At 46.1% G+C, this 216,394-nt stretch overlaps 4 protein-coding genes and 1 pseudogene across 8 annotated transcripts; 2 read left to right on the top strand and 3 right to left on the bottom strand.

The window, feature by feature from the left end:
- Positions 1 to 37,830: 37,830 nt before the first annotated feature.
- NKAIN1 (sodium/potassium transporting ATPase interacting 1) lies at positions 37,831 to 83,419 on the bottom strand. 2 transcript variants are annotated; one of them, XM_082616143.1, is made up of 7 exons: positions 82,957 to 83,419; positions 44,552 to 44,725; positions 43,064 to 43,144; positions 41,831 to 42,028; positions 41,410 to 41,470; positions 40,323 to 40,404; positions 37,831 to 40,167 (listed from the first exon to the last, which is right to left on the bottom strand). In XM_082616143.1, exons 1-7 carry the CDS (start codon positions 83,008 to 83,010, stop codon positions 40,158 to 40,160), a joined length of 660 nt encoding a protein of 219 aa, XP_082472269.1. In that variant the 5' UTR covers positions 83,011 to 83,419; the 3' UTR covers positions 37,831 to 40,157. The 2 variants fall into 2 exon arrangements, with proteins under 2 accessions (XP_082472269.1, XP_082472270.1); XM_082616144.1 differs by having other exon boundaries at positions 44,552 to 44,689; positions 82,957 to 83,418.
- Positions 83,420 to 95,844: 12,425 nt separating this feature from the next.
- On the bottom strand, positions 95,845 to 135,105 carry SNRNP40 (small nuclear ribonucleoprotein U5 subunit 40). Its single transcript, XM_082612581.1, has 10 exons — positions 134,908 to 135,105; positions 132,020 to 132,149; positions 130,691 to 130,784; positions 128,891 to 129,056; positions 116,069 to 116,191; positions 106,549 to 106,669; positions 102,845 to 102,927; positions 101,271 to 101,332; positions 97,203 to 97,306; positions 95,845 to 96,472 (listed from the first exon to the last, which is right to left on the bottom strand). The coding sequence occupies exons 1-10, from the start codon at positions 135,049 to 135,051 to the stop codon at positions 96,423 to 96,425; spliced, it is 1,077 nt and encodes a 358-aa protein (XP_082468707.1). The 5' UTR covers positions 135,052 to 135,105; the 3' UTR covers positions 95,845 to 96,422.
- On the top strand, positions 106,737 to 107,350 carry LOC309800713 (U3 small nucleolar ribonucleoprotein IMP3-like; annotated as a pseudogene). The gene has a single exon. The product of its transcript is annotated as a U3 small nucleolar ribonucleoprotein IMP3-like (transcript).
- Positions 135,106 to 135,283: 178 nt separating the features above from the next.
- Positions 135,284 to 190,306, top strand: ZCCHC17 (zinc finger CCHC-type containing 17). 3 transcript variants are annotated; one of them, XM_082613053.1, is made up of 8 exons: positions 135,284 to 135,371; positions 143,785 to 143,905; positions 150,819 to 150,876; positions 162,417 to 162,517; positions 163,957 to 164,048; positions 169,364 to 169,464; positions 171,266 to 171,411; positions 188,811 to 190,306. In XM_082613053.1, exons 2-8 carry the CDS (start codon positions 143,840 to 143,842, stop codon positions 188,970 to 188,972), a joined length of 726 nt encoding a protein of 241 aa, XP_082469179.1. In that variant the 5' UTR covers positions 135,284 to 135,371; positions 143,785 to 143,839; the 3' UTR covers positions 188,973 to 190,306. The 3 variants fall into 3 exon arrangements, with proteins under 3 accessions (XP_082469179.1, XP_082469178.1, XP_082469180.1); XM_082613052.1 differs by lacking the exon at positions 135,284 to 135,371 and adding an exon at positions 135,735 to 136,046; XM_082613054.1 differs by lacking the exon at positions 135,284 to 135,371 and adding an exon at positions 143,434 to 143,648.
- Positions 190,307 to 190,441: 135 nt separating this feature from the next.
- Positions 190,442 to 197,886, bottom strand: FABP3 (fatty acid binding protein 3). Its single transcript, XM_082613055.1, has 4 exons — positions 197,738 to 197,886; positions 194,310 to 194,482; positions 192,268 to 192,369; positions 190,442 to 190,727 (listed from the first exon to the last, which is right to left on the bottom strand). The coding sequence occupies exons 1-4, from the start codon at positions 197,808 to 197,810 to the stop codon at positions 190,674 to 190,676; spliced, it is 402 nt and encodes a 133-aa protein (XP_082469181.1). The 5' UTR covers positions 197,811 to 197,886; the 3' UTR covers positions 190,442 to 190,673.
- Between the last annotated feature and the right edge of the window lie 18,508 nt (positions 197,887 to 216,394).

The raw sequence follows: 216,394 nt of genomic DNA on the forward strand, positions 1-216,394 counted from the left end.
TAAGAACTTGACCCAGAAAAAAAAGATGAAGGAAAAGAGAGAGAAATTAAGAGACATGGAGGCCAGATTGAGAGCATCTAACAGGCAATCCAGGAGCTGAGAACGGGGCGGTTGGCAAAGAGGCAATACTGGAAGAAATAAGGGCTGAAGATTTTTCCAGAATAGAAGAAAGACATAAGTCTTCAGATTGGAAGTGCCCAAGTACTGAGCAGCTTCAATAAAAATAAGTCAGCCAACTGATAGCAGTGGTTACCTCTGAAAGGGTTGGGATTGGCACGATGCTCAAAGTAGATTTTAGCCTTAGCTGTAATGCATGCATCTTTTATAAGGAGACTGCATCTGTGTATTTCATATGCAACCGGGAGCTCTTTTTAAAAGAACCTAACCAGACTGAAATGTTGAGTTTCTTACTGGGAGACCAATCAGTTGGAAGCCGGGGAGAGGAGTCTTGAGTGAGCAGCCACTTGGATGACCACCTGGGGTGTCTGCCCTGGAGATGCCGATGCCTAGGGGGAGACAGAGCCATGGAAAAGTACACTGTGGAAACTCTCAAAATAGATGGAGACATCAAGTGTTGGCAGCAGCAGCTCCTGTTCATCATCATGCGGATGATAATGCCAGGTGGTTAACAAGCAGTAGCTGATCCGAATCTCACTACACTCCAGCAAGGCTGGGCTCTCGTGATTTTCATGTTAGAGATAAGGAATCTAAGGCTTAGGAAGATTAAGGTACTTGCTGGAGGATAAAGTTATACGTTAGCAGTCACCATAGCCAACACTGAACTGAATGCTCACTACAAAGCAAGCACTGAGAACTTGTTATATGCATGCATTAACTCATTTAATCCTCACAACAACCCTGTAAGACTATGCCCTTAATTTCATAATATTTTGCATATGTGCTGAGGACACAGAAGAGGCTAGGAAATAATCTGCACTTGAGGATGAGGGGTTCAGGTTGGAGCAAGGCAGGATACTTTTTTTGCGTGCGTGTGGTACGCAGGCCTCTCACTGTTGTGGCCTCTCCCGTTGCGGAGCACAGCCTCCGGACGCGCAGGCTCAGCGGCCATGGCTCATGGGTCCAGCCGCTCCGCGGCATGTGGGATCTTCCCAGACCGGGGCAAGAACCCGCGTCCCCCGCATCGGCAGGCGGACTCTCAACCACTGCGCCACCAGGGAAGCCCCGGCAGGATATTTTTGAGTGGGTATTAAAGGGTGAATAGGATTTTGCCAGGGAGAACTGAGGAGGAGATAAAGCCTGAGCAGGGTGGCCGGTGTTGGGGTGGTGGGGGAGTGGGCAGGAAGGGAGTGTCCCATTGAGGGGAGGGCCTCTGATGTATTGTACTTGAGTTTTAGTCTCAGACGGCAAGGAAAAAGGAACCCACCTGTTTCTTTATCTGTTTTATGGAGAAGATAAAGGGACATACCTCAAAGGTCTATCGGGAAGATTAAATGAGATTATACACTGAAAACATTTTCACAGTGCCTGGCACATCATAAATCTCAACACACATCAGTTATAATTATTAATTATTACATAAGTAAGTGTAGTTGCCCTCATACATTTCTATATTAGGCACAGACCTTTATTTCAAATGATGGAAACCCAGATCAGACAAATGTTTTTTGTTTTGTTTTGGAAGACTCACTTGGCCATGGAAAGTACTGGGGTCCAGGGACTTCCCTGGTGGCACAGTGGTTAAGAATCCGTCTGCCAATGCAGGGGACACGTGTTCGATCCCTGGTCCAGGAAGATCCCACATGCCGTGGAGCAACTAAGCCCGCGTGCCACAGCTACCAAGCCCTCATGCTGCAACTACTGAAGCCTGCGTGCCTAGAGCCCGTGCTCCACAGCAAGAGAAGCCACCGCAATGAGAAGCCCACGCACCGCAATGAAGAGTAGCCCCCGCTTTCTACAGCTAGAGAAAGCCCATGCGCAGCAACGAAGATCCAACACAGCCATAAATAAATTTTTTAAAAAAAGAAAAAGACTCCGCGATTCCAATGCAGGAGGAGTGGGTTTGATCCCCAGTCAGGGAATAAGATCCTACATGCCACACGGTGCAGCCAAAAGATTAAAAAAAGAAAAAAGAACAGGGTTCCAGCTTGCACTGGATTCAGGGACAGCCGACTCACAGGGCTCAGACACTGCCAAGTCTCTCAACTCTGCTTCTCTTTGCCTGAACGCTACTGTTTCAAACATATATTGGGATCACGGTGGCCAGCAGCTATAGAATCTCCCATCTTTACCACCCAGGAGAAAGTTAGAGTTGTTCTTTCTAGCTCTGCATCTAAACCATCTTGTGGAGGCTCTGATATAACATGGCCAGGGATTTGGGGGCCTGTAAGACTGGGGAGCCCCCATTTGAAACGCATGGTTTATGTGGAGGACAGAGATAGGACCATTTCCCAGAAGAGTGAGGTGTAGTTCTGAAACAGGAGGGAAGGGGGGCAGGGCACAACCTTTAAAAGAATGACGTAGCCATAGAACGTGACAAAAACTGGTTAGAACCAACTAGGTCCAAGACAGTGGAAGATTTGACTTCCAGTGGACCTTGAGCCTCAGTATACACTTATTGTTATACATTAGCATAAGCTAAGTGACATACCCGCCAGCGCCATCACAGTTCAGAGGCTGACCATCAAAGATCAAAAAGTGGGTGGTGGCCCAATTCCTGGAAATCCCCACCCCTTCCCCTAAATAGTTGGAATAATCCTCCCACTCATTAGCCTGAGAAATTACCCAGCCCATAAAAACTAACCACATATTTCAGGGTCTCTTCCCTTCTGAGATGGCCCACACTCGTCTGTGGAGTGTGTTTCTCCCATGGCCCCTCTCACTTTCCAAGACGTCCCCATGCCCTGGGGCTGCTGTTGCCTTTTGAGACAGACTTTATTCCGTCTATGGAATGTATATCTCTCTAAATTAATCCACTTCTTACCTATCACTTTGTCTGTCACTAAATTCTTTCTGCAACAAGACATAAAGAGCCTGAGTTTCATTAAGTCCTGAGACCAGGTGTGTGTGATCTCAATTAAAAGACAGTGGGTTTGGGGGACTTCCCTGGTGGTCCAGTGGTTAAGATTCCATGCTCCCAAAGCAGGGGGCCCAGGTTCAATCCCTGGTCAGGGAACTAGATCCCACATGCTGCAAGTAAAGATCCCAAATGCCACAACGAAGATCCCATGTGCCGCAGCTAGGACCCGGCATAGCCAAATAAATAAATATTTAAAAAAAAAAAAAAAAAAGGGAAAGTGGGTTCAAGTCCCCTTCTGGGTTCTGGCTGGGTTCAGGTCCTGGCCCATGGGTTCAAGCCCCGATATGAGTTGTACAGTTTCACTTGTACATCATGCTTTTTGCCTAGTAACAAAGCCAATGTCCTTTGCTTACCATGATTTAACATCACAACCAGACTCTGTGTGTGCATGCCCGTCGAAAACTTGTTTTTCTCTCTGGAATCTGTAACATCTTTTTTTTCCTATTGTTCTGAAGTTTCCTGCCGATGTCACGTGGCATGGAGTGATTTTCATCTAATTTTCTGGGAACTCAGTGGACCTCACTATGGTAACTAGTGTTCTTCAGAGTTCCTGAATTGTTTCTTTGAGGATTTCCTCTCCTCTGATTTCCTCTCTTCTTTCCGGAACTCCTGAAACTCAGACCTTCTAGAGTGGCCCTCTCATTTTCTGATAATTCCTCTCCTATTTTCCGTCTCTTTGATGTTTAGCTCTACTTTCTGTGACATTCCCATAACAACGTTCTTTCCAACTCTTCTGTTCTCGTTTTCATTGCTATTATCATCATTTTCATTCCAAAAGCTGTTTCACATGTGTGTACAACATCATTTGACACAGGGGAAAAAAGTTTGACTTTTTTTTTTTTTTTTTTTTTGGCCGTGCCGCACAGCTTGCAGGAACTAAGGTTCCCTGACCAGGGATAAAACCTGGGGCCCTGCAGTGAGAGTTCTGAGTCCTAACCACTGGATTGCCAGAGAATTCCCAAAAAGGTTTGAATTTTTAAAAGGACCTCCACATGCAAAATAAAGAACAAAGTTCTTTTTATGAGACTGGTTTTCATAGTATCAGGTCCAGCTCATGAAGGTAGTTTCAAATTCACACAATTAATGGCTGAAAGCAAGATGCCTTTGTGCAATGGCCCAAGTGCTGATATTACTGGCTTGCATGGAATTAGTGAAAATTGCATTTTGGACCAAGAGAAACACCATGTTTAGAAGCAAAAGGAAATGGGAAGGTGTCACTTTAGACTAATACTGTGCCATTAGTTGGACATTGACAACATGTCAGATGATTTAGCATTAGTCCAGAAAAATGTTAAATACAATAAAGTTTTCATTGTAGATTGATGATCCTACAGACTGTAGTAATTGTTGTATTTATGTGGTAGCAGTTAGAATCTCAAAAGAGTAAAGTCTGGAAGAACCTCTGAAATTCCAAGACAATCTGCTGGAGATGAAGTATTCAAAATGGTAATAAATACTGTGAAACACATGAGCTATTTGGAAACACTGGGTGAGTCTGGGTACTGATGGCCAGGCAGGAAGCATGCAGCTCTACATCAGGAATTTCTTCTGGGAAACCTGCAAGTCAGGTAATGCTTGTCTTATTTGTAAGGAAGCCTTTCTGTATGAGCTTGCAGAAGTTTGCCTATAGATCTGAATTCCACATTAAATAAGGTTAGCAGAAATGATGAATCTAAGTAATACAAACTGCTACAATCCCTTCTGCTTAGGATCAGGATACCACTTCTGAGATTTCATATCAAAGTACACGGCTTGCTGGGACAGGTTTATAGCTCAAAGAAAGACTTTTTTTGTGAATAATTCTTACTTTTCAGATTTGTCGAAGGTTATTATTATCTTTGAGAAGGTTTTATTCATTTGACTTTTTAAAAAAAAAAAAACCTGGTTGATCTTAATTAAAAATTGCAAAGATGGCATGAAACTAGTTAACCAGTATTGAGGAAAATGTTCTTTTTATTTTTTTTTTCTTTCGGTACGCGGGCCTCTCACTGTTGTGGCCTCTCCCGTTGCGGAGCACAGGCTCCGGACGCACAGGCTCAGCGGCCATGGCTCACGCGCCCAGCCGCTCCACGGCATGTGGGATCCTCCCGGACCGGGGCACGAACCCGTGTCCCCTGCATCGGCAGGTGGACTCTAAACCACTGCGCCACCAGGGAAGCCCCGAGGAAAATGTTCTTAAAGTTAAGGCAAAATTGAACTTTGGGAAACTGAGAATGAAAATGATACGTTGGTGGTATGTGAAATAGGAGAAGAGTCTGAGGGTCTTAACTCTTCTCAAAGAGCATTTCAACAAGTCTCCAGTTCCTAGCCCCACCCTCGCTCCTAAGCCAGAGCCACCTGGTTCTACCATTTCCTGAGCTTTGGGGGTATGCTGCAGTGAAATTAGGTGGCTTCTCAGCTGTGCCCTGGCTGGTTTAGATTCAGCTCAATCACCTTTCTTCTCATTTTAGTTAGAAGAAACACATATTGAAGTGTGTGTACATTCTGCCATATTTAACTAGAAATAGTGATTTTTCAAACTCTTTTTTTTTTTTAACCAGAGAACCTTTTTTCTTTTTTCAGAGAGAAGTCACTTCAAAGTCCAATTTAGGAAAGAGAAAACGTGGAGTTGCTTTGGTTGGGGTAGGAATGAGGCTGTTTCCACATGGGATATTTTCTATTTCTGACTCCCTTAATCCCTGACCAAGGATTCCTTTGACTCAGTTTGACTCAATTAATTGGCAGCAATAATGTGATTTTTCTGAGCCAGGCATTGTGCTAATTCCTGAGGATACAGATGTGGACAACAAAGTCCTTGCCTCAGGGAGCTTATGGTCCAGTGGCAGAGACAGATGGGTAATAAAGAATGACAAGGTTGCAGCTTCCTGAAATGAGACGTGGAGTGGGCATTCATTTTTTTCCTAATGGAAACCCAGTCAAACTAGCTTAAGCAGAAAGGGTGGGAGTGGGTGAACCTGAACTTGTGTTCATCGGAATGACACAAGTGCATGTGATGGTTTCCCAGGGCAAGACGTGGGGCGGGAGGCCCTGGACCCAGAAACCGGCAAAGCTGCCTCTGGCAGTCACGTGGGCTTTCTGGTTTCTGGTTTCTCTTTCTCTGCTAGTCATCCTTGGAGTCATCCTTTTCTTTTCTTTTTTTTTTGGACGCACTGCAAGGCTTGCAGGATATTAGTTCCCTGACCAGGAATTGAACCTGGGACCGCACAGTGAAAGCGTAAGTCCGATCATGTCACTTCTCTGTTCCAAACTTCCCAGTGGCATTTCTCATTCATAAGGCCCTACAGATGCAGCCCGGATGGCTTAACCAGCTCACTCCCACCCCAGGCCTCTGCCTGGACTGTTCTTCTCCCAAGGACCACAGGGCTGGCTGCCTATCTTCTTTCAGAGCTCTAGTCAAACATCACCTTCTTGCTGAAGACTTTCCTGGATGCCTTAACCAACATGTCAGTTCTTGCCCTGATACTTCTTCCTACCGCACTTCCCAGCTTTATTATTTTTTCTTCTTAGCTCTGAACATCATCTAACTTTTTTTGTTTGTTTGTTTGTTTGTTTTGTGGTACACGGGCCTCTAACTGTTGTGGCCTCTCCCGTTGCGGAGCACAGGCTCCGGACGCTCAGGCCCAGCGGCCATGGCTCACAGGCCCAGCCGCTCTGCGGCATGTGGGATCTTCCCGGACCTGGGCAAGAACCCATGTCCCCTGCATCGGCAGGCGGACTCTCAACCACTGCGACACCAGGGAAGCCCTCATCTAACTTTTATTTTTCTTATTCATCTTGCTTACTGTCTCTCCCCCACTAACCAAGAGAGCACGGATTTTTGCTTTCACTTATGTATCTCCAGCACAGGGAATCATGCCTGACACACTGCTGCTGCTCAATAAATATTTATCAGATCAAAGGAAGTCTGGTCCCTCTTTACTCTCAGTAGCTTCTCTTCTCCCCTGTCCCTTCCTCTTCTTCCTCCTCCTTCTCTTCCTCTTCCTCCTCCTCTTCTGCCTTCTTTCTTCTGGAGGTAAACTGCTGGGTCAGTTCTGGAGCTCTATGATAAATTCCAGCTTCTCAACTCAAGGACTCTGCCTGACCCAGTTTGAGTCTGCTGTTGTACCCTGGACCAATCAGCTGTGGTCACTGGGGTGGGATCATATACACACCCTGCTCTGTGGTGGGGGTCAGTTCCCAGAGAATCCAGGCTGGACACATGGCCCCAAATGTCTCTATGAATGGGAAGAAGCAACAGAAAATGTATCTAGAAAACAGAAGCTGCCATATCCATTTTTTTAAAGCAGAAAAAAAAAAATTTAAAACACCCCAAAAAACCAACTTTGTGTTTTGGGTTCCTTTTACATTTGTGGCCAAAATGCAAGTCAAGTCTCCTGCCACATTCAACTTCCCCACTGACTTAAGCTGCCCTGGTTCCCACAGTCCTTCTGCTGCTGTCCTGGCCAGAGAGGAATGGCAGGGATGGATCCCTGGCCCGAGGGAAACCAATCCTTTTGTTGGGTTGAAACAAAGGAGACTCTTTCCCGGGAACTTGAGCAAAGAGACCCACAAACAAGGGTCAGTAGGTGGTGGGCTCCAGGAAAGGTCCTGATATGGAGGCAAGACCTTGATGGGTCCAGGGGCACCTGAACTGGGGTGGGGGTGAGGGGGCGAAGTGATGGGAGGGCAGCAACTAGCTGTGAGTGGTTGTCACTGGTGTGTAGAGAGGAGTGGCCCCGGGGTAGAGGGGAGGCCCAAGAGCAAAGCAGAGACCAGAGACAGCCTTGCCTCAGAGAGAGGGAGACGGAGACAAGCTGCCTGCTGACGTCCAGTTCCTCCTCACCATCACTCGGCAGCCAGGTGTTGAGCATCTCTTCCTTGTCCAGGACTGCGCTAGTCACTAGGGATGCGAGTGAGCAAGACAGAAGGGGCCTGCCCTTGTGGAGCTTGCACTCCAGTGGGGGATAAAAATATGAAACAGAGAGTCATGTGGATAATCAATTCATTAATTAGAAGCATAATCACCAATGTGAATTAATGACAAGACAAACTATCTATGAATGCTCCAAAGGTAAAACACAGAGTGTTATAAAGACAGAGGACATGGGATGTCACTCAGCCTGGGAACCCAGGGGAGGCTTTTCTGCCAGGACCTCATTGATAAGTAGGAGTTAGCTAGGCAAAGAGGGAAGGGGAAGAATATTCTAGAAAGAAGAGATGGGCTGTGCAAAGGCGCTGAGGCAATAAAGGGTATGGCACATTCTAGCAACTGACTAGAGTCCAGTGTGGCTGGAGTGTCATGCACAAGTGGAGGAGAGTGTGAAATGAGATGGAAGTGGTAGGCGAGGCTATATGAGGCCACCCCTGTAGCCGAGAAAGGAGTTTGGATTTTATTCCTCCAAGTGCAGTGGGAAGCATTACTTCAAGGGCTCTAAGCAGGGGAGCAGCATGTCACAGGCAGTTTAGGAAGGTCACCCTGGAGGCAGGTCTAGATGTGCTGACATGGACATTCAAGACAGATCTTTAAAGAAAAAAGACAGGTTGCCAAATGCAACACACAGAGTGATCCCAGTCATGAAAAAACAAGCAAACAAAATACAAGTCTGAGTGAAAACACATAGTCGAAGGTCTGAAAGGACACACATATAATCAACAGCACCTTTTGCCCTCTCAGGGAGCAGTGGACTTGGGACTTAGGAAACTAATCATTGCTCTGTGCCCAGTTTTGTCTGAATTTTACAGGGGTACTAAAGTAAATGTCTGTATTACTTGTTTAATTCAATAAATAAATTAATTAATTCTGTTTTAATAAAAGCAAAGAAACAAATAGGTGGGTTTTTCCAGAAGCAGATCCCAAGATAAAGATTCTTCTACAGGTGATTTACTACCAGGAGAAACTGGTTAAGGGAGCATGGGAAGCAGGTCAAGGAAGGAGAAGAAGGCAAACAAGGATGTGATTTCAGACAAAATCCTGAGGTGGGTGTAGCATCTGCTTGACCCTTGAGGGAATTCTGGAGTGGAAGTACAGCCTCTAAGTTGTCTGGGCCTGAGGCAAGGGAGCTGGGCTGCCATTTCCATTCTGATCAGTCCTGCCCACATAGGGTAGGGATGTGGGGTATGAAGCCAGGGCTGGAACTTAAGCTCCCAGGTACCTCTAGCTCTCTGGAAGGCAAAGCAGCTCTGGCAGCTGTGTCCAATCTTCCAGAGCAGGCTCTCAGGGATGGGTCATTGGAAACTATATCACCAGCACCCAAACCAGGGGAGATGCACACAGAAAAGGATAAATGGGAATCTGGATTTAACATCAACAGTGTCCACTACAACATTAAAAAAGTTGTTTTTTAATAGGTAATATGTACAGCACGGAGCAACTAAGCCCATACTCCACAATTCCTGACCCTGCGCTCTAGAGCCCATGAGCCACAACTACTGAGCCCACGTGCCGCAACTACTGAAGCCCACGTGCCTAGAACCCATGCTCCGCAACAAGAGAAGCCACCGCAATGAGAAGCCCTCACACCACAATGAAAGGTAGCTTCCACTCGCCGCAACTAGAGAAAGCCCACGTGCAGCAATGAAGACCCGATGCAGCCAAAAATAAATAAATAAATTTATTTTTTTTAAAAAGGTAATATGTATACACAGTATGTTCCCAGAACTATTCTGTACATGTACAAACTTGTATGTATATACTTCCTACCCTCTTTAAAAAAGAAAAGAAAACTAATAGTAGCATACACTGCATATTGTTTCTTACTTTCCTTATTTCACATCTTGGAGGTGGCACATGGCAGTACATTTAGACACATCTCATTCATTTCAGTGACTTATAGTATTATATTATATGAGCAGAATTTAAGTATTTGAGGGTTTAACATTTGGATTATACCTGGCCTTTACTATAACAAAAAAACTGCAATGAATCTTCCTTGTATATGTCTTTATGTACATGTAGATCTATAAGTCAGATTTGTAGATGTAGACTTTTTTTTTACATCTTTTTTTAAAAATAAATTTATTTATTTATTTATTTATTTTTGGCTGCGTTGGGTCTTAGTTGCTGCGTGCAGGCTTTTTCTAGTTGCAGCGAGTGGGGGCTACTCTTCGTAGCAGTGCGCGGGCTTCTCATTGTGGTGGCTTCTCTTGTTGTGGAGCACAGGTTCTAGGCACTCGGGCTTCAGTAGTTGCGGCACGTGGGCTTCAGTAGTTGTGGCACGTGGGCTTCAGTAGCTGTGGCATGTGGGCTCAGTAGTTGTGGCTTGCGGGTCCTATAGTGCAGGCTCAGTAGTTGTGGTGCACAGGCTTAGTTCCTTCACGGTACGTGGGATCTTCCCGGACCAGGGATCAAACCCGTGTCCCCTGCATTGGCAGGCGGATTCTTAACCACTGCGCCACCAGGGGAAGTCCCTTTTAACATCTTTATTGTATTTGCTTTACAATGTTGTGTTAGTTTCTGCTGTATAACAAAGTGAATCAGCCATATGCATACATATATCCCCATATCCCCTCCCTCTTGAGCCTCCTTCCCAGCCTCACTATCCCATCCCTCTAGGTGGTCACAAAGCACCAAGTTGATCTCCCTGTGCTACGTGGCTGCTTCCCACCAGCTTGTAGATGTAGAGTTGTTTGATCCAGAGTTATATGCAGTTAAATTTCTAAAATAGATATTAACAAATTGCCTTCCATAGGCTCGATACTGAATTACACTCTCACACATTATGAAAATTCTCACAGGTTATTTAACTCCGATAACGTCATCTTCCATAGGAACCTTTTACCTCTCTTCCATTGGTGTTTCTGTCTTCCTGGACATTGAAGCAGAAAAGCAGATATAGGAATTCCCTGGCAGTCCAGCAGTTAGGACTCTGTGCTTCCACTGAAGGGGGCACAGGTTTGATCCCTGGTCAGGGAACTAAGATCCCCAAGCCTCTCAGCAAGGCCAAAAAAAAAAACCAGATGATTCACTTGAGGTAACATGTTTGTTTTTAAGAATAAGACCAGCGTGGTGAGTGGATACAGAGAGGAACCACTGGGGGCTGGGGGGCTGAGTTAGGAAGTGGCTAGCATGGTCTAGGCAGGAGAAGGTGGTGGGTGGCAGCGATTGTTTGAAGAGAAGCAGAGCGATTCCTGTGAAGACCAGGGCCTCTTCCTGCAGTTTCTCTGAATCTTTCCACTATCCCTCTTTCTATTTGATTTAGGTTGAATGGAGTTCAGTGTCTCTCAACCCAAGAGTCTTCACTAGGCCCCTATCAAAGACTTTGGTATGGCTGGAGCAGAAGGCTACCCGACACTGACTTTTTTTTTCTTTTCAATAAAAGTAAGTTTGATAGGTATGACTTTTTTTTTAAAACATCTTTATTGGAGTATAATTGCTTTACAATGGTCTGTTAGTTTCTGCTTTATAACAAAGTGAATCAATTATACATATACATATGTCCCCATATCTCTTCCCTCTTGCGTCTCCCTCCCACCCTCCCACCCTCCCTATCCCACCCCTCTAGGTGGTCACAGAGCACCCAGCTGATCTTCCTGTGCTATGCGGCTGCTTCCCACTAGCTAGCTATTTTACATTTGGTAGTGTATATATGTCCATGCCACTCTCTCACTTCGTCCCAGCTTACCCTTCCCCCTCCCCATATCCTCAAGTCCATTCTCTAGTAGGTCTGTGTCTTTATTCCCCTCTTGCCCCTAGGTTCTTCATGACCTTTTTTTTTTTTTTTTGAGATTACATATATATGTGTTAGCATACAGTATTTATTTTTCTTTTTCTGACTATGACAGACTCTAGGTACATCCACCTTGCTACAAATAACTCAATTTCGTTTCTTTTTGTGGCTGAGTAATATTCCATTGTGTATGTGTGCCACATCTTCTTTATCCATTCATCTGTCGATGGACACTTAGGTTACTTCCATGTCCTGGCTATTGTATATAGAGCTGCAATGAACATTTTGGTACATGACTCTTTTCTTTTTTTTTTTTTTTCGGTATGTGGGCCTCTCACTGTTGTGGCCTCCCATTGTGGAGCACAGGCTCCGGACGCACAGGCTCAACGGCCATGGCTCACAGGCCCAGCCGCTCCGTGGCATGTGGGATCTTCCCAGACCGGGGCACGAACCCGTGTCCCCTGCATCAGCAGGCGGACTCTCAACCACTGCGCCACCAAGGAAGCCCTGGAAGATTTTTAATCACAGTTTCAATTTCAGTGCTTGTTATTGGTCTGTTCATATTTTCTATTTCTTCCTGGTTCAGTCTCAGAAGCTTCTGCATTTCTAAGAATTTGTCCATTTCTTCCAGGCTGACATTGACTTTTGACACATCATCTCATCATGGTATCTTTCCCAGACAGGAAAGGAAGGGAACTATTTGTGGTTGAGCACCTATTAGGCCCTTGACATCTAAATTGGTCCATGGTGTCCTGGTTACTCCCCACCTCCCACATCCACTCCACATCCAGGTGATGCAGCCGAGCTGGTCATGATAATTCTACCCCCCTTGACCATGATGGCTCAAGAATTGTCATGGGACCCAATTCTGTCCTGACAGGGCTCTGCTGGTGGGCTTCTGGGTAATGTTTTCCCCTAAGAGAGACTCACAGGATGGTATGGATCCCCTCTCCCCCTGAGCAATGTGGTGCTTGGACGTAAGGGCTGGAACTGTTGCTCCGTCTTTCCACTGGCCTGAGGATGAAGCCAACACTAAGACTGGCAGATCAGAGAGACGGCCAGAACTTGGGACCTGGATGGCATTGTGGAGTCATCAGCCAATCTGGAAGCCCTCCCAACTCTGGGCCTTGTTTAATGTGAAGTAATAAACATCCTTATCCTTTAAGCCAGTTTGAGTTGGGTTATCTGTTCAGTGCAACAGAATGCATTGCAACTGATTCATACCGATATTGTCAACAGCCCTTCATCACACAGTCTTCACAGGTAGGCTGCTGAATTTGGATCAAAACTTAAAATGCTTTTACTATGTTTTACCTGAGGATACATACTGTTACCATGATGTCTGGCAGATAGATGCCTGAGAGGTGTAACAACTTCAGCTGATGCCCAGGAGAGATCCTGTCTGGACTGTAACATGCAAGACATTAGCCTTCTGAGTATGAGAGAACACAGTGAAAGCGGGAATTGTTCTTCTCCAACAGTAAAACAGTTCTAAAGGCACCTGACCCAGCATGATACCTGTGAGTGTTTTGTAGACATCATGCAATGTCAAGGTTCTGTGGTCATATTGCACTTTAATTACTTCTAATTTGCATGGTGTGATCATCAGTCTTTTCATTCTTTCAAGGTTGCTACCAAAAATTCTTTAAATTTAAAATGTGAAGGGACTTCCCTGGTGGTGCAGTGGTTAAGAATCCGCCTGCCGATGATGCAGGGGACACGGGTTTGAGCCCTGGGCTGGGAAGATCCCACATGCCACAGAGCAACTAAGCCCATGCGCCACAAATACTGAGCCTGCGCTCTGGAGCCCACGAGCCACAACTATTGAGCCCACGTGCCACAACTACTGAAGCCCGTGCGCCTAGAGCCCGTGCTCCGCAACAAGAGAAGCCATCGCAATGAGAAGCCCACGCACCCCAAAGAAGAGTAGCCCCCACTTGCCGCCACTAGAGAAAGCCCGCGCGCAGCAACGAAGACCCAACGCAGCCAAAAATAAATAAATAAAATAAATTTTTTTTAAATGTGAAATAAACATAAAAAGGTCAAGACTGAACCACTGCTATATAACAATGCTGTGAGTTAGCAATAGAGGCTCAAAGAGCTCAGTGTCAGACCCTGGGCTTGACCTCAGACCTGTTTGCCTCCAAAATCTTGCCTCTTTCCAGTACAAACTATGGGCACAACTTTCCAGGTTCAGCTACATAAAATCATAATGGAATGGCCAGAGTTTTTTTAAGAAGACTTGTTGCACTGGCCTGCCCAATACTCCTTCCCTATCCTTCTGGGGATAAAAACGTTTTTTATAAGGATATATTCTATGTGGTTTGACTGATTCTAACTCATCTATTCCTGCATGATAGGGGTGGGCACATGACCATGCCTTGCCCAACAGAGTATCCTATTGGCCTAACCTCAGTGATTGGATCAGGGAAGGAACGGCCTCTTGCCTCTAGGTGAGTCAAATGAGTGTTCCTGAGAGATTTTCTCCCAAAACTTTTTTTTTTTTTTAACACTTGAACTGTGTCATATTTAATTCTGCAAGCTCTTGTAAGTCAGCAAAATATTCCATATATCATTTAAGTTGTCACTTACTTTTTTTTTTTTTACATCTTTATTGGAGTATAATTGCTTTACAATGGTGTGTTAGTTTCTGCTTTATAACAAAGTGAATCAGCTATACATATATGTATGTTCCCATATCTCCTCCCTCTTGCATCTCCCTCCCTCCCACCCTCCCTATCCCACCCTCTCCCAGAACTTTTGGAGAAAATTACCTCTTTTCCTTGAAGTTGCTAAGCTAAATCTTGGACTGCTGGAGGCCATCATACTTCCCACTTAGACATCCTGTAAGACAAGAGGAATGGAAGGTATCATTTGAGCTCCTGGATCCAGCCATACCTGAAGCCAATAGTGTCATATTTCTAGTATTCTAATCTCATTTTTCTTCAACTTATTTGATCTAAGTTTCTGCTCCTTTCAAGAGAATCAGTCCTATCATACATCACAACCTCCAATACTGACACATGTGCTCCTTGAGTCTCTCAAATATATGAAGAGATTTTTACATGTAACTCAGGGTCAGTACTAAGAACTTGCTTGAGAACATTTGGATGCCATTCATTTTGCATAGGTAACTTTTGGGGATCATGTAAATAGGTGGATGGGATTCTGTCCCCTTGAAGGTTCCTTTGGAGTATAAGGCCTCACCCTGAACCATGGAACTAAAAAGGTCTTGGATCCTCCTTTATGGTAGAGCAAAAAGAACTGAGTGCCAGCCAGGAAGGTGATATTAGGCAGAAGGGAGGGGGGAAGGGCATAGTTTACAATCAGTGTCCTGTAGGGTTAATTGCACAAGCTTCAGAGTTAGTGACTCTGTCTGAATCCCATCTCTACCTCTTAATCTCTGTATGGCCCTGGGCAGTTCACTTTCCCTCTCTAAACCTCAGTTTTCTCAACTGCAAAATTGGGCTAATTATAGTGGCAATCCCATAGATTTGTTTTAAGGATTAATGAAATAATGCACATAAGCTAAGACTCACTTCATTTCCAAGTGATAGAACCCCAAATCAAACTCTCTTTAATCATAGAAAAGAATTCATTGGCTCATATAACTGAAAAGTCCAGGAGGGACAGCATCAGGCATAGCTGGATCTAGGGGCTCAAATGATGTCATCAAAAGCAACTCTCTAGTCTCTGCTTTCTTTCTTGTATTTTATTTTATTTATTTGGCCACGCCACACAGCATGTGGGATCTTAGTTCCCTTACCAGGGATTGAACCCACACCCCCTGCATTGGAAGGGCAAAGTCTTAACCACTGGACCACCAGGGAAGTCCCTCTGCTTTCTTTTGCTCGGCTCCATTCCGAAATGAGCCATGCCAAATCACTCTATTTTTCACCACAGCTACTACCCTAGTCCAAAGCACCATTGTTTCTACCCTGATGACTATAACCGCCTCCCAACTGGTCACCCTTCTTCCTACACCCCTACCCCTCACTCCCAGTCTCAACTCCACAGAGTGCTCTTTAAAGAGCATGAGTCATTACATGACTCCCCTGCCCAAAACCTTCCAAAGATCCTTGGAGTAACATCCATATCCCTCTCTAAGGCCCACCCGGTCCTTCAAGACTGGCCTCTGCCTGACCCCCTGACCTCATCTCCTGCTTCCCTTCTCTCTCACTCTACTGCACTGGCCTTCTTCCCATTTTTCCTCATGCTGGGGGTGTTCCCTCTGCCAGGAACTTACCCCTGTACCTCATTCCCTAACTTAATTCAAAACTCAGTTTCCTTGATCTCATCTCTCCAGTCTTCTTTCCTCACAATTCCAAGTCCTGTAAGAGAAAGAGAGCTCTCTTGCCCAACAGTTTATACACAAGTCCGGGGCTAGCTTTCATTGGCCCAAATTGCACTCTGGGCACATCCCTGAACCAATCACTGTTGCCAAGGGACTGAGATGACCTGATTGGTTAGGCTCGAGTCACATGGCCACCTGGACCTAATGCAAGTGTGGCCTGCCCATGGAGGAAGGCAATTCCCCAGAGAAAATTTGAGGCCATGTTACCAGAAGGGTGAAGTAATGCTAGGCAGCCGAAATAACAGATGTCTATTTTCTGTGTTTTCATAAGTGCTTGACAAATAAGTGTTTGGGGAAAAAGAAAAAAGGGAAAAGAAAAAAGCTAGCAGGCATTGTCTGCAAACGTCCCCTGGGATCTTCATCAACATTCATTCATTTAACAAATTTTTATTGAATCACTCAATTCCAGGCTCTGTCCTAAGGGACTCTGCTACTCTCTTAAATCAAAATGTGATAATATAATAGATTATATGACTTGTCTAGAACAGTGCCGGGCATTCATTCAACAATATTTATTGGGCTTTTATTAGCATCGGGGAGGAGCTCAGATCACAGCGGTGAACACCATAGGTGGTCCCTCTCCTCCTGAGGCTTATATTCTAGTGAAAAAAAGACAGATAGCCAAAAAGAACATTTAATCTTAAAGGAAGCACACGACATTCTTTTTTTTATTTTTATTTTTTTTGCGGTATGCGGGCCTCTCACTGCTGTGGCCTCTCCCGTTGCGGAGCACAGGCTCCAGACATGCAGGCTCAGCGGCCATGGCTCACGGCCCCAGCCGTTTCACGGCATGTGGTATCTTCCCAGACTGGGGCACGAACCCGCGTCCCCTGCATCGGCAGGCAGACCCTCAACCACTGTGCCACCAGGGAAGCCCCACAACATTCTTAAGTCTGATACTTTCTAGGGAGAAAAAAGGAGTGGCCTGGGCCTCTTCTTTTTTATTTATTTATTTATTTTATTTTCTTTCTTTCCCTGCGGTACGTGGGCCTCTCACTGTTGTGGCCCCTCCCGCCGCCGAGCACAGGCTCCGGACGCGCAGGCCCAGCGGCCATGGCTCACGGGCCCAGCCGCTCCACGGCACGTGGGATCCTCCCGGACCTGGGCACGAACCCGTGTCCCCTGCATCGGCAGGCGGACTCCCAACCACTGCGCCACCAGGGAAGCCCTCTTTTTCTTTTTTTTTTTTTTTTTTAATTAATTTACTTATTTATTTATTTTTTGGCTGCATGGGTCTTCGTTGCTGCGTGCGGGCTTTCTCTAGTTGCATTGAGCGGGGGCTACTCTCCGTTGTGGTGCGCTGGCCTCTCACTGCAGTGGTTTCTCTTGTTGTGGAGCACAGGCTCTAGGCATATGGGCTTCAGTAGTTGTGGCTCAAGGGCTCTAGAGCACAGGCTCAGTAGTTGTGGCGCACGGGCTTAGTTGCTCCGTGGCATGTGGGATCTTCCCGGACCAGGGCTCGAACCTGTGTCCCTAGCACTGGCAGGCGGATTCCTAACCACTGCACCACCAGGGAAGTCCCTGGGCCTCTTCTTTACTGATGAGCCTTTTGAACCTTTGGAATTGTGTACTCGTATTAATCATTTAAAAAATATTGATTCATTATTTTAAAAAGTAATGCCGGGCTTCCCTGGTGGCGCAGTGGTTGAGAGTCCACCTGCCTATGCAGGGGACACGGGTTCATGCCCCAGTCTGGGAAGATCCCACATGCCGCGGAGCGGCTGGGCCCATGAGCCATGGCCGCTGAGCCTGCGCGTTCGGAGCTTGTGCTCCACAACAGGAGAGGCCACAACAGTGAGAGGCCCACGTACCGCAAAAAAAAAAAAAAAAAAAAAGTAATGCCATAAGGAGATACATTGCACCCACTAGAATGGCTAAAGTGAAAAGATTGGCAATGCCAAATGCTCAGGAGCACGTGGAAGAACTGGAACTCTCTTACATTGCTGATGAGAATGTAAAATGGTACAGCCACTGTAGAGAACTATTTGGCAGTTTCTTATCAAATTAAACCTAGGGCTTCCCTGGTGGCGCAGTGGTTGAGAGTCCGCCTGCCGATGCAGGGAACACGGGTTCGTGCCCCAGTCTGGGAGGATCCCACATTCCGCGGAGTGGCTGGGCCCGTGAGCCATGGCCGCTGAGCCTGCGCGTCCAGAGCCTGTGCTCCGCAACGGGAGAGGCCGCAACGGTGAGAGGCCTGCGTACAGCAAAAAAATAATAATAATAAATAAACCTACAACAACCCTATAACCCACAATTCCACTCCTTTACCTAAGAGAAATAAAAACTCAGGTCCACAAAAGACGTTCATAGCTTAATACTATCCTCAAACTGAAAACAACCTAAATGTCCATCAACAGAAAAATGAATAAAGAAATTATGGTATGGCTATATAATGAAATACTACTCATCAATGAAAAGAAACAAATTACTAATCATACGATATGTATGAAATCTCAAGAAGAATACGCTGAATGAAAGAAACCAGACTCAGAAAAGTCATACTGTATGCTTTAATTTATATGAAGTTCTAGAGCTGGCAAAACTTACCCAGGGTGATAGAAATGGGAACAGTGGTTGCCTGGGGTCGGAGGTGGGATTCATTGGGAAGGGAACTTTCTGTGGGGCTGGCAATGTTCTCTGTTTTGATAGAGGTTTAAGTTACAGGGATATTTTCCTTTTTCGGTTTTTGGTTTGTTGCTGTTGTTGTTTGGCCACGCAGCGTGCAGGAATCTTACTTCCCCCACCAGGGATCTCACCCGTGTCCCCTGCAGTGGAAGCACAGAGTCTTAACCACTGGACAGCCAGGAAAGTCCAGGGATGTTTTCAATTTCTCAAAACTCGTGGAACTGCATGTTTAAGTTCTGTTTGTGCATTTCATTGAACGTAAATTATACCTCAATTAAAACAAAAAAAAAGTAGTTGCAAGTATTTGAATCGGGGAAGTTACTGCCTACTAGGAAATGTGTGACAGAATAACTCCAGGAGCCTGTAGGTGCTGGGTAGATCAGGGAAAGCCCTTACTGAGAAAGTGCGATTTCAAAATCTTGAGGAAGGCCAAGAATTGTCCGTGCAAAATGGGATGAAAGGAAGGAGGTGAACTCAACACATAAGTGTTAGCTTTTTATCAGTGTCGACCTTCCAAAGCCAGGTATCTAGCGTTCACTTTGTGCCTGCAGCTTTCATAGCTGTGTTTTCGCAGTTAATCTCCCAGGTGACATTTCGATAGCAGCATTTTGGTTCCCATTTTACAAGTGAGCAAACTGAGGTTCAGGAAGGTCAAAAGACTTGCTCAACAACTAGGACGTGGCAGGAGCCAGGTTTTAGGGCTGCATATTTGGTGTCACTGTCCCGAAACGTAACCTGAAACAGTAACCACAGACTCCAGGTTGGGAAGGCTGGAGCAAAGGAATGTTCTCTGAACAAAAGAAGGGCGGGGCCGGCGCGGTCGCACCTCCCACCTCCCCAGGCGCCAACCTCCAGTTCTCTTGGGAGAGTGGGGTAGGGGTGGGGCGCCAAGGTCTGGTTTCATTCCGCTGAGTCAGCAGCTCCCAACACCCGGGAGCCTTGGCTCTGGAACAAAGGAGTCCATGGGGCTGAGGGGCGGGGCCCCAGCCGGGGGAGGAGTGGGTGGAGGCCGGGGCGGGGCTCAACTCTGGGGAGAGGGGGCGGAGAGCGGCGGGGTAAAGTGCGGAGTGGGCGGGGCCCGACCTGGGGGAGATGGGCGGGGCTCGGAGGGGTCCGGAGCCTGGGAGACGCGCTCCACGGGGGTGGGGTTGGAGGCGGTGTCCGAGCTTCGGGAGCTGCGGGCCGGGAAGGACAGTAGTGGGGGAAGGCGTGAGGTTGGAGGGGGCGCAGTGGGCGGGGCTCGAGGGCCGGACGCCGAGTCTGAGCGCCTGGCGGGGGGGTGCCCAGACGTTTCCAGGAAGCAGCTCGCTCCGCAGCTCCACCTGCTGGTCCCGGCCAGACCCGCCCGTCCTGAGGACCAGCAGGTCCGAATCTCTGCTAAGTCCTGGAGCAAGTCCTCCCCCTGCGTGGGTCCTGCTCCTCTTCTCGTGGTCACAGGTTCAGTGACCACGACCTGTCTTGTTTCGCAGGGTCGTTGGGTTGGGAGAATGGAAGTGAAGAAGAAGCCTTGTTGTCAGCCCCGTAACCAACATGCATTTTATATACTTGCTAGGAAGAATTGTATTAATAGCTGTACTAATACTTAACACAATTTCCATTTTTCCCACACAACAATCCGTAGAATAGGTAATATTATCATCCTGTTTTACACTGAGAAAACTGAGGCTCAGAAGCGTTTATGTGGAATGCCCACGTTAACACAGCTAGTAGGTGGCAGAAGCACTTAAACCTGGGGTCTGGCTTAGCATTTTTGGAGTCTTTCTTACCCTAAAGCCCATGCTCTTAACCACCATGTAATTTCTGCCTAATTATTTATTCACTGATTCATTCATTTAAAAAATATTTATTGATCACCTACTCTGTGCTTGGTCATATAATGGGTGGAAGGTATGTAGTGAAGACTTTCTACACAAATAAGGCTTACAGTCTAATTGGAAGACAGTGAAAAATTAATGACAAGAATAATTACTCAATTAAAATCGTGATATGGGGGCCTCCCTGGTGGCGCAGTGGTTGAGAGTCCGCCTGCCGATGCAGGGGATACGGGTTCGTGCCCCGGTCTGGGAGGATCCCATATGCCGCGGAGCGGCTGGGCCCGTGAGCCATGGCCGCTGGGCCTGCGCATCCGGAGCCTGTGCTCCGCAACGGGAGAGGCCACAACAGTGAGAGGCCCGCATACCGCAAAAAAATAAAAAATAAAAAAAATAAAAAATAAAATAAAATAAAATAAAATCGTGATATGTACTTTGGTGGAAAAGTATAGGGAACTATAAAAATGGTGTTTTCTGGGTGATGCGTGCCTATTATGTGCCAGGTTCATGCTAAACCTTTTATAATTTCACTTGGGTCTCCTGCCCACTTAAGATCTAGATTAGACTTGTTTGAACATTGTGGTAACCAGGATTCTAGTAGTTGCAAGTGGCAGAAACCTACCAGAAGCTAAAGCCAAAAAGGGTTGGTGGTGGGCGGGGAATTACTGACAAGCTCTACAAGTATACTAGTTTGAGGTATGGCTCCATCTCTCTCATCATCCCTCAATTCTCTTTTCCATGCAGCCAAGCAAGATGATTACAAACAGCCCTAGGCTTTCATTGGGTTTACAGCTCTCAGTCCCAGAAGAGAGAGCCTACTTCCGCCCAGCTTCAGCATAAGAAAAGAAGTCTTGGAACTGTTTCCCCTAAACTCCCTGAAGTTGTCCTAAAACCTTGCAAAACCTGAATCCCAAAGCCAGGTCTGTCTGAGCTCGTCACTGTCTCCTATCTAAGGTTACAGCATTAACTGTTTTTCTTTTATAACAAATATTGAACTTAATGCCTGTACCATTTGGCTTTAAATTAAGCATTGTTTTGTCACATTCTGGATTACGACCACATTAACAGGTTTTGATTCAGCTCCTTCCCCTTGTGTGATGGGGGATAGGCACATGGATGTACAGTTTATTCATTCAGCAAATATTTGCTGAGCTTTTGTTATGTGCTAGGTAAAAATCATCTGGTGAGGAGAACAGAGCCCAATCTTGCCCTCATGGGAATTTATTGTCTGGTGGCAAGACTGGTAACAGACACTAAACACAAATGAGTATATTACCTATACTTGTGAGTAGTGCTAGGAAGAAGGAAGGGTAGGATGCTCTAAAAGCTTCTAAGTGGGGACACTGGCCTGGTCTGAAAGGTCAGGGAAGACACCCCCATGCCCCCAGAGGAATGTTTGATGTGACATCTGAAGGATTGATAGGTTAATTAGGCAAAATAGGAGAAAGGGCATTTTAGACAGAGGAACCTGCATGTGCAAAGGTCCTGGAGTAGAAGGGAGCATGGTAATGTCAAGGACTTGAAGGAAGATCAGCGTGGTGCATGCAAACAAGAATGAGGACTGGCATGAGATGAAGAGGAAGAGGTGGTCAGAAGCTGGTGGATTTTCTCAAAGCTTACAGTCTGAGGAGACAGGGGCTGTGCACAGAGGCTAGTAAGGATAGTGGCTACCATTTGTGTGTGTGTGTGTAAATCAAATGAGGTAATGTGTGAAAAGGCATAACAGTGCCTGGCATTCAAACAATAAATGGTAGCTTCTAATATTGTTCCACTGAACTGTGAATTCCTAGAGGTCAGGGATTGTATCCAATCCATTTCTTCTCTGTGTCTACAGGCCCTCTATGGAGGGAGAAGACTCAGCAAATATTTGTGAACCAAGCTGGAAAGGGTGGCATTTAATCTGTCTCAAAAAACGAGGAAAAGAAAGGGCACTTCTGGCCAGGGGAGGGTATAGGCCATGGCCTGGAGGCAGGAATAGACTTTATTGGTTTGGGGAAGGGGGAAGAGACTTTGAGGCTGGTGGAAAGTGGAGGAGGTTTGTACCATAATGGTCACTGGTGAATTGCCTCCCAAGCAACCATTCCCTCTGATTATTTTTTTAATATAAATTTATTTATTTTATTGTTTTAGCTGCGTTGGGTCTTTGTTGCTGCGTGCGGTCTTTCTCTAGTTGCGGTGAGTGGGGGCTACTTTTCGTTGCGGTGCGCGGGCATCTCATTGCGGTGGCTTCTCTTTGTTGCAGAGCACGGGCTGTAGGCACGCAGGCTTCAGTAGCTATGGCTCGCGGGCTCTAGAGTGCAGGCTCAGTAGTGTGGTGCTTAGTTGCTAAGTGCAGGCTTAGTTGCTCTGCAGCCTGTGGGATCTTCCCGAACCAGGGCTTGAACCCGTGTCCCCTGCATTGGCAGGCAGATTCTTAACCACTGTGTGACCAGGGAAGTCCCCCTCTGATTTTTATTTGGAGATCTACCAGTTCCCCTGCACTTAGACAATGTGGTAAGGATGGAGCTACATCCTTAGCTTCAGAGCACATGAGATGGCTTGGCCAATCTTTTTTTTTTTTTTTTTTTTTTGCAGTACGCGGACCTCTCACTGTTGTGGCCGCTCCCGTTGCGGAGCACAGGCTCCGGACGCGCAGGCTCAGCGGCCATGGCTCACGGGCCCAGACGCTCCGCGGCATGTGGGATCTTCCCGGACTGGCACGAACCCGTGTCCCCTGCATCGGCAGGTGGACTCTCAACCACTGCGCCACCAGGGAAGCCCTTGGCCAATCTTTATATCCATTTTCTTGGCTGCGGTGATTGGCTCATGTGTGGGCACATGACCTACACAGGTCCAATCAGAATGGGTTTCAGGCAATGGCCTGGTGAGGATGGGGGCTGGAGCATCTCCCTACCATGAGGGCCTGTCTGAGAGTTGGGCCAATCCAGAAGCCTTGCCACCAAGAGATGAAGAAGGAGAAACCAGTCTTTGGGGACATCATTCGAGAGCCTGCAGCCAGGCCTATACCTGGGCTGTTCAGCTGTGGGACCAATAACTTTGTGCTTCCCCTGGTGGGCATTAGGCTTTCTGTCACTTGGCTCCTGAGGTTAAAAAGTTGGTGAAACCAGTCTGGGAAGAGCCTGGATGTGGGTCCAACCTGACTTCAATGAGGAGACAAGTCAGCCCCATGCTATGTCTTTTTGACCCACAGCACAGGAACATGGTGGAGACAAGAGTTCCCAGTGCAGAGTGAGCAGCAGGAGAGGAGCAAGCAGTGGAGGTGTGTGAGCTGAGACAACTGCAGAGACCTTGATGATGACAATTTTGTAGAGAATGGCCTGGGTCCTTGAGTAACTGCAAGGAACAGAGCTGGCCACCCACTTGGGTGATTAACAAACTAATTCATTCTGGCTTGACACAAACTAATTCATTCTCCCTGTTGCCCAGCAAGCTCCTTCTCATCCTTTGAGGCACAGCTCAAATGTCCCCTTCTCCAGTAAGTCTTCTCTGAACTCACCCAGAGGAATAATCAGTTCTCCCTGCTCTGTGTTTCAAGGTTGTGCTCCTAAGTCCCTCCTTCAGGCCTCCGTCACCAGCCACATCTGATTCTGATGTGCTCCAGTTTTGTAGAGGGTGCTTCCCCTGTTGGATTGTGACACACTCCCCCACCAAGGGCAGGAATTGTGAACCCAGATTGTGATGGATCATTTGATTCCTCCATTCATATACTCTGCGGAGGTCCCTACACTTGCAAGATGTCTGCAAAATCCTGGAAATGCAGTGTGGGGATGGAGCTAGGAATCTGAGCCCCTGTTCTTGCTTAATTAGTTCAGCTCATGGAAGCATCTCCATCCTGTTCTCCTGTCTCTGGTACTAATTTTTTAAACCAGATCTAGAACTCAGCCTCTTTCTCTGATTCCCACAAATCCGCCTCACACAGGCCTTTGTGTGGGTGACAGACTCCTGAAGTAGTTGTGGCACGTGGGCTCTAGAGTGCAGGCTCAGTAGTTGTGGTGCATGAGCTTTGTTGCTCCGCGGCATGTGGGATCTTCCCAGACCAGAGCTCGAATCCATGTCCCCTGCATTGGCAGGTGGATTCTTTTTTTTTTTTTTTTTTTATAAATTTATCTATTTAATTTATTTATTTTTGGCTGCATTGGGTCTTCGTTGCTGTGCACGGGCTTCCTCTAGCTGCGGCAAGCGAGGACTACTATTTGTTGTGGCACGCAGGCTTCTCATTGCAGTGGCTTCTCTTGTTGCGGAGCACAGGCTCTAAGCATGCGGGCTTCAGTGATTGTGGCACACGGGCTCAGTAGTTGTGGCTCATAGACTCTAGAGCGCAGGCTCAGTAGTGTGGCTCACGGGCTTAGTTGCTCCACACCATGTGGGATCTTCCCGGACCAGGGCTCGAACCCGTGTCCCCTGCATTGGCAGGCAGACTCTCAACCACTGCGCCACCAGGGAAGCCCTGGCAGGTGGATTCTTAACCACTGCGCCACCAGGGAAGTCCTGCAATTTGTAATTATTATGTGTTTTTTAAAATATTTATTTATTTAGGCTGCGTCAGGGCTTTTTATTTATTTATTTATTTGTTTGTTTATTTGTTTATTTATTTATTTTTGGCTGCCTTGGGTCTTCATTACTGCATGCGGGCTTTCTCTAGTTGCGGAAAGCGGGGGCTACTCTTCATTGCAGTGCATGGGCTTCTCCTTGCGGTGGCCTCTCTTGTTGTGGAGCATGGGCTCTAGGCACAGGGGCTTCAGTAGTTGTGGCACACAGGCTCAGTAGTTGTCGCTCACAGCCTCTAGAGTGCAGGCTTAGTAGCTCTGACGCATGGGCTTAGTTGTTCCACAGCCTGTGGGATCTTCCCGGGCCAGGGCTCAAACCCGTGTCCCCTGCACTGGCAGGCAGATTCTTAACCACTGCACCACCAGGGAAGCCCTGCGTTGGGTCTTAGTTGCGGCACACAGGATCTTTCATTGTGGCATGGGCTCTTTGTTGTGGCATGGGGGCTTCTCTCTAGTTGTGGCATGCATATTTTCTCTCTCTAGTTGAGGCATGCGGACTTAGTTGCCCTGCGGCATGTGGGATCTTAGTTCCCTGATCAGGGATTGGACCAGCGTCCCCTGCGTTGTAAGGTGGATGCTTTACTGCTAGACCACCAGGGAAGTCCTGTAATTACTATGCTTATCTGTCTTTTTACTTTTTGTTTGTTTGTTTGCATCCTCCAGGAGACTGTAAGTAGGGACTGATCTTGCTCATCATCATGGTCACAGTGCTCGGCACTGGTGGACAGGAGATAGACGTCAGCTGAATGAATGGATGAAAATATTAGACATCTGACTGAAAAGTTCTTCTTCCATTGGAAGATTTTCATCCAGCTCACCCCCTGCAGGTTTCCCAGGCCTTTTCCCCTTTCTCCCCTTCTTCCCAGTTTGTTCCACAGGGCCTCCAACTTTCTTCTCTCCCTGTACGTGGAAGATGTTCCATTCTCTCTAGCCCCTACTCCCCTGCAAATCCAGCCCCCTTAGGAATTCAGAAGAAACAAGACGCCTTCTGTACCAGAGAATCTTCACTCCTTAGGACACAGCCGTAGCTCTAAATGTCCCCTCTCCTCCGCCATTACCATTTCATCTTCAGTACCGTGTACATTGGCACAGTCGGAGCTGAGACTACCTATGCTGTATTAAATTCAGGGGAATGAAGAGACTTTAGATGGTGTGACAGATTAAAGGTGACCACAGATTCTTTGCCAACCCTCTCATTAAGAGGTAGGGTCAGGAATTCCCTGGTGGTCCAGTGGTTAGGACGCCGCACTCTCACTGCCAAGAGCCTAGGTTCAATCCCTGGTCAGAGAACTGAGATCTCACCAGCCGCGCGGCGCGGCCAAAAAAAAAAAACAGAGGTAGGGTCAGTGGTTCCCCCTCTTGAATCTGGGCTGGCCGGTGGCTGCTTTGACCAATGGACTATGGTGGGAGTGATACTGTGCCAGTTCCAAACCTAGCTTTTCTGAGGACTGTCAGTTGCCACCTCGGTTTCTTGGAGCTCTGAATCACCATGTGAAACTCCAACCATTCTGCTGGGGAGACCACGTGGGAAGACCCTGAGACGACACGGAGAGGGGCCCAGTTGAGCTCAGTCTTATTGCTGTTGCCACCAAGACGCCAGGCATGTGAGGGCAGCCTCGTGGGTGCCTTGGATCCTAAGACCAGACTAACCTAACCACTCACTAAATATTGCCCAATGGCCTGGGTTGATGCCATGGAGCAGAATAGCCCAGCCGAAACCTTCCCAAGTCCTGACCCCCCCAGGTTGTGAGATATATTAAAATGTTTTAAGCCACTACATTTTGTGTTGATTTGTTAGGCAGCAATAGATCATTGGAACAGAGGAAGCAAGCCCTTTGGGGAGCCAGACCGAAGATGCTGGCTGGGCCAACGCCAGGACTCAGACGGGCAGGTGAGTGACACTCTGGTGGGAAAAGGGAAGCAAAGAGAGCTTCATTTGCACCCTGATAGGGCTGTGGCTGGAGGCACAGGCAGTCACGGGCCACCCCATCTCTCCCTGGCTGGCCTAAGCTGAAAGACTCCTTGGGGGTCCATGGCATTGGCTTCACAATGGAGGTGTTGATGTACCTTGTACTGATGACATGGGACAGAAAAGACACATGTATATTGAGTTCCTACTGTGTGCCAGGCACTGTGATGCATGGCTCCTTACAAACCCAGTACATCCCAGAGACAGAGAGAGAGGTGTGCAAATAACAGGTCTGTATAAGTAAAACAGAGGCTTGCGAAGGGAAAGTGATTTGCCCTGGGGCAGAGCTGGGATTGGAGCCTGTGCTGCCTGTTCCAAAGCTCCAGCTCTGGAACAGTGGCCTGGCCACATCAGAGGGGTCAGAGGGCCTTGAAGACTTCATGGTGGTGGTGGTGGTGACCGCAGATCCCAGTGGGGCCGACCCGTGCATTCACCCCGGAGGAGGGGCTGCTAGGATGAGGTCTTTTATATTTTTCCCATGGAGAAGAAGGTAGGGAATGTGGGGGAGTCCAGGTACCCTAAAACCCAGGGAATTAGGTCAGTTGTTCTTACCAAGCCCTCAGAGAGCAGGAAATGCTGCAGGACCCAGGCAAAGAGGCAGAATCTCCACCCGGAGGAGAACAATGGGTTTAGAGTCGGAGACCAGGAGTCGGGTCACGGCTGCGTGGCCTGGTGAGGGAAAGGGCCCTTTGCCTCACCAAGCCTCAGTTTCCTCCTTTGTAAAAGGGAATAACCATACTAGCCGCCCTGCTGTTCTTTAACACATTCGTTTAGTAATTCATTCATTCTCTTACTTACTTAACAAACACCTACTGAGCACAGACACAACCAGGCTGGACACCTCAGGTGCGGCCCCAGCAGCAGCGGGCCCGTGACGTCCAGACCCCCAGCCAGTCCTTGCAGGTATGGAGTGGGGAGACATGATGGTCCCCAGACCTGGAACAGTTCCTTTCCCTTCCAGGGGCTCTGTTTTCACTTCTGGGCTATGGGAGTGCTTATCACAATGAAGGCTCAGAGACACTTCCTGGGGCCTCTGGACAAAGGCTGCAGGGAGGTGAACAGATCATGGGGTGGAGAGAAGGCAGAAGGAGATGGTGGCTGGTTCTCAGGGCCAAGGCCTGTGCCAATGAGATGGGTCCTTTGCCCATTGCCATCCCAGGAGGGCAGACTGGGGCTGCAGAGGCAGATGGAGGAGGCCTCTGCGAGCCCCACGGCAGGTCAGAGCTGAGACTCAGGTCTCACCAGACTGCTCCAGAGGTGGTCTGGCAAGGAGGCCTCAGGCCACTCCAAAATATAATGAGTTCTTTCCCTGTGTACAGCTTTTACAATTTCCAAAGCCCTTACCCTATAGGGCCTGAAGATATAAATTATTAGGGTCATTTTACAGATGGGAATCTTGAGGCTCAGAACAGCAGCTGACTTGTCTGAAGTGACCCATTAAACTGAGACAAGAACTCACCTTCCTGGTGGCTCCCAGTGCTCTATGTCACCGTGACTCCTCCCATCTCCCCACTGACCTTCTCCCAATGGGGTCCGATTGACCCCAGCTCCCCATCTACCTTCTCCTTGGGGCCCTGAAACCTCCCTGTCCCCATCCATGGTAATTCATGAGATGTTATCTTTCAAGAAGAAGGGAGATGCCAGGGAAGGGCAGGGATCCAGAGGGCACAGACTGGAGTGGAATCCTACTGCATCACACTCACTCCAGGCAGGCAGAGAGGACACCTTCTGTGCCTGGAGGCCAAGGGAAGCAAACTCACACTTCATATTTTACATTCAGTACCACCTGTGATCCTTAGAGAACTCTGCCCAGTGAAGGATTTTACAAGTGACACAATGAGCTCCTGAGAAATGACAGGACTTGGCCAAGATTACCCAGTTAGTAAGTGCTAGAGCCAGGACACAAGCCCTGGTCAAACTCCAGGGCCCATGATCTTTCTGAAGCTGAGAACAAGAGAGGAGAGGGAGAAGGAGGACACTACCTAGGCTGCAGGATGGCCAGGCATTCAGGAGGACATGTCCACAAGGGTGGGCTAGGTGGTCCCCTCCCAATCCAGATGTCTGGAAGCAGCACAGATGCAGCGCCAGCCAGCAGATGTCGCTGTGACAGCTGTGCTCCCCAGTTTTCTTATGGAAGGTGGCAGAGGGAGACAATGTGAGAGCAAGATTAAGATTGTGAAAACAAGCAAGAGACAGCAAGGGTGAAGCAGGGGCTGTACCTCTGCTGGAGATGGTGGGGAGGATGAACGATATCATTTATGAAGAGTGCCCAGCCAGGCGCTCAACAAACAGGTGTCTTCCCCCTTCACCACCTGTGAAATCTTAATTTCTCTATGCCTCAGTTTCCTCATCCATAAAATGGGAATTACAGCAGCTGCTTCACAGGGTCTCTGTGAGGATTAAGGGAGTTAATGTAAGTCTGGAAAGTTAAAAGGACTCGGTGAGTATTTAATATTGATTATTTTCCTCCTGTCAGTAGCATCCTACCCTGTTGGGTCCCAGGCCTTTAGTTCCCACCACCCTCACAAACCCCACCAGTCACACTGAGGACCCTCCCTAGACACAAGAGCACAATGCTTCTCATTGCGGTGGCTTCTCTTGTTGTGGAGCACAGGCTCTAGTTCAGCAAGGTAGCAGGATACAAGATTAACATACAAAAAATTGCTGCATTTCTTTACAATAAAAATGAAATATCAAAAAGGGAAAGTAAAAAAAAAATCCCTTTTAAAATCACATTAAAAAAAAACCCTTCAGAATAAACCTGACCAAGGAGGTGAAAGACTTATATGCTGAGAACTATAGGACGTTGATAAAGGAAACTGACAAGGATTCAAAGAAATGGAAAGATATCCCATGTTCTTAAACTGGTAGAATTAATGTTGTTAAAATGGCCCTAGTACCCAAAGCAATCTACCAATTTAATGCAATTCTCATCAGTGTCCTAATCTATGAAATGGACACGATATCACTGAATGAGGCAGTGGCCAAGTGAAACCCCAAGCCCCGTGCCTGGCACAGTAGCTGCAGGACTTGGTGTCGGCGCTGGGGGCTTGGGAGTCCCTGCTCTCATATAATCACCAACCGATTTGTGACTCTTAATCTGCTATTCGGGAGCCTCTGGTGACAGAATAGGGTCCTTGTGCTCTCGTGGTATTTCTTTTTTTTTTTTTTTTTTTTGCGGTATGCGGACCTCTCACTGTTGTGGCCTCTCCCGTTGCGGAGCACAGGCTCCGGAAGCGCAGGCTCAGCGGCCATGGCTCCTGGGCCCAGCCGCTCCGCAGCATGTGGGATCTTCCCGGACCGGGGCACGAACCCGTGTCCCCTGCATCAGCAGGCGGACTCTCAACCACTGCGCCACCAGGGAAGCCCTTGTGGTATTTCTGAATCCAGAGAACCATCCCATATTGATGTGGGAAGAGGTTGTCAAGCCAAGAGGGGAATCTGTTCTGGGCTGCGATCACCAACTCTCCAGGAAGTCATGTGGTGAGTCCTGTCCCACAGAGCTGGGACAGCTGCCTTGGGCAATTGGGAAATAAGTTAATTATTAATCAATGCTCTCTTTTTAAAAATGGGACCAGGATGAGGGTGGTAATTTAAAAAGTTGGGAGCCATTGATCTAGCTTCATTCCTCTCTTCACTCCAGTGCCATTGTGTGGGCAGAGACACCGAGGCCCTAGTTTGGAGCCTAAGGATCAAAGTCTCAAAAGCAGCCCGTGGTTTGATGAGACTGGGGTCAGGGGTTGTCATTTTTGTCTTACAATGGAAAGGAACTAACATTTATTGGGGGCCTTCTATGTGTCAAGTGCTTTACAGGTATTCTCATTAGTTATCACAATAACCTTTCAAATATTGTGTCATTTTACAGATGAGAAAAAGGAGGCTCAAGTTCAGTGTTTTACCCGAAGAGTCACTCACCCCTCCTTGATGACTTATCTCACTTTATTTCCCCTGTCTAGAGAGGTAATTCTCCAGCAGGGGCAATATTGTCCCTCAGGGTTATTTGGCAGTGTCCGGAGACACTCTTTGTTGTCACTGCTGAGGGTGGGGTTACATCTTGTGGGCAGAGCACAGGGGTGCTGCTAACCATCCTCCAGTGTACAGGACAGCTTCCCGCAACAAGGAATTATATGGCCCCAGATTGGAATAACGTTGAGTTGGAGAAACTCTGATCTAGAGAAATCCATGCCCTTCCCTCTGGGTCACTCCAGGAGGCCCTCCCTGAGTCCCCTGGGAGAGGTTGCGCCTCCTTGTAGCCCCTGCAGCCATCACCTCCCCTAATAGGTGCTGATCATGCTGCCTCGAACCAGAGATCTTTGGGTAAATGGAATTGGATTGATAATCAGTAAATGCTTGCTGCCTTGACACATAAGGTAGTGCCTGTCTATCTTTTCTTTTTTTAAAAAAATTATTTATTTAGTTTATTTATTTTTGGCTGCGTTGGGTCTTTGTTGCTGCGCGTGGGCTTTTCTCTAGTTGCAGCGAGTGGGGGCTCCTCTTTGTTGAGGTGTGCGGGCTTCTCATTGTGGTGGCTTCTCTTGTTGTGGAGCACGGGCTCTAGGTGCGCGGGCATCGGTAGTTATGGCTCGCGGGCTCTAGAGCGCAGGCTCAGTTGTTGTGGTGCACGGGCTTAGTTGCTCCGCGGCATGTGGGATCTTCCTGGACCAGGGCTTGAACCCATGTCGCCTGCATTGGCAGGTGGATTCTTAACCACTGCGCCACCAGGGAAGCCAGTGCCTGTCTTTCTATTAAGCCCTTGCTTCAGTTAGGCTGGTGATTCCTAGCATTTCAGGACTGGAATGAAAGACCTCCACGGCTTCTTTGTCCTGGCCGGAGAGATGGTGAGCTTCCCGTCACTCCAAGTGTGCAAGTTGAGGCTACGAGACCACTTAATAATGCAGATGTAGTGCAATGCAGAGGTTAAAAACACAGGCTTGTATGTCAGAAAGATCCTGATTCAAGTCCCAGCTCTGCAACTTACTCACTGTGCAGCCCTGGCCATGGTACTTAACCTCTCTGAGTCTCGGTTTTCTCATTTAGGAACTGGAGATAATCATAATAGGCACCTTATAGGGTTATTGTGAGGTTCAAAGCAGACAGTCCGTCCACAGTGCTTAGCACAGTGCCTGGCAGGTGGCAGTCATCTGAGAATGTTGGCTATTACTATTATGAGGAGAGGCAAGCAGCACTGGGGTTTCCGCTAAATAATACCAAGGTTCCTTCTAACTCTGAAACTCCCCAAACATGCTAGTTCTCTCACACCTCTACGTCTTTGAACAAGCTGTTCTTTTGGCCTAAAATGCCATTTCTCTCCACACAAGTCTTCCAAACACACTCCTCCTCATTCTTCAAGTCTCAGTTCAAAGTGCCACCTCTTCTATGAAGCCTCCCTCGATTGCCCTCTTCTTCTGTGCTTCCACCATGATTCTCCACTGCATCCCCAGATCATACTGCCACTTATAGCATCTATTTTGCTTTTTGTTTTTTTGTATTAAATTTCCCCCCCTCCAGTCTGAGGGCTCCCTCTGGGGACAGGGACTAGGTCAGATCTATCTTTGCACCTTAGTATCAGAACAGACATGTGGAGGCAGTTTATGAACCCATGGGTTCATAAACCCATGGAATGAACCCATATGTCTGATTATAGGCGGTCCTCCAGCAGGTGTCTTCCATAAATATTTATCAAGTGCCTACCATGTCCCAGGCACCATGCACTCTCCACCAATGAACAGATCAGATCCCCTTTTCCCTACTGCTCAGTTTTGAGTTTTTGAATCCAGAAGGTCACAGGGAAGAGTGGAGGAAAGGAGACCGACAGTCCATTTCTTCTACGCACCTGTTTGGTTTCTTAAAAATATTGGGTTGGCCAACAATTTGTTTGGGTTTTCCCATAAGATGTTATGGAAAAACCCAAACGAACTTTTTGGCCAACCCAATAATGTAAGCGTATTATAACAACAATCAGAGTCCCTGTAGGGCTTTTTTTTTTTTTTTTTTTTGCTTTACGCAGGCCTCTCACTGTTGTGGCCTCTCCCGTTGCGGAGCACAGGCTCCGGACGCGCAGGCTCAGCGGCCATGGCTCACGGGCCCAGCCGCTCCGTGGCATGTGGAATCTTCCCGGACCAGGACACGAACCCGTGTCCCCTGCATTGGCAGGCGGACTCTCAACCACTGCGCCACCAGGGAAGCCCTGTGTGACTTCTGAGACTAGGTCTTCCTAGCCTCCTTGCTCTCTCTTTCTCTCAGATCACTTGCTCTGGATCCACTTTTTATGTGGCTCACTTCCTCCATGTGAAAGGGAACTGAAGCCTTCTATCAACAGCCACGTGATTATGCAATCTTGGAGGTGGACCCTCCAGCCCAGCCAAGCCTTCACACATCTGCAGCCCTGACCTAACTCTAAGCTGCAAGTTCATGAGAGACCCTGGTCAGCACCACCCAGCTAAGCTGCTCCCGAATTTCTGACCCATAAACTTTAAGACAGTGTTTGTTGACTTAAGCTGCTAAGTTCTGCGGTAATTTGCTATACAGCAGTAGAAAGCTAAGAGTATCCTAGAGCGGTGGTTCTCAGCCCTGCCTGGGCACTGGAATTCCCCATGAGGCAGTATGTGTTCAGTGGTTAGATAACGAGTCAGGGGTCAGAGTGGCTGGATTTAAATGCTGATTCTGCCACTTACTAGCTGGGTAACTTAGAATAGGTGACTTAATCTCTCCCAGCTTTAGTGACTCCATCTATAAGATGGTGGTAATGGGACTTCTTAGGATTGTTAGGAAGACTAAACAAGATAATATATGTCAATTCTGCCTAGAAGCTAAATTGTAAGAGAGAAAGCTAAAGCGTTGTCTGCGTTGTTCATTGCTGTAGCCTCGGTGTCTGGAACAGTGCCTGGAATATAAGAGGTGCTCAGTAAATATTTCTTGATAGAGAGTGAAATCAGTAAACTGAGTGAACTCAAAATGCTAGTTCGGGGCTTCCCTGGTGGTGCAGTGGTTGAGTCTGCCTGCCGATGCAAGGGACACGGGTTCGTGCCCCGGTCCGGGAAGATCCCACATGCCGTGGAGCGGCTGGGCCCGTGAGCCATGGCCGCTGAGCCTGCGCTTCCGGAGCCTGCGCTCCACAACGGGAGAGGCCACAACAGTGAGAGGCCCGCGTACCGCAAAAAAAAAAAAAAGCTAGTTCGCATCAGCTCCCTGGTTTGCCTACCTCAGCCTTCTCTGCTTGTTCCTCATAATGTTCTCCAGCTCCAAATGTACAAGTGCCCGGGGACTGTCTTCAACCCTCTTCCCTGTCTACATTCACTCTCTTGGTGATTTTATCTATTGTTGACTTGAAACACCATCTCAACATCAATGATTCCAAACTTCCTATCTTCAGCCCAGCACTCTCCTCTTTTATATCCAGCTGCCTCCTTGACATCTCCACTTGAATGCCTAACAGGCATCTCAAACTTTAGGTGTCCAAAACCAGAACACGGGAGTCTGTCCCCACACTTTCTCCTCCTGATGTCATCCCATCGCAAGGGCAACTCCATCCTTCTGCTCACTCAGGCTGAAAACCTTGGGGTCCTGTGTGACTCTGCTCTTTCATTCACATCCCACAGCCAACCCCCAGCAAATCTTCTTAGTCCTACACTCAAAATATATTCGAATCCAGCCGTGTCTCACCTCCTCCACTGCAGCCACTCTGACCGAGCACCACCATCCCACACCTGGATTATCTTGATAGTATCTGACCTGGTCTCTGTGTTTCAGCCCTTGACCCCTTACAGTGTGTTCTCCACACAGTATCCAAAGGGATTCTTCCCAGCTCTGTGTATTCCCATCTCAGATTAAAAACGGAAGCCCTTATGGTGTTCTTCAAGCCAATACAGCATCTGACACTCCCCCCACCCCTTTATCTCTCTGACTTCATCTCCTACCACTCTCTCGTTTCCTTGCTTTGAACCACCCTGGCCTCCTTGCTTCCCTCCAGTATTCAGGCTCTGACTCAGAACCTTTGCACTTGCTGTTCCCTTCGTCTTCTTCTTCAGGTATTTTATCAAAACTTTTTCTCAGTGAGACCTTCCTGACTAACTTGACGTCCAATGTAAAACCAGAATCAATCCCTATCCTGTGTTCCCTCCCCTGCCCTGTTTTGCTCCATGACACTTATCTGACACACCATGTATTTTTACTGGTTTACTTATGTATGTCTCCTTCCATAGATATCCCCTATGAGAGCAGGGATTACATTCTGTTTTGTTCACTGCTGTAACCTCAGTGCCTGGCACATAGTAAGTTCTTAGTAAATATTTGAAGGATGAATTCAGATGCTTTGGGTCCAATGAATTAGAATCTGGTACATGAGTGGAGCCCAGAAATCTGTATTTTAATAAGACATCCCAAGTACAGTTAGGATGGAGAAGCCCTGTTCCAGTTCAGCAGTAAAGAAGCCCAGGAATATTCTGCAAAGTCCGGCCCTCTCATTTCACTGATGAAGTCACCAAGACCGGAGGTGGGAGGAGTGGCCCCGGTCCCAGGATGAGAAAGGGGCAGAGGAAGAACTCAAACTTCAGTTTTGGAGTATTTCAGTATTGGATGCCCAGCACAGGGCTCTCTCTGCAGCCCCAGTCGGCCTGGGCCTGATCAGTCTGGTTGAATCGCTGAATCCCTGAAAGCAAGGCTCAGGGTGGGGTGTGGTCCCCAGCACAGGTGGTGGCAGGCAAACTCAGACCTGCCTTTGCTTAAACTAACCGAGTGGTCAAGTTGTCAATGTTTAAGTTCAAGAGTTGATCCTAGACTTTGAAATTATTAACCCATTTTTTAAAAATTTAAGACTGTAACAATTATTAACAAATGCAATTAAACTTGGGGGAGAGAGTCTTAGAGTGGAGTTCTGATATGAAGGAGCTGGCAGGCATAATTTGGTAGGCCTTCCATGACACTGGAGGAGGGGAAGTTTCAAAAATGTTTGAATGCCTCTTTACCTGGGTCTAGGATTTCCCAAACCCGGATCACTTGGGGCACTAGTGAAAAACACAAGTTCCTTCCACTGCCCAGATGTTGGGTTCAGTGTGGCTCAGATCAGACTCAGGAATTTGGATTTTTAAGGGATGCTTATGCTCTGCAAGTTTGAGAAACCCTGTCCAGGGCCATGCCTGTGGAGTACTGAATCTTATAAGGCAATAAGGTCTTGGTGTCAGGCCCTCCCTCATGCCTAGTCTGTTTAGAAACAGCAAGACCCAATTCCAATGCATTCAAGCAAACACTAGTCTGTCTACAAATCCCAGGAGGCTCATGCTTGTCAAATGCACCTTGGGGAATTTGTATTCTAGTGCTTCAAAGAATGGCTTGGGGGGGACTTCCTTGGTGGTCCAGTGGTTAAGACTCCACGCTTCCACTGCAAGGGGGCGCGGGTTCGATCCCTGGTCAGGGAACTAGGATCCCACATGCTGCACGGCCAGAGAAAAAACAGAAAGGTCAGAGGGCTGTGATGTTGCTGACTTTGAAGATGGAGGAAGGGGGCCACGAGCCAAGAAATGCACATAGCCTCTAGAAGCTATGTGCTTCTAGAAGGAAATGGATTCTACCCTAGAGACTCCAGAAAGAAATGCAACCCTCCAGACATCTTGACTTTACCCCAGTGAGACCCATGTTGGACTTCTACTGAACTATAAGATAACAAATGTATACTGCTTTAAGAGACTAAAGTTGTGATAACTTATGACAGCGATAGAAAACTAATACATTCCCCACTGAGGCTCCCTCCAGCTAGTTCGTCTCTGGCCCCAGACACTACGGGTTTTCCTCCCTCCACACCTCTGCTCATGCTGTTGGTCCATCCAGGATGTTCAGATCACCTCTCTCCCGAGCTCCTATTAACAACCACCTTTCACGCTAAACTGTCCTCAGCATTGACCATCTGCTATCAGCATCAACTTCTGCCTGCTCACCCCGTGGGCTCCCCACTAGACCATAAACTCCTTATTTTCCTCTGACTCCACGACCAGGAATGGTCCACAGAGGTTTGAATAGTGGACCTGGGCATCCTTATGTAGAACCTCTGGTTCTTGGCCCCTAACTGCATCAAGGTCACCTGGGGATCTTAAAAATCTCAATTCTACCAAATCATTGTGGAAGAATGGGAGGTAACTCCACATGTGTTATTGAGAGAAGATTTCCAAGACTCAGAGTTAGGTGAAAGAAGCAGGGAGTTGAAGAGTGAGTAAAATATGTTACCATTTGTGTGAAAAAGGAAAAAAAATTTATATAATTTAAAATTTGACTATCTTCGGAAAGATATGAAAAATAAGTTAAGAGTACATAGCCCCCTGGAACTTTCTGAATCCTGTACCACATATACTTATTACCTATTCACACACAAAAGTAAAATTTTTAAATTCAAAATACTGATTCTTCTTGTATGGTCAGAAAAGGAGCCAGGATGTGCCAGTTGGGAGGCAGGAATCTGTGTCTAAAGCACTGTCTGCCAGCTTATTCCAAGTCAGGAACTGAAATTTTAGGGAGAGGACAGAGCCAGGATGTAAAGGATATTTGAAAGCATAACCTTACAATGCACTTAACCAGAAAAATAGAAACCTCTCCAAGGGATTGCAAAGCCAGGTTTGGGAACCCACTGATTTAATCCCTTCTCTGCATTTTATGGATGAGGAAAGAGAGGGAGTGTGACTTGCCCAAAGCTACACAGCCAGCCAGAGGGACAGGCCAGTGCCCCAGCAATGTCTGATAATGACAATGACATAGATTCCCAACCTCTGCCCACCCTCCATGCAAAGACTTCTCCCTCAGAAGACCCTGCCGACTCACAGGGCAGGAGGACAGGAAGACAGAGAAGAAAACACCATCTTTTAAAATTTTATTTATTTATTTATTTATTTTTTGGCTGTGTTGGGTCTTCGTTGCTGCGCGCGGGCTTTCTCTAGTTGCGGCAAGCGAGGGCTACTCTTTGTTGCGGTGCATGGGCTTCTCATTGTGGTAGCTTCTCTTTGTTGCAGAGCACAGGCTCTAGGCACGAGGGCTGCAGTAGTTGTGGCACGCGGGCTCCAGAGCTGTGGCTCACGGGCTCTAGAGTGCAGGCTCAGTAGTTGTGGCACACGGGCTTAGTTGCTCCATGGCACGTGGGATCTTCCCAGACCAGGGCTCGTGGCACATGGGATCTTCCCGGACCATTGGCAGGCGGGTTCTTAACCACTGCACCACCAGGGAAGTCGGAAAACACCATCTTTAATCAACCCACCTGCACAGAAACCAGGGCAACACTCCCTGCCTTGCAAGGTCCCAGTGAGAAGAAAACTCAGTCTCCTTGAAAAAACCATCTTCCAAAAACAAAAGGCTTCAAAGCACCAGTGGCTCAAGTTGTTGAGTAGAAAGGGGGTTGGGGGTCGGGGGTGAGATGACAGCTGGCTGGGGGTGGCTCTGAGAAGAGAGGGCTGGAGGCAGGACTTGGTCCAGGAGCAGGGCAGCAGCCAGGCCTGAAAGGAACTGTTGCCCTCCTGAGCTGTACCCACAGCTAACCAGGCTCACCATTTGGGCCCTTGGGCCCTGTAGTGACCAGAGGGACTCCTGGGTTTGGCTCTTTGGCACAGACCTGCAGATGGGATGGTGGGGTGGGGTCCAAGTTCAGGATATTTTGGCCTTAGATGGGAGGGAATGCTAGATCAGAGGGTGGGGAACAAGGAATTGTCACCATGGATGGGCTCAGGTGTGCAACCGTCTGTATTTCCATCTGGTTCCCCCGTGCCTCCCACCCTCCTTCCTAAGCCAGGACCACTCCTATTTCACAAACTGGAAGCTGAGGCCTGATCCTCCTGCCCTCAGATTCACCAGCCAGCACACAGGATGCAGGGTCCTCAGAGGGGTCTGTGGAGGGAGGTGAGGAGAATGAGCCCTCATCTCTACTTGCTCTTAAGGAAGGGTGCTGGCCCTCCAGACCCCCCACTATGACCCACACCCCCATTCTGCCTCTTCAGAACAACTTCTGGATTTGTTAGAGGTTGCTTCTGGACACCAGCATGATCATGAACACTGGTGATCTTTGAACACTGTTGACCAGGCAGCACAGATGAGCCCTTTTCCACTCTGGAACACAGGTCTTCCAGCTGGTGAGGTGGATGGAGTTGGCATCCATCTGCCACCAGGGGTTGGCAGAGTTGCTGAAGGGGTGGGGGATAATGGGTGCAGCAGGCTCAGGGACGTGGAAGGGGGTGGGGTGACTGAGTCGTGTCCCCCCTTTGCTAGAGAGAGCTTGAAAGCTTTGCCAAGGGTGGACAGAGGCCGAGTCTAAGAAGGCTTCCCTGTGGGTCAGGCTGAATTCAGGGCTCTGGGATCCATCCATCCTGTCCCCAACAAGAGAACGAATGTATTGCTTCAAGAGAGGAATAAGCAAGTGGTGGTGGTGGTATGTGAGTGTGGTGTGTATCACATGGGTTCTAGAGTGTCCAAGCTGGAAGGGGGCTTGGAAATGGGTTTTGGAGTCTGAAACTACAGATCATATTCAAAGCCTGCCGCCACCAAAAGCCCAGCTGTGTGGCCTCAAGCAAATTGCTTTACACCTCTGGGCCTCAGTTTCCATATCTGCAAAATGGGGATTATGTAAAATCCCAGTATAGTCCAGGGACTTGAGAGTCAAATGAAAAGGCTAGAAAGAGCTCCATTTACGAAGGGATTATTTTAATTATTTGAGGTGGGAAACTGAGGCCCAGAGGGGGCAAGGGCTTTGCCAGATGTCACATAGAGAGTTAGTGATGGAGCTGCGATTAGAACCCAGAACTCCTGCTTCTAGTTCAGGGTAACTTTCCCCAGGGCTGGTGAATGACTGTGGTGAAATGGGGGTGAGTCTGTCTGTCCTGTCTTTCTCTCTGGACAGGGGAGAGGATACTGGGTGAAGAAAGGTGAAAGGAAGAGGCTGGAGAAGGGCGGGAGGCTCCAGCACACGCCAAGGTGGAGATAAAAAAATACAAACCCCGCGAACCCCCTCCCCCGCCCCACCCCCGCCCCACCCTTTAAGTCCAGGCTGCTAAGCGCCAAGTCCAAGTCCGCTTCGGACCCATATCAAGCCGACCCAGGCTGCAGTCCGGTCAGCGAGCCGCCAGGGGGCACGCCTGCCATCTTGGCCGGAGCTCGCGGCAGCGGCGGTCAGTCTAGCCGCGGGGGTGGTCGTAGGGCAGAAGCTACTACCCCGCCCTGCAGGAAACAAAGGCAGGTTAGGGAAGTGGACCCCTAAGTAGAGAGGCGGAGAGATCCGGCTGCCCTCTCCGCTCCTCCCTCCCCTTCTTTCTCCTACACTAACGCCCGCGCCCGGGTCCCTCCACCCCACCCTGCTCCGCGCCATGACCCACGTGTACAGAGGCTGCAGTTGTAAATGCGACGTCTTCTGGGGCGCCTGGTATCCATAGGAGTCAAAACCACCGATGAAATCAACTGCGGAAGGGCAGATGCCACGTGGTTAGAGATGGGCCTGTGAAGGGGGCAAGTTATGGGAGGCTGGGTCCTGAAAGGGAGGAATCTAAGGCCAGGGCCTTAGGGGGTTGGGCTTTGCTCTAGTGTCCTGATGGATGGGCCAAGGCCCAAGAGGATAGAGAGCTGGAGGGTGGACGGGGAGGGTGGCCCTTTAAGGGAGAAGGTTGAGGGGAGGCAAGACCTGTTGGGGGTGGGAGTGGGACCAACTGGGAATGGGCGGTGCTTGACAGGAGTGGGGCTGTGGAGCCCCTCAGAGCGACAGGAAGGGGCCTAAGAGGGGCAGGTAGGGGGGCAGTGCTGGAGCCTGGGCTGAGGCCCAGAATGGGCTGGCTATGCAGATCCCCACTCACCCCGCTGCCTCTTCTTCCCCAGCCCCCAGAGGGGCCCCTTAAATCAGGGGTCCCCAACCCCCAGGCCACAGACCGGTACTGGTGTTAGGAACTGGGCCGCACAGCAGGTGAGCGGCAGGCAAGCGAGCGAAGCTTCATCTGTATTTACAGCCGCTCCCCATTGCTCACATTACCGCCTGAGCTCCGCCTCCTGTCAGATCGGCGGTGGCATTAGATTCTCGTAGGAGCAATAACCCTACTGTGAACTGCGCACGCAAGGGATCTAGGTTGCACGCTTCTTATGAGAATCTAATGCCTGATGATCTGAGGGGGAGCTGAGGCCGTGATGCTAGTGATGGGGAGCGGCTGCAAATACAGATTATCATTAGCAGAGAGGTTTGACTGCACAGAGGCCATAATCAATCAATGCACTTGAATCGTCCCAAAAGCACCCCCCCACCCACCGTCCATGGAAAAATTGTCTTCCATGAAACCGGTCCCTGGTGCCAAAAAGGTTGGGGACCGCTGCCTTAAATAACCCAGGGCTCCCTCCTGCTCTGGCCCCTGTCCAGGGTGCTGACTGCGTGGGGTGGCCCGCGGCCAGGTTTCCCCAGGTCCCTAGGGGCTCCGCACTCACAGCTGTCCTCCTCCTCCAGGAATACTTTGCTCACGTAGCAGGCGAACACGAAGCCAAACAGCTGGGGGAGGACACAGCGCGTCAGAGAGGGAGGGAGGGAGGAGAGGGAAGCTCTTCCTTCACCCCCTGCCTGGCCCTGCCCACCCCCGCGGGGTGGGGGGCGTGTGTGCTAAGAGGAAGGCAAACCGATAACAACTCCAAGTCAAATGACTGCGCCTTAAACTTAATATACCTGGTTCTATTCTCCGTTCTGGGAGTGTGATTTTGGACAAGTAATTATTTTACCTCTTTGAGCCTCAGTTTCCCCAGTTGTATCTGGGCAATACCTTACTGGCTTGTTAAGAGGAAACAGGATTATGTAACTGTGTGTGTAAAGTGCCTAGGGCAGGGCTGGGACAGGCAGGGGGACAGGAGAACTCACAGCCAGGAAGATCTGCAGGGCACTGCTGAGTGCTTCAATGTAGGGATAGTCAAGCAGGCAGCCGGTGACCGAGATGACATGGTGGTCCTCCAGGGCCAGGCGGGAGTTCAGGACAGGTGTCACCAGGCAGCCTGGCCCGTTCTCCATCCACCAGGAGCGGTGCAGGGATGTGTTGAAGGTCATGATGAAGTCCCGGTCCTAGGGGCGGAGGGGCCTAGGATACTGAGCTTGGGCCGGAGGCGGTGGGGGGTTGGGAGGGGAGGAAATCCTCCCCAGGCTCCAGGAGACTTCTCTCTCTCTTTTTTTTTTTTGGCAGCACCGCACTTCTTGTGGGATCCTAGTTCCCTGACCAGGGATCGAACCCAGGCGCCGGCAGTGAAAGTGCCAAGTCCTAAGCACTGGACCGCCAGGGAATTCCCTCCAGAAGACTTTATATAAGGTCTGCTTCACACCTGGGTTGTTGTAACAGCTTCCTTTCCTGGCTTGATTTGTGAAAGGTATGAAGGAAGTCTGTATCTGCAAGTCTACATTTGGCCAGTAGGTGGCGCTTGATGACCATGCAGGCCTCACTCCTCTATCAGAGGTGGAAGGGGCTGGTTCAAACCCACAGGAGTCTCAGAATTTCAGGGCTGGAAGGGACATTAATGGGGACCGGGTCCAATTATCCAGCTGTTGGTGAAATCCTCAATACAGACCCCTTCACAGCCCATTCAGCCTCTCCACTGCTCCCTGTGTGTGACCCTGGGCAAACCTCTCCTCTTTAGACCTTGGTCTCCCCTTTTGAAATGGAGAAGGGGCTGGCCTACATCAGAAGTTCTTACCCACGTGTGCATCTATGTTTTCCTCAGTCCATTCACTCAGGCAGTCCATTAACAAATATTCACCGCATGCTGACTTGGTGCCAAGCACTGAGATGTTCGATCCCCTCAGCAACCACATGAAATTGGGGTTTCTATTAACTATACTTACTAGATGAGGAAACTGAAGCTCAGAGAGGGTAAGCCACCCTCTGGACTGCGAGGGAATTCCCCATCATGTGTTTATAAGAAGTACGGAGGATGACAGAAATGAAAACGTAGGGATGGGGGATGGGGAGCACAGATGACTCGAATGTGTAAGAGGGCGGTCTCTTCAAGAGATGATGCCCCTGAGACCCACACCACAGGAGCCCTTGGGGCAGGGGAGGGGAAAGGTCAGGCTCTGCCCTCTGGTACTGCCAGGCCTGAGGCTTACCTGGGACAGTTGTCCAACCTCCAAGTAGAAGCAGATGATAAACGCATTCCAGCCAACCCAAAGCACCAGCCAGGCTGCATACTGGGGAAAGCAGAGGTGGGATCAGGGTGGGGCCTGGAGGAGTGGGGACAGGGCGGGTCAATGGACTGAGGAGACCTTTGCAGGGGAAACTATGACAATGCCTCACTCAGAGAGCAATATAGTTTACAGATCATTTTCCATCCATCCAGTCCTTACCAGAGCCCTGCAGGGAAGGCGCTGTCTTTCTCTTTAAAGGTAACTAAGTTAAGGCTCAGAGAGGTTTACATTTTCCAAGATCACACAGCTAGGAAGAGGTAGGGCTGGCATGCAAACCTAAGTCCTCCGGTAGCTAATCCTATCCACTCTGCAGAGAACCACAGACACCGGATGGCATCCTACCCATGGCAAAGAACTAGAGAGGAGCTGGGTATTTCCACCCAAATCCTATGCCTAAGCCAGTGGCAGCCGTCTGGCAGACAGTGCCATTTACAGTGGTGCTGGGGGCTTTCCTGAGAACCGGAGAGAAGGGTCTTCTTATCTCAGGTGAGGGAGAGCTTTGGAAGGGCCCTGTTCACCTGGCTTCTGGAACTGAGCCTGTGGGAGGTGTGGAGAAGCCCTAGAATGAGCGCGAGTGGGCTCTGGGTGGGGGGGGGCATGACATTACATGGCATTGTTACTTTGGGTGTCAAGCATTTCTGTAGTAAAGCCTTTTCCCTCAAGAGAGGTGTATAAATGAGTCACTGAGGAAGAGCAAGGGACAAGGATGAGACTAGTTGAAAACAGGAGTTTGATAATCAAGGACCAGAGTTTGGAAAGAGGAAGTAGGAGGAGGGAGCCAGGGACATAATGCACTCCTGGGATCGGGGCACAGGAGGCACTGGCCTCAAGGCCACACTAGCCACACTAGACCACATTTTTGATGAACATCAAGGGACAGAAGCCAAGCCTTCCTGAAGCAACTTGAGAAACCAAACAAAACAAAGTCCATCCCTCGCACGGGCTTACTGGGCAGCGTGGTGATGCGGCAGGAGCCTTCGCTCTGGACAGGATGCTCTAACCCTGCCACTTATTAGCTGTGTGACTTTAGGAAGGCTTGTCACCTTTCTGAGCCTCATTTCCTCATCTGGAAAATGGAGATAAGATATACTTCGCAGGGCTGTCGTAAAGATAAAGCAGGTGAAACTCTTAGCACGTGCCTGGCATATGGTAGGCACTCACTAAATGATATACCTTGTTAATATTTTGAATTTTCTGTAGAAAATTCTTTAGGAAAAATACTAATTTTGTCTCCACTGAGCAAAGAAGCATTGGGATTTGAACATCCACATCACCAGCTGGGCTGGAGCCAAGACAGAGGCTGGGGTCTAGGTGCCCAGGGTGGAGGGCAGCTTTGGCTGGAGGACGAGGTGGGAACGGATGGGGATGAGAAGAGGGGGTTGGCTTGTGGAGAGGCCAAGTGAGCCATACCAGAATGAGGTACCGGGAGCGGTACTGCACGGTACCAAAGATGCCCAGGATAACTGCCATGATGTGCAGGAAGTTGGCTAGGATAGGAGCCCACTGGTAGCCCAGGAAGTCAAAGATCTGCCGCTCCAACGCAGCCACCTGTGGGAAAGAGCAGGCTGAGGCCACAGTCACCACCTAAAAAAGGAGGACAGGTACTCCTTTTCAACCCTGTGGAGCAGGTGACACCAGTTACCATGGTGATGAGGAACCATGACCTGATTATACACAAGTCTCAGAGCCATCCCAGCCCCGCAGTACCAAAGGGATGCTGGGAGGTGAGGACAGGTCCGTGAGGATGAGCGGGACACAGCCCTGTGCATCACTTTGGGGTGGGCTAAAGGGAGATGGGAGCCAGCGTTCAGAACGCCTTCCTCCCTGCCAAGAAGCCTCCCCATTGGCACCTATACTTTCCCTGGGGGGCGGGTCTCTGCCGGTGTAGTCAGGATCCAGATTGCCTCCCCCTAGCTCTGGCCTAGGGCTGAGCCAGGGCCCTGGAGACCCCAGGGAAGCCTGGGGGCTCAGTCATCTTCTTCCAAGGACCCCTATCTGGAGGTTGCTCTGGCCCATGGGATCCATGGGCTACAGAGAAAAGATTTTTTTTCACTCCCTGTCCCTGAGGGCACTGTAGTAGGTTGCACAATTGGCCTAAAATTCTTTCTCTTCCTATTTCCATGCTCTTTAGCAGTGCCCTCGCACACTAATTTTGTGCTTGGTCATGTGACTTGCTTTGTCCAAGGGGACTTTAGCAAAGAGGAAGCAAGTGAAGGCTTGAAAAACGCCAGTGCATTGGAGCTTGCCCACTTGTTACACTTGTAACACAGAGAACACCTTGTGAAAGAGCTCAAGCCGACCTGCTGGAGGAAGAGAGTCCACAGGGAAAGAACCAAGGCACCCCAGCTAATAGCCAGTCAACCATCAACACACACGAGTGAGGCCATCCTAGATCATTCAGATGCTAGCCAACCCACCAACTGACCAAAGACAGGCCGCCAGACCAAAAATTCTCCCAGCTGACCCACAGAATCATGAGCTAAATAAAATGGTTGTTTTATTTATTATTATTATTTTTCTTCAATTTTTGGCTGCACCACGCGGCTTTCAGGATCTTAGTTCCCTGACCAGGGATCGAACCCAGGCCCATGGCAGTGAAAGTGCCGAGTCCTAACCACTGGACCACCGGGGAATTCCCTAAAATGGCTGTTTTAAACCACTACATTTTGGAGGGATTTGTTACACAGCAAAAGGTAACTGATACAGGACTCAATCAACACTCCCTTTCCAGAAGCCCATGGTTCAACCTTTCAGCTGATACATTTAGGAACAAAGGTACCAAGGATAACAGTTGTTATTGACTGTCCCATATTCCTTCTTCTGTTAACAGAACTTATCTCTTTCTTTTGGAAACTGCCTCCCAGACCCCCAGTCCATGTGGCTTGGGTGGGGCTGAGCCCACTTCTAATTTCTTTTTTTTTTAAATAAATTTATTTTATTTTTTTATTTTTGGCTGTGTTGGGTCTTCGTTCCGGCGTGCAGACTTTCTCTAGTTGCGGCAAGTGGGGGCTATTCTTCGTTGCGGTGCGCGGGCTTCTCATTGCAGTGGTTTCGCTTGTTGCAGGGCACAGGCTCTAGGCACGTGAGCTTCAGTAGTTGTGGCACGCAGGCTCAGTTGTTGTGGCTCATGGGCTCTAGAGCGCAGGCTCGGTAGTTGTGGCGCACGGGCTTAGTTACTCCGCAGCATGTGGGATCTTCCCGGACCAGGGCTTGAACCCATGTCCCCTGCATTGGCAGGTGGATTCTTAACCACTGCGCCACGAGGGAAGTCTCCCCACTTCTAATTTCTACAGTGGGCTACTGACCCAAGTCTAAGCAAATAGGCAATACACAGTGATCTGTCCAGGGATGGGCACTCAGCCTGCACTCTGAGAGTTATCCTGGATACTTGCTGGGGCATCAGGACAGAGATGCCACCTGCCAAGATACCTGGATGGGCGTAGTGTCAGCTGAGAACTGTTGGTGGCTGTCTTTGCCACCACTTGGGGGACAGCCTGCTTGAGGAGGAAGCCAAAGCTAAAGGAAAGAGAGTGAGGGAGGAAGAGTGAACAAGCAAGGGGAGTGTCTGGGAGACATCGTTTTAGGTCTGAGGATCTAGCCATGCCTAAACAAATTCTCCCTCCTTGTACTTCTGATTCTGTCACTTGCACCCAAGAGTCCTGACTACATAGAAGGAGAGAGAAGAGGGTCTGCCTAGGGAGGAAGAAAGAAGATCCTGATAAAGTAAGAAGATCCCAGAAGTCTTTTTCCTGGCAGGGAGGCAAGAGGAGATGGAGCTAATGGTACCACACAGATGGCAAAGCTTGGGCAGAAACCCAGGAAGCTGCAGGCCCAACCCTGGCACCCACCCACCTGGCACCAGCCTGCCTCTTGCTGGTGACTCCCCTCCCAGAGCTCTGCAGATTGTAAAGAGCCTTCCAAGTTCATCTCTCACTGGATACTTCTTGGCAGAAAGGCACTGCTGAGATCATTAACTCAGAAGAAAGAAACCATGAGGTTCAGAGAGGGGAAGTGACTTGCCCAAGGTCACACAGCAGGTAGGCGGCAGAGCCAGACAGCCATTCTGCCTTTGTCTGCCTCCTGTCCCACCTTGGCACCAACACACCACCTTTCCCAGTTGGCACTGGCTCGGGAGTTAAGACGTGGTTTCTGGTTGAGAGTCTGACACTGATTCCTGGCTTACTTGGGCAGGCTACCTTCTCTGTGGGTCTTGAGATCCTCTCACATAGAGGCTGCCAGACTAAATGACCTCTAAGGGCCCTTCTGGTTTTGAATCCAGTGGCCTGCCAACCTTGGGGGAGAAACTCCCCAGGCTGCTTCCCCTCCCAAAAGCTCCTGCCCCACTTCTCTTCTCCTTCCTACCCTGACTCTGCTAGGCCTTAGGGAGTCCTGGTGGCTTGGGGTCCAGCTGGATACTCTCGACTCAGCTGGCACAGGGTCCTGGCAAGGAGGGTGAGATAGAGTTGCCCAGGCTCATAGTGTAGTTGGGGAGACACCCTGCCTGGATACAACTACCTAAACCTGACATCACCCCTACCCCCACTCTGGCCCTAGCTTAAAATCCCTGTGTTCTCAGGGACCTCATTGATAGAGTGAGCAGCACTGGAGTCACTAAAACTCAAGTTCAAACTGCAGTTCTGCTGTGTGACTTAGGGCAAATTACTTTCCCTCTCTGAGCCTATTTCTTTAACTATAAATGGGGAAGATAATCCCTCCCCTGAGAAGTTGTTGTGAGGATATGGAGACATCACATAAACTAATAATTAGACTTAATATATGGTGGTTAATTAGTAGGAGACCTAACAGTCAAAGCTTCTTAGCTGGGCTTTGAAGGCTGCTAGGATCTGGCTCAATTCTTTATTCCCAGCCAGTTCCTGCCCCCAAGCAGCTGAAATAACAGTTGAGGATCCACCGTCATTTCCCTTTCCTTATATCCAAGTCCTCCTTGGTTTTCAAAACATAGCACAATTTTCTCCGTTCCTAGGAAGACCTCCTGACTGGCCCAAAGGGATCTCTCTTTCCACTGAATATGGAACACTGGCTGTTCTTGTTACTCTGAGCCATCCTCCCAGCCTCCCTCCAGCCTCCCATCCAACAACTGCCCACTCATTCATCAAAACACCATCCACATCCATTTACTCCTCCATCTGACATCTGACATGCCCTCATCCATCCAGGGTACATCATTTATTTATTCACAGAACGTTTCGTCTGTGTCAGGCCCTGTGCTGGCGCTGGGAAGCTGAAATGAATACGTTGCAGTCCCTGCCCTTTGGGAACTCAGAGCCTAGGAGGGGAGACGGATGGAAAATTGGACAGTTAAAAACCACTGTAAGGGCTTCCCTGGTGGCGCGGTGGTTGGGAGTCCGCCTGCCGATGCAGGGGACGCGGGTTCATGCCCCGGTCCGGGAAGATCCCACATGCCGCGGAGCAGCTGGGCCCGTGAGCCATGACCGCTGAGCCTGTGCGTCTGGAGCCTGTGCTCTGCAACGGGAGAGGCCACAACAGTGAGAGGCCCGCGTACCGGAAAAACAAAAAAAACAAAAAAAACCCCACTGTGATCAGCGGGATAACCCAGGCCTGAACGATGCCTCTCCCTCCAATGGTGAGTGCAGAAACCGATGTAAATGAGATTCAGTGTCTTATAAATAACCCCAATTCTAAAGTTGTTATCTTTTATTCAAAAACCAAGTCAAATATTCCAGAACTCCTGCTTCTGCAGCAGTGACATGCAGGTAATTAACAAATAAAGATAAGAAAAAAAAATAGGAGGAATATCTTCCCCATCTGGTTGCAATGGCTTAGAAACAATAATCTCAGGGCTGCAGTGGTTGTAAATCATAACTGGCCTGGGAGTGTCTCTGTTTTTCTTCTTCCTTTTGGCCGCACTGCTCTGCATGTGGGATCTTACTTCCCCAACCAGGGATCAAACCTGTGCCCCTTGCACTGGAAGTGCAGAGTCTTAACCACTGGACCATCAGGGAAGTGCCTAGAGTGTCTTTTTTACTTTGATGGGAGGACTTGTGTGGAGACAATAGCAACCTACTCCTTTGCAAAAAGTTCAAGTACAGGGCTTCCCTGGTGGCGCAGTGGTTGAGAGTCCGCCTGCCAATGCAGGGGACACGGGTTCGTGCCCCGATCCCGGAAGATCCCACATGCCGCGGAGCGGCTGGGCCCGCGAGCCATGGCCGCGGAGCCTGTGTGTCCGGAGCCTGTGCTCCGCAACGGGAGAGGCCACAGCAGTGAGAGGCCCGTGTACAGCAAAAAAAAAAAAAAAAAAGTTCAAGTACACGTGCATTGAGAGGGAAAAAGTGACCTCGGGGGGCTTCCCTGGTGGTGCAGTGGTTAAGAATCCGCCGGCCAATGCAGGGGACACAGGTTCGAGCCCTGGTCCGGGAAGATTCCACATGCCACAGAGCAACTAAGCCCGTGCTCCACAACTAAAGAGCCTGTGCTTTAGAGCCCACGAGCCACAACTACTGAAGCCTGCGCGCCTAGAGCCCGTGCTCCCCAACAAGACAAGCCACCACAATGAGAAGCCCGTGCACTGCAACAAAGAGTAGCTCCTGCTCGCCGCAACTAGAGAAAGCCCACACACAGCAACAAAGACCCAACACAGCCAAATTAATTAATTAATTATTTAAAAAATAATAATTCAGGGATATTTTTTCCCTGACTTCAGGGATATTTTTTCCTGGTCAGCCTACAAGTCAGGTGAGGCTGGCTTCTTGGGTCTCTCTCCTAAGTGGGCCAGCACAGAAGCTTCTGTGGGCGACTGCTGTAGCCTCCCGCCTGATCTCCTGGCAGGAGGCTGCCTACCAACCTACCGAATGCTTTTTCTAAAGCACAAATCTGGTCGAATCACTCTGTCATCAATGCAGCCCAGAGAGCCTGGGGTGATCCCTATGGCCTCTGGGCCAGCCAATCCCCCGGTCACAAGGACCCCAGATAAGCGGGATGAGTCCCCTGACTGTAGTCCCAGAAAGACAGATGAGATCCAGTACCCCCAGCCTCACAGCCCTGTCCGGATCTGTCAATGCCCACAGAGTAAGTCCCACTTTCCTGCCCATTGGTCCTCTCTGCCCTTGATCTCCACAACGCTCTGTGCCGCTTCCTCTGACCCAGCCCTCCCCTGGCCCCCGGCCCCCTTTCATGACCCCTTCCATACCAGCAAGTGTCTCTACGGCCTCGGCGCCTTCCCTAAGGAGTCCCTCCACCCCTTAAACATTGCACCCAAGGACGCTGTTTTCCCTGTAGTCTTCTCAGTGACTCTGTTTCTCTTCTCTCATCCCATGCTCCTCAGGCCCGAAGGTGGGGTTGGTATCCTCTGGGGTCTCCAAACTGCCTGCAGAACTGTGCGACCCAGTGGCTATACCACCCTCATCCACTGCTGGACTCATCATCCACTGGCCTCCGGGTCTTGTCCCTTCCTTGAAAACGATCCCATGACCTCTGCATCATCCTGGTCAACTCTGACATCTGGGGGCCACCCCCTCCAGCACCCTAACCTCTCAAGTCCTCTCCCATGACCTTTGCTTCCATTCTTCCTTGTCCATGGCCACTTCTTGGCATGTGTCATCACCCATAACTGCCCTGCCTCCAAAGTCGCCAATTTGAGAGCCCCTCTCAGACACCCCAGCTTCTTCCAACACCCTTCACGATGATGGGCCCATCAGCCTGCTGGGATCACATGACCCTTCACTTCACCATCAGCTTTGCCTGTAACCCATACTCCTCTGCCTTTTCATCACGTCTGTGAGGAAAAGCCCACACCTGGCTAAACCCAATTAATAGTTTTCTCAGTTCTCACAAAGCAGCCAAGCACTTCTGGAGAAAGTCACTCCACGGGGCTGACTGGGGCCACTGGAGATCTGGAATCATCGACTCCAAGAAGCTCCCCGATGCTGTCCCACAACCCAACTAGGCTTCCCTGAGGAACTCACTCCTCCTAATACTTCAGATCTTCTTGCTGTCCTCAACCCTCCTGGGTCCCCTTCGCCCTCACGCCGGTAAAGACCTGGTCTCCCCCCACCCCCTATACTTGAGGCTCTGTCCCTCCCCGCACTAAAGGCCAATGCCTCCTCCTGCATTTTGAACCCTAACTTCTACCTACTCGGGAGCCCACATCATCCACGATCTCTTCTCTTGTAAACCCAACCTCTTCCCTGCCCAGAGTCCTTCCCACTGGCTCCTAAACATGCTTAAGCCTCTTCTACTGAAAAAAAATAAATAAATAGAAAGTCCCCTTTTCCCCCTCCAACTAATGCCTTATCTAGCCCAATGCTCCCACATCCAAAACTGTTTAAAGGTCTCCACGCCCTCCCTGCTACTCACCCCTCCACCCACTTGCTACAATTTGGTCCAGGGGTTAGGAGCAGAGCTGGGTTGGAATCCTGGCGTCGCTGGTTTTTCCACAACTCTGGACAAGTCACTTAACCTCTCTGTGCCTCAGTTTTCTCACCAACAAAATGGGTATGATTCATAGTACTTCCTTCATCTGGTCGTGAGGAGAGTCAGCATTATTTAAAATTATATTCCGCTGCAGAGCTCCCTGCCTCCCCCCTTGCTTTATTTTCTCCACAGCACTTATCATTGCCTAACCTACTATTCACGCCTTATTTACTGTCTCCTGCATTAGAAGGCAAACTCCACGAGAGTGGGGATGTTCACTGCTGCATTCCCAGCGGCGAGAGCCATGCCTGGCACACGCATTCTCCACCTCCTTGGCCTGATTCCGGTGCAGCCCATCCTCCTGTGCAGTCAGGCCCCTAAGTATCAGAGCACCTCAGGGCCACAGCCTAGCCCCTCTTCACACTCCACATGTCCTAGCAAAGGCGTGTCCCCCCCAGCTTCAGTTCCTTCAGCCTCCAGCCCCTTTATAACCAAGTACCCATTGGATGGTTCATCATGAACTTAATACATCCAAACCTGGTCCATTTGCAGTGATGTGGGCCCCATGATGTGTCCAGCTGCATGACCTAGAAAGGTAAGCTGTAGGCTCTGGTCTTCCTGCTGCTCACCTGCGTTCCCAGTCTGTCATCAACTGGCTCTCTGCTCTTCTGAATCTCTCTCACATCTGGCCACCTTCCTCCCTCTACCTTCTCTCACCTGGCCAACTGCAATACCAGCCCCCAGTCTACTTCAAGCCTAACCCACCCCTCTTTCCGGAGTGAAGCTTCCACGAGGCTCCCCTGCTGCCCCTCCCCCTGCCCTTAGCTCCCCACTCCCATGCCTGATTATTTATTTATTGGGTAGCTGCCAGCTGAGGGGGATGCAGTTGCCATGGGAACTTTCAGCCCCGAGACAGGGCTGCCTCTGCTCTCAGTAGGATGCTCTTGTCTGTCTAGACGCCAACCCCAGGAGCCCAACACCAGGTGGGGGGTTGGGGGTGGGGAGTGAGAAATGAATAATGCAGATGGGCCCACCCCGGCCCCCAGGAAGCCGGCTGGGGGAGAGGGCGGGCAGAGGGCTGGGCTTGGGGCCACAGAACCTATCAGAAGCCTCTTGTGTCCAAGCCCTTGCCAGCCAGTTCTGCAAGTCAACTACTTTCCTGTCCAAAATTCCAGCCATATCGCCAGGGGACTTAGATACAGAAGTCAGGCTCTCTGGGGAATGATGAGGAAGGGGCTCTTGAAGTTTCTGGAGAATAGTTTGGTCGCGCCTGGTCTCCTTTACTGACTTTAGTTCACAGAGATGCTGAGGTGGGAAGAACCCGCCATTGGGGGTCAGGCACACCTGGGTTCCATTCCCAGCTCAGTCCCTGACTCACTGTGGGACCTCAGGCAAGTTACTCCCCCTTTCTGAGCCAGCTGTTTCCTCACTGGGAAAACGTCCTGAGGATTTGGACAGTGCATGTAAAGCTCTCATCCCGGTACTTGGTACACAGTTGGTGCTCAGGATATGACTACAGCCTTTGCTGCATCCCCAAACTCAAGCCCCCCTTTTCCCAATGGATTTCTGAGGCAGCTGACAAAATTGAACTCGACTCAGCCCCTCATCCGTGAAATGAGGTAGTGGGATTGAAGCTGCAGATGGCAGAACTGGAAGGACCCCTGGAGATCTGTTGGTCCAACCCCCTCATTAGAGAGGTGAGCAAACTGACAGCAGAGAGGGGCAGTGACTCGTCTAAGGAGAGGGTCTTCTCTCTTTCTCTGAGCTCTGTCCCCATCTCCAGGGTCCATCTGGTGTCCATGCCATTTGAGTATGAGTTGAAATAAACACCCAGCAAGAGATTAAAAGGAGTACAGTCATGGAGACCAGGTAGTCTCTGGCAAGGTCAGGGAAGATGGGCCTAAAAGGGACTCAATTCAGCGAACAAATATTTCTTGAGCACCTACTATGTGCCAGGTCAGGGTATACAGCAATGAGCAAGCTGGCGTGGTTTCGGCTCCATAGAGCTCTAGTCTAAAGACAGATACCACAGTCCTCTGGGAGCTGATGATGGGGGCTTCTCTGCCTGGTTTCCCACCCACTGTGCATTGACCTGTGGGGAGTTCTTTCTACCCCCAACACACGCACACATTCTCTCTCTCTCTCTCTTTTCCAGGGCTCCCACAGCCAGATCTGCCTCTCCCTGTCCCTGCCTGGATCCTGCTGGAAAATGGCCAAGGCTATCACTGTTAAGTGAAAAAAAAAAAAACAAGCTGCAGAACAATATGATTCCATTTATGTAAAAAAAACAAAAGCAGGGCCTCCCTGGTGGCACGGTGGTTGAGAGTTCGCCTGCCAATGCAGGGGACACGGGTTCGTGCCCCAGTCCCGGAAGATCCCACATGCCACGGAGCGGCTGGGCCCGTGAGCCATGGCCGCTGAGCCTCCGCAGCTGGAGCCTGTGCTCCGCAACGGGAGAGGCCACAACGGTGAGAGGCCCGCGTACCACAAAAAACAAAAAAACAAAAGCAAAAAAAAAAAAAAGACATATGAAATGTGTGTGATTGTAAATGCAGAATCAAGAGCCTGGGAAACACACAACAAATGGTTATGAGAACTTCTCTCTAGGGAGCGGGAAGGGGGAAACTTTTACTTTTAAATACATACACTTTGGTATTTCTAAGATGTTTTAAAACAAAGCTATAATTTTTAAAAAGAGAAATGTTGTAAGATGTTGTTGACTCATTGTTAGACTGTGTGAAAGAGCACTTGGGTGGCTCAGAGGATCTGACGTCTCCTTCTATGATGTGAATGTGCTTTGGGACCCAGGGCAAGACTCCTCTGGGCCTCAGTGTTCTCATCTGTACAATGGGGGCCTCTGCCGCTCCAAGTCGCTATCTAGGCCTGGTGTTGCTGCAGCCCGCCTGCCTTCAGGGGGACTGCCCTTGGGGTCCTGTGACCTCTGCTGAGAGCCTCATGGCCCATCTTCACCAGAAGGTGGTTCTGCCAGTTCCTGGTACAGCCTGCCTCTAGGTTCTGCCTGGGTCATCAGAGCCCTGCCTCTCCCTGACTACACACAGATCCACCATCACCCCTCCTCCAGGTGCCATCAGCCCTCTCCCCACAGCCCGAGTGTGGCCACCTTGATATGAGGAGGCTCAGCGTGGTCACTTGAGTCTCCTGAAGTCACTCAGACAGGATGTGGCAGAGCTAAGGTCTGAGCCCTGTCTCTACACCCACTGCTCTTCCCACTCACCAGACATCTCTCCAGAGACAGTCACGGGCATACGAAGGGACAGAGTGGAGGTGGGGGCAGAACCTGCTCTGCATCAAAGGGCCTCTCATGAGCCACCCAGCCCAGCCTCCCATGGGCAGTGAAGTAACAGCTAATGTTTTGTTTTTTGTTTTTTTTTTAAATGTACATAATTTTATTTTAGATTAGATAGATCATTGAGATAATATCCTTATCCTAAAAGAAGACTAAAATAATACAGTTTTCCAGCAGTAGAAACAAGACAGTCTAGTTATCAAAGAATAGCAGCAATGATGATCCTTTTAAAAGAGTATGTATATTAAAAATATGGAACGCTTCACGAATTTGCGTGTCATCCTCGCGCAGGGGCCATGCTAATCTTCTCTGTATCGTTCCAATTTTAGTATATGTGCTGCCGAAGCGAGCACACAGCTAATGTTTATTAACCTATTAATGCCAGGCACTGTTCTGAGTACTTCACACCTGTTCATTCATTCATGCTACCAACAGTTCTTTTTTTTTTTTTTTTGCGGTACGCGGGCCTCTCACTGTTGTGGCCTCTCCCGTTGCGGAGCACAGGCTCCGGACACGCAGGCTCAGCGGCCATGGCTCACGGGCCCAGCCGCTCCGCAGCATGTGGGATCTTCCCGGACTGGGGCATGAACCCGCGTCCCCCGCATCGGCAGGCGGACCCTCAACCACTGTGCCACCAGGGAAGCCCTACCAGCAGTTCTTGAGCGTCTTTTGCAGGCTTAGTGCTGAGAACTCAGTGGTGAATACAGAGGGCCCAGTTCCTGTCCTCACGGGATGACAGTCCTGCCCATAGCTTCCTCAGTGCAGACATCAGAACACCTGCCCTAGGCCAGAGAGCAGGGGAAGTGGGAGAGGGGCAAGAAGAGAGGAAGCTCTTTCCCACTAGAAAACTAGGGAATTCCCTGGCAGTCCAGTAGTTAGGACTCCGTGCTTTCACTGCTGAGGGCCTGGGTTCAATCCCTGGTTGAACTAAGATCCTGCAAGCCGCGCGATGTGGCCAAACAACAACAAAACTAAACTAACCTCTCCCAATGGGTCTCAGAAGGTCTTAGAATTGTAGAGTCATTTATTGAGTGCCTACTGTATACTACCCCTCATACTCGGGTCACATTTCTCTTTTTTTTTTGGCCTGTGCTGAGTGGCTTGCAGGCCCAGGCCCCCGGCAGTGGAAGCGCAGAGTCCTAACCACTGGACCACCAGGGAATTCCTGGGTCACATCTCTTAATCTTCCCCCTACTGATAGATGAGGAAATTGAGGCTCAGGGAAGTCAAGGGGCTCACCCATGGGCACACGGAAGAGCTGAGTTTGCAACCGGTCTGCTGGGGCAGAGCCCTTGCTTACCCACCATGTGGTTTTCTGAGACTAGGCTACTCTCACCCCTACAGCCCTGCTCCATAGCACCTTCTGCTCTCAAGGGTAACCTTCCTCCCCTCAGTGCTGCGCCCTCCTCCTCGGACAGCTCCCCAGCCCCCAAGTCCTCAGACTGCCATCTGTCTGTCCTCACACCCTCCCACTATGGCCCAGCCCCCTACCTACCTCAGCTGGGCCTGGGGGAGCCAGGGAGCAGCTGGTCACTACCTTCCACGTAATTAGCCCTCGGAGACCATGCCTTGAGCTGTTAGAGAGGCCCAGGACTGTCTCAATGGGCTGGTCTGGCCAGCCCTGAACCTGTCAGGAGGCAGCGGCTGGGGCTTGGCCTGTCTCCATGGCGACCCCATCCCCTCATCCCAGTGATTACTGACCCGTCCACAGCTGGAGGGCTCCTCAGGCCCCTTCTGGGCAGACCTATCCCACTATACCTCTGAGCTGGCAGCTCCATTAGAACAACAGGTCTGGTAGAGGTCTAATTAGCATACATCTACATTAATTTGCATAACTCCTGGGCCTAGCAGCCCAGCGTGATATCAAGGTCAGTCTAAAATCAAAGGGTCCCTCTAATCTCATGGGGTGCCTAGCTCCTCATCAACCATCTGGCCCAAACTCACAGGCGCCAGACTGGCAGGTGGTGTGGGCAGTGCAGAGAAGGGCCTTCAGGCCAGTGACTCTCTGTGACTCAGTCTCCTGCTCTGTAGAATGGGCACAAGGTGCCTACTTCACAGCGCTGTTGAGAAGATCAACACCGGGACTTCCCTGGTGGTCCGGTGGTTAAGACTCCGAGCTCCCAATGCAGGGGGCCCGGGTTCCATCCGTGGTCAGGGAACTAGATCCTGCATGCCGCAACTAAAAGATCCTGCATGCCGCAACTAAGACCTGGTGCAGCCCAATAAATAAATAAATTAATTAAAAAAAAAAAAGATCAAGGTGTCTTCTAGGGCTTCCCTGGTGGCGCAGTGATTGAGAGTCCGCCTGCCGATGCAGGGGACGCGGGTTCGTGCCCCGGTCTGGGAAGATCCCACATGCCGTGGAGCGGCTGGGCCCGTGAGCCATGGCTGCTGAACCTGCGCGTACGGAGCCTGTGCTCCGCAACGGGAAAGGCCACAACAGTGAGAGGCCCGCGTACCAAAAGTAAAAAATAAATAAATAAATAAAATAAAATAAAATAAAAAAAGATCAAGGGGTCTTCTAGATTCATTCCCAAGTCCAGGCCTCACCCCACTCCTCCAACCCCCAATCTCCACTCCTGGAGTGCTCTGCTTCCTGCCTGTGGGGCAGGCCCTTCTTACAGGCCCATAAAAGCCTGCAGGAACCTGCTCTCCCCCAGGAGGCTCCTCCCACCAGGCCCTCCCTCAACCTTAATTTCTGGGTCCTGGCTGGAAGTGGATTAGAAGCTGCAGGCTACCAGCTCTGGCCTTTCATCAACACCTCTGGGCTTTGACCTGGTTGGTGCACAGCTGAGAAGCAGGGGAACAGAGGGCATCTGGCCTCGCCCTGGCCCCCAGCACCACCCACTCCAGTGCACCCTTTGGAAAACCATGTGAGGCAGTTTAGGGCACGCTCTGGAGTCACACTGCTTGGGTTTATCTTCCAAATGAGCCTCAGTGTCTCCATCTGTAAAATGGGGATAACAAGCCACACTTCTTGGAGTCATGAAAATTAAATGAGATAATGTATGTCAAGTGCCTGACATAGTAAGCCCTCCATAAATGTTAACTGTTATTATTAAAATAATGATAGTAATAAGAAAGAAACCTGAGACTACCTGGAGGGTCAAAGAAGGGTTTACAGAGGAGGTGATATTTAAATTTGGCCTTGAACTGACTATAAAAAAAAAAACCAGCAACACTGCAAACACTCTGGATGTCCATCAGAAGGACACACAGTAAATTATGGCATCTCCCTGTGATGAAACCAATACAGCCATTACAGTGGTGTGGAAAGAGGGCCAACCCACGTGGTGTGAAAAGGCTGCAGGGCCACTTGAGATGTGTGATCTTATTTTTGTGTAAAAGAAAAAAAAAGAATCATCAAACTGTTAACTCTGGAGAGTGGAATTGGAAGGGGTTTTTGAGAGTCAACTAGAGATATTTCTGTAAGGTTGTTACATTGATGAGTAATACTTTTATAAGAAAACAAAATAAAGAAGAAATTACTAGGGGATGAATGAGCATGGGCAAAACCCCTGAGGTGTGGGCTGGGTGACCAACCGTTCTGGTTGGCCTGGGGCTGTGGAGTTTCTTGAGGTGCAGCACTTGAGCGGATAAACCCCAAAGTCCCAGGCAAACTGGGACAAGCTGGTCACCCCAGATGTGGAAGGGTATGGACCACTTATGGGCTTGGGGACAGCTCTGGATGGATGAAATGAGGGGTGGCAAGGTGGGAACACCTGAGGCTGGGCCTCAGACTTAGAGCTTTATCCCGCTGGCCCCAGGAGCCAGGGAAGGTTTGAGGAGAGGGACATGGAAGCTGGATGCTTCAAGCACGGGGCTCTCTGACTGGGGAGGAGGCTGGAGGTGGGCGATCAGGTGGAGATGCAGAGGCCGTCCTTGGAGGGCTGAGGGCAGGGCCCAGAATCCCTCTCCATGCTCGTGGTTCCACTCTCCTAGAAATCCCACCTTCTTGGAGATGCCCTCTCTACCTCTGCCCCTGTCCCCGTGTCCAAACTGTTGGCACATCCCCAGTGCCAATCCTCCAACAGGCTCCAGAGCGGGCAGTGAAGGCCTGGGAGGAGGGCGCCCTCCAGAGAGAAGCACTTCAGACAGGGTGGAGGGGAAGACAACCCAGACGGAGAAAACCCACCAAAAACCAGGCTCTCTCAGGAGACGCCAGCTGCAGACAAATGGACATTTGGATAAATATAAAGGTGATTAACCAGATCTCCCCATTAAGTATAGTGAATGACACCACATAATTAAGTCAAAAACTCATGGCAGAAAGCACCTTAATGGAGCAGGCACTTAGGCAGGGAGAATTCATTAAGGAGGTGTGGAGAATTTCAGGAGAGGCTATGAGGATGGAGGCAGGTGGCAAAGACCAGAAGGTTGACAAAAACAATCGGGAGTTAACATCTGTCCAGAATGGGACTGAGAACAGAGCCCAGGAATTATCAGCCCAGGCTCTTGAGTCAGGCAGACCTGGGATGGAGTCCCAGCTCTCACTTACAAGCTGCGGAATGTGGGAAAGTCATTTCTTGGAGCCTCAGTTTCCTTACCTGCAAAATGGGAATACTACTATTACTAATACCCACTTCCTGGGGTTGTGAGAATTCAATGAGGTAATGTGAGTAAAGGACTTTGCATATAGTAAGTGCTCAGTAAATTATCATTAATTGGACAAGTCACTTTCCCTCTTGGGATCTTAATTTCTCACTGACAAAAAGAGGATAATGTCCTATCTTCTTCCCAGAGAAACTGGAGGATGAAATAAGATCACAACCGTGAAAGCAACTGCTATACTAGAATATGCTTTGTAAACTGTGAAGTACTCTACCCACATCTGTCATTACTAGGATAATTATTAAGTCCTTGGTTTCATCCCAAGGCCAGATTCTTGCTGCTTCTTCCCAGAGAAGCTATACAGTGTAGTGGTTAAAAGTGTGGCCCAGAAGCCAGACTTGTCTGGATTTGAATTTGACCTTTAACGCTTACTAGCTGTGTGACCATCAGCAAGTCACTTAACCTCTCTGTGCTTTAATGTCTCCATCTGTAAAATGAGGATGATGATAACAGTACCTACCTCATGGGGGTGTCGTGAGGCCTAACTGATAGAAGATGCGTAAAGCATTCAGAACATTTCCTGGCCGAGGGCTATAGGTAAAGCCAGGTTAACTGCGATGATTGTTACCCATCGTGTAGACTCCGGGCCTGAGTCCCTCACAGGTTCAGAGGACTCCTGTTCTGAAGGAGACGAGACCACAGTCGTCCTGGTATGCAGGCCCCTTTGGGGCCAGGTATTACTCTACCCCCGCCCAAACCCCCATCTCACTCCATCCAGTCCAGCCACTGCCTGGCCCAGCCTGGCCCCACGCTCCACCCTTGTTCTTCTCACTCACCCACCGAGCATTCGTGGACGCTGACTCTGCGCCAGGCCTGCACTGGCTGCACAGACGACCAGCTCCAAGTGTCTGCGTAGTGAGAGACCAGAGAAGAGAGCCAGGGCTCCACTCTGGGCACCTGCCCTGTACACGTGGCTTCATGTCCATTTCACTGACTCCTGTCACCCTTGAGAAGTGTCATTTTACACATGTGGAAACTATGGAGCAGGGAGTAAAGTCACAGACCCCAGGTCACAGAGCAGGATTCAGACACACAGCTGTGGGCTCCAGAGCCTGCACACCGCCCCACGTTTCCCTATTAGCTCCTCTGGTCCATGCACAGCATCGCTGCCACCGTGGCCTGACCACCTCCACCCCGCCGCCGCTGCTGAAACCGGTGCCCTCTCAAAGGATCCGCAACAGCCATGGAGAATGCTGAGATGTGTTCTGTTCAAGGCCATCATTTGGGGACCTCCCTGGTGAGGCAGTGGTTAAGAATCTGCCTGCCAGTGCAGGGGACATGGGTTCGAGCCCTGGTCTGCGAAGATCTCACATGCCGCGGAGCAACTAAGCCCGTGCGCCACAACTTCTGAGCCCGCGCCTAGAGCCCGTGCTCCACAAGAGAAGCCACCGCAGTGACAGACCCATGCACCGCAACCAAGAGTAGCTCCTGCTCACCACAACTAGAGAAAGCCCGCATGTAGCAATGAAGACCCAATGCAGCCAAAAATGAGTAAATAAATTTATAAAAAACAAAAAGCCCATCATTTGCGAGCAGTGTGAAGTCCAGCAAGTCTAAACGTCCTAAGCCTCGGTTTCCTCATCTATAAACAGGAAAAGAATTAAATCTACCTTTTGGAGTTGACGTTAAAGGATGTAAAGCAGGGTACCTGGCACTGAAGGCGCCCCCAACAGGTGCCATTCTTTGGTCCCTCTGCGTCCAATCCTTCCGCCCACCCCCATCCCCACTTTTGTAGGTGGTGTTCTGAAGTTTTCTCATTCCTTCAGTGAAGGTTTCTTTCATTCCTTCTGGAGGCCTTTCTTCCTTGCTAATAAGACAAAGCAGAGCAAGGCCTTCCTGCAGCCATTCTGCTATCACCTCAAGCAGGGCGGCCTGCCTGCCTTCACAGCACCCCTGCCAACCTCCAGTGTTAAGTGTGCTATTCTCTGGGCCCCAGGGCTCCCTCAGAAAGCTCCCTTGAAGCTGACCTGGCGCTCCCTCTGAGCCAGCCTGGCTGAGCCAGCCTTTGAGAGCGGTCAGCCCTTGCCTGGAGCAGAAGCACTCCGACAAACACCGGACAAGAGGCCTCTGTACAAAAACCTCCCGACTTTCCGTGTCTCCTCCCAACTCTGCCTTTTCCTTCCTGGACTCTGGTGTGAGTCTATGACATCATGTCTGACTCAGAAAATGATGATGCTGAGACCTTGGGCAAATCATTTGACCTTTCAGGGCCTCAGTTTTCTCATCTGTAAAATGGGACTTGTAACCCCTACCCTTCTTGCCTCCCAGGTTGAGGGGTGGTGGATTCAACGGGATAACCGACACCTGGGAACCATCAAGCTCCCCCCCTTGCTGGGGAGACCTCCAGGGCTCACACTTTCTGTTCCAACTGGATCAAGAGAAGCAGTGCAGTAAAGCCCAGGCTCCTCCTTCCCACCTGAGCATCCCCAACAGCAGAATTGACCTCCAAGGAGTCTGGTGCAAGAGAGGAATCTCCTGGAAGTCTGTTTTATCTTAAAAGAATATGCACCTAATATTCTGCTCTGACATAGAGCCTTCTCCTTCGATCATTTCCCGCCAGATCAGGACAGAATGGATGCTCTGCAAAGATGCAGATCTTTATCCTGTGGCTCAGCCTCCTCCTGCCCCCAACCAGGCAGGTACAGGAACTGAAATCTAAGAAGCCAGCCAGACCGGGTGCAAATCCTGCCTCCACACTTACCCACAGGCCACACAGCTAGTAAGCCATTCAGCACGGCTGAGGCTGTTTCCTCATCTGAAATGGGGATAACTGATCCCAGGGCCCACGTCTGTGGGTCAGGCCAGGGTAAGGCTGAGGGCAATGAGTGAAGAGAAAGGGTCCAAACCTGAGGTCAGGGACATGGAAGCTGAGTCATTGTAGGAAGGGTTTGAGAAGATTGGGCTCTTTAGGCTATTATGAGACCTTTTCATTCTCCTTTCATTTGCTCAACCATTACATCTTTACTGAATGTCAGTCCCAATACTAGACATTGGAGATACAGTGGTGAACAAAAGCAAAAATAGACACAGCTGCTGACTCAACCAAACACTCAACTAAATGGGAGCAGAAGGGAACTTCCTCAGCCTGGTAAAAGGCATCTATGAAAAGCCCCACAGCTAACATCATACTTAATGGTGAGAAACTGGACGTGTTTACCCAAAGATCAGGGACAAGACAAGGATGTCGACTCTCCTCACTTCTATTCAACATTGTATTGGAGGTTCTAGCCAGGACAATTAGGCAAGAAAAAGAAAGCAAAGGCATCTGGATTGCAAAGAAAGAAGTAAAACTATCTCTATTTCCAGATGGCATGATCTTTTTTTTTTAAATTGAATGAATGATTCTTTAAATTCTATAGTGCTTTACAATTTTCAAAAGTTTTACCATAATGGAAAAGAATATGAAGAAGAATATGTAAACATATGTATAACTGAATCACTCTGCTGTACACCAGAAACTAACACAACATTGTAAATCAATTATACTTCAGTTCTTTAAAAAGTTTCACACAACTAATTTCATATAATAACCCTTTTTTTCCCCATCCCTATATTTCCTCTCCCCCTTCCCTCTCCCTACTGTAACCACTAGTTTGTTCTCTGTATCTGTGAGGCAGATGACATGATGTTCTATATAGAAAGCCCTAAAGAATCCACAAAAAACTTAGAGCTACTAAATCAGATCAGCAAAATTGCAAGATCCAAAATCAACATACAAAAATCAGTTGTTTTTCTTTCTTAAAATTTTTTAAAATTTAATTCAATTTATTATTTATTTATTTTTGGCCATGCCACGCGGCATGTGGGAGCTTAGTTCCCCAACCAGGGATAGAACCCACACCCCCTGCAGTGGAAGCACAGAGTCTTAACCACTAGACTGCCAGGGAAGTCCCTCAGTTGTTTTTCTATACACTAGCAATGAACAACCCAAACTTAAATTAAGAAAATTCCATTCACAATAGTATTGAAAAGAATAAAGTAAATTTAACCAAGGAGGTGCAAGACTCATACACTGAAAACTACAAAATATTACTGAAAGAAATTAAAGAGATAAATAAATAAGACATCCAGTGTTCATAGACTGGAAGACTTAATGTTGTTAAGACTGCAATACTTCCAAATTGATCTACAGATTCGATGCAATCTCTATTAAAATTCCAAGTACTATTTTTGCAGAAATGGATAAGCTGGTCCTAATATTTGTATGGAAATGCAAGGGACCCAGAATAGCCAAAATAATCTTGAAAAAGAACAAAGTTGAAGGACTTACACTTGTTGACTTCAAAACTTACCAACACACTACAGTAATCAAGACAGCATGGTAGTGAGATAAGGTTAGACATATAGACCAATGGAATAGAATCGCGAGTCTGAAAATAAACCCATATATTTACCATAAACTGATTTCCAACAGGGTGCCAAGACTATTGAATGGAGAAAGCATAGTGTTTTCAACAAACGCTGCTGGGACAAATAGATATCCATATGCAAAGGAATGAAGTTGGACTCCTACCTCACATCATATATAAAAACTAACTCAAAATGAATCACATTTTGAGTTAGTTTTAGTAAGAGCTAAAACTATAAAACTCTTAGAAGAAACCACAGGTATCAATCTGAATGACCTTAGAATAGGCAACAGTTCTTCGATATGACACCTAAAGCACAGGCAGCCATAGGAAAACTAGATAAATTGGACGTCATCAAAATAAAAAACCTTTAAACATCAAAGCACATTATCAAGAAAGTGAAAAGTCAACCCACAGAATAGGAGAAAATATTGGTAAATCATAGATGTGATAAGGGTCTAGAATCCAGAATATACAGAGAACTCTTACCAATCCACAATAAAACAATAAATAACCCAATAAAAAATGGGCAAAGGAGGGACTTCCCTGGTGGCACAGTGGTTGAGAGTCCACCTGCCGATGCAGGGGACACGGGTTCGTGCCCCGGTCCCGGAGGATCCCACATGCCGCGGAGCGGCTGGGCCCGTGAGCCATGGCCGCTGAGCCTGCACGTCCGGAGCCTGTGCTCCACAACGGGAGAGGCCACAGCAGTGAGAGGCCCGTGTACCGCAAAAAAAAAAAAAAAAAAAAAAAAAAGGGCAAAGGATTTGAACAGAAATTTTCCCAAAGAAGATACACAACTGGCCAATAAGCACATGAAAAGATGCTCAACATCGTTAGTCATTAATGAAATGCAAATCAAACCCACAATGAGATGCTACTTTACACCCACAGGGACAGCTATAATAAAAAATACAGATAATAATAAGCGTTGGTGTGGTGAGGATGTAGAGAAACTGGAACCCTCATGCATTGCTAGTGGGAATGTAAAATGGTGCAGCCACTATGGAAAACAGTTTGACAGCTCCTCAAAAAATTGTATAGTTATCACATGGCCCAGCAATTCCATGCCAAGGCATATACCTGAAAATTAAAACAAAGTTCACACAAAACTTGTATAGGAATCTTCACAGCAGCATTATTCATAACAGCCAAAAAGTGGAAACAACCCAAATATTCATCAACTGATTAATGGATAAACAAAATGTGATACGTCCATTCAAAGGAATATTAAGCCATAGAAAGGAATGTAGTGACCCATGCCACAACATGCACAAACCTTAAAAACATTACGCTACGTGAAAGAAGACAGTCACAAAGGACCACGTATTGTATGATCCTATTATACCAAATATCCAGAATAGGCAAATCCAGAGAGACAGAAAGTAGATTAGTGGTAGGTAGCCAGGGGCCAGAGGGAGGGGGGAATGAGTTTGAGGTTTCTTTTTTGGGGCAATGAAAAATGTTCTGGAGTTAGATAGTGGCCATGGCTGCAGAACTCTGTGAACATATTAAAAACTGAATTGTTAAAATGGTGAATTTTATGGTATGTGAGTTTTATCTCAATAAAAAAAGGAGGAAAAAAAAAACTCCAGACATTTTTGCCCTCCTTGTCCTTATGGAGGTTCCATTCAGTGGCGGGTAGTGGGAGAGGGAACCCCCCCACCTCCCCGCACCACACACACACACATGTGCACAGAGACAAACTGAAATTACTATTGTGCTAAGTGCTCTCAAGAATGACAGCTATGGGCTTCCCTGGTGGCGCAGTAGTTGAGAGTCCGCCTGCCGATGCAGGGGACACGGGTTCGTGCCCCGGTCCGGGAAGATCCCACATGCCGCGGAGCAGCTGGGCCCGTGAGCCATGGCCGCTGAGCCTGCGCGTCCGGAGCCTGTGCTCCGCAACGGAAGAGGCCACAACAGTGAGAGGCCCACGTACCGCAAAAAAAAAAAAAAAAAAGGCAGAAGAATCCGCCTGCCAATGCAGGGGACATGGGTTCAAGCCCTGGCCCGGGAAGATCCCACATGCCGCAGAGCAACTAAGCCCGTGCGCCACAACTACTGAGCCTGCGCTCTAGAGCCCACGTGCCGCAACTACCGAAGCCCGCGCGCCTAGAGCCCAGGCTCCGCAACAAGAGAAGCCACCACAGTGAGAAGCCGATGCACTGCAACGAAGAGTAGCCCCTGCTCACCGCAACTACAGAAAGCCCGTGTGCAGCAACAAAGACCCAACGTGGCCAAATATGAATAAACTAAAAAAAAAAAAAAAAGAATGACAGCTATGATGGAAGTAGTTGAGGAAGACTTCCGGGAGGAAGTGATCTGAAGGAAGAGGGATTAGCAAGGTGAGGAAGGGAGGGAAGAAGTTTCAGGCAGAGGGAAGTGCAAGGATCCTGTATGGGAGGGAGCTCGGCAAGTAGAAAGGTCCAGAAGAGACCCCTGTGTCTAGAGTAGGGGGAATGAGAGGGAGCAGGGCACCAGAGAGAAGGGCTGGGAGGCCCACTGTGGCTGGGGAGGGGCCCCAAGCCCTCCGAGTACTCTTTGGGTCAAGATTCATGGGGTGGGGGCCTCCCTGGTGGCGCAGTCGTTGAGAGTCCGCCTGCCGATGCAGGGGATACGGGTTCGTGCCCCGGTCTGGGAGGATCCCATATGCCGCGGAGCGGCTGGGCCCGTGAGCCATGGCCGCTGGGCCTGCGCATCCGGAGCCTGTGCTCCGCAACGGGAGAGGCCACAACAGTGAGAGGCCCGCATACCGCAAAAAAAAAAAAAAGAAAAAAAAAGAAAAAAAGATTCATGGGGTGGGAACGGGGGTGGGGCGGGGGTGGGGGGGAGGAATATGCACCTACTGCAGGGGTCAAGTGCTCCCAGTCAACATCTGGAATGAGTTGGGAGGTCATTTCTCCCGACTGAGTCACTCTTCATGTGACCTGATGGAAGGAGGAAAAAATCCAATTCCCTGACTTACTTAGTGGCACCTCCTGTACTGATGCTCCCAGGGAGGAAATACTGATGAAAACCAGCCTCACTGCTATGGCAACAGCAACCACTTATCACTTTCCATCCTGATGAAAGGCCAGGTGGGAAGTCTGCCTAGCAGCAGTGGTAGGCGACAGAAGCCCCTCCCAGGGGCTTCAGAATCCCCTCCCATCACCATCCAAGCCTTGCTCGGGTCCCAGCTTCTCCTTCCAGTGGAGAATCACAGCAGCTGCCAACATCTGAGCAGTCCTTCCCAGCTCAGGGCGTGATTTATGCCACCACCCTATAATGTGGAATTGTTAGCCCTACTGGACAGATGCAGACACTGAGGCTTAGAGAGGTGAAGGGTGCTTCCAGCATCCTTCCCTCTCTGCTGCCTTTACTCCCCCATATGGTAAAGGTCTGTTTATCTGTGCAGGTCTCCTGCTCTGATTCATCTGTGGCATGAAGGAATAAGTGAGTGGAGTGAATGTCACCCCCCCCCCACTCTCCTGTCACCCTCTTCCTTTTCTGGTGATCTACGAGATCCGGGTGACCCCACCCCCCAGTGTTCTGTTCTGGCCAGGGGAGAGGGTCATGTGGGGCCTGTGAGAGCCAGGGCGGTAAGGAGGGCCTGCATGGGAGGGGGTACCCCTCCACCCCAGCCCCCCCAGGGGACAGGGCTGAAGTGTTTCCCTTCAAAATGCCTGGCTTGGAACTTTGACACGAGCATTAATATCGATGGCTAATATTCCGGGTGCACTTACTGTGTACCAGGCTTTGTGGCAAGTGCTTTGCACGTGCCCTCTCATTTGAGTGAGGGATGGGTTATCACACCCGCTCCATGGAGGGGAGTGCAGCCTGAGATCTGAGCTGGAGAGGCGGCAGAGCCGTGGCAAACCAGGTGGTTCTGGAGCCAGAGCCTGGCTCTAAACCAGATACCTGCAGCCCCGAGGAGACCATCTCATCCTCACCTCCCCATCCCCCATCCCAGGGGTTGGCTGGGAAGATGAAAAGGGAGGGCAAAGGAGCTGAGGAGTGAGAGTGGAGCAGCGTCCTGCAATCATCTCCTGGCCCCGGGCCAGAAGGCTGCTGGTGGGCCTGTTGCAGAAGAGATGCGCTGTCTGTGTAGCTGCAAGAGTGCAGGGAGGGCCCCTCCTGAGGACCAGGCCCTGCCTGATCTTCAGGCCTGGTTTACAGGAGGAAGGAAAGGGAACGCACAGTTCTCAAGTGCCTACTATGTGCATATGCTGAGCATCGCCCTTTACAGGTGGCATTTCACTTTACCCCCAGCATGACACCAAGAGAGATTTACAGCTAACGCTTATGATATGTCAAGCATCTCGGATGCTCACCATGCTTCGATTCATTTAATCCCCACAGAAACATGCCAGGTACAGACCCTCTGCACATGGGAAAACTGAATCATGAAGAAGAAAAGTATCTTGCCCAAGGTCACATGGCTGGTAAAGCTTTGATCCAGGTCCTTTGGCCCTAGAGTCTGTAAGTAACACACTTTGTATCCTGCTAGGGGAGTGTCGTCCCCATTGTCCACAGCGGGAGAGTGAGGCCCTTTCTTGAGGTCACCAGGTGTCAGAGTGGGGTTTGAGCTCCATCTCCTGGGAATGTCTGTGGCATTTTGACTTCGTGGCACCTTGCCCCTGCTCCCCACCAACTCCTGCCCAGAAACACTGAGACCACAGGAATGGTTCTAGCTGCAGCCTCTGGCCCATGGCTGCCCAGAACTGAGCAAAGAGCAGCCCTCTTCCACCCACCTGGAAAGCTTATTTTTGTTCAGGGTTTCTTTGTCTGGAATCACACATCCAACCGCCATCCTTCCCAGAAATGGCGTCAGCTTGCTTCCTGGAACAGTCCACGAAGGGCCCCGATGCCAGGCTCCCTGACTTTCTTTGGGGCGGCAAGGGAAGGAGACAGGGATTAAACCCCTCGGGCCCTACCGCTTCCCTGGGCCTCTGTGGACCCATCCATACAAAGCGTTGGCATGATGTCTCTGGAGACCTTCAGGCTCCTGCATCCCAGGATTCTCTGTCAGGAGCTTCCCACTCAGCAAACAGTCATAACTGTGTGCCTTACAGACGCACCACCTCCCAGAGCCTCACTGCCATTCCCATTGGCTGTAATTACAGCAGCTCTCACTTCCTAAGTGTTGACTAAGTGCCAGGTGCTGTGCCGAGTGCCTTTCATGGATTCTCTCACTGAATTTGCTGGACAGTCCTAAGAGGCAGGTCCAGTGATCTCCACTTTACAGATGAAGAAACTCGGCTCAGGGAGGCTGAGCACCTCGCCCGCGTGCACACTCCCAGGAAGCAGGACATCTCACTGTTGCCTCACGCAGCTGCGAGGGGGAGAGCCGATCGCGTATGTCAAGGATTTGGTCACAGGCCTTGATAAACCACATCCCCACACCCTCCATCCTGCCCCATCAGGCCTGGGGGCCCACCAGCCCAGCCTGTCACAGCTGACAAGCATGGTGTGATTCCCAGATGGGGTCCCAGACAGCCTCTCACTTCAGTGGAGGATCCCTGTGTCCCTGGCAGCCTATCATGAGAATGACAGCTAGTGGCAGCTTGGGGACAGCAGCCCACTCAGATGGCTCATGGGGCTGCTGACCGGCAGACAGACAGTGCCAGGCTGGAGCAGCTGGCATCGCCGGAGGCAGGTGAGGCACCTGGGAGCCTCTTATGGCACCCACCCTCAAGTCCAGACCCTTCGCTAACATTTAGGGGCCTTCAGGACTGAGGCAAGAGTACCAACAGCGCACCATGTGTCCAAATATTTAAGTTACAAACCAAGCTGACAAACTCTTAAATAAAATATGTTATATCTTCCCACCCAGACATAATGGTCTGGAAGGCCAGCCTGTGCGCTGAAATTTCTCAGACTCCCCAGAGTTCCGTGCTAGAAGACAGCAGTGCCTTCTGGGTTCCTTCTGTGCAGGGGCCTCATACACAGGTCTGGACACCCTGGGACACCCTTTGTCTGTCCCGGGGGCTCGGGGGGCGCACACACCAGCTGCACAGGCTCCCTCTGGAGATGCCCTGGCAGATCCTGAAAGTGGGCTTGGGGCTGACCTAACAGGGGACCCTGGGGTCTGTCGTGAGCAAACTAGTAAACCCTCACTTGGAGACACGTTCCGAAGAAAGAGTCTCGGACCACACAGGTGCCTGGACTCTGGGCGGCCCAGGGGGAGAGAGAGAGCTTAGGATTGAGCATCGGGAAATCCAGGCAGACACCAGCTCCGCCACGTGCGTGCTGTGACCTGTGGCCGGTGAATGCCCCTCCTGGGTCCCATTTGCTCATCTGTAAAACAGGGACGACAGTTCCTGCCCGGTGGGGCCGTAGTCAGGCGTAAATGCAGTAAGTCCATGAAAAGGTTCCTGCCTTGCTTTCAGACTGTTCAACTCCACTGAAGACTGTCTCTAAGAAACCCTCCCCTTAACACTGGACTCCTTTACCGTCTGCTTTTCCGTATGTCCCTGGCCACACCGCAACATGAACACTGACAGCATCTGAGCCCACACGGGCAGGGTGCCTCCCACACCACAGAATCCCCGGCACCTAGCACAGGGCCAGACACAGAGTAAGCAGAAGCTCTGTGATTATTCACCCAGCCTTTCCACCTGCTTATGAGGTTCACCCAAGCATCGCCATCACTGAGGGCCTTCTGAGGGCCAGACTCACCACCAGGCTCTGAGGACCAGATGGCTCAGGCACCTCTCCAGGCCACACGGAGCTCGCAGTCTAGAGAGAGCGATTTGACGTGGGAATGAGAACAGGTGACACAGAGGGATGCCTGCCGTAATGCAGGCAGTAGGGGCAAGGTGTTCCCAGAGGCCAGAGGAAGACAGGTGCAGGAGTACAGTGATGCTCCAAAGAGGAGGGGATGGGTGAGCTGGCCTTAAGGAGATTAAGAGCGGAGGGGACTTCCAGAGACAGGAACAGCAGGTGCAAAGGCACAGAGGTGTGAGGTACAGCTGGTGTGCTTACCTCAATGTGACCAGAGCTCAAGGACGTGGAAGTGGCGAGCGTCAGGGTTGGTGGGGCCGCCAGGGCCACCGAGTGTCCCAGTAATTCTCAATGTGTGAACAGCAGCATTAGCAGCACCTTGGAACTTGTCAGAAATGCAAATTCTCAGGCCCCACCTCAGACCTACTAAATCGGAAGCTCGGGGCAGGATGCAGAAATCTGTATCTGAACGAGCTCTCGAAGTGTTTGTGATGCATGCTAAAGTGTGAGAACCACTGGACTTCCTCCTGAAGGCAACAAGGAGCCATGTTATAAAGCTGCCCACTTCTGAAAGTTGGCCTCACATGAGCCCTCACCTCCAGCAGGACAGCCGTGCGTGGCAGAATAATCTATCTTCACCCGTGAGGGAGGGGGCCCCTGGGAAGTCAGAGACCCGTGGTAGGCACAGGGCCCATGACCAGGGTGACCACCTGTCACTCGGAGAAAGGGGGCAGCACCCTACAGAGGGTCAACGAAAGGGAGCTTGTTATCACCGCTACCTCCCCTCAGGTGGGACAGGGTAAGGGAAGAAGGGAGCCTGTGGTCCCAGGTATCCACCCCCATCCCCAGGTGGGAGCATCACAGCCCTATGCTCCTCTTCTGACTGAATCTAGCCCACCATCCCCTGCTCTGTCCATTTGGGCCCCAGGTGGCAATTTCCTCCCCTCCCCATCATGAAGCCACGCCCTCCTGTCACAGCCTAAGGGCTGTGGGGCTGTCTCCTTGGTTACAGCCTGGGCTCCTTTATCCATGGTGACCCTCTCTCAAGAGGCCCCACACCCTCATCTGCTAGGCCTTCACTTTCCTTTGCCAAGGCTGGTTCTAGGGGCCGTGACCCAGATCAGTAGCAGGGCTCTCCCACTCTCTCTTCAGCTGGCACATAGTGAGAAAAAGAGGAACAAGAGGATTCAACACGTTACCTTCGACCAGGAGACAGACACAGCGGGTGCATCAAATAGCTTTACAAGGTCCAACTTGAAGTTCAAGAGAGAGCAAACTGCACCCTCAAGCCTAGTCAAGTACAAAGCATGAGAAGGGAGGGTTCTAGAGTCCGAAAGGCCTGGGTTTGAGTCTGCACCAACCCTGTGTTATCTTGGGCAGGCTTTGTTACTTCCCGAGCCTCAGTTTCCTCACCTGTATATTGGAGATAATATTAATATCTACCCCCTAGGGTCTCTGCAAGATTAAGTAAGAAAATGAATCTCAAGTGAGAAACATAGTACCTGGCACCTCACTGCATCTTACCTTCCTGTTCCTCAGAGAGGGGGAGGAATGCCTGTTCCCGGGTGACCTCTCTCTGCTGGTGGGACACCTGGTGGGGAAGAGCAGTGGCTCTGGGGTTGGAAACAATCCATAAACATCCACTGCTGGTACCGTTATGATCACTATTAATCATGGACAATGAACGGAGCCCCGCCTGGTAAACTGCTTCCTCCAGGTAATTTACATTTCCTATTGTCATCGTAGTCTTCACTCAATGCAATCTGATACAGGGATGTTTTCTAGAAAGCAGGAGCCATGTTGTGCTTCTTAGTTATCCTGCAGTGCCTGGCCCCCCGCCCTGGCAGGGAGCACCCAAGCAGCTCAGCGTGGAAAGGACTTGGAAATCACCTACTCTAACTTAGTATGCAAGGCAGAAAGCTCTCCTCCCTGGTTTTATCAAGTGCTTGGATGTCTCCAGGGACGAAGTCCTTATTCTCTGCTGAAGATGGACTAGTGCCCGGGACTCCAGGGAGGCTGAGCCCTGCGGGGTGACAGGAGCTGAATGGGCAGCTGCAGGAGTTGGGGCGATGGGAACTCCTAGGGCCACCCCTACACCCTAGCAGCCCCCCTTCCTCTCCCGCTGAGAGTTGATAATAGGAATGGTTCTAATTATGCTTTAATTGCTTGCTTCCAGGCAGTTTCTCTGGAGCCAAGGAGTTCAGAGTTCATGAATAAATGAAGAGGGAGGAAGCGGGAGGGGATGTTTATTGATCCACAAATCTCCACGTGCCAATGTCTGCCCCACAAATGCTTGGGCATGCAGCTGTGTGCAATTTTGCATGCATACATACATACAAACACACAAATATACACACCACAGCCCCCCAGATGCCTCTCTCCAAAGGACTGGTGGGGGGTAAAAGGAAGGTAACAAGAAGTGTCCTAAACTGGCTTTGGGTCCCAGTCTCAACTCTGCCACTGACGTGCACTGTGGTCTTGGGAAAATCCTAGTTTTCCCAGCTGTAGAGTATGGAGGTGAAGTGATGTCTGATACCCTCCTCTCAGAAAACCCAGCCTTTAGGATTTCAGTGGGGTATCATCCAGTTAGACAGAACCCTGGGCAGTGCCAGGTGGGCACTGTCGCCCTCAGATTGCCCTTTCACCTGGATGCCTCATTCCCTAAGAAGAACTGGCCAAGCAGCCGGGGGCTTCAGGGAAGTGGCAGGAGGAACACACACATCTCCATCCTGGTGGGACACTTAGTAAAGATGAGTAGGGGCTCTGGACTCGGGGCTGTGGGGGCCCTGGGCAAGGCACTTGAACTTCTTGAATTTCAGTTGCTTTGTCTGTTAAACGGGAATGAGAGACTCTGTGTTATGAAGGTTCACCCAGGGCATACAGTGGCCTCAGTCGAGTGCCTGGCATACAGTGAGCATCTAGTAAGTGGTAGTTGTTATTGCTTATACTGTCAACACCCTGCAAGGTATAGATTGGTGCCTCATAACAGATGAAGAAACTAAGGCACAGAATGGTCAAGCAACTTGCCCCAGATCATGCATTGAGTGGCAGGATTTTAACCCAAGCCCATCTGACCCCGAAACTTCTGTGTTCCAGTCTTGTTTCCCCACTGTGTCTGATCCATCTGGTCCCCAAGAACTGGCACACAGTAGGTATCCATAATATGCTGAATGACAGAGAAATGTGGAAAAGAAAAAAAGAGCATAAAAATACACTCTGTTTCCAGTGACCAAGGTGGGGGTAGACAGATGAGAGAAGAACTAGACCAAGACTCCCTCCAAGATCAAATCGAAGTGTTGGGTCTGGGCGGACCCCAGGCCTCCCTGCCTCGTGGCTGGGGCCAGTCCAGGTGGGGATCAAGGGGGTCCTTGGTATGTGCTTGAGGAAGTAAATCTTTTCACTCTTTATGACTTCCACTAAGAAGCCAAAGCTAGCAATCCTGGCTTTTGGCATCAGCCAGAACCTGTTGTGTCACTGCCTTGCTGTGTGACACTGGGCAATCAGCTGTAGCTCTCTGAGCCTCAGAGCCCTCATCTAGGAAATGGGGATAACAGGGGTCCAGCCCTGGGGCTGCTGGGAGGGTGATAAGGGATGACACATGTGAGGCCATATGCTAGAGGTTAAGAGTAGGGCCTGGGGGCTTCCCTGGTGGCGCAGTGGTTGAGAGCCCGCCTGCCGATGCAGGGGACACGGGTTCGTGCCCCTGTCCAGGAAGATCCCACATGCCGCGGAGCGGCTGGGCCCGAGAGCCACGGCCACTGAGCCTGCACGTCCGGAGGCTGTGCTCCGCAACAGGAGAGGCCACAACAGGGAGAGGCCCGCGTACCGCAAAAAAAAAAAAAAGAAGAGAAGAGTAGGGCCTGGAGTCCGGCTGCCTGTGTTGGTATCCCGGCTCCCCTACTGCCTGACGTAACCGCCTGCAGCCTCAGATTCTGCTTCTGCAGAACGGGGATCATAACTGTCTACCACAAAAGGGTGCAGTGAGGGTGAGTGAGCTACCGCAGGTAGAGCAGTTGCGACAGTTGGCAGTGCTTCGAAATGCTCAGTACATCTTCTTTATTGGACATTTCACATATGGGGAAACCGAGCCCCTGAGTGGGCAAGGACTTGTCCAAAGTCACAGATCCAGTTCATAGCACAGCCAGTCCTGTGTGGGAGCTGGCTGTTTGCAGGGCCCCTTGTCCAGACCACGGCTTGAATAGGTAACCACAGACCTTTCACAGTACCTGGGCCATCCTGCTCCAGCCTGGAGGACTCTGGGGGACTGAACCCCGCCCCCCCTTCCTGTCCTCCCCGGTGCCTCTGAGGCTGGCTCAAACCAGTGGGGTATGTCAGAGGGCAGGGAGGGCTGACCTGCCTTCCTGGCCCACCTGGCCGGCCCCTCCACTCCAGGACTGGCTGCAGAGGCCTCAGAAACAAGCCAGGGGTCCAGGACCAGAACACCATTTGTCAGTCCTGCATGGTAGTGGCAGGCTCATCTCCATGGCAACAGTGCAGTGTGAAGGCATCCTAGCACCATTAGGGAGAGCCCTGAGTAGTATAAACAGAGGCTGCAGTAGATTACACGCCTATTATGAGCAGTCTCAGGCTCTGAGCACTGGTAATTATGCCTAATTGTGCATTTAATTCTGTAATTGAAAACCCACATCTCTGGTTCAGGCTGGGGCTGCAGAACCTACCCCCCAACCTCAAAAGAAAGAGGCATAGGAGCCACCCCTACCCTAATAATCCCAGGGCTGCCTCTCCTTCTAGGGCAAGGGGTAGCCAGAGTGGGCACGGAAGTAAAGCACCTACAGACTCCCATTTCCCCCACTTCCTGTGCCAGCAACTCTGCCACGCTCTGTGATTTGGGGTAGGGGGGAACATGCTTAAGGCAGAGGGACATGGTAAAAGCACAAAAATGCTCACAATTTTCATTATTCATAATATATACCATTTTGTACTATTGCCACTGTCCTCTCAGGACCCAGAATCAGCCTCTGGTGGTTCCAAGGGACTTGGATCATCACTAGATCCATTACACATCCAAATCATCCAACCTACATATAAATTCTTAATCACTGCCAGAGACAGGGAACTCACCACCTGATTGTCAGTCCACCACTACAGAGCCTCTGTAGATAGTTTGAAGACCACTGATGGAGTTCAACACTCTCTCCTCCATCCCCTGGTTTCACAGACTGGAGAAAACGAGACCCAGAGAGGGGCAGGGCCAGCTCAAAGTTGCACAGGAAGTGAGTACCAGAACCCTGGGATTCTGACTTGCAGCTCAGGGTATATTTTGTACCCTAAAGTGACTCAGCACCAAGAATCATGCCCAGCACTTTGTAGGTGCTTCATAAATATTTGCTGAATGCAACTCAGGGTAGGGTTAGTTGATGGCAAAGCTTACTCTCTTACCCAACAATATTTTATCTTTCTAGGGGTCAGGAAGTTCCCCTGTAGTGGGTCAGGGGTTAATGATGGGTTAGAACCTCCTGCTCTGAACCTCTGGGGTCTGAGACTTGATCTTACAACCAAATATGCCATGTAGGCATTTGGGATGGGGATAGTACCGACACTCATTCAGACAGACAGAGGAAAGAACAGGTCACCTGAGTCCCTGACAGCCTGACACCCAGGTGTCAAGCCTCAGGCACGCCATTGGAGGCAGGAGTCTCCTCCTCTCCCCAGAGCCTGATACTCCCATCAGTCATTGCTGCCTGCAGCAAGGTGGGCTGATGTGGAAGCAGCTCTGATCTCCACCTGGAAAGGATGGAACTCACTGATGAGTCAGAGCTGGAGGAGTCCTTTGAGATGGTGAGTCCAACCTTCTCCCTTTACAGAGGGGGACACAGAGAGCCAAGCTTCCTCTCTGATTTCCTCTGAATGAGCGCTGGACTCTGTGCCCAGAGCTCTCCCTGCCTTATCTCAGGTCACCCTTACTGTAGTCCCATGAGGATGTGCAATTATTATTCCCATTTTACAGAAGAGAAGATAGAGGGACAGTAAGGCCAAGGCCACAAAGGTTTAGCAGAACCTCTGCTTCAACTTGGGCCTTCAACTGGTTGACAAAAAGGACATGTCCCTTTCCCATCCCACGATATTCATGTTCATAGAACCCGCTGTCTCACTTCCGGGGCCTTGAAGAGGGTGAACCCTTTGTGAGCTCCTACTCAGCATATCTTACCTCCGGGAAGGACAATTCTCTGAGGACGATTACTAGTATCCTGATTTAGAGAAATGCAGATGGAAGCTCAGAGAGGTTAAGTGTCTTGCCCAAGGTCACTCAGCTATAAAGAGGCAGAGATGGAACTCAAACCCCAGCCTGACTGCATAGCTCAAGCTCTTCCCAGTTGAACTCCCTGCCTCTGGATGTACCAGCTGCTCTGAAAGGCAGGGCCCAGGAGGCCAGAGTAACCCATTAAAACCTGCAACCACAGTAACTGCTCTTCCAAAACCCTGGTACTTGCTGGCAGGAGCACATGTCCCAGAGAGGCGTGCTTTGCTGCCTGAGGCTCTCCCTCAGTCTCCGAATCACCATCCCTCTCCCTCTCCAGGACCAGCAGGGAGACCAAGAGCATTGGGACTGGGGTTCCCCAGACCAAAGCCAGCTCCATCTGCTGTGGCCAGGAGTTAGCTTTTAAAAACACATCTCTGGTCTCATCTTGCTCTCCTATCACCTACTCCTCCCTGAAACTAGATGAGAAAAGAGACTTCAACCATTAGAGCTGACCATCTCCACTTGGTCTTGGTTTTGCAATTGTTCTCAAATCCTTTCCCTGTGATCATTTATGTGAAGCCTAGACTGTATCTTTTGTTTCCTTGGTAACAAGTCACTTCATTCTTCTGACCTCAGTATGCCCATCAGTAAATGGGTATAAAGACCATCCCTATCTCATAGAGTTGTTATGAGGGCTGATAACTCTTCAATACAGGTTAATTTCTTTCCTGCATAACTTGTTCTTCACCTGCGTCACAGTTCCCTTAAACCCAACACGGGTCTTGGGGTGAGGAGAAATGGCGACGGGGGATGGGGTTAGCATTTGAATAAGCAGCTCAGAAGGTCTGGCATCTAGTAACAACCCTTTATGGATGAAGAAAGATTTAGATTTCTCCCTCGGTTTCCACATCCAGCATCGCTACAATCCTACAGGGGAGCAATAGGGCACGCAAGGTAGAAGCTGTGGAGTCCTGATGTGTGAATGCTCATTCTGTGCCTACTATTTATGTGGCCATGGATAAGCCAGATAGTGACAAGGGACAAGGTATATAGAGCACTTAAGCACAGGGCCTGGTTCATAACAGACACCAAATAAAAGGAAGTTGTTATTGTTTCCCACAGAACCATTCGTTTTCCATATAAAGAAACTAAGACTTGAAGAGTTTATGGGTATGAGTCTGGTCACTAAAATCTCTAATCCAGGCAGAGATGGGGGCTGAAGTGACTTATCCAAACTGCAAGGCAAATAACAGGCAGCCGCAGGGAGCACTGCCTGGGCCAGTGCTGTCTGGGCACCATCTCGGGGAACCCTCCCAAACTACCATGGGGTAGGAGCTGTCGTCCTGACTACTTTACAGGAAAGAGGCAGAGGCTCAGAGAAGGTAAGGGACTTTCTGGAAGTCACAAAGCAAGGCAGCAATGTCTGCCTGATCCCAGAGGTCCTTCACCCCTCTGTACCAGATGTCAGAGCAGCTGCCATTTATGGGGTACTTATGTCAAAATCCCCCAGCCACCACCCCTGCAAAGGTGCAGAACCAGGGCCATCCACCGCACCTCCCCCCCGGGTGGGGGGGGCCCTGCTCCATTCCACCTTGCCTACCTCATAAGGGTTTTGAGGGCAGTTTGGTCTCAGTCTGTCCATCTGCAAAAGGGACTTGATCACCCCAGCCCCTACCCTGTCAAAGGGGTATAAAGAACAAAGAGGGTCAGTGGCCTGGACGATTTCGTACTCTGACTCTAAAGCCCGGCCCAAGGGCCTGAAGCACCCAGAGCAGAGCCAGCCCCTCCCCAGGAAGCCATGAGCTTGCAGATGCAGCTGCTTCTGAGCACAGGCCCCTGCAGAGCCTAGCTCCCTCCGGTCTTCACGTCTTCACCATCCGCTGCTGCTAATAACGACATCAATCAGGTTGACCACGTTTCACACCATTACTCGCAGCTCGGCAGGAAGCAACATATTTCCCCCCTCACCCACCATCTTCCAGAAAGCAAAGAGCTTTCCAGAGGGGAAAAGAATGAAATCGATGTGTTTTCTGAGTACCTACTGTGTGCATGGCAGCTGCCTAAGCCCTTTTACTAACTCTGAGAGGTAAGGATGATTCTTTTTCTTTGACAGGGAAAGATACTGGGGCCCAGAGGAGCGAATGCATGTGTCCAAGGTCACACAGAGCCGGGACAAGAACAATCATGGCAGTGATGTGTTACTGACCACTCACTGGCTCATGGTGCCAGGCATGTGCGTGATCCTATTGAAACAGCATCATTTTTGTTTTCAGATAAGGAGACTGAGGCCTGAAGCAGTGAAGCGACCTGTCTGAGGTCACGGGCTGCTTAAACGTGAGCAGCAGAGTGACATAGGGCGGAGAGGGTGGCTCTCTGCTCCGGCAAAAGAGCGCATGAATCTTGGTGCTGTCACTGACTAGCTTAGAGACCTCTCTGGGCCTCAGTTTCCTCATCAGAAAAAGGGGCTAATAAAAACATCTATCCCATTTTGTAGGATAAAAATAAGGAGGATAAAAACCGTAAAATAGCTAACGTTTATCGATCGCTGAACATGTACCAGGCAACTTTGCCAAGCACTTTACATATGTAAGCTCACTGGGTTAAATGAGGTTATGCATATAAACTGCTTAGCACAGAACTCCAGAAATGGGAGTGATCGTGGTGATGATGAAGAAATTGATGATGATTCCCTTGGGCAAATCTCCCTGGTTCATCCTCTTACTGGAAGAATAGAGCAGCCTGTAAGCTTTCAGGAAGGAGGTGGACCAGGAAAGGAAGGCAGGGTTTGGACAGGGGAGGGAAAAGGGAAACATAAAAATCAGGGTGTGAATAGCATTAGTAATGTTAAGATGATATACCAAGTAGGGAGAAAGCAAGGGACCCAAGACGTTCTAGAGTGGAACTAGACTGAGACACACGGAAACCTCCAGGCCAGTCCAGACATCCTCCCAGGGTCCCAGATGGGCAGAACTGGCAGGACCCTAGAGACACAGACCAATGGTTCTTCCCATTTTACAGATGGGGAAAAACCAAGGCTTGCAGTAGGGAAAAGACTTGTCCAAGTTCACAGGATGTCAGTGGCAGAGGCAGGCTTGAATCCAGGCCTCCTGACTCTTAGCTCCATGCCCAACTACTTGCTGCTTCCCACAAAGGAAGAGTGCAGGAGGGCATTTGGATATGTCTGGGTCACAATTCCAGGGAAGCATACCAGGGTATACATCATTAAGATAATAACAATAAAAAACTATAGTTTATTGAATGCTCACTCTATGCCTGGCACAGTGCTAAGCTCATCTGCATTAAGCTACATGCATTTAATCCTCACAACAACCCTAAGACTTGGGAACTGTTTCTATCATCTCTATTTAACAGATGACAAAACTGTGGCTCAGAGAGGCTAAGCAACTTGCTTAAGATCACACAGCTAGGAAGTGACAGAGCCAGGACTCAAACCCACGTCTGTCCTGTCAAACTCCAGAGTCTTGTCTCCTTTACTTGTCCACCTGAACGGTCCAGCCCCCACCTGCTTCTCCCACCCTCCAGTGCACCCTCACATCCTACTTCCTCACCCAAAGCAAGTCTACCCCAACTATAGAACAGTGTTTAGAACTGGCCTGTTCTCTTGTAATCATCAAGCCCCACACAAGAAAGAAAAATGACATAGTTCCTCTTCTAAAGTTTTCAGCTGAGAAACATTTAACAGTCTCTTCCTCTCTGCCCCTGTCCACTGGATGAGAAAACAGGCTCCCTTCTCCCTGGGATGATGTCAGGCTGGTGAATTCCCGCAGCCGGGAGCATATTACCAAAGCTGCCAGGCAGCAAAGGCTCCTGGGGGTTAATGACAGCTGAAGGGACCCACTCTGCAATCGGACCAGACAGAGCAACAGACCCAAGAGACCAATTTTCCAGTCCCTCCTCAGAGCACCTCCCCAAATTGCAAGCTGCCCAAAGGCACCCAGCCAAGATGTAGAAGGATCAGAATCCCACCCAGGTCTTGTCTAATTCCAGAGCCCCTTGTGCTGGTGAGCCCTCTAAGTGGAAGGGTGGCTTTAGCTGAGCTGGGGAGAGCTATGGAGGCAGGTAAGTGAGAGGCAGGGATACTGCCTCGCCACCTTCATTTCTCTAGAGTAGGAAGCACCTCCCCAGGGACCCCTGACTCGCCGGAGCCAAAACTACTTTTACAGTTAAGAAGGCAACAGAGGATGCTGGTCAGCTGTCTGGCTTCCCAGCCTGGCCCCTAACTGTAGAACTTTGGGCAAGCTACTTCATAGGGTTGTTAGGAGGATTAAATGAGTTAATACATGCAAAAGCGCTTACAGGGTACCTAGCACCTAGTAAGTGCTCCCCAAAGCTAACCACTGTTATTATCATCAACAGAGAATGACCGTGGGCCACACTGTTAATAGTGCTTACCTTTGGGATATGGGACTGGGCATAGAAGGAAACGTCTTTAACTTCTGCTCTGTTTGGTTATTTATTGATTTAATCATTTTATAATATGTGTGTGTTACTTTTCTAATTAAAAAAAAAAAGTCCTAGTTTAAAATTTTAAAATTAACACAGAAAAAAACATTCCTCGGAAAGTTTCAGCACTTCTTGGCATTTTATGTTCCTCAAAGGAGATAAAGAGGAACTGGGAGCCTGGAGTTGCCAAATAACTGATTCACTCATTTATTTTACAAATATTAATGGAGTGCCAGGCACTGTTCCAGCTGCTGGGGATTTAGGGGGAACAAGAAAGATAATCTCTGCCCTTCTGGAGTTTCCATTCTACCTGATCTTCATTAATCCCCTCTGCCACACTCAAGGATGAGGAATTCACCGAGAGGCCAACCAAGATGGCCCAGCCAGGGGAAGTCACTTGCCCTGCAGCCCACAGCTGGAAGCAGGGCTACAATCTTCAGGGCCCAGCTGTTTCGACCGCTGCCCAAGAGGGCAGGTCTGTGGATGCAAGTTTGGGGCTGAGGTCCACAAGAGGAGAGAAAAAAGATGAACGAGGAGGTCTGTATAGCCACACTCAAAGCTTCATTCTGCGTTACTGTACACACCTGTGGTGGAGGAAGGGCAATGGATGCAGGCTAAAGTGGAGACCCAGATCACGGAGTCAGGCATCAGTGAGGCCCAGGTTCCCCCAACTCAGACTCAGACCTGAGTTCCATCCATGGAGGTCCCCATGCACCTCTGCCCCCAAAGCCCCCAAAGCCCCCAGTTGTTGGGCCTCAGCTCTAGGGTAGGCAGGAGATCCTGGCCTCTCCTTAAACGCCTTCCCAAATTCACCTGCCAGAGTCTGAATTGAAGGGCAGAGCTGGTCCCCTTCAGCCCCCAAATTCACTCCACTGGCCTCCCTGAGACAAGAACCTGAGTTCCCTGGGCTGGAATTAGGAATAGTGTCCCCAGATGCTCCCATCCTCCCCAGGGCACCCAAGTATCCCACCCCTATCAGTGCCAGCCCAGGCAGAGGAGCCTGCCTCCCCCCAACACCCCCACTCTGGTGGCAATGGTGACTGACAGAAAGCCTGTGGCCTCAGCCAAAGCACGGAGGGCGATCCCGCACCTGGTTGGTCAGACTGGCCCAGGACCTGGTAGCTCCTTGTGACTCTCTCCAGGGAGGGGCTCTCCATTCCCAGGCCTGCCCAGTCAGGAGCATAGAGGGAGGCAGGAAGAGCACAAAGGAGTGAACGGTTCCCGGAGTCTATGATCCCGACACACACAAATGAACATGGACCAGAAATGGTCAGAGATCTAGAGACATACCAAGGAGAAACCAGGAGAGAAACACACACAGGAGCAGAGACTTTGTGAGAAACACTGGGGCGGAGACCAGAGGCTGAGACCCACGCAAACGAGTGATCTAGAGGAAAACACACGGCAGTGACCTCAACGGATCCACACACCAGCCTCGGAAACACCCCCAAACCCCGGCGAGCCACAGTCCCACAGCGCATCTCCCCAACAGAAGGCCGCTCGTACAGTGCGGGCGAGACGCGCCGAGCCCCAGGCGCGGAGCGGGCCGGGGACTCGCGCACAGGACGCACTCGGGGACCGGGGAGCGCCGGGCAAGAAGCGCACACAAAGAGACAGCCGGGCCAGCCCAAGCAGGCTCCGCCCGTCCGCTTCGTGGCTCCAGACCACCCCCCAACCCGAGCGCTCGCCCCAGACCCACACACAGAGACACACACCCCACCCGCACGCCCCGGGACCCCGCCCCGCCGCGCCCCAACCCGGCCCGGCCGCCCGGGCGCGCGGCGCTCACCAGCTGCAGGCAGCAGAAGGCGACCAGCGTGCAGCGCCCGCTGCACTTGCCCATGGCTCCGGGGGCCGCGCGCGCCGTTCGCCGCGGCGCCCCTCTAGCTCGGCGGCCGCCGCCTCCTCCGCGCCGCGCGGGCTCCGCGTCCTCCCAGCTGGGCGCCCCGGGCGGCGGGACCGGGCGCCTAGGGCCGGGCCCGGGAGCGCCGGGTCCTCAGGGCTGCGGCCGGCCGCTCACGCTCGGAGTCCATGGTCCGTCCGCACGCGCGCCGGTTCTGCCGCGCCTCCTTTGTCTGGCCGGCCGGCCGCCAGGCGCGCCTCCCGCCCCGGGGCGGCTGGCGGGGAGCGCGGAGCGGGGAGCGCAGGCACCGAGCGCGGCGCAGCGCACAGCAGCACTGCCCAGCAGGGGCAGCCGCCCGGGCGCTCGGCGGCCGCGGCTTCCCGGCCCCACCACGTGGCTCCGCCGCCGCCGCCGCCGCCGCCAAGAGGTAGAGAAGGAGGGAAAGAGGGGAGGGAAGAGGAGGGGAGGAGAGGGGTGGGGCGGGGCGGCCGAGGAAGCGGAGGGAGGGGAGAAGGGGGAGGGAAGCGGAGAGCAGGGGCGAGAGGCAGGAGTGAAGTGGGAAGAGTGCAGGCTTGGGGACTGATGGCCCTGGGTCAAACCCAGCTTCACTGCTCACTCGCTGTGTGACCTTGGGCAAATCACGTCACCTCTCTGGGCCTCCGTTTTCCTAACAAAATAGGAATAATAATGACTGCTTCAGTGTTGCCACAAAGATGAAATGCAGTTGGGTGAATAAAGCACTTAGCTCTGTGCCTGGCCTCCCGAGGGTGCTGGAGCATTCCTCTGTCCACCTTGTCTCTAGGGCCCGGCGGCTCCAACCTTGGCCCTCTACTTCCACTCCACTTCCCAGATCTGCTCCCCATCCCAGCCTCGCTCCTGAGTTCTTCCTTCCCTCTTTTCTTCTACTGGCATTTATTGAGCCCGAGTGACTACATACACGCCCCTGGGAGCCCTATGATCCAGAGGTGAGCCCTGCAGCACTGTTCCAGAACCCACTGAGCTTCCCAGGCCAGGGAACAGGCAACCCCCAGGGGCATAAGCAGGAGATGCCTGATGGCAGCGGTCTGCCCAGGGGGCTGTGGCCAGCCCCTCACCCAGGCTGCAGTGGGGAGGGAGTCAGGAAGGGCTTGCCAGTAGAAGACTGCCTTCTTCAAGGCGCCCCCTCCAAAAGCAATCAAGCTCTCAAACACATCCCCAGTCCACTGAATCATCCCAGCCCCCCTCCTAACTTCTTATATAGGGATTAGCATCGCTCAGGTGGGAATCCCTGCGGCATCCTCCCAGCTCCTCTATCCCATCTGATCTGTCATTACATTCTGTGAACTTACCTTCCAGCTGTTATCTATGAAATATCTACTACCTACCAGGCTCTCCACTGGGGATAAGGGGATGAACCAGTCCTGCACTCACTGAGAGAATAGTCTAGTGAGGAATTATTAAAACCAGAAAACATGCAAATAAATAATGATAAATTCTGATGAGTACCTTAAAGGATAACAAAAAGTGAAAGAATAAGGGGGCCATAACTCAGGTCCAGAGACCAGGAAAGGCCTCCTTGAGGACGTGTCATTGATACTGAGAAGACAGTAGGAGGGAAGGAGAAGCCAAGGCCTGGAGAATAGTGTTCTGGCAGAAGAAACAATGTTTCTTTTCTTTTCCTCCCTCTCAGCTCTCACTGGCCCTCTGGACTCAGAAAACAGTATGACACAGATTAAGACCCATGGTTCTGGACCCAAGCAGCTTGGGTTCCAGTTCCAGCACTGCCACTTATGCCCTGTTTACAGACTAAGCACTCAAATGCATGATTTCTCCTAGGACTGGTGACATAATTTGTGGGGGCCAGTGCAAAATGAAAATGCAAGACTCCTTAAGGCTCATTAGGAAGGAAGACACAGCAGACCATAAAACCAAGCACAGGGAGGGCCTTGTGTGACTGCAGAGGACACATGCCCCTGAAGCCAGTCGTGTTTTCTCCCTGGACTGTCAGAATGGTCTCTTCACTGGTCTCCTTCCTCCACCCACTTGTCAGCCGCCACTTTTATTTATTTTATTTTTTGCCACTTAGTTGTGCTTTTTTTTTTTTCTTCTTTTAACTGTGTCGTGCGGCATGTGGGATCCTAGTTCCCCAACCAGGGATCAAACCCGTGCCCCCCGCATTTGAAGCTCTGAGTCTTAACCACTGGACCGCCAGGGAAGTCCCAACCACTTAGTATTTTAAAACACACAGAATATTCGCAGAGTTGAAATTATGGGGGGTGGGATGAATTGGGAGATTGGGATTGACATATATACACTACTATGTATAAAATAGAGAACTAATGAGAACCTGCTGTATAGCTCAGGGAACTCTACTCAGTGCTCTGTGGTGACCTAAGTGGGAAGGAAATCTAAAAAAGAGTGGAGATATATATATACGTATAACTGATTCACTTTGCTGCACAGCAGAAACTAACACAACATTGTAAAGCAACTATACCCCAATAAAAATTAATTAAAAAATTTTTAAAAAGGAGATTATATGAGCTGAGGTTTTCACCTGGAATAATAAGCTGAGATAACAGTGGGAACTTTTCTCAGCCATGCTTGGCGAGTAACAGCTGTGTCCAACCAGTTTCCATGACTAGACAGGCCTCCAGGAGTCTGTGAAGTCCCTGAAATAATATGCAAATCTTCATCTGAGCAGATGTGTCATTTTCTGGGGAGAGGGTCCACAGGTTTCATCAAATTCTCCAAAGAGTGTGTTTCCCACAAAAGAATAAGAACCAGCCCCGCAAAGTCTCAGCCCAGATGTAACAGTTCTCTAGGAGATCCACTTTAGGGCCTCTTCCACACAGAGCGTCTGCCAGTTCCCTCTGTGATACTAACAATGCAATTCAGTAATAATAACCATCATAGCTCCCATTTATTGAGTGCTTACTCTGAGCCAGGTACTTGGCATACACTATCTCATTTAATCCTAAAAACAGTGGATTCCACTGGGGCTGTGACCTGCCTTTGCCAGGCTCTTGGCTGTACCACATCGTGCCTGTGACACCCTGTTCCAGGGCCAGGCTGACTCACTCTTAAGTTTGTCCTATGGGACCAGGGATGATGGCCTGACATCAGCAGAACTAGCCTCTGCCCCTGGGTCATTCCGTTTAGTCGAAATCTTGCCCACACCACACACACACAGCATGCCATCTCTCACTTCCATGATTTGCACGTGTACTTCTGTCTAGAATGCATCTCCCATCCAAATTTTCAGCCTGGAGGCCTCCTATTCAAATTTCAAATCTCAGCTCACCTGTCACTTCCCCCACCCAACCCAGACCTTCCTTAACACTCTGTGACCTCAAGGAGGCACCCTCCTTTGGGATCACATGTGGTCTGTGTTATCTCCGTGAGAGATTTTACTGGGATTTACTGTCCTTGTCTGATTTTGTTCCCCCAATAGACTGAGCTCTATGAAGACAGTGACTGTGTCATAAATTATCTCTATATCCCACAGGACTTGGATCACATCAGGAGTCAACAAATACGTGGTGAATGAATGATCTTCCTGCCTTGGGCCCTAGCATACACTGTGCTCTCTTTACCACGGGGAAGTCCAGGATGCTAAGGGGGAAGGCAATCTAAGTACAGGAAGAGAGAGAAACATCTTTGTCAAGAAACTGGGGATGTTAGGAGCTGAGGATGATGTCAGGAGGGGCTTGCAGTAGTCAACACAAAAGATGACTAACCCTTGGACTAGGGAAAGAATGTGGGGGCAATGAAGCAGGATTTAGAAATAAAGGACAGAGATGATTCAGAACATTCCCACGCTTCCTGAGTAAGAAGGCAGGATCATGGTCAGCCCTAGAGAGAGGCACATTAGGAGCTGCTGAAGCGAGGAAATTTCTGAGCTGTTACGTCCTTCCCTTGCCCTAAACCAAGCCAAGTCACCATGTCTGAATCTTCCACCATTAGTCCCTCTCTGGGTTAAAACACTAAAAGCTGAGCAAGTTCACTCATAAGATAGCAGAAATTAAATTAAACCTATTAATTTCTTCTTCCAAGTTAGCGGACTGAACGTGCTCCCTAATTATAGTTTGTGGGGTGTTTTCTGACACCAACCAATTCTCCAACACCAGCTGGTTGTCCAACAGTTCAATTCAATTCAATGCGGACACTACCCAGAGTTGGCGCAGACCCACAGCTTAAAGATTCAGTTCCACAAGACTGCCTCTACTTCACATGCTAGTTGCAAATCTCCAGCCAGCCCTACTTTTGACCAACCAGCTATAAAATCAGGGGTCCCCATGACCTCCTCCTCAGGTTGGATAATTTGTTTGTGAACAGCTCACAGAACTCAGGAAGGTAGTTTACTTACATTTACTGGCTTATTATAAAGGATACAAATGAATAGCCAAAGAGGTCTATAGGGTGAGGTCTGGAAGGGTCCTGGGCACTTCTGTCTCTGTGGAGTAGGGGTGCACAACCCTCCCAGCTGGTTCACCTCCCTGGAAGCTGCTCTGGATCTCATTGTTCTAGAGCAGTTAAAGAGCTTGGTCACCAGCTACCACCCCTCCTTCCTGGAGCTCAGTAGGAGGGGCTAAAAGGTTCGTCTCTAATCACTTGGTCTTTCTGGTGACCAGTCCCATCCTGAGTCTGTTGAGGGGTCTCTGTCCTAAGTCATCTCATTAGAATAAACTCAGGTGTGATCAAAAGGGACTCATGAATAACAAGAGACACGCCTATCACTGGGGACACTCCCAGAGTTTTAGGAGCTCTGTGCCAAGACTAGGGACAAAGACCTCATTATATCACAGTAGCTAACACCTCTTAAGCATTCTGTGCCAGGCACTGTTCTGAGCACCTTCTACGCATTAACGCATTAAATCTCACAGGAGCCCTCTGACGTGGGTACTATTATCACCACCGGCAGTTTCTAGGAGAGGGAACTGAGGCTCAGAGAGGTTAGATCACGTGCCTGGGGTCATACAACAAGGAAGTAGCAGAATCAGGATTTGATCCAGGCAGAACTACCTATACCATTCCTACTGCATTCCTTACGGATTTTGAACTTTAATTTTTTTAGCAGCAAACGCTTCTCTTCAAAAGAAATCATACATTTCTAAAACTGAAGAAATGTTGGACCACTCTGGTTTTGTGGAGAGAGGACTGGGAACCTGGTGTCTCAGCCTGCCCCTGCATCCTGTGAAGATCAGCCCCTCAAGCCAAAGTCCCTCAGGAACAAAGTGAGAAAGCCACTGGCCTAGATGATCTGCAAAGTGCCTTTTCTGAAGAGGCGAGAGATAAAGAAAGGGAGAACCTGAATGGCAGAGAGGTTGAGTGAGTTCTGTAATGTCACACAGCATGTTAGGGCAGAGCTGGTTCTCAAGACCTCCGGGTAAGTTCCATTACTGTGTCAGGCACTGAGTTAGGAGCTTTGGAACCAAAGATGAAAAGGATAGGTGCCCCTGACAATCCTTGGGCTAAAAGCCTGAGGGTTAGCATACTGGCCAGCAGCATGACATCATCCACTGCTTGTTTCCCTAAACCCAGCAACTTCACCCATTTGCTTTTCCTCTCTGGGCCCTGATGGCATCTGAGTTTGTGACTCTTGAGCCTGTGGGAGAGGCAGACATATAAACAGACAGTTATGAGTGATACATAGAAGGGCATAGTGCCTATGAGGTACAGAAATCAAATGGTGGAAAGAATGGCTAACTCTGCTTGGGAATAGGCAGTGATGGAACACTTCAGAGAAAGGATGATGCCTGAAACGTAGGCTGCCAGACAGAAAAAGAAGTGCAAGAAAAATTAAATATTTTTAATTAAAGTATTTAACAGCAAGCTGTGTTCAGGAGCTATGACCCCTTCTCTTTAATTTCTGCGCATACTTTTTACTGCTTGTCACCTCCTTCCTGCCACCACCCCTGTCCAACCAACTTCCTTCAAATCTTAAAAGGAAAAATATTTCTAAGAAAGAATGGTTGAGGGACTTCCCTGGTGGTCCGGTGGTAAAGAATCCTCCTTACAATGCAGGGGACATGGGTTCGATCCCTGGACAGGGAACTAAGATCCCACATGCCGTGGGGCAACCAAGCCCACACGCCACAACTACCGAGCTCGCGCGCCTCAACTAGAGAGCCTGAGTGCCGCAAACTACAGAGCCCACGCACCCTGGAGCCTGCGCGCCACAACTAGAGAGAAAACCCGCACGCCACAACTAGAGAGAAGCCCACGCGCCACAACGAAAGATCCTGCATGCCTCAACAAAGATCCCACGTGCTGCAATTAAGACCCGATGCAGCCAAAAATAAATGAAATAAATAAATAATAAATAAATCTTAAAAAAAAATGGTTGAGAATAAAGGAATAGGAAGAACAGGGTGTATATGAATGGGCAGGGTCTAGGTCAGGAAACCCTAAACAGCTCTGATGGCAGGCAGTAAAGCTTGTAGAAAGTTGACTTTCCTTGTCTCGTTCCAGAATCCCTAGCACAGAATCTGCTGACAGCCAAGACAAATCTCCCTTTTCACTAGCCCTTAGCAGCTGCCTGGGCTTTCAGTTAAAGTCGGCCCTCAGGCCAGCTGAGCTGGGGACTTTGAGATGGCAGGAGGCCCTCTCCAATCGGCCCCATACTTCGCTGGGCCTTTATTATGCTGCACTGGGCTTGCCCAAGGGCCAGCTGGGGATAGGAAGACAGATGGGGTCAGCTCAGGCCTGGCCACTCCAGCAGGTCCCAAATGCCCTGATAGGATTCTCAACCCCCTGCTGGCTCCCCACCCCCTTATCATTTTCCATAAGCCCTGACTGACCCAGACATCCTTTCACGGCCAACAATTCACTGAATCCTAAAATTACCATCATAAGAGTCTGAGGTAAATGGCATGTAAAATCATAGAACAATGGTGTTGGAAAAGACCACAGAGGTCCTCTAATTGAGTGGCTCCCAGATATTAGTGTGCAGACCACTTGCATCTGAATCAGGGCCCCACACCAGTTCAACTCCAGCAAAATCTCTGGATGTGGGACCTGGCTACAGGTATTTAAAAAGTATACTCCCCAGGGATTCTGCTGAGCAGCTCTAACCCTCTAAATCAATTATAACGCAGGCATTCCTGTCAAATGGTCACCCAGCTTCTGCTTGTACATTCCAGAGAGGAGCACCTCTTGACCATTCTGTGTTTGGACAGCTCTGACTCAGCTGCTTTCTTTGTTGAGTGTAAGTCTGTCTTCTTTTTTTTTTTTTTAATAAATTTATTTATTTTTGGCTGCGTTGGGTCTTCGTTGCGGTGCACGGACTTTTCATTGCTGTGGCTTCTCTTGTTGTGGAGCACGGGCTCTAGGCACGTGGGCTTCAGGAATTGTGGCTCATGGGCTCTAGAGCGCAGGCTCAGTAGCTGTGGCGCACGGGCTCAGCCGCTCCGCGGCATATGAGATCCTCCCGGACCAGGGCTCGAACCGTGTCCCCTGCATTGGCAGGCGGACTCCCAACCACTGTACCACCAGGGAAGCCCAGTCTGTCTTCTTATAATCCACTTGTCTTGGCTTTGCACTTTGAGGCTTCCCAGAATAAGAGCGTTTTCTCTTTTCCAGGGTAGTCTTTTTTTTTTTTTGGTAGTCTTTTGATGTTTGAAGATACTGATCTCATCTATCTCCCCTGGTTCCTACAACAGTTCCCTATAATGATTTTCTGAGAGGGTACCCAGAATCAAAAGCATCCTCAGGTGTGGTTGAGCTCCTGGGCAGAGTACTGAGAACTTTGCTGGCTTCCTTCCCATGGACCAAAGCCCAGAGCTGCCCCACCTGGCTTTTAGACTCTGCAATCTGGCTCCGACACTTTCCAAGGTTCCTACTCATCTGTCACTCCCCCAACATGCTGTTACCACCACGTGCTGTGTGTCATTTTTGATCGCACCAGGAGTTCTGGTGATCTGTGAAGTTGTCCAATATTCAGACTGTACTTACTCCCCTCCCAGCTCCCTCTTCTCCCCAATTTCCAATCTTCCTTTAAGATTCACTTAAAGTGTCATTTCCTCAGTAAAACTTTTTCTAATTTCTCCTGAGGCACTTCCTCCTAGTTTGTAGGTATACCTCCGACAGTATGTATTAGATTGAATTTGAATTGCTTATTCATGTTTCTAAAACAAGGACATGAGAAGACACAGAGCACAGATAAATATGGTACGTCTTCCTGGAGTGTCAGTTTTACTTGGTGTTCAGTCATTTAAAACAATTATTAATGTAAAACAAGCACAGCTATATTATGAAGCAGCATACAAAACCACATACATTTAAGTAGTCAATTTCACTGGGGAAGAAGGTATGGGGGAATGTTCTAGATTAAGAGACAGTAGAGAGAATACCCCAAAGCATAAAACTTGATTCTAGATTGAAAAATTAGCTATAAAAGACATTTTTAATACTGGGGAAATTTTAATATGGTCATTAGATGGTATTATGGAATTGCTGTTAATTTTCTTAGATGCAGTAATGGATTGTGGCTATGAAAGAGAATGTTCTTAGGAGATAGATACCTGCTGGAGTATTTAGGAATATTTGGGAGTAAGGAATTATGATGTCTGCATCTTACTTTCAATAGTCATTGAAAGCTGTACATATACAATGTGTGTGAGAGAGACAGAGGAGAGATTATTGAATCTAGATGGAACATATACAGATACTCGCTATGTTAATCTTTCAATTTTTATGTTTGAAACTTTTCAAAAAGTTGAGAGGGGGGAATCATACATTTTATAGATTCAAGGTGAGATTTCAAAGTTATTAATTTCAGGAGTCCCTCCTGCTCCAGTTCATTCTCCTCTGCCATTAAGGCACTTACGGGGAAAAGTTTGAGAAGCCCTGATTTTTGTTTCCCTCCCCACTATTCTGCCCTGTGAGCCTTCAAAGATGAGGCTATGACTCAGTCATTTCTGTATTCTCGGAGCACAGCACAGGGTCCACCACAGAGGCCTGTTGAATTAATGTTTCCTGAATGAGCAAAACCTCTAACTTAATATGCATGTGACCTTGGTTAAACAGTATCTCTTTTCAGTTTCCCCTTCTGTAAAATGAGGTTGGACTAGATGACCTAACTACCTGTAAGGTCCTTTCTGGCTCTAGTATCTTTGGATGCTATACTTTGAAGGAAGATCAGAGGTCATTTTTCTGCACAAAGCCCCACAGTCAGTCAGGCAGAGATGACCACAGTAGATCAACCTCTGCTTCCTGGGCAAACTCCTAAGTTTCAGCTCAGCTGTGGGCACCGGGAGAAGTGTTCTTAAGTTCACACAGACCACATGTCAGAGCAGTGATTTCCTTGAGATCCAAGGGGCGCCAGGAGAAGTCAACTTGGCTTTATGCTACCCTCCTGTCTATAGTTATAGCCATGGCTAACACTAGTGTCCTCAACTTAACTGCACATTGCAATCACCAGAGAAAGCTTTAAAAAATACTGATGTTTACCCTGGAGATTCTGATTTAATTGGTCTGGGGTATGATCTAAGCATCTGGATTTTTAAAGGCTCCTCAGGTGCTTCTAATGTGCATTCAAGGTTAAAAGTCACGAAGGCCTACACTGTGCTGATGGGGTAAGATCTCTAGCTGGGTTTTATGTCCTGGCTTTGCCACTTACTAGCTGGTTGATCTTAGATGTTACATCTCTTTGGACATGTTGCCCCAAATGTGACAAGTGAGATAAAGCATGTAAGCCAAAAAGAACAGTTAAATAGTTAAGGACAACTATCACTGAATAAACAGGAGAAGCCTCTGTGGCTCTCCCAGGAAAGATGAAAGCTTTGAGTCTATGGAGCAGTGGTTCTCAAACTTGCATCAGAATCACGTGGAGGACTTGTTACACCGGAGTGTTGAACACTCTTGCCCCCAAAGTTTCTGATTCAGTAGGTCTCAGGCAGAGCACTTGAGTTTGCATTTCTAGCATGTTCTCAGGAGATGTTGATGATGCTGCAGTTCCAGAGACCACGCTTTGAGAATCACTGCTCTAGAGCAGAGTTTCTCAACAGCAACACTAGTGACATTTTGGAGCACCTACTTCTCTGAGCATCCCTGGCCTCTGCTCACTAGATGTGCATAGCATCCCTCGAGTTGTGACCATCGAAAATGTCTCCAGACATTGTCAAATGTCCCTTAGGCAGCAAAATTGTGCAGAGTTGAGAACTACTGCTCTAGAGGATATAAATTAAAGAAGAATCTAAGAGTGTAAGTGAGTTGCAGAGGCAAGTGAGGAAAAGAAGTTGAAACCTAGAAGGAGGAATTTGGGATAACTCAGGGCTTGATGTGGAAAGGGTGGGCGCCCGGGTTTTTCAAAGGATCATTATGCGTCTGGGGTATAGAGACAATTGACCAGAGGGCAGAGGGCAGGCTCAGAGGTCAGACTTGGCTTTATTTGGTTCCACAGGATTAGTGGCTGTCTTTTAAGTCTGGCCCCTCCATCTGTCCTGGGACACAGCTGTCAAGCTCTAAAATCTCTTGGAAGAAATCCTGTCCTAACTCAAATGGCCTTCCCCAAAGGCTCAACTGCCTGCAGCCCCAAATTGCTCAGAGCTCTCTCTCTTACCTCCATCCACACCTTGAGATGTTAACAAGCAGCAGACTTCAGGTCTATCAGGGGAAACAAATAACTCTGTAGTTTTGCTGTGAAGAAGCAACTCTGTTAAGAGCCCTGACCTGTCCAAATCCACCTCCCTGACAATTCAGCTCACAAAACTTAACCACCCAGTGAAAAAAAGATTTGGCTCTTTAAGTGCCAATGGTATTAAGTGCTAGAGACTGGAAGTCATAAAGGGAAATTAACTGAAAACCAGAGATGGCATTACTCATTCGGGAGCAATCTATCTCTCCCAAAGTGAGAATACAATTTGCACCCTCTAGGGATGTTTTATACTCAAATCTTCATTCCCCAGGCTAGGGCCTCTATTCCCTACAAATTCTAAGTGGTGTTGCTATTTCCTGCTAATGGGTTTCTACCCAGCCTTTGAAGAAGGCACTTGGGAGGAGTGAAGAGGCTGAGGTTAGAGGAAAGCCCTTGCAGCCTCCAGGGCCTTGGTTCTTCCCAATCACTGCCAACTTCTCAAGGGATTGGTAGGCTTTTAAAAGTGCAGCATCAAAGTTCAAGCCTTGTTTTACCCCAAGCCAAGAAAGACGAGGGTGTGGGGGGGGGGGACCGGACTAATTGTGAGGTATGTAGACCGGGTATTTATAAGGGATTAGGGAGTAAACTGTGATTGTGGTAGAGGCGTGCAAAGTGGCTTGCAAACTATCTTTGGCCAAGTCTCTTCTGGTTAAAGGCATAACCATATCTATAATTATTGCTTAGGTCTGAAATCTGAGTCACCATTCCTTTTGAAGATCTCACTCTACTTAGTATAAGGTTCTAAGCATTCCTGCAGTAAAGGAATGCTATTTCACTTTATTTAACCCAGTTTTTCCTGAACTTATGTGAGCATGGGATCTTTATGCCCAAAGTACCTAAGATACCTGGGAAACAGTGTTCTGTGGAATACACTTTAGGAAACCTCAACCTATAAGATAAATCATAGTACAAGCTCTCCAGCATTTGGCTCCTACTTAATTTAGCCCCATCACTAACCATGCTGAAGTTCTTTTGGTTCATGAAAACACACCAAGCTTTCAAGCTTGTGCCTGCTGTTTCTTAGAATGCACATGTTTTTTTGCCCACTGGCAAAGTCCTACTCATTCTCTAAGTCCCAATCTAAGGATAATGAATCTGTGAAACTTCCGTAACTCCCAGGAACAATAAAGTGCTTTCCATTTCCAGTGTAAAGTGAATAAACTTTATACTTTATTCACTGTACTAAAAGTAATTGGTTTGAGAGGTTTATCACCCTGCTGGTTCCTTCATTAATGAGTTAAGTCTTGGACATGTGCTCACTTAAAACTATCCTCTTGGGCTTCCCTGGTGGCGCAGTGGTTGAGAGTCCACCTACAGATGCAGGGGACACAGGTTCGTGCCCTGGTCCAGGAAGATCCCACATGCCGTGGAGCAGCTGGGCCCGTAAGCCATGGCCGCTGAGCCTGTGCATCCGGAGCCTGTGCTCTGCAACGGGAGAGGCCACAACAGTGAGAGGCCCGCATACCACAAAAAAACAAAAACAAAAACAAAACTATCCTCTTTCTTTTATACCTTAAGTAGGTGATTCAGTTTGTGAGCTAAAAGTATAAAACCAAACACGTTCAGAACAGGTTGGAGGTGTGAAGACCTCCGTGTTGAGGTAGGAGATTCAGAAAAGACACACTGCGCTCCCCAGTGCCAGATGGGATTCATCAGTGCTGATCTGTGTGCCAGGCAGAGTCACCCCGTGAGCCAGAGATAGTACCTGTTGTGGGGGTAGAAGGCAACTAATAGCATTTCTTTTCTTTTTTTTTGTCGCGGTACACGGGCCTCTCACTGTTGTGGCCTCTCCCGTTGCGGAGCACAGGCTCCGGACGCGCAGGCCCAGCGGCCATGGCTCACGGGCCCAGCTGCTCCGCAGCATGTGGGATCTTCCCGGACCGGGGCACGAACCCACGTCCCCTGCATCGGCAGGCGGACTCTCAACCACTGCGCCACCAGGGAAGCCCAATAGCATTTCTTAATGCCTGTCAGTTTAAGACAGACAAGCAAAATGATAAAAAAAAGTCTTAGACAATGTCATGGCCCAGCAGCACCAAAACTTTCTCATATTCCTTTTGAGTTGAGTTTGATACAGCATTCCAGCCAATGCTATTGCTACCAGCTGAGAATGTCCCAAATCTGCCCACTTCAGGAAACCGGAGGGTAGGGACTGCTGCTCAGAAAAGTGCTTTTGGCAGGAGGCAGAGTAGACACAGACTATGTTCAGCTTCTTGGAAGTTTAAATGAACTGTATGTATCCCCTGGCCATGTCATGCTCTGCTAAGATTTACAGTGGTCAAGCCTCAAAGAAAAGACAGAAATAAATCCAATCCACATGGCTCTTGTAAAAAGGCATCTATTTGGCTTTTAATACAAAATGAGTCAGAGAAACAAAGAAAGAAAATATCATACAAGTTATTGAGTTAAAAAAAAAATCCCCAACGAATAAATTTTGGTCACATTCCCTGTCTTCAGCCTAAATTAGGAAACAGGAGACTATGCACCAACCAATGTGTGTCCCTTTGAAGAAACCTTACTTTAAAAAAAAAAAAAAAAAAAAGGAAAAAAAAATCAATCCCTGAAATCTGGCAGGTGGTTTTAAGAGGCCCCTGTAAGGTTGCCTTAATCATCCTGATGAAATAGGATACTGGGATACTTGTGGTTGCTGGAATATGGCCACCTCCTCCTTGTTTCTTGCTAGTAATGATCTTCATCTGAAGGGAGGATGCTAGCTCGGGCATCATTTGATGCCACTTATGCTGTCTGAGGTCTCAGGGTCAAGCAGCCTTGTGGAGTCTTCCATTCCATATCTTCACTGAATCTCTCCCATATATAGTCTCTTGTCACTGGATGCTGAGAGAACTGAGGTGAAAAGAACAAAGATAACTGGAAATAATGAAGGCTCAAGGAGACCTGGTGCTCAAGGGCTCTTATGTAAAGAGGCAATTTTGGTATAAAAGAGCAATTAGATTTAGCTTAAATTCCTCTCCTCTTAAACACCATTCACAGGAAACTACAGTATAGTCTGACTTTTCAATACAAGTCCTCTCAAAACCATGAGGGTGGACTGTGCTATGGGAAATACATGATCAGGGTCTAAATCCTGATGTCCCTTGTCACTCAAACCTTAAGAAAAAGACCTTCTCAGTCATTCTAGAAGAGAAGAATCAATGTCTTTGTCAGTCATTTTGTAAACGTGCGTCCGCTTGGAGAAAGTTACATTTTCTCCTTAAATTCAAAGTTCATTATCTAGTTTAGCTAGCCAATAAAATGTTAAGTTGAAATTTATATCTGAACATTAAGAAACATCATTCTTTTATCCAACTACATCACTGAATCACAGACCTGAAGCACGTAAACTCAAAAGAACTAGAAATAAACAGACTAACCAACCCCCCTTTGAGGTTAAGAAAATGGATCATTGCTCTTACCCTCACCACTTAGAACAATAGTGAGACTGTCAACGATACCCATAAAGACTGTTTGCGTGGAAATTCACATAAAACAGATGTGCACCTCTGCCTCTGTATTCTTAGGGCTCTTTAGGGAGATCCCCTCACTTTCCCTTTCCCCACAGTCAGGACAGACTTACTGATGGGTTCGTCGGGGTGGAAAGCCACTTCATTGATGGAGCCAGCGTGGCCGGGTAGTTTATACAAAATCCTCCTGCTTGTGGTATCCCACACGTACACAAACCTGCAAGGTATCATGAAGAGCAAGGCTAAGGCCTCCCAGAACTGAGGATAGGGGAGAAGCATGGCTTTTTAAGGGAAATGGCAACAACCCTTTATTTATTCAATCCGTATTTACTGAACTGTGCTCTGACATTTAGAAACTAGGAATATAGATTTTAAATAAGGCATGGATCCTGCTCTTGAGCAACTGAGTGGAGAAACAGGAATAGCTAAAAATATCAGCATTACTGGTATTTTCAAACACAAGCTTCTGAAATAGGAAAGATCATGGAGAAGAAAGACAAACGGTTTTTCCTACAGATCCCACACAGAAATCTTCTTTAAAGAGCACCCAATATAATTAGGGTGTAGTTAACTTCATATGCACCTAGGAATGTCTTAAAGGTAACCCAACTCATGGCAGGTTGGGAGACTAGGCTGTAGATCCACCTGAACTTCTTAGTACTGTATTCAAATCACAGAGCCCACAGACGGGACAGGACATTTCTGCTATATAAACAAAACCCAACCATACACTTGATCCACATCTTGCATTGAATTCATGGACAGAATGAATACTGAATTCATGGGAAGGGGCCAACAAAAACCAACTAGTCTAAACTCATTTTACAGAAAAGAAACCTAAGGTACAGTGACTTTTCCAAGGTTACACAGTTCATTAGTGGCTCAGTGGCAGAATTAAAATTAGAACTCCTAATATATTCCGGTATTCTTCTTTCTCTTACCACCCTCAAATACCTTGTGTCACTTGCCATCCTCCACTCTCCCCCACCCCTGCCAAAAGAAGTTCCTTTGACCCTCAGCCTTGCTTGGGTCATTTTAGGCTGAAGGTAAAATAAATAGATATTATCTTCATATGACCATGCAAAGACAATCTGTTGGTAAATTTAAAAGGCTGGTGGTTTTCAAACAGGTTATACCAATTATTTACATATTTGTTTTGTTCAATCAACACCTAAAAGGGTACACTCATCAGCACTTGATTATAAAATACCTAGTTCAGAACATTACACTTTTGGTCTAAAATGCAAACAAACAACAGCTTATTAATTACACTGTTTAGCTCACAAGGGCTAGGCTCCGTAGGAACTAAATAAAAGTTCCACGCAAGGTGGAAGAGAAGGAACACCATCTGTCTACAGACTCCCTGGCTCTAATGCTCATATTTTCCTCAGTGTCTTCTTTCTTGCCATGCGCAATAACTGTCCTCATTAATCAATCTAAGGCTATGTGGCCTACTGAAAAAGTGTGTAAGTTCTGGGTTCAAGTCTCAATGCAACTATTTAATAGTTAAATAACCTCAGACATTCATTTAACTTCTCTGAGCTTCTCTTTCCTTAGTCAAATGATGGAGTAATGATGGAGACAATGTTGATCTCACAGCTTTGTTGAGAGAAATAATGTAGGCAAAGTGCCTGGCACACAGAATTAATGATAGCTATTGTTATGATGAATAAATAAATGAGCAAAACAGAATCACATGAAATCAATAGGCTGAATATGAATAAATCACTCACAGCAGAGAGACTGACCAGTCTTCTCGTAGTCCTTGATAGGAACTGTTGAAGGGTTTCAAATCTGAACATGAGGAGGTAGGTGAATTGCAAGTAGGGAGGAGAAATTTGCCAAATTCAGGCCAAGCTGAAAAGCAGTTTTCTGAGAAGGAACAATACATTTTCCAGGCACATAAAAGCCAGCAGAACCCAAGATCTCCAAGGGTTTACTTTGAGGCCTCACTCTCCATGGCTGCCAATTAGACGCTAAATTTAGAGGGGTTCCTTATCCTCTCCTTACTCTGGCATGGCAGCATTTGGCAGGAACCAGGCTCCTTAGCCAACAGCACTGCTTGTTGACTTGGGGCTAATTGGTGAGGTGGCCGGTGAAATGTGGCCAACCTTCAGCAGGTAGACATACAGGCTCTTCCTAGACCAGAGCCATGCTTCCACATGTAAGGTTTAAAGGAACAGTGGGGAGGGAAAGAGGGAAGAGTGGACACTGAAAGTTAGAAAGGACCAATGTCAGAAACATATTGCTCAGAAGAAAAGCTAGGCAGATATCATTTAAAAGCTTAATTACATAGGAAAGATACAACTCTGCTGAAAATCATGTAAAAATACTTAGAATGGTTCTTACTCTGTCAGAATGTAAGACATCTTAGGCTGTGGGCCTGTTTTTTCAAGGTCTTCTTTAGAAACCTGGCAACTGAAAATCCTTTAGATTCTCTCTTCAGGGCAGCTTGCAAAACCACCAGGACTCAAACCAGCAATGTGACACGGTTTTACCTGGGCCCTTTTTCCCCCATAAAATACTCAAATATTTGTCCATTTTTCCTGGCATTAAACATGCCAGGGAAAAAAAGTGGACTCTGGAATCCTCAGGTATGTTCAGCATTGTTCACAAGTCAGAAAGGGTGGGACAGACCAAAGTGAGGCTTCTTTATGGTTGTGCTAGAGCCCCAAATAGGAGAAAACTCTGGCACATGCTGAAAGCCCAAGCTAGCCTAGGAAAGGCTTCATGCTTACAGGATGGTGCCTGTTTTAGTCAGGTAGCAGGAAAATCCCTAAGGGGGGAGAAAGATGGGGTTAAGCTAAAAAGGGTTAAGACATCTCCCACTGGGAGCTAAACCTAGAGTCTGCTATCAGAGGGCCTCATCATTCTTTACCATTCCACATTTGCAGCCCTGGGCACTTGAACACCCCTACTCAACCTCTGACTTCCAATTATAGATCACCACAGACATGTCAAATACAACAGCATCTGAATGAAGAATTCTCTCCTTTCTGTTTCTCATTCATTACCTAATTCCTCAGGCAGTTTAAAGTGATAGTTAAAGCTTCACAGTCTTTTAATTCAGCTCAGGGTTGGAAAATACCTAGCCCACATGCTGCCATACCCCTCACCTAGCAATCTTTTTTTTTTTTTTTTGTGGTACGCGGGCCTCTCACTGTTGTGGCCTCCCCCGTTGCGGAGCACAGGCTCCGGACGCGCAGGCTCAGCGGCCATGGCTCACGGGCCTAGCCGCTCCGCGGCATGTGGGATCTTCCCAGACTGGGGCACAAACCCGTGTCCCCTGCATCGGCAGGTGGACTCTCAACCACTGTGCCATCAGGGAAGCCCTCACCTAGCAATCTTGACACTTTTCCCATTGAACCCAGACCTAGCTCTGAATCATCCCCAACATAGGCAGCCATTACCAATAGATGAGCTGATATGCAGGGCAAAATTTGACTACCATCCTTGAGCTAGGAATTTATTCATGTAATATTCACTAGCTGCTTACTCATTCAGAGATGAGTAAGACTCATTCCCTGACCTCTAGGAGCATATAATTTAGTAGGGGTGCCCCACTATGTTTGTCTTACTGTAAGATGTAATAAACGTTAATAAAGGTTAGATGTATACAGTGTGACTACAAGCCAGAACAAAGAGCAATTAGTAATGCCTGAGAGGTAAGGGAGAGAGAGAGCCAGGAGAGTTTATAGATATAACAGAGGTGATTACTAGAGAGATATAGGAGTTTGGATAATGGAGAAGAGGAGATATAAGAGAGAAGCCTGGAGGCATAAGGGATGTAAGAACAGGGAAAATTCCATGTGAGTGAAGCATTGTGGTGATGGTGGGAGAGAAGTACACAATATGTATCTGAATGAACTGAAGCATGGCAGAAGAATCTCATGAGGGAAACTGGAGCCAGATTAGGAGTTTGAATGTTACTTTGATGGCAAAGGGAATCCAATAACCAAAGAAACTGTTTACCCTCCAGGTGTAAAATGTATCCAGAGAGGGCAGAAATGATGTGTTTGTTCACATGATCCTTAAACCCTTCAGACCACACATGACTTCATCTCTGAGTACAGCTATAACTCTCTGTCTGCTATAGCTCAGTGTCTGCACTTAATGTATTAAACATGAGAAGATACCTGCATGCTTACAGCATTCTTTACCTCATGCCCAGTAATCCTTACCTGTCGGCTGAGCCAGCTGCTATCTTGCTTCCATCAGGTGACCAAGAACATCTCAGAAGATTCTATAATGATGAATAAGCAGGAATCCAATGAATATAATAATGTACCAAACCCCTCTTTATTAGACTATAGCATCGCTAAGAGACTTTAAATTTCTTGAGTTTCTTCTTGGCCATGCCACACAGCTTGTGGGATCTTAGTTCCCCGACCAGGGATCGAAACTGTGCCCCCTACAGTGGAGGCATGGAGTCCTAACCACTAGACTGCCAGGGAATTCCCCCTCTTAAATAGAGTTTTAATTATTCTCCCCAGCATATAATCAATAATTATCTTATATTCTGTGGCCCAAGACAGCCTGATTTTTTTTTTTTTTTGCGGTACGCGGGCCTCTCACTGTTGGGGCCTCTCCCGTTGCGGAGCATAGGCTCCAGACGCGCAGGCTCAGCGGCCATAGCTCACAGGACCAGTCACTCCGCGGCATGTGGGATCCTCCTGGATCGGGGCACAAACCCGTGTCCCCTGCATTGGCAGGCTGACTCTCAACCACTGCGCCACCAGGGAAGCCCAAGACAGCCTAATTTGATATATTTCAAACCATATAAAAACCAAAAAAAAAAAAAAAAAAAAAAAACCAACTGTAGAAATTGCTTAATTTACAGTAAATTAAGAGTGGACCTGGCAACAAAATTTTATTCTGCCTACAAACGGAGGCTCCCCTTGCTCCTTTATCTTTTTTTTTTTTTTTTTTGCGGTACGCGGGCCTCTCACTGTTGTGGCCTCTCCCGTTGCGGAGCACAGGCTCCCGACGCGCAGGCTCAGCGGCCACGGCGCACGGGCCGAGCCACTCCACGGCATGTGGGATCTTCCCGGACCGGGGCACGAACCCGTGTCCCCTGCATCGGCAGGCGGACTCTCAACCACTGCGCCACCAGAGAAGCCCTGCTCCTTTATCTTGATCCTCATTAAATTTTTTGTTTATATTATAGGAAAATAAAAATAAAACCAATTCTAACAAAAGATAAAATTTGATTTATAAAGTGAAATTGAATTTTAATGGGTTCTCAAAAGAAAAACATTAGTCTATATTAACAAACTCTCTAGAGGAAAAGCTGTTTGGAAGAGCTGACTTGGGATTTGAGAGTTTAGAAAAAATTTCTGTCTCTCAGAACTTGGCCTGTGGTGCTGAGGGAAGGGATGTATTCTCAGAGCTCTAATAGCTGGTCACTGGGAGGGTGAGGGAGGCCATCTAGGTAATAGCCATGGGAATCTGAGTCCCATATGGAACACCGACCTATGAGGGTCAAAGTTCCCAAGGAATTAAAAAGATAGGAGTGTCTTGTTGAAGTCCGAAGTCCTAAATTTGAGGGGGGCCCCATCACTATCTACCTATGTGATTGCCTTCTTGCCTATGCTTCTATTAGTTTTATTTCTGGCAAGAACAGTTTTGATGGAGAACAGTGTTACTAGAATGCAGCCCCTTCTCAGTAGAGCTGTTGTTCCTTATCCTTAGCACCATCTTAAATGTTTCTTTGAATCAAATGGACAGTAAAATTCCTCTGCCATGCAGAACTCACCTTTTCAAAGTTGTGCACATTTCCTTGAAATATCTTCACACACCTTTCTTTGGGAGCAAACGGCCGGACATCCCAGACCCGCACTGCAAATTCAAACAAACAAAGCAAAACAGCTATCAGCCAGGGGCCTCCTGAGAACCCAGCTGAAATCAGTATCATGTCAATGACAGATGCTGTTTCCTGGGTGGAGAAAGACCAACATGGTACACTGCTACCTGACAAGGCTTTTTTATTTTTCTAATGAGAACGAAATGCATCCAAGTTCTATTAACAGGGACTAAGGACACAGAGGAAAACTGAGAAGGTAAGAAGGGAAAATGTTGAACACATTGCTGGAGTTCTGCAACAGAAAGTAGTTGGGTGTGATACTGATTTCAACAAAACATTCTGCAAATGAGTTCTCTGCCAACCCCAAGAGTCACACCTAGCAAAGTTTCAATATGACAATCTAAATACCACTGACTACTGTGACAGTCAATCTATAAAAATCAAACTCAGGACTAACCTTTTCTAATTTTGCTCACAGGGGAAACTGACAACTACCAAACTACCAAGAATTAGAAAAAGTGAACTGTGATTCCAATTCTAGCTCTGCTGTATATATGGGGGATATCAGGAAAATAGAGAGGTTGTGTTTTGGTCGCCTGTATAAAGCGAGAATACCACTTGCTCTTTTTTTTAAATATAATATTTTAAGGGTCAAATAAAATGATACACGTGAAAGGGCTCTAAAAGATTGGCAGCAATAAACAAAACAATAAAAATAAACAAAAAAATTTGTTATTTTATTGTACAGCTACAACAAGAATTTTTATTTTTATTTTAATAACCATTTAGGGAATCTCATCTTTCCTTACTATGAGCAAAACTAGAATTAGACAATGGCAAATCTACTGAAATAGGATATAAACACCCACAGTAAGCAGTGGCCACAGCCATTGTTAACTAAAGCTAAACCTGCAGTGGAATTTGAGTGATGTCATTTTATTTGAGTGTGAAAAAACCAACAATCCTTGAAGTCAAACAGGTATAAAAAGGTGAAGCTATGCATGAAAGTTTGCTATTCAGCTGAGAATACAGTCAGAAGGTAAGGATGTTCATTCACTCAACAAGTATTAATTGAGCACCCATTGAGTGCTAGGCACAGTTTTCATTACAAAATGTCAGTGAAAACATTTTAGTATATCAGAGGGGCAGTTCCAAACTCTCCCAATATTAAGCATATAATCCAACAGGTCATCTTTCTTTTTTGCTATAGTAAACCCACCCTCCCATCCAACCATTCAAAAATAAGCAAAGAAAGGACAAGTGTGTGTGTAAATCCAGAATATTGAGGTGTTTTAATGAGGATCTCTTGTCACATCAATGCTTTTGGAGTGGGGAGGGAAGATAGACTGGCAGAAAGAGCACAACTGAGATATCAATAGGTCTATTGATCATCTGAGCTTGGTACTCTTTGAAAATGCTTGAGAACTGCCTTGGATGGATCTCCAGACTCATCTTCCTCAGTAAACTAATCACTATGAGTTTTTTGTACCCCACTTGAATCCATAGCCTTGGATTCATAACATACCAGAGCTGAAATGAGCCTTAAAAGTAAAGTCCAGGTCTCTTATATTATCAGTATAGCAACTGATGCCCAGAGAGGACAAATGCTATGTGCAAAGTTGCTCAGGGATTAGATGGCAGATCTGGGACTAGAATCCTGGCTTCTTGACAATCTCTTCTAAAGTTTTTTCTTTTTCTTCCTTTTTTTTTCTTTTCTTTTTTATACCCCTGTCTCCTCCCCTCAAAAGTCAAATTTAAAAGGTTACATATTCCAAGGTATTTAAGATATAGTTCCAACAGAAAAACATAAGCTCTGCAGCAAGAGTTGTGCTGTCTCAAAATAATCAGGTTTCACAGTTCAGGCAATTCAAAATTAGCTCACTATTGCCCCCAAACTGATTAAGAACTGTTCACTGGCAATTTAGAGAATCTAAAGAAGTCATATGGAAACAAAAGCATTTTGTAGGTTTGCATGTACCTCTATCAGTTAGATAATGAAAATGACTCCTGCAAAGTTAAGACAGCCGTACACATAACGCAGTGGTGGTTGTGACACGCAGAACGAGTCGCTTAGTAATGTCAGGGTCGGTTTTTTCTTACACTTCTGCTTAAAATATGAGCACCCTCTTGTTCCAAATAATTTTTACTAAAACCTAAAATAAGAATAAACTACATAAGGACAAAAATTCTACTGAGATAACCATGATTTAAACAAAAATCACTGGAGGTTAATGGGGAAGGCACTAAAGAAAGAACAACTTAACTTGGTGCCTGCTTCTATTTACCCACTGCCTTTCAGAGCCTTTATATACCACCGTGTTAACAAGGAACTGATTTCAAACCAGTCTATACAGACCAATTTCTATGTAACACTATTTTTAAAAGCTAAAAAATGTTCAACTTCAACTGCTGAAATTCACAGACATCAGTTCATCAGATGCCTAAAGCATCCTCTGGACTCCTTTGTCCCTGATCACAACAGAAGTAAAAAAGTAAAAGGTTTCCCCTAGGCCCAGATATCACATGTCCCTTAGGATCTATCTCACCAAGCAGGCAGGGAACAAATTTATTTACTTTCTTCCCTATCCGCTGACTAAACATTTAAAAAAATTACTTCGCAACTGGTGCCTTATAATGCAGTGTGCTGGACATGTGAACACTGGCCTTTCTGTTCAGGCTTTTATACTTTGGGAGCAGCAGGTTCACTCCTGATGTCTTTAACATCATTGGTTCTGCCCATCAGATAGAATTCTTTGTTGGGAACAAGACTGACAAAATGAGCAAGGTGGCTGGACATGGCATAAAAAGCTGAAATTGCAGCTATATCCCAGGCATCTTCTTGGTTGAAGATATGCACCTCGAGCTTTTTGAAATGGTCATCTGTTATGTCATCAGCTCAGGAAAATAGTAAGTGCAAATTCCAGCATTGCCTTTTCCTGGGCAGGGAGGTCAGACTTCCTCCAGTCCACACAGACCTGGTCAGAGAGCACTGGGTTCTTTGAGAAGACCCTGTACCGGGCACTGTGGACAACCACGCTATAAGAGCACCTGTCGGCCAGGCTGGTTACCACAATGATGAGTTCCTTGTCAGCTTTGCTGAGCTGGCCTGTTTCCTTGTTACAGATGGCACTGTAGTAAGCAAAGAAGGCTCTGAATTCCAATGGGCGGTGATACAACACTTAAATACATTTGTTAAAAATCCTGTCTTCTTTTCTAGCTCCTCCATGAGCTCTACAATATCAAAAGGCAGGTCTTCTTTGTAGTGAATGGGTCAACGGCTGATGGGTTTGGACTTCTCTTCCTGCTGAGTCTCATAAAGGTGCAAGTTCAGGGTCATCATAGGCAACTTTTCCCAAAACCTATTTGTCACAGGCAAAGAAGAGACATATGCCTCACAACGCCGAGGCAGCAAAGCATCAACATGGCAGCACGTGGCGTGGAGGCCAGGCTGCCTTCCCGCGCACCCAGCCCTCTGGGCCTAAAGTTTTTTCTATTACAACCTGTTTTCCTAATTGTCCTGGTGGACACCTGCAAGCCATTCTGGACTCTTTCCTTGGACCCTCATTTATCCAGCACACATTTCTAGTTCCTAATGCCCACTTTCTTTAGGGTCTACAGTGACTGGGCACTGGGAGAGCTTTCCTTTCCAAAGTTACCTGTATTGTCCATTGCATTGGACAAGAGATAAGAGCCTTCAGAGCTTAAACTCAGGCCAGTCACTGAATCTGCATGGCCTCTCATCGTGTAGGTCAGCTTATTTTGGCGCAGGTCCCAGACCTGCAAAACAAATCAAGGCAGCACTCTTAGAAAATCAAACTGTGAACAGCAAAGAAATAGTTATTAAAGAGTCAACTGCCTGGGAAAATTGGTATCCCCCCCCCTTTTTCTTTACGAGCTGCGCGTGTTACGCCATTATCGGCTGCAACGGCGTGAGGACTACACGCGCTACAACCAGTTGAGCCGTGCTGTGCGCGAGCTGGCGCGGCGCCTGCGGGACCTGCCGGGGCGCGACCCGTTTTGCGTGCGCTCCTCGGCCGTGCTGCTGGACAAACTACGCTCTCGGCCTAATCCCCACGCGCGTGTCTCTGGAGCTCTGCGATTTCGTCACGGCCTCGTCATTCTGCCGCCGCCGCCCGCCCACTGTGCTCCTTAAGCTGCGCATGGCGCAGCACCTCCAGGCCACCGTGGCGTTCGTGGAGCAGGGTCACGTGCGCATGGGCCCCGATGTGGTCACCGACCCTGCCTTCCTTGTCACGCGCAGCATGGAGGACTTCGTCACCTGGGTTGACTCGTCCAAGATCAAGTGGCACGTGCTGGAGTACAATGAGGAGCGTGATGACTTCGATCTGGAAGCCTAGCTGGTATTCCTTCTTAATCTGCCTCTGGGCCAAGCACTACTTTACCACAAAATATAGGATTTCTACCAAAGAAGAAAAAACTCTTGCCTTTCTAAAACAGAGTCAAAGTTACTAAGTTTGACTAGAAAAATATGAACTAATGAATGTCAAATATTAAGATAAAGTTTAACAAAAAATAACAGAATTTAAAGAGGTTATTTTCAATTCATAACAAAATATATTAGGAATTAAAAAACAAAGTAGCATTTAAAACACTTAAACTATGATTCTTAGCAACTAAAAATAAACTATTATAACTATATAAAAACAAGTAAACAAGTCATTTGAAAAAGGCATTATGATTGCATGTAAAATGTATATAACAAGGTAATATGCAAAAATACAGAGGCTTAAAAATTTTCATTTAACGTTATAACATGTATACAATGGAAAAGCATACTTATTAAAAGGAAAACTAAACTGTAGGTTCACTGTTCCCTGGGTAGGAAAGGTAAGAGAAACAGTTCAGCTGAAAATAACCCAATGTCAGACAGAAAAAATAAATTGTTCATTAAGTTATGGCTCATAAACACACTGTAACACTACGAGCTCTCATGCAAGCATTCGAAGAGCAGAGTGGAAAGAGTGAGCATTTAGGGTCAGACTGAACCAGTCTTTGCAACTTAAGAGTTATGTATCACTGGGCCACTAACCCTCTCTGAGCCTGTTTCTGGTCTGTAAGATGGTGATAACATTTACTTCTTATGGCTGTTGTGAGGATTACAAATAGAATGCCAAGTACCCAGCAGGCCCAGTAATAATTGGTAGCTATTATTAAACAACTCCTAAAAATACTCTGAAGATCAAATGTAAAAATGTTTATAAAATAATCTATTGTTAAGCAAAGAAGGAAAATACAAAACAGTCTATATTTACATAGACTGAAACTATGTAAAAATATATTAAAGGCAATAGAAATGGTCTGGAATGTCATATGGAAAAAGAACAGCAATTTTGTTAAGGTCATTGTTATTATATAAAGTTGCATCCAAATTTGATTCAGTACTGACACATAGTTTTTCTAAATGAAACAATTTTCTGCTGTCCCTTTAAGCAAGGCACTTTCCTCAGCTAGAAATTAGTTTGATGTTGTATGTCAAAGCAATACATAAGGCAGACAACTCCACTGTCCCCATCAATAATTCACGTGTGGAACCCAACACACTTCATATACAATCATTTTTGTGTCAGGATGTTTGTTGCCTCAATAATTAGGGAAGCTTGAAGTGGCTGACATTTTTTTGTTCAAGCTAGTTCCTCCTCTTCAGAGAAGGCATTTTTGAAATCTTCAGCTTTTTAGGAAAGAATGTAATTCATCATCCCTCACAACACTTGGGTATTCCTTCCAGACTTTCCTCTTTGAGGCGTGCACACGTTGTTTTGCAGAGCCAAAATGTATCTGGGATTTGCCAAAGAAGAGTGAGTAGGGCACTGATTTAAGCAAAATATTTTGCAGGTGTCCTAATCAGCTGTTCAGTGAACGTTTGGGCATCTGATTAGTGGCAGGCGCTGCTGGAGATAAAAGAGATGTTGTCACTGTTCTCAAGGAGCTAAAAAAGTGATGAGAGGCCTGGACAGGGGGCAATAGCCAAGACAGCAGAGGGATTAATGTTCCCATGGTACATGGATGGGAGGGAGAAAGGGAAGGTTTCACAGAGAATAAAGCACTTGAGCAGGATATGGAAAAAGAAGGAGATTTTTGTTTGTTTATTTGTTTGCTGCACCACGCAGCTTGTGGGATCTTAGTTCCCTAGTCAGGGTTGGAACCTGGGCGCCTGGCAGTGAGAGCGCAGAGTCCTAACCACTGGACTGCCAGAGAATTCCCAAGAGGTTGTTGGTTTTTTTTTTAAATTTATTTATTTAATTTATTTATTTTTGGCTGTGTTGGGTCCTCGTTGCGCATGGGCTCGCTCTAGTTGCGGTGAGCTGGGGCCACTCTTCGTACGGTGCGTGGGCTTCTCATTGCGGTGGCTTCTCTTGTTGCGGAGCACGGGCGCTAGAGCGCAGGCTCCGTAGTTGTGGTGCACAGGCTTAGGTGCTCCGCGGCATGTGGGATCTTCCCGGACCAGGGATCGAACCCGTGTCCCCTGCATTGGCAGGCGGATTCCTCAACCACTGCACCACCAGGGAAGCCCCTAAGAGATATTTTTTATTTAGACAAGATAGAAGGGTATTCCCAGGCAAAGATAATGCATGAAAGCAGAGAGGCATGAAAAAATTACTGGGTTGTAGGGAACTGGGCAAAGAGAGGCAGCAGACAATGCTTGAGTGATAGGCAGGCAAAGGGCAGCTCATGAAAGGTTTTGAATGACTGGCTTGGACTTGATCTCCCTCACTGGGGAGCCACAGAAGGGTTCAGAGTAGTGGAATGAGTTGGCCAGATTCCAGAAAGATCCTTCTGGCCCAGATAATCAGAAAGGATGAGAGCAGAGGTAGGAAAATCTATCTCTTTACCCACTACATTAAAAAAAATCATCAACTAAACTCCCATTCTGACTAGAGCTCAGGATTATAAGCAATGCCAAAGAATTGCCAATCAGATCTTCAAGTCCTTAAGAAGAAGCACATTTTCTTCTTTTATTCATTTTCCTCTGACTCCACAATTCCATGCCCAGGAAGAAAATCCCAAGAGGCTGGCAGGAACAGTATATTTGCTCACAAACATATAGAGAATTTGCTCACTCCAGATTTTAAAAGGGGCTTCCATTTCCTGTTTGCTCCCCCTCTTTCTCAGAATAGGCAGTGCTATCTGAGAGACAGAAGCAAACAAAAACCAGGTTCTTCAGGAGTACTTCCTAATGTAGTAAGGCAGTGTAGGGATTTGTCAAGCAAATGCTCAAGGCTGGTAAGCCCCTGATTGCTTAAAGGGTACTTGTTAATTGACTAGAGGCAATTTGATAGAGGCAATTTGCAGGGGACAGGGTTCAAGCCCGGGCCATAGCTACTGAAGCCTGCACTCTGCAATGAGAAGCCACCACAATGAGAAGCCTGTGCACCACAACAAAGAGTAGCCCCCGCTCGCCACAACTAGAGAAAGCCCGCACAGAGCAGCAAAGACCCAACGCAGCCATAAATGAATGAATGAATGAATGAATAAACAAACAAACAAATTAATTAATTAATTAATTATCTTTCTGGGTCCAAGGGCAGTTACTCACTCCTAAGCATGTCAGAACAGGGTGTTGTTAAATAGGGAGAAGACTGAAATTCTATGGTCTCACATCTCTCAAGCACACCCCCTAGTTATACAAGAGCAAAATGAAGCCAAATAGCTATAGCAACCTGATTTCAAATTATTAACTGCTGTTGCCAATAAACAATCTGGCAACCTGTACCCAAAATGTGAAACATCCTTATATTTGTTAACACATTAATTTTCATCTAGAAATCTATTCTGAGGAAGTAACTAAATATGGAAAATGTTTCACACACAAATATGTTGGATATAGCAGCATAATTTGTGATAGTGATACATATGAAACAGACTAAATGTTCAGTATATTGATTGCTGCTTACTACATTATGGAATATTCTAATAATAAAATATCTAGAATATTCTAATATTCTAGATGATGGTAGCTGACATGCTGATCACTTACTATGTAACTGCCATGTTGCTAAGAATATTATACATTTTTTACCTCATTTAATCCATGTAACAACTGTATGAGGTAGGCTGATTATTCCCATTTAGAGATAAGAAATGGAAACTCAGAGAGGTTAAATAACTTTCTTAAGATCACATAGCTAGGAATTAAGTGGCAGAATCAGAAAAATGATCCTAAGTTCTGGGGATGTTATGTTCATCATGGTGACTAAAGTTAACAATACTGTATTGTATATTTGAAAGTTGCTAAGAAAATAGATCTTAAAAGTTCTTATCACAAGAAAAAATATTCTAACAATGTGAAGTGATGGATGTTAACTAAACTTCTAAAGTTAATTATTTTGTGTTATATAAGTCATTATGCTGTATATTGAAAACAAATACAGTGTTATACATCAATTATATCTCAATAAAACTAGAGAAAAAAATAAACAGAAAAATGATCCAAACTACAACGCTAAGAAGAAAATAAGATAAGAGTGATGTGATGGAGAGCAACTAGAAGGAGGGCCTAGTTTCATCTAAGAAATCCTCTCTACAGATATGTCTGAGCTGACATTTGAAGACACGACTAAGCCAGCCATGGCAATATCTAGTGTCGGGGGTTCCAGACAAAGTAGTAGCTATATGTTACTAAGTGAAAAGAGCATCATATAAAATTTTATCTGAACATTAAGACATTTACATACAAAACACTATGGTACAGAAATAGACTGAGAGGAAATAAACTGAAATATCAAGAGTGACTAAATCTGAATGATGAGACGAGTGACTTTTTTTCTATTTTTATTTTTTCTAAACTTTCTTCAATGAACAAATGATCATTTCTACTACTAAAAACATTTAAATTGTAATAAATAATTTTATCTCAATTTTAATAATTTTATTCCCAATAAAGTTGATTTATTAACCATACATTTAAATGCAATTTTTACATCTCTGCAAAACTTTTAAGGTAAATAAGTAGGCAAATCAGGAAAGCCTACCCTGATTTTTAGCTTGGAAAATAAGATATACTGTAAACAGTGCACAAACACAGAGTTCCCAATGCTGACAAGAGAATGTAATGATCCAGAGCAGGTACATGATAAGAATGCTCGAGTTTTTAGAATACTGTGTGCATTTCTAATAAAAGAAAGTCCCTGAAAATGAGCACTGGCAGAAAAACTTGAATGTTTGTGGACAGAATAATGACTTTTTAGTTTAGAAAGATTAAGACTACAAGGCTATGATATGATCCAACAACCCCACTCCTGGGCATACATCAGGAGAAAACTCTTAATTTGAAAAGACACATGCACCCAATGTTCACAGCAGCACCATTTACAATAGCTAAGACATGGAAGCAACCTAAATGTCCATCAACAGATGAATGGATAAAGAAAATGTGGTATATTATATAATGTAATATTACTCAGCCATAAAAAGAATGAAATAATGCCATTTGCAGTAACATGGATGGACCTAGATATTATCATACTAAGTGAAGTAAGTCAGAAATGGAAAGACAAATATCATATGATACATCACTTACATGTGGAATCTAAAATATGACACAAATGACCTTATTTACAAAATAAAAAACCTTATTTACAAAAAGACTCACAGACATAGAAAACAAATTTATGGTTACCAAAGGGGAAAGGGAGTTGGGGAGGGATAAATTAGTTTTAGGATTAGCAGATATAAACTACTATATATAAAATAAACAACAAAGGTCCTACTGTACAGCACAGGGAACTATACTCAATATCCTGTAATAAACCATAATGTAAAAGAATATGAGAAAGAATATATATGTATAACTGAATTACTTTGCTGTACACCACAAACTAGCAAAACACTGTACATCAACTATATTTCAATTAAAAAAAAAAAGGTTACAAGGCTATGATGTAGAGTTATTAACTGCTGTACTCATGGGACTATATTTATATATTACTCATATTTGAGATAAATTTGGATTTCAGAACAAAATTGGTATATATCAACAGACAAAGACTGAGATTAGCTATCTGAAAAAAAGCTGATCCTAAGAGAAGGTATAACAAATAACGTGTCTGAGAAGACATGGAAAACCTTCAAAACCTAAAAAGAGACTCAGTCCCTTCAGGACTATAGTACAACTGAATATATTTGTTTATAAGACGCCCTGGAACAGTCTACACAAAGAGCACGGAATAAGCCACACTACTTGTGGTAAGAAGACATTACTGGCACAAGAGTATTAGGCTAGTCTATCCCTACAGTAGATATGAAAAGATCAAATTCTCATAGTTTAAATTTAAAAAGCCAGTCTCAAAAGGTTACATATTGTATGATTCCATTCATATGAAACTCTAGAATAGGAACTATAGGACAAGGAACATTATCAATGGTTGGTAAGGGTTAGGGATGGGCAGAGGGTTTGACACAGAGGAGTATTATGAAGATTTTTGGGGTGATGGAAATTGTTCTGTACTGTTTGTGGTAGTTACAAGAATCTGCACAAGCATTAAAATTCATAGAACTGTACACTAAAAAAAGGTTAATTTCATAGTATGTAAATTTAATAATAACTTAAAAGTATGAAAATTATCAGAGCTAGATGACACTAATCCACTTTTATGTGTATTAGAGCCCTCTAGTGATTCTAATGATAGTGGGCCCCCAAACTTCACTCAGGGAAATAATGCATTAGCTATTAAGATGATCTAATTAAGCCCCCAAGTTCTGACTGTACATTCTCCAAATAGTTATAGGGTGGAAAAGGGATGTGAAGTTGAATTTTGGAAATGGTGAATTTTGAAGTACTTATGAGACATCCAAGTGGGGGATGCTGAGTAGCTGGTTGTACACATGGGCCTGGAGCTGAAGATCTGGGTTGAGAACAGACTCATCTGAATAGAAATGACAATTAAAGTCACAGAATTAGATGAGACTTGTCCAGGGAAAGGTATATGTAAGAAGAGCACCTAGGAAAGAACCTGGGGGAATAATGACATTTAAAGAATGCATAGAGAGAATAGCTTGTAGAGGTATCTGAGGAAGGATATGCCTGATGGAAAGCCTGGTAGGAAAGCATATTGTTAGAGCCAGTTTTAAAAAAACAAACAAAAAAAGACTAAAAGGATCTACTGGGTTTAGTAACAGAGAGATTACTGGTGGCCTTGAAGAGAACAGTGTCAATAAAACAGTGGAGGCAGAAGCCAGACTGCTGAGGAGTGGTCAGGAGATAAGGAACTGAGGAATGAAACAGAGATAAGGCATTAAAGACAGTGAGTGTGGGAAATCTTCAGGGGATTTCTCACAGGTATTAAATAAGAGCAGGACTCTGGAACCAAACTCTGGTTCTGAACTGAGGTCTCATCGCTTATTAGCTGTATAGCCTTGGGTTAAGATATTGTGCCTCTCTTAGCTCAGTTTCTTCGCTGGTAAAACGGCATTAATAGTACTTATTTCACAGGATTGTTGTGAGGCTTAAATGAATTAATAATGTAAAGCTCCAAGAACAATGTCCGACACAGTTAAGTGTGAGGACTATCCATTAGAGGATAATGATAACACTATTATTATCATAACCACTATCACCATCTTTCAAGAAGTTTCGTGTAAAGGGGAAGATTGACAGGACAATAACAAGACAATGTGGAATTTAAGGAAGACTCCTTACCCCACCAAGAGAAGACCTGAGCATAATGAAATGCTAATGAGAAGCAATACAGTTGTTTAAAAATATAGGATCTGGGGGACTTCCCTGGTGGTCCAGTGGCTAAGACTCTGCGCTCCCAATGCAGGGGGCCCGGGTCTGATCCCTGGTCAGGGTACTAGATTCCACATGCCGCAACTAAGAGTTTGTGTGCCGCAACTAAAGATCCTGAGTGCTACAAGGAAGATCCTGAGTGCTGCAACTAAGACCTGGCACAGCCAAATAAATAAATAAATATTAAAAAAAAATATATATATATATATAGGATCTGGGAAAATTGATGGCATGAGATCCCAGAGACAGGAAAAAAAGGTTGAAATCCTTCCATTTAAGGGACTACCTTTAGACAAAAGGACATTCCATCCATAGTAACAGCAAAGGAGGCAAGAAGAGATGGGAATACAGTACAATTTCTAGGTAGAGACAACATAAGTTGAGTATTTACCCAACAGTTACTAGTCTCATGACAAAGCAGAAGGTAAGTCAAAGTCTTTGAAATACCTAAGGAAGCCAATAAGTTAAAAGCAGACATAAACTGAGTGGCCTCCCCCCACCCCCACACATTTCATATTTACTGGCACTTGCTATGTCCAAAAACTCTGCGAGGTGCTCTAATGAATTTGGCTCATTCAATCCCCATGACAACCCTATGAGATAGATATTATTATTACCCCGGGTGCACACATGATAAAACAGAGGTTTAAAGAAGTGAAAGAACTAGTGTGAAGTCACAAAAAACTAGAAAATAGTGGAACTGAGAACAGACCCCAAGTCAATTACTTGAAAGCCTGAGCTACACTGAACTGCCTCTAGACACTGTAGTCTATTGCCTCTTTCTCCAACATCATTACCATCTCACATTCTTAGCTATGGACCCCCCAAAACTTCCTTTCCATAGTCTCAAAAAGAAAGACACACAGAGAGATTAGGGTACAGAATCACAAATTGATTTACTGCTATCTCATGAAGCCAATTGCACGTTAAAAAAAGAAGTTTCAGGGCTTCCCTGGTGGCGCAGTGGTTGAGAGTCCGCCTGCCGATGCAGGGGACACGGGTTCATGCCCCGGGAAGATCCCACATGCCGCGGAGCGGTTGGGCCCGTGAGCCATGGCCGCTGAGCCTGCACGTCCAGAGCCTGTGCTCCGCAACGGGAGAGGCCACAACAGTGAGAGGCCCGCGTACCGCCAAAAAAAAAAAAAAAAAAGTTTCAAATGCCTCTAGGCAGGGAATGCACCCTTCATTTTTCAGAGTTCCCACACAGGGACTTCCCACTTCACATTAACTGCCTATTCCCTAATGGCATTTATATGAGCTGTAATGCAACCCTGACTTAGGAAGTCAATGAAGGTAGGACAGAAGGAAAACAAGTTCTAATTTACATTCCATTTAGTTGGCATAAAGTGCAAAGCTAAGAAGTTTGGAAAGACTTACCTCTGTGAGTGGAGATAGGTGAAAGGTAAATATAAGATAAACATCTAACATACCTTGATATCATTGTCTATTCCACCAGAAATAATCTGATCACTTGTGTCATTGAAGGTCACAGCTAACACTTGGTAAGTGTTCTGAAATGTCTGGATTGCTGCTTTCTTACGGATGTCCCAAAGCTGAAAAAGAGGACAAGAGAGTTTATAGTAACAGCAATTGCACAGTACATCCCTAAATCCAAGGACTGTGGAGATGAAAACATCTGTAATGGGGACCCTGTTCAGAAACTTGTCTGAATATCCCATTAATATGGTGAGAAGTGACTATAATTTTGCCAACATATCTGAAGGTTGGTGAACAAATCACTTTGGTTTTATCTTCAGTCTCCTTTGTTAAAGTTTGAATAAACATAGTTAATTAACATGCCCTCAGAGTGGAAATCTTCATCTCGCTTATTATTTCATACGTTCTTAGTACACCAAGGATATTAGACCAGTGTTTTCAAACTGCAGATCTTAATTCATTAGTGGGCTACAACTTACGTTTAAAAAATATATATGGAAAGGAGGTTACATCAGTGAAAATGGCAGAGTAGGGAATGCTCAAAGATTATCCCTCTACAAAAGCAGAGAAATACCCAGCAAAAAAACTGTCAGAACCAACTTTATCAGAACTCTAGAAACTAAAGTTTACAGCAACTAGGTGAATACTTATTTAGGACAAAAACCACCTGGGTCCTAGTAAGAGAGTTTTGTAGCATTTTAACTTATCCTGGCTCCATCCCTACTCGGCAATAGTTTTGAAGAAAACAGCCTACATGCCTAGTATAGGTTCCTAAGTACCCAAGGAAGAATGGACCTTATTTCTCTTTTTCAAAGAATTGTAGGTTTAAATATTTAAAAAAAAAAAAAATTTTTTTTTTTTGCACCTGTTTGGTGGCTCCCTGACAGCTGAGCTCAAAGGGTTTGACTTTATTTTGCCTAACTTGTAACTCTCCCAGGGCAGAAGCAATTGTCCAAAACATTTATCTTTTTTTTTTTTTTTTTTTTTTTTGCGGTACGCGGGTCTCTCACCGTTGTGGCCTCTCCCGTTGCGGAGCACAGGCTCCGGACGCGCAGGCTCAGCGGCCATGGCTCACGGGCCCAGCCGCTCCGCGGCATGTGGGATCTTCCCGGACCGGGGCACAAACCCGTGTCCCCTGCATCGGCAGGCGGACTCTCAACCACTGCGCCACCAGGGAAGCCCCAAAACATTTAAAGACAAATGCATGAGCCTCTGATGGATGGGGCAAGGGATAACAGCAAACAGGAAAGGCTGGGGAATGAGACAGTTTGGAGAATAAGGGCTTTGAAAAGCTTTGACATATTTTTGCGACTCTAGAAGGCCACTTGCATGCCCATGGCTGGGCACATGCTTAGGAAAGACCTGAGAAGGCCCTAAGCTCTCAACCTCTTGCTGACCACAAGCAGGAAGTGAAGGCTAATACAGAGTTGTAAACTGCCTGGCTGAGAGGTGATAGCAGGCCCCAACACACCCACAGAGCCAATCTACAAAGACTGGAAGAGTCCTCCCTGCCCCCCCAGGTGTTTAGGGAAATCTCTGTTGAATCGTCAGTGAACCACTAAGATGATGAAACAGATTTCAGTGTCTACACATGACAAAGAATACAGAGTTTACAAAATTAGTTCAGAAAATTCACTAAATAAACAACAGTTTCAAAAAGGAGAAACAGGGCTTCCCTGGTGGCACAGTGGTTAAGAATCTGCCTGCCAATGCAGGGGACGTGGGTTTGAGCCCTGGTCTGGGAAGATCCCACATGCCACGGAGCAACTAAACCCGTGTGCCACATCTACTGAGCCTGCACTCTAGAGCCCGTGAGCCACAACTACTGAGCCCATGTGCTGCAACTACTGAAGGCCGCGTGCCTAGAGCCTGTGCTCCGCAACAAGAGAAGCCACCACAATGAGAAGCCCGCACATCGCAAGAAAGATTAGCCCCCGCTCGCCGCAACTAGAGAAAAGCCTGCGTGCAGCAGCAAAGACCCAATGCAGCCAAAAATAAAATAAATAAAATAAAATAAATAAATTTATTAAAAAAAAAGAAAGGAGCAACCACAGGGACTTCCCTGGTGGTACAGTGGTTAAGAATCCACCTGCCAATGCAGGGAAATGGGTTCAATCCCTGTCCCGGGAAGATCTCACATGCTGCGGAACAACTAAGCCTGTGTGCCACAACTACTGAGCCCTCGCACCACAACTACTGAAGCCCACGCACCTAGAGCCTATGCTCTGCAACAAGAGAAGCCGCCGCAACGAGAAGCCCGCGCACCGCGATGAAGACCCAACGCAGCCAAAAATAAATTTATTAAAAAAAAAAAAAAAAGAGCAACAACAAACTCTGGAGAGCATCTAATTTCCAGAGTTGCCACACTATAATATTCAAACGTTCAGTTTTCAACAAAAAATTATGAGGCATGAAAAGAAGCAAAAAAGTATGGCCCATACAGAAGAAAAAAATAGTCTTTCAACAAATGGTGCTGGGACAAGTGGATAACTACATGCAAAAGAATGAAGTAGACCCTTACCTCACACATGCAAAAATTAACTTGACATGGATCAAAGACCTAAATGTAAAAGCTAAAATCATAAAATTCTTAGAGGGAAACATAGGGGTAAATCTTCATGACCCTGAATTTGGCAATGAATTATTAGATATGACCCCAAAAGCACAAGTGAGAAAAGAAAACAGATAAATTAAGACTTCATAAAAATTAAAGACTTTTGTACATTAAAGGATATTTATCAAGAAAATGAGATGACAACAGTGGGAGAAAATATTTGCAAAACATATATCTGATAAAGGTCTAGTATCCAGAATAAATAAATCTTATAATTTATAAGATTTATAAATAAATATAAATAATCTTATAATTTAGCATCAAAACCACAAAGAGCCCAATTAATAAATGGGCAAAAGGACCCGAGTAAACATTTCTCTTTAGATGATATAAGCACATAGAAAGATGCTCAATATCACAAATTATTTGGGAATGCAAGTCAAAACAATAATTAGGTATCACTTCACACTCACTAGGATGGTTATAATTAAAACACACACAAACACAGAAAATAACAAGTATTGGTGACGATGTGGAGAAATTAGAACCCTTACACATTGCTGTTGGGAATATAAAATGATGTGGCTGCTATGGAAAAGTCTGGACGTTCCTTATTAAACAAAGAGTTACCATATGACTCAGCAGTTCCACTCCTAGATATATACCCAAGAGAAACGAAAACAGGTGTTCAAACAAAAACTTGTACATGAATGTTTGTAGCAGCATTGTTCATGATAGGTAAAAAAATAGAAACAACTCAATATCCATCAACTGAGGAATGGATAAGCAAAAGATGGTATAGCTATACAGTGGAATATTATTTAGCCATAAAAAGGAATGAAGTACTGATAATGATACAACATGGATGAACCGTGAAACCATACGCTGAGTGAAAGAAACCAGACACAAAAGGCCGCATACTGTATGATTCTATTTATATGAAATGTCCAGAATAGGCAAGTCCATAGAGACAAATAGATTAGTAGTTGCCAGGAGCTGGAAGGTAGAGGAAAAGTAGTGACTTGATTAATAGGTATGGGGATTCTTTTGGGGGATGATGGAAATGTTCTGGTATGGGATTGTGGTGATGGTCACACAATACTGTGAATGTACTAAAAGCCACTGAATTGAACACTTTTTTAAAAGTTTGAAACAGTGGATTTCATGTGAATTTTACCTCAAATAAAAAAATTATGGGAGATATGAGAGAATGTCACATATAGAATGGGTTGGTTCATTCATATATAAGACATACTGAAGGGAATATATACTAGATCATAGTATAAAATGTATTCCTTAATGTGGGTTGTGATAAAAATATTTAAAAGTTACTGTGCATAAACTATCTAGATGAGGAAACTAAAGCTCAAAGAAGGAAATGACTTGATGAAGAATACCTAGGAAGTCAATAGCAAAATGAGGACTAGATTTTAGTACCGTTTGATTCTATTACGTTAACACTGCATTAATTTAAAAGTACCAAAACGTGTGCTCATTCCTTATAATAACTAAAGTAATATACGCTTGTTTAAAAAAATTAACATTTTTTTTTTTAGTTCTGTTTTTTTTGGGCCATCCCTCGCAGCTTGTGGGAACTTAGTTCCCTGACCAGGGATTGCACCCGGGCCCTCGGCAGTGAGAGCGCGGAGTCCTAACCACTGGACCATGAGGGAATTCGCAACACTTACTTTTTTTTTTTTTTTGCTGTACGCGGGCCTCTCACTGTTGTAGCCTCTCTCGTTGTGGAGCACAGGCTCCGGACGCGCAGGCTCAGCGGCCATGGCTCATGGGCCTAGCCGCTCCGCGGCATGTGGGATCTTCCCGGACCGGGGCATGAACCCATGTCCCCTGCATCGGCAGGTGGACTCTCAACCCCTGAGCCACCAGGGAAGCCCAACACTTACTTTTAATGGCGGCTTGATTCATTAATAATAGAAGAGGAAGAAAGGTGAAGATTAGGTATAACAACTCTAGATCCTCATACTCCAACTAACCAATTTGTTTCTATTTTTTTAAAAATAATAAATTTACAATACAACATGGGTCTACATTTTTTTTTTTTTTTTTTTTTTTTTTTCTGTACACGGGCCTCTCACTGTTGTGGCCTCTCCCGTTGCGGAGCACAGGCTCCGGACGCACAGGCTCAGCGGCCATGGCTCACGGGCCCAGCCGCTCCGCGGCATATGGGATCCTCCCAGACCGGGGCACGAACCCGTATCCCCTGCATCGGCAGGCGGACTCTCAACCACTGCGCCACCAGGGAGGCCCGGTCTACATTTTTAAAGTGTGGATAGTAGGTCCTAAAGATGGTTCAGTAAATGACCAGACTTGAGAAGAACCATGAGGAAATGTCTTAAGAGTATGGGTCATTTCATTCAGAAGAGAAAGACTTTGGGGTGACTATGTTCTAGGTTTTAAAGGTTGTCATAAAAAAAAGAAATCAACCATGGAATCATAGTAAAGGCCAGGGGTTTAAATTCAATCCTGTGGTAAACAAGTAGAATATGAGTTGTCTCTGTGCCAAGATACCTCTTCTTTCCAATTCTCATGATTTAGGATGAAAAGGTAGTTTCTACTTCATTGATGGAAACATGAACTAAAAAGGCTTAGTGTTACTCAGATCAATGGTGCAAAAAGAGTGCTTCACTCCTCTTCTAGAGACCCAACAGCCAACCCTTGCCCAACAAACTCTCTGGCTATAGAATGAAGTCCAAACCTCTTAGCTTGGAATTCAAGGTCTTGATAATCTAGCTCCCACATCTTACCAGGCTCACTACAATCTCTGTCTTAACAAGTATTCTCTACTCAGGTCAAATCAATCTTTGTCTTTATCGTAAAAGCTATGGTAGCCACTTAAAGCTTGATTCAAATATTTCAGAATTTTAGTTCCAGACAACCAAAATTTTTAGAAGATTATTTTATTCTGAAATATTCACTTACCAAAAAAATTGTAAACGAGAACATTTTCTTACCTAAATCATTTGAGTTGCTGACCTAACGCCCTGACACTCCTAAATACTTTAGTATATTTAGTGCGCTTGTCCCACAAGATGTCCTCCTACGTAATCTCAACACAAACATCAGAATCAAGAAACTAACACCCATACATTACTACCATCCTCAGATCTCATTCAAGTTTCTCCACTTGTCCCAATAGGGTCTTTTATTGCAAAAGGATTCAGTTCAGAATCATATGTTGAATTTATTTATTTGTAAATACTTATGTATTTATTTGGCTGCGCCGGGTCTTAGTTGTGGCATGCAGGATTTTTAGTTGCAGCATGCGAACTCGTACTTGCAGAATGTGGGATCTAGTTCCTGACCAGGGATCGAACCCGGGCCCCCTGCATTGGGAGCGCAGAGTCTTAGCCACTGGACCACCAGGGAAGTCCCCATATGTTAAATTTAGCTGTCATGTTTCTTTAGTCTCCTTCAGCCTGGAAGAGTTTCTTAGACTTTCCTGGAGTTTCATAACCTCGACGCTTCGCAAAATTCTAGGACAGTAATGTTCCTCAATTTGTGTGTCTGATGTTTTCTCATGATTAGATTCAAGTTATTTGGCAGGACTATACTGAAGTGATGTTGCATTTTCATTGTATCCTATCGAGTGGCTCACAATTTTCATTTGTCCCATTACTAAAAACATTCAAAACAATTTTTTTTCTTTTAAATTTTGGCTACACCACATGGCTTGCAGTATTTCAGTTCCCCGACCAGGGACTGAACCCAGGCCATGGCAGTGAAAGTGCTGAATCCTAACCACTAGACTACCAGGGAACTCCCATAACATTCAATTTGATCATTTAAGAGATTCCTCTGGCAAGCTTTTTTGCATAAGACATTCTAGGTCCACCGTGTACTTTCCCTGCCCAGACCTGAAATAAGGAGCCCTTTTAGTGGAAAATGGTATTTAAAGGCCAAGACCTATACAGTAGACGTGCTCATTGGTTTTGGGGTGTTGTTGTTCCTAGACCCTCTAAGTGGACAGTTAAGCAATATATGCATACACAGGTGCACACACATACATCTACAAACACACATTTACATCTAATTTTTTTTCCTACATTTATCTGTTTATATATTGAATGTCATGAGCTCAAACTGATACTCTGAATTCGATACTGACAACACAAGATGCATTTTAGTTTTCTCTTTCTGTATTGGTAAATCCTTTCTCTTGACAGTGAGAAATCTGCCCCCCATTATACTTATTATATTTACTTATTTGATCAGGCTTCCTGTATGTAACCAATCTCCTACACCCTCTTCCAGCTGTCTCCTGCATGGATGTCCTCTTTCCCTGTTTGAATGTGATTCCCATTCTGGGCTGATTCTATGTGAAACTCCTCCTCACCCCATTTGGGTGACCCCTCTGTGTGAACGCTCTCTTCACTCTGCTCTGGCTCTAATACCACTTTTCAGGCTGCCCTTCCTCAGGGACTCCATCCTTGTCTGAGTCTGCTCAGCCTCAGACTCCCTACCTGAACTGCTCCCACCCTGTGTGGGCACCCTTAACTCAGGCTCTGACACCCACACTGTCTCCCCCACACTAATGTGTAGATGACTCTTTGACCCTGCTACGGCACTGACTCTCCATGCTGGGCTCCTCCCTCCGGTTCCCCACACTGGGCCATCTACCTTGTGCTGTGTGGATGCCCTCCTTACCCTACGCAGTTTCCATCTCCCTACACGGGATGCGGATACTCCCGCATCCGGTGTGGATGCTCTCCTTTCATCTCACTTGGGTTCTGACATGCCACTCTGGGACACTTTGGCCTATCCCCACCTCTAACCCAAACACCTTTCCTGCTTCAGTCTATGTAATGGTACCAGGACTTGAATTGTTTGTAAAAGGGAATAACATATATGATTTCACTTAATTGCTTCATTAGAAGAAAGAATGGATTGCTGAAAATGGTTTGAAAAGACTGGTATGGACAATGCTGAGGATACCACTTCTAGACTGAAAAATACAAGAGTTATTGAAACCTCTGCTTTCTGTTGAGAACTCTGACAAATAAGAAACATGACATATTCCTTCTTAGATAAGCACAAGTTATTAAACTCCTATACTTATAAACCTAGCAACAGAAAGCAACAATAAAGCATTCCAACTTGGCAAGTAACTAAAAGGCATATGTAAAAGGCTGTTCAATGAAGCAGTAATTATATAAATAATATATTGAAATTAAAAATAAAGAACTGGTTAAAAAAGTCACTTTAAGTAATGTGATATATTACACATTTAAAAAATACTGCCTTGAAAATAAATACCGCCTTGAGTATGATTATTTCAAACCATGTTTAATTAAGGGAGAAGAGAAGCAAGAAACTGAAAGAAGGAAAGAGTAGAATAGAAAAGACGTATACAATGGAAGGTAGTAGAAAAAGCAAAAGCTAAGGAGAGATGGAAAGATAAATATGAGCACAAAAACAAAATGAAACAAAGTCAGAGAAAAGGTAAAAGAAGAAAAGGTGAAACTAAACAAGAGTAAGTTCTTAAAGGACTTCCCTGGTGGTCCAGTGGTTAAGACTTCACACTCCCAATGCAGGGGGCCCACATTTGATCCCTGGTCAGGGAACTAGATCCTGCATGCTGCAACTAAAAAATGCTGCATGCCGCAACAAAGATCCCATGTGCTGCAACTAAGACCCACCACAGCCAAAAAAAGAATAAGTTCCTAGATGGTTACCATAGCAAGCCCTCAATAAATGTTTGTTAACAAAGTTCATTAGGGCACTCTTGTCTCTGCCTTTTGAAATGCCAATTAGCAAATCAGCTGTTAGGTCTCTCCAACTATAGTACACCTACGTTAAGACCTCTGGGAATTTCATGCAAAACTTGTGAAATCTGAACAAGATCGAGGGATCATAGCAATGTCACCTTTTATAGTTATGAGACAAGTTAACATTGCTGGAAACTGGGGGAAGAGTAAATGGGATCTCTGTATTATCTCTTAGAACAGCATGAGAATCTATAATTCTCTCAACAAAAAGGAAAATCAACCTATTAAAAAACAAAAACAAAACAAAACAAAACAAAAAGACCTTTGGGAGTTATTCCTAAGCCACAGTCTCTCAGCCAAGCATCAAGGGGCCCAAGTGATTGTTTATTACAAAACCATTCAGTAGAAAACATCTCAAAGCAGATAATCCAGTAGGTCAGTGTCACCACCTTTAATTATGAAAGAAAACCAAATTCATTTAAAAAAGCAACAAACAATCACAAGTTCAGTGTGATTTCTCAGATGTACTCCTTTGAAATCCCTCCCTGTTTAATCATAAAAAAAAATCCAGAGTCAAAAACTAGTGCCAAAGAAAGAATAAAATGGTACTACAAAGCAGCGTGTCCCGTGTGCCCCTGAAATAGGTTACTATTTCTAGGCCTCATTTTCCTCATTTGTAAAGTGAGGATGCTGGAGGAGATCAGTGGCTCCCAAAATGTCATACCTGCTACATCAAATCACTTGAGGAACACATTTAACATTCTGATTCTAAAAAACACAATACTGTTGACATTAACATTCAAAAAAAGAGAAATACTTTGGTGTAAATGTAACAAAATCTGTACACTATCTCTATGCGGAAAACCTAAAAACTCTAATGAATGAAATCAAAGTAGAACGAAATAAATGGAGAGATAGTCCATGTTCACGGGTAGGAAGACTCAGCATTGTCAAGATGTCAGTTCTTCCCAATTTGACCTATAGATCAATCATACTGATCAATGCAATGTCAACCAAAATTCCAGTAAGTTACTTCATGGAAATCAACAAATTGGAGTTTATCTGGAAAGGCAAAAGACCCCAACTTGCCAATACAATATTGGACAACAAAGCTGGAGGACTGACACTACCCAACTTCAGGATTAACTATAAAGCCTGTAATCAAGACAGCATGATATTGGCAAAAGAAATGACAAATAGATTAATGGAAGAGAATAAAAGGCCTAGAAATAGACCCCCATAAATACAGTCAATTGATCTTTGACAAAGGAGCAAAGGCAATACAATGGAGCAAAGACAGTTTCTTCAACAAATGGTGCTGGAATAACTGTATGTCCACATGTTAAAAAAAAATGAATATTTTTTTGCACCTTTGACAAAAGTTAACTCAAAATGGATCACAGACCTAAATGTAAAATATTAAACTCCTAGAAAGTAACACAGAAGAAAACTTAGGTGACCTAGGGTATGGTGATGACTTTTAGATATAACACCAAATGCACAATCCATGAAAGAAATCATTGATAAGCTGAACTTCATTAACATTAAAAACTTCTCTGTGAAAGAAAATGTCAAGAAAATTAGAGGACAAGCTACAGACTGTTGAGAAAATATTTGCAAGAGACACATCTGTTAAAGGACTATTATCCAAAACACAGTAAAGAACTCTTAAATTCAACAATAACAAACATGGACTTCCCTGGTGGTGCAGTGGTTAAGAATCCGCCTGCCAATGCCGGGGACACAGGTTTGAGCCCTGGTCTGGGAAGATCCCACATGCCGCGAAGCAACTAAGCCCATGCGCCACAACTACAGAGCCTGCGCTCTAGAACCCATGAGCCACAACTACTGAGCCTGCATATCACAACTACCGAAGCCTGCATGCCTAGAGCCTATGCTCTGCAACAGGAGAAGCCACCGCAATGAGAAGCCCACGCACCGAAACAAAGAGTAGCCCCCGCTCGCCGTAACTAGAGAAGGCCCGCACGCAGCAATGAAGACCCAACGCAGCCAAAAATAAATAAATAAATAAGTAAATTTATTTAAAAAAATAAAACAATAACAAACAACCAGATCAAAAATTGAGCTAAAGAACTTAACAGATACCTCACCAAAGAAGTACACAGATGGCAAATAAGCATATGCAAAGATGCTCAACATTGTGTTACCAGAGGAGGAGGGTAGAGGAAGTGGGAATTGGAGGAAGGTGGTCAAAAAGTACAAATTTCTAGTTAGAAGATACATAAGTACTAGGGATGTAATGCACAATATGATGACTATAGTTAACACTGCTATATGATATATAGAAAAGTTAAGACAGTGTATCTTAAGAGATCTCATCACAAGAAAAAAATTTTCCCTTTTTTTTCCTTTTTGTTGTATCTATATGAGAAGATGGATGTTGGTCAAATCTACTGATAATCATTTCACAATATATGTAAATCGAACCATCTTGCTGCATGCCTTAAATCTGTACAGTGATGTATGTCAATTATTCTCAATAAAACTGGAAAAAAGATGTTCCACATCATATATCATTGGGAAAATGCAAAGTAAAACGGAAGTAAGATACTACTACACACCTATTAGAAAGGCCAAAATCTAAAGCACTGACAACACCAAATGCCGACAAGGATGGGGAACAAAGGAACGCGCATTCATTGCTGGTAGGAAGACAAAATGGTGCAGCCACCTTGGAAGACAGTTTGGCAGTTTCTTACAAAACCTTTACTGCACAATCCAGCAATTGTGCTCCTCAGTATTTACCCAAAGAGTTAAAACCTTAGGTCCACACAAAAACCTACACACAGATGTTTAGAGCAGCTTTATTCATAATTGCCAAAACTTGGAAGCAACCAAGATGTCCTTCAGTAGGTGAATGGATAAACTGTGGTACATCTAACAATGGAATATTATTCAGCACCGAAAAGAAATGAACTATTAAGCCATGAAAAAACATGGAGGAATCTTAAATGTATATTACTAGGTGAAAGAAGCCAATCTGAAAAGGCTATACACTTTATGAGTCTACCTATATATGACATTCTGGAAAAGGCAAAACTAAGGAGACAGCAAAAAGATCAGTGGTTCCCTGGGGTTGAGAGGAATGAATAGGTGGAACATAAAGGATTTTTTTTTTTTTTTTTTTTCTTTTTGCTGTATGCGGGCCTCTCACTGTTGTGGCCTCTCCCGTTGCGGAGCACAGGCTCCGGACGCGCAGGCCCAGCGGCCATGGCTCACGGGCCCAGCCGCTCCGCGGCATATGGGATCCTCCCAGACTGGGGCACGAACCCGTATCCCCTGCATCGGCAGGCGGACTCTCAACCACTGCGCCACCAGGGAGGCCCAGGATTTTTAGGACAGTTTAAATACTGTGTATGATACCATAGTGCCAGATACATGTCATTACACATCTGTCCAAACCCATAGAATGTACACCACTAAAAGTGAACCCTAATGTAAACTATGGACCTTGGGTGATAATGACATGTCAATGTAGGTTCATCAATTGTAACAAAGGTACCACTCTGGTGGGGGAAGCTATCCATGGTGGGGGCAGTGGTTATACGGGAAATCTCTGTACCTTCCCCATAATTTTGCAGTGAACCTAAAACTACTCTAAAAAAAATAAAGTCTTGGGACTTCCCTGGTGGCGCAGTGGCTAAGAATCCACCTGTCAATGCAGGGGACATGGGTTCAAGCCCTGGTCCGGGAGGATCCCACATGCCGCAGAGCAACTAAGCCCATGCGCCACAACTACTGAGGCTGAGCTCTAGAGCCCACGAACCACAACTACTGAGCCCGTGTGCCACAACTACTGAAGCCCACACACCTAGAACCTGTGCTCCACAACAAGAGAAGCCACCGCAATGAGAAGCCCATGCACTGCAATGAACAGTAGCCCCTGCTCCCCGCAACTAGAGAAAGCCCACCCGCAGCAACAAATACCCAATAACAAAACAAAAAAAAAATCCCATTCCAGACCTACTAAACCAGAATCTGGGTATTTTTAGCACGTTCTTCACGTAATTCTGATATGCATACAGGTCGGAAATCATTGGACTAAATGACTTTTAATACCCCATCCTGTTACTAAAACCACATACTATATAGTCAGTATATCAAACCTTTTTACTATACTGACTATAATTACACAAGTCTTATAAGACATGTATATTATTGTCAGCGTTCTAAAGACTGATAAGCTGAGGATCAGAAAAGTGAACTGCCTATGGTCACACAATTAAGTAAACAGCTAATTCGACAGAATCCAATTATTCTTGGATGGTGGTCCATTTTATTCCAAGTCACAATGGTTCAACAGTTATAATATTATTCTGTAGGATACCTAAAAAAAGAAAAAAAACCTCAACTGCTTATTATTTTAAACATATTTTAAATAGTGTCTGTTTTGGGAAATGTCTGATGAAACAAAGTTGTGGAGAGGAGGGTAAAGCACAGGTGGGAAGACAAGATAAGATTCACATTATGTCACCTCAGAAACCCTCAACACACAGACAGACACCACCACCCACCTTAACTGTACCGTCGTCACTGCCAGTGCAGACAAGCTGGGGACCCCTCCTGGCCGGATAACAGGAATTCACAAAGGAGGTGTGCCCCTTCAGTCTTTTAACCCTCTCGCCTGTTTCACTATCCCACACCGCCACAGTTTTATCCGTGGATGCTGAGAAGAGCATACTAGGTGAGAGGAAGAAGAAAAAAATAAGTGAAGACAAGGAATAGCAATCTATCTTCCCTACTTGCCAAAACGTGCCAAAGTTTTCAAGATCACTAACATGTTGTGCTCTGACAGCTTGGCACCTGATGCTGGAATGCCTCACCTACTTAACAAAATCCTAATCATGCTCTAGACCCAGTTATAAGGTCTACCCTATGAAATGTAAAACAAATTTCCCTCTGTCAGTCCCCACATTATACATCTAATACAGCAGTCTTCTCAATCTTTCCCTCCTTTTTTGATATACAACACTTTACACATCCTTCCACTTGGAAATGTTTAATCACTCCCTGCTGCGGAGGTGAGACACACTGTAGCAATTCCTGACCCAATGGCTTGGTAACTCTCTTTCTCTAAAACTCAAAAGCTTTTGTCTCTGAGGATGATTTCTAAGTTATGATTGAATTTACAATGCTTTCTTTACTCAAACAGGAAAAATGTATACAAGGCTATGCACCCAGTTGTTCAGGGAACCCTAAAATTTTTAGGTCAGAGCTGTAAAACAATAAATGTTTACTGAAATACCTAATGGGATTAATTAACTTTGTATAACCACATTTTTATATTATCTGTAGTTATTCTAAAGTTATGCAATTGTTAAAATATTTATAATAAATAGTATGTTATAGTAAACAGGTATGACAGGTGAATAATGTTAAGGGTAAAAAGCAGCAGACAAGATTGTACAAGTAGTTCCTTTTTTAAATTTGACTGTGCTGCGTGGCTTGTGGGATCTTAGTTCCCCGAGCAGGACTGAACCCAGGCCACGGCAGTGAAAGCGCTGAGTCCTAACCACTGGACTGCCAGGGAACTCCCACAAGGAGTTCTAATATATATAAAAAAAACAAACTTTTTTGAATAGGAAAAAGGCTTGAGAAAAACATATCATAATATTAACAGTGATTATCTTTGGAGTGGTAAAAACGTGGGCTATTTGGTCATTTTCCTGTTTTTGAGTTTTCTTGAAATAGATTATTTTATTATTACTTTTATAATAAAAGTTGCTAATTTCTATACATGTAAATTACATTTTATGTCTTAAAATTTTTTTTCTGCGATGTTGATATGTTAGATAGACGTGATGTGTCTATAAATGCATACATGGAACAATAAACACCTTACTTGGGTTACAGTGATAGGATAATAAAGTGGTTGTCCAAAACGCAGTTTTTTTTTTTAAACATCTTTATTGGAGTATAATTGCTTTACAATGGTGTGTTAATTTCTGCTGTATAACAAAGTGAATAAGCTATACATAAACATATACCCCCATATCTCCTCCCTCTTGCGTCTCCCTCCCACCCTCCCTAACCCACCCCTCTAAGTGGACACAAAGCACCGAGCTGATCTCCCTGTGCTATGTGGCTGCTTCCCACTAGCTATCTATTTTACATTTGGTAGTGTATATATGTCCATGCCACTCTCTCACTTCGTCCCAGCTTACCCTTCCTCTTCCCCGTGTCTTCAAGTCCATAAAACGCAGTAGTTTTTGACAGCACAGTCTCCTGAGAGAAAACTCAGGGATGAAATGTGAAAGGATGCCAAGAAGAATTACTATAAGAAGCAGTTGTCACCCACTATGCAGAATACTCACCTGCCATCTGTGTTATAATGCAGTTCCATTACTGCTCCACTGTGTCCCTTCAATGTAGCATAGTTATCGCAGTCACCATAGACATTCCACAACACTGTTAGGGGGACAGGGGTTCTGTGAGCATTACTAGGCAAAAGAAAACTCATTATTGGCCATGGAAAGGGTACTTATGAATTCACTAGAACAACAGTTCTGAAATTATACTCCTTTGGAACACTATTAGTTCTATTAGCTAGATCAATTTTCCCCACATTAAAACAAAAATAATGCAATATTTTCACATTTCATGAAATAAAAACATTTTAGTTAATGGCTATAATTTTTTAAATCTTAAGTGTTTTTCCTGTACTTTTAAGAAGTTGGCACTCACAGCTACTGTCTGCTATGAGTAGAAGCAGACTGCAAAATGATGGTACTTATGGGAAACTCTGGAAACTGTAACTGACTTGAAGGTCACAGGAGAATGACTTTATACTACATTCACTCATTGCAAATGTACTAAATACAGGTGCTGGGGTAAAATAAGGTAAATGAATAGACAACAGTTCCAATCCTTAGGGAGCCTGGTCCAGCACAGAGTGAAGTTCGATGAGTGTTATTAAGGAACACTCTATACACAATAAGGTATTTAGAGTTATTTTCCTGCTGATAAAACTGTTTCTAGTTTGTTCAATGAAATTAAGCAAATCAGTAGTTCAAGTATGTTCTGCAAAGATCCTTAAGCCTTCCAGAGACTTGGCCACTACTAAGTTTAAGGAACACAGAACCAGAACACCAAAATCAAAACAGACATCATCCACCCTGAGGCACAGTTATAAGCAAAGAGCCAAAAGACTCTTCTTGACCAGTAGCTGAGAATCGGGTAGCAAATCCTATTGATGGACAGGTAGATTATCCAAGTGAGTTGCCACGTCACGATTCCCTCCTTCCGTTTCAAATGCTAAGATTCTGAGGGAATGGATCAAGAGGAGAGCCTCAATATCTTTGGGAAAAAGTTCTCTCTCTCCTCTTTACTCCCATTAGCCTGTTAAGCCTAGATCTCCAGTCTTGCTAAATCAGCTCGAGATTTGCCTGCATGAGGACGATGTTCTCAAACTAGAGCAACTCACTTTCCAACTGGTAACATAATTCCTTCTGTATTTACCACATGGACCCTGAGTTCTAAACCCCAAATCATTCAGCATTTTCATGACCCTATTTTAGCATATTAGCCACATAGTTTGTTATGTGACCAACTTAGACTTATACTCTCTATGGCACTGAAGGTTTTAAAAAGTAATCACTATTTGGCAGAGAGCAATTACTCCAGATTCAAAAACTATGTCTTACATATCAGTCGGTCAAATCCTGCAGATGCTAAGGTGGATCCATTGGGGTGAAACTTGCAGCAATACACTTCCCCTTCATGTCCTGAGAGAAGCATGATTGGGGCTTGAAGGGAGGAACATCTTGGAGGCCCCTAAACAAAAGAGAGAATTACAGAGTAGTCACTATATACAGGCAAAGGATACTGAAAGGTCAGGGAATGGGGAGTATAAGGAAAAGACAAGGGAAACTGATTGAGTATATTTCTGCTGATTTAGAGAATGGCAACTCTTCGCACATAACTTATGTCTCCAGTTTGATACTCTCCTGCTGAAGTTTCCAGTGTCTATCTGTTATACTAACTCTCTTCCTCCCTCACTGTGCTCCCATGCCATACCCAACTTTTAATTAATTAATTAATTAATTAATTAATTAAATAAATTCAAGCGCTCAGTTGCCTGCTTGCCTCCTTTCAAGTTTGACCTCATTTCTTAGGCTGAGTGCCCATATTTTTGTCTTATCATTGTCCTACATCATTTTATAAAAATTAATTAATTAACTAATTATTTTTGGCTGCGTTGGGTCTTCGTTGCTGCGCGTGGGCTTTCTCTAGTTGCTGTGAACAGGGGCTACTTTTTGTTGCGGTATGCAGCTTCTCATTGCAGTGGCTTTTCTTGTTGTGGAGCACGGGCTCTAGGCGCACGGGCTTCAGTACTTGTGGCATCTGGGCTCAGTAGTTGTGGCTCATGGGCTCTAGAGCGCAGGCTCAGCAGTTGTGGCGCGTGTGCTTAGTTGCTCCGCAGCATATGGGATCTTCCTGGACCAGGGCTCGAACCCGTGTCCCCTGCATTGGCAGGTGGATTCTCAACCACTGCACTACCAGGGAAGCCCTATACCCAACTTTTAACTGCTCAAACACATTAAACTAATTTCTGCCTCAGGATCTTTTATACTTGTTGTTGCCCCTGACAGGAACCCCCTCCGCCTAGATCTTCCTATGTGTGGCTCCTTTCAAATGTTTCCTCTTCAGAAAGTCTTTCCTGGAACACTCAAGCTCAAGCAGCACCCTACCTCCCCTCTGCATTCTATCAACCCTACTGTATTCTCTCACAGCACCTATCACTCACTGAAATTACCTTCCTTATGTGTTTGTTTACATTTTGTTTCCCCTGCCCTGCCACTAGAGAAGCTCTGTGAGTGCTGGAACCCTACCAGTGTAATTCTACACTGTTTTCCCAGTTTCTAGTTTGATGAATGAATGACTGAACTAAGCTTTCCCAAAATCCTGCAGGGTACAGTTATTAAGCAAAGTAGTTTTGATTATGGTCTTGGACATTAAGTCTAGGCTTGGGCAATTCAAAGAAACCTGGGCTGATATTCTTACTTGTCAGACAGAAGAACAAGTACACTATTAATAATCCCCAAATCTCTTCAGTTTTCCAGCTTACTCATTTACTCAAAAAATACTATGTGCCAGGCACTGTTCTACGCACTGATAAAACAGGATTGAACAAAATAAACAATGGAGCTTGTGTTCTAGTGGGAAGGAGGGGCAGAAAGGAGGGAGGGAAGGCAGAAACAAGTAAAACATAAAGGTGGTGGTATGTGCTATGGAGAAAAACAAAGCAGCAATGTGGGTTAGTGAGCACAGGGTACTGCAATTTAAAATAGGCTCGTCAGGAAAGCCTTCACGGAAAAAGTGATACTTCAGCAGAGGTTGGGAGCAGTTGAGTGTGTAAACCATGTGGACGTTTGGAAGAAAAGTAAATCCTAGGGGGAGCAGCAAATGCAAAGGCTTTGTGGCAGGAGCATGGAAGCCAGTGCGCCTGGAGCAGGGTGAGCAATGGAAAATTGGTAGTTCAGAGAGGTCAAGGGAAAGAGGGCAAAAGATTGTCAGGATTTTAGTTTTACTCTGAATGAACTGAAAAGCCAGGGAAAGGTTTCAGCAGGGGGTAATACGATCTGATGTTTAGAAGGATTCCTCTGGCTGCTGGATTGAGAACAGACCGAGCATCCGTGAACAGAAACAGGAATACCATTAGGATCCTACAGCAATAATGCCAGATGAGATAAGGATGGTTTAGACCAGGAGCTAGTGATGGAGCTGGCAGAAGCAGTAGCAAGTCTGGATACATTTTGAGGACAGTGCCAGCAGGATTACTGACCAGCTGGTTGAGGAGTTGGGGAGGGGGGTACATATATTTCTTCAGCTGAGCCTAACAGGACCGAGGGAGAGGTGTGATCACCACCTCTATCGTACAAGAAATGTAGTTAAGAGCATGGATTCTGAATTTAAAATCTGTTCCTATCAGTTCCTAGATAAGTTTGTTTCCCCATCTACAAAAGGGGATAATAACAATTCATAACTCTCAGGCAGTTACCAAGATGAATGGAGTTTTCATATACAAAGAAAGCACTTAGTACAAGAGCTCAATGGATGGTAACTATTCCACGGTTGTTACTAATACTAGTTCAGAGAAACAGAGGGAAAAGCAAGTTGCCCCAAGTCCCAAAGCGAGCCAGTATCTTTCATTTCCTTCCTTCCTTCCCTCATTCATTCATTCATCCATCCACTCTTCCAACTTTCCTGAACGTTTATTCTATGCCGGATCCCTGGAACATTTAAGATTCCAAAGCCCCGGTCCCGGTTTTGAGCTCAAGGTCCTTAAGCCTAATTCTAACGCCTCCTCACAGGGCGGTCGAGATGCCGAAAACGCGCGTCAAACGGGGAAACACATGGAGCATCGCAGAGTGTTGGCCGCTCTTACAGTGCTTTTCTGCTTTAACTCCAGGGTGAGAGAGTCCCGTTCCGACCCCGCAGTGAGGGGAAAGGGCCGGTGCGGGATCACCAGGTGCAGCGCTGAGGAGAGAGGAAGAACTGAGGGCCGAAGGCCGCCTGCTCCCTTACTCACCGCTTGCAGCAGAGCTCCCGGCGCCGCCTGCTGCTGCCCGGCTCCGGGGCCCGACCCCGCCGCTCCCAATAGCAATTCATGCCGCGGCCGCTTGACTGGGACCAGCGGCAACTCTGGGGCCTTTCGCTTCTGCTGTTCTATCATGGCGGCAGCCGCTCTCCTCAAGCCGCCACTGACCGCGCCGACACCCTCAGGCACCACACGATTGGCTCCAACTTAGTCTTCCCCCGGAACTTCCGGCTTGGAGAAACCAATCAGCTTCCAATACTCCCCTCTGCACCGCCCCCTAGGGGGTCTCCTGTTATTGGTCAGTTCTTTCTGCCCTTATGAGAGTACTATTCCAGGATTGGTGAATAGAGCTGGAGTCCCACCTAGGCGCGCTGTGTCCTGTGGGTGGAAGCTCGCTGACTGGGTTTCGGTGTTGCGCGCAATGCTGCGGCGTGGAGACCGGACGCTGACACCGAGTAAGTGTAAGGAAGGTCGGGGGTGAGGGCAGTGGAATCTGGAGGCGGTGCCTCCGTTATGTGGTCTGAGGCTGGCCCTTCTCAGCTGCAGGTTTGATTGCAAGGGGCAGAGGGGGTCCCGAGTTCCTAGCTCTGGTGTGCAGTAGCCTGGGTTCCCTTTCTAGGGCTGGAGCAGAGCTTTGGGGTCTCTGCGCCTGCCTGGGGCCCTCGACGACTGCCTTCTTCAACAAGAGCCTTCCTTGTCGAGCCCTGTGCCAGGCGCTTCCAGGGAGAAAAGTCCTGTCTCCCAGCCTCCACTAGGGTCCTCTGACTGAGGAGGCCGACTTGTTTCTGCCATGATTCTGCAGCCTTTTTTTTTTTTAGCGCCTGCTCAGTACTCCTGAGAGAGACGGAGATGAAAGAAATGTCCGACTCTCGGCTTCCAGAGCACAGCCTTGTTGAGAAATTCGGATTCATACCTGTGAACTAGGCCTTCTCCTTAGTCGTGCAACTGATATTTATTGTGCAAAGCACTGGGGGGACATTGTGAACCAAACATGGTCCCTGACTTCAGGGTTGTTAGTCCGGTGGGGAAAACAGATGGACATTGTGAACCAAACATAGTCCCTGACTTCAGGGCTGTTAGTCCGGTGGGGGAAACAGATGCTCACCAATGATCTCACTAAGAAATGCAAAGTAAGTGCTGCCTACGAGAGGAAGCTGGTGTTATGAGTGCCTGGAATAAGCAGGAAGGCTTCTCTAAGGAAAAGATGCCTGAACTGATACCTGAAGGAACAGTTCTAATTAGTTGGGTGAAGAGGGGAAGGCAGCATATGCCATACAGAACAGCATGTGCAGAGGTCCTGTGGCAAATGTGAGGAAAGTGACTAACAGGCACAAAGAGGCCAGTGTGGCCAGGACAAAGGGAACAGAAGGGAATGTGGTACAAGATGAAGCTGGAGGCGGGCAGAGGCCAGACTTTGTAGCTTTTGCTTTAAGACTGATGGGAAATCACTGAGGGTTTTTTTTGCAGGTGGTGGGGTGGGGGAGGCAGCTTGATCCCTCAGGCCTTAGTAGTGTGAACAGATTGGAGGGGAGATAGATGCAGATAGACCACTTTGGTGAGAGTTGTTGGCAGTGGAGACTGGGGTATTGGTGGAACTGAGAGCTAGATATTTCCTAGACTACTCTGCACCTAAGATGAGAATTGAATTTGGAAGTGAGAGGAGGAGGAGAGTGAGGGGCATGCCATTTTGCTGGCAGATACCATAGCAGAGGCCGTGAGTTTCTTAGTCATCAGCTTTTTGGTTTCATGACTTTCTGCAGTGATAGCCATGACTTTCTTGATCATGGCAAAGACTGTTGTTTTGTGGGTTAGGAGGTGTTCCTGGGAAGTTCTACCAGTACTTCCTACAGCCCTTGCAGTAATTTTGTAAGTCACATAATACCTGGCAATAAATCCCTTTCTGTTTAACCTAGCTAGAATGTGTTCCAATATGTGCAACTGTACTTCATCAGGGTAGGGGTACTGCCAGTTAGATGAGCTATAAATACAGAGTTAAAGGGAAGTTAAGCTATTGTTTGAATGATGGACTCTGGAATCTAAGCTGGATAGGGAGGAAAGTGAAGAAAAAAAGAGGACTGATAGATTGGAAGAAAATAGAGGTCAGTAGATCAGGATTCGGATGAGGTCAATGAACAGTATTCTCTGCTAGAGGACTTCCATTTATCCTTAAAGACCTACTCAGTTGTCACCTTTTAAACTTCCTTGCTTCCCCCAGGCCCTTCTTCTCTTTCTTGTTTTCTTAATACTTTGAACCTAATCACTAGCACTGATCATACTGCATTGTAATTGGTCACCATTATCCTTACACGACTAGGAAGCCTTTGATGACAGGGACTGTGTTGAAAAGAATGGTTTAGTGACAAGTGTGTGTGGCTCTTGGAATAGCCTAAGATTTATCTCTTTCTAGCTATGAATTTTCGACAAGTTACTTCATTCCTTTAAAACAGAGATATCTATTTTGTAGAGTTGTTTTAAGGATTGAAAGGAGGTTTATGGGGACTTCCCTGGTGGTCCAGGGGTTAGGACTCTGTGCTGCCAATGCGGGGGCCTGGGTTCAATCCCTGGTCAGGGAACTAGATCCCGTGTGCTGCAGCTAAGACCCAGCACAGCCAAATAAATAAATAAATATTTAAAAAAGAAAAAAAAAGAAAGAAAGGAGATTTATGAAGTGCCTAGCACAGAGCCTGATATATAAACATCAGTAAAGCTGCTGAACTGATAAATTAACTAACAATTTAAAATAGAGTAAAATTAAGTACTTCAGTATTTCAGTAGACAGTTACAAATTTCTGTGTGCTCTATACTGTGGTAAGCACTGGAGAGTTGAAGGATATGATGCAGTGCGAGACAAGGGCATGCTTGGAAGAATTTCACAATCCATAAAGGAAAGAAAAAATATTCGTAAATAGGATTTGAATCCCATCTCCATCATTCATAGCTTTGTAATCTTGAACAAGGTAATTTAGCTTCTCCTGTGTCTTAGTTTTTTCATCTGTAAAATACCTTAACAAACAAAACAATAATTGCCTATCTTGTTAGGGAAGTCAAAAAGGGAATTAACTTAGTTAAGACAAGTAAAGCTTCTAGGTTAAAGGCAAATAGGAAGCACTCAAATATTAGCTATTATTATTAGAAGACTTGGAAGGGACCTTAGGGATTGTTAACTGGTCCTGGGGTCCAGTACCAAAATGGCTAACTCTGAGCAGCCCTTGTCAAGACATTTGACCTCTGTTAGCCTCATTTTCAATTAAATAAGAGTAGTGGACTGAATGAACTTAATAATTGCTTTCAGCTTTCACTTTTTATGAGTCCATTTTTGTTTTTCCTTGTTTCTTACTATTTTTCATCTTTCCTGCCTTTGACCATTTTGTCAACAGATCCATGACCAGAGTGCAAAATGGAAAAAGCATCTGTCTAAGATAGTTACTCTAGAAATTTGATGGGAAGGAGGAAGATTGGGCCACCAGTTTGATATTTGAAAGTCTCCCATCTTTCGACCTACCCAGAGAATTGTGTGGGACTCAGTTCCTTCTCCTACATTCTTTAGACCAGAATGCTTTCTTCTTTCTTTACCTGTGTTTGCCACATAGTAAGGCTCTATTCACTCATTCAAGAAAACTTTGAGTACCTACTGTATACAGGCACTGGGAAGACAAAATCAAATGAGAAGTAGTCCTTGGTTACATGTTTGAATGAATAAATCTAGACCCTGCTCATCCTAGCCTCCAGGAATGAAGCCCTTCTAATTACTCCTTACTGGAATCTCTAATTTGGGACCTAGTTAGTGTTAGAACTATATACTACTCTTCAGGGGCTTCCCTGGTGGTCCAGTGGTTAAGACTCCTCGCTCCCAATGCAGGGGGTCCAAGTTCGATCCCTGATCAGGGAACTAGATCCTGCATGCTGCAGCGAAGATTCTGTGTGCCACAACTAAGACCCGGTGCAGCCAAATAAATTAAAAAAAAAAAAAAAGAACTACATACTCTTCAAAATTTAGATGTGGACTGTGAATTCTTTCTGAGGCAGTGTGGAATAGTGGTTGAGAATGAAGGCTCTGTCATTATTCTGTCTTTGATGTGTCCCAGTATTTTGACTTATCAATTGATTCGCCTCAATTCTTATACATAACTTAAAAATAAATTAAAATCACTATAACTCTCAGAGGTCTATCTAATTGGTACTGTTAAGTAAAAACAGTAAATCTAAATCTTAAACTTAAAAACAACAACAAAAATCTTGGCCAGATCAGTGAGGTGACACGTGAAATGAAGTTTCGAAGGGGCTGCATATTATCTTTCCAATTTAATATTATTCTATGAATTGCTCATTGCTTGAGGGGAAGGAGGAGAGGACGTGGTTATTTTTTTTTCCTAATTGCAGGCACATTAAAAAAAAAGCTGACAACACAAAATTATGCAGGTACAGTACAAGTAACACTTCTTAATGAATCATTTGAGAGTTAAGTTGCTGACTTGATGCCCCATCACCCATGAATACTTCAGTTTTCCTATAATCATGGACATTCTTTTATATAACCATAATATAACTTCTACAATCCGGAAATTAACATTGCATAATTACCTCTAATCCTCAGGTCCCGCTCTTCCATGTTTGGGCACCGACTCCCCATTCTGGATTGCCCCAGTGTGCAGACACCCTTATAATCCTGCTTCTCCCCACACTGGGTTGCTCTTTGTAGATTTCCTCCTCGCCCAACATAAGCTCTGACCTCACTCTGGGCTACCATTCCCCTACCACAGCTCCCATTCCCATTCCCATGCTATACTTTCTTTGCTCTGCCCTTTGTTTTGGGAAGGAGGTGGCTAATAAATAACTGGGTCCTTATTGCTTCCCTCCATATCACAATTGTTTAAAACATTCAAGTAAAATAAAATGCGTAAGGAATTTTTTGTTTCTAGAACTATTGCAAGGCAACTTCAAATGGTGTACCTCAATCCTTATCAATTTACTTCCTTTTTTTTTTTTTTTGTGGTACGCGGGCCTTCCACTGTTGTGGCCTCTCCCGTTGTGGAGCGCAGGCTCCGGACGCGCAGGCTCAGCGGCCATGGCTCACAGGCCCAGCCGCTCCGCGGCATGTGGGATCTTCCCGGACCGGGGCACAAACCTGTGTCCCCTGCATCGGCAGGCGGACTCGCAACCACTGAGCCACCAGGGAAGCCCTACTTCCTGTTTTAAGTCTACAGATGTGGTCCTATTCAACTACACTATATCTGTCTCAATGTTTTATAAACTTTTTAAAAGCAACGGAACTATTTTTTCCAAATGAAATGTTACATAGAAGCTTAATAGGTAAACCAGATCAAAGCAGAATATTAAAAGTAGACCTGTTAAAAGTAGGCCTTCCTCATGTAACCTCCCTTCCCCCTTGCTACCATGACCCACCCCAAAGCTGGGAGGGCAAGTGGGAATCAGCAATAATCACCCTCTGCCTAATGACTGAGGAGAGGCTCCTAGCTTTGCAACTGCTCTGTGTGGGACCTCCCATAACTCAGATTTCTTTGGGGTTGTTCTCCCCCACCTTTGGTATGGAGGCTGTCCTCTGGTTGGTTGACCTAGGGCCCTTCTTTGTCCTTCCTGGTCCTGTTTGCCCTAGATACTTCAGAACTGACTTTTTAAAATAAACTTAAGTTAACTGAGAAGCTTCTGGATAACCACCGTACCTCCTTAGGTAGGTTTTTCCTAGGTATTTTATTATTTTTGATGCGATTGTAAATGGAATTGTTTCCTTAATTTCCCTTTCTGATAGTTCGTTGTTAGTATATAGAAATGCAGCAGATTTTTGTATATTATTTTGTATTTATATTAATTTTGTATCCTTCAACTTTACCAAATTCATTGATGAGCTCTAGCAGTTTTTTGGTGGCATCTTTAGGATTTTCTATGTATAGTATCATGTGATCTGCAAATGGAGACAGTTCTACTTCTTCCTTTCCAATTGGGATTCCTTTTGAATAACCACCCTACAACAACCCTAGGTTTCTACAGAATATAATTTAAAAAAAATTTAAAATACCATTTGGGAAGGGGGTGGCTAATAAATAACTGTGTCCCTGGCAACGCTTTACAATTCTGAAATCATAAGCCTGTTACTGTTGTATGACAGGATTTCTCTCAAAAATGCATGCCCATTTCCTGCTTGAAGATTTGCATAGGGTTTCTCAGGCTACAGTTCTACAAAAGGAGCAAATAGGGGAGCTTTAAACTTAGCTGTTCATACTCTTATCACAGCAAAAATCTGTATGAAATAACTTAAGATTGTATTGCTCTTTATGTGACCTTTGTTTAAAGAAGAACAGTTGATAGACTAAGTTGTTTGAGCTTAATTTCGATGTCCTAGCTGCTGATGCCTCTGTGGATTCTGTACCTCATGAGTGCTCCTAGAATTGGAGGGATAATTAAGGTTTCTTGATAGAGTTATTGGCCTCAGGTTAATAACCTTTGTTCTAGGATATGAGGTGAGGATGCTGGGCAGAGGGAAGGGAAGGACAAGAGGTGAGACTGCATAGCTGGGAGTGGAAGAGGCAGGATCCACCCAGGCTGTGGTACTTGGATTTAAGCTGTTTGTCAGCCATTTCTCAAGAACTGACAAATCTGCCTTCATTCTATCTGTGTGCTTTTAATAAAGTAATAAAACCCACTTCTGGCTGACGTAAACAGAAAAGGGGAAGTTTATTATACGGATACAGGTTGTCTTATGGAACTCAAGGGCAGGGATGTTCCTGGGCTTTGGGATGATACTAGAACTAGGGTTTGGAACCTGACGGAATTTTCTTTCATTTCTGTTTTAAGTGAGGCAGTTCAGTTAATGGATGGTTATTGTAAATCAGGAAGACTTTCCAAAAGTAAGACCTGAAGTAATCATCTGAAAGTGTAGGGGTGTGCTCAGGGTTGAGGAGAGAAGGAGGTATTTGCACACGAAAACCCAAGGAAAATAGAGTTTCAGGTCTTATTGATGTCAAGTAATTAGGAGGAAAAAGAGAACTGAGGACTGTACCATTGACTTTATCTTTATGTAGCAGTGATTTATGCAGCAAGTAAAGGGGCATGGTTAAGAGCCACTAGGTTGCTGGTTTCTTCCCTGTTTAAAACCAGAAGGCTGAGCAAGAGTACCTCTAAGATCCCTTCCAACTTCAAAGCTCTAAGACTTGGTACTCTGGCAGCATCAGCATCACCTGGGAGCTTGTTAGAAATGCCCCCGGAATTCCCTAGTGGTCCAGTGGTTAAGAATCTGCCTTCCAATGCAGGGGACTCGGGTTCGATCCCTGGTAGGGGAGCTAAGATCCCACATGCCTCGGGACAACTAAGCCCATGTGCCAGAACTACTGAGCCCACGCACCACATCTAGAGAAAAGCCCGCTCACCTCAACGAAAGATCCCACGTGCTGAAATAAATAAATTAATTAAAATAAATAAATAAATAAATTTTTTAAAAAAGAAAGAAATGCCCACTCTCAGGCACCACCCTAGACCTACTGAGTTGCAGTCTGCATTTTAATATGATTCATAAATAGTTAAATAAGTTTGATGCATCCAGCAATGGATTATTATATAGGCATTAAAAAAAGATGTGTGTGTGTTTGTGTATGAATTGCTAAAAAATAATATAAAATGGCTATTAATATGAATTAATGGTTTCATGATTCCATTAAAAAACCTACTTGTACATGTAAAAAAGTCTGAAAGGATATAAACCAAATTGAATTATAGATGATTTTCTTTTCTTCAAATTAATTTGTTATCTGAACTTTTAAAATGAGCATGTGTGATTTTAATTTCATTGGAGAAAAACGTAAGCTATGCTTTCTTTCTGGTTTTTTTGGCTACACCATGCACGGCTTGTGGGATTTAGTTCCCTGAACAGGGATCGAACCTGCGCCCTTGGCCATGAGAGTGCAGAATCCTAACCACCAGACCACCAGGGAATTCCCTGTGCTCTCTTTTTGAAGTCACTTCAGATTTAACGCCTAGAATAGTGGTTAAAAGCGTGGACTCTGATGTCAGCCAGAGTTTGACTCTACCATTTTCTGGCTTTTTGACATAGGCCTAATAAGTTGGCCTCTGGAAGTCTTGGTTTTCTCATCTACATAATATGATAATTAATAGAACCTACATCTTGAGAGTTTTGAGGATTAAATGAGATATTGGATGCTTAGCACAGTGCCTGGACATAGTAAGTGCTTGATAAATGTTAGCTGTTATTACTATTATTATTCCTTTTTTACAGATCCGTTCACACCCTCCCCCACCACAAGCCTTCCCTTGGCAAAAGAATAGCAATAATAACAATAAAAACAAAACAGTAGGCTAATGGCCTTGGTAAAGTATCAAATTGAAAAGAAATAAGATCAAGGTTTCCAAAACTCCCCACAGATATAGTGGACAAAAGAGGTTTGGATAAAAGTACATGGTGGGGACTTTCTTGGTGGCACAGTGGTTAAGGATAATCCACCTGCCAATGCAGGGGACACGGGTTCGAGACCTGGTCTGGGAAGAACCCACATGCTGCGGAGCAACTAAGTCCGCGCGCCACAACTACTGAGCCCGTGTGCCACAACTACTGAAGCCCGTGCGCCTAGAGCCCATGCTCCACAACAAGAGAAGCCACCGCAATAAGAAGCCCCTGCACCGGAAGGAAGAGTAGCCGCTGGTCGCTGCAACTAGAGAAAGCCCGCACACAGCAACGAAGACCCAACGCAACCAAAAATAAATAAGTAAATAAGTAAATTTAAAAGTACATGGTATTAAATCTAACGGTATTATCCTGTAGGGACAACCTGTGGATCGGCGGCACATTTTTTTTTTTATTGCAAATGTCTCTCTGTTACCTGTTCTGTTTCTTTGTGACAGGACACTTGAATTAGCTTTAGCAGAAGAGAAATGGAGGAACCATAGAACATTAAGGATGAATTCAGGAAGACCCGAGACCATGGAGAACTTGCCTGCTCTCTACACTATTTTCCAAGGAGAGGTATATTCTTTTGGCTTTGAAAACTTCCCATTTATATTAAGCGTTGATTGAAGGTGAAAAGCAGCTGGGTTTGGAGCTTCTGTCCACTTGAGAATGTCTTGAACATTACAGTTTAAACAGGAAGGGCTAGCAGAACATCTGGCTCCCACATGTACCTCCTCTGAGCTCCAGACTTCTAGCTACATACTTGGCATCTTCATTTGGATACCTCACAGCATCTCTAATTTATGCTTTTTTCTCTTTTTTCGGCTGTGCTGCATGGCTTGCAGGAATCTCAGTTCCTCGACCAGGGATTGAACCCGGGCCACAGTAGTGAAAGCCCATAATCCTAACCACAAGGCCATCAGGGAACTCCCTCTAATTTATGTTTTAAACTGTATTTTTGGTTTTCTCACCAAATCTGTTCTTCCGGTCTTTCCCATCTCAGCAAACGAACCCATTATTCATTCTGGTACCCACGCTAGAAATCTGGGCATCATCTTTGATTTCTTCCCTTGATTTGATCTTGTTTCCCTCCCTCTCCAGTCCATTATCAAGTACTGTCTTTCTGCCTCCCAAATATGTCTCTGGTGTCTATACTTCTTTATCCCTTTGGCACCCCATTAGTTGAAGTTTTCATCTCTTGCCTGGCCCTCCTGGGCTCCCTCCTTCTTTTGTAGTACACTTCCAATCTGTTTTTCCACATTGCAGCCAGAATAACAATTGATTGATTGATTGATTGATTGATTTGGCTCGCTGCACAGCTTGTGGGATCTTAGTTCTCTGACCAGGGATTGAACCCAGGCCCTTGGCAGTGAAAGCCCAGAGTCCTAACCATTGGACTGCCAGGGAATTCCCCAGAATAACATTTTAAAAACAGATTGGACCAAATTGCTTCCTTGAAGTTCTCCTAGGCTTCTCATTATACCTGAATGTATCCAAACTTGTTTTCATGACCCTTACTGACTTGGCTTCTGCTTACTCTGGTAGTGTTGTTTAGTTCCACTTCCACTCTACTCATGCTGTAGCCACTCTGGCCTCCTTATAGCTCCAAACATCTAAGCCTGCTTCCTTCTCAGGACTTTTACACATGCTGTTATTTCTAACTGTCCCATTTTCTTACCAACTTCTTTTCATCTTTTAGGTCTCAGCCCTAATGTCATCTCCTCAGATCTTTTTCCCACCATAAATAAATAGGCTCATGTTATATTTATTTTGTACTTGCTTCAAATCTTTCTTTCTCAGAGGACACTAAGCTCCATGAAGACAGAGCCCTGTCTGTTTTGTTTACTGTTGTATATCTCAGTCCCAGGTAGGTGGGTAGAAAATAGTAGGTGCTCAATACACCTTCATAACTGAGTGAATGATCAATCTTTGAGGGAGGAGACATAGTATTTGTTTAGAGAGCAGAGGCTTTGGAACCAGGCAAAACCTGGATTCCGTCCTAGCTCTTTTACTTACTAACTGTGTGATCCTTGAGATCGTCACTTAATTTCTTTGAGCCTCAGTTTTCTCTTTTGTTAGATGGAGATAAAAACAACTTTCATAGGATTGTTATGACGGTTAAATAAACTATCATCTATAAAAACACAATGCCTGAGACATAGTAGGAATTCATTAACGTTATCGCCCTTTAAAAAAAATTTATTTATTTATTTATTTATTTTTGGCTGTGTTGGGTCTTTGTTGCTGCGTGCAGGCTTTCTCTAGTTGCAGCCAGTGGGAGCTACTCTTTGTTGCGGTGCGCAGGCTTCTCATTGTAGTGGCTTCTCTTGTTGCGGAGCATGGGCTCTAGGCACGCGGGCTTCAGTAGTTGTGGCACTTGGGCTCAGTAGTTGTGGCTCGCAGGCTCTAGAGCACAGGCTCAGTAGTTGTGGCGCACGGGCTTAGTTGCTCCATGGCATGTGGGATCTTCTGAGACCAGGGATCGAACCCATGCCCCTGCATTGCCAGGCGGATTCTTAACCACTGTGCCACCAGGGAAGTCCCCAATCGCCCTTCTCTTGAAGCAAAAGTAAAGCCAAAAAATTGTTTTCAGTGTCTTATGAGTGCCTGTAGTATTTTAACTATATCATTCTTATGGCATTCATACTTGCTTTATGGTTGACAAAAGTTTTACCACCTAATAACATGAGGCCTCTGAAGACAGACTTTGTGACTGTTGGTTGGTTATAGATAAATGTGGCTCTAGACTTCTGTTAAGTGTATCCCAACTTGTAATGTAATAGACAAGATACAAAGGATGATAACATTCTAACAAATAGCAAACAACTCTGCTCTTCAGAGCCTCTGTCCTCATTCTTTAGGGCCCATAGTATCCCCAGAGATCAGTGAGGTACCAGGGCTTAGGAAAAGGAAATGGTAGCTCTGGAGATGAAATTGATTTTTCTGATCATGAAGCCCTCACTTGTCAGGTGTTGCACAAAAGAAGGAAGAGCTCTCTGCCCTCCACAAACTGACTCAGATTTCTAGTAAAGTAGCTCCTGATCTATGTCTTTTTCTTACATGAGATGGGGCTTGAACTAGTGTAGGTTTTATATTTTACCATCAAGGATGGATGGGCTAGGGTAATGTTCAGAAAGAAGTTTATAGTTCTAATACTAGAACTATAGTTTTACTATTTCAGGAACACATTTTGAAAAATGCCTAGGAGTGACTGGAATTAGGGAAAGAGAAATTTCATGGTAAATTGGAAACAGGAAACTATTTTTCAGAATATTCATCCAACAAACATTGAGTGCCTAATATTTAAAAAGAAGAATTTACATTAAAATTCAAAAGAAATTTTGTAAGCCTAATGTATGTTAGCACTTTGACACCTTATGTGTCATTGACTTTCTCCAAAGAAATTGTTAACCCCATTTTATGGATAAGGAAACTTTTTAGAAGTTAAGTAATTGCCCAAATGATTAATAAATGGCAAGTTCTAAATCAGGTTCTCCAAGTCTGAAGCTGGGGTTGTTCAACTGTTCATAAATGCATGGAGGAACCAAAAGACCCATAAGAGAACTCTTTTGACTGAATTGAGGTAGTGTAGGAGGAAGGTAGATGGTAAATCTGGTTGTTCCACAGTCATTTGTTTGTACCTCTATCACGACATTTATAGTCTGTCTTGTACTATTGTTACTTGTATACGTGTCTTTCTCCTCCATTAGATTGGGTGTTACTAGAGAGCAGAGGCCATGTTTATCTCATGTATCTTGGTAACTAATTCAAATTCATTTAAAAACAGTCTGGGCATCTCTCTCTCTCTTTTTTTTTTGTTTTTTGTTTTGGCTGCACCGAGTGGCATGAAGGATCTTAGTTCCCTGACCAGGGGTTGAACCTGTGCCCCCTGCAGTGGAAGCATGCAGTCTTAACCACTGGACGTCAGGGGAATCCCTGGGCATCTCTTTTTATACGTTGTTTTTATTTCACAGTGCTTGACATGGTATCTTGCATGCAGGTGCTCAGTAAATGTTTGAATTAAATTGAATCTAAGCCTCTTAGGACCAGTTGCCTTTGAAGAAACTGGTGGTGCAGCCCATATCCTAGCAGCTCTTCTCTTAGCAGGCTCAGCAGGGTTGGGGGGCCCAGTGACAGAATAGCCGAGAAGCTAGTATTCATCCTTCTCTTGTACTCTAAGAGACATCTTGGTGCCAGAGTCCATTAAGCATGGTAGGGAGCACAAGCATAGCATTGAGATTTGGGATTTGGCTTAGCCCAGCCATAGCCAAAGAAATGCTGAGACGAGATTGGTGTTGGTAAGTTGGAAATAGCATTGGACTAGAAGTCAGAAAACTTCTTTTCTGTACTTGGTCTTGATACTTTTCAACTTTGTGACTTTAGACAAGTAACTTATATCTCTGAGCCTCAAATTCCTCATTTACATTATGGGGATAACAAGTTTCAAGGCCAGTGCAACCTCTAATCTGAAGATGGTAAATTCATTTTGCCCAAGCCCTGAGTTCAGTTGAGATAATTACTGAATTTTCTCCCCTGAGCTATTTGATTAATTGTTCCTGGGACACCAGGCAGACTGTGTGATCATCTAAGGCAGGTGCCATTCTGTTAATTTCAAGTCTGACTGCTCCCTAGGAGACACAGTGATGGAAACACCTGCTGCTAGAAATAGGCAAGAATGTGTTTTACCAACTGAACAGTTGAGTGCATTAACCTTTCCTTTGGGAAGAGGCCAAATTTAGGTCTATTATGATATTTCCTCAAAAGATAATAATGTGACACTGGAGCTTCAGTATTGAAAAGTGAGATTGTTTTAATTTATAGCAGCAAGGTGATTTGGGCTCCAACTTCCAGATGCTGCTTTTAAGTTGTTTAGATAATTATGCCCTTAAATAACGATGTTAGACAGTATGAAGCATTTCAGCCCTCTTTCTAGAACCCTGGAGCAAAAGCCAAAGTACCTTTAGTTGGTCCAGAAAGAAGGGATTTTCTTTTATTGCAGTTAAAAATATTAAGTCTTCTTTATCCATGTGGCCCTGTTTTACAGAGAACAACTCGCTTTGTGAACTTGGATAAGTACTTCATGTCTCTGGTCTTCACTTTCCTCATTTGAAAAATGACAGGATTAGATCAGCTAATCTCTAAAGTCCACTTAGCCTTGATTTTAAGTACTAGTATCTGCCTGGTTGTACTGTTTCTTTGGGAATATCTGGTCCCTAACCCAGCGTAACATATTCATCATTGTAAAACAAGAATTTAGAAATTTTGGTTCTTAACCCATTCTTTTTTTTTTTTTTAATAAATTTATTTATTTTATTTATTTATTTTTGGCGGTGTTGGGTCTTCATTGCTGCGCGCGAGCTTTCTCTCGTTGAGGTGAGTGGGGGCTACTCTTCGTTGCAGTGCACAGGCTTCTCATTGCGGTGGCTCCTCTTGTTGCAGAGCATGGGCTCTAGGCGCGCGGGCTTCACTAGTTGTGGCACGTGGGCTCAGTAGTTGTGGCTCATGGGCTCTAGAGTGCAGGCTCAGTAGTTATGACGCACAGGCTTAGTTGCTCCGCGGCATGTGGGATCTTCCCGGACCAGGGCTCGAACCCATGTCCCCCGCATTGGCAGGCAGATTCTTAACCACTGCGCCACCAGGGAAGCCCCCCTTTCTCCTTCTTCCTTCCCCTTGTTTTAGTTATGTTTAAGCCAAAACAGTGATTGCCCAATATGAGATAACTAATTTTAAAATTTATATGTGTAAGTTTGTATTGAATATTTTATAAGTAATAATGAATTTAGTGATAAATATAGTATATAGTGACAACTTTAATCCCAATCCACAATTGGGGAGTGGGGTGGGCTGGAGGATAGACAGGAGGAGAGCAATTGAGGTAGAGGCTGGGATAATGATTTATCTGGCAAGGCTTTTGGGCCTTTTGTTTCTATTACATATTGCATATTACATAGATCCATCAAGCCTCTAACGTCTCCATTTTAGGTCAACTCTGCAAAAGACAACTCTTTTTCTCTCTGATTACACCTTTTCAGGTTCTGTCAGATGTCTGTATATCGGCTTTTTCTCTAATTGTCTTGATAAAGCCCAAGACTCTGGTTTGGAGTGAAGTGGAGCAAGCTGTGCGGTCTGGTTGGTTTGAAGTTTAGGAAAAAGAGGTGTCCTACATGATCCATTTCAAATTATTAAACTTCTCCATTTGGATTGGAAGCCTCAGTTCCAGATAATATAAAGTGTAACTTTATTACCTAATTTTCTGCTGTTTGTTCCTATATCTTTTTGAGGGATTTCAGTACATGTGGGATTTGGGCATTCCTAAGTACTGTCATACCATCTGACAAACACACCAGTCTCACCAATGTTTTTAATATGATCACACATACCTGTCAGTCTAAACTTCAAAAAACCAAAAAAAAAAAAAAAAAAAAAAAGCATTGCAGTACTATTTACAATAGCCAGGTCATGGAAGCAACCTAAATGTCCATAAACAGAGGAATGGATGAAGAAGATGTGTTACATATATACAATGGAATATTACTCAGCCATAAAAAAGGATGAAATAATGCCATTTGCAGCAATATGGTTGGACCTAGAGATTGTCATACTGAGTGAAGTAAGTCAAAGAAAGACAAATACCATATGATATCACTTACATGTGGAATCTAAAAAAAAAGCTACAAATGAACTTATCTATAAAACAGAAATAGAGTTACAGATATAGAAAATAAACTTATGGTTACCGGGGTGGGGGATAAATTGGAAGATTGGGACTGATGCATACACACTACTATATATAAAGTAGATAATAAAGACTTACTGTGTAGCACAGGGAACTCTACTCAATACTCTGTAATGGCCTATACGGGAAAAGAATCTAAACAAGAGTGGATATATGTATATGTATAACAGATTCACTTTGCTGTACACCTGAAACTGACACAACATTGTAAATCAACTATACCAGAATAAAAATTTTAAAAATTTAGGGCTTCCCTGGTGGCGCAGTGGTTGAGAGTCCGCCTGCTGATGCAGGGGACACGGGTTCGTGCCCCGGTCTGGGAAGATCCCACATGCCGCGGAGCGGCTGGGCCCGTGAGCCATGGCCAATGAGCCTGTGCGTCTGGAGCCTGTGCTCCGCATCGGGAGAGGCCACAACAGTGAGAGGCCCGCGTACTGCCAAAAAAAAAAAAAAAAAAAATTTAAAAATTGGGGAATTCCCTGACAGTCCAGTGGTTAGGACTCTGCACTCTTACTGCTGAGGGCCCAGATTCAATCCCTGGTCAGGAAACTAAGATCCCACGAGCTGTGCGGTACGACCAAAAAAAAAAACTTCAAAAAGAACATAATGTTTGACAGAACATCACTTTTAGGCAGTTTTGCAGCAGACAGAGGCAGTCAGTACCAAGTAGAAATTCAGGGAGACAAGGTTAAATGCTATGGGAGAGAGAGTCTTATTTGTGTGACAAAGATTCTTGTTTTTTTGTCTTTATAGGTTGCTATGGTGACAGACTATGGAGCCTTTATCAAAATCCCAGGCTGTCGGAAGCAAGGTGGGAAACTATAACTTGAAATTCAGTGCTCTCATTTCACTCTCTCTACTGTCACCCCCACCACAGTTTAATTATAGGCTCTACTTTTTTCAGAGAGTAGTTTGTGTTTTTAGTGTAAAGATACGAATACGGACAGTTGATGACAGTTCGTTTTTAGCAAGTCTTAACTCAGAAGAATGGTGCTCTCTGACTTGGGGGGAGGGCTGGGGCATAACCACTTGTGTTCACTTCTAGAACTGACTCTTCCCTAAATTTCACCTGTGATCCTAGGACGAGTCACTTGACCTCTTTTGGCTTAGGGTTTTGGGGAGGGCAAGCTACTTATTCTCTGAGGCCAACATTGTGAGTTTTCTCGTGTATGGCATGTGGAAAGGAAATAGTATTGTAACCAATACAAATATATATAATGCTTTACTTTTCTTCACAATCGATAGGTATCTATTGAACATTTTTGGAGTATCCTTTTCACATCTGTAATCTTACTTGTTTCTCAAAACAATTGTGTTAAGTAGAAAAGGTAGGTTCCACAGACTGGTGGCCTGCTCAGAATGATTGAGCTAGGTTGTGGCATGGCCAGGACTAGAACCCAGGCCTCCTGATGCCTAGCCCAGTGGGCTTTCTGCTCTGTTACACTGCTAAAAGACTCAACTTGCTAATTCCTTGTGCTAAAATAAATGAAAGATTTATTAAAGATTTTAATGTAAAAGATGTAACCATAAGTGTTTTATTAGAAGAAAATAAAGAAGAATATTTGACTATATAAGTCAGTATAGGGCTTCCCTGGTGGCACAGTGGTTAAGAATCCACCTGCCAATGCAGGAGACACGGGTTCGAGCCCTTGTCCGGGAAGATTCCACATGCCGTGGAGCAACTAAGCCTGTGCGCCACAACTACTGAGCCTGTGCTCTAGGGCCTTCAAGCCACAGCTACTGAAGCCCGCGCACCTAGAGCCCATGCTTTGCGACAAGAGAAGCCACTGCAATGAGAAGCCCACGCACAGCACTGAAGACCCAACGCAGCCAAAAATAAATAAATTTTTTTAAAAAGTCAATATAGAAGTATATTTGACTACGTAAAAGTCAAAAACATAATTGCAAAAATCATCATAAGCAAAGTTAAGTTAGGAAAAAATTTTCAGTCCATATCACACAGGACTAATAAAAAAGAGGAAAGTAGGAAAAGGGGCCAAGTATATGAAAGGATAATTCATAGGAGAAAAATATAGCAGTTGAGCAGTAAATATCTTAAAAGATGCTCATTCTCAATATTGATTAAAAATATAATATAAATATAAACTGTGATATATCCATACAATGGAATACTGCTCGTCAGTACAAAGGAATGAGAATGAAGTATTGATACATGTGACAACCTGGATCCATTTCCAGAAAATTTTGCTGAGTGAAAAAAGCTAATCCCAAAAGTTTACATATGTTATGATTCCATTTATGTAACATTTTTTAACAGCTTTTTTGAGACATAATTCACATACCTACATTTCATCCAAAGTGTACAATTCAGTAGTCTCTAATATATTCTAACATATTCACAGAATTTTGCAACTATCACCACAGTTAGAGAACATTTTCGTCAGAAAAAAGAGACTGTACCTATTAGCAGTCACTCCAAATTCCCTGTCTCCCTCTCTCCTCTGCCCCCAGCCTTAGACAACCAGCTATCTACTTTTTGTCTTTATGTATTTGCTTATTCTGGACATTTCTTATAAATGGAATCATGTAACGTGGTCTTTTGTGATGGGCGTCTTTCATTCACTTAGCCTGGTTTCAAGGTTTACCTGTTTTGTAGCATGTATCAGTACTTCATTCCTTTTATTGCCATTCCAAAATGTGTGGAATCAACAGCCAGTTCTCCATTTCTCTGATTCTTTGATATCAAGTGGGCGTCCAACAATTCAGTTAATTCTGACACTAACTACCCAGAGGTACTGTCAGACTCTACAGGTTTAAGGTCTCAGTCTCACAAGACTGCCCTCACTTCAGACACCACTTGCAAGTATCCTGTCCCTGTGTTACACACACTTCTGTCTGACCTGGCTATGAATTTGAAGGTTCCCACACCACCTTCCCAAGATTGGATAACTTGTTAGAACAACTCACAGAACTCAGGAAAATGCCATACTTAACAGTTACAGTTTATTATAAAAGATAAAAATGAACAGCCAGGTGAGGAGGTACATAGGGTAGGGTCCAAAAGGACCCTGAGTGCAAGAACCTCTGTCTCTGTAGAGTTGAAGTTCATCACCTTCATGGTGCGTGGATATACTTGCCAACTCAGAAGCTCTCCAAACCTTATCATTTAAGGGTTTTTGTGGAGACCCCATTACGTGGCCATAATTGATTAATTCATTGGCCATTGATGATTTAACTCCATCTCCAGCCCCTCTTCCCTCCCTGGAAGTTGGAATGGGGCTGAAACTTCCAACCTTCTAATCACACAATAATTCCTCTGGTCGTTACCATCTCCCATCTTGAAGCTCTCTAGGGGCTGACCAATAGTCACCTCATTAGCATAAACTTGGGTAAGATTGAAAGGGTCTTGTTATAAATCACTAGATGCTCCTATCACTCAGGAAATTCCGAGAGTTTAGGAGCTCTGTGCCAGGAACCAGGGACAAAGACCAAATACATATTTCTTATTATACCACAGTATCAGTGCCGATATCCTAGTTGTGATAGTTTCGTGATATCCTAGTTTTGCCAAATGTTATCATTGGAGGAAACTAGGTAAAGGGTTCGTAAGATCTTTCTGTGTTTCTTTCAATTACATGTGAATCTGAAATTATTTTTAAAATATTTTTTAAAGTGTTGGCTATGTCCAACAATAGTTCCATTTACTACTGAGAACGTAAATTGTTACGTACTTTGGTAATACCTGTTAATGTTTTTAATGTGCTTACTCTTTTGATCCAGCAGTGCTTTAGGGAATATATTTTGCAGTATAGAATTAGATAAATTAGGTACATCTATGCAGTGAACTATGCAGATGATAAAAAGAATGATAACTGTATTTCTAAGATACTTTGGTGCTGGTACTGTCTTCCTTTTACCATAAGGGTCAATGGAAAGTTTTTATACAATTCCACCACACTGATACCTGACTGATAGCAGTTGTAAGACACCATTGGTTATAAGAAGCATTCCAATTTCAGAGATGTTAAAGTGAGGGGGGAAAAGTGCATCAGTAAAACAGGGTAAGTCTCAATTTACTGAAATGGAAAGGTGTCTAAGCTAACAAAATGAAAAAGCATGTTGCACAAGAATTTGTATAGCATGACCCTTCCCCCTTTTAAAGCATGTTTACATTTGCCTAGTATTTTAAACATTATTGCGTATATTTAGAAGAAAGTCTGGAAGAATAGGCAACAAATTATTAACAGTGGTCACCTCTGGGGAGCTTGGTTTGCTAAGGGAGAGGTGTACATGGAAAAGGGACTTTCACTATTTGCAATTCTTTAAAACAAATTTTTCTTTTACAGAAGTCCAACAGCTGATTTTGCTAATAAAGCCATACCTCTAGCCTTGGAGACTATGTACTCTGCTGCAAATTGCATCTTGGCGAATCAGAAATGGCTCACCAGTAGTTTCCAAGCTCACAATAAGCAATCTGTAATAAAGTTTCTCGTTTTACGTTCACTGGGATGTAATGAGGTGTAACTCATCCTCATCCCTATAGGGTATGCGCCTCTTTTGATCCGAGGACAGCTTTTCTTGTCAGTGTACTTGCCATAGCTGTCAGTACCTGAAAGTCCCATCCTTACTTGAATATTTATGTGACACTTAGGGGACTGTGTGGCAATTAAGGGCCTGCCATCTTCCAGCAGTTAGTCTTCAACTCACTTGTGTCCATAGCCTGGCATCAGGTGATGCCTCTGATTGTGACTGCCAGTTTACAAGTCAATCTGTCAGTCTGACAGCTGTGCTAAGACAAGCCTTGGAAGGGGAGCTCAGGGAGCCAAATAATTAGGTGGAAACTCTGTGAGTTCTAATCCAGGGCACTTCTGTAGGTTCATCGGGTAACTGGAGCAATTACAGTGTATTTTAGCTTCTCCACCCTTGAATGGAGGAAGATTATTAAGTCCCACCCTGAAAGGACTGAGTTATGAAATAACTGGTCTCTAGATTTTAACATCTCTCATTCAGGAAGGTAGACTCTAATTTGAGTCATTTTTCTCAGATTTCTATTTTCAGAATTTTTTAATCACTACTGAGTTAAAGACCCCTTCCTAGTATTGAGGTCTAAACTAGATTTTCCTTCCTCTCTCATGGTGTTGTCCAATAGAACTTTCTACAGTGATGGAAATGTTCTATATTTGTTCTGATGTGTTTTCTAACACCCACCAGTTCTCCAGTTCTCCGCGTACCAACGGGGTGTCTAACAATTCAATTCAATTTTGACACTCCCGGGAGTCAGTGTCAGGTCCCATAAGTTAACGGGGCTCATTCCCACAAGAATGCCCCCACTTGAGATGCTAGTCGCAAGTCCTGAGCCACCCTTATTTCTAGCTGACCCACTATGAATCAGGAGTTCCATTGACCCCCTCCACAAATTTGATAATTTGCTAAAATGGCTCACAGAACTCAGGAAAACACTTTCTTTTTGTTTGCTGGTTTATTATAAAGGATACAAACAGGAACAGCCTAACGGAAGAGATGTATAGGTTAAGATACGGGAGGAGGGGTACACAGAGCTTCCATGTCCTCTGGCATACCACCCTCCAGCAAGCTGAGGTGTTCACCAACCCAGAAGCTCTCTGACTCTCATTGTTCAGGAGTTTTTATAGAGCTCCATCTCCAGCCCCTCCCCCCGGAGGTCAGTGGAGCTGAAAGTTCCAATCCTTTAATCACTTGGTCTTTTTGGTGACAGCTCCATCCAGAAACTATCAAGGGGCCCCACAACTAAGTCACCTCATTAGCATAAACTCTAGTATGATCAAAAGGGGCTTACTATGAATTACAAAGACACCCCTATCACTGGGGAGATTCTAAGAGTTTTAAGAGTTCTGTGCAGGGACCAGGGACAAAGACTGAATATATTTTTGAATTATACCACATCTGTGCTGTCTAATACAGTAGCCCACCAACTTTTATTTTTTTTATTTTTTATTTTTTTTGCCCACCAACTTTTAACTTTTGTTTATTTTGATTAATTTAAACTTCAGTGTAAAACATCTGTAGCTCGTGACTATCATAGTGGACAATGCAAACATATATGTTTATGAAGTTCTTTTTTTCTCTACTATCCTCTGCCCACCAGCACTAAACTATGAAATTTTGAGAGTAGAGATTGTTCAGTGTTAAACAATTTTAAAATGCCTTGCTTGTGGTAGTAGCACAAATATTTTTAGCAAAGAATTCAGGTTTAACAAATAAGTATTGAGTTCTATTTTCTGGTCAGTATGTTATGTGGGAACACAGAGATAAGAAAACATAGTCCCTGCTGCTCTCAGATTGTTCACAGTCGAGATGTAAACAAATTACAATGTAGTGTAATAAAATAAGTGAAGTTGCCGTTAATCCACTGAACTGTGGAATAGTTAGGCTGTTGGGATGAGTCAGGGCCTACTACAGTGCCTGAGATATAGTGGGTGTTCATTGAATTTTATTAAATGAATACATGAATCCTAGTCCCAGCTCCCCCATTTACTAGCTTCTTGACTACAGCAGGTTGCTTAGTCCTTGAACCTTAGTTTCCTTATCTGTGAAATGGGATGATGTGTATACTTTAGTTTTTTGACCAGCAGGATCATGTCTTACTCATCCTTGGATCCATTTTTGCTTATAATGTAGTGGATATTTAGTAAATGTTTGAATGAATCCATAATCTCAACAAGGTAAAGGATGTGCAAGCACTTTAATTTATGTGCTTACATTATTGTCATATACTGCTGATTGGAGATAACTTATTTGACAAGTCTAGAGAGGGAATTCAGATGCCCCAAAGAAAAAGGAGACCTTTTATTTTGACATTTTTGGGCTGCAGCTGTCCCCTAATAGTTTGTAAGTTTTAACCTCTTTCCTTTATTGTCAGTGGAATTTGTGACATTAATGGTGAACCTAACACAGTTGGGAGAATATTTTTAAGGGAACTATAATAGGCTAAGTCTGTTTTTCTCATATGGCGATTTAGATGCTAACTCTTTCCAAGTTGTCAGAATTTTTTTTTTTCTTTCTTTTACCAGCATACACTCAGATGGGACTCATTCTGTTTAAGTGTTATGTTAGGTTTACTGAATGATGATGGATTTGATATGCCCTTTGGGCATTTATGACTTAATCTCAGAGATCCAGACACACACTCCCCCCTTCCATGTGACATGATGAGCAAAGCATTTTTGTTGGTTTCTGTTCTGGAGCATTTGCTAGAACAGAATTAGATGTGTTTCTACTGTTGTAGATGAGATCCTTCTCTTTTTAATTGAAAAGATAACAGATCGATAATATAGAAAAAAATGGAGAAATATCTACTGTGTTGTAGAAGACCTGACAGACTCATATTTGAATTGCAGTTCTTTCTTTATCAGCTTTGTGAGCTTGGACAATTTACTTAACTTCTAGACTATTTCCTCATGTGAACCTATGTCACAGGGCCGATGTAAGGTTTAAATGAATGCGTGGATGTTCTGTATCTAGTGAGATACCCAGTACCAAGGAGGGAGCCTCATGTTTTATTTGGTGCCTTCTACCATATGCATTTAATCCAACTGTTGGTGGTTTATGTGGGTAACAATGAAGTACCTCCCAAGAATTCAGGCTGTCTTCTGAGAATGAAACTAATGAATCCTACACAGAGTATAGGATTAGCCATAGACAGAAATATACCAGGTAATTGCCTATAAATCTGTGACTGAGGAGTTGGGAGCATTCAAGACTTCAACAAGATAATATGGGTTTAATTCTAGGGTAAAAGGGATTGGAATGAAATTGCAGTTTATTAGGCTGAAGTCTAATTGATTGTATCATTCTACTAGGGAGAGATTATATGAGCAGATATCAATCTCTGGAACATAGTAAAAGAAAGCCTGAGAGCCTGAAGTTGGCAGTGTTTATTTTGCCTTAATAAGGAAACAGTGAATCTGATGGTAGGAACTAGAGATGGATTCTTTTATGAGGGGGTCCGTTAAACCTTCATGGACTGGAAACATCTCTCAAAACGTTTGTCTCCCTTTTGTTCTGATTCCGTGTTGAAGCAATTTTTGATCACTAATCTAATTTTTAGGTATTTGATACTGGGGTCAGTGAGTAGTTTACCTAGATAAGGACTTAGAACCTTCCAAGTATAAGAAAAGTATATCCTCTGTTGTAAATTAATAAATTGGTGAATTGTGTCTGTCACCGAACCAATCACTAAATTGACAGTCTGATTAATGTATTTTGGCATGTAAGCATCTGCATGCTGAAGACTCCTACATTTGTATCTTCAGTTTATACCCCTTCTCTGAGCTACAGACTTACATATCCAACCGCCTACCTGACATTTGCATTCAAGACTGTGGGCTAGACCATTTCTCTTGTTTAATTCACCCAATAAACTAAGGAGATAAGCCATTAATGTTTCAACTATAAAAATCCTACACCCCAGCATAACAATTTTTATGTTCCCTTTTCATCTGTGTGTATATGAGACATAATTTTACATAATTTCAATCATAGTGTACACATCATTTTTACATTTTGCATATATATATATGTTTTTATGGTTAAAACTATTTCATGCTTATAGAAAAATAAGGGAAAAAACTACCAAAGCAAATGATCATTGTGTGATATTACTACCACACAGAGATAGGCACTGTTAACATTTCAGTGTATTTCTTTTTTTTTTTTTTAATTTTATTTATTTATTTATTTATGGCTGTGTTTGGTCTTTGTTTCTGTGCAAGGGCTTTTCTCTAGTTGTGGTGAGCTGGGCCCACTCTTCATCGCGGTGCGTGGGCCTCTCACTGCCGTGGCCTCTCTTGTGGAGCACAGGCTCCAGACGTGCAGGCTCAGTAGTTGTGGCTCACGGGCCTAGTTGCTCCGTGGCATGTGGGATCTTCCCAGACCAGGGCCCTAACCCATGTCCCCTGCATCGGCAGGTAGATTCTCAACCACTGCGCCACCAGGGAAGCCAAGTGAATTTCTTTATAGTCACATATGTGCATAAAAATTAACATTGAGATTAAGATTATATTCTATATATACATTTTGCAGCTTTTACACTTAATGAAAAACATTTCTTTGTCTTTTAAAATACTTTTTTTTGTTGTTTTTTTTGTTTCTGTTTTTGCGGTACGCAGGCCTCTCACTGTTGTGGCCTCTCCCGTTGCGGAGCACAGGCTCCGGATGAGCAGGCTCAGCGGCCATGGCTCCCGGGCCCAGCCGCTCCGCAGCATGCGGGACCCTCCCGGACCGGGGCACGAACCCATGTCCCCTGCATCGGCAGGCGGACTCTCAACCACTGCGCCACCAGGGAAGCCCTAAAATACTTTTTGTAAACATTTAAAAGCATTATTCTATCATTCAGATGTACCACATAATCATTTTAGGTTGTTTGTAGTTTTTCATTATTAATGCTTTACAAAAGTGCCATATTTAACTAAGAGAGATGACTGGGCCAGAAAATATCCTGCTTTGGGGTCACATGGGAGAAGGACAAATGGTTAACTCATTCTTTCTTTGTGGTACTCCAATAAATAGACCTGTTTGAGAAAAAAAAAAAGTTATCTCAACTATATTAGGTTCAACAGTAATTTCTTCCCCAACTTCCATTAGCAGTTCAGGAAAGAAGTGAATTTTAGAATTAGAGGACAGTTGTAGCGGAAAAATGTCAAAATGAAACATTTCCCATTCCTTTAGCGCATCTGAATTTCCTCTCCGGATTTTCCATTTAGGTTACTCTGCTCATTACATGATCATGAAAAAGAGAAAAGCCCAGCTCCATGAATTTTATCCAATTTAGAGATTATGTGATGGTCTAAAATTTTAAACATGGGTTATATAATGTATGTAGAATATTTTGGTTCCTGGGGTATTGAACGATAGGCTATCAACCTCCAGAATCAGCTGAAGTAGTTCTAAGAGACCCAATAACCATGATCAGAGAAAGCAGTGGCTTCCCACAGGAGCTCCAAACACAGAGGGTAGATATTTTGAGTTACAGGCATGTGCTGACAACTTTGCGTATGCATGTGTGTGAGAGAGAGACTGAGAATAAAGGTTAGTAATTCTCTCAGGAAACTTCAGGTAGGGCAGGTTTTTTGGACATAAATCTTTGACTTGTCAAGTTTTTTCTTTAGATTCCTGTTTATTTTCATTCAAAATAATTATTTATTATATTCATTTCCCTCAATATAGTTTTCTCTATTATTAAAACATCTGAAAATAAAACATTAACCTGTGATCCGTAGCAGTTTAGATTATTTCTTTCTAATTTTTAGAATCTGTGTTAAGCATTTTTATTATTTAAATGAGAGAATGTTAGTTGCCTACAATGCTTGGCACGTAGTAGGCACTCAATAAGTATTTGCAAAAGAATGAATTATTGATGTATTTTTACATAATCTTTTGAACATTGTTTTTAATGGGCCAAGTAGCTGTACCATAGTTGACTTAACCATTACCCTATTGCTAGATATTAGGTTGTTTCTAATTTTTTTCTCTTAAAAATACATTGAATATTTTTATATAGATCACTTTTCTAGGTGCATATAGATTTTTCTGTGTATAAGATTATTTTTTTAGTCTCAGAAGTGATTATGGGTCAAGTTAATTATTAGAACTCTTGGTCACAAGGGACAAAAATACAGGAGAAACGTTTCGGCTAATTTAGCTGGGGAGTAAATTTAGCTTCCACCAGGGCTGGATCAGGTGCTCAGTTTATGCCTTCAGGGCTTTGGTCGCTTGTTTATGCAGGCTCTTCTTTTGCTTCCCTCTGGCTTACTCTTGCCGCCTGGTGGTAAAGATGAGCATTGGTAACTTTTTGTAGTTTATAATCCTGACAAAAGGCTTGAGAAAGTTGATTTGATTTAGCTAGCATCTTGTGTCTGTCCCTGAACCAATCAATTATTGTGGCCCGGGGAATGAAGTAACTTGATTGACTATGCCTGTGTCATGTGCCCAGAGCTGGGGGTCAGATCAGCTCCAACCAAATTACAAGGACTGACCAGATTATTTTAGAATGTAGGGAAGGTGGTTCTCCCAGAAAAGGACCTTGGACAGACAAGGAAAAGGATTTAATTTTATTAAATATTTTTATCACTCTTGATAGCCATTGCTAAATGGTTTCTAAAGATTTATATTAGCCTCAGAAATATTTCTTATTTTACTAATATCAACATTGGATATTATCTTCTAAATATTTTGCTAATTTAATAGATTAAAAATGTCACCTTGTTTATATTTACTTTTTTCACTTATCATAATTATTTTCTGTAACTAATTTAAATGGCTGCTTACTCCTTTCTTTTTTTCTTTGGCTGCATTGAGTCTTCGTTGCTGCACGCAGGCTTTCTCTAGTTGGGGCGAGCAGGAGCTACTCTTCATTGCAGTGCGTGGGCTTCTCATTGTGGTGGCTTCTCTTGTTGCAGAGCACGGGCTGTAGGCGCGCGGGCTTCAGTAGTTGTTGTTCACGGGCTCTTGGGCACAGGCTCAGTAGTTGTGGCGCACGGGCTTAGTTGCTCTGCGGCATGTGGGAGCTTCCTGGACCAGGGCTCGAACCCATGTCCCCTGGATTGGCAGGTGGATTCTTAACCACTGCGCCACCTGGGAAGTCCCTGTTGACTCTTTTTTGAAAGATTTATCGTAATTTACCAAGCTGTTTTCCAATTATTCGTCGTTTAGATTGTTTCGTAATTTTTATTTTTAACCTTGGTAGGTGATAATACTGCAAGTATTTTTATATGCCATAGATTTTTGCCTTTACTGAGTTTTTCTTCTGGAAAAATTCCAATGGTGATATTCTTGCATCAAAGGTATAAACATCTCTATGCCCTTTCTTTTCAAAGAATTTTACCAACTTGTATTTTTACCAGTATTGTATAAATGTAGTTGTTGTATTACATCTCTACTAACATTAAACACTATTTTTAAGAATATTTGTTAGTTGATTAGGTATAAAAAGTGATCTCAAATTGTTTTTTTGTTTTTTAAAATTTATTTATTTATTTATTTATTTATGGCTATGTTGGGTCTTCGTTGCTGCACGTGGGCTTTCTCTAGTTGCAGTGAGCAGGGGCTACTCTTGTTGTGGAGCCTGGGCTCTAGACGCGTGGGCTTCAGTAGTTGTGACACGAGGGCTTAGTTGCTCCGTGGCATGTGGGATCTTCCCAGACCGGGGATCGAAACTGTGTTCGATCCCTGCAGTGGCAGGCGGATTCTTAACCACTGCGCCACCAGGGAAGTCCTCAAATTGTTTTAATTTGCGGTTTTAAATTAACGAAACCTTTTTCAGTGAATCTCCAACTCTTCTCCTTACTGTGTTATTTAGAGTATGAATACCAGACATGCCCTGTGCCTTATTTTATTTCTTCTTCTTGTGCTCAGGTCTGGTCCATCGAACTCACATGTCATCCTGTCGCGTGGATAAGCCCTCTGAGATAGTAGATGTCGGAGACAAAGTGTGGGTAAAGCTTATTGGACGAGAGGTAAAGTTCTGTGCAGCTTTAACTCGTTAGAAAGGATTAGGAAAAGCTGGGATTTTCTTAGTATTTCATGATGATATTTCATGAGTGTGTATGCCTTGTTAACCGTGGCTGATAATCTTATTTTTGAATCCTGCCACTATAATCTGACTTGAATTTAAACCTTTGGGCTGTCTGTCATGCAAACTCAGAAGGAATGGTGTCAACTGTATGTAATAAGTGTGGTGCAATAAGTACATGTTTATAAACTTCCTTCCCTGAAGTTCACCCACATGGTGGGTGTGGAGAAAATACCAAAAAAGTAAAGAACCAAAAAGAGAGAAGAAAACTTAATCTATGAGACTATCTTTTAGTAGAAATCTTCCAGATGCACTTCAATTTGGACCAAAGCAAAAAGGGGCATAGAGTTTGTAGTCATTTTTTCCTCACCTGGCACCATGCAATGTGAGGGAAATGAGAAAGCACCGGAGGATCCTGTTAACAGCAACTCACTTGAGGGTCTGTGGGTGTGGACAAACCACAGGAGAGATGTGCACATACACTGAGACCTGCTCTTCTACCAGAGAATGGCAGGGGATACAGGCCTGAAAGAGGTATTATTCAACAGTATTTGAGTGCTTATTATGTACTAGGTCTGAGGGATACAAGAATCAGATGTAAATGACTCCAGTGGTTATGGAACTTAATAGATTATAACTGGAGGAGACAAATAAAAAGTAAGCAAGCTAAAATAATTAAAAATAATTACAAGTTATAGTAAGTGCTCTAATAGGTTCAAACAATGTGGAGGTAGATTTAGATAAAGTGGTCAGGAACGGGCTTTCTGCGGGGGTGGTATATGAGCTGAGACCCAAAGGAAAAGGAACTAGTCATGTGAAATGTTAGGAAAAGAATATTCCAGGCAAAGAGAATAGCTGATACAAAGACCCCAAAGTGAAGAGGGCCTTCAAATGCTGGAGGAAGCAAAAGAAGACCAATGTGGCTAACAACTGTCTTCACATTTACAGATGCTCTTAATTGTTTTCATGTTTAAGAAGCTTTTAGACGAAGTCCAAAAGGAGATCTAGTCCACTGGGATGTTCTGAAACCTATTCTGTGCTCGTGGATCTCTGGACAGATTTTTATGCTGAACTATCTAAAAGAAACAGCTTTTATTTTCTGCCTGGTTATTTCCACAGGCCCCAGATTTCTGAGCAACCGTTTTTGTCTTTCCCCCCAGGAGGGTCAAGAATGATAAGAAAACCATTTCCTAAAATGCTTTTGCCGTAGGATCTGCCTGTTATGCTTATTAGTACCCGCAGTGTTCCTAGCACAGGACCTTGGCCATAAGAGGAACTCAGTGTTTGTTACATGATAAAAACTTCAATTCTTAGATAATTTTAGATCAGCAGTCTAAATGATGTACTTTGAGCTTTTGCTGACTTCGCTTTTGTTTTTTTCAGATGAAAAATGATAGGATAAAAGTATCCCTCTCCATGAAGGTTGTCAACCAAGGGACTGGGAAGGACCTTGACCCCAACAACGTTATCATTGAGTAGGTAAAATGTTTGGAAAGGCTGAGATCCTCCTACTTCTCAAACCACAGAATGCTGTAGTGAATCAGGCCCATCTGGGAACTCTACTATTTGTAGACTGTGATATTGATGAGTTATGTGACCTTTGTGAGCTTTGGTTTTTAGAGGTATAAAGTGTTATAGATAACACATTATTGCATGGAGTTCTAAGATGAAATGCTAACATGCACCTCCTAGCATAGAAGTGCACTGTCAATGGTTTCATTTCCTTCCCCTTATTCTTTTTCTGCTTCTGCCCTTTAACCAGTTAGCCAACAAGCATTCATCATGAGATATTTGTTATTTGCCTTTCTCCTAGCTCTGGGACTGAAAAAAGGCACAGACCATGTAGAAGGAATAACTCCAATGGGGTTTTAGACTCCTGCATCTTGAGATATGCTGTGTTCTGAACACAGCACCTTAATTTCACTGGCTCTTCTGACCTTTCATTTATGAATGGAAAATTTTCTCTGTAGGATACTGTCTGGTGATACAGGGAATTTGCTGTCTCAAAATCTTTCTTGGGGCTTCCCTGGTGGCGCAGTGGTTAAGAGTCCGCCTGCCGATGCAGGGGACGCGGGTTCGTGCCCCGGTCCGGGAAGATGCCACATGCCGCAGAGCGGCTGCGCCCGTGAGCCATGGCTGCTGAGCCTGCGCGTCCAGAGCCTGTGCTCCGCAACAGGAGAGGCCACAGCAGTGAGAGGCCCGCGTACCGCAAAAAAAAAAAAAAAAATCTTTCTTGAATACAGGCATACTTTGGAGATACTGTGGATTCGGTTCTGGACCATCACAATAAAGCAAATATCTTAATAAAGTGAATCACATGAATTTTTTGGTTTCCCAGTGCATATAAAAGTAATGTTTACACTATATTGTAGTCTATAAGTGTGCAATAGCATAATGTCTAAAAAACAATGTATGTACCTTAATTAAAAAATACTTTATTGCTTAAAAAATGCTCAAACAATGACAGCAGTAACATCAAAGATCTCTGATCAGAGATCACCATAACAAATATAATAATAATAATAATGAAAAAGTGTGAAATATTGCAAAATTACCAAATTTGATACAGAGACATAAAGTGAGCAAATACTGTTGGGAAAATAGTGCCAGTAGACTTGCTCAACTCAGGGTTGCCACAGACCTTCAAATTGTAGAAAATGCAATATCTGTGAAGCTCAATAAAACGAGGGTATACCTGTATATGCCAGTGGTTTCTAACCAGGGGTTCCTAGGTCGCTAATATCCCTTGAAGTAGTCTTGGGGGTTTATGAACTGTTTCAAGTATTTCAGAAAGCCAACTAAAAAATCATACATTTATCCTCAGGTTAACCATGACATTATTTCACTGCTTCTGATGATAAAATATCACATTCTTTGTCTCATGCTAATTGGGTGCTCTTAATGGCCATCATGTTATTGATTATTTTTTTAAAAATAAGAAAATAATAAATGTTGTTTGAGTGGGATCTTGGCGGCACAATGTTTGGAAACCCTTAGGTTTATAGTTCTGAGCAAAAACATTTTGGATATGAAGGAAATTTACCTAAAAGGAAGGGAAATTATATTTATTGAATACACACTATGTGCCAGGCATTATGCCAGGTGGTTTGTATACATCAATGCATCTAATTCTCATAACAACCTGCAAAGTGGGTGTTATCTCCATTTTACTTTATCTTCTTAGTTTTAGCTTGATGCTTGGTGATAACTTGCCTGTGGTTATATAACACTTTCTATTTACATTAGAAATCTTTTATAACTCTGAGCTCAGAAATGTTATTTAAGTCTGGCATTTACTGATTGCATTGTAGTAAATTACTTCTGCTCCAAAGAATCCTGTCTATACAGACTCATTAAAAGCAGTGAAATTTCCCAAAGCCACCCTTATAAGGATAAAATATAAAACAAGTAAGATAAAAGAGCTACTTCTCTTTCTCACAACAAGGGAGGGGAAGGGAAAGGACCCCCTGGTTTTATGATGAATGTGTCTTTATGTATGGACTACTTCTAGTAATGACTAAGTGACCGAACAGTAACTTTTGTTGTAAACTATTTCTAGACTGCATCTAGGAAAGAAGCAAGGCATAGTGGAATGATGACAGGTTTTAGAGTTAGACTTGAATCAGAAAGAGTCCTAGTTCTGCCACAAGCTAGTATACCACCCTGAGCAGATTAGCTAGCCTCTTTGAACCTCAGCTTCTTCAAAATGGAGGTAATGACACCTACATCTTAGAAATGATGATATGATTTAGATAAAATCTTGTTTATAAAGAGCCTAATTGTCTGATCTATAGTAGAAACTTAACATATAGTGGCTACTTGTAGTTATTGTTTTAAAGTTTCTTTGTTTTTCCTCTAATATCTGAGATTATCATACCCTTTCTTTTGAAAGAATATAGAAAACCCATGAGGCAGAGGCCACGTCTTATCTCCCATAGTGCCTAATGTACAGTAGTCGTTAAGTTAGTGCATCCATTTACTCATTATTCAACAAATATTTACTGGACTCATATTCTATTTGAGGTATAATGGCAATACCAAGGTTTCTGCCTAAGGACCTTACTGCCTAGTGTAATGAGATAATTATGCAAATAACTTTAATTTTAAGGCAACATGTAATAAATGTTAAAAGAGTGTTTTAAAGGAGGGATTCTAGGAATTAGCTTGAAGAGGAAGAGTTGATATTAGGCCCTGATGGTCAGAGAAGAGGTGGCAATTGAGCTAGGTCTTGAAGAATGGATAAGATTTTGTCAGGCAGCAGGGGAAAGAATAGTATTCCAGGCAGAAGAAATAGTTGGAGGAAAGGCATGAGGCAGGAAAGCACATGGCAATTCAGGCGTCTTGTTTAAGGAAAGAAGAGGGTATGGTCAGGTACTAGAATGTGGGGCTTGAAAGATACGTTGGGGTCAGATTGTGAACAGCTTTGAATAGCAGTCAAAGAATATGAATGTTTTTTAAAGTCTTTGAGTGGGAGGGACTCCTGAGCAGATTATTCTCTCCAGGTACCCCATTCTCTGACCTCACCCTGTTAGGCTCAGTATCTTCATGCTGTCTCCAGCTACACACAGTTTGTCAACTACCTTTCATTTTTCATTAAAATCTAGCTGTCTTATATTTCATCCCCTCAGGCCCCAAAGTATTAACGAGGTCATCTAATAAGTGAATCTGCAAATGGAAAGGGGTTAAATGTAGTGTCCAGTTAGGTTTAGCCGGCATTGTATAGTCTTTAGAAAGAGCATTTATGTATCGCCACACTGTAATTATCCATTTATATATCTCTTTCCACTGGTAGACTATCTAACTAGATACCATGTCCTATCTTTTTTTTTTTTTTTTCTTTTTCTTTTTGCGGTACGCGGGTCTCTCACTGCTGTGGCCTCTCCCGTTGTGGAGCACAGGCTCCGGACGCGCAGGCTCAGCGGCCATGGCTCACGGGCCCAGCCGCTCCGCGGCACGTGGGATCCTCCCGGACCGGGGCACGAACCCGTGTCCCCTGCACTGGCAGGCGGACTCTCAACCGCTGCGCCACCAGGGAAGCCCCATGTCCTATCATTTTAATGTACTCATTCATATCATTGTATTAGCACTGGTGCTTGCCACTGATTAAACTTTAAAACAAAGAAAGATTAATCCAACTATGTGTGCTGGATGGATTAGAGGCAGGGAGACCAGTAAATGAATTATTACTGTTTAGGTGAAATGTAATGAAGCCTAAACTAGCATGATGGCAATAAGGACAGAAAGGGAGACAGGTGGTGAGTGACACATTTGTTGAATTGGGCGTTAGGTGGGAGGTATGATTCGGCTTATAGTATGTTTGAATCTGCGGTGTATTGGAATTCATTATAATGAGGGTTTGATTAAGCTGCAACTCATAGTCACTTGAAACTCAGCTCTACAAATAAGGACATCCGAAAACAATGGAGTTTTCATGACTGTTCAAGTTATGTCCCCAAGATCCTGCCTTGGTGGGGTTTTCTGTTTGTTTGTTTGTTTAATTTTATTTTATTGTGGTGAGAACATTTAACATGAGATCCACCCTCTTAAGAAGTATTTAAGTGTATAATAGTATTGTTGACTATACATACAATGTTGTACATTAGATCTCCAGAACTCACTCATCTTTCTTAACTAAAACTTTATGCCTGTTGTTAAGTAACTCACTCACATTTACTTCTCCACTCTCCTCGCCTTGATTTTTGTTATTCAAGCTTCACCCTTTGAACTGACCCTCTCACATGACCCATACCAGTCAGTAGACCTCCTATCATTTGACTAAGATTCTTCTATGGCAAAAGCTAGGGATTTGAACAGACATTTTCAGAACTTAAACCATATGCTTTTCTGGTCTGTCCCAACTGGGAAGCCACTAGTCATATAGGCTATTTAAATGTAAAGTAATTAAAAGTAAATAAAATTTAGGGGCTTCCCTGGTGACGCAGTGGTTAAGAATCTGCCTGCCGGGCTTCCCTGGTGGCGCAGTGGTTGAGAGTCCGCCTGCTGATGCAGGGGATACGGGTTCGTGCCCCGGTCCGGGAGGATCCCACATGCCGTGGAGCAGCTGGGCCCGTGAGCCGTGGCCGCTGAGCCTGTTCGTCTGGAGCCTGTGCTCCACAACAGGAGAGGCCACAGCAGTGAGAGGCCCGTGTAACGCAAAAAAAAAAAAAAAAAAAGGAATCCGCCTGCCAATGACAATGACAGTGGCAGACAAAATAAATAAAATAAATAAATTTTTTTTTTAAAGTAAATAAAATTTGGTATCGAATTCCTCAATCACTAACCACATTTGAAGAGCATTTCAGAACGAGGGAACTGCCTGAGCAAAAGCAGTGAACCATCTGTGGAAAGTAAAATAGTCTGGTTTGCCTTGAGCATATTGTACAAGACGAGGCTGGGAAAGTAAGTTAGAGACAGACTGTGAAAGGCCTGGAATACCAAGGAGCTTGGACTTGATTTTCTGAGAAGTTTTTGAAGGTCTTTTAAACCCAGGAGTGACCTTGTAAGGATTGCAGGGGGCTTAGCAAGGTGAGTAATTATATCTTCATCCCCTGTGCATCAGTGAGATGGAATCTAGTCTCATTCATAATTATTAATTCAGAGCCTTGTCCTGAATGAAAAAGATTGTCATTTCATGTCATTTCTTTCACTGCCTGTTTCCTTATGCCCAGTGCTTTTCCTTTCTCCCTTCTACCTGACAAAACAAAACAGAAAAACAACATAGAGTATTAACTTGTAGTACCTCTGCCCACATCTCTTAAAAGGGCCAACAGTCAGTATCATTTCATTACAGGCAAGAAGAGAGGCGGAGGCGGTCCTTCCAGGATTACACTGGGCAGAAGATCACCCTCGAGGCTGTCCTGAACACTACCTGCAAGAAGTGTGGCTGTAAAGGTAAGGCGAAGTCTCTACCATTTCAGTTTTTCTCTCCTTGTGAATGGACCCTTTATGGGATGAGGGAGGCCCCCTGGTGTGAGTTAGCTCACTGTGGTTTTTAGCCAAATGCTGGCCTCACCTGCTCATCTGCTGTTCCTACTAGACTCACATTAGAGTTCATGGCTTGTTGCTTTTTCTGTTTCCTCTTCTGAATGCTGGCCCTGCCAGATACTACACCACCACCACTACTCCCCTCTCTCTACGGGTGATGCCCTGCCTGGGCAAGGTCCCCATGTACTATGCCAGGAGGAATAGAGTGTTGGATTATGATTAACACTCTAAATTTTTATCTCTAAGGATGATTATTGTTCTGCTGCAAAATTAAGTGACTTGGAAATATATTCCTTAAGGATCCAAGTCAAGCTCTTTCTTGCTTATTACCTTTATCTCTATAACTTCAGAGTTCTGAATACAGTACCTTTTTAGTAATGAAGAATACAGGCTAGTCACTTCCTTTTAGCTTTGTTTCTTCAAGTTTCCTCCAGTCCTACTCAAATATTAAAGAGCTCTTTCAGCCTGACTTCCCTTGTTGGAGCTATAATGAGAGGTATTGCCAGCTTCTCGTTTTCAGAGTGACCTCAATTTGTCACCCCTTCTCCCTAGCCTTTCACCTACCCAGCTCTCTTGATTTTTCTACAATGAGTGGTAGCAGATTTGTGCCCTGGTTGAAGTCGTGGGGTTTAAGCCCCAATTTATCATTAATGTAGAGGGAGGAAGGGAAAAATAAAATAGAAAGAATACTTCCTCATGAGTATTGTGGGACCATTTCCAGCATAGATATTTGGAAAACTCTATACTGTATTCTCCTTCCAGGCACCATCCCACTTCTGGACTCCGAGTTGCAAAGTAGTTTACACATAGCTTTTTGATGACTTCATCAAATTCTTTGTGCCCCTGAGAGAGGGTGTACAAAAAACTCAGACAAAACCAGCTGTGTAGCATCTGTTAAAGGGCCCCTTAACAGCAGTGTAGGCTCAGGGAGGGTGGGGTTCTCTTACCTTCAACTTGTGTCCACCAGGTGTTACATGAGGCAGAGAAGTATAATGAGAGATGGAATTTGGCCCAGGCAGGCCAAAGGTGGTTGGTTTTGGTGCAGCAGAAAGAGCACAGGGCAGGGAGATATGAGACCTGGGGTAAGTTTTAGCTCTGCTGCTGTCTGTGTGACCTTGAGGTACTTCTCTACTCTGGGCCTTCATGTCCTCTGCAAATGTAGTGTTGGATTTGATGATCTCTCAGGCCCTTGCCAGACCTGACAGTCTGTGAATGTTGAGTACCCCTAGGTGACTGCTGTCTTTCTGTGTGTTAGCTTGAATCTGAGTGCTGCCTTCCTGCTTGCTGCCTAAGAGCTGTCTTCCTTTAGGGCTTGGCCTGCCACTCGGCTCCCTCTGCTAAGTATTCCGCTCTCTGGAGCAGCCTTTCATTGTCAGGAATAAGTTCCAAATAGACCTTTAAAAATTCCTGAGCCCAGTTGCTAATGGAGGGCAGCACAAGCCTGTATCCTCACGTCCTATGCCATTTCCAAAGTGGTGCCAGTGTTTCCCACAGCTCTAGGACCAGATGCTTATCTGGCTCTGGTTAAGTGAGCAATGCCATCTTGAGGTGACAGAAAATCTGCTCTGAAGCCAACAGCTGCTCTGAATGAACTCATTAGCACCTCCTGAACGAGCCAGCCCTTCAGGAACTTCTAGGGAAGATCCACCTGCTAAGGTGGTGAGAGACTGCCTCTTCTCCCCCTACCTTTTCTACTTCTCTTCTGCAGGCCACTTTGCAAAGGATTGTTTCATGCAACCAGGTGGGACCAAGTACTCTCTGATACCTGATGAGGAAGAGGAGAAGGAAGAGGCAAAGTCAGCAGAGTTTGAAAAGCCTGACCCCACGAGAAATTCTTCTAGAAAAAGAAAGAAGGTTAGTGCTGTCTTTATTTTATTTATCGTATTGAGTTTTAAAATAAAAATATACTTTCTGCAGAAATTTTAGAAATACCGAAAAACATAAAGAACATTAGGATCTCTTGTAATCTTTCCACCCAGTGAGACTCTTATAGTAGTTTTGGTATATTCTAATATTTTTTCTAGGTAAATATATACATACATATAAATATATATATAATTTTCTAGGAAAGTATATATAATTTTCATATATGTATGTGTTTACATATAAACACACAATCATGGTCATACTAGGTATAGTTTATATTCTACTTTTTTCATTATATTTATCAAAAGCGGGGCTTCCCTGGTAGCGCAGTGGTTAAGAATCCACCTGCCAATGCAGGGGACACGGGTTCGAGCCCTGGCCTGGGAAGATCCCACATGCCACGGAGCAACTAAGCCCATGTGCCACAACTACTGAGCCTGCATGCCGCAACTACTGAAGCCCGTGCACCTAGAGCCTGTGCTCCACAACAAGAGAAACCACTGCAATGAGAAGCCCGCGCACTGCAACGAAGAGTAGCCCCCACTCGCCGCAACTGGAGAAAACCTGCGTGCAGCAACGAAGACCCAACGCAGCCAAAAGAATAAAATAAAATATATACATTTATATTTATCAAAAGCATTTTCTAGTATCCTTAAGTGTTCTTCAAAAACTTGATTTAAGAGCACCATATGATATTCTACCCTATGGCTATATGATGGTTTATTTAATAATTTTTCTATTGTGGGATATTTCTGATTACTTCCAACCTAAATCTTTGGCCATATCTCTAATTTCTTTCTTCGGATAAATTCCTAAGTAAGATTACTGAGTTAGGGCTTTAAGACTCTTGATACATCTTATCAAATTGTCTTTCCAGAAAGTACTTATTTTACACCCAGCAGAGGATAAGAGTGCCTGTCTTACTGAGTTGTATCTTCCATCTACTACTTCTAGCAAAACAATTCATAAAACAGACATTATTGTGGTGCAGGAAAAAATCAGTGCATTTGTAGCATACAGCATAGAGAGGAAATGAAAAAAAGCTATGGTATAGTTTGGTCAGAAATAGTTGTTCTCATGTAGTATAGTGTTTTTCTTTTTTTTTCTTTTTTTTTTTTGGCCACACACCACAGCATGTGGGACCTTAGTTCCCCGACCAGGGATCGAACCTGCTCACCCTGCATTGGAAGGCAGAGTCTTAACCACTGGACTGCTGGGGAAGTCCCTAGTGTAGTGGTTTTCTAATTGTGGCTGGTTATTAACTTTTGGGGGTTTTTTTGGTTTTGTTTTGTTTTTTCAAAGCTTTGGCAAACTTTTATTGAGTGGTCATTTTATTCCAGGCATTGCAAACCTAGGAATATAAAAACTATGATAAGGTCCTTGCCCTCAGTGGGCATTATCTACAAATTCAGTATTATCTTCATTTTTTAGATGAGGAGGAAGGTCCATTGTACCATTATTAAGAATTACCCCAAGGGCTTCCCTGGTGGCGCAGTGGTTGAGAGTCTGCCTGCCAATGCAGGGGACACGGGTTCGTGCCCCAGTCCAGGAAGATCCCACATGCCGCAGAGCGGCTGGGCCTGTGAGCCGTGGCTGCTGAGCCTGCGTGTCCGGAGCCTGTGCTCTGCAATGGGAGAGGCCACAACAGTGAGAGGCAAAAAAAAAAAAAAAAAAAAAAAAGAATTACCCCAAGTATATGGATAATAATATATCGATCTGTATATTCTTTCCCTGGGTGATCACATCCCTCCTAAGACTTCAGCTGCCCTGACCACTTTCACATCACTAAGTAATATCCCACTGATACTTCAGACGTTGGCTTGGAGTCAATCAGATGTAGGCTGAGGCCCTTCTGTGCTACTTACCAGCTATATAACTTAGGGCTCTTTAACTTCAGTTCCTTAACTGGCAAAGTAGGATCGTTGTGCTCCTTGAACAACCAAAACCCTTGTTTCTATCCTTCTACCTTGTATTAGTTTTAATGACAGCAGTAACCTCCCAGTCTCCCAAGAAAGAAACAATATGTAATTCATTTTCTTCTCCTTACTATCCCATGCCTAGTCAGTCACCAAGTCCTGTCCATGGTACCTTATAATATCCCAATTCTGTTCCTTCCTCCCACTCCCACTACTACTGTGCATTTCACCTGCTTCCCTCTCTCACTTATATTCAGACTATTGAACTAGCCTAGGGAGATTTTAAAACTACATATTTGCCTTCTACCTCTTGAGTACCAAGTTCACAGGGCCTGGGTCTGGGCATCTGATTGTTTTGAAAAAGCACCTTCTTTATCTCACTGCTCAATTCTGTTCATTAATATGATTTTTTGCCCTCTGCTTTAATTCTGAATGTGGACTGCTCGAGGCTGTGGCTGTTTTTATTACTCCCTTCTCTTCTCTAACTACCTTCTCCCTAAGTGATCTCATCCTGTCCAGTGGTTTTGAATACCATTTATGTGCTAATAATCCCCCAATTAAGTATATGTATCCTTTTTTAAATCCAAGTCTGTAATTCTCCAAGTCTGTAATTCTCTCTCTAACTTTTTCTCTGGAACTTCAAATTTAGATATTCAACTGCCTATTTGACATCTCCATCTGATTGTCGAGTTGACATCAAGCTTAGCACACTCCAAAACTCTTCAATGTTCCTCCTACCCAAGGCTGCTCCCTTCATATTCCTCCTTATCTCAATGAATGGGTCACCAGTTGCTGAAACCAAAATCTGCAGCCTTTGGGTATAGTGTTGTTGTTGTTCTAATTGTAGTAAAAGATATGTAACGTAGGGGCTTCCCTGGTGGCGCAGTGGTTGAGAGTCCGCTTGCCGATGCAGGGGGCGTGGGTTCGTGCCCCGGTCCGGGAGGATCCCACATGCCGCGGAGCGGCTGGGCCCGTGAGCCGTGGCCGCTGAGCTTGCGCGTCGGAGCCTGTGCTCCGCAACGGGAGAGGCCACAGCAGTGAGAGGCCCGCGTACCGCAAAAAAAAAAAAAAAAAAAAAAAGATATGTAACATAAATTTTACTGTCTTAATCTTTTTTTTTTTTTTTTTTTTTTTTTTGGCGGGAGGCCGTGCTGCACAGCTTGTGGATTTTAGTTCACCAACCAGGGATTGAACTCGCCCCCTCGGCAGTGAGAGTGTGGAGTCCTAACCACTGGACCACCAGGGAATTACCCCGTCTTAACTGTTTTTAAGTGTACAGTTCTTTGGCATTAAGTAAATTCATATTATTGTGCAATCATCACCACCATCCATCTCTAATACTCTTTTCCTTTTTTTTTTTTTTTTTGCTGCATTGGGTCTTCGTTGTGGTGCGCGGGCTTCTCATTGCGGTGGCTTCTCTTGTTGGGGAGCACGAGCTCTGGGCACGCGGGCTTCAGTAGTTGTGGCTCACGGGCTTAATTGCTCCGCAGCATGTGGGATCTTCCCAGACCAGGGATCGAACCCGTATCTCCTGCATTGGCAGGTGGATTCTTAACTACTGTGTCACCAGGGAAGTCCCTCTAGTACCCTTTTCATTTTGTAAAACTGAAACTCTATACCTATTAAACAATAACTCCTCATTCTCCTTTCCTCCCAGCACCTGATAACCACCATTCTACTTTCTGTCTGTATGATTTAGACTACTCTAGGTATCTTATAAAGTGGAATTATATAGTATTTGTTTTTCTGTGACTGACTTACTTGAGTCAGCATGATGTCCTCAAGGTTCATCCATGTTATAACATGTGTCAGAATTTCCTTCCTTTTTAAGACTGAAAATATTCCATTGTATGCATATACCATATTTTGCTTATTCATTCATTCGTTGTTGATACTAGGATTGTTTCCACCTTTTGGCTTTTGTGAATAATGCTGCTGTGAACATAGTTGTACAAATATTTCTTTGAGATCTTGCTTTCAATTTTGGGGGGTATATACCCAGAGTGGAGTTGCTGGATCATATGGTAATTCTTTTCTTTTTTTTAAAATTTATTCATTTAGTTTATTTATTTATTTTTTGGCTGTGTTGGGTCTCCATTGCTGTGCATGGGCTTTCTCTAGTTGCGGCAAGTGGGGGCTACTCTTCGTTGTAGTGTGCGGGCTTCTCATGGCAGTGGCTTCTCTTGTTGCAGAGCGCGGGCTCTAGGCGTGCGGGCTCAGTAGTTGTGGCTCGTGGGCTGTAGAGTGCAGGCTCAGTAGTTGTGGCGCATGGGCTTAGTTGCTCCGTGGCATGTGGGATCTTCCCAGACCAGGGCTCAAACCCGTGTCCCCTGCATTGGCAGGCGGATTCTTTAACCACTGCGCCACAGGGAAGTCCCATATGGTAATTCTATTTTTATTTTTTTGTGGAACCACCATACTGTTTTTCACAGCAGCTGCACCATTTCATATTCCTACCAACAGTGCCCAAGGGTTCCAATAGAGCATAGTGTTTTATTATTGTCAATTAGGTAAAAATGGATGATGTTGTTGTTCAGTTGTTCAATTCTTCTGTCTTTTCTCATTTTTTCTTTTTTTTTTAAATTTCTTTTTAATTCCCAGGAAAGGGTTGTTAACATATCCAATCAGAACATGTCTCTTCCTGTTTAAAATCCTTCAGTGATTTCCCATTGTACTTTAAAAAAAATCCAGACTGCTTCCTGTGAAAACAAACTGTCTAACCCTAGTCCTCTTCAAGTACTGCCTTTAGCAGGCAGTAAATTATATCTAGCTAAAACATTGATGTGTCTTTTTTTTAAATTAATTTATTTATTTGGTTGCACCGGGTCTTAGTTGCAGCACGTGGGCTCCTTAGTTGTGGCATGCGAACTCTTAGTTGCGGCATGCATGTGGGATCTAGTTCCCCAACCAGGGATCAAACCCAGGCCCCCTGCATTGGGAGCGTGGAGTGTTAACTGCTGCACCACCAGGGAAGTCCCTGTTGTGTCTTTTTTATGTATTTATTTTTATAGTTATCTTCTGCTTAAGACAAGGGCTGCAAGTTTTCTGTTTACAGTGCTGTTATAAAGTTTCCCTTTTAAGTAGGACTTTTTAAAGCAGAAATTCAGATATTAAGAAAAAATTTAAGTAAAAAAATAGCAGTTTATAAACACACGGAATGAAAATTGTGGCACTATTATATGAAAGAATGGCACATGGAAGACACTGATTTAGAGCAGTGGGGATATTATTTTAATTTGGTACTATTCTCCTGTGAACCAAATAAATAGAAATTAACAAAGGCCCCTACTTCAAGCGCTGACCTCCAGAAGCCTTCTGCAAACCTTCAGCATTTCCATGTTTAGCCTAACTCCCTCACAGAGGCAACTGTCCCCAACCCTGCAAGCAGTACTGCTTTTTTTGTGTGTGTGGTATGCGGGCCTCTCACTGTTGTGGCCCCTCCCGTTGCTGAGCACAGGCTCCGGACACGCAGCTTCAGCGGCCATGGCTCATGGGCCCAGCCGCTCCGCGGCATGTGGGATCTTCCCAGACCGGGGCACGAACCCGTGTCCCCTGCCTCGGCAGGCAGACTCTCAACCACTGCGCCACCAGGGAAGCCCAGTATTGCTTTTAAAAAAAAATTTTTTTTAATTGAAGCATGGTTGATATACAATATTATATAAATTACAGATGTGCAATATAGCAATTTACAATTTTTAAGGTTGTATTCCATTTATAGTTATTATAAAATATTGGCTCTCTTCCTCGTGTTGTACAGCAGGGGTCCCCAACCGTCCTCCCCACCTGCCCCTCGGAGCCGCACAGCAGGAAGTGAGGGAGGGAAGCTTCATCTGCCGCTCCCCATCACTCGCATTACAAACTGAACCATCCCCCCATCCCCCATGGAAAAATTGTCTTCCACAAAACCAGTCCCTGGTGCCAAAAAGGTTGGGGGACCGCTGTGGTACGGTGTATCATTGTAGCTTATTTTATGCATAATAGTTTGAGTGTTGCTTATTTTTGAACACAGGGTTTGGCTTTACATATCTTTATTCTTGATGCTAGCCTTCCTCATAGAGGTCTGAGGACTTGATGTAAAGAGGGAAATGGGAAGCTTCCACCATATTACCTCATTATTTAAATATAAAACAAAAGAAGGGCAACCCATAATCTTACTACTTTACCAGAATCTATATTATTGTGGCACATATTTTCTTCTAGCTGTTTTCAAATGCATGTTTTACCTAGATGTAATTAAAATGTATGTATAATTTTGTTTCCTGTTTTTTACTTTGTCATATCATCTTTCCATTTTTGCCACAGTTTTTTTTTTTTAATAAATTTATTTATTATTTTTGGCTGTGTTGGGTCTTCACTGCTGCACACAGGCTTTCTCTAGTTGCGGCAAGTGAGGGCTACTCTTTGTTGTGGTGCGCAGGCTTCTCATTGCGGTGGCTTCTCTTGTTGTAAAGCACAGGCTCTAGGCGTGCGGGCTTCAGTAGTTGTGGCGCACAGGCTCTAGAGTGCAGGCTCGGTAGTTGTGGCGCACGGGCTTAGTTGCTCTGCAGCATGTGAGATCTTCCTGGACCAGGGCTCGAACCCATGTCCCCTGCATTAGCAGGAGGATTCTTAACCACTGTGCCACCAGGGAAGCCCACCACATAGTCTTAAAATGCTCATTTGCAGTGGCTATGCAATATTACATTAGGTGGATGCTGAGGAATTCCTTTTCTGAAGGCAGTAGAGGATGTACTTAAGAACCTGGGCTGTGGAGACAGACTGCCTGGCTTCTAATCTCAGTTGGGTCACCTCCTCACTGTGGAACTTAGGCTAATTACTAAACTTCTCTGAATCTGTTGCCTTTATAAAATGGGAACAATAAGCATCTACTTCATAAGGTTGTTAGGATGCGGAGATGCACGTAAAACTCTGAGCATGGTGCCTGCATACAGCAAAGCCCAGTGCGTGTCAGCTACTAGTAGCTGTTGCTTAAAAACAGAGGCTTTATCATCACTGTGCAAGAGGTGCAGAGTGCACCTCTTTCACTGTTGGTGGGAATGTAAATTGATGCAGTCACTATGGAGAACAGTTTGGAGGCTCCTTAAAATACTAAAAATAGAACTACCATACGACCCAGCAATCCCACTGCTGGGCATATACCCTGAGAAACCATAAGTCAAAAAGAGTCATGCACCACAATGTTCATTGCAGCTCTATTTACAATAGCCAGGACATGGAAGCAACTAAGTGTCCATCGACAGATGAATGGATAAAGAAGATATGTGGCACGTATATACAATGGAATATTACTCAGCCATAAAAAGAAATGAAATTGAGTTATTTGTAGCGAGGTGGATGGACCTAGAGTCTGTCATACAGAGTGAAGTAAGTCAGAAAGAGAAAAACAAATACCATATGCTAACACATATATATGGAATCTAAAAAAAAAAAAAAAAAAGCTTCTGAAGAACCTAGGGGCAGGACAGGAATAAAGACACAGACATAGAGAATGGACTTGAGGACACGGGAAGGGGGAAGGGTAAATTGGGAAGAAGTGAGAGAGTGGCACAGACATATACACTACCAAATGTAAAATAGATAGCTAGTGGGAAGCAGCCGCATAGCACAGGGAGATCACCTCAGTGCTTTGTGCCCACCTAGAGGGGTGGGATCGGGAGGATGGGAGGGAGACACAAGAGGGAGGAGATATGGGGATATATGTATATGTATAGCTGATTCACTTCGTTATAAAGCAGAAACTAACACACCATTGTAAAGCAATTACACTGCAATAAAGATATTAAAAAAAAGAAAAAAGAGGCTTTGTGGTCAGAGACTGGGTTTAAGTACAGACACTGGGTTCAAAAAGTTCTTTATATATTCTAGATGTCAGTCTCTTATCAGATATATGACTTGCAAATATTTTCTCCCATTTTTTGGATTGCCTTTTCACTCTTGGTAGTGTTCTATTTTTATTTTTCAGATTTACATTAAAAAAATTGTGGTGAACAAACCCGTAAAACTTATACCGTCTTAACCATCTTTAAGTACAGTTCAGGAGTGTTAAGTATGTTCACATACTAAGTATATGATAGTGTCTTCTAATGTACAAACATTTTCCATCATGATGAAGTCCAGCTTATATATTTTTTTCTTTTGTTTCCTGTACTTTTGGTGTTATGTTCAAGAAATCATTGCCAAATCTAACGTCATGAAGCTTTTTCCTTCTGTTTTCTTCTAAAAGTTTTATAGCTTTAACTCTTACATTTAGATCTTTGATCCACTTTTTGAGGGTTTTTTGTTGTTGCTGTTTGTTTGTTTGTTTTAACATGGTGTAAAGTAAGGTTCCAACCTCATATTTTTGCATGCAGATATCCAGTATCCCCAGCACCATTTGTTGAAAAGACTGTCATCCCCAGCACCATTTATTGAAAAGACTGTCCTTTCCCCATTGAATGGTCTTGGCATTCTTTTCAGAAGTCATTTGACTGTACACATGAGGGTTTATTTCTGACTCTTCATTCCATTCCATTGGTCCATATGTCTGTCTTTTTGCTAGAGCCACACTGTTTTGAATGCTCTAACTTCATAGTAAGTTTTGAAATCAAGAAATGTGAGTCCTCCAACATTGTTCTTTTTCAAGTTATTTTGGCTCTTTGGGGGTCCCTTGAGATTCCATATGAATTTTAGGATGAAATTTTCTGATTTTGCAAAAAATGTCATTGGGATTTTGGAAGGGTTGCATCAAATCTGTAGATTACTTTGTGTAATATTGACGTCTTAACCATATTAAGTCTCCCAATCCATGAACATTAATGTTTTTCCATATATTTGTGTTGTCTTTAATTTCTTTCAACGTTGTTTTGTAGTTTTCAGTGTACAAGTATTTTTGCCTCCTTGGTTAAGTTTATTCCTAAATATTTTATTCTCTTTGATGCTATGGAATTGTTTTGATGCTATGGAATTGTTTTGTTAATTTTCTTTTCGGATTGCTAATTGTCAGTATAGAGAAATACAACTGATTCTTGTGTGTTGATTTTGTATCCTGCAACTTTTCTGAATTCACTGATTAGTTCTAACAGTTTTTTTGTGGAATCTTTAAGATTTTCTACATGTAAGATGATGTCTACAAATAGGCAATTTTACTTGTATAGTAGAGCTGGATTTTTAATTGTGATTCTATTTGTATGTTCTAGGAGTTTTTCATTCTCTTTTAACCTTTTAGGGGTTAAATGGTATTTGTCAGGTTCCTGAAGTTGTTCTGCAGATATCTCACTTCTGTGGGTCTTTGGTTGTTTTTGTATTGCTTAATACACCTGGTGCAATTAGTTATTGCTTTGCTTCTAAAGCTGCTTTGAGATGTGTATTTCAGTTCACCAAAATAATTATGAAGGATCTGCTAGGTATGAGGCGCTTTATGACCTGCTTAGTCAACTCATTATCCTACCCTCTGTCGCTCTTCACTTAGTAGAGAAATGGTCTGATGAACAATGGCAGTAATAATCATCATACCTTATTATTTTTAAAGTACCTTTGTGTATATGAACTTCTAACTCATGAGTCCTCTTTGATTAAAAAGTGCTCCAGGGGGCTTCCCTGGTGGTGCAGTGGTTGAGAGTCCGCCTGCCGATGCAGGGGACACAGGTTCGTGCCCCGGTCCGGAAAGATCCCACATGCCGCGGAGTGGCTAGACCCGTGAGTCATGGCCGCTGAGCCTGCGCGTCTGGAGCCTGTGCTCCACAACGGGAGAGGCCACAACAGTGAGAGGCCCGCGTACAGCAAAAAAAAAAAAAAAAAAAAGTGCTCCAGGGAGCTGAAACTGTAAAAACTTCCCCCTTGATGCCCATTGTTTCTACCAAGATATCTTCTAGGTCATTATCTTTTCACCTTGTCGTTAATCTCTTTATTATCTTTTATGCCTTATATTTGTTTAGTACTTACAGTTCATAAAATATCTTTTTTTTTTTTTCTTTTTTTTTTGGCCACGCTGCACAGCATGCAGGATCTTAGTTCCCCGACCAGGGATTGAACCCATGCCCCCTGCAGTGGAAGCGTGGAGTCTTAACCACTGGACCGCCAGGGAAGCCTCAAAATATCTTCATTTTTTATTTTGTTTTATCCTTACACAATCCTGTGTGGTAGCCAGAGTAGGCATTATTATCCCACCATTTTACACCTTAGGAAAATGGAGATTAAGAGAAATTGTCTCACCTGAAGTCACACAACTATAAGAGATAGTGCTGAAATAAGAACCCAGTTCTTCAGATTACTAACCCAATATTCTTTTCTATACCACACTTCTACCATTAATCCATTTAGCTCTTCAATTATTTATTTACTCAACAACTATGTATTGAGTGCCTCACACTTTTCTTTTGTGCATTGTGTTAGGTGAGTGACTTATCAGGTCTTATAAGGTCACTTTTGGGCCAGTTTTTGCTCTGTTACCAGCTACCCTTAGTAATCATCTGATGTTATCTATTGATTTTTTTTTTAAATTTTCAAATGTGTTTCATTTATTTGCTTTACGTGAATTTGTATTCCTTAAATGTATTTCACCAAGCTGATAAAGTGAATTGCTCTAGGGATATGCTCTCTATTGATCTGTTTTTGTTCACAACCATAAACCAAGTTTCCAGGCCTCCTGTTTCTTTCCCCCATCTAAATCTTTGATTCCAACAGGTTGGCTTTCCTTATCAGTAAAAATTTCTACCTGAGATGGATATTTTGGAGTGTGCAAGAGTGGCAGATTTGGACACCTGTTCCAGCACTAGTTGGCTCTGGGCCATCCAGAATTAGAACCAGAAAGTCAAAAACAGTCTACTGGGTTCTCATCTCTGCTTCTTTACAAGACTGCTTCATTGTCCCACTTCTTTCTGCAGTCTGGTAGAAGAGAATGTCTAATGTAAAGTCTCTAAGACAGGAGAAGGTGCTAGGCATGTTGGGAAATCAGGAAATGGCCAGGATAAAGAAAGGGTGTCACCTGTTTCAGATAGTGCCTGGCACATATAGGCATGCACCTTTGAATTGATAGACTCCATCGTATGTGCCATGTGTAACTCCCCAGGTTCCTTCACTCAGTGAGGCCTACCCTCAGTTTGGAGAGTAATAGGGACTGACTCCTGCTGCTGCTGGTGAGTAGGGGCAGGAGTAAGAGATCTTTCTAGCCCTGAGCCCCCCACCTCATACATGAATTGAATGCATGTCCTTGTCCAAAAATCTAGTATATATTGGTTTAGTTCTATGCAATACCTATTCAGTACCATGATGGTTTTCATCCCAGTGTCTGAAAATTATGTCATTTTTGTTGGGCATAATTAGAACAGGAGGAAGCTGTGTGTTGCAAATGGAAATGGGCTATGAAGAGGTTGATAAAATAGGAATAAAGGTTTTTGTAGTGAAGCCCTGGATAATCTTTCATGAACCTGTGGTATGTGCTTTGCTAGCCTCTTTCACTTATCATATGCCATCATGGGTCTTTCTGAATCAGGCTGTATTATGAGGAAGCATCTGCTTTGGGGATCAGGCTGCTGACTTATTTTAATGAAGTTTAGCTACATTTGATCCAGAATATAATTTTCTTCCTTTCATATGGCTACTATAATTACTCTCTGCTGTACTATTATTAGAAGAACAGAAACAGGAATGTCATCCCCTTGGCTGCAGTGCTGGCTCTGTTCTGTTCTCCAGAGAACTTCTGGTGCCTATCTGAGAGAGATGTTGCCAGTCCTGGGCCTGCTCTGCTGGAGCACAGAGAGTCGTCCAGTGTAGTCTGCTTGGAAGCCTTCAGGATTCTCCTTCTTCTATGGAATAAAGTCTGAGTTCCTTTAAGACTCTTCACAATCTGTCCAACATCCCAGCATCATCTCTCACCAGTGCCTTCCCTCACACACTGCACTCCAACCTCATTCATTAGACGAATTTCTGTTGTGTGCCAAGTTCTGTTCTAGTCACTGCAGCAACAATAGCGAACAGAACAGGAAAATCCCAGTCTTCACGGCACTTACTTTCTAATGGGAGTCACGGACAATGAACTAGTAAATACATATAAAATAATACTAATATTTCAAGTACTGAAAAGTGCTACGGAGAAAAATCAGTTTGGTGATGAGAGCTAGGGAGTGCTAGAATGGGGTAAGGGGATAGCTGACTTGCCATTCTAGACAGGATGGTAAGGGCAGACCTTTCTCATAAAGCATCATTAGAGTGGATCTTTGAAGGAAGTGAGAAAGCAAGCTACTACTCAGATAAGTGGTGAGAGAACATTTCAACAAGTACAATAGTTAGATATTGGGAATGAGCTTGGCATGTTTAAGGAACAGTAAGGAGGCCAGTGTAGCTGGAGGAAGTGAATGAGTTAGAGGAAACCAGGGCCTTACAGGAGAATCTGAGGACTTCAGCTTTCACTTAGAGTGAGATGGATGTCATCAGGCATTTTACTAGAGGGATGACATGATCTGACTTATCTTTTAAGAGAATTATTCTGGCTACGGTATGGAAATTAGATGGTTAGAAGGCAAAAGTGGAAGTAGCAAGCTAGTTAATAGATAGTATTAGTAATCCACATGATCAAGTAAATGAAGCCTAAGAACTGACCATAAATTTGGCCATGTGGAGATCACTGGTAACTTTGACAAGAGCTGTTTCAGTAGAGTGGTGGGTTGACAACCTGGTTAAAATTGTTTAGGAGGGTTGTTCTTTTTTCAAAGTGGGAACTATTATAGCACATTTGTTTATTTTGGGGAATGAGCCATTAAAGAAGGAAAAATTGATGCAGGAGAGAGGGGACAATTCCTGGACCAATGTCTTTGAGTAGGAAAGAAGGGATGGGATCCCGTACAAGGTAAGTATGCCACACAGGATCTTTCAGGCATTTGCTTCATTCTGTCTTCCATCTGGCTGGAAGGCCCTCAGTCCCCTTCTTCTGTCTCCACTACTCCACCTGCCAAAGCCATATTCATCCTTCAAAAGCACAACACATTACATATCCTCCGTGAGGCCATCCTCAAATTCCTCAGACATAGTTGATTTCTTTCCCTTGTGTGTCCATGGCATGTTGTTTGTACTTTTCTTACATCACTTCCATGGACTGCCTAGTATCTTAATTAAACTTTCTCCTTGATTAGTGTATCCCTTGAAGGCTTCTGTTCCCTGATTTCTAAGGTCATTCAAGTACTGTAAGAGACAAATTAGTTAATAGATATTACTGGCTCTTAGAAGGTACTCAACAAATATTTGTTGAATGAATGTACTGTATGGTTATTGGGAGTTATTCTTTCCCTTGTTTGATGAGGTTGGCTCAGGTTTGGAGGAATGGTGCCAGTCACCACTCCTGAGCTACTGAATGTGTTTACTTTGCATGCAACTATGGCTTTGCACTGGTAGGTACTCTGTATTTGTCTGAATTCTATTAAAAATCTATTCTTATCTCCTAAGCAACACTGTATGTAACTATGGCCCTCTAAAATGCTTTATAGGTAGTAAAGTTCAGTAAATATTTGTGAGTTGATTAATAACCTTCTCCCTCTGGTCTTACCCCTTCCAAGCTATGATAAACTGGTACAAATTCTAACCAGGAATCACCCTCTATCCTACTTGATAAAAATTAACCCTAGAGAATCAGTTTGAGAATCAAATTATCTCTTGAGAATCAGTCATTTCTCAAGAATAAGAGAATAAATAACCAGTGCGTTCTCAAGAATAATTCTTAAGAATAAATAAAACAGAATAAATGCTTGCTTGCTTGCTTGATTTCTGGCTAGATCAGTGCCTTTGGGCTAGCAAATGCTAAGTTAGGTGCTGGCTTTAACACACAGAGCTAAAAAGAACATCTAATTTGGGGCCCAGCCTGAGTCAAATCCAGGTTCTACCATTTGGGCAAGTTACTTTATCTCAGTAAACCTCTCTGAAGTTATAATTTTCTTTCCTGAAAATATAGAGATTATTATGCCCACTTAATAGATTTGTTTTGAAGGTCATGGGGTATGAGTTCAAAATGCCCAGCCCAGCATCTAGAAAATTAGGTACTCAATAAGTGTTAACTGCTGTTACTCCCCTTTCTCAGTTTTTGTTTTTTTCTCACGCTGGGCTGCTGCTAACCTTTTTTTAGAACTATAGAGAAAGTGGATGGGCTAGCTGCTGTAGCACAGGATATGTGCTTCTCAGAGAGAGGTTTTGAGCAATGGCTTCTTTCCCCTGCCCCTCCGGCCTGTCTACCATGAGCTCACACTTCTGGGTCATTACCCTTTACCTTATGCTCCTCTTCCCCTGTGTGATCTGGGACCTGATCTGATCAAGGGACCAGAAGCTAGCTTCACCTCTGACTTTCCAACTTCATCTCTACTCCAACTCCCAACTTTCCTCTTGAACTACAACATATGAAGTAATTTTTGTTCTCTAGCTCAAGGTTAGAGGCAAAATGAAAATGATGCCACCTGCTGGAGAACTAGATTTTCTTAATTCGGGTTGCAAAAGAGCTTTTACATCAAGATTGAGGTCTAGAAAGCCATCTCCCCGAGTCCTCCTTGCTACCTGGAGTCAACGTTCTAGCTTGCCAGGGTTCTCTAGTGATTTGCTTTCCTCTTTCCTCCTTCTGAGCCTGTATCATTGAGAAAGTGGAAATAACGCCAAACTCTGAGTTAGAAAGTGTAACATTCTTGTCTCGTCTTTGGTCACTTCTTTGAGTTGCAGTTTTCACCTCTGTAAAATAGCAATAATAATTCCTGACTTCTGACCTTCCCAGATTATTATTACAAGATACGAGATGCAGGAAGTTTGATAAACTAAAGTGCTATTTGTTTTTAAGGAAGTATTATTACTTTCCTTTCTCATTTATGTATCCAGGCTGGGCCAGTCTTGGGGGAATTGGTGCCAGACTCTGCATCTGCTTGTTTACTTTCCCAGGACTCTGTCCTACCTAAGGGGCAGAGACTGGTGAGGCTGCCAAGCCCATGTAGCCTGTGATTGACTTCCATTATCTTGCCGTCTAGGAAATTGCAACACCATAAGCCAAACCATGGATTTGCCGACTCTCAACTTCTCCCAGCCATGGTTCCTACAGCTTGATAACTTGGGCCTGGGAAGCTTCCCCTCTCTCTACTCCACTGGAGACTCCAAGAAAGAATTTTGGATTAATCTTCTCTCAGAACTTTGACTCATCTGCTGTAGATACTTGGCCAGATTGTCAGAACATTCTGGGAGTTCTCTGAAATAAGAGAATAATACAATACTTCTAGCTACCACTGAGTTCCTACCATGTATCAGGCACTACAGTTAGTACTTACCATGTTTAGTCCTCATAGCATCCTTTGAAGTAGGTATTTATTATTTGTAATTTACTGAAAAGAAAACTGAGGTTCAAAAAGGTTAAGTCTTGGGACTTCCCTGGCGGTCCAGTGGTTAAGACTCTGTGCTTCCAATGCAGGGGACGCCGGTTTGATCCCTGGTTGGACAAGTAAGATCCCACATGCCACCCGGCGCGGGCCAAAAAAGAAAAAAAAAAAGTTAGGTCTTTTGTTCTAAATCATATAGTTAGTAAGTGGCAGAGTTGGAATTGAACTTAATTCTTTTTTTTTTTAATTTTTAAAATTTATTTTTGGCTGCATTGGGTCTTTGTTGCTGCGTGTGGGCTTTCTCTAGTTGCGGCAAGCGGGGGCTACTCTTCACTGCGGTGCATGGGCTACTCATTGGGGTGGCTTCTCTTGTTGCAGAGCACAGGCTCTAGGCACATGGGCTTCAGTAGTTGTGGCGCATGGGCTCAGTAGTTGTGGCTCGCGGGCTCTAGAGCACAGGCTCAGTAGTTGCGGCGCACGGGCTTAGCTGCTCCGCGGCATGTGGGATCTTCCTGGACCAGGGATCGAACCCATGTTCCCTGCATTGGAAGGTGGATTCTTAAGCACTGTGCCACCAGGGAATTCCCTGAACTTAATTCTATGTTACTCCAAAACTGTTGTTCTGACCACCATATACCATGAGGCCTCCCATCACTATACAGGAAGAGGGGCCATGTGCAATCAAGGAAAACTCAGGAGATTTCCAGTCCTATGATCTACATGCAGATCCCAGCCCTGCCTGTGTGATCTGGGTCAAGTTGTTTTCAACTTCTCCAGCCACAGATACTATCTCTTCACCACCATGTGACATAGGTGCTATTCTTATCTGTTTTACATTTGAGGAGACTAGGCCTCAGTGAGGTGAAATGACTTGCCCAGGGTTACAGAAGAGTAATAGTAAGTGGCAGAGCCAGAACTCAAGTCTGGGTCTAACACCTGGTTCTGTGTTTTGTCCACCATTTCTCACAGCCAGCTCCCAAGACCTAGTCTATCAGGCAGACTTACAGCTCTCAGAATGCTGGATGGAAGCCTAATAGGAGGAGCAGGAGCCTTGCCCTCTTCTACTCTCACTTTCGCCTCCCATAGTGTCTCCTTCTTAGAAACCTTACCAAGGCAATATACACATTTGCAATCAATGAAAAGGTTTATTCAGTGCTTACAAACTGCTCCAAGTACCCTACAGAAGCCTGGGGATCAGGGTCTCAGCCTTTGTGTGCATTTGTGCTGTTAATTTGGTGGCGTAGTGTGGTGGGAAGTGTTGAGAAAGTTCTGAGCTTTTTTCTTTATCAGTATACTCTTGTAAGGTTGGTTGCGAAAGTTAGAGATGGTAAATATTCAAGGGCAGCAGGTGGGGCCTTATTAATTGATGGCGGTTATTTTCCCTGGCAGCAGGGTCTAATAGAAACCAGACTGGGAGTCAGGAGTCCTAAATCCATTACTCTCGTATTCTTGGGCATGTGAAGTACTGTCTCTAGTCAGACTAGGTGATCTCTAAGGACTCCTTTCAGCTTTAATATCCTGTGCTTTTTAAAAATGAAAGTAATAGGGAATTCTCTGGCGGTCCAGTGGTTAGGACTCAACGCTTTCACTGCCACGGCCCGGGTTCAATCCCTGGTCGGGGAACTAAGATCCCGCAATCCGCGTGGCACGGCTGAAAAAAAGAGAAAGAAAGTAATAAACGCTTGTTTAAAAAAAAATGAAAAAGGACAGCAGAAGACCTCAGCTTCCCTGTATGCAGTTCATTCCTGAGGTAACACTTGTGACTGTTTGTGTCCTTTCCATTGTTTTCTGTGTATTTTAAATATATACAGGTATGTTAAATATACATATTATATTATGATTTAATGTACTAAATATTATAATTTATATATGTAAATATATAGTACATATGGTATGCATGTATATGTGTGTGTGTATAAACATACACTCATGTATTATGTTACATACCCTGGAATCTAGAATACATACTGCGTTATGACTTGATCCTTCTTAGCTTATTTTGAGCACTTTTTCTTGTTAGTACTTAAAGATGTAATTTGTTTTTTTAATTAATGTTTTTTAATCTATTAAGTTATCCCCTAATGATTACAGGCCATGATTTTTTAAAGCAAATATACACATACAATGTTGAGTTTTTATTTTATTCATTTATTTTTTTTAGGAAAAGAAGAAAAAGAAACATAGAGACAGGAAGTCATCTGACTCTGACAGCTCAGACTCTGAGAGTGATACAGGCAAGAGGGCAAGGCACACGTCAAAAGACAGCAAGGCAGCAAAGAAGAAGAAAAAGAAGAAGAAGCACAAGAAGAAGCACAAGGAGTGAGAGTGGAAAGAGTGGAGGGGGTGGTGGAGAGAAGGAACCAGGAGCCTTGTGCCTTGAAGCGCTGGCTCCTGGAAAGACTCAGTAGTGAGAATATGGCCTTCCACCCCCATTGACTTCTCTCCCATGGGAGATGGCTTCCCCTCCTGCCACAGGCAGGTTTGGGAGATATCAAAAGTATCTGCCTGAATGAGTTGTCTTCTTATCACTCCAGTCCCTTTGCAAGTGACCCCTGCAGCTGACCCATTCATTCACCCAACTTCCTTCATTCAGCAGAAGGTCCTATTACCCTCTTCCAGCTGCCACTGCCAGAGCCAGACTCCTGTACAGGAGTCCAGGCTAGAGCCACAGGTACTGCTGTGGAGGTGAGTCTGGCCGTAGTTGGAGAACAGAGTGATTGGCCCCTCCCTGTTGGCCTGCCTTGGGCTGACTGGTGGGTGATCTCTGCTGCATCCAACACAGGGGCAGAGGGAGACTGGCAGTACTAGGGAGAACATGGTAAGAAGTGGTGCTCACTTTTTCCATTCCCCCTAACATGATTCTACTATGTTAGAAGTGACAGCCAGTGGTCACAGCCAGAAAACCATTGTTTGCAGTGACTGAGCTTGTGTGTGACGTTCCGCCCGATCACTGAACCAGACAGCTCAAGCCAAGTTCATTGCTTTACTTTGTATTTACCACAATGTGAATCAGTTGGTTCCATTTCAGGTCTCTGCTTAAATTCCTGGCCCTAAATGGAAGTGTGCTTGGTTTTAAACTTACTGAGAGTCCTTATTGGTATAATCCCTCTTCCTGTAACTTACAGACTTAAAAGTCACTGAGGCTGCATTAGGTGACAGAAAAACATTTAACATGTTACCTTAGAACTTGGAGAGTGGCCCAGCTAAGGTACAGCGCCAGAGGCACTAGCAAGTCACAGCCTTCTTAGATCACTTATAAGCCCTCACTTCTGTAATGATCAGATGACCTCTCCCCCAGGGCTGATTAGAGAACCAGTAAGAATTTGAACCATGAGTAATGGCCTAGCACATAGGCAGATGCTCAGCAGTCATCTGCGCCCGTGGGCATTTTCTCCCATTACCACCGGCACAAGCCTGGATCCTGTGTCCTAAGCCTGTGTTCTGGAGAGAGACCACAGCATTCCACAGAGAAGAGCAACTGTCCACACCCAAAAGCATTCAGTGCAGGATGGACCTGAGGTGACAGTTCAGAAGCCCCACCACTGAGTGATTATTCCAGGTTGGACTAGCTCATTTGGCCATAGGGAGGGGGCAGTGTAAAGGGAAGTTGTAGGTACAGCTGTTTTATTTTTTGTACGTGTAAGGTGATCAGCTATCACTGTCCCTGAGACTGTCCATTTCAGTCTCTCATCCAGTGCTTCTTCCTGAGTGGTAGTCATTTCTGCCTACTCTCTGACACACATAGAAACAGACTCCCAGAATCATGTCACCAAAAGCAAAAAGGCAACTGGGTGGCCTAGGTGCTGCTTTATTGACCTCAGAGCACCCTTTGGGTGCAGTTAAAAAAACAAACATACACAATGAGAACAGAATTGGATCCAGGCTGGTGCCACCTGACCCCAGGAGAATTTCCCCAGTCAAGGTGGATTTATACAAAATGCCAGAGGAAAAAAATGAGTCAATCTGGTGCTGAGTCCAGGAGTAGCCAACTGGCAGAGGAGCAGTTGTTGAGGGAGTGGGCAGGTCATGCCCCTTTCTCGTAAGTGCGAGTGCAAACTGCACTGCAGTGGGTGAGTGTCTGGAAGAAAAGACAGAGTCAGGTTAGGGCAGGGGTGTGGACACAGAAGGTATTGGGAATACTCTCCACTCTGATGGGGACAGCCCTCTACCTTCATGCTAAAAGTTTTCATTTACTGCCTACCTACTACGTGCCAGGTACTTTACATGTTTTTTTTCCTAATGCTTACACCAAGTCTTCTTTTTTTTTTTTTTTTTTGGCCATGTCACGCGGTTTGCGGGATCTTGGTTCCCCAACCAGGGATTGAACCCGGGCCACAGCAGTGAAAGCACCAAGTCCTAACCACTGGACCACCAGGGAGTTCCCCCAAGTCTTTAAGTTAGGCATTGTAATTCCTCTTGTAGAGATTTGGGGAAATGAGCTCTCAGGGAGGCAGTAACTTGGTCAGGATCCCAGAGTGTTTCTCTTTCCCTTGTACCACTCCTCTCCCTTCATCTTTAGTGCCTAAGATGGTGCCTGGCACATAGTAGACAAACAGGTGAATAAAAATGTCCAGAGGCTCTTGGTAAAGGACTTTACTAGGCCACCAACTGTCCATTCTTTCCCGAACTTAGGGTAGTGCCAGGGCCAGAGGCCTGAACCCCCAACATCCTGCCTGGCTTCACAGAGCCAGGCCCATGGTTTCACCATAGCTTAATTGCCCAGTGAGTATTTGGTACTGTATATCACATTCCCACCAGAGCTAGGTAACTCATTATTAACTCTGCAGGGCCCCCTGCCCCGTGTAAGTGCAAGAATCAGTGACCAGGTTACACTGACCCAAGAAGGTCCGCAGTGAAGATGCTGAGGCAAAAACCTGAGGCCCTACAGAATAAGGCAGAGATCACGGGTGGCTGCCGTCTCCACCCCTGGGGGTGTTCAGTCAAGGCTACATTCTTCAAGTGAAGTCCCCAGGTTTGCCCCTAAACAGATCTGCCAGCTTGTTTGTCATTTCCAACCCAGGCCTTAGGTACTTGTAGTAGGCCAGGCATGGAAAGCTCTGAGAGAAGGTGAGCCTGGAGTGAAGTAGAAATGACTGTGCTGTCAGTTGGGGCCCCACCGATCACCAGCCTGTCCCTGCCCAAAGGTTTGGGAGATGGGAGCCTCTCCTATGGGCCTGGAATCAGATTTGGCCATGCTTTCTACCTCTCCCTGGGGCAAGGCAATGCGGCAATGCAGAGGATGAAACTAAGGCCATGGAGTGCGCCTACTGCCGTGGTCGCACACCAGCGATGCTTTGTGCTCTGCATCCACTGTCTCCTTCAGACTCTTCCCAGCAGCCCTACAAGGTTGGTGTTATTAACACCCACTTTACAGTTGGACTTGGACAAGGTGACTTGTCCAAAGTCATGCACCCTATAAGCTGAGATTTAAACCAAGGCTTGTGCAAGTCCAAAGCCACTACATAGAAAATTCCTACCTAATACCACCCAGGCCTGCCTCCACCCTCCATTGTTCCAGCTTCCATTGGTCCCACTGATGACCTTGGCTTTTCACAATAGGCTTGGCTGAAGGGGCAGCAGAAACCAATTGGGTGAGGCTCCAGAGTTATCCATCTTACCAGGATGAGTTTCCCAGCAACTATTTCCCGCACAAGTGTTGTCTCTTGTCCGTTCCACTTCTGCATGTGGACGAGTTTGCCTCCATCCAGCGTCACAACGGACTGTGGGAAGAGGGTAGAGGCCTGAGCTGAGATCTGAGCTGGGATTGAGGGGCAGGAAGGGGTCTGGTCACTGGGGCCACAAAGGACCCAGCCTCTAACCCAAACTATTGACAGTGCTAGGATCAGAGATCAGGCAGCCCACCTCCAGCCTAGCCCCATAGGATGTCTAGTTCACCACTGCTGCTTGGCCGGGGGAGGGGCCTTCAGCTGTTGGGCGAGTAGGGAGAGGCAGACAGTACAGTGGAGAGGAACAGCCTAGCTCTGAGAAGTGCCACCAGCCTTCAGGATGGGCACTTATCCCATACTCTAGGTGATGCCCACAGCCCAGTCTCACTAAGATACAGAGTGGGGGGACCAGCCTAATCCCTGGGAAAGACTGGTGAGGAGTAATCTTGAGACTCTCCGGCCAAGTGGTGATCACACATAATGTCTAAAAGACCCTTGGGGATGGGAGGTATTGGAAAATGGGACCCTGCCCTGTATTCCTACTCCTCTTGATCCATTATCAAGTGACCCCCTTCAGCTGACGAGTGGTCAGCAACTGCCAGGTCCTGGGACTGCGGGCCCTTGGAGTGTTCTACAGCCCTGGTCAAATGTCCACTTAATCTTCTGGGTGCTGCCAGCCTGCACCAGCTGGCTCTCATTTGGCAACTCTCCCAGGTCTCTCTTCTCTAGAAATTTGGGGGCTCTAAGCCAGGCTAGGGCACCCTGACTGACGAGGGTTCAGTAGAAGAGTCTGCAAAGGCTGTGTGTATGTGCTTTGGGGCCAGTGGGTCGGTGGGTGTGCGCACCTTACCACCACCTTCCTCCTCATTCTCATTCCCCTAGCTTTTTGTCCATTCAGAGCAGGTTATGCTTAGCCTAGGCATCCCAGAGAACTACTGTTGTGTTTAACTGGGGTTCTTGCCCTTCAAGAAGGTAGGCTAGTTCAAGGAGGTAAAGGCATGTGGTAGGGCAGGCACCTCTCTCCAAGGTAGGCTGCCATCTTTGGGTACCATCCCATCTCTGCAGCCAGCTTCCTGTATGATCCTGGGCTGGGCTCCAGCTTCCTCCACAGGGAGGAGATTAGACCCTCTCCTATCCTTGGGAGCAGCTGTGAGGAAGCAGCAGCAGCTGAGGAGCTGAATGGAAAGGTCTGGTGGAAAGGTACTGCTGTAGGTACACCCTGTTGAGGGCAAAACCCCTTAGTTCTCTCTCTTCCATGCCTGGCTCAGTGGCTGGGAGGCCTGAGGCAAGCTGCCAAGACAGCCACCACCGGGTGACAAGTCCTAAGACTGGGGGCAGATGTACTCTTCCCTCCCCAGAAGGAGAGGGGCTAAGGCTTGGTGAGAAGACACTATGAACACACCAAAGACAACGCTCCATCCAGAATATAGCTTTTCCTGCCTGTAGGCTGGCAGCATTGGAAATGGTTTCTCAGGGTCACTGGCCAAGCCCTGGAGGTGGAGGCTGGAGAAGAGGAAGCATCTGAGTAGGTCTCAACCTCTTGTCCCCAGCTGTCTTCTTGGCTCCTGAAGGCCAGGATGACCTTTCATTGGAGGACCTTGACTTCTGGGCGTTGTTCCTAAAGCACCTGAGGTCACAGCCACGTCCACATAACCCCCCATCTATGGAAGGGGAAAGAAAGCCAGAGCTGTTGCATGCTATGCACAAGGTCACCCAGCTGGAGCTGGCGTAGACAGTGAGGTCAGACTCTCCAGGCTCTGTGCTGCCCACTCCCAGAGGCAACAGGTAGATGCTTCCCAAGATGGGAGGGAGGAGAACAAGATAGGACTAACATGCATTTAGCACTTGGGACACCCCAGCACTGCACAGGCGTTACGGACCTCATGTGCCACCTCAATCCCCCATGATAGCCTACCCCTCAAGGTGCAATAATAGGGCGCCACCCTGTTCCCCTTCAGGGCCTTCCATTCCCCATGGACCCTTCCTCGGCTCACCTTGACCTTCCTGTCATCTGCTGTTGTCTCATCGAACTCCACTCCCAGCTTGAAGCTGATCTCTGTGTTCTTAAAGGTGCTTTGTGTTTTTATGGTGATTGTGTCCCCGTTCACTTCGATGACTGTGGTAGGCTTGGTCATGTTGGCCACCTGCCTGTTAGCAAAACTCACACCTGAGGGCAGAGGGAAGGGTATGAGTATGAGCTGGAGCGAGAGGCAGGGTACAAGGAGCTCAGTGACCAACTCTTAGGCCTGGATGTGGGGAAGGGGGAAAAGAAGGGTGAGAACTTTCAAAGACTGCATGGCTGTTAATTCAGTCTTCCTGTTAGCTCTGTGTGGTGAAGAGACATTACTGATCCCATTAGACAGATGAGAAACTTAATGGACAGGCATGTCTCACGGCAAGTCAGTGGCAGAGCTGAGATTAGAATAAGCTACTATTAAGTGCTTTCTGTGTGGTAAGAACTACACATGTAACCTCATTCAGTCCTTCCAGTCTCCCCGAAGGATTGATGCTATTATCTCTAGTTTACAGATGCAAAAACTGAGAATGAGTTGAAGCCTAGGGTCACAAATCTGTAATTCAAATCCAGAATGTTCAACTGCAGAGCTCACTGTACTGCTCATCTATAAAGGCTGGAGCGCGAGGCTCCCTTCCAGGGCACCTGAGCAGCTTTCAAGGCACAGGCTGAGGGAGAAAGAAGTAAATGTGGACTTTGCCTTCCAGAGCCTATGGACAAGAATTTTCCACCTTTGAAAGTTTTTACCCTGAGATGCAATGGTGCTCTTGTCCCCCATGTATAGTAACAAAGACATTTTCAAAGCCTCTTAACCATGATCTAGGAGGTAGGCAAAAGGGAATGTTTGTCTCAATGTGCAGATTTAGGAGAGGCCTAAAGTGGTAGGCAGTCAGGACTCCAATCCAGGTCTCCTGGTCTAAGGCTCTGGGGGAACTCCCCTCCTGACCCAAGCATGGCTTCCCTGAGTGCTGCAAGAGAGTGTGGAACAAAGAGCCCTGCAGGTTGTGGCTTTCCTGAGATCTGTCCTTTTGCCTCCAACCTCCCCCTCTACTCCCAGCAGCCTCTGCTGAGCTGTCCTCCAAGGGCAGAGGCTGTGGTGAGGTGGTGGGTGGAAAGACTCCAGATGTGCCTGGCTACATGGGTTGTTTTACTTAATGTTTATTACAGCCCTGAATGGTGGGTTTTATTATCCCCAATTTACAAATAAGGCTTGGAGAGTGAAGTGACTTTTGCCCCAAGTCAAAGGGTTAAGTGGTTGACCTAGATTTGAATTTAGGCTCTCAAACTGTTCACTTTTCCTCCTGGGCCATCCTGCCTCCCAGCATGTACTTCATCTGTGCCCTACAGCCACCAAGTGTGCCTGAGATCACTGGTACTAACTAGGCTGGGCCTCTTTGTCCTCTGAGAACTTTTGGTTTAAAACAAGAGGGGCACAGGCAGCTGTGCTGCTGCTGGCCCACCCTGCCTGGCTACTGAGGGACTTGGCCTTGCCCCCTGTCATCAGAGTGAGTCAGGCCAATCCCACTCCCCAGGACAGAGCAGGGCCTTGTCACTGCACAAGGAGCTCTGTTTACTTAGGACCCACCCAGAGATGTGGAGCGTTTGAGGAAGGAAGACTCAGCTAAGAGAAAGTTACAGAATTAGGAGTCTAGCGAAGAGATGGGTTCTACTTAGAAACGAAGCTGAAGCTATTTACTGAGAGCTAAGGAAGGTCTTTTCTCCCCCATGGGTATTTCATTTTTTCCATCTGTACAATAGGCTAGTTGGATTCTCAGCCCCCTAACCCAGGTTGGGGCAAAATAAGGGAGCAAGGGTGGTAAGGATGGTATGACTCACTTCAGGGACCCAGGTCTTCAGTTCTAATGTCTGCTGGGAGACACTTGGGAGAGAAACTAGCTATGGGAATTCCACCTTCCCCAACAGCTGCCCAGGGTCCCCTACTTCTCCAAGAATTACTACCTTCCTGGAATCATTGGGCATAATGCTCAGCATAGAGTAGGGGCAGTTGAGCACTTTGGCCTTAAAAGCCAACAGTTGTGGTCCTTATTTCAGGGGTCAGGAACAGGTGGGAGGTGCCTGGAGTGGACCCCCCACCCCTTCTTTGGGTAATCCAGCCCACCTTCCCTGGGAGGAAGGCATGGAACCTAGCTCAATCATGAACAACATTCCAGTTTTCCCTATCCTAGCCTGGGGGACTAGGATAATCTCATAGCTGGGGATTCCAGAGAAAGGATATCACCCTCTTTGTCTAGCCCATATTAGAAGGGGAAGGGCTGAGGTCAATGCTTAGTTAAGCAGTTCTTACCACTCCCACCCCTGGGTCCATAATGGGAACTGCTCTGGGTTGCCGATCTAGAAATCTAGGTTTTCATATCAGCTCTGCTGTGGAATTGATTTGACAAGTTTCTACTCTCTCTGGGTCTTGGCTTCTTCATCTGTTGAACCAAGGCACAGGGACCTCCAAAGTCCTCCTCCGCAAGATTCTTTGAATCTTCATTCTCCCCCATCCCAGCACCACAGCCTCCTAGACCAAAGACCCTCCCTGCCTTTACCAGGTCTTGGCTTTCCTCCAGGCCCCTTTGCTGTACCCCCCCACCAGACACCTCCCCAATGAGCAGTTATCCTTGGGTTGCAGCTGGTGATGGGGCCTCTTGCCCTACCCTACCACTAGGCTGGGTTGGTGAGAAAGAGGGCACCCTCCAGCGACAATCCTTTACCCTAACTAACCCAACGTAGAGGGTGAGGGGTTGTTGCTAACTGTGCAGGCCCCTGTCTCAGCTCCTCATATCCTGTTCAGGGCTGTTCCCCCTTCCATCTTCTTCCTCCTGGGGATTCCCTATTTAAGGCCATAGGACACTTCCCATCAATCTGCTCCCTTTCACTGTTCAGTCTCCAGTTCCTAGACCACCCATGCTCCTCTTCTTTTCCTCCCTCCCCTCCCGTTTTATCCAAACCCGCCCCCTACCTCCAGATCAGAAGCCTTTCTTCCCCGAAAGCGCCTCCCTGCCCCCACATCGACCGACACAGCTGCCTCCTTGAGCCTCCTTGCCTGGGAATCCCTCTTGCCAAGTTCAGAACATGAAAGCCCCCTCCCCGGAATTCCCTGCCGGCCCAGTGGTTAGGACTCTGCGCTTCCACTGCAGGCGGCAGGGGTTCCATCCCTGGTCGGGGTACCAAGATTTCGCATGCCGCGTGCCGCGTGGCGGGCGCGGAACTGGGAGAGACCCCTCCCAACAGGCCTCGCGTGCCCTAGCGCAGGCTGCCACCTTCTCTGCATCCCCGGGTTCCCCAGCTTTTTACCAGGAGGGACGCAGCAGGCGTGCAGTGTAGGTAGCCACAGCTGGAGCCCTGCTCCGACCCGGCACGCGGCCAGCCCATCCCCAGCCCAGCATCCCGAGCCGCCCTCACCGATTGACCTCATGTAGTCATCGAAATTCTTGCTGTCCACTAACTTCCAGGTGCCCACGAAGGCGTCCACCATGGTGAGGCTGGGCTAGGATGAGAAAGAGACGACAAGCACGCGTGCAAGGATTCCGCGACTTGCGGCTCCCAGCCCGCGCAGCGGCTTTAAAAGGCCCTTGCATCACGTGACGGGGCGTGGCCCACACCCTGCTCCCGAAATAGGAAGCCCCAGGCAGGCGCTAGCTAGCCTGGGGCTGGCCGCCCATCCCCCAACCCGCCGGGAGAGGGGGAAGGGGCACCCGGTGGCGCCCGGCTCGCCTACGTCAGCGCGGGTCCCGGGGGTCCGAGTCCCTGCCCCGGGCTGGTAGGACCTACTCCCTTCCCTGGCCTCAAGGCGCTCTTCAGAATCTAAAAAGAAAACAGTTGGGGGACACGGTGCCCGTGAGCTGGGGCGCACGCCAGGGACATCTTCCCTCCCCCGGTCCCTCCCCGAGCTTGAGGTCAGAACAGAGATGAGAGTCTAGAGGAGAAAGGAAACTTTTGGGCTGATGCCCACGCCGGGAAAGCACTGGCCGACTCTTCGCGGCGCAAGCATCTCGGTCTTCAGTCTACAGGTGACGGGTCCAGGGCTCAGAGGGGGAGTGACAAGGTCGCAGGAATAAGGAGTGAGTTGGAGTCCAGATGGCGAGCCTGGTCTAGCCGGCCCCGGACCCTGCGCTCTGCCGCCACTCCCCACTGCCCGGTGGAGGGGAGAGTCACCGGGGGCAGCGAGTGTCCCCGCCTGCTCCGGGCAAAAGCGTGACCCTTCCCGTCGCGCTGCGCCTGCTCCTCACGTGCTCGCCCCTGCCTACGGAATGTCTCCCGCGCGAGCCTTTCTGCCCTGCGGCCCAACTACCCCTCCACCGTGCCAGTGCGCCAGGCTTTTCTGACCCCTACGCACAGCTCCGAGCGTTTGCTCCGGTCGGCCGTTCCCTCCTCACGCGCCTTCAGAAATTCTGTCCTTCCAGCCAGCTCTTCAAGGCTCAAGGACAGCTCCCCGTTCTGCCTGACTGCTGCGGCCCCCACCTGCCGCCCTTCTCTGACCTCTGCACACTGGCAGGCAACCGGCACTTTCAGAGACCGGTAGTCATCTACCTTGTTTGACACTACAGTTTCCAAAGCACTTTTAATAACAATCAGATCCACCTTGTATTGCTGTTTATTGCATGCTGAGGGCTTTCAGTGCATCGTCTTATTGAACTTTTTAAACAAAGTCCCTGGAGCAGGTGTTATTATTATCCTTTTTACAGATGAGCATACTTGAAGCTTAGAGGAACCCATTCATTTCTTAATCCAGCAGTTATTAAAGCACCTACTTTGTGCCAGGCCCTGGGCTAGGCTCTGGAGAAACAACCACGAATAAGACACGCTCATGAAGGAAGACACAAAACATAAGGGAGTGGTGCCCAGCTGAACTCGGGCCCGCAGAGGTCCTCGCAGAGGGGCCCAGGAGGGGCCCGCCAGCTCTGCCACACATGTATCAATACAGAGTGGTGGGCTGCCTCCCTGGACCTCTGTTTCTCCATGTGGGAGTAGAGAACATCTGCTCCCGTCCCCTAACTTTCTGGGAAGAAGGCCAGGGAGGAAGAGCCCTCTCTCCCCCAAGGTCTTGGTTCTTTTGGACAGGTCCACTTGCCAGAAGACCAAGGGGGCTTATTTCTGCCAAAGCTGCAGGACAGGCCTCAGGGCTGGGCACGGAGCCCTAGTGACCTCACTGCCGGAGCAGGTACAGGGGGAGGAGGGGGATGGGATAGTTTCTAACTCAAGGGCACAACCTTTAGACACAGGGCCTCCTCCTCTCTCAAACACTGAGTGGCTGGAGAGCCAGGGACCAGAGCTCTCTCCCTACATGGTCTTTATAAAGCAGTGCTGGAGAGCTGGGGCTGGGCTAACAGCTGCTGGCAGATAGATGTGGGTTTCAGTTCTGATTCCAGTGGGTACTAGCCGTGGCTGTGGGCAGTTCACTTAAGCCACTCTGAGTCTCAGTTTCATCTCGAAAATGGAGGAAATGACAGTATTTACCGTATAGAGGTGTTGGGAGATCAAATGAGATAATGCATTTAAAATGCTGTACAGTGGTTAAGAATCCGCCTGCCAAGGTAGGGGACACAATGTTCGAGCCCTGGTCCAGGAAGATCCCACATGCCGCAGGGCAACTAAGCCCATGTGCCACAACTGCTGAGCCTGCGCTCTAGAGCCTGCAAGCCACAACTACTGAGTCCGCATGCTACAACTACTGAAGCCCCTGCACCTAGAGCCCGTGCTCCGCAACAAGAGAAGCCACCGCAGTGAGAAGCCACATACCGCAACAAAGAGAGTAGCCCCTGCTCGCCGCAACTAGAGAAAGCCCGCGCGCAGCAATGAAGACCCAATGCAGCCAAAAATAAATACAATAAATAAATTAAAAAAAATTTTTAATGCTGAGCAAGGTAGATTGAATAAATGTTCGCTGCTGCTGCTGTTATTATCTCCATGGACAGTGCAGGACTCCTAAGACCTGGTATCACCTCTGCCCCTCACCTGCTGGGCCATCCAAGGCAGATTGCTTCGCTTCTCTAATCAGCTTTCTTATTTCTAAGACAGGATTAGAAACTGCTGTGGCTGTGAGGAAGGGGCTATAGAGATCTTCAGGGTGGGCTGAGGGAGACACTGCCAGAAAGTCCTTTTGCTTCCTCTCTTGGGCCCTGCCTAAGTTGAGCAGCATGGTGCTTTGAGGAACTCTAGACAAACCCCAGACCCACTATTCTCGCTGCCCTAACCCCATCTCCCCACCGCGCTCAGACCTGGCTCACCAAAGTTGACGCCTAGCCACACCCTATCTCCTTTCCACCTGACTTTTATCCTTATCCCTTCTAGATATTTGCAGCCTTTTCCTCATCCCTCTGATTACCTGCACCCTCCCTGCCCTTTTATGCTCACTACATTTGGGGAAAGAGGGGCAAGGGGAAGGAATGTGAGCCCTGTCCCTTTTCCTGCCCCCCTTTTTTGCCTTTGGTATATCCAGATGTGGATTTAACATCTAGCAAGCAGCAAGACCAGTCCCTGCCAAGAGCAGTATCGCCCCAGCCCTCACCCTATAGTGATGTCACTGTACTGTGTTTCCACGGCAACCACAGGCTGGAAAGATAGAGAAGAGGAGAGACGAGTAACCAGGAGAGAGCCAATGAGATGGGCTGGCAGCACCGGATGATCTGTGGGGCCATGGGGAGGCAGGGAGAGGGAGGCCTACTCAGCATCTTCAGCTGTTCCCTGGACCTCCCTGCCATCTGGATGCCTCCACTAGGGGATGTGCTGCTGGAGCAGGGGAGGTAGGAGAGGTAGAGGCCAAAGAAACTGAGCTTGGAGGTCCGCTGACCCAGGGACTTAGAAACCTCCCTTTACCCCTTCAGGGCCTAAGTCTATGGATGCTGACCCCCCTCACCCCACCCCCAATACCTGCAACTGGGAGTTTTTCTCTTTGGCTAGTTATGGTGGTGGGGCTCTCTGTCTCTGCCTGCCATGGAATCAAGTCTTAGACAGCCCTTCTCTCCACACCCTCCCCCCTCCCTTGGTGCATGTTCTATTCAGAAGCAGTATCTTTGGAAAGAGGCCTGGTTCTAAATCCCAAACCGGACTTCCCTGGTGGCCAGTGGTTAAGAATCCATCCACCTTCCAATGCAGGGGACGCAGGTTCCATCCCTGGTTGGGGAACTAGGATCCCACATGCGGTGGGGCAACTAAGCCCATGCCCAGCAACTAGAGGGCCTGCATGCTGCAACTACAGAGCCCGCAAGCTCTGGAGTTCATGCGCCACAACTAGAGAGAAGCCCGTGCGCGACGGTGAAGAGCCCGCGTGCCTCAACGAAGATCCCGCGTGCCGCAACTGAGACCCGACACAGCCAAAAATCAATCAATCAGTCAATCAATCCCAAGCCTGCCACTTACTAGCTAGAGACCCAGAGCAAGTGCCTTCCCCCTTCTGAGTCTCCTTTCCTCCCAAATGGAGGTAGGCCATCTACTTCTCCGAATTGTCATGAGGATTGAAAGAGATAACATATGGAAAGCCTAACACACGCTAACACTCAATGAATGGTGACCGCCTTCTCCCTTCTGGGCCCCCTCCCCAGGGCAGTTGACCCAGCAGTGTCCAAGAATGAGCCAAGGCCCTTCGAGACCCTGAACCAATAGAAGAGGATCCAAATATATCTCCCCCTCTCTGATGTCACTGAGTGACTTCAGATGCTGCAGAGAAGTTTCCTCATCTCTCCCTTTCTCTTCCAATAAATTGAGCATTCCTATGCCCAGCACTGTGCTGGGCTCAGTGGGGACCCACTGAGAGAACAGGAGAGACACAGCCCTGCGCCCCCTGAGCTCACAGTGTGCGGGGATTGCAGCCACAGTGGGTGGAATGGAGTGTTCTCTCTGTCACTAGGAAATCGCTTCCTCGTTCCCCCAGAGTTCTAGATACTGTGGGTCTGAGAGAACAAATGATGGCAAAAGACAGAGGCTTACTCAACACCAGTTTGCTTCTGCGAACTGGCTGCCTGTGGCAGAGTGCTCCCTGGAAGGAGAACAGTGGCTCTCCTTGCGGGGAGGCGTGTGGGGTGGGGTGGGTGAGGGCAGCTCCTAGGGAAGGGCAGTCACCCTCCTTCCCAGAAACTGGCCGTGCGCCCTGTTGCTGACGGAATCAAGCCCAAACTCTTTAGCCTTGTCTCATCTGTTTCGTTAGACCAACTTATTACTGAAATCCTGCTCCGGGAAGAGTGCCTGGCAGATAGTAGGCTTGAATGAATGACTACTGAATATTGAAGGAGTGAATGAGCATATTGAATGTACAAGTGAATGAGTGAGTGAATGAGTAGATCTATCTACCTCCCCAGCTTTAGGGGCTCTGGAGTGAGACTCACTTGGGTTCCAGTCCTGCCCCCGTTACTTACCTCCTAGCTGTGTGACCTCAGGCAAATCATGATCTCTCTGGGTCTCCATTTCTCCATCTGCGAAAAACACAAAACAGTCCCCACCCAGCCAACCTCCCAAGGACTCTGGGAAGATAAAGAAGCAGGGTGAGTTTGGGAATGCAGCACAAAGGCTAATTGTCTCTCTTCTCAGCCTACTTCCCTGGCTGCCCCTGACCCTCCGTGCAAGACCCACACCCTTTTCACCACAGCCTCATGACCCCCGTGCTGTGGCTCCCACCTGCCTCTCCAAGCTCTCTATGCTGCAGCCACTCTGCCCTTTTTGTGCCTTGAAGGGGTGCCGTGTTTCTCGCTTGCTGTCTGCCTAGAATATTCTTCCTTCTCTGGCCCTACTCTTTTAATTAACTCCTGTTCACTTTTCAGCTTTCAAGCTTAACTCTCCCTTCCAACAGGAAGCCCTGACTCTCCCTGTCATAGCACTTGTCCTGCTTTCATGGGGTCTATTAGTTTCAGAGTCTGTCTTCCTATTACACCAGAAACCCTGTGAGGGCTCCCCGCTGTGCCCACAGGGCCTGGTGCAGGGCTGGGCATGGATTTGTAGAGGGGACAAATAGTCTCTCTCGAGCAAAGAAAGCCACTTGTCCTCATCAGTGTTCTCTCTGTTTGAAAAGTACCCTCCCCCAGCCCTGCCCTTGTCTACTGCTCTCAACTTTCTTCCGGCCAAAGTATCCCATCTCCTGTCCTCTTTCTCATTCCATCCCTGAGGGCCATTTCCGGTGTAGAGTGGGGACCCAAGTACTCTCAGGGGAGAATCGCCCTCTGGGCACGTAGTGTAGCCTGAGTCTCTTTGGGGACAGGGCAGTTCCCAGGAAATAATCAGACCAGATCCCAGACTTGGGGCTGCCCCTGGCTCCTTCCCCAAACTACTCCTCTATCAAATGAAAAATTTGCCTCTGAAAAATTACAGATGATTTTGGATTAAGTAAGGTATAATTAGAAAGGTAAACCTGTGCTTACAAAACAGCACCTCATACCACCCTGAATTCTGGGTCATGTTCATGTGCCATGTGACCTGGCACCAAACAGATGGTTTAATGGTCACTCCCTTGAGTACACTTCATTCAGGACTAGCTTGCCCAAGATTCTGGCAAGTTTCAGGTAGCTCCAGGAGGCTCGATGGACCTTGTTGGTGTGGATACGTGACTGCTTGTGTATCTTTAGGTGAGGAGAGCTGGCAAACCATGGCAGGGGGCCTGGCAGGGAGCTGGTGTTGGCCTGAAGCGTCTGGGGCCAGGCGTGTTCCAGGAAGCAGACACAGAGCCAAGGCTGTCAGCCTGGCTTGGGCTTTTTTAGGGGCCTGGGATCTTGGGGTTGGCTGGGTGTCAGTTGGGGGTAGCCTCCCCAGGCTCTGTAGTAAACAGAGACACTGGATAGGAAAAGGAAAGGGTCATTTGCAGGAAGGACTGGGTTGGCTGGGGGACAACCGGGACTGGAGTCCATGGTGAGAGATTTCCCCTTCTAGGGTCAGTGGTGGCAAGACCAAGAATTAGAAGGCTGGGATCAGACAGAATCAGCAGCGACGTCGGATGAGCAAGGTTTTCTTCCCCTCAATGGGGTCGTCCAGTGCAGGGGTAAGACGAGCCCAGGGTGGCATCAGGAACCAAGGGCTGGTTCTCCATGTCACCTTCTCCATTTGATGAACCAGTGTATGAGCTGTCGGGGGCAGGGAGCTTGATATGGAAAGACCCCTGGCAGGCAGTTGAGAGAGGTGATACCAGCTGTGTGAACTTGGCCAGTCAATCTCTGTTCCGGGGTTGTTGGAAGGGACAAACAAGATTGTGGGTGTTGAGAAGCTTTGTATGCTATAAAGTGTGGTGCAGAAAATGATTGCTAGGATTGATGCAGCCCTTACCAAGTGCCAAGTGCTGGACTTAACAGTTTTCTGTCTTTCAACTCTTATAATCCTAACAATAACCCAGTGATGTAGGTACTATTGTCCCCATCACCCGTTTACACGTGAGAGTGAAGACTCAGACCCAGGCAGACTGGCTCTAGGGTTTGTATGGCTTAACCACTATTCTACATTGCCTTTCCCCGTGACCATCTTCGCACTGTCTTGTTCTGCGACCTTGGGCCAGTCTCTTCCCTTCAATGTCCCCAACTCCATGTTGGGGGTTGGGCCAGATGAACTCTTTAATCCTTCAAGCTTTGGCAGTCGGTGGTTCTGGAAGGGAACTTCCAAGTGGGGAAGAGGGTGAGGTGGGGCGAGAGCAAGGAGAGGACAGATTTTTCCAGCATCTCTGCCCCAACCCTGCCCTCCTTAGCGGGTAGATTGGCAGGCTCCCCTTTGCCCTACAATTATGGGGCCAAGGGAGCAGGTGATGCTTAGCCCCAGCCTGAAATACCCACCGGTCACTGGGGGTCACTGAAATCTGAGTGCCAGGACACCCGACAACAGGCGGTCAGGGCCCAGAGGGCAGCAGGGCCACAGCCTGCTGGAGCCACACCTCTTCGTTCCTACCCACCCACCCTGGGCTCCCATCTCCTCACTCAGGGTCACTTTATCTATCTGGGCACCAGGCCTGCTCTGGGGCCTGGGATAGGGCTATTTCTAGATGTCCTCCTTGTCTCCTTTGCCTGGGCCTTCAGCCAGCTCAGGTCACCCACATAGACCCCCCCCACACACACACATGCGCATGCACACACACACACACACACACACTCACACACACACATACACACAGTGTCCTTTTCTCTCTCTCACTCACCGCCACTGACTTGGTGCCTGGCCCTATGCAGGGTACTGACAACCAACAGATATCTCACACTTGACTCTCACTCGTTTGAGAGATGGGAGAAGTGGATGCATCTACAGATGATGACAATACACAACAGCTATCACTATCCCAGGGGGCTGTACACAGACCGTGGGAGACCAGAGGAGGGACCTTCTCATTCTGCCAGGAGGGTCAGGGAAGGCTTCACACAGAAGATACCCTTTGGGCAGAGCCTTGAAGAATACATCAGAGTCTGCTGCGTGTGGGGAGAGGAATTGGGAAGGCAGAGGAAGAGGGGATAGTTAAGCAAAGATGAGATTTTCCTGCTGATTGATCTGGGAGGAGGGCAGAGGATAGAAGTGGCAAGTGATGAGACTGGGAGGACAGTTTAGGGCCAGACACGAAAAGGTCTTGTCCATCATGGAGGAGGTGGTCTTTCTTCTGAAGGAATGGGGAGCCACGGGAGGTTTGGGGCAGGGCAGCACCAGATGTAACTTGTATTAAGGGAAGAGTTTTCTGGCTCTCGTGGAGGCTGGACCAGAGACTGGTTAGGAGGCTATGGCAGCTGTCCCAGTCTGCTCACCCACGCCTGCAGCCAGCAGGAAGAGGGAAAGGGGAGGGGACACACCTCTCCTAATGAAAGGCATGACCTGGCAGGTGCACACGTCTCCTCTCTCGGCCAGAAATTAGCCACACATCCACATGCAAGCGAGTCTGGGAAACATGGTCATTATTCTGGACTGCCTGTTGGTCTAGAAAAAGTAGAGAATGGATATCAGGGGACCAGAGGTCTCTGACACAGAGGTTAAAAGTCTCTCTCTGAAATCAGACTTCCTGAGTTCAAGTCCTGCCTTACCACTTACCAGCCATGTGGGCAGGTTACTTGCCCTCTCTGTGCCTCATTCACCTCACCTGAGGGTACAGTGAGCTAACACACCACGTCTTAGAGTGGAGCCTAGTACATAGCGAGGCCCAGAGCTGTCTTTGGCTTCTGAGAGTAGGGGTTGTTTTGGGGACACGTGCTGTCTGAGTCCCCTGGCAGAGCTGAGGCACCCATGGGGGCTGATGTATGGCTAGGGCACCCAGGATTATTTAGCCCCTTCCCTTAAACCCCATGGTTTAACTGAGGCAGAGAATGCTGGGAGCAGGGCATGGGGGACATGGGAAAAGAAAGGTCAATTTTGGAGGGAATTCGAGAATACATGGCCCAAGGAAAAATACCCCTGGACCCAGGAGCTTCGGAGGCAGCCCAGCTCGGAGCCCCTTCCACTCTCAGGAGAGCAGATCTCCCAGGACCAGGAGGTGGTTAGTTTTGAGTCAGGGGCCCTTGAAGCAGGGTTCAAGGGCTCAGGCTCATAGCTGCTGTGTGATCCCAGGCCTCCAGTCATCATTGCCCCTCTCCTGACCTGGGTCTTCCCATTTGGAAGCTGGGGATCACTTGTTCCTGCCTTCCTGCCATGTGACTGTGAAGATTAGAAGTCAGTCCTGGCTCTGGAATTGGTTGCACCTGCAAGGCTGAGCACCAGGAGGGATGGGTTGCTACGGACAACAGTGCGCCCCCTCCTGGGAAGACGGAGCATTGCAGTTCCGTCCTGCTGTGCCACCGACCTTCTCCCTCGTTTGGCCTGTGCTCCCTTTCCCAGGCTACTGGCTGTGAAAGAGGGTGAGATAAGTGCTGATGTGGGAGGGAGAGGAGAAGAGCCTAGAAGGATTGCGGTGGGAGGGAGGAGTGGGGAGAAGATATAGCAACTGCAGGAAAAAGGCAGAGTGGTAAGATGGAGGGCTCGTGGGCAGGGATAAGAAGCTTAGCGTGAGTGGAGAGGTGTTTAGAGTTAGCTTTGGAGGGTCCCCTTCTCCCCATATTCAGGCCCAGATGTGGAGCTTGCTGAGGGCACGCACTGTGCCTCATTCATCCTTCTGTCCCCTTCCAGGATACCGCATAGGCCCCCACCAAAAACAGGTCAGCTATCAGAGTTCGTTGGTTGACTCACGCCCCACCCCAAGCCTTAGTGAAGCCCCCTTCCCCCCAACCAGACTCTGCTTCGGGGAAGATCTGAAAGGCAGCCCTGGGAGGAAAGAGATGCCCTGGGAGCCAGGAGACTGGGTCCCAGGCAAGGAGCCCTTGTTGCCTTGCTCTGTGACCTGGGACAAACCACATGCCCTCTGGACCAGTCTCCCCATCTGAATAGCACGAGGGGGCACTGTGGTTTGAGAGCCATTGTACACCAGAGAATCCCGTCTTCACACGAGTTCTTAGGTGGAAGTCCAGGAGATGAGACAAGCAAAAGGGAGCTGCACTGCTGAAGCCAGGAAGGGGCCTGGAATCTACTGGTGTGCTCCAGGGGGCCAGCAAGGCCAGTGTAAAGAGTGCCAGGATGGACACTTGGATCTCTGGGCCTGGCAGGCCTGCCTGTTCTTTCTGCAGCCTGGGAGTGGGGGGCGGGGATGGTGGTGGGCAGATGGGTATCTAAGCAGCTTTGGCGAAGAGCAGGCAGAGCCCCTCCCCGGGTTGCCCTTCTATCACTGGGAACTGGCCCTGCCCATCCACAGTAGTCCCCTCTGGGGTCCCTGGGCTGGAGGGAGGGACCCCAGAGAGAGCCCTCAGATTCCAGGGCCTCTGGGTGCTTAACAGGGTTTGGAGTCCTGAGTAGGAGGATGAGGAGAGGGGAAATGAAGGGGAGCCGCAAGATTTGGTGCCAGGAGGCTCCTGGTGCGAGCAGGTTAAGTGGTCTGGAGCAGCCACTGCCCCTCTCTGGGTCCCGGTTTCCCTGTCTGTACAATGAGGGATGAATGCAGTGATATCTTCAAACCCTTTGTCACTTGTGACTGGAGGAAAGATGGGGGTGGGGTTGGAGATTGTGCTGTCATGCTGAGTTTCCCAAGAGAGATGGAATCCTGCTTGGAATTCAGAGGCAGTGATGGTGGGCGTGGCATCAGAGGCCTGGAGGGGGTGAGGTGGGCTGGCAGGAAGACTGACTTTGAGCCTGGACTCTGCCACTAAGTTGGTGTGTGTTGTCCCCTCTCAGGGCCACGCTTTCCCCATCTGTCTGAGGGGACCAGGTGCTCCCAGATCCAGGATTCAGTGACTCTCTGGAGTCAGACTGGGACAGGGGTCTGGAGCAGACCCAGGGCCAGGGTTCCATTTTGCAGAGCTGGGAGGGGCTGTCATCAGCCGTGGGAAGCTGAGAGGTAGGATGCAAGTGCCGAAAGGAACTTAGGGGTCATAACATCCAACAGAAGGGCAGCCAGTTGCCCAAGGTCCCAGAATGAGTTGGGGGCAGAGCCAGGCCCGGAACCAGGCCTCCTGACTGCCCGGCCCCTCTTCTCCTCACAAGAAGCCCTGATTGTGAGGTTCAGGAGCAATCCGGGAAGGGGGGGAGACTGACTCCTCCCTGATCCCTGGGGGGCAGGGAGGACAGCGGTGACACGTGTGGACATTGTGGTGCCCAGTGTTAAGCCCAGCTAGCATGGCTTCCTCTCCTCTCTCCCTGGGGCTGGGGATCTGGGAGGTTTCCATTGCCCTTCCTATTTTCCTACAGGGCGAGGGGTGCAGTGGGGCATTGGGATTTTGCAGAGACAGAGGGGTCCTGATTGGTGGGGGAGGTGAGGCTGGGCTGGGGGGTGCAGGGAGGAACTGAAGACAGAGGCTATTCCCCGTGTCTGGGGTGGGGTGGAGTACTGCCTTGTACTTTCTGGAATTCCCGCAAAGACCAGCATTCTAGTCCCCAAGTCCAGAGGAAGAGACATCCCAGGCATGCACAGGCTGGGACCTGGGACCTGGAACCTTTTGCTGCAGTGCTCGCACTTGTACAAATGTCTCCTGGAGCAACAAAATACAAAGAAACAAATAACAGTGTACGTGCTTGCAGTGGGTGCAAATTATGAACAGCAAGATACAAAAGGACCAAAAACTCAACGGCTACTTCTGAGGTGTCAGGAGCAAAAGCAGGGCGCTGTGCATGATCCCTGTGCACAGCACCACCAAGGGGGTGGGGAGACCACCCAAGCCCCACTCTGGTCTGACCCATGAACCTCCCCCCTACCCTCACCCCGCTTAAAGGACCAGCTCCTTCCCCCCCAACCCCACAGCCTCTGCCCCCAGGGAGCACACAAGGGAACCTGTTACTTGTTTTCTCTCCCTCTTTTTTTTTTTAAATTAATTAATTAATTTTTGGCTGCATTGGGTGTTTGTTGCAGTGCGCGGGCTTCTCATTGCGGTGGCTTCTCTTGTTGCGGAGCACGGGCTCTAAGCACGTGGGCTTCAGTAGTTGTGGCTCACGGGCTTAGTTGCTCCACGGCATGTGGGATCTTCCCGGACCAGGGCTCAAACCCGTGTCCCCTGCGTTGGCAGGTGGATCCTTAACCACTACGCCACCAGGGATGTCCCTTTGCTCCCTCTTGCTGCAGCATGAGTCCCAATAAAGCCTTGCCTGAATTTCTCTTATCTCTGGCCTCTTATCAATCAATTTCTATTGATGAAACAGTCCAGGAACCTGGGTCAGTAACACAACCGCATGTGACCTCACATACACACCCAGACACCTACTCACATATCCCCGCCCCTTGACTGGTGACATAATTGGTGGGGCCCAGTGCAAAGGGGGCCCCTTGTTTAAAAATTATTAAGAATTTCAAGGTGATGACAGCAAGCATTAAACCAAGAGTGAGGCCCTTGTGAGTGCAGGGCTCTGTTCGACTGCATAGGTCTGACACCCATGAAGCTGACCACACCCCTAGACCCACCACCACTGAGGCACACGCTCCCTTCCCTCCAGAAACACACAACTACACCAGCCCCTGGGTTGCTGGAGCCTCACACTGAGCCAGAGCCCCTCTCAGCTGAGCAGGTCCAGCTGCCCCTCATCTGGGCTGCGAGATCTCTCCCTCTTACTCAACACAACTGCCCCCTTACACACACCACCCTGCCTGCTGGCTTGGGGGTGAATGATAGAGGAGAGGGCGATTCCAACTCCTCCACCCATTATGTGTGCCAGCCTGCAGGGACGCAGCTGACAGTGAAATGCCGATAATAATATACCTAACACTTGTTGAACGTTTACCATGTGCTAGGCACTTCTAATACTTTATAAATATTAACTCATTTAATCCTCACAGCTTTATGAGAGGTGTTGTAAGTTATCGACACTTTACAGATAAGGAACCTGAGGCACAGAAAAGTTGAGTCACCTGTCAGATCACACAGCTAGTAAGGGAACTGGGATTTGAACCCAGGCTGTCTGCTCCAGAGAGCCTTCTCTGTCGGTTGTTGCCATGGTGCTGGACCAGGAATGTATCAGGCACTGTGGACCCGGGTCTCGTAAGGCCTCTTGTGAAATGAAGAAAAAAGATGATTATGATGCAGCATCACCTTGACTGGGATCCATGGACAACCCCGGGAGCCTCAGGATGGTCACCAGACTGCAGAAACACAGAAGACTGTCTTTATTACAGTCTCAATATTTAGAAGATGTATGAGCTAGAGACATATTCGTTTTTTATCTTTTCAGAAACAAAAATGTCATATATGTAATGAAGGCATTTCCACTGACAACTGTGTACATGGTTGGATCATGGACAGTCCACATGGTGGCCAGTTATCTAGAAGACTTTCTCACGAACTGGAATGAAGGGAAACCTGCCCTGCCAGCAAGTCCTGTTCATCCAACTTGCCTCCTTTAATATCATAGACCAGACTTCCCTGGTGGCGCAGTGGTTAAGAATCTGCCTGACAATGCAGGGGACATGGGTTCGATCCCTGGTCCGGGAAGATCCCACATGCCACGGAGCAACTAAGCCCGCGAGCCACAACTACTGAAGTCCACATGCCACAACTACTGAAGCCCGCATGCCACAACTACGGAGCCTGCATGCCACAACTACTGAAGCCCACGCACCTAGAGCCTGTGCTCCACAACAAGAGAAGACTCTGCAGTGAGAAGCCCATGCACCGCAATGAAGACCCAATGCAGCCATAAATAAATAAATAAATAAAAATTTTAAAATGTTTTAAAAAAAAAAAATCTTAGACCTTCGGGAGAGTCTGCCCAGCCCATGCCCACCCTCCTTCTCTCAGAGTTGCCCCTCCCCACTCGATATGATCCTTGAGGCCCGGTCTGAATCCTTGGTCCCGCTCCTCCACACCCCTGGCCATGACTGACTGGTCCAGGAATGCCTACCTGCTCCAAGCCGGCCAATCAGATCTTTTGTCTGTGGATGGTGGATCTGCCTGTCAACCCACTCTGGCTGGTCTCTGACCTAAGAGCAGGTAAACTCATTGACTGTAAACCAGCTGCCTTCACCTTCACTGCTGTTTGCACAAAAGAAAAGAAGAAGGAAGCTGTGTACAGGGGAAGGGAAGAATGAAGTAGTGACGAAGGGATATGTGGGGGGAGAGGGGAGCTGGCCCTCCCGCTGATGGCCACAATTTCTCTTCCTCCCCGGCATGCATTCCTAGGATAACTCCTGCTGTCATGTCAGTTAGCCTGAGAAATTGCTGTTCCTTGCAGTCCAATAACCTTATTTAAGTTTAAACTGGAAAATGGCAGAGAAAAGTACCACAAAGCCCCTGAACATGTTGGTTTTATTGTCGTTGTTGAAAATGACAGATCCCAAAGCCACAGAGCTATCTGTGTCCTGGGAGTGTCCCCAGTGGAAGCACGAGGTCATCGGTCTCTTTGTTTGGAAAATGCTTCCCACAGTGGAGAGGGCTTCCCCAAGACGAAATGAAACCGAGTTCCCTTACCAAGTTTATGATTAATCTCTCTATCCGAAACTTTATTCCCTTTCTTGTCCCCTCTGACCTCAATCCTGTGCTAACTGAACACGCATCAACCAGAGTCAGATGACTAAAATTGCTGTTGTCAATAACATCATTAATGTACTAAAATTGCTATTGTAAGATATCATCATCAATGTACAAATTCAGGTTGTTTCTCCAGAAACACCTGGTTTCTCCAGAAACGTCTGGTCGTTAGCCAGATGAGCTAACAGACCCCCACCCCACGCCCACCCCAGCCATGGACTACCTGGCCAGATAATCGTAAACCAGAGACATCCTGACTTCTGAAACTATAATTAATTAAGAGATGTCACAGCACCCTCGATAGGCGATGATTAATCCTAGCCTCTTTGTTCTTCCCCTTTAAAAAAAAACCCGGAACTCAGAGACCAAGCTGGGGTGGATCTGAGGCTTATCTCCCACTCCCTTGCTTGACATCCTGCAATAACCCTTACTTTGCTGCCAACTCCTGCTGTCAGAGTTTATCTTTCTGCACTGCTGACACAAGAGCCCTTTGCCTGGTTTCAGAAATGTGCTTTGCAAAGGACTTTATCAAACTTGGGCTGTCCAATGGTGTGCCAGCAAATATTTGACAACTGGTTCCTCAGAAATCCAAATGTATACATTATATACATATGTACACATATGTTTATTATAAATTTTACTGATAAAGTGGATGTGTAGAACACAATTTACAAATAACTGCACAATGTAGGAACTCTTGTTTGTAGATTCCATATAGTCAATTGATTCTCCAGAAGGCTTTTGTTAATTTTTGCTGAACTCTTGTATGTGTAGTCAACCTATGGTTGCAATTCAATCCAAACTTGAAATGGAGCTGCATTCCAGTCTGCTGTACTAACTCTTTTCCCCATAACTTTATTGTCATTAAATCTGATATGTGATCTACTGTTACACTACTCACTCTCCTATAAATATATTCCTTAAACTGAAACCTCTTTCAGCTTCAGCACTTTAGTTTGCACTGTTAATATTTCATCCATCACTTTCTTTGACCTAGAAAGTCAACAAAACAGCAAATCAAGGCCCGATTTGTGACTTTTGCCAATTCCCACCTTGGCCGACTTCAAGTTACCAAAGTGATATGACAAAGCAGAGTTGGGAAGAGGTGTGTGGAAGCACATCATTCATCATTCATTATGCCAACGTTCTCCTATTCAGTTACAATAGATGCAGATAACCTCAAGAGAATAGAGAATAATAAAACATAGTAAAGGGGCTTCCCTGGTGGCGCAGTGGTTGAGAGTCCGCCTGCCGATGCAAGGGACACAGGTTCGTGCCCTGGTCCGGGAAGATCCCACATGCCACGGAGCGGCTGGGCCCGTGAGCCATGGCCGCTGGGCCTGCGTGTCTGGAGCCTGTGCTCCGCAATGGGAGAGGCCATAACAGTGAGAGGCCCACGTACCGCAAAAAAAATGTAGTAAAATCAGTAGGAAGTCGTGAGTTTTGAGTATTATCTTTATTTTAATATTTCCTTTTTTAATTGAAGTATAGTTGATTTACAAAGTTGTGTTAATTTCTGCTGTACAGCAAAGTGATTCAGTTATACATATATTTATACATTCTTTTTCATATACTTTTCCATTATGATTTATACCAGGATATTGAATATAGTCCCCTATGCTATACAGTAGGACCTTGTTGTTTATCCATGATTTAATATCTCTTAATTGTAAATTTATACAATTTAATCTTTAATAATGACTGTTCAACAACCTGAAATCGCAAAATTCCCCAGACTTTAGCAACTGGCTCCTGAAAGCTGGTGTGAGCCAGCTCTGGCGCACTGCTGGATTTGTCTCCATCCAAATGCACCCTATGGGACATTGTCAACAGAAGAGGCCCCATGACTGGAGAGTCTGTGGTGAAGCTGTTTGCCGTGGGAAAGTTTGACCTGGTTTGTGCCTTGGAGCAGAGGAAGAAACTTGAAGCAATGACTCTGTCAAATTCAAGGACACATCGACACAGCCAGTTTGGCAGGGCCATTTTGATTCCTTCATATCAAAACATGAGATTTCTTTTTTTATTATTAAGTGCTCAACAGACATCCTTGACCCTTGACCTCAGCCCCTCTGTGCCCCCCACTCTGTGTCTGAGACTCACCCCGCTTATCACAGTCTGTAGATGCCTGTTTTCAACCCAGGCACCCAGAGGAGAAGCCCTTTTTGTTTGTTAGATTTTTCAGTCTCCATCACAACTTGCTTGTCCCTCTTTCCCAGGGAAAAGCAGAACTTTCACTAAGATCGCTATCTTGGAGCAGCCAATGTGACAGGAAAAATTGTTTAATTTTAGAAGAATTCAGTACCTGTTTTACTCATCCTCACCTTTCAAAACCCTACTCACGCTGCTGGGCCGCTGAGCCTGCCCGTCCGGAGCTTGTGCTCCACAACGGGAGAGGCCACAACGGTGAGATGCCCGCGTACCGTAAAAAAAAAAAAAAAAAAAAAAAAAAAAAAACCCTACTCACATGTCACCTCCCTTCTGATATTTCATTTTCCAGCATTGCTATGGCTGTGACTTGTCCATAATCCAATTGTACTTGTTCAGACGAGAGTGTGAATATTTGTTTACTAATCAGTGCCCTTGACTAGGCTGTGAATTTTTCCTCAAGGGCAAGGGTTGTGTCTGTCTTGTATGCTGTTGTGTGGCCAGTGGCCAGTACAGGATTTGGCACTGAGACTTTTCTCACTAAATATGTCAAATTAAAACACCTGAGTATATATTCAATGCCATGGGGCCTCCTATAAGCCCTGGGAGATGATTTTGAGCTAGTCCTTCCTTTAAGGAAACTCTCCTTGAGGCCCCTTGCACCTCCTCTTAATTTCCCTAAACACATATTTCCCACTTGGACCCCTAAATTCAGAGCCAGAGGGGTCTGTTTGGTCCCATCAACTTGTTGTGCAGATGGGGAAACTGAGGCCCAGGAAAGGGCAGGGACTTGCCTGAGCTCACATAGCTCATTAATAGGGTGGAAACCAAGCCTATGCCTCCCGGATCAGGCTTCATCCTATAACTCCCTTCTTAGAGACAGGGGAGCAGGCCTAGAGAGGGGAAGGTGAGCACAAGCTCACACAGCAATTGAGGGGCAGAACCAGGGCCCGGCAACTCTCCTGGCCCACCCAGATCTCCTCGGGACCTTTCCCTTCCTTTGAGGCCTGGCAATGAGACTTGTGGGTGCCGCCTCCACGTACTCAGGGTCCGGGATCAAGACTGAGGAGGGGCGATTCCGTGGGTCCTCATCTGGGAGCGGATGGAGGCATGCACCAGTTTGTCCACTAGGGAGCACTAGAGAGTCCAGCTAGGAGAGCGGTCAGCTCACTGAGCCTCCAGCCTTGGTTCATGACAGACTGAGGCTCAGAGAGGTCAGTGAGCAATAATGCAGCTTCCTAGTCGAGGGCCAGGTATGATTGCCAGGCCATGACTCAAGGGTGTGAGAAGTAGCACTTTCTTTTCTTTAGCCCAGGGTGTGTCTAAGTTGGGGTGGGAGAGGAATGTATGTAGAGCTAAGGCTTGGGTAGGCCCATGTGTTTCCCAGCCATGTAACTGCATGGGTCGCCTTGGTGACACCATTATCCTTTTTTTCTTTTTAATGTTCATTAATTCACTTATTCATTTCTCTTCTGTGCCAGGTGAGCAAAATGGGCATCCTCCCCGTCTCATTAGGAGCGTCTTGTCTCATGAGGTTCCATCAAGAAAGCATTTCTTTTTTAGTCTTAAGATTCATGCAAGGGCTTCCCTGGTGGCGCAGTGGTTGAGAGTCCGCCTGCTGATGCAGGGGACACGGGTTCGTGCCCCGGTCTGGGAAGATCCCACATGCCGCAGAGCGGCTGGGCCCGTGAGCCATGGCCGCTGAGCCTGCGCGTCCGGAGCCTGTGCTCTGCAATGGGAGAGGCAAAAACAGTGAGAGGCCCACGTACCGCGAAGAAAAAAAAAAAAAAAAAGACTCCTGCAAGATACCGCCCATGCCCTGGTTCTGGGTCAGTGATTAGAATTGCACCTTCCATCCATCAGCTCTGCCAACTGGTCAACTATGTTCATCCTTCAAATCTCAGGGTTTTTTTTTTGTTTGTTTGTTTTTGTCCTTTTTGCTTTGAATGGCCCTTCCGGGACCAACATCTCTCTCCACTTCTTCTGGGTCATACTGGAGGGCATA

This window comes from Mesoplodon mirus, assembly GCF_964341445.2.
Source record: "Mesoplodon mirus genome assembly, chromosome: 3".
NCBI classification, from domain to species: Eukaryota; Metazoa; Chordata; class Mammalia; order Artiodactyla; family Ziphiidae; genus Mesoplodon; species Mesoplodon mirus.

Excerpts from the sequence above, each read along its gene's own strand:
- SNRNP40 (XM_082612581.1), bottom strand. The coding sequence starts at position 135,051 with ATGATAGAACAGCAGAAGCGAAAGGCCCCAGAGTTGCCGCTGGTCCCA. Across the intron at positions 129,057-130,690 it reads CATTATAACACAGATGGCAG|TATGCTCTTCTCAGCATCCA; the intron begins GTGAGTATTCTG and ends CCTCTCACCTAG. Across the intron at positions 97,307-101,270 it reads GCAGCTGGCTCAGCCGACAG|GTTTGTGTACGTGTGGGATA; the intron begins GTAAGGATTACT and ends GATACCTTGCAG.
- ZCCHC17 (XM_082613052.1), top strand. The coding sequence starts at position 136,024 with ATGATCTCACTAAGAAATGCAAA. Across the intron at positions 143,906-150,818 it reads ACACTATTTTCCAAGGAGAG|GTTGCTATGGTGACAGACTA; the intron begins GTATATTCTTTT and ends TTGTCTTTATAG. Across the intron at positions 169,465-171,265 it reads CAAGAAGTGTGGCTGTAAAG|GCCACTTTGCAAAGGATTGT; the intron begins GTAAGGCGAAGT and ends TCTCTTCTGCAG.
- NKAIN1 (XM_082616143.1), bottom strand. The coding sequence starts at position 83,010 with ATGGGCAAGTGCAGCGGGCGCTGCACGCTGGTCGCCTTCTGCTGCCTG. Across the intron at positions 44,726-82,956 it reads CCTTCTGCTGCCTGCAGCTG|GTGGTGACTGTGGCCTCAGC; the intron begins GTGAGCGCCGCG and ends CTCCTTTTTTAG. Across the intron at positions 42,029-43,063 it reads AGGTTGGACAACTGTCCCAG|GACCGGGACTTCATCATGAC; the intron begins GTAAGCCTCAGG and ends CTCCGCCCCTAG.
- FABP3 (XM_082613055.1), bottom strand. The coding sequence starts at position 197,810 with ATGGTGGACGCCTTCGTGGGCACCTGGAAGTTAGTGGACAGCAAGAAT. Across the intron at positions 194,483-197,737 it reads TGACTACATGAGGTCAATCG|GTGTGAGTTTTGCTAACAGG; the intron begins GTGAGGGCGGCT and ends CTCTGCCCTCAG. Across the intron at positions 190,728-192,267 it reads TTGCTGGGAAACTCATCCTG|ACACTCACCCACTGCAGTGC; the intron begins GTAAGATGGATA and ends CTTTTCTTCCAG.